At 39.5% G+C, this 288,358-nt stretch overlaps 6 protein-coding genes across 12 annotated transcripts; 2 read left to right on the top strand and 4 right to left on the bottom strand.

Annotated features, from left to right (window-relative positions):
- Positions 1-74,166: 74,166 nt before the first annotated feature.
- Positions 74,167-78,556, bottom strand: c3h4orf33 (chromosome 3 C4orf33 homolog). 3 transcript variants are annotated; one of them, XM_056372526.1, is made up of 6 exons: positions 78,465-78,556; positions 77,187-77,380; positions 75,861-75,921; positions 75,711-75,762; positions 75,424-75,623; positions 74,167-74,931 (listed from the first exon to the last, which is right to left on the bottom strand). In XM_056372526.1, the coding sequence occupies exons 2-6, from the start codon at positions 77,365-77,367 to the stop codon at positions 74,835-74,837; spliced, it is 591 nt and encodes a 196-aa protein (XP_056228501.1). In that variant the 5' UTR covers positions 77,368-77,380; positions 78,465-78,556; the 3' UTR covers positions 74,167-74,834. The 3 variants fall into 3 exon arrangements, with proteins under 3 accessions (XP_056228501.1, XP_056228500.1, XP_056228499.1); XM_056372525.1 differs by lacking the exon at positions 78,465-78,556 and adding an exon at positions 77,784-78,041; XM_056372524.1 differs by lacking the exon at positions 78,465-78,556 and adding an exon at positions 77,458-77,773.
- sclt1 (sodium channel and clathrin linker 1) lies at positions 78,482-91,886 on the top strand. 3 transcript variants are annotated; one of them, XM_056372522.1, is made up of 21 exons: positions 78,482-78,617; positions 78,958-79,025; positions 79,316-79,368; positions 79,508-79,580; positions 79,943-79,998; positions 80,818-80,953; positions 82,346-82,468; positions 82,659-82,724; positions 83,491-83,561; positions 83,680-83,770; positions 84,074-84,165; positions 84,639-84,816; positions 85,020-85,118; positions 87,131-87,202; positions 87,336-87,410; positions 87,538-87,680; positions 87,900-88,092; positions 89,483-89,679; positions 90,566-90,644; positions 91,345-91,440; positions 91,556-91,886. In XM_056372522.1, exons 1-21 carry the CDS (start codon positions 78,584-78,586, stop codon positions 91,604-91,606), a joined length of 2,046 nt encoding a protein of 681 aa, XP_056228497.1. In that variant the 5' UTR covers positions 78,482-78,583; the 3' UTR covers positions 91,607-91,886. The 3 variants fall into 3 exon arrangements, with proteins under 3 accessions (XP_056228497.1, XP_056228498.1, XP_056228496.1); XM_056372523.1 differs by having other exon boundaries at positions 78,504-78,617; positions 78,965-79,025; XM_056372521.1 differs by lacking the exon at positions 78,482-78,617 and adding an exon at positions 78,736-78,835.
- Positions 91,887-92,607: 721 nt separating this feature from the next.
- Positions 92,608-152,796, top strand: dnah6 (dynein, axonemal, heavy chain 6). The gene is made up of 81 exons (XM_056373006.1): positions 92,608-92,705; positions 92,856-92,938; positions 93,101-93,280; positions 93,476-93,817; positions 93,942-94,076; positions 94,197-94,299; positions 94,390-94,456; positions 94,789-94,975; positions 95,108-95,209; positions 95,339-95,446; positions 95,598-95,687; positions 95,779-95,899; positions 96,818-96,969; positions 97,254-97,406; positions 97,625-97,876; positions 98,003-98,131; positions 98,301-98,414; positions 98,554-98,697; positions 98,867-99,022; positions 99,210-99,260; positions 101,014-101,106; positions 101,224-101,343; positions 101,689-101,869; positions 102,011-102,107; positions 102,387-102,615; positions 103,422-103,586; positions 103,926-104,036; positions 104,216-104,341; positions 104,515-104,670; positions 104,861-105,022; positions 106,333-106,470; positions 106,883-107,050; positions 107,146-107,294; positions 108,972-109,079; positions 109,314-109,440; positions 109,977-110,189; positions 110,270-110,491; positions 112,128-112,250; positions 113,302-113,484; positions 113,719-113,862; positions 115,089-115,310; positions 115,893-116,040; positions 116,495-116,652; positions 117,754-117,885; positions 118,140-118,311; positions 118,789-118,935; positions 119,100-119,173; positions 119,287-119,441; positions 120,109-120,340; positions 120,437-120,589; positions 121,860-122,000; positions 122,621-122,863; positions 123,066-123,233; positions 123,483-123,718; positions 124,749-124,893; positions 125,131-125,247; positions 125,487-125,610; positions 125,901-126,097; positions 126,486-126,689; positions 127,362-127,487; positions 127,637-127,801; positions 128,307-128,374; positions 128,585-128,765; positions 129,658-129,837; positions 130,140-130,373; positions 132,307-132,442; positions 132,697-132,869; positions 133,303-133,493; positions 133,902-134,062; positions 134,890-134,978; positions 137,248-137,394; positions 137,552-137,690; positions 148,483-148,602; positions 148,774-148,895; positions 149,361-149,490; positions 149,591-149,718; positions 149,864-150,049; positions 150,731-150,803; positions 150,995-151,146; positions 152,051-152,273; positions 152,511-152,796. The coding sequence occupies exons 1-81, from the start codon at positions 92,636-92,638 to the stop codon at positions 152,612-152,614; spliced, it is 12,150 nt and encodes a 4,049-aa protein (XP_056228981.1). The 5' UTR covers positions 92,608-92,635; the 3' UTR covers positions 152,615-152,796.
- Positions 152,797-156,805: 4,009 nt separating this feature from the next.
- LOC130166943 (neuronal acetylcholine receptor subunit alpha-7-like) lies at positions 156,806-204,896 on the bottom strand. Its single transcript, XM_056372809.1, has 10 exons — positions 204,419-204,896; positions 190,408-190,547; positions 183,199-183,243; positions 179,228-179,337; positions 169,912-169,991; positions 168,982-169,149; positions 164,885-165,079; positions 164,258-164,344; positions 161,439-161,548; positions 156,806-160,623 (listed from the first exon to the last, which is right to left on the bottom strand). The coding sequence occupies exons 1-10, from the start codon at positions 204,486-204,488 to the stop codon at positions 160,021-160,023; spliced, it is 1,608 nt and encodes a 535-aa protein (XP_056228784.1). The 5' UTR covers positions 204,489-204,896; the 3' UTR covers positions 156,806-160,020.
- A 30,692-nt stretch (positions 204,897-235,588) lies between these two features.
- On the bottom strand, positions 235,589-249,473 carry chrnb3a (cholinergic receptor nicotinic beta 3 subunit a). The gene is made up of 8 exons (XM_056372810.1): positions 249,026-249,473; positions 242,598-242,749; positions 240,362-240,406; positions 239,340-239,449; positions 238,664-239,177; positions 237,089-237,279; positions 236,765-236,981; positions 235,589-236,512 (listed from the first exon to the last, which is right to left on the bottom strand). Exons 1-8 carry the CDS (start codon positions 249,084-249,086, stop codon positions 236,381-236,383), a joined length of 1,422 nt encoding a protein of 473 aa, XP_056228785.1. The 5' UTR covers positions 249,087-249,473; the 3' UTR covers positions 235,589-236,380.
- Positions 249,474-264,958: 15,485 nt separating this feature from the next.
- chrna6 (cholinergic receptor, nicotinic, alpha 6) lies at positions 264,959-287,668 on the bottom strand. Of its 3 annotated transcripts, XM_056372848.1 has the most exons (9): positions 287,384-287,668; positions 277,395-277,534; positions 276,348-276,392; positions 273,588-273,697; positions 271,951-272,158; positions 270,859-270,943; positions 270,332-270,750; positions 268,892-269,164; positions 264,959-267,558 (listed from the first exon to the last, which is right to left on the bottom strand). In XM_056372848.1, the coding sequence occupies exons 1-9, from the start codon at positions 287,649-287,651 to the stop codon at positions 267,433-267,435; spliced, it is 1,674 nt and encodes a 557-aa protein (XP_056228823.1). In that variant the 5' UTR covers positions 287,652-287,668; the 3' UTR covers positions 264,959-267,432. The 3 variants fall into 3 exon arrangements, with proteins under 3 accessions (XP_056228823.1, XP_056228821.1, XP_056228822.1); XM_056372846.1 differs by having other exon boundaries at positions 270,332-270,943; XM_056372847.1 differs by having other exon boundaries at positions 268,892-269,161; positions 270,332-270,943.
- Positions 287,669-288,358: the final 690 nt, after the last annotated feature.

Raw genomic sequence — 288,358 nt, 5'->3', positions numbered from 1 at the left:
ACTAGAAAGAAACACATTTATGGCTGTTTGAGAGAGTTACTGTGTGGGTACCTGTGGCTGTGGGAGCAGTTCTACTACAAGAGGATCTCTGTTGGGTTCATCTCAGGGGGACGGTTGGTACAAAGCCGTACTGTCTGTCAGCATTAAATATCTTGTTGAATTCTGAATACGGCACAGATATTGGCATTCTTGTGTATTCTCTTTACTGCCACAGGTGGAGAAATTCTCTATTCATCCCTCCTTCAAAGGAAAACAACAGGACAGTGGCTGAGTCTAAATAAAGAGATTTATTAACTACTAATAACTAATACAGTGCAATGTGTGATGAAAAGTGGAGTGAAAGAGCTGCTCCTCTGATTCAGGTGGTCCTATCTTGGCTTGTAAAATAAAAGATTGCATGTGTAGACAAAGAAAAAGTTACTTTGGAAAGAATGTCTCTAAAGAAAGAACAAAAGACACATGGAGAACAATGACAGGAGGGAAAAGAAGTGCAAAACGGATGTGCGAAGGATTCCCGCGGTTTTATTTCCCAGGGGGCCGGCACACATCTCAGGGGCAGTACCCGTTCCCTTTGTTTCAAATGGAGAAGCGAGTAATTTTCTCCAGAATGTTTGAATTGTTTACTCACAAAAATCTGCCACTTCCACAGTGACCCATTAAAACATTAAATAAAGTTATGTATAATCCCAACGGGGCTCCTAATGACACAAAGGAACAATACAAACGTGGATTTCATGTTAATGCATCATTCAAAACCTTCGACAACAAATATATTTCTTAACACTAATAATAAATAAATGTGGATTACACAGCAGTGATTTGATTATAAGGAAGACACCATGCTGAATGTTTAATGTCGGTGTGTTCAGATGGTTGATATACTGTAGCCTTACAGCTTCACATCTCAAACTTTGGCCCCTCTAAAGGATATAAATCTGGGGATTAAACTAATTAACATAACAACATTTGTTGAGTGATAGTATCTGTGTTTCTGAACAGTGGAATGGCTTTTGCATATTAATTCAGATGTATGTTTGAAAAGAGGAAATCTCATGTTACAGGGCTTCAGGAACGTGTGTGTGTGTGTGTGTGTCTATAAAGATTCCCTTTCTAGTGATGAGTACAGTTGATTTTCACGTTACCTTCCAGCAACAGTCAACTATCAATGAGAGATGATAGTTTGTTTTTATAGAATGAGCTCCTTTTCATTCTGTGGAGATTTTGGTTAACTCCCATTTCATCTTCTTGAGTTGACCATACATCGATGTTTAAAAAGCTGTGGGTTTTCACAGAACAATCCTTTGTCCCAGTTTCCTGTCTGTGGAATAGTTTAATTGCAGATGGCGACCCATGATTGTCCTTACTGCAACCTTGTGACTGATGCCAGGTCAGGGATGTCTGCTACAACATACATAATAGCCGATGATGGCTCATAGCTGAAACGCGTGTGTTGATTGCCCCATTAAATAATGAGACTATTTAACTGTGATATTTCTTTACGCACCTGACACTTGAGCTAATTTTGAGCAGAAAAAGTCGTTTTTTACACAATGCAGATTTGGTTCGTAAGATAATCTGTATTTAGACGTTATGTTATGTGATTCTGTGTCCAGCACAAAAATAATTTTGTGTGGAGTTTGTGTGGTCTTTAAAACCTGTTTCTATATATACGGATATAACTGCGATGCTTGCATCACTATTATATATATTTCCTTACACAAAAAGCAAGGAGAATTCAAATCTCAGTTAAAATTTAAAACTGTACACTTGTTGTTTGCATAGGCTCTTATGTCTGTTTTTGTTTAATGTTAATGCTCTTCTTCGTACGTAATGAAGCGATGAAGAAAATGTCACTCCCATGCAGAGTGTGTTTGGCTGCACAGAGAGGATGGATGAAGATAATTATGACAAAACCAAGGAGAACAGGGAACCATCAACTGCATAATTTGTCACTCAGTTAATCAAGGTTTCATAATAAAGAAGCAAGAGTAAACCTGCCCTAAAACCCCAGCTTGGGACCATGGGACCTATAAGCTGAGTACAAGAGCGGGGTAGACTTCATGTGAAGCTCAGCAGCCGACAGAGAGGGTGCAGTGTTGCCAGTGATTGCTGATTATCTGTGTACTCTGGGGGATTGCAGATATTGCAGGTTTTTATACATATCAGCTCAGTGTGTTCTCTGTTGTTATTTTGTAGGCCTGATGGATGGTTGTTCGCAGCATTCATTTTTTAGCCTTGGCTTTCTCTCTAAAAGCAGCGTTTGCGTGTGAAGGCGCACGTGTAAGATTGTGTGTACATGTAGGTGTGTCTGTATGCTTGTTTGTACGTGCGTTAAAAGCTGAGCGACAGTTCCGGTGATTGATACTACATGTAAAGCTAAAACTGGCCCCGCCTGAACACTGTAATGAATTACACTTGAAGACAACAACGTGTCCTGAGATCACAGCAGCACGCGCCCCAATACCAATAAATCCATATTTCACCTTGTTCACTCATTTACTCGCTTTTTCTTCCTGCCGAGGGATCATCGCCAAGTCATACAAGAACAGGTTTTATCCTGCTTTATAGGAAAAGAGAGCAATATCTGCGAGAGAGGAAAAATGAGAGGGAAAATCTTTCTATAGGGAGAAAAGACGGGAGACTGAAAATGAGAGAGAAAAAGCTGCCGATACATCACTTAGCAGGCCAAACTGGAACCAGTGTTTGTTCAATTTGTCACTTCAACGGTCAGATTATTTACAAAGAATATGTCAACCCCAAAACGGTTATAGCAAAGAACAGCTTCTGTTTTTTTTTTTCTTTGTTTTTTTTTTCTATTGAGGGTCAACTAGCTGCCACATTACATAAACACAAATATGGCACTGATGTTACATTATGGCAACCGCGACACAAACAGCTACGCCACGGATAACGCTGCCATTCTCAACTAAAGCCACTGTATGGTCGAATGTAGACTGGATGCAATTATCTGAGTTCAAACTGAGTTTACTGTATGTCTGCTCAGGCCTTGCAGTTTTATCACCCATTCGTGACAAAACGCAAGTTCGGTTTTACACTGATTGCTTATGGCCTTCTCAGATCTGATTGCGTTAGTATGCAAAAGGAATACTGTTTTACCTGCACTCGCTGTGTGCGCAGCATTCTTTATCTGCCTTTCTCTTTCATCCAGCGGCTCATTTTAACTGACAGCCCGCTGAGTGTCATTTGATGGCAAGCTTTATTCTGTCTAACTTCTTGCTGGGTTGCTCTTTTGTGCACTAAAACTGTCAGAATTAGATTGTGAGCATTGTACCTCCAGCCTACCCTAAAATCATATTCACACAGTGCTTTATCTTCGTTTAGGTCTGCTTGAGTAGGCAAGGACCCTGAGCAGAATACATTAAAGTACTGCGCTGCATGTTTTCACTATACACCAAGAGCAGCTCAAACTCTTTCGACTTACTTTGAACTTGTGGATGTGAACTTTTAGGGGACATGGCTGGAGCATGATTTCAAAAGTTTTTATTGTGATTTGGGTTGAGATCCACGCTGAGCACAACCAAAGTTTTAATGACTTGACAACAACATCTAACTGCCTTATAAGACTGCAGATAGACTGGCAAACGGCTGTTTGCGAACAGGCTTTTATGTGTGCTAACAGACATGAAAGCTTTCATATCTACATGCGCATAGACACACGGAAACACACAGGTAAATGCAAAAGCAAAGCATGAAAGCCAAGACTGCCACAAACACACTCAGACACAGCCAAGTGACATCTTAAATATGCGTACATGCACATGTTAGAGGGAAGGTTCCTTTGCGAGAAAAAAGTGTACATGCATGCAAAAAACACACAAACACACTTAGACACATGCGGTGATCTGTTGTCCTTGTTGTTGTTTTTCTGCCTTGCCTTTCATGTTCAAAGCTTAGTGTGTGATTCCTGCCTCTCCGCTGAGGATAGAGGGAGAGAGCATAATCTGTGTGACGGGGTAGAGGTGAAGAAAGAGAAAAAGAGGTGGCAGAACGAATGAAAGGCAGAGGAGAATGTATAATTGAGCAACCTTGGCGATCTCGCATCCTCATAACACGATTAGGACTAACCTGGCATCTAAATATGGAAGAGGAATATGTTCCTGTAGGTTACTGTTGCCACAGGCCTCCATATTTAACATGATAATATTTCATAATATTTGTTGATTGCTTATTCCCTGTAGGTGGATGCAAGCAGGGTGTTTCTGTAGCCTTCATAAACATGTTCTAGTATGAAGATAAAGCCACATCTAAATGAAAAACGCACTCAGCAGCTAAAGAAGACCTTTATCCAAGACGAAAAGCATGAGAGAAAATGGCTCGCAGGGCATGGCTGTGAACAGTCACCTCGCATTGTAGCCATCAACACAACCATCAGCAGAGAGTCAATAGAGCCTAGGTGTGTTTTTGTAACCATAATAAAGATAGTCAGCATGAAGTAGAGATGATGCCCGTCAGATATTAACAGCAAATAGGCTCCAGATTCATCCCTCTGTCCCCAGAAACACACACATGCATCCGCACACACACACACACACACACACACACACACACACACAGACGCTCGCTGCACCTCTGGCGCAAGGCCAAACTCGCCAGTGATGGGGTAGAGTGACAGAGGCAGCAGTTGGCAGAATATCAGTAAATGACAGCATGTGTATTGGGGAACATTAGTGCGCGTGTGTGTGCATGGCCACATACTACGTTTGTGTATGTGTGTGTTGACAGAGACAGCTGGGCTTTAAACAGGAGCAGGCTGTTGGATAAATCAATGAAGCAGTGGGGTGGCCACCACCTCCCCTGTTACTCAGCAGAAAGGACCCCTATTCATGTGCTCAGGACACATCTCAGTGTGGCTGTTTGTGTGTGAGGGTGTTAGTGGATATCTGCCTGCTGAGTATTTGCCAGCTAGTGTTTATGGATCCTGCTGTGGACCCCGGCGTAGTCCACTTTGTAGCGATCAGAACAGTCTTCTTCGTCAAACTTTCTCTTTGTCTGATCGACAGTGGCGTTATTTTGTCCTTCAACTTCACCCACTCTTCCTATTAATGTCCTCCATCTTTTATTCTGGGTAATGACAGTTATTATTAGACGTGTTTAAGAGACAGAAGCAGAAATCAATTCTGAAACAAAAAGGATCTTTAGGCCTGATTCAAATTTCAAATTTTGTGAATCTCATAGATGGTGGAAAATTGCACCCAGACCTTGTGACGATTCCACTGAAGCCTTATTTTCTTTTCTACAAAGTCTTTGTATGGGTGCAAAGAGTCAAGGAGTCGTCTGATAAGAGGCTGCAGAGTGTGGGAGTTTTAGGAATGAACCTTTTTTATTGCAGTAGACTAAAGCATTCCATTGAGGAGCAGGCAGGAAAAAAATGATGATTTATGATGATTTAATTTTAAGGATGGTGTTTCCACACTCTCATTAGGATCCTTGCTCGGTGTTGTTATTCCCGAAAATCTTGTTAGGGATTGCAAGGAGGTGCACTGCAGTAGTCTAGATATAAAAGGATGAAAGCAATGAGCAGTAGCTTAAAATGAGTCCAACTTTAAGATGTTTGATGTGGCAACTCATGGCATATTTGGATGACACTTCCAGTCCCTAAATTGGAATACAGATAGTCTTTTTCAAAGTTTTATTGAGCAAGGGTCAAACCTTACATCCAGACCTCAAATAGTCGAGGGGAAGTCTGGTCAACAAAACGGGTGGTGGGGTACTGAATGAACTTGGTGTGATGTATCTACGACTGCCTCAGTTCTGTCACTGTTACTTGTTGTTATCCCTCATTCATGCTTGCTTTCTGCAAACGTGAGTCATTAGTTGTCCACTGTGGAGATCGGGGCAATTCGTACAGGTCACATCCATAATGTGAGGACGACCCGTCTCTCTCAAACACACACGACCACAGCAGAGGTGATAAAATGCGGCAGAGGACTGAACCCTGTGGGACACACATTGACATGATGCACGTGGCACCTGTAACCTCAAAGGGAAACAATTACAAATCTGCCAGTTAGATAGCAAGTATCCATGGTCCATGGTACTGTAGTTTTGAGGAGTCTGAGTTACAGAGATGTTTGAACATCATTGTCTGCGGTGTCAAAATGCTATTGAGGAAATTCTTTATTTGCAGAAGATCACATTGACCTTCCATTTACACTGGGAACTATTCTCTTTCATTTATTTTTTTCATCAGAAACTTGATTGATTCACCTTCTGGCTTCTGAGATATACACTTTTGTCCAAGTTACTACACTGTGACAGAAATGCTGTCAAATTTAGGGGAAGTATTTGCTTTGAAAGTGTTTCTGAAAAGCCTTAAAGTAATAAAAGAGATAACATATCGGCCAGGCCAGTGCAATATACTCTAAGTATGCAAAAGCGAGTCACCATTTTCTTCTTTTAAGAAAATTATAAAATATATGAGGCAATAGTACAAGGTCTAAAGTTATCCTAAGAAGTATAAGCTCAATGCTAATGTCAGTGTGCTAAGGTGATATGCCTGATGAAGGTCTCTTGACTGACATCTAGCTAATAAATTCAGAAAAGGGGTAATAGTGTGTAGGAGTTTTCGTACTTGGTCCTTTCAGCCCTCAAAACGAACTCAGAGCGATGACTCAGTATTTTTGTGCATTTGTGAACACTTCAAATGAACTCAAACCCCTCTGAAGTGTTTGATTCAAGTCCACATTCTGGCTTTCTTAACGTGTGCATTGTGAACCCACAGCTCTCCAGGTTTGTTTTTGCCTTTTGCTGTTGTATTTTAGCCCCGCCGTAGACAGATCACGTGCTATTGCACTGGGAAAACAAATACACGGAAGTAGACAGAACCATGGCATTTAGTAACAATAGCAAGTCCTTTGGACGAGGAGTAGTTTGTTCCGAGGAGCTAACGACTGTACTTCTCCAGATGCAGAATGAACATATCAAACGGCAACTGTCTACTACGCACAGATAATGTGAGCGCAAAGAGGAACTGAGTTTCTTCTCTGTTGGTCCATTTACATCTCTTCAACATGAAAGGATATATGGGATGGCTTTGTAGAGTGTTTCTAGCTTCTCACAGTCTTGTAGCATAAACCCATCAACATCACACTACCTCTATGGAAATTCAAGCATCCTGCCATATCCTTAGCCAAGCCAGTGCAACCTGTTACAAAAGAAGGGGTCTTAGTCAGCCACCTGTTGCTATGGTTACAAAGACCAACTATCAGATAGGCAGTATACTGAGAAATAAATTTCCTCTCGAGCAGCATGCATTCTCTTTTTCTTGATGCCAGGGACACATCTCTGCTTGAGATGATGAAAAGCAGATCCAAGGTGTAGGAGGTTCTGAGGAAAAGTGATGCTGTGTGTCACTGAAGGGCAGGTTAGCCCACCTGAACAACTACAATATGGTTCTTACTACATTAAAGAGACACTTATGCTTGAAAGGCACATGTTTTCTCTCAGTAACTTGCTTTGCTTTGTTGTTCTATCATGCCCATTCACTTGAACAAGTTCATTTCTTTTCTCTTTCTGTCCTTCAGTTTGAGGCTGAGTAGATGCTTATGATGCCCCATTTCTGAGGTTAGTGATGTCACCTGCACTCCATCCTCTCCTCATCTCAAATGAACCTCTCTGTCTCTCTCCCTGTGCCTCATTTTGTCGTACAGTTGTGCAACATTTTCCCTCTCCAAACAGTGTGATGTTCGTCCTTATCTTTAAGTGTGTCTCTCCCTCTGTTTTGACACTTGCATGCTGTCAAGGACAGGCAAAAACGAAACAGGCACTGGCAGCTAGTGCTCAGGCACAAAACACTCTTTGATGGCTTGTCATGCAGACTTCAAAACGTTTGGTGGACCTTGTACATCAAAGCCCTCCGAGTTTAAGAAGTGGCAGTCTTGTTGTTAGAGACAGTAGAGGTATTTCATATAGTCCAATGCAGGTGCTCACTAATGTCGTAAAAAATGAGTTGTTTACTTTATCACTTTTACTCTCTGCCAGGGAGCAAAGTTTACTGTGGCACCTTGTGCTATGGGCAGGTCTTTAACATAATACTGACTCAAATACAGGTTCCCTCTCATTCATTTCTGTCATAGCTGTGTCTCCCAGCACTTCCTCCATCTTCCCACCCACCTTTCCTTTGACCTTACCTTATTTATCTATCTATCTATCTATCTATCTATCTATCTATCTATCTATCTATCTATCCATCCATCTATCTGTCTATCTATCTATCTATCTATCTATCTATGTCTTTATGTTCTCCATGAAAAATTACTCAAATCACAGTCACCAACTTGTTGACTGTTGTTTCAGTAGTAGTAGTACCAAGGCTACACAGACTTCAATGTGTATAATGTTGTGTTTCCACTTGAGCTCACTGTTTCGTCATCAGTGTAAGGTTGACAGGCAACAAGGTCGAGAGGCATGTTCATCAATAAATAGGTAGACTGTCTAACTCCACCCTAAGTTTGTTTGTGCACGGATCAAACAAACATACTGCATGTTCCTTTGTGAGCTTTAAAGGTGCTACAACAGGCAGATTTTGACAACTTTGAAGTAAGACAGGTCGGTTTCTGCCAGTTTCAAGTCTTTTACACTAATTACCTCCTTGTTCTAGCTCCATACTTAACAGGCAGGCATTAGAGTGATATCAATCATATTCTGTAATAGCTGAAAACTGACTTTAAAGGAATTAAAGTCAGAGTCACTTCCACCGGGAACACTCCGTATCTTAGCCACTATCTTTATGCCTCATTCATTCACAATTCAGAGCTCATCAGCGTCCCCACCTCATCACGTCCAGATTTCCAGTATTCTCTTCTTCCCGTAATCACCCCCACCACCAGTGTCCAGACCCCGGTGGAGTTCCCTATACTCACCCCCTTTTCAAATAAGATGACATCACGATGGAGTCTTATCGCCAAAGACTCTCACATCTCTCACTTTTCTACACTTGTTTTACACATAGCAATATAAGTTTATTCAGTGACTCAGAATGAAGTCTCAGCTGAATTGCTGCTTTTAAATGTGTATCTTTGTAGTGGGTGACATCTGTGTAAAGAATTACTGCAACACATCTCTATAATTCACACTGCTGAACTATAGTATGTCCGTTACTGTTAGGGGGCACACATGTACCGTGATCTCTTTTTAAAAAGCCTCTAAATGTTGTATGCTTAAAATTTCTAGTGGCTACTGTATGAGTCTAACTTTCTTTAACGCAATCCCTTGCAATACTTCAAAAAGTAGTTTATGTTGAGTGTGTCATGGCACGACTGAGTGATAGGGCATCATTGAAGAGGTGAACCAGTTTCAGTGAAAAGGCCTGGGGCTATTTTTTCATTCCCAGTTTGTCCTTGAAGTGATATAATAATTATTCACACTGGTGGACTGAAGTGAACTGAGTGTGTTTTGTTTCTGTAACGCAAACTATAAAAGTCTAATATTACACCTACTTTCATAGATAAATTAAATTAAAACTGAACAGAACATGTCGTTTCTATACCTAAAAGCATGAACGCAGGCGTGCACTTCAAGAAGTTTGGTGGAGGTGCAAAATTTGATGAAATAGCCACTGAATAATGCACTGTTGCAAGCACACACACATTCACACACACACACGTGCGCGCACACACACACACACACATAGAGTCAAAGGAATTGTTGTCATCAAAATGATACATACACACAAAAACACTGCGCATCTCAGGAGGAATGTTTATTTTCAGAAGCTGTCTCTTTCACTTCCTCTCGCTCTCCTTCAAAGATCCTTGCCTCACCCAAGCTGAGTGAGTTGCTGCCATGCCACCATGGAGAGTTTGGAAGTTAAAAGACGGGGTTTATTGTTTCTAAAGGAATATGAGAATACACAGACATTTCCTGCCACTGCTGTCTTTTTGAAGTGCAATCTCTGTTTATCTTTCTGCAGGGTTTTAGTTTACATTGGAGAATATTCAAACAGAATGCCATTACATTTTTGTATGAAATAAACATCAAATGTGATACGCCGTGCTCTCACCATAATTGCACCGTACAAGACCTCTTATCTTTTTCAAAGATGCTATTAGTAGAAATAAATTGGACATGATACATCACAACAAAAATAAACAGGGTTTGCACAGGTTCACCAATAACACCAATTGTTTCACTGATCTTAATGGTATTGCAATTGTGCGTATGAAAACAGATTCTTGAACAAACTCATAGCATTCCCACTGGGAGACTGACACATGCCGGGCATCATGCTGTAGAGTTTTTATTCCAAAATGAGATATTCTCCATCTGAAAAAAATGGCACAGGCACTTACTGACTGCTGCAGAAATAAAATAATTTAATTGAATTTTTCTAATTATATTTGGCATCATAAGTTCTAAATTGATTGTAAAAAAAAAAAAAGTAACATTACCAACTGGATCTTTGGATTTTTAAAGATACTAATCCCTTAGTTTAATTTAATTAAAAAAGAAAAACAGTGCATATCTGGGAGCTCATTTATCACAGCATGTAACAAGTTTTAAACCAGTGTGCAAGCTGCCACTACTCACAAGGGAGTTGGTATTATCTAAATACACATAAATGTACACAACAGGTAACCATTTTCACTTATAGTATCAGGTGTACTCTAATAACACTGATGCACTTTATTGTTAGTACACAAGAAACCACTGTTATTTACCTGCAGAAGAAAAGAACACAGATGTCCCATCATTCTGGATATTAGTCACTTTAGCATGTATGAAATTCCAGCTGCTCACTATCAAATTGTACACTAGACACTAGACACATGCCAGATGTCTTTAGCAAAATCTCCAACAAAATTAGATGCTTGAAGTGTGTATTCTGGCAAGACTGCACTCATACAAAACATTGTCAAAACTTTTTGTTCATATTTACACAGGTTGTTCACTCAGGCCCACGCTAAGGGCGTCCTTCCTCCCACACTTACAGAAGCAGTTATTACAGTGATCTATAAAAAGGGTAAGGACCCAGATGAGGTGGGCTTGTATCAACCTATTTCTTTGTTAAACCAGAATGGAAAATTGTTTTCCAAAATTCTTGCAGAGGAGTATGAAAGGAGATTCCAGATTTTTCATTATGAAAAACCAGGTGTAACAATGTGATGCATTTTCTGCCCAAAGGATCAGTCTGCCACCTCTTATCAGCTACTCTCATCCAAACTAAGCCCACACCAAGTTATCACCAAAGCATTGATCCAAAAGCCAGACAGACATTTGCACTCACTATTAAACCGCCATGAACAGTAACAGTGTGCTACCTTCAAACAGCCATGTCTTCCTCATCACTTTCTGTGCAAATCTATCCACCACCATGTTAAAATCCAGCGCTCTGACCAGAACGCTAGATGCTAATATTAAAAGGTCTAGGAACATAAATGTAAAACTAGTTGTCATTGAAAATGAAAATGCAAAACAGATTTCCTGAACACTGAGGTTGAGGAAGTGCTAAATGAGGTTCAGCTAAAGCAAACTGTTTGTTTGGCGTTTTCACACTTGACTTGTCCAAGAAAACAAAACAAAAAAAAAATGCACAGCATAAGAGCAGGTGACAACCACTGTCACCCATGATAAAAACTGTGGAATAAAATGAAGGAAAACTGTCTCAGCCTGAAAGTGATGACAAAAAAAAGAAAAGAATTGCAGCACACAAAAGAGACATCAGGGCCACAGAGGGGGGCAGAGTGCCACTTCAGTGTCAACTGAAGATGACAGAATAGCAGCACTCACTGGTGAGACCTACGGACGGCATCCGTCAACCACAGAGAAGGCTGGACCACCCCAAGGCAGTTAACATTTCTTCTTCCAGATAAGGTTGCACCAACTCAGAGATCTGCAGTGCACATCAAGCTGCTGGTGCTCAGTGATGTACAAGAGAAACATGATGAAATTGGCAGAGGCATTTCTGGATTTGAGAGAGATCTGCACTGGGTCACTGTAGATTTAAAAGAACAGTATTTCAGGCAAAAAAAAAAAAATTTCTTGCTATAACCTTGTGAAACCCTTTCAATTCAGTTAAAAAAAAAACGTAAATAAGGATTTCCCCATGACAAACCACAGCAACATTAGGTCAAGAATATCTTCAGGTTCAGTCAAACTGTGAATTATTGAAGTTGTGTGTCTCTAATGTGGGAGTCAGTTCAGTGTGTGACATTGTTACAGTGTAGTTTGAAGGGTAATGATGGCCAGAGAAATTATTTGATGATTTTTTTTCTTTTTTACCAACACTGACATCACATCACTTTTTAAAAGTGAAATGAGGAGAATAAACTGTTGCCTGTCCACACTTCCAGCAGAGAAACATTAGCTTTCCTTTAGAGTCCACCCGGAACATGTAAATTCAGTATTCACTCTCTTGCCTCTGTTTGGGTCTGCACCAACTCTTGAGGAATTTATCTGTCTCCTTCGCTTCTAAATATTCTTCAGTGTTCACCGGCTAGTCACTAACTTTGATTACTTGCTGTTCAGTGCGAGCAGGCTTGCAGCTTTTCGTTAAAAATTAAAAAACAAAAAGAAAAAGAAAAAACTGCCTTAGCTGTAAAAGCCGCGGATGAGAGCATTGAGAGTGAACCAGAACAGTGAAGCTGCAGGCTGGAAAACAAAAACAATGAGCTGAAGGTCACCACAAAAGCAAAATATGCTACTCCAGCAATAAATCATCAAAATATTTTCCATTGATAACGTTGTCTATAAGATACCAGAATGTTGCTAAAAACACAAAAACACTGATCAAACATTGCTTGTTTTGTCCAACCAGGAGTGCAACGGTAGGAGCTAATTTGCATATTGATTAACAATTCATGACTTTATGGTACTTCAGAATTGAGAGTAACACCAACACACATTGAATACACTCATTAGTTTAGGTTTTGGCAAATAAATACAGAACTTGGTACAAGTCTGATCAGACAAGACGGACAGCTGACTGCTGCAGTTAACCTTCCTCAGTAAGAGTTCGTATGTTCACGCTCTTTGTTAGCTGAGAGGTTTTATATTGTTTGCTCTTGCTCAGGCCATATTGCTAATTTTCAGTTACTGTGCTTGAATTTTCAATGCAGTGACTCAGTTGGTGTGTGAACTTAAAGTAAATCCAGACCATAATACATATATCACAGGTTAATTGAGCTAAAACTGTGTAATGTGTTTATGTGTTATTGTGGGCTTTGGTATTACACTGCTTTATCTCTGTGCCTTTGCATAATAGCTGTGTATGAATCTGGTGCAGGAATAGATAGAGATTGATTTAAGCCTGACTGATCTGTAATCGTCTGGTGAGACTGATGTGAACTGGCTACAAGTTCTGTTGACAGTCTAGTAAAGGAGTCTGTGTCTGCAAATGTATGAGGATGGAGCAGTGTGCTACATATGCAGAGAGGCATGTTGCCATTTATCAGTGATATATATGTTGGTTTTCAATCCATATAGCAAACTAAACACACACACACAAAATCCCCGCCGTGATGAAGCAATTAAGTAAAACAATGATAAGCGATGATGAAAAGACTCCTCTAGCCACTAGGTTTTTGTCTTGAGCCTTTGATGTTGCCAAACTCCAGTCTCAGTGTAAAATCAGGCTATGGCACCACAAATAAGCCCCTATCTGACTTCGCTCAAAGTACAAACAGATCCACAGAATCACACACAACTGCAGGCTTAAACATGGGGAGAAACATATAGTACATATGCAGCAACAGAAGATGCTCAGTGAGCACATAAACGCATAACCACGTTCTATCAGCCTCCTGGAATGGTAGTGATCTAGATTATTGTGAGACAAAGAGAGAGAGTCAGAGGGAATGAGAGCTTGTACATCAAAGCCAGCATGGTTGATAGTGATCATAGCTCATGGCTGCATGGAAATGTGTGATGTGACACATCACTCTCAGCAGGGCTTCATTATATTGGTGTGTGTGTGTGTGTGTGTGTGTGTGTGTGTATGTGTGTGTTTGTGTTTTGAATTGGGTGGGTGGGTGTATTTGTTTGTCAGATTTGCCATCCAACAGTTCAGCCATCCATACGTTCAGTTTACCATTTTATATCTTATGAAGGACTTTGTCAATGACGCCTGTGTGTGTGTGTGTGTGTGTGTGTGTGTGTGTGTGTGTGTGCGTGTGTGTGTGTGTGTGAGAGTGTGTGAGTGTGTGATTTCTCTAATGATTCCCCATGGTGAGTCGGCCTAGGGCAGATGTGATGCACCAGATGTTATTCTTTATTTCTTCTTCCTCTTATGCTTCCCCCTGATTCCACCTCACAGATGTACAAACATGCATACTAAACACATACCGTATATACAACTATATAAGCTCACTAAATCACCAAGCACAATAAATGATGGAATTCATAAGCAGCCTGAAGCAAAAGGTGTGCTTGGTGAAGACTGGACCTCGTGGTATTTGGTCGAATGCTTGCCATTGTCTGCAACTGTTTTGAATTTTGGTGCCTAAATGATTGACAGTAGATTGGTGGATGAGATGATTGATATCACTCAAATACATTTCCAGCAAATTAGAAGCTACAGGCAACAGCCTCACAATTAGCCTCTCACCTCTTTGTTAATTAGTCTGACTAGTTAACATGTTGTTTGTTTAAGTGTAAGGAGTAGGATGAAGTGGCTTCCTGCAGTCTCCACTTGTTGCCTGGCAACTTCACAGTAACAAGATCAAATCAAACCAAATCAAGTTTTATTTATAAAGCACATTTAAAAACAGCAAAACGCTGACCAAAGTGCGGTACAACGTCTGGAAAACACAAACAACACAGAGAAACAACATCAACAGACAATACAAATAGCATGACAAAAACAAGCAGGCAGACTGAAATAAGGGAGACAACTTATCTTGGCTCGAACACTAATGAGTAGAAAAATGTTTTAGCTGGGATTTGATGGAGTCAATAGATGGGGCAGATCTGATGCATATGGAGAGGATATCCCGTAGTCTGGGGGCCATGACTGATAAAAGTCATGTAGGGCTTTAAAAACAAACAATAGAACATTAAAATCTATCCTATAGCGAATTGGGAGCCAATGCAGTGAGGCCAGGATAGGGGTAATGTGATCCCTCCCCCTGGAACCAGTCAGAAGTCGAGCCGAAGCTTTTTGGACCAGTTGTCGGCAGGACAAGAACGACTGACTAATTCCAGAGTACAAGGAATTACAGTAGTCAAGCCTTGAGGATATAAGAACATGGATGACTCTTTCTAAGTCTAAGTCTAGAGTCTAGAGACATCCAGGCTCCTATATTCTCTAGGCACATTCTGTGGCAGTTCAAATTATAGTTATTATTCGGTTTTGGGAGATAGAGCTGAGTGTCATCTGCTTAGCAGTGGTAAGAGATGTTAAGTTTCTGAATGATTTTATCTAAGGGCAGCATGTGGAATGCAAAGAGAATGGGGCCAAGGACAGAGCCTTGGGGGACCCCGCACAACAGGTTTGCTTGAGGGGAGGAAAAATGTTCAACAAAATGTTTTAAAAAATGTTGACTGTTCTGTTTGTGAGATAAGAAGTTAACCAGTTTAATGCTGTTCCAACAATGTCGACATCATGGTTTAGACATTTTATTTGGATGGTGTGATCAACAGTGTCGAATGTGGCACTAAGGTCCAGTAGAATAAGGATTGCACAGTTTCCAGAATCAACAGTGAGGAGCAGGTCATTGTTTGACACTGTTCATCACACCACCTTATTAGACCATCTGAACCATGAAGAAGACTCCACCAACTGGCCAGGAAATAATTCAGTACATAGCCCCTTGTAAAAACCACAATTTCTTGTTTCCACACTTTGTTTTTTGTACTTATTATCAAATGAGACACAAGGACTTTATTAGTGAGCTTCAGAGGTGCTGGTACCTTTCAACTAGCTGTTTCCCTAAGCTAAGCTAACCTTCTGCAGCTGTCTGAGGACATGTTCCTCACAGGACACTCCTGCTTTAATCAGATGTCCTCACAGGCCACGTACTGGCTTGCATTTTGCTAGCGCTATGTTATAGCTCTACATGATCCTAACAAATTTTTACGTTGTTATATTATTATTATTAATATTATTATTATTTAATATTTTGTTGTGTTTAGTTATAGTGATTGTGTGTTTGGCTCTGAGCACTGGCAAAATGCAAGTGACCTACACTCAGTAATGTGCTTCAATGTCTTCTCAATGTATGAAATGGCAAATGAGATTCTTTGATATGTCAAGATGGTCTTATTTATCTTATTATATATATACTTATTAAGAATTGATGTCATATCAAGACGAGAATATCACAGTGAAATGTGAGCTGGGTCAGAATCACCTGCCATGACACTCCAAAAGCAACCTGTCACAGCACTTGAACAGAACACGTGCACGTCAACGTCGTGTCAAAAGAATAATTTCTCCTCACATATAATGGCGATCATGCTTCATGAGCATCTTTCAACCGGTTATTTGTCACACATATAAAGAGACTTGTGTCATACTACATATGGTAAATACTGCCAATCATCATCACCATCATATGTCACACAAGTTCTGAAACCAGTGAATACATTCCATTGCTATTTCACAAAAGTCCAGCGACTTTTACCTTGGGAAAAGAGAAAGGTTTAGGCACAATAAGAAGTGGAGAGTAGAGGATCAGAGAGTGGTAACAACAGCTTTTAGAATGAGCCCATGGCTGCGGAGGAGGAGAGGAGGAGGAAAAGAAATGAAAGGAAACCAGTACTTCTCAAGGATAAAGAAGCCAAGAGGAGGACATACAGTAGTTTCCTTTCACAAATATTAAACGCAGTTCCTCCTCTGCTGTCGAATAATATTCAAGGTTTCTGTCAAATCTGAGAGAAAAAAAACATGAAGGAAAAACTAAGATTTGGGTTTATATGTGTATATATGTATGTACAGATAAATGTGCCTTTTTATATCTGATAGAATGGGAGAAAATGGAACAGAACAGAGAATTGGTGAGGAGAGCAACACAGATGATATTGGTCAAAAGGGAGTGATAGCAACGGCAAGTTGACAGAACAGGAGGCAAAGTAAGGGGTTGAAGGACAGCGACAGTCATTGCAGTACACCACCACAGCCTGTCTTTAACAATGTAAGATGGACAAAAGATATTTGTGCACAAGAGCAAGGAAACATGTAATCTGGTGCTACAACATTCATTTGATTCTTCTTATTGGTTGATGCATTCACACACTTTTCTGATACACATGAATGGGAGCACACACACACACACACACACACACACACACACACACACACACACACACACACACACACAGTTCAGAGACAGGGAAAGCCATTTCTATTAGAGGAGTGGTTCGTGGAGAGAGTACAATAGGATCTGCAGAGAGAGACTAGCTGTGTTTGACTTCAGAAGCTCTCTGTATAGAAGAAGAATGTGAAGAGTAAAGGGCAATAGGCCTGTAAAAGCAACAATTGAACATTAAGGTGACAGTTTGGACAGTACTGTGTGTGTGTGTGTGTGTGTGTGTGTGTGTACGTGTATGCCTCATATTAGCTTTATCTAAATTTTAGAGTGTCCTGAACGAGGATTGTTAATTTTGTATCACATTTCTGTAGTAGTTGCAACAAAACTTCTTCATGGCCATTACGGACAGAAGGGATGACTACAGCAATCAGTAACTCTCTCAATGTACATTTGGCATGTCAGTATTTGAATGTGATATATTTGAAAAATCCAAAGCCTATGCTGAAACCTATCTATGATGTTACTCCATCAAAACACTCTGAAATGTGTGTCATATTAGTGAAGAGGAGAAAACTACTACCCAGTGTAGACAACAGGTTACTACTAATCTATATGTTTATGTGCACAGCACATATAGTACAAGATGGTATCATCCTGATCTGGCATTGTGGCTGTACATACTGTGCATATATACCAAGTTGGGGCTAGGGCATATGGGGCTGTGCATATCTACACCAAGCTCTGTGGTTTAAAGCTGCATGTGGCCTGTTGTGTTGTGGCCTAGAGTCCATCTCCCATTTCACCTTTCTGCTTTTGTGAATTTTTAATGAGCCCTGTAATGGTACTTTGACCCACTGTACTGTATCTGCTTCTAGAAGAAAACCTGTAGTAAATACAGCTATACTTAATTGCATGGCAAATACTCGCTTTGGTTGAATGCCAATTAGTAGCATCTGTCAGCTTTTAAGGAGTCTGGCAATCAACATTTTCATGAGTTTCCAGCTAAAGACAGAACTGGGCAGATTTACTTAAAGCTGGCACGTAAAGCTGTAGGAAATTCCAATATGTTCATTAACAGAATAGACTTCTTTTGTGTCCAAGACTTATCAAGATTAACTTTTAGATTTTGTTTTCTTCATGGAAAAACAACCGTCATAATTTATTTTTCATGATAATTTTCTTTCACAAAATAACCACTGCCTCAAACCCACAGAGCACCTGTGGGATGTAACCATGGGAGATGTAGCTACGGCAGTCGGGTGTGGTGCATCTGTCTGGGCTGGCGTGCAGCTGTAGCTGGCGTGGTGCTGCAGTCGCAGCTGCAGGTAATTGGGTCGTCAGTACTAATATCTATTTATCTCTCCTGCAGTGAAGCTGGCGTGGCTCCCTGCTGGTGTTTTCACGCACTGGCAGAACGTCCTCTGGACTGTGTCATGGTCCACCATTCACAGTTAGCTTCAATATGCAGTATATACAGGAGGGCAGCACTCTCCAGGTGTTCCAGAATATATTCTGGACTGCATGCATGTACCTTCTGATGGCCACCTGTCTCTCTTTTGACTGCCTGCTTGCCTTAGCTCTCTACATTTGTTTGCCTGCTCTGCATTACCAACTTACTGTATTACAGTGTTCAAGAGGGTCACTCAGGTAATATTAATTTCTAACGGAAAATAAATTGCATGTTTTTTTCTACTGCAGCATACAGACCTGCTTTATAAATGATGTAGCCTGTCCTTTCTTTGTTTTGTTTTGTTTTGTGGTGTCACCTGTCTGTGTATATAGCAGTCAATATGACATTGTTTTTAAATATGACCAATCAAATAATTTCATTTTAAAATGCATTTACATAAAGCCTTGGTGTCATAATTTTATCATTGGCACAGTTACAGCCAGACAACAGCCTGAAACTTAGCATAAAGAGCAGACTTTACTACAATGCTTTCGTGGATATGCTTTGTGACTCCGCAGCTCGCTAACTTAGCTGCTAATTAATCATCAGGGAAAACTGCAGTGCTAATGTGAGTTTACAAGTTATATAATCTTGCTAACTGGCTAAAATGCTACTCATTACCTAGCATATAAATACACTGTAGCCATCAAAACTGGGCAATTCAGATGGTAAACAGTGTAGTTATTATTTCTCAGTGCCACTCATGGATGTATTATAAGACCTGGACTCCAAATTGAAAATTGCTTGCCCATAAGCCCAAAAACATTTACCTCTTCACATTCACCTCCTCTCAGGCTTACTTGCATATTGTGCACATGCACATAACTGCTTCTCTGACCAGCCCTGCCAATGCATTCTCACTCAGCCCATACACTTTACATTAGGATTACGTTACCCACTTTAAAATCATTTTTCTTTCTTTTTGAAGTTTTAAAAATTACAATGGAAAGATAAATAATCAACCCTCTTTGCAGTTGTAGTTATCCTGTCAATAGCTTTTACAGGTGAATCTTTTGTAGAGCTGGTCTATGGGGAAAATATTTTTTGGGCTGCATGAAGATTTCTCTCTTGGAAACGCAAGTAGCCACTGGAACAAATGGCAGCAAGACTGTAATGTGTCATCGTATCCAGCTGTCTTTCATTGGCTAGTAAGCAAAAGGAACCATTTGCATTTAAAGCATATAAAGACAGACATAGCCTCTGTGACATCACCCATGGGTTTCTGAAGGCCGGTTTTGATGCCCTAGCAGACAGCTAACAGCTTGACGCCAAGTGGCTAGCCAACAATGACAGCACCCACCTGTCACTCCAAGTGGCCACACCCCCAATTATGCATAACTTTTAGCCTTGGCAAAGTTGAAACGCAGAGTGGGTTTTATAATAATTCATCCCCTGTACAGTTGTAATTAAGGTGGAGATTAGCTATAGAGACCAAAATCATTTTTCGTACCAGGCTGTAGACATATTTCTGCAGTAAAGTTGGGCATTTTAAGTCTAATGACTTGCATACAGTAGTTCTATAGTAGTTGTTGTGTTGGATGTCTTTGTGCTGCAGTATTGTACAGCTTCCATTACACACTGATTTCTTTTCAGTGTTACATGTGAATGATTTTCCAGTAGACAGCCTGGTTATGAAAGGTGAATACACAGTGTTCTGTAAAAGACTATATTGAGTTCTTTGTTGTTTTGTTCTGTTATATGTAGATCAGTGTGTCCATGTGTCCCAGAAGAGGACAGTTAAAAAGATGTCTTAAAGCTTTTCTCATTAGTTTCAACAGTTCCTGCTCACTGACAGGTGTGTGTGTGTGTGTGTGTGTGTGTGTGTGTGCGCGCGTGTGTGTGTGTGCGTGCGTGCGCGTGTGTGTGCGTGCGTGCGTGCGTGCGTGCATGTAAGAGGGAGAGAGAGAGGGAGAGCTCCCTCACTGGCAGCTATTGATTAAGTCTGTGGAGCTGAGAAACAAGATATCACACAGCAACCAATCTCAGTTTGGATTATGTCATATCTCTCACTCTGTCTCTCTCTCTCTCTCTCTCTCTCTCACTCTCTCTCCAGCTTTTCCCTCCGCTACACCTCTACTCTGGATTTCCTTCACTCAAGTGGACAGATCCTCAAGGTGGAAAGAAACTTACCACACATCCCCTAATATTGAACTCCCCGGTGAAACTCTACAAATCATTTTTAAAGGCTGCCAGTTACACAGAGGAGCTATAAACTTAGGTGAATTCAAGGACCTTTTAAAAGTCAAAGGTAAATTTAACTTTGGTCAAATGTTGATAGCTCAAATGAACAAATTTCTCTAACATGTCGTAAATAACCAGCATCAAAACTGGCTGCTGAATGCACGCCTGTCTAAAAACTGTACTTGTTTGACGATTTAAGCAGGCAGTTTCATTTGTTGTTTCCATGACAATGCACTTAAGTAAATAAACTTACAATTTAGAAGTTGGTTATTCAGGTTCAAATACAGGCCTACAGTGTCTATGGCTGTCCAACTTTTCAGTTACCAGCCACTATCACCCTCCAATCAGCACAGCATAGTTTGTATTCTTTAACACCGTCATTTGGATTATGTGTGTTGTGCCTATTATTTCATTTGCATATAAGGGAATGGGACTAGCATGCTAGTCTGACTGAACTTTATTTGAACTTGTGTATAACCACATGATAGACAAGGTACTGCCACCCCTCAGCAATTTGCATGTTAACATGCGACTAGAGGAGCACTGCAATTTAGTATAAGCACTTGTCATATACAAGCAACAACCATCCAACACACATTTATAAATGAATGACTAACAGCAATTCATGACAACCTGACAACTCAGGGTGTTGTGTTCCATACAGTACAAATTAAATCTAGCCCTATTTCCTAAATGTTATGTATTTATATGACATATAAATATTTCTAGTTGTGACTATTAAAGACAATGACATAAATCTTGTTTGACCACCAAGACAGTACTACCTGAACTGAATTTGGGGGCTAAGCGGCCAAGCTGTGTAGGCTCCCACTGTGTTTCTACCTTTTCTTATTCATCTTCTTTAAATGTCTTCTGCCATGGGAGTCTATGGCAGCCCCTAGAACCGTATCACCAGGTTTCATATCTGTGCCTCAAGTGCTGTAGCACCAACATGTGGACCTTGGAGATGCATTCATGCATGTAACTTTTTATCTGTATATATGTATGTGTATTTTCAAAAATTAGGTAACATTGGATTCCTTGGATCAAGCCAAGTTCAGTGCATCCTATTACGTCAATTTCCATTTGATTTTTGCCATATTGGATTTTATGTTAAAGTGTTTTTTCGCTACTCTTCAGACAAACTTTGTCCAATCGTCACTAAAATTGGCACATTAGAACAATTAGAACAAACCTCCCAAAATTATCAGACGGACTTTTGATTTTAAATAGCGTTCTTTTGTCACAGTCAATCACAAATTGCAGCATAGCCACCAAACAGGAAGTGAGATCATATGTCAGTATTTTTATGTTACTTGGACAACAGAAATACTTTAGGTTTACTCAGGTTCCATCACTATCTGCTCCTTGTGTGGACGCTCTTCATACTATCTCACCTGACTTCCTAAAGCTTTTCTGGCAGAAAGCCCTCGCCAATTAAGAGCAGTACAGTAATGTTACAAAACTTGTTAACACACATAATATCTACCTTGTGTTTAGAGTGAATGGAGAAATTAAAAAAATCACCTACAGGGAAACATGAATGGGTTAGAGTAGGATAGTGGGGCACTTCAGCCCCTTGTGGCCAAAATGAGTATTACAAAATGCCTTGCCTTTCAGGGCTCCCATATACAGATGAAGGTTAATTTTTATGTGTTTAAAAAAATCTTGTTTTCAAATGACTTCGACGATTGGGTAGGCTTGAAGCTGGTGTGTTCTCACTGGTGTGATGGTTTTAGGGTTTTACAGATTGATATAAAGTTGATGGGATTGATTTATGCTTGCATCAGTGTGTCAGACATAACATGCAGTCTGTAACTCTGTATAGATATACTGGATGCATTGACCTCCAGTAACTCCTGGAAAGAAACCACTTCAGAGAAATTTCTTTTGTGGACAATACACACTTCAATATGACTGTATATTTAATGCTGCACGAACATTAAAAAAAACCAAAAAGTGGCAAGAGTACAAAGGCTCACTGTCATTTAGTATGCTATATGATTTCATAGATTTATAGAGATTTCATTTCATGAACAGTTCACAGTATAAATAATGTATTATATTCTGTTTCCTGCATGGTTTTGTGCAGTAGACAGTGAAGCCATTTTACGTAACTTAAAATTGAGATGTTGCGTGACATTATATGCAGAATATGAAATCACAAGATCCAGATATCTATCAAGATGGATGTGAATCCAGAGCATCTCCCAGTTATGATACGTGTCAGTGTGGTTCAGCCATGAGGCAGAGGAAGTCTAAAGGATCTATTCAGATCTCTGGCTGCATTTGTTGTGAGAGTGTAAAAAGACCATGCTTTATATCAATGTCCAGTAGCGCAGTAGTGTAACCAAGATGAATGGTGTGGGCGGTAGACGTGTAAAGGTGTAAGGGAAGCAGTGAAAATGGAAGCACATGAAAGTTCTTTCAGTTATATACTGGATTCAAACCCACGCTAGCTGCTTGTCAAAACACAGCATCATTTGGCTGTATATGTGACATGATAAGACAAGACCTTATATTTTTCCTTTTTTTTTTTTTAACTTTCAGGGTCACTGTAATTTAAAAAATGGAAAGGCACACATGTATGATGACATGACATGAGAAAGACAAATAAAAATGTAGGAATGAAAAAAGGAAGAAAGAAATTGAGAGTGAAAGGTATCATGGTAAAAGGTCAGGGTGGAGGGTGAGGTGAGGCTTGTTAATATTGATATATATCTTTTCTTCAAAGGCTAAACCTGCTGCCTCATCATTATAACAGGTCTCCCTCACGCCTTCACTCTGACAGGAAAGGGACAGAGATATTTTTATTTAATCAAGATTTCCCCTTTGTTTTCAGCAAAGAAGTTTTTTTCCTTTAATAAGATTTTCTTGAATATTAAAAGAAAAATGAAACTATGTTAATAATGTAAGGGAGCTTCTTTCTGCTCTTATGAGGCAATAATTAAGTCCCTGGAGTGGTGCTGGGTGAATGTGTGTCTTTGGGTGTGTGTATGTGTGTGTGTGCGTACTGTAAGCACATGTTTAATAAAGCAATATCAGTTGTTAACTATTTTTAATGAGTTTTGCACTGAGCTCTTCATCTTAAAATCCTAAGTCAGCCTTCACTGTCTATGATACAGAGATACATTTGCTGATGGGGACTGTGTGTTTGTAGTGTGTGTATGTGTGCATGTGTGTGTGCACGTGCACGTGTGTGTGTGCAGTACTACTTTTATATGCAAGTCAGTTGCAGCATCACCTGCAATTAATGGCAATCAATTATGTGCCTGCACTGAGACTGCAAAGGAAAGTTTTAAGTTAATTGCTGTCTCAGTAACAGAAAGTGTCCACTAGTCATAAATGGAGCATGGCATTTTTAACCGTAAATATGCAATCTGCACTAGCAGTCCCAGCTCCAATGGAATACGCAAATACAGGTACACATTAGATTCAAGCCCAAATTAACTGTGGCCCGCTTATGGATATGCACCACACTTCCAAAATGAGGATAAAACTAGCCATGCATAGGTAATCCTACCTTAATTGGGGTTTGGCAGGAACTTAATATGGCACACATGGTAATGATCTATGGGCTAGATTATGCAGACGGGGTCCACTTACAGAGAGAAGAGGATTTTACAAACAATATGCCTTTGTGATGTGACAAGCCAATTGTTGTGGAAGCCATAAACTGTGAATTTGGCCAACAGATGATATTTTTGACAAAACTGATACATTTTACTTTATCCATTTTGGATTTTTCACAGTAGAGTCCTTGAATTTCAAACATCCTAACCATGATAATAGATTATATATAATTATATAGTGGAGTAATGGTTTCCTGAGCCAAGAACAAAGTCACACCCCCTTTATATGTGTTCTAATCTGAGTTTCTCTCTTCTTTGTTATGGTAGCCGGTCTGATAGCCATGCATGTTAATGCATGTACGTGTGCATGGTCGTGCATGTGAGTCCTTCCTGTTAAACTGTTTATCCTCCCCATTTTTATAAACACACAGAGACCGCGCACAGGGTTAGATGGCACAGTGCAGCAAGCAGAGTTCAGGTGAAAGCCACCATCACACATTCCCTCCACTGAAGAAACAACGTTCCGTCTAAAAAAGGCCTACGACAACGAAAGAGATGAGACTATAACACAGGTGCACTGCTCATGGGGACTACTGGCTCAAATCCCAGTGGGCCGGTGGACCGTCAGAACATCTAAAAAGTTTCTTAAGTTTTTACCAGCTCCATCAGCGTCACGCTCAGTCAGGTCTGGCTTTACCGAGATGGAGAGACCTACAAGCTGCTAAAGGCTCCAGCTTTTCTAGGATCTGGCTTTTCTTTCCCTCAATGTGTAAGTAACTTGATGGTTACATAACGTTACATGTCTGTTTTCATTAGTGACCAATACAGTAGCCAGTAGTTTTCAGTGTTAGAGGATTTCTGTATTTGTGTTTTGGTCTGAATTGGGCAGGGTTCAGCTGGAAGTGGTGATGTCACATACTTTTGTGCAGCGACTAAAATTTATCAACATCTAAATCAAACTCTAATGACAGTGTTGGCAAAATGAATAAGCAAATAACCCTACAACTATCAATTAAATATAATGAAACCACACCAACAGTCCTGATAAGGCTGATTAATTAAATTTTTGAGCATAATTAATAACAACTATGAAAGGCCTTTATTTTCCAAATTTTAATGTTAGCTTTGGTTTGTGAATTTTTAACATTACTGAAAAATGCCTAAAATTTGAAACCAAGTTTCGAGGGGCTCCACAGCTCCTTAGAACATTCAAAAAGACAGGATTTTTGCATGAGTTTAATTTGTATTTTTAAATCTCAACACAACTGTTTTGCCAATGTGTTAAATGTGTGTATAAGGGGTGTGATTTTCACCTTTTAAACAAAATTAATGAAAAACAACAACCGTTAAAGGAAGGTTTCTCCAAAAGTACAATTAAACCTGAGTGAGAAAACAGGAGACAGACAGAAACATTCTTGGGTTCTTTGTGTGTGTATGTGCTGATGCTATGCTGATTTCACCAGTGCAAAGGTAGGAAAAGGATCTTAACAACTTCCCCTGAGGATGGAGCCACTTTGCATTCACTGCTTCTTACAACACATCTGTGTTTTTTAACAGAAAAATGACGACCACAACAACAACTGTACTATGAGAACATTTAGTTTTCAGAGGATGTGAAGTCCAGAAAAGAATAACGATAGTGGAATAATATACAAAAGATAAAATGAGACAAGACAAGGAAAAAATAGAAATTCCAAACGTGCAGTAGCGAATGAGGCTGAGGTTTATTATGGAGGTTTTGTTGGAAAAACTTTGCTTTGCTTGTTGAATAAAAGTTTGGTCCTTCCCCAAGGTGCTTTCACACTCCCCATAGCCAGAACAAAGGAAAGTCTCAAACAAATCTTCAGCATGGTGCAATTAAATCATCACGTTTTGGCTACAACAGCATCATAAGGGTTTTAGAATAATGGACAGATGCTAATACACCTTGATGTGAGATGCTGCAGAAAGGACCAAGGAAAATCAAGATCGGATTTTCTAAATCATCCATAAACTTTAAGAAATAATACACTGGTGGGATGCGGCTGCACAGCCTCCTGGGCATTACATATCAGTCTTCACTAACTTTTTGTGCCATACAGGACCAGTCTTTTTCTGCATGTAAGTAAAAATGGTTTCATTTTAGAAAAATATTGTCCAGGTCCAGGTTTTACAGGCTGTAACTTTAGATTACAGATGTAAAATTAGATTTTCCAAACATATGAATAGAGGCAAAGCCAGGTCAGTAAGACTGGATGTCTTACTGCCCTGGCAGTGTATTAACCTTCAGCTCCATTTTTCCAGAGTTTTTAAAACATTTTGCTGATTTGTGAATATGAAAGTGTTGCAAATAGTTTTTCTGTGAATTCAATTTCGCACATGTGTAATGTTTCTGGAAAATTAGATCCCCCTCCACTATTTCGAAGTCATTGACAATATGTATTTTTAAGATACATTTCTCTGGAGCTAATATTTGCATGAGTTATGAACTCTTTTTTACTCTCTCAAAGCTTACAGCTCTTTCTTTTCTCTCTGAGTCTTATTATCCCAGAGGGAGAGGGGCTGTTTAATGCTAAGTGCCAATTACAAGCACTCCAAGGTTAGCAGGCCAAGCTAACCCACATGCTGTCTGCACTTTCTCCACAGCAGGAGACAAGCCTCTAGCCCTCTGACCAGACACACACTCCCTCTGTCTGTCACTCTGTCTCTTTTTCTCACACCGCTGTCCTCCCCCTTCCTCCCCCTCTCTCTCCCTTGCCCTGCTCACATGCTCAACTTTTCTCATGCTTTCAGCTGTGAGCTATCATATCTTTCTCTCCTTCAGGTTGATCTCTCTCTCTCTCTCTCTTCCTCTCTGTCTCTGACAAAAATGAAGAAGACGGGGGGTGTTCATTTAAACCCACTGGAGCATCGCTGTAATGCAATAGGTCCAGGAAGTGTGGTGAGTTCCTGCACATGTGCACATATGTGTCTGTGTCTTTGTGTCTGCCTGAGCCTTTGTTGGTCTTTATGCATGCTGCCAGTGAGTGTGCATTCAAGAGGATCTGACGTATTGCAGGAATAGCAACGTTCTCTTCCCTATGTGAGTGTGATACAGTGATACAGGCCGTATGCTTCCCCTCAGCGATCAAATCAAATAGGCCCAGTGAAACTCATTCAGAAACGACAGCGATGACTGACAGCTGCCGTGGGCGCTGCATGCACCTATCACAACTCAGCTTTATCTGTCACAGCAAGGCAAAACAGCATGTGTGGGACTTGATCTTGACTTTGCATGCATTATGCATTCAAGCATGTGTACGCTCATGAGCGCTAAAGAGAGGAAGGGGACCAGCTCTACTTAGAAGGCATGACATCTGTGATTTGTAGCAGTGGGATCCAGGTCTCATCCTGCCGAGCAAGGCCTTTGTTTCCTGTTTTTCGCTTAGACAGGATATGACCTTGTTCAAGGGAAATTAGGAGCCTTGCTCTCCTGATAATAAAACAATATTGTCACTATGTAGGTATGAATACACACAGGTGCACACACATCTACACACAGCATAATCAGAAAAAAGGGAACCGAGCCAGTGTGAAAGTGTGAAGTGAATTTGAGACTGATAAATGCTCCATGTTCTACTAAAAGAACACTGAGTAATAATACATCCGGACCTGCATAACCATCAGTGTGTGTGCTGGAGGGTGGAGGTCTTTTCACCCTAACAGTGGAAATTGAAAACAAATTCTATCGCCTAGATGTGATGTGTACTTGTGTATACACCAAATAAACACCAAGAACAAGGAAGTTGGAGTTGGGAGAGGTGTTCCAGGAACACACTGCCTGTGTTGCATGTGCATGGCGACTGCATCGCTGAACTGCTGCAGCTTGCATGCATGTGTGTGCTCACACAGACTACACATCTCCAGTTTTGCTGCTACTGCTAGCTCTGACTTTCTACATAGGGTTTGCAGGCTACTAAGTGTTGGATTTCTTTTGAATATGAATTAATTTGATTTAATTTTGACAGAAAATGTCACTTAAGTGTCACTGTCTCCACATGCAGCTGCTAAAATGGTTTAAAAATATATTTATATTCTTTCATATCCAGAGTCAGCTAAACTTTGAAACTATAGTGAAAGTTGTAAATTTGATGTAATGTTGCTGGTATGATGTCAAGACAACTATCAACAGGTCTTTTCCCTGACTATTGATGCTGGTAACCGCATGTGTAATGCTTAAAAGTAGGTGAGATGCCGAATTGACGTTCCAATACTGACGTTCCGCAGCTGCCACGCACATGCTACGCATGCAGCCAGTGTGTTCCTGGTCTTAGTGCAGGGCTTGTTGTGAAAAGCTTGACTTTGGGTAATTCAAAAAGCTGACTTAGGTTTAACCTTACAGTAGTATTGATTTATTGTTTTGCCCACATACACCTTTTATGTTGATATGGTGAACATCCTGGCAAATGGTTTCTTATAAATCCAGCAGATATGGAGTAACATTAAGAGGTCAAGTCTTTGGCCACCTGGGGAAAGCAAGTCCAACATTCCCTGTCCTTTAAGCTCTGTTTTAGTCTCCACCAACTGCTGACTTGTCAGCTGCTAAATGTTGTGGTAGGTCCACCATCATGTCGTTAATTTAGCGGCTGATCGTTTGTGCTGGACAGTTTGAAACAACTGGCCGTTGCGGCTGGTTGTAGCAGGTTGATGAGAGGTGTAAGACTGAAACAAAGATAAAGTTGTGGGATGTAAAACCAAAACAAAGAGCTGATTGAAGACTAAGAGCATGAATCCATTTTCACTCTCTATTTCTGGATTTTTGATCCACTAAATGTTGTGCTATGGTCAGCACCTAGTTGTTAACTTTATCATTTGGTGCTAGGCAAGTAGGGTTTTTAGAGCTTTTTCCCTAAAAACACCTGCTTACTGTTTCTGAAAACAAGGTGATGAGAGCAGTGAGAGTCAGGTGATAATTCTGAGGGGTTCATCATTAAGAGTAACCTCTTTCACATTACAAATAGTCATTGTACTCACTGTTAACATATTTGCACATACACAGCTTCAAAAAACAGACCCAATATCCAGAGCAACAGATCACAATGAAGAAGATGGGGTTGAGACTTGAAAACCCTTGAAAAGCCCTAATGAATTGTTAAGATCAAGTAAATACGGAATACAAGGGGTTAATTGTATGGCAGTACTTACCATAGTGACAGACAGACTTGGAATAATCTCGAGTTGTGGATCAGGAGCTTTTCTGTGAGCCCTGTTCCTGGAACACAAAGTCCACAAATTTTCCTGAATTTTGGCATAATACATCTGCTAACTCACTAATCCCTCCTGGAGTATCGCCCTCACCTCAGCCACTCGATTTGTCTCACTTATTCTCTCTCTATCTGCTAATACAGAGACATTTGTGCGTTTATGCCCAAACAAACAAACATACACACAAACACTTGTGGTGTTTAGTTGTAAGCCACCTTCTAATGCTGTGTTGTATACCTCTAATGACATCGCTGTGACAATGGAAGGAATAGAGCACCAAGTTTGCCAATGCAAAAACATGTAAATAAAAATAAATAAATAAATAAAAAAAGGGGAGGGGGACAACCTGACGAAAAAAATCACAATTTTTGAAGTTTTCTAATATGCATTATTAGTTATTGTAAGAAAATTAGCAGAAGTTTAAAGACTTTTACGCAAGCTACCAACCAGGCGACTGATCTTTTTCATCTTCAGCCCCTCTTGTCTAAATCTTTGTTCTATTTTCATTTCGGCGTAGCACTGAATCGTCCCCTCAGATCTTTGCAGGGTGAGAGAAATCGTCTCGTTTGACTCCCATTTATTCAAATAGAGAAAACATGCAAGGAGCATTGGGATGCACATAAAATTTGACTCAATGTGCCACTGCTTGCCTTTTAACTCTCCCGCACTGTGTGGCAGAATAACTCAGTCTCAGCCTACTTGGGGGAGGCATTGATCTCACAACTAGGGGCTGAGAGAGAAACACCAAATCTCTCTCTCTCTCTCTCTGTGTGTGTGTGTGTGTGTGTGTGTGTGTGTGTGTGAGTGTGTGTGTGTTTGAGAAAGAGAGAGAGAAATAGTAGGAAAGAGAGCCTGAAAGAGGTGAGGAAGAAAGGTAATTCTCTTTGCAGTAGCAACATGAAAAAACAGAATATAAAAGACGTGAATGGACAGAGGCTGAATAAACCAGTGGGCTACAGACAAGTGAGGAAGGAGTAGATTCAGACACAGAGGCAGTGAAAAAAATTAAAAAATTGAAAACAGTAGATATAGTAAATGCATTCTTTCATTTCAGATCCCGATCCCACTGTGCATTACTGATCACTGACAAAACAGGTTTATTTTAAATCCTGTCAGCTCTGCAAACATTTACATAGTTAGTGGTTTCTGATGCAAACAAACTAGAAGTTTTAAGGGTTAATAATAACACAAATGGGGCGTCGTGTAGCGTAGTGGTTTAAGCAGGCGCCCCATGTGTAGAGGCTACAGTCCTCGCTGCAGTTGGCCCCGGTTCGAATCCCGCATCGGACGGCCTTTTGCTGCATGTCATTCCCCCTCTCTCTGCCTCCCTGTTTCCTGTCAATCTCCACTGTGCTGTCCATTAAAGGCATAAAAGCCCAAAAAAATATACTTTAAAAAAAATAATAACACAAATTATGCACATATTTCTGTGATCACAGGTAAAGCTCTCCAGCATGTCTGCAAAAGGCATGCAAGTATTCAGTCAAAAAGAGTGAAGCTTTTCAACAGGTGCTACAAGAGACTACAGGTTCTTCCTGTGATCCTATCATGTACATGATACAGCCCAGTAGAGACACTGGTGTCTATCAGGTTAGAAATGTATTAACTGACAGGGAGTTTGTATGTTTATTTGATAGAGACACACCCAGTAAGGCGATGTTGTCTGGCATCACTATCAGATGAGCCGCCTGGAGGAGGAGGGATATTTTGTACCAAACAAAATCGCCTTATACTGTGTCTTCTTATCCTTGGTTTGCAGTGTAAGGCAAGCAAGGCAAATATATTTATATAGGACATTTCATACGCAGAGGGAATTCAAAGTGCTTCACATAAAAAAGATAAAAAGCACAGAGCATAGAAAAATAAAAAGATTAATAAGTACAAATGCATAAAAAGAATAAAACAATAAAATACATTTTTTTAAAAAGTCAGGGTGTTTAAGAGTCAGACTGAAATTATTAGCAGCAATTAAAAGCAGAGATGAATGTAAAAATCTTTGGCGTTTGTTTGTATAAGTTGCCAGAGGTGGGGCACATCTAAGCTCTTCCAGAACTTTATTCCAGCTTTGTGTAGCATAGTAAGTGAATCTAGCTGACATTTTGGCACATACACTCATTAATTTGGTCAATGCACAGATGCAGGATCAAAGTTGAAGAGTTGAACCTTGAGGTGCTCCATGCGTCATGCTGGCTTGCTCAGATATGTAGTCGCCATTGGAAAAAAAATAGTTCTTGTTTTACAGATAGAACCATTCCTAAACTATGTGAGAGAGTCCAACTCAGTTTTCCAGTCTGTCTAGGAGTATTGAATGGTCAGCAGTGTCAAAAGCAGCATTGTGATCCAGTAACACAAGGACTGAAATTTTGCCAGAGTCATGACAGTGATGACATGTAAGACCTTAATAAGGAATTTGTTTAAAAGACCATTTAAACTTAAAAGTTGCTATGGATCAATACTTAGTTAGTTACTTAGTTACACTCAATTACAGGGGTATCCAGGCTACTCTTGATAGTAGAGGCTTAATAACTACAGTTTGTATGGCTTTTGGGGAAATACCTTATAGGAGGGAGCTGTTAACTATTTGCAGTAAATCTGTTGCCAAGCAGCCATAAATATTTTTGAGAAGTTTCAAAGCAGCATGTGGATGGCATAAGATTTTGCAAAGTTTCTTCTAGAGTTTTTTAGTCAATGACATTGAACAGGGTCATGTTTATCAAGTTGCTTTTATGTGGGAGTAGTGGTGTTTAATATAAAACTACTGATAGTTTGTCTAATGTTTTTAATTTTATCCCTAAAGAAAGCAAACTCATTCAATTTATCAGTTGAAAAGAGTTCTGGGGCTATTTGTGCTGGGGGTTGGTTAGCCTATCAACTGTGGCAAATGAAGTGTGTGCATTATTAATGTTTTTGTTGATGATGTCCGAGAAGAAAGATTGTCTGGCACTTTTCAGTTCCAGATTATAGGAGTCAAGTCTCCCTCTGCAGATTGTCAATGTCATAGTGAATGTAAGACTTAGTTTTTCATAATTTCCGCTCAGATTTTCAGCACCTTTTTTTCTGGATTCATGGATTTTTTTCTGGATGTAGCATTTCTACATGATGCTTTTTGTTTACCAAAAGTTAATTCCACTCAAACAGATGCAATGACATTAACAACATTCACAATTGCAGAATTGGAATTATCTAACAAAGGCTGAGGTAAAAGCTGGTGACAGTGAAAAAGCCTGCATAAACAGTGTACCAGTATTCTCATTGATATATTGTTTTTTAACATTTTCTGATCTAATATGCGTGTCAGGAGTAATAGACATTTCAAGGAAAATGCAAAGATGATCAGACAGAGCATCATCAATATTGTTGCTCTGTCTGAGCCATAACAAAAGATGACTTGAGGCTGTTTTTGATAAATAAATCTAAGGTATGGCCTCAGTTGTGGGTGGGCCCGGAGACATGTTGAGTCAGTTCAAAGGTGTCAAGTAAGTTGTTAAAATCTTTGGGCATTATCATCTTTGCGGTTGTTAATAGGAATGTTGAAATCTTCGGATATAAATAGACAGTTGTATTCCATGGAGATTGTGGACAGCAGTTCAGCAACTTCATCAAAGAAAAGAAAAAAAGAATATTTCTACTATTCCTTTATGAAGTGGGGTATGCCGTTGGTACTGAGCACTGGTTTCCCCTCCACAGAGAAATCTGGAGAAATCTGCAAAGGCATAAAGAAAAGCATTGATGCAGAGAGATTCTCACCAGGTTCATACACTCAGAATTCATCTCCAGGCCATGAAGACGTTGTATGTCACTGCAGCTGGTCAACAGCCTATAAGAAAGAGGCTTAAAGGGAAACGTTAGGAGGCAACAGCTTGGTATTGGGAGGCAACAGCTTGGTATTCAACAGCAAACTTCACAACACCCGAAAAGTCCTTCCTCACCACCAACAGGAGCAGATTACTCTCTCTGGAGTTACACCACAATGCTACAGAGGAGTAAGCCAGGAAATGCTTTCTTTGGTCTTACCAACCTGCATGGAGTCATCTTTTTTCTCCACCAGTGTGAAAAGGGAACAATCAAGGAAAGGCGGAGAGTGGTCAGGTACAGAGGCCACAGTGTGCTTCTGACAAAATGTTTCTTGGATCATCTAACAGCGTCTGAAACCCTTTTTATCAACAGTGGAGTCATGGAAGAGCAGTGTCCAAAACTTTCCCAATACAGATAATGAGACAATCATGCACACTTCATGCAGCTACTGGCCAGGTGTGCGAAGGAGTGAAAATGCGTAGGGGCTGAACTTCTGTCTCAAGCTCTCTTTTTTTCATTTGTAACAGCTACTTCCCTTACTTTTCATGCGTACGACAAATGAGTCCCAACACCAGGAGAAGAGAGTGTCAGAAAGCATGTGCCATTATCCCCATTTGTATAATTCAATGCATCGTGATGACAAACATGCATTAGACACACAATTCTTAGAGAGACACAGGGGTAACAGCGGTGGTGGGACAACACATTGTACAACCTTGTTCATTTGAGACATACCAAGACCTTAAGGGAGATGTTGGAACACTGATCTTATAGTAAGGCTTCAAACTGGGTGACATGAAATAATTATTGCATTGTACTGATCATCGGTTGACCCTCAATCCTGGTGGCGGTGTGCTCAGTGCTGAAACACAAGAATAGAGAGTAAGCAATCAAAACCAAGCAAGTCAACATACAGTAGTCATCCCTGACTGAGTTGCTCGAGTGGTGCAGCTGAAGAAGATACAATCTTTGTACATGCAATTTTCAATTCATGGATGAGTTACTAAAAACTATATAGTCCGGCTGAATGGAAGTCAGCAAAATGTCATGTAAAGGTTGTCTGAATTCATTGGTGACATCATTGAAACCCAAGAAGTCTACTGAGTCTTGCTAGAGAAAAGCCTGTGTTAAATACAACTTCATTACTGTATATTATGCTGCCTATACCGGGTCTAGATTTGTGGTCTACCGATATGGATTTTTTGTGGATTGGCCAAGTTTTGTTTTGTTTTGTTTTCATCTGCTAAAATACAACAATTTAATAATAAAAAGAAATAAGACTGCTGAACTTAAATGAACATTTATTTAACACTAATGGTCAATGTCTCTGTTTGTTTGGTTAATCTGCACTCTGTCTGCACTGTAGTATACTTATTGTAATTGTACCAACTACATATATGTCCACAGGTAAAACGTTTAACAGCATTCAACATCAGCAGATAACAGCATCTCCTTGTTTCTGAGACGGAACAAAAATCTGTATACTTAAATTAATTAATTAATTAATTAATTAACTAACAATGTTAGTGTACACAGAAACACCCAGCACACAATCCCAATTAACACTTAATTAACACTAAAACACAGAAAAATGTTTGAAAACAAAAAATGTGAATTATCTTTGTTGGCTCACAGTGTGAGTCTTAAATAGTTTCATTTAAATAAATGTCTGTTGAGCAGAGATGGGAGTAAGTCACACATGTGTGAGACACAAGCAGGTCTCAAGTCTCAACTTTCATGTCCCAAGTTACTATGGTGAAAAACAAGCAAGTTGCAAGTCTGGTCATACTAAATTCTGCTGACCGCAATTTCCATTTAACTTAAAGTGAACTTTTATTTCTACTTTTATTTTCAATTAAGAAAACCTGTTTGCAGCCTGCTTACACATTATGAAACCTCCCAATCCTCCTAAATGAACAGCAATAGAGTCGGGCTCTGAAATGATCAGATAGCCCATAGCCCTAAATGGCTCTAAAGTGAAAACAGAAGTAGAAGATGAAAAATGTACTGTACTGTTACTGTTAACTCCCTGCCCTGGCTCTTCAGGAGGGTCACACCATTTGTCCTCGCCATTTTAACACACCTGTCTAAGGTGTTTCTGTGACAGTGTTTTCCTGCTTAAATGTTTCTGCGCAAAAAGTATTGCATCAAAGCCAAATACAACTGAGCAGTGTGTAAAATCAAAGCAAGTTTCTAAAAATAAATACAAAATAAATAAAATGATATAGCCCAAACTGTAAACACTACTGACATCACACCACTAAATGACTCTCATGACATGAATACACCTTTAACCTTGTGGCAAAGATGCTAGCTAGTGTGGATATTTGCAAACCAAACACATCATACATCGTACATCTATAGACAACTATACACAAGCAGCAAGCTGGTAGCAATCTTCCTAGCTGCCTAGAAACATTAGTAGAACAGCCACTTACAATGCATTGCATTTGCAAAAACTTAAGTTTGATAGCACTTTGTCATTCAAATGTGAGCGATGGGGTCACATTATCACCCCACCCTGGATGAACACACATTCAACAGGTGCACTTGATGCAGGGACTGCCATAAGTCTTACTGCCACCTTGAACAAAGAGGGGAGGGTGTGTCTGTTCATGGCCCAAACCTGAAGGCAGCTCTGTTAATCACCAATGTCCAAATAATAGTTCAGCTGAATTTGGGGATGGGAACTTGATTCTCTCCTCTTTTTTTTTTTTACAGTATGCTGAGAACAGCCCAGAATGACTCTGGCACTGTCATTTGGTCCTGCTCATCAGTGGCTGGAGTCGTCTTGCACTCCTCTTAGAGAATCAAGTCTGATAAACAAAGAGTAGTCACAAAATGCAATCAGGTATTGGATATTGCGTACCAACAGTCATAACACATAACTGGGTTATCATAAGCAACAGATTTAAGAGTATTTCTACTTTGATCTGACATTAAATCAGATTAATAGTAAAAAAAATAAAAATAAAACACACCTGTAATTGTCACAGACATCATCACAGACATAGCCCCCTTGATTTTCTGAGTGGCCAAAACTTCATGGTTCAAATGAAGGATCCAGCAGCACAGCTTGTAGGTATTGTGGGTCAAAGAGGGGTAAAGTTGCTCCATCAACAGATCCCTCTGAATCTTCTTTGGAGTGATCCTTGCAGGCTACACATCAAACCACCCACATAGTGGACTTTCTCACTTTGATTTTCCAGGTGGTGATTGAGAGAATTGATACAGGGGAACACAGCACTTATGGTCACAATTTTGTCTCCTTGTGCGAGATCTGTGGCTGAAGGACATCCACTAGTTCCTTAATCTGGTCACTGACTTCAGATGCCTCTGTGTGGAATTCCAGCATGTGATAACAAACGCAGGGATTCCAATCGGTCCAAACTCTGTCACAGATTTCTCCCTGAAAGAGGTTCTTGAGTGGATCAAGGAACTCAACCTGGAAACTTTTGCGAGAGCTGCACTGACTAATTTAGCCTCTTTAAGGCCAACTCCTATAACCAATTGAAAAGTGTGTGCAAAACATTGAAGTCTTGTCTGGGTTTTTGCACTCAAGAAATTTTCTCTCGCTCTTGCACTGTCAGGTTATTCCAAAGGTGAGAATCATCAAGGTCATCTTCTTCATGTCCCTCCCCTGGAAAACACGCAGTGAACACTTTCTACATGTTTGTGGCATTGTCACAGATGATGTGGTCGACCTTTTTCTTGATCTGGTATCCTTCACATGTTTGCTCAAACTCTTCACAAATTCTTATTATATAGGAGCCTTTGAAGTGGTTGCAGGCAAGCAACTGGGATTTCAACTGAAGATTGTCATCTTTGACATTGATCCAGTGTGCTGTGATTCCAAGAAAGCCTCTCTTCCTGCAGTCTGACCGTATGTCTACAGTATTTGACACATTATCTGCAATTGCTAGTTCACTTTCCAGCTTCATTTGCCTATCTGCCACCAGACTTTCCAGCTGAGATAATTGTTCTTCATCTCACTGGAGTGTACTTGTTGTCCACTATTTACAAAAAATGATGAAAGCTTTGATACTCAGTAATGCACAATGGCATGTTTTAATTTATATCAAGGTCTGACAGTACTGAGTATGTAATGGCTTTCTGCTGGGGGTGGTTGCATTTGTAAAGTGGCGCACTCCTTGATTCGATGAACTGGGAGATTGGAGCCTAGTCGCGGTCAAAAGACATTTTGATATGGATGTACTCTTCATATCTGTAGACAGTAAACAGAAGAGATAGAAAAAAAGGGTCAGTCCACATTAAGATCAGACAGGCAGACAATGCGATGCGCCCCAGACTGCCTAGACACACTGAGAAACGTCGATCAGATAAGCAAACGGCTGGTGGCTAGATGGGAAACCACCCTAAAGTCGGTCGTGAGGAATCTCCAGCCCCTACAACACCAAATACTGCCGGGTCAGACCGATCACAAGTGTAGACATCTGAACATACCAAGTTTGAAAGTTATATTCCTGCCAACATTTAGGTTTTAAAATAAGGAATGTTTTTCCATTTTAGTTCAACTTTTATGAAAATTGATTCTGCTGCTCAAATGACCTGCCTGCGCAGAGAGCAGCTGCGCACAGCACTTGAATCGGGTTGTGGGTTGCCAGGTTGTGGTAACAGATGTGTTGAAATTGAGTTTCCCGGGAGAAACAACAAAACGGGAGGGTGCCAGGAGATTACCTTGAAATACGGTTGGCAGGTAAAAGTTTACACATTTTGGGCCATAAGAATAACCATACACCCACAGGCTATATTACAGTGGTAACTCATGAAATAATACATTTTGTCTTTTATTTAACTTACTGTGATAATTGTGTTACTCCTAGTTGTGTATTATTTTCCAATAAATAAACAGTAATCTACCCACACATATGTTGTATCGTGACAGGAGCAAAATAGTATTTAAATCAAAAAGCAAAACATTATTAACTCTAATGGAGTCTAACTGTCCTTCTCTTAAATAAGAAAATATTACCCACTGATAGTCGTGCATGAACGAATCTGGCAAGACTGTACAATTCAAGGGCGTCCATTTTAATGGCTCATCTCACTCCAGTTAGACTGCTACACTGTAGCAGCACTGTACTGTCCTAAACCTTTCACCTTTACTTCCCACAGCTGTCTGGAGGTTGTTAGACTCTATTTGACACATGTTTTTACCTTGACTTTGTGTTTTATGTGGATGGTTCCATCATGATGAATCCTTCCATTGACCCACCTTGTGTTTCATATGTTATATATTCTGAGCATTGTGAAGCTGAACGTGGCAGACTTCCTGTTCACTTCTCTGCTCAGGCAGCTGTGCTCTTTGCTCTAACCTACGCTTTATAGGCGAGACAAAACATCAAAATTTGCACTGATGTTCAGTATGCCTTTAAGGTGTGTCATAACTTCTATGCTCTATGGAAAAGCTCTGGTTTTCTCACCTCCACAGGAACTGATGCTGGTGAAAAGGCACCCTGGAAAAGGGACAGGTTTCACTAAACTCTGCAGTCTGGGTGAACACAGATGGGCTCCCAGTAACTCCCAAAATCTATCTTCCCTTTTTTGGCAGAATGGACTCATGGCCCTGTGTGAAAGGGGTGAATGCTGAATGGTGTGCACTGCAGTTTTCAACCTTTGCTGAAACTTTTTGCCTCTAACAATATTGACAGAGGTACAGAAATTTCTCTATCAGTTCATCCCAAACCTGAAGGCTCTCTGTCAAACTCTCATATTCTTGATGATGTACACAGTACACACTGAACTCACAAGTAACACTAGAAATTATTTGCCCACTTACTTATTTGCCACCATAAGACATTGGTACTGGCAGGTATTGGCACTGGTGTGGGTATATTACAATGAATATCTGTCCTTTCCCTAAAAATCAAGTGAGCCATTAGCTATAATATAATTTAGATTTAACCTTTACAGGTTAATTTACCTGATGGGTTAGGTTTAGGGTTTCCCACAGCAGTTAAAAATAGAGAAATATACAGTATGAATGTATGAGAAGTTTTTTGTCCCTTCCACAGATCCTCCGAGGTCACCCCTAACAGAGCTTGATAAACTCTGAGAACCATCACTGCTCTGCTAAGGGTCAACCATGGTGAGTAAACCCTTTTTCCACAGTTGAATAGTCTATAGAGATAGAGAGGCCATAGATGATAGAGACTTTTGACTTTGACAATCCCATTAGTGGATCATTGTCAGAGTATGACAAAGCAAAGTAAATATACACAGACGGGCCGGAGGACAGGGTTGGAGAGCAGGAGATTGGGTGGGGGCAGACAGAGAAAGAGAGCCGCACAGGGGGAATGGAGGGAAGCAGAGGCTTCCCTTGTCACCATCTGTAGCCTTGTGGAGAGCATAAATCCTGCTATCTGTGTCATGCATACTGTACTGCTGCTGCCACTGCATCAGAGATCATCAGCGCACGCACACACACGGATCATCAGCACACTCACACACACACACACCCACACACACACACACACACACATTTTCACACAGACGGACACGACACACTTAATGTCTTCCACCCCTCTCAGCTCAATCTGTTGACGTCTGTTTCTCTGCTCTTCCCCCTCATGCGGACAGAAACACTCTTGTCACTGTAGTAGACACTAACAAAGACGGAAATACACACCAGCAACTGAGCATTTTGATGCACGCACACAAATACACACACACACACACACACACAAAAACAAAAACGCACATGCTTTCCCAGCCTGTACGGCATTCAGGCAAAATGTCTTTTTCCATTTTTCTTTCTGTTTTTCTTTTTTTTCCAACTTTCCCGTCATTCTGTTTTTCTCTCATTTATCTCATCCATTGTTGAATTCTGTCTCACCTCATTATCATCAGCATCATAATCAGCTCTTTTTCCGTCTTCTCATCATTTTCTTTCTCTTTCATTTCCACCCTTTCTCCCCATATCTTTCCATCCATTTGGTCATCCTCCCTCAGTGTCCGCTACTCTTTTTCATTCAAGCCATAAAGCCCTTGTTAAATGCCTACAGGGTAAACCTGTTTTCTGTTTAACCCACCTTCTGTTGTATTGAAATGGCAAGCATGGTATAACCCCTCCCTTTCACGTTACCTCTCTCTCTCCTATTTTCTTCTCTCTTTTGTGTTCTGTCTGATTTATTGCTCTTTTCCATTCAGATCTTGTCTTACCTCTGCAATTTCTTTTTATTCCTGCCTTCATTTATGCATTTTCTCCTTCACTCTCTTTGTATTCTGATCATTCTTTTTCTTTTTTTTAAAAACTCTTTATTTACTCTTTCTTAGTGCCTCCCACTCCTATCATTTCTTTCTTTCATCTTCAGCCATTAATTTCTCCCTCTCCTAAATTGTCCGTCTCCCCTCATTCCTTCTTTCCTGTCCTACCCTCGTTTACTTCTTTCCCTCTCATCCTTTTCTTCTTGTTTACATTCCCTCAATCTCATACATTCTCTCGTCTCTTCTCTCCTTCTCTGCCTTTGCAACAGCAGATCAGGGAGATTTGCATTCAGCACCACAGACAGCTCCCTCACGCAGGGAAAACAAAGAGTTGCAGTGCCACCTGTTGGCCTGTGTCAACACTACAACACATGCATGATTCTGGGGGAGGAAAAATGATTGTTTTACTCATAACACTGGACTGATAACTTCCACACACTCATACATATGTGAATAAGGCTGGAATATAAGAGCGGGGAGCCGGTCATACGGCTGTGCCCACAAAAGTCAACTCAGAGAGAACAAGCTTTAACTCTGAACACTACATAGAGGCGATTCTCCTGGGAGATCTATGAGAGAGGTTAAGCTGGCAGGCCTCGGGGTAATGGCAACCATATATTACCCCGTAGTTTCATCCCACTACATGTCGGTGCTCATAGATGCAGTGCAACTGTGAGGCAGTTGAACCAGAATGGGGATATCAAGTCTCATTCTGTTCATGGCAGCCAAAGGGAGGAAACAATAGCATCTGCTCTCCTCGGAGACAAGGAATTTCATCACAAGCACAGCCAAGGTAAGATTTGAATGTAAAGTAGAAGAGTGATGGTTTGTCTTTTGTGTGTGTATGTGTGTGTGTGTGTGTGTGTGTGTGTCTTTTGTGTGTGTGTTTTGTGTGTGAGAATGTGTCTATAAAAAGGAATAGTGATGTTTATGTTGGCATTTAAACTAATAGAAAATGTCAAATCGGGAGGTTGATGATACTCATACTTATTGCATTCAAGTGTGGGAGAAATAGAGCTGTGTGTGTGTGTGTGTGCGTGCTCACATATGTTGTGATTGCAACTGAAAAGTTCAGCAAGTGAACACACACATACACACACACAAGTGTGTCTACACAAACACACACGCACACGGGGGCACTGATCCACTGTAGGGATTACCAGTGATCCATGACTGGGCTCACACTGGGCTGTATTGGTGTGTGTCTTTGTCTCAGTGTCCCATCCTACTGGGACACTAGTTTGTGTACACACACAGTATGAGTTACTGTGAAGTTGTTCGTGTGTGTACTTTTGTATCTGTGGAGGGTTTGAGAGAAAGAAGAAATGGAAGTAGACAGGGGAAAAGAAAGAGCGGGAGAAATCAAAGCAGAGCGGTGGCAAAAAAAAAGAAGGGAACGACTCAGATAAGAAAATTTTCTATCTTTCTCTTGTCTCCATCCCTCCCTCACTCGCCCACACACAGTAGTAAGTACCATGATCACAGAGAGGTGATCTCAAAGCTCAGCCAGTCAGAAGACAGTGAGCTGACAAGAAAAAACACAGAGAGACACAGAAAGCTTTGGTTAATCGTTAACAGTTTTGTATGTTTATAAAAATAGGATGTTTTTAATGAGTGTGAAAATGAAAATACAACACATAAATGAGCTCGCCCATGTAGGCTCAAATCACATAGATTTTACAGTACTGTCAAACATTTTCTAAATGTTTTTTTCCACATTACTTTCAGCTATTGGTTATTCATTGATTGCAGTAGGTAACTTTCAGTTCTAAGGTTCTTAAACACATGAGAAGAATCAAATCAATCCATGCTTTTAACTGTATCCCTATGCAATTGATATGTAACTTTGACAAAAAATGCACGTATCTTGAACTGTCTGTATCCACTATCATATGCACAATTTTAGTGTCAAGATAAGTTTCTTACTGTAAATGAAAACCAATAGCAGTCTGGAAGTCAAGTCTACATATTTATTTCAAAATGGCCTAAAACAAACAAAATGGCAGATTTAGGTTTTTAAAAGTATGCCAAATCACTACAAAGTCTTCCTCATGGGATTTGGGAGCAGTTACAGTACATATACTGTATGTTTGCGTGCACACAAACATATACAACCTACACACAAAAGTATGGACACAAAGACAAACACAGATTAATTAAAATTCAAGGGACTCTTCCATTTTATCACCCAGAAATGCACAGTAAGCAGTTTAGAGAGCAGGACAGATACTGGGATGTGCTCTTAGCTACAGTCAAAGTCAAAAGAGAGGACGGCAAGAGTTCTGTTCTGTTGAGAGACACTATGGTGAGATACATCACAAATCTTTTCAAGCATAATATGGCAAGAATAACACAGCTGTACTGTGATTCTTGTTCTAATTTTTCATTGCAAATTATTTATTTAGCATTTATTTTCCTTTTTTCCAGAGAACAATTCTGCTCTAAAATACTGACCTGACTGTGCCATGTCATTCTTCCCTGGCCACCACAGAAATGCAGGTTAAGTTTGAATAGGAGATTCAAATGCAGTATTTTCCGGTAACTGTTAGAGTTTCTTCTAATTACTTTTCATGTTATAATATAAATAATAAAGTTTAGTGCAAAAACTGTAAATGTAAAGTTTAACCATGCAGAAAATGTATGACTTAATCAGATCTATCTTAAATCATAGCAGTATCGCTGACTGCAAAGTGGCATTTGAGAATCAGACATTGATGAAGCATTCAGTGCAGAAGATCACTTTAACAGCACATGTAAATGTTCATGAATGTAACACGCCAAAATGTCTCTATGTGATGGATATTCTTTTCTGGCCCCTGCTGCAACATAAAGATGTTCAGACTCTCCCATATAATCAATGTAAAACTGAGAATCTCCTCAAAGATATTGTGCACTTAAACTAGACCTACAAAAAATATTGCAACATTATCTAACAAATATGAATGAATAACATGATTTTAATGAACATAATTTTGTGACTCATAAATCGTGGCAATCTGAAGAAAATTGTGATATATTACCAGAAAATAATATTTTAAGATGTCTGGAAAAAAAACTTAAACCTTATTGTAGGTGTTACAAACTGTCCTGATCATCCAATCACGTAACTGTAATTAGATATGTAACACTCGTTCAAATTTGTAATTTGGAAAGAAAAGCATGGATCTGACTGGGTGGCAGTAACACATTATCACTGTCATTACTCAGCTGTATTAAATTATAAACGAGGTGGGAGGGAAGTTTGCACTCATGTGTGTTTACAGGTTGTTATTTGATAAAGTAATACAACCTCTTAAAAATGTGAGGTTATGATTCAAACTTTATACCTCTTTGCTCACGAGCAGAACAGAAGTGGGAGAGGCAGCAACCAAAGCAGCAGGAGAGAAGAAAAAGGGTCTGAGGATCCATTCAGCCACCTTAAAATACAACTTACACACACAGCTGTGCACAGTGAGACACACTCTGAGGGCCAACTCGGTGTCGGTCTGTCACAGAGTGTTGAACACAGTGGGGCTCACACACATACACACACTCACATATATGCACAGCTTGACCACCCATCACTGCCCTCTGATTACCACCAGCTTCCAGAGCCACCCTCACTCCTTCTCTCCATCCCTCCTACACACTCCAGTGATTCTCCCTCCTTTCTCTGCTCCCCCACATATATCGACTCCCCCACTCTCTCCATCCATCCATCCATCCATCCATCCCTCCCTCCGTCCTCTTCCGCCAGGCTCCCACCTTTTGTCACTGCTGCTTGCCCTCTCATTTCGTTTCACACCACATTCTTTGCTAACTTTCCTCTCTTTCACATTAACATATAAAATGCCTCAACTGCTTTCTAGGCTGGAGTGCTTGGTGACTCAATCAGTCAGACACATAGTCACTTACCTGCTCATTCACTCACTTGATTAGTCAGCCGCTTGCTCACTCACTCATTTACCTGTTTACTTTCTGAGTCTGACTCATTCATTTACTGCATTGCTCCCTCGCTCTCTCACTCACCTGCTGGTTCACTTGGTTAAATTTTGTTTGCATTTGCCGTGCAACTGACTCTTAGCTAAACCCCTCCCCAAACAGTGATTGTCCAATCGTTGCTTAGCGACTGTAACTATAGGCATGGCTGGCTCATAAATTCATATAAGAGATTGAAGCATGATGTCTTTTTTCAGCTTTCACAAAATCAAGACCCGGTCAAATCCTAGTATATGGCTGGACCACGTATGTTCGATGTGTAAAATTGAGGCCGTAGTTGAAAACTGTTGTGGAAGCACTGTAAACAACTGACATCATCACATCCTATTTTCATTCTTGATGACACAAGGTAGTACGCAGCGTTCAGGTGAAGGCAAACATCCAGAATTTCCTCCACTGAAGAAACCACATTTTTTTGTCAAAAAAAGGCCTCCGACAAAGAAAGAGATCAGACCAGAGCACAGACAGACTGGCCATGGGGACTACTCAAATCCCAGTCAGCTGGTGGATTGTCAGAACATCCATTACGTTTTTAAAGTCTTTACTGGCTCCGTCAGTGTTTTTACCAGCCCTCTCCATGTGTCTGTCATTCGCATGGACCGGTCCCAGTGGATAAGTCCAGGGCTGAATTTATTCCCCAATCCAACTGTGGGCCAGAGCCAATATTGGTCTGGTTTTTCCTAGATGGCAAACCTGACAAGCTGCAAAAGGACTCCAGCTTACACGTCTGTTTTCATTAGTGACCGGCTACAGCAGGCATGATAATGTTAGCTAACTTGCTATAACTGAAACTAAACTTTGTTTGGCAAATGCTCCTATCACTAGTCGGCTTAATGCCAGCAGCAGGGCCAATGCTCGTGGCTGGATGTTTTTTGGTTGGCTCTTGTGTACACAGGGTAACTTTGCCCAGTTGTGCTTCTCATTGTGTGATGAGTGACCACTTTCACAGGCTTTGTAACAACTTGCTGAGAGCAAGAAGGAAGGGGGAACTCATGGCCAAAGGGAGACCGATTTTTTAAGCTTCATTTGCTAGGTAGCTACACTTGATAAAATCTGTCATCTGTTAGACATTCACCAGCTAGAAATTTAAAGTGTGTTTTTGTCTACCCATTTTTTTTTTTAAATTCCTGCGAATGTTGAGTGGTAAATCTGCCACTGTTATTGTAAATTGCATGTGTTGTGCAACAACTGGCAAGTTTGACAAGTGTAGGAACATGAACTGGGGGTGGGCCTTAGCAAACACTCAATTGTCAACATAATCTTACCTTATCAAAGAACCTGTGACACACATACACAATCACAGACAGACATAATTTCCTGCAGTTATATAACAGTGTGGTTACTGTCAGAGTCATGGTTTTGTGAGTACATGAGCATGTGTGTATTCATGTGTGTTTCCATGTGGGTAGCAAGACAAGCACCATGGTGCGCGTGGCTAGTGTGTTCATCGATACATAAACAGAGACATGCTCTTGCTGAGATGTGAAAGGTTTTGCATCCCCCGAGTTCTCCTCAGGGCGTGTGTGTGTGTGTGTGTGTGTGTGTGTGTGTGTGTGTGTGTGTATCCTGGTTTATACACACGTGCAGGCTATTCGTATTTGTGTGTATATGCGTGTTATTTGTGCTATTTCATTTGCACTTTTCTCCTGTGTACACAACCCTTAATTGCCTAGAAGGGTTCTGACCCAAATTAACATTCACTTCTTAAAACTCCCACTAATGCAATGTCACAGTGCATGAACATGCACACCTAATATCAAACTAAGATACCCAAGTACACTCTCCTCACAAAACAAAAATGACTGAAACATGAAATATATGAACACATAGACACATCTTCACCTTTAGAGAATCAATCCCCCTCAGTGTGTACTTAATCACCACGCAGTTACATTTCCACCATCTCCACTCTTCTGCCGCACTGCTCTGCTTCTCTGCTTGTCCATAGCAGTGCAGCATAAATGCAGTGATATTCAGACTGCTGTATGATCAATTTAGGAGATCATGTTTGTCCTCACTGATCTCTTTGGAGTGAGAAAAAGAGAAGCAACAGAGTCACTGAGAGAGGTAGACAGGGACTAGAGAAGAGGTGAGTCGGAAGCTGAGTCACTGACTGACTCACTGAGCAAATGAGAGATCGATAAATGAATCAGTTTTTGGGAAAAGTTATTTACAGAGAAAACTAACTGAGAAAATAAACATTATAAACATTATAGTGAATGTGGGAGATCATAGACATACTGTATATCACTGGGTAAAAGAGGATGTTTAATGCGTCAGCAAGTCAAGTTAAATTTATATGTGAGTTTATGTGAGTCTGATTAAATATATACACAGTTAAAGAGAAAACATGCACTAATATGACCCCCATTCATATATCCGTCCATTTTCAACATCCACTTACCCTGGTCTGGGTTGTGACTCGTACACTCTGGGGCCGATCCCAGCAAGCATTGTGTGAGAGCATAATAAGTGCAAATGTTAACTAAATTTTAAGATCCAATTGTAATTCTGGGTTAAAATGTGTCTTTAACCAATGTGTGGTTATAGTTCTCAATCCAAGTTTATTCCTGTTCAGGTATCACAAACAGGCGTCAGCTTAATCAGACATGAATCTCAGCATTTATTATGCACATATTTATTGGATTTTTAAAACCAAATACATAAACACGCTCAGTAGATAAATAGATGCTCCAGCCCACTTAATTTGCTATTTTGGACTGATCAAACCCACACAAGAGCCAGAAAACTCCAGGTAACACAGACTATGAACAATGTTTCACCCTCTTTTTTCACCTTCCCCTCATGTTTCCAAAGTTGGAAATTGGTGTAAATCCTGCATTTTTTAAAACCAAAAATCCAATTAATTAATTTGCCAGATATGCGCATATGAAAAACTATCCTGGATTTGAACTTTGTGGACTTGAACATTAGGCACATACAAACAAAATACACATAAAAACGAAAGACAAAAGCGTTCACTTTTCATTCTTCTAAAGAACTTTTATGTGTGCAACTGAGGGCAACACTATTAATACTGATTATGAAAGTGTTAAAAATGTGCTGTAACTCCACTTGTATGAGTCACTGTATTTTAGGCGTCACGTTTTTGAGTGTGGGCATTTGGAACAGATATAAACACATTTGCCTTTAGTCCTGTATGGCTGACACTTCTTACAAACTAGTTCATTTGAAGCATACTGAACCTTTAAAGCCCCTAGTCCACCCAACAAAATTTTCACTTTTTTCTTCTCAGGCAGTAAACACACCACGAAGGGGCATTTGCTCGTCCACTGCAAAATATGTGGGTTTGGAAGCTTGATATGTCATATTGTAAAAAAGTTCATGAAGAGGGAAACTAAAGTGTTGAATATTTTCAACATAAAGCGTTCACTCCAACTGATATAGGCTCTTTTCTGTGGGCATTTTGTTAAAGTGGCTAAAAGATATTTTTGCAGATGACTGTCCACATCAGCACATTGCTCAGCTTCTGTGCCGGTGCTCCCGACTGCTTCTCCAAAATTGGAGCACGCTGATCCGAATCTACTGAAGGTAATACAGTGACTATAGATAACTACTTCACACAACCCCATATCAAATAACCTGAATTATCACTTGAATGCATCTGTTTGGTTTATACTAAACAGGAATACACATTTACATTATTTTATAGGATATCCAGCTAAAGTAATGAACTGACTCTTGAGCTGACTGAGAGATAATGCAATGCCTTAGATTTGATATAATATAATCTGTTTTCCTCAGCCTTGTGAAAAGCCATGCTGCGGGATAAATGTGGAATTTTGGATCAGTTACATATCTATGAGAGAACAAGCAAACAGAGCGTTCCTGCTCTCGTAATGAAACACATACTACGTTCTGCATCAACCTAAGAGATAAAGCACCACTATCCAGTAATACTTACTCGGATGATATAAGTGAATCTGATGACTCTGTCAACATGAGGTATGGAATTGCAACTGAGGTTTGGGATGACCTTACATTTCTTTTAGCTCATCGTTAAACATTAAGAACAAGGGGCCTTGTGATTTTTACCTGTGAGATTTCAGTTTAGGGATCATCAATTTTGTTTTATATCTATTGAGCAGTAAACTTTTTTTGCACTCCATAAATTGATGTCTCCAGTGCAGTTAATGAAGATGTTCATTGGATCCAACTCTTGGGGTGAAAAGGCAAAATAAACTATCACACCTCATAGCTTTTGTGCAGTGGAGCAGTGGATGGTATGGATGATACGGTATCTGCTTGTCCAGACTCTGTGCTCTATGAAAAATAAGGGTGAATTTTATCTTTTAAACGGGACAAAGGACTTACTGTTGTTCTGTTGTGCTGCTGGGTTCTCACATACGGCCACTTTCTGCCTGTCGCTTAGTCTTTTGCAAGCATGTTCTGTACGTTCTTCATGCTCTTAGGGTTAAGCGTTAAGCATTTGTGAGAGGGCCTACAACATGCCTTTTTTCTGACTCATTGTCAGTGAATACAATTTCCTGTACATGCTGAACTCTGTAAATGAAGATGTAATTCCAATTTCATATCATCAAGACAATAGTAAATAGTGAATTATCGCAGTTCAGTGGATGTAGCTGTGGCAGCTGAAAATCAGTATGTAGAAACTTTTTCAGCTTGACAACAGGGCAAACCTTGTTGACGAATGTGTGGGTGTGACATTTACACAACTAGGATGATAGCGATGTCAACAAACAACACACTAAAAGAATGTCAGATCCTGCCTCACACTCTGAGAGGTGAGAGAAAGTGGCAGATACAAGGAATATGGGTGGGGGTGTATGAAAAGAATACAAAGAGTGACAGGGTGTGGAGGACAGCGTAAAAGAGACTGGGACAGCAAGACAAGAAACGTGATGACAGCTGGTATTCAGACTGGTGTGTCAAACCTGACATCCCAAAGTCTGTGTGTGTGTGTCGATGTGTATGTTTCTGTGTGAGCACAAGTATGTGTGTGTGTGTAAATGAGTGTACATTCATGTCAGACGTGGACATAAAAATAATAAAGTAGCTGTAGTTTGCATCAATGCATACCACAGCTACTTTATATATTTATTATGAAGTCTAATTGTGATCCCATATCCTGGTTATACACTGTGCGCAGACAGGAGTTGTGTTTTACAGGCCTGAAAAGCTAAACTTTGAGAAAACACGATTTTATGTAACAGATTTTAATGATACTGGGACCACTCAGATTTATCTTTGGACCCCCTGGGAGTCCTGACCCCCACGTTTGGAATCACTGCCTTAAGGTATGTTATAATTTTAACAATACTGTTTTAGAAGAGCAGGTGTTTGCTGCAGGGCTATTGTTTTCAAATGCATGAGACCGTACAGCTGTTCATTGTGGTTTGACCACCTCCCATGTGTGTGTGCATGTGCGTGTGTGTTTGTGTGTGTGTGTGTGTGTGTGTGTGTGTGTGTGTTGTGTCTTCAGCCGCAGCAGCCATTCGTTTTTCGCATTCACCGAGGTATATTGTAAGCTGATTTCCCTGTATGATAATAAAGATGAATATCATCATGAAAGTACTATTATTTCCAGTTTGAGTATGAGCAAAGAAACAAAATGACAGTGTTTCACAGCAAGTATGCAAAAGACAAAAGGAGAGGAATATACAAAACACATACAATCAAAATATTAATGAGATTATAATTAGTCAATTAAAGTATATATTTCTGCCAAAAAAAATTATGATAAAAATTAATTTTCAAGAGATTTTAAAGAACACAGCTATGTTTTACAGGCTTAGGTCTTTAGGTAGGACAATCCACATTCAGTTGACCATTGCAGGAAAAACCTTGTCACATTTAGTCCTTAGTGAGGACTGTGGAAAAGCTGAGACGGCTCTGCACAGGGATCTCAGGCTCTGCACTGGCTCAGAGAGGTTCAAGAGCACAGACCCGTAGCAACTGTTTTTGCCAGATGTAACAGTGCTTGTGAAGTCAGACAATATTAAGTCGGTCAGGTAACAAAAACTGACAAACAGCTATTGTAGAGTTTCTGGTACTCTTTATAATTACATCTCCTCACCAGGCAGAGCTACTTATTATTTCTGAATTTAACCTCTATGTTAGAAATAGAATTACACATGTTTTTCAGTTTGATGTTCAAAATAGTTTCTTCACATCTCAATTCATATCATGTGATTCTTGGTTACAGAACTGTTAGCAGCAGAGTCTTCAGTCTTCCTTTCAAACTGAGCAATCAAGTATAGAGGAAAACCTAATGAGATCATAGAACTTTTACAATTGTTATAGCTCACAGCACTGAAAATAGAAGCAGGAATACTGAATGATGACCAAGAATGGAGAAGAAAAGTAGCTCTAGAACTACACCCTGTGGCACACCATATTTAACCAGTCAGTGTGAGAAAGCGTAATGACGCTAGGCATAATGGGGCCCAAAAAGTATATCCAATAAATACCAATCACAAGCTGTTCTACAAATGCCAATGGATAATAGTGTCAGAAAGGATACCATGGTCAGTAGCTTGAATGCAGCTTTCAGGTCAAGCAGCACTAATGCAGTGCACTCACCAGCATTGGCATTTATCAAGAGGTCATTAGTGAACCAGAGAAGTATGTGCTGCTGATGAAAGCCATACTGTGGCTGTTTGGCCTGGTTATTAAAGCTGTCCATTGTCCACAGCATTGACTGAGATCTCAGCCCAGGCACAGAAAATAAAGTCATTTATCCAGGGATCTCCTTAGAACATTGGCAAGAAGGTCTGAGGTGTCTTGACACAGACTGTGCTCTTTCAAATGTTTTGTTATAAGCAATTATTTTACATAAGGGGAACAAGACAATGACAAGAAAACCTAATAGGTTTGGCAGCAAGTTAGGGAAAAATAGGCTGGTAGAGATATAAGATATAAGCTGTTAAGATGATTCCTTTTAGAAACGTCTACCATACATTATAGTCTCATGAAAACAAGATAATTTGCACAATTTTCCCAATTAGGCTTTATAGGCAACTTTTACACAGTCTTACCAACATCAGTCTCAATCTGGATCTCATAAACAACTGTATGTTTTCCTTACAATATGACACAAAACAAATAGGGTCTCTCTAAAAATTATGTTCTTTTGTGAGTTATGTTGTTTATGTATGTACATTGCTCCATCTGAGATCTTTTAAGATCCTAGTACAAGAATACACTAGAAGGTAAGAATCAGAAAGGAAGAAGTTAAAAATTGCAGTGTAGCTGAGTAGCTTCCATCTGCACAAAGCTGTTGCCAAGTGGGCAATTTTCAGGTTTGAACCCCATTTCTAGTGTTCTGAGAGTGTGAGTGTGTTGTCATTGTGGCTACAGACCAGATTATCTCCCTTAAACTTTTATTCAGTTTTTATTTTTTCTATGATTTTTTTTACGACTCGCTTTTTAGACCTTGGTTGTTTTTAACTATATCTTTTAACTGGATGTAGGATTTTAGTCATTGAGTGTCTGGATTTTAAGTTCTTAGTGAAACAACCTGAAACAGTATTAGCAAAAAACAAGAATGATTTTTTACAAGAAACTCTTTCATTCAGTGTTTTATTGATCTTAATTGTAGTAGAGTAAAGTAAATTTAAATGACCAGAAATGTACAAGATTGATAAGAACAAGACTTAGGCTAGAGAAGAGCTATATTGGGATGGCTGCTTAATAAGATACTGCAGTTAGCTCAAAAACTGATATCACAAGAGGGAATAAGTGGAAAAGAAACACAAGATATTTGACTATAGCCACTTAGCACTGCATTATAGGCACAAGATTAGAGAGGAGCAAGGAGTTGAAATGTCAGGTTTGGGAAGAACGTGCTTAGATTGAGATTCAGCGCCATCCTTTTAATCACTGAGTCATGCAATGCTACGTGGAACACTGCCAAAGTGTGTACGTACGAGTGCGAGTGTGTACTTGTGTGTATATCATGAAATGAGAGAGGTACCTTTAATGGAACCCCACATCCATCTCATCATCGCTCCAAATTTAAATGAGACATTTTCTCTTCTTGCCTTTTAGCGATCAGGCATATTAATAAGTTGGGGAAAAAATGCTGAAAGGTTAGACAAGTTTTTTTAATACCGGTGAGGAATTGTGTGTTATTGTCTAAAGTGCTGGGAGGCTTTAGGAGGTGTGTGTGTGGAGGTGAGGAAGGAGGGCACCAGAGATTACATGGAGTTGTGTGGATCGAGGAGAGAAAGGTTGATCAAACACTAGTTAGAGGTCCATTTCAGTGGTGACAGTTTCAGCAAACTGCTTCTCTTCTCAGTGTTTTTACGTGCTTGAAAACAGTAAAAGACCGCTTGGCATCCAACCTAGTCACTTCCTCCCTTTTTCCTCAGTCTCTTCTCGTGTGTCTCTCCCACACCTACCTCTTCTCTTTTCATTACTGTCCTTCTCTTCCTTCTTTCTTGCTTTGACTCTGTCCCTCTGCTTCCCTCAGTCCTTATCAGAAGGTGACAGAATGGTTTCGCAGCACAGCTCAGAGTCGCTCTGTAAAAGGCCATGAGCGACTCGTTCCTTTTTTTAGAGAGCGCTTGTCATTCCTTAATCTCTTTTAATTCTCTCGTTCCCTCATTTGCAGGTGGAAGCAGTGGCATTGGAAGGTGGCAGCATTCTCTGATGTTGTTGTCACTTTTACAACAGATCTTGTTATCACCTCGCCTCAGTGTAAGGGTGCCTTTGGCAATTTCTCACAGGCGTGAGTCCTATTTTTTTTTTCTTCATTGTGAAGTCTGCTGCTCTTTGGTGATTTTTATAATGATGAGGAAATAGACTCATGTTTGTGCAGATGTATGTTTGTGTATTTATGTTTGTAAGTCCATTTATTGATATGCTTGTGTGTTCCATCCATCAAAGGCTAGCTGATCAATCAAAAAGACATTGTGTCAAGAAGCTCTTCTTCAATCCGGCTGTTTGGGGCCAATACTGATCAGTCACAGAGCCCAGAGTTGTGTTTCTCAATGTAACTTTTTGGTCTCCACCAACTCCTGAGAGAAATACAGTATCTGGCTCCTTACTAGCTTAATGTTCCACTGTGTTCACCAGCTAGTTGCTAACTTTGTGTGTCTGCTGCATGGGTGTAAATTTGGGTATGGACAGAAGGGACAATTCCCTGACCAATGTCCCTACCAATGTTTTTACACATTTCAAACAATCTGGCCATTTTAACTCCTCTCTGTGTTACTGGTAAGATCTACGCAGCAGCTGTGAGTCACCAGGTTTGTGTGTTCTCTGCAAAATGTTATTTATTATGATAAAGAGTGAAAAATTCAACTTCAAACTTCATTCAAACTGTATTTAGAGTTTAAAAGTTTCAAATGTCACAGAATTGAAAATGTCTTCGCTGGGCAAAATTAATATCATTTGATGTTATATTTAAATTTTCTTCCCAGTAAAGCCAATTAAGACACCAGGTCCTTTTTAAAGAATAACTGAAGTGTAGGTGACAGCTGAGCTCAGCTAATAATCACGTTCTGTAATCAATCCAAACATGTATCACCTTTTAAATTAGGCGGAGAAATATTTATTTATTTAATGCCTCCCTTCCCTTCCATGAGTGGATCGAGAACTTACTCAAGCTTTTACTGCATATGGGTTATTAAGATATGAACATTATTTTTTAAAGTAAATAAGCTTGCCCAACTGATGTCAGGCACAATTGTATTCTGAAAATCCTGTCAGCAGAAGCCTGAGCAACTCAGACAGGTTATTTGTTGTTGACCAAGAGCTGAATGAAAAATAATACAACAATACGTTTTTTTGGCATAATTTAAAGATCAGTTTGAGCATCACCATGGCTCTGTCATGAAACTGCTGAGTTGTGTTGCCCCAATCAACAAAGTGAAAGGACACAAGCAAGTATCGGGTTAAAATGGCTCACAGCGGATAGTTGGTTGAAACAGAGTAGCGCTCCATCTGCAGGGTTTTATACATTTATTTTCTTGTAACATCCTAGGAAAATCCATAAAAATATATCTGTTTAAAATCAGAGAAATCTTGATATAAGTCCAGTTTCAGGCTAGTTATATGATATCAACAAACACGTATTCAATTCAAATAAACTTTCTGCAGAGTCAGTCTCTTTATATGCATATGCACACATGTGTATATAGATGAAAATAAAGAGATAATGAACAAGTGCACATATTAGTTTGGCCATATGATAAAAAATGTCCCTATGAAAGATAAAAGTGAGAGGAGCTGTAATCCATTGTTAATATAAAAATATTGATTAGTGCAGCTTTGAGAATCACTACTTTCCTCATGTTTAAACATTACCCATTATTTTCCAGGTGGGTCTCACTACTTCAGAATACTGTATGTTCCTCTACACAGCTACTTTCATTTGATCTTTTTCAATTGCATTCATCAACTGTGTCTTCACCTTCAAAATTTTGGACAGGTCTCCTCCCATGCACGATTCTGATTAATCACATAGCAGCTGAAATGAACAAATACCGGTAATAAAACAGCCATTTTTAGATCTCATTCAGATCCTTTGTACAACTGCCAATTAGGAGATGAAATCATGAGTGGTGCTGTCATTAATCTTTCTGGCATTCACTCCACAGCCGCATACTTGTTCTACCGCCAGCACTACCATGGTCTGGTGGTTTTGCTGTCATAAGACTGAATAGAAATTTGTAGGAAAAAGAGGCTGCATAGTTGCTTACACTTTGAATCAAAACAACTCTGATACTGTACATTTAGAAGACATTTAGAATCACTTAGAATTCAACTAGTAGCAGGCCCCAAGCTGATGCTTTGCATTAACCTTTCCAAAGATTGTACTTCCCTTACTCGATGTCAAATCCCAAAAGGTCCTACTGTGGACAAGAGCACCATCTAGAGTCCACATGGAGCCAAACAGCAATGTTAAGTGTCTCAGACATCTGTGCAGTTAGGTCGGGCAGGTATGTATCTTGGTAACTGCATGGTGCTCGCTTGACTTTTATTTATCTGTCCCGCATATTTTTGGATTTAGTTTTCCAATCAGTCACATTTCCTGTGGTGGCAGGACATGTGACAAAAATAGCACCTAACTGCAGTATCATCAAGTGAAATATACATTCATCTGCTACACCCCTCAGGTCACCATCACTGTTTTGTGTTATTCTTGCCATAAACCATTGATGATGTCCTCAAATTAGAAAACTCTCGTGTCTTTTCCTCTTTTTTCCCTCCATTTTCCAGATAATAATTTAGAACATAATTAGTGAACGCGCTAAGCTGGCTGATGTTATCATGTTAGTTTAAACAAACGCTCTTCCAATTAGCATCTTATTTTTAGCCATCCCTCGTAAGCCCGGTATAGCACGAACTCTGAACATGTCAACACGTTGCACAAGTGTGTGTCTGCACGTGTTTAACAGACAGCACACGTACGTTCACCTCACACATGAGTTGTGTCCGACATTCATAGACGTTATGAGGCTTTTTCTTTTTTTGCCTGCACCAGCTGAAAGGATGTGAAAGCAAAAGCTATAGGAATCGTTATAATTATGCGTCTTCCACGTGGAGAGCAAGGTGGTATTAGGGAACAAATGACAAGCTGCGAAGAAATTGGGAAGTAGAGGGGAAAGGAGGAAGCCAACAGAGAGAGAAAAAGGAATCAGAACACGCTGCTAAGTGAAACTCCCATGTAAGAGACTTCTGTGAAGTCTGTGAAGGATGCGCCTCCGCTTCCACGCTTCTCCATTTATTTAAAAACTGACACATTTGAGAGAGATTTTTAAATCATATATCCCGCATGGCATTAGGCATCATTTTCTCTTTCTACATGATTTGACAGAATATTGAATCTAAACACAGTTCCGTGCTTTCCGTTGAAGAGACTTTAACGACAATCATCACTAATATTGATTTTCACAGTTGGAATTCTTTTTTTTTTCAATCACAGCCCGTCTGCCTATAGGGCCACGGCCCATCCCTTTATTTTGTACAGAAATAAGTGTCTAATCAAGACTTTAGATCTATTTTCTTTCACACACAAACACACACACGGTAGGCAGTTATTTGACAGAGATAGCAGTGGCATGGGGTTTGGGTAGAATTTGGTGGGGCGTTGAGATAAAGCTGTGATGTAATCCTCAGGGGATAATATGACCGAGATTCAGCCAATGACAACAAAAACAGATGAGAGTGCATGAGAGAGAGGAAGTAAAAGCTGAAAGAGAGAGGTTAAATGTAAGTTGAGACTGATGATGTCAACTTGTAAGTCTTGAGTTGGAAAGACAGGAAAAAGAGATGTGACTGCATATGTGGAGAGACTGACCCAAAGCGGGAAGGAAACTGTCTGGGAGCTGAACTGTATGTGCCGAGAATGAAAGAGAAACTGACAAAGAGACTTAGCTCAGTGAGGAGGATTTAATCACGGTCCCAGCAGTTAACCAATAACATCATCATCCTTTTTCTCGCCCTCTGTCTCATTCCCTCCATCCAGCTCTGTGGTTTCTCCCTGGACACAGGCCGTTGATTCCAGGCAGCTTCCTCTCCCTCACAGCTCCCCCTTTTAATGGAAAACTAAAGGTGTTCCGGCTCATTCAATGTTCATCTGAATCTAACGCAATAACTCTCCAAACAGAGCTTGTTATTCCATTATCGCAGGAGTGTCTGCGTGTGTGTGTATGTGTGCGAGATTCCCTAAGAAGTCCCAGCAGAGCTTTGAGTTTGAGAACAGAGCCATCAGGTGTCATGGTGTGAAGTTTTTGTTTTTTTTACGGTCTGAGTCACAAAGGAAAAGTCAGTTATGGCGGGAGAGCTGATTGAAAAGACATGTGTCAGACATCAGCTGTCCTGACCGAGTCAGTCGCTCATACAAAGCCACTTAAACAACCCCCTAAAGGGAAGTGAAATAAACTTGAAAGATTACCTTCCGCTGTAGAGGAATTCTCAAAATCACGTTGGTGGAATTGGTTGAAAAACACTTCACTTATATACATAAAGACAGAATGAACGTTTAAAATAGAGAACTAAGTGACACTTGGGATATTTTGTCTCATATTCACCAGCTTGAGAGTTAATTCCTCTCGCTCCAAATGGAGTTTCTGCAGAAATGCGTATTGTTATCCTCTAACAGGACAGAATGAAGCAGCTCTATTGAGACAACTCTTGATTCCCCCAAATTCTTGTACTAAGTTAATTTTCATTTGCAAAAACGTGAAATAATCTCACCTCATTATCGATTTGTTCATATTTTAAAACTGAATAATGGGATAAATTTGTACCTGCAAAGAGCAACACAAATTGGTAAACAGTCAAACATGAAGCGTAATTGGAAAACAGTTGCAAAACAACACAGAAACATCCTACATTATATGTAGATATGAATTTACATGTACACATAATGGAATATGAAATTGCACACCTCATGTAATATATGTGCTGAATATGCATACATACAATTACACACGTCTATACAATTTAAAAATATAATTATTACACCAAATCAGAAATTAGAGCACCTGCAATTGGTACATTGGACACTGATTCGTTTATATAAGTAAATCCCTTTTATACATGGACAGGCTATCCTTCACACCTAAGGTTTATGTGCAAATTAGTATTTGAGATTGGTGCTTGAGTTTGACGTTGATTCACAGCTCTGTACACAGTATTAGAATGACTACAGGGAGCCATAGGATTAAGCATGCGTCACGATAAAATGGCCATTCTAAAGAACATGAGCTTTTTTGGCTCAAGTTGAGTTCAGTTCAATTCTTTACTGTCCCACATGAGACATTTTGCATTTGTTGTGCATGGCAAAACAAGCAGTAAATGTAAATTAGCCTTTCCAACATTTGGTATTTCATACAGCATTTGATTTGTCTCACAGTATGTGTCTTACGATACCTGATAATTAAGATATAACATCCTTACAATTATGAGATTATTCCCTTATTGAGCATTTTGCTCTGCTCCCTCAAAATTACATTAATGTACATTTAGAGTGGGGTACAAATGTATGTTACAACTTTCCCTAATTATAAAAAATAGTCCCAACAACATGCAGGTCCCTTCTATTTACTAAATTACTTCCATTTTATTTCCAAACATCCTGTTTTGTTGCTCTAATATGTCCCATAATTACTGTATAAGTGCATCATAACTGCAAAATAATCACACTGTAATTTGACTGTGAACTGAAAACATTCAAAACCAGAAACTCGCAACAATCCTAATAGCCAGATTTGAAAACAGCATATTCCTCTAGTTTTTCTCTTTTTTCTGTTCACAAAGACAGCTTTTGTACGCAGAATGATTTTTTATTTTTTATTTGGATGGTTGGTGGATTTAAGGTCAAAGTATGAGCCTGAGGTGAATTTGACTCTGTGAAAGGTTTTTCGTTCACAGTCCATTGTGTAAATGCTGGAATAAAGTCTTGATTTTTCCAATTCAGTATTAATATTCGTCCAGAGTGTTTGGGGTGAAACAATCCTTTTACCAGTCAGCCAAAACACATGGAATTATCTCCTCTTACAACGGGGAGTTTATATAATATTCCCACTGCTTGGTACAGTTGAATTTATAGACTAAGAGAAACTGTGTTCCTCTGTGTTCTGTTCCTCTTTTCTTCTGTCCTCTTCCACAAACAGAGTCTGTTCATCTGGAGGAAGATGAAAGGATGACTTTTGCTCATTGATATAAATAAATGGAGAGAGAGAGAGGGATGAGGCGAGGCCGTGTAGGAGGGGAGATATCCTTGGGGCAGAGAGAGGGATGAGCCGACGACAGGCAGGAGAGGAGGTGGAGGGCGAGGGTGAGAGGGAGGTGGAGAATGAAGAGAGGAGATATGCACGGAGAGGAGAGAGAAGATAGAATGGGATAGAGAGAGGAGCAGGTTGATTGTGATGCTCAATGTTCAGCAACATTATTGTCTCAACAAGGGTAGTGTGAGTGATGAGATTGGGGGAGGGGGTGACGTCTTAGACACCCACTGATGTATGAAGATGTATGATGGCTTAGTGGAAAGGATGGATAGATGAACAGATGGGTGAAAACACAAAGTATGATGAATGATAACTTCTGTGTTCAGGGTTGTGATTCACTTTTTGGTGCACCCAAAAAGTGTGTGTTCTCTTCCGAGTTTTTCCATTAGAAAACACATAAGGTTTGTGTTTAAAACACAATGACAGCATGACTAATTATCTATCTATCTCATGAACATTAAGGGATAATGGCTGCAGCCCCAAAACATGGCTGCTGTGCTTAAGAAAAGGCACAATACTATCTCAAGGCCAGAAAAGGAATATTTATTCAACAGAGGCATTAATCATCTTAGTCAGGTAGCTGATGAAGGTCGTGAGACTGAAACATCATGCCTTAGTTTCTTTGAATTTCTTTTGAATGACCTTAATAAAGTGTTTTGAGAGTCTTACTTTTATTACTACAAAGTCAAAGCACAACATGGTACATTGCAACATCGCATTATGAACTTCTGACTAATGTTTTCTATGGAGGATTTCAAACATCCAAAGAAATGTTGCCTTTTTTTAAGTAAGTTGGCAAAATATTGTGATGCTTATCAGGCTGAATTGCCATTTTGTTTCACTTGATGGGAATTTTTCTTTTCACTAACCAAGCACTAGTGACATACAGTATCTGATCAACCATCAGTTGACACGGAAGCTGTGGTATGGAACAGTCGACCTATCGGTAAGCACTTTTACATTTTCAGGTGTCATTTGATGTGGTGTGCCAGAGTTAGCTTAAAAGCTACATAGCCATCATTAGCGTAAACAGCTGTTTACTTGCCAGTCTTGCAGAAAGCTTCAACCATTGCTGCATAAAGACAAGACGTTCTAATGTGCCCTCTGAGCAGCACTACTTCTTCAAGACAGACTGTGACTCTGTATTGAAAAGTGATGGTCCAACTGGGCCAGTTAGTTTTGGGATAAGCCACTAAAACTTAGTGTAACAGTACGTAAGTAGTGTAAGTAGATAAGAGTCATGAAGTCATAAAATCGATTCAATAATGTCAGTTACACATCTAGGTTTGCTAGCATTAGCCATCATAATATACCGATTGTACAAAACCAAGTAAGGCTGTAACCTACAAGCCAAATATCTGAGTGTAAAGGATTGAGCAGGATAGCATGTTTTTGCTCATGAATTTAACCTTTCTTTTGTAAGAGGAACAATTTGTTATTTCATTTTCTAAAAGTTACATAGTCTAAGTTTAAAATTGGCTTATCCAAAAGTGGATGTAATCTTTCAGGATAAATGTAAAGTCATGCAGATGAACAACACTTGCATCAAGATGAAGAGCAAGAAAGGGCATGCAAGGCCATTGAAACTATACCATAATTAATAGCTGGCAAGTTGCTTGCCCAGCCTAACTGTTGGGAGGGGTCTACACCTATCACGCTAATTTGATAGACAGGCTTTGGATGGAATTTGGCCCACTGAGAGTCGGCTTCTCACCAGTCCAGTCAGTCACCTTCATAGAGTCTGACACTAGACTGCTTTCCTCTAATTCAAACTTCACATCCAATCACTTTTCATTTTCTCATAAATCCTGTTAGATCCCGCCTCCCTCCCTGTACTCCTATTAGGTGATTGTGTTTTAATTTGGAGCAGCGAATGAGCCATTAGCTGTCACTGACATGTTACACGTGTAATGCTGCAAAGGAGCAGAGCAGCTGTGACAGTTTATCCTCACTCACTCACTCACTCACTCACTCACTCACTCACTCACTCACTCATGTGCACACACACACTTGATAACAAAATTAAATGCACTTACTTTTGAAAATGAGATTAGCCAAGCTCCCAAAGTCTGACACAACACAGACAGAAACACTGAGAGAAACAGTAGATTAGATGAGCGAAACAGGCTTCTCCTCTTTCTGTTTTAAAGTTCGACGTGTGCCAACACTCTGATCACATATTCACAAGGTGGCTCAGACTGAGAGGAAAAGGACACGGGGAAGATGCAGACAGAAAATGATTTTTTTTTCCTTCTGAAAGGAGACACAACTTTAGTTAATTGCGGTTGCAGGAGATGTCAAAGCATTATCAGCATCTGCTTGGCATCAGAGTTGACTGGCAGCTAGATAGAAACCTTATCAGCAAGATAAAAAGTGAGAAGGGTGTGCGGAAACAGGAAGAAGTGAGAGAGAACTCAAGTGATGAAAATCAAGAAAAAGGGAGGGAGAGGAAATGGGGTAAAGAGACGAAGCAAGAAAAAAGGACCAAGAAGAGGGAAAAATAAAAGATATTCTAATTTTGTCTTATCTGTAAAAATGGAGAGGCTTTATCTTCTTCAGTCATCACTAGGCAGCTTATGATCACCAGAGCAGTTTGACTGGTTGCCAACCAGCAAGCATCAGCAATGATAAAAAATAAATAAAATAAAATAAAATAGGAATAAAACCTCTCTATTGGCTTCTTTTCTAACCATTTAGTTCCCCCTTTCAAACCTCACCTCTTCTGCACATCCCCAATGGGATCTCAATTTTGACTTAGCATTTACAGTATATATCATTTTCTCTCCTCTCTCTCTCTAAGCTTGCCCTCTATTTCTCTCCTGTGCAATTTCTTTGTCTTAGACGAGTTTTTTGTTGCTTTCATCTATTTCCCATTTTTTTCCTTTCTGTGCTGTTTATGCTTTTTCCTCCTCCCCTTTCAGCTCTCTTACTTTATACGATTCTGTACCACCTCTTTGTATATCCTCTCTCCCTTTGCTGCACTGTTTGTACTACTCCAATCAAATTCTGATCACATCTTTATATAAAAGATGCCAACCCTCCAGGAGGCACTACTTTCATGTAATGAAACTTGCTTATAATCCTGTCAAAGCTGCAAAGCCAAGGCTGAATATTAACACTCCACATTATTGAACTTCTTCTTACATGTTTCTTTCTGACTTAGAAAGTATTTAGTGTTTTTAGTCTACCAACTACAAGCTGCACACTAAATTAACATTTCCACATGAGGTCAACAATGGAATTTGTTAGAGTGAAAAGGACACAGTGTCAACATGATAATGTTCAAAGTTCATTATATTTAATGCATTGCATTGTATACTATCTACTTAGTAGTCCAGATTGTGAATGTGAGCTTGTTGGAAGAGCAGGTTCTGTTATTTCAGTTGTGCTGTCCTAAGTCCACCCAGGAGACTACAAAGCTGTCAATGTGTCCAGCATGCCACTAGCATACAAAGGAAATGTGTTAAGAGGTGGGGGAGCACTTTCCTTGCACACCAAATGAATGCACAATAAACCTTTTGGTATACATTACATTTGAGGCCATCTCTACTATCACTTTGTAGAGGGATGCATTCAATAGGCTGTCACTTCAAGCAATTTTGTGTTGCAGTTTATATTCTGACACAGGAGAGTTAAATAAAATTGCACTGTGCAATACAGCAAACAAGCGATGGTAGCTTCCTACAATTGGTTCTCCTTTTTATCAAAGGTCAAGCCTGTCTACATGGCTGGTCAATGGTGTGAATTTTGGCCAAGTTCACCAAAATTGAACACAAAAATTGTGCAGATTTACTTTCACCCTCCCTAAGCATTTGAGGGGTTGGTCTGCAGATTTTAACTTTTAATCTTTGGACATAGCCAGGCCAACTCTTTACCTTCATTTCCAGTCTTTGCAAGGCAAGCAATGCTTGACCAGTTGAAGTTAAAAGTTGACATCAATTACAACAATACCAATGCTCCTTACATCTCTTACATCTTTTTGGACATTTGCACATGTAGCCTACATTATGGATAATCCTTTGGTGGCTAGAGCTAGCAACAGACAAGTCTGCTTGTCAAGCTGCCCTTGACTGATGACTTTATGATATTGCATGCATTATTATACACATGCACTTTTGCGTGTTGAAACTGTACTTGCACATTAGAATATGACAGTATTTGTCTTACTAATCACCTTGGTCAACATGTGTGATGAGTTAGGGTGTATTGTGGAGCAGCTTTTGATAACTCCTTTTACAGGGAAAACTTTCACACACATTTAATAAATGTATATATTTACAGTTAACCATGTAACATAATACCCAAGCCTTATAATTCTGTTCCACTTTTTAGTCATCATATTAATATCTTTTCCTTTCTGTTAATCAAGGTGTAGAGTTCTCTGTGCAAGATCTGCATCAGGTTTAAGAGGAGTGAGACGGCATATTGAGAGAGGATTCTGCTCTGTCACTGGAGTGAGTCATTGTCGGTTAATGGTTAATATGTTGAAGTGTACCGTAGAAGAGATTCTTTAGATATTTTCCTCTATGCTTCACATTTGCTATGTTTATTGTCAGCTCGAAGGAATAATCCTGGTATTTCTTCAGCCAGGAAGGTGCAGAAAAGTGAGGATGTCCAGTCAGAGTGCAGTAAGAAAGGCAACATAAAATCATGAGAACAGGGAATTGGCTCTTCATCTTTGCTTGACTATTTCTAAAAGTCATACAAATGGGTGACAAATTAAAGGAAAATCCTGAATAAATGAATGGAGCAACATAACGAATGCAGATCCTTCCACACAGGTGCACTGCATGGTACAATTCAGCAGTAAACAGCCCATCATGCTCTGTGGCAGGTATAAAAATGCTGAGCAGACCCGGCTGATTCAGATTTACTATCAAGTCGACAAGAGGAAAAGATATAAGTGACTTTGAAAGAAGGTTTCTTGTTGGTGCATGGATGGCAGGATTCAGTCACAAAGATGCTCAGCTGGCCAGTGGTTCAATAGGAAGAGTAGTGACTTCTGCATTTAGATTTATGAGAAAGACATCAGTAAATAGGGTTGGAAATTGTGGTCAACAGCACATTTGATGACCATAATGCTTGCGCATTAGTGCGACATGTAAGGAAAGACAGAGGAGCAGTTCTTCCTCAGGGGACTGCAAATGTCAATGCAGGCATGATCAGACTGTGTCAGCAAGAACAGTGGGTCAAAAATTACATACAGAGGGATATTATAGTGGGGCTGCAGTGCATAAACCTCTCATTTCAAAGATGAATGTACATTTGAGAGTTCAGTGGTGCAAACACCATCAGCACAGCAGGTCTACAGAGGTGTGGAAAAAAGTGATATGATCAGATGAGTCATCCTTCACCGAAGTCTCCACAAGTGGGGGGACCACCAGACCTCAACCTAACTGAACACCTATGGGAGATTTTGGACCGACTTGTTCCACAGCACTCTCCACCACCACCATCAAAACACCAAATGTGTGTGTGTGTGTGTGTGTGTGTGTGTGTGTGTGTGTGTGTGTGTGTGTGTGTGTGAGAAAGAGGCTGAATTCTGCCATTCTGGCATGAATGTAAGTGAAATAGACAAGACAGATTGAGGGAAAGTGAATACCCCACAGGAGGATGACAAGGAAAACACTGAACATCACACCACATTTTATCACATTTTCCTGCAGCTAATAATCATACATTTCTGAACCTTTCACTTTTGCTCTGCATTGTACACAGTTCTGCTTATTTCAGTTCATTTTAGACTTATTCACTTCCCACTCTGTTAAAATTATGTGTCAAAAGTCTCAGTTTTTAGCCTCACATGATATCTATGTTCTGCCCTGATGCTGCAGCACTGCATAGCTCGCTAGCATATCATATCAAAATCCAGCAACATATAGCCTACAGTATAACAAATCAGTATCTTACCATCCTTGTATGTTGTCTTGGAAAAGAGTTGCTTCAGTTCACAACTACAGTACTGACTGTTTATGGGAATCAGAATAACATATGGTAATTCTAAAAATGAATTGCATTTCCCTGTAATAAGGGGCAATTAGGGCATCTTACTGAAGTCGTCACATAGAAATGCACTCCACTTTGACATGGACTGATCTGCTTAATGATTGTCATAGAATTAATAGAGTCAGTGGAGATAAATGGCTGTGCAGTGATCATCAAGTGACTTTCAAACCATTGAGTTGAGTAGCAGTGGTTACTCATACCTAAGCCACTTAGTCTTACCTATTCCACAGGCTGCAGCTAATTAACACCAGGGTCATTAATTTATAGTAGAATTGGTAGCAGCAATAGTAGTGATAGTAGTAAAAGCAATGCAGATATGGAACATGGATTGGACCAAAATGTCTAGTTCGGTGTCTGCATTAACATGTCAGATTTGCTCTTAAAATGACAGAAAATATCCTGTTAACACATAAATTTTGAAGGTTTTAAGGCATTTGCATCATTAAAGCTTCCATATTATTGGTCGGCATCAACATACTCACCCCTCTTTGATGTAGGAGCTATGTTGGGCCATATGTATGCCTATGTCGTGGTCATGAGGGCCCTTGCTAGTGAGTATATTTGGGCTACAGTATGTACCCATCACGTCTTAAACGCAACTGTGACATACCTATCATGCATCTTATATGCAACTAACTAACTAACAAATGGGATTGTTACCAATATTCAACAGGGATTATTATTCACAAATTATGGAAAGTCTCTATTTTAGTTTTAAATAACAAGAAATACAACAAAAATGTTCAAACAGAGTATTTTCTGTTGCCTTAAGACATACAAATTTGACGTATTAATGTAGATCCCAAACTAGCAAACATGCAGGAAACATTTTGACATGTCACAGTAAGAAAAACTCCGGTATAAATACTAGAATTAATGATGGCTGAATTCCATTTAGCTGCTTCAGTTTCAGTGTTCTGGCAGTGTGAGTGCTGGCTCACTGTCACACTGTCACCGAGCCATTGTTAATGTTATTAGTTACACCTGCGCTCTTCCTGAATGTAGCGGGTTGAAATGTCTGCTGTGAAAAAGGCCTATGAATCGACTTACAAAACTGAGAACGCAGAGGTTGACCCAGAATGAAACATTTCTGTAAACAAGACTAGTTCAAAACCTAGTATATGACTGGACTGCCTATGTTCAATGCGTGGAGTTGTGGATGTATTAAAAAACTGTTGTGGCTTCATCTGTTTGTTTCTCTCTGTGCTCAAATATACAGTATTTTCTGTCTATGTTGTCAGACAATGGAACAAATATGAAAAAAGTTACTGAATCATGGCCAATTAAGTCTACATGTTAATTTACAAGCCATTTCCAAGCTGCCGCTCTGCTGCTAAAATCCATGGTGTCGTCTGACATAATCATCACACACATACTTTAAAGACAAAGACTGTGACTATGTGTACTTGTAAACTCATGACTCAGTGAGAAAGTTAGAAGTGACAGAATATTTTTCATGTTTTGTCTTTCACAGAGAGCACAGCCACCGTCTGGGTAACAAACTTCTGCTCCGCCTCTCTTGCACTCTTTGAACAGAGACACAGAGAGGGCATTACAGGCGACTAACTTCTACGCAGCCATGGTTTGTCCAAAAAGTCAGTAGATATGTTACTTGGTGCTTTTTCAAAAAAAAAAAGAAATCAAGCAACAAATGTGTTAATTTGCCAACGCTGCATGCTGTGAACGCCCCACAAATAGAAACTGTTTGCGCCAATTCATTTTGAAAGAGCATGGCCAAAGAGGAAACTCAGTCAAGTGGCATCCCGGTGGTTGAACTATGATCATTCAACTCTATTACTCAGTCAGTAAGTCACAGATATTTGCAATTATAAGACTGGCCTGCTGCCGTGGTCCAGCCAAAAACTTATTGGTGCGTTATATATTTAGAATGAGCTGTTAGAGAATGTGTGTCTGACCTTGCAGACCTCTGGAGCTCAATTAAATAATTTGGGATATGAGACCAAATCTTCTTTATAAGATTTTCATATTTTCAGTATTTCAGTATTTTCTTTTTCTTCTACATGAAATGTGACCCTGTATGAACACACTGTTTACACAGTTTTGAATATTTCATTGGATACATTTCTGTTTTTCTTTCGCTTTGTGCATTTGAATTTAAATCTAATAACAGTTGGTGGGCTTAGTCACTGTGAATCAAATCTGAAGAAATGACACCCACACAGTCCTGATAAAGCAGGTACATCGAGTTAAGTGTTAAACTCTTAAAATTACTTTCTGAAGACAGTTTTTAAAACTTTGATTGTTGTCGATTTAGTCATGAATATTTAATGTGATGGAGAAATATTTAAGAAATACTTAACATTTTAGTCTGAGCAGCTTTCCAAAACAGAATATATTCTGTCTTCATTTGGGTCTTGTTAATTTATACTATTGTTCACATAGATGTACTGTATATTCATAGTTAAATGAGATCCTCTAGATCCACCAGAAAGCCTCAACAGTCTACATTTTGCATTTGAAGACATTCATTTAAATGATACACTTTATGTCTTTCCTGTATGGTCTGCTCCCTTTTAAACGTTGAGGCGCAGGTGTTGAATTGATGGAATGCATTGAAAGACATTTCAGCCTTTTATCAGTTCCTAATGCAGCACAGGCGGCCATGACACTTAACCCAGATAAATACTATAATTATCAGTTCTGCCTCTCATAGATCACCCGTCTGTCGATCGTCTGTCATATCCATCATGCCCACACAAATACATGCATGCACACATACCAACACACACACACACGCACACACACACACACACACACACACACACACACACACACACACACACACACACACACACACACACACTGTTTTGATGTGTCAGATCTGTATCTATCATAACAAGTCAAAGTAAGATTTAGTGCAGTGCCCTGGCGGGGTAACCACACTGTGGGCGAGTCCATATTAAATTGTCTACTGAAGTGGGCCAGATTGTGTTAGGCCGGTCTATCCATTCATCTACGCTAATGCCCTTTCTGCCTCAATCCATTTCAAGAAGTGAAAGGGACAGAAGAGAAGAGGACAGGGCCCAGGAGAAGAACAGAGAGGGAAAGGAGATTAAATGAAGGGGAAGGTGAGATAGGAAAATATTTTAAAAGTAGAAAGTGAAAGGGGATAAAGTATAATGGAAGAGGAGATAGAGGAGAGGAATTACAAACCTGGACTAAGTGGAGGAAATACATGGGAAGACTCTGACACATAATGATGTAATTATTTTTTGGTTCACTATATACAGTTAACTACATTGTTATTTCAACATTTGTCATGGTTTTAAATGAGCACGCTCTGTAAGAGAAATGCGGACAAAACAAGACCAAATGGAATGAAACAGCATGCCGTGCACGGTACATCGCAGCAGCTACACTAAGAGGGCTCTGTGGTAATGAGCTTGAGGTGGTGAAAACACACATGCATGAGCGGACACGTACACACACGCACACACACACACACACACACACATACCACCAATGTGCTGAGACACTATCAGCATGCCTTCATTTTGCCATTACCACTTTTAAGTGTCTGTTGCTATGGCAACAGTGTGATTTATTTCCCAATTAAGAGTTAGTGAACTTGCTCACTTACAACCAGTAATATCAAGCTGCACATAAATTACCTTCAAGCGTAATGTGGTCTATTTGCTATTAAAAACAAACGGAAAATCACCATCTCGTATCTCCCAAACAAGTAAACTTCTGTATCAAGAGTTTGCTTCTTTGCGAGTTTATTGTACAAGAACAAATATTCTCTAATAACTGTGTGCTGCAGCTAATTGGCAATTAATGTGCTTGCTAAAAAAGGATGAAATTCAGTGGGCTTCACATCCAATAACGACCTTTTTCATCCATCCAGCTTAAAATGAAGATAAACAATACACGGATGGATGAGTGTCGGCAGGCAGGTGGGAATGTAATGGAATCAATTAGGAAAACACTCATGATTTATATTCTGTGTTGATAGCAAAGAAAGCTTAATTTACTTTCTTTCCCCCTCTTACTGATATCATTTATTTCTAATGTTTATGCAATGATAACATATGAATCCCATTCCCTTGTGTGACAAATGCCTGCAGTACCTCTCTCTCTATTTCCCCATGTACGCACAAGAGTGTGTGTATGTGTGCTGTGTATGTGAGCATATAAAGCAGACGTAACTGTTAATTATTAACTCTGACTATAAAATGTTAATGCATATATTAGCAGTGATTCATAAACATGAAAGCTCTTTCTGTATGTATCTGGTTTGGAGTAGATTATACTTTCTGTTTGTATGTGTCTCTCTGCGTGTAATTTCTCTTCATGTTGAGAAATGCTTGCATATCTATGGACTTGTGGATGTGAAAAAAAGAGCCTCACTCATCTGAGTTTGCAAATGGTTGTCTAACATTCTTCTGTAATGAAACCTCTCTGTTCCTCTTTGTTTTTCCTATTCCCCTCATTCTCTTCCTCTCTCTTCTCTTGCTCACTGCAGTGTTATTGAGAAGTAGAACTCGTCTGGCCCTCATTAATGTCCCTGGCATTCGCTTGGCTCTGCATCTCTCTTTTCCTCTCCCCAGCCTCTTACAGCTTCATCACGCATTCTACCCATGCCATCCTCATATGCGCAACACTAGCTGGCTTCAACTGCAATTAGTACCTGTGCCATCAAGCATACACACATACACACATACACACATACACACACACATGCACTGTAGAAGCATTTAGGTCCAGATTTTTTTTTTTTTGCCCAGCACTACTCTTCCCATCCTTCACCTGTACAGACCTCTCAGTAATGATGGACTTGTTGGACAATAATTGGACAGAGTTAATAAGCATTCAGTTGGTCCAGAGAAACACTGGGATGCCATGTTCGTTTCCAATAGGTCTTTATTATCGGCCCATCTATTTTAACCTTAGTGCAAGACAGATGCAGAATGCAGCACCAATGGTGTATTATCATATTTTATGGTAAAATAGATTGATGGGAAGGTTGCCTCCAGCTACAGCACAGGTACAATGAAGTCTCACATGGACACGGATCAAAGTTTGCTTTTGTTTGGGCGATGTGGAGTATTGGAAGCCAGTCACACAAGGATTGAGTACTGCAGTGTGTCGGAAACTTCTATGACTTTTTTGGCGTTAGCCTGCAAAGGCTACACACCGTCCCACTATCTTATTAGCTGCAGTATGAATCTTTCATTTGGGCCTCTATCACAGAACCCCTAAAACTAGGCAAAGTCATTACCGTTTTCACTTTTTCAATCTCTCGCTCTTTTCATGTTCCGAGATCACTCCTTTATCCCTCTCGTTCTATTTTTCATCACAACTTTATCCTCATTCATACCCTCAAACACTCTTTAAACTTGAAGAAATGAGACCCACGTCTTTTGAAAAAAAAAAAAAAAGGAACTAGGTCTGGGGTGATCACCAGAAAGTTTCTGACACGCAGAAACACCCCTTAAGCTGGTGTTGAATGTTTTAGAGCAGGCTGGTCTCTTTTTCTGAGGGGGATAAGACGGCTCTTGTGTCTGCTTGTCTGCTGGGGCTTTGGAGGCAGAGGAGAGGCAGCTACCTGTTCTGCTCTCCCCTCTCATCTCTTCACACTAATTAGAGAGAACTGGGTTTAAATCTTAGTGGGGACACATATCCTCTGCCTGCACACAGGTGGGTGTGCATAGTTATGTATAAATCAAAGTGTTTTATGAAGATCATGTTTTTGTCTAAATGCATCCAGAAACATATTTTTAGGTCAACATTTTATTAGTAAGAGACATGCTGGTGGACTACAGTCTGTCAGCTCTGTGTGTGTGCACGTGTGTGCATGTGACTAGTGTGCATTGAGGTGGCAAGGCACCGCAGGCGATGATAAGGAGGGGGCTTAAGCAGTGGGCTCTCTAGGCCTAATCACTGCACGCTTTTCAAAGGCAAGAATGCCAATTAAAACTGATAGGGCTCAATACCGGCTTTTGGGCTGCCACAGCGAAGAGCAACACATCCAACATGAAAATCAATCGGCCCCCTGTCTCCTGGTCAGGAGAAGCGGTTTGCCAGCCAGTGATCCGAGAGGAGCCTCTGATAAATACATGGGCTCTACAAGGGGCTGGAGCAGGGGCAAGGGGGAGAGACTCTCAGGGTCATTGAGAGAAGACAGAGATTTGTGAGTCCCCAATCATCGTGTGTGTGTCTGTGTATGTCAAGGATCAGAGGGCCTGTGATCTAAACTTCTCTCAAGTAGGTGGAAAAGTAAGTGAGAGGGACTTTGATATACTCTCACTGAGCACTTTATTAGGAACGCCAGAGTAATATTGGGCAGAGCCTCACTTTGCTCTCCAAACAGCCTCAGTTCATGGCATGGATTCTACAATATGTTTTCAAACATTCCTCTGAGATTCTAGTTCATGTTGATATTTTGTGATTGTATCACATAATTTTGGCAGATTTGTCTGCTCCACATTCATGCTGCCAGTGCCCTGTTCTACCACATCCCAAAGGTATTCTATTGGATTCAGATCTGGTGACTGGGGAGGCCACTGAAGTTCGCTGACCTCATTGTCATCTTCGTGAAAACCAGTTTGAGATTACTTTTCCTTCTGACATGGGGCATTATCCTGCTGGAAGTGGCCCAGAAAACATTCCCCACACATCACACCACCACCACACCAGCCTGGACTGTTGACACAAGGTAGGTTGGGTCCATGGATTCATGCCGTTGACACCAAATTCTGACCCGACGATCTGCTGCCTCAGCAGAAATCCATCCATTCATCATATCAGGCTACAGTTTTTCAGTCTTCAACTGTTTTGCACTGCAGCCTCAGATTTCTGTTGACTGACAGGACTGGAACCTGACACGGTCTTCTGCTGTTCTAACTCATCCACCTCAAGGTTCGATGTGTTGTTCATTCTGAGATGCTTTTCTGCTCAGCACAGTTGTAAAGAGTTGTTATCTGACTTACTGGAGCCTTTCTGTCAGCTCCAACCAGTCTGACCATTCTCCTCTGATCTCTCTGATCCCTATCTTCCTTCTGAATACTCAAATACTCAAAACCAGTCTGGTACCAACAATCATGCCAGAGTCAAAGTTGCTGAGATCACATTTTTTACCCATTGTGATGCTCCATGTGAAACGTAACTGAGGCTCCTTACCTGTATCTGCATCATGTATTGCCCTGCTGCCTGACTGGATAATTGCATGAGTGAACAGGTGTTCCTAATAAAATGCTTGGAGAGTGTATAGATGAGGTGGGATGAACTTAAGTGTATCAAGATGAGTAAATTCAGTGTTCTAGGCAGCGTTCAAGCTACCTGGAAGTCAGTTAACTTAGTTTAGCACAAAGACTTCGAACAGGGAAACAGCTAGTCTGACTCTTAACAATGTCCACCTATCAGCAGCTCTAAGATCACTAATTAAGACAGTACATTTTGTTGTTTATTCTGTGCAAAAACCTTATGTATAAAAACAAAGAGTTGTGGTTTTATGGGTGGTTATGTGCTAGGCCATTTCTTTGCCAGGTGTGGTAACTTGCTTGAATCTTGTTGTCACTGTGAGGTTGCCAGGCAACCAGTGGCGACTCCATGACCTCAAGTGTGAATTTGTGAGTTTTAGAGGTGCTGGATTTTGTTACCATTGGACAGACCCATGCTAGCAGTTAGCATACAGACATGAGGGATTTATACTCTAGTAAGTGGTGGAAAGTAACTTTTTACAACTTCCAGTTTCTAATTTGCAAGAGAACAATGTTGAGATACTTGTACTTTGAGTTTTTAAATGTTCTAATCCTTTATACTTCTACTCTACATTCAGATGAAAATTAATACAAATCTGTGTAAAGATCCTAAAATGTAAATAACTTTTTTCTTCTCCTTTCTGGACCGTTTAATCATCTCACAAAACCTCATATTTATCTTTTGACCTTTTGAAAATAGGCCTGAACCCTAGATTGGGAATCAATACACAACAAACAGTAAAATGCTACAATAACAATCTAATAATGTCATATATAATATCAGGAGCTATTTTCCTACTTAAAGTACATTTTGCTGATAATATATTATATATATATATATATATATATATATAATACTTTGAATGTAGGATTTTTAAATTGTCGTACTGGTATTAGGGCGGTGCAGTGGTTAGCAGTGTTGCCTCACAGCAAGAAGGTTTTGGATTTGAACCAACCGGCTGGCCGGAGTCTTTCTGTGTGGAGTTTGCATGTTCTCCTCGTGCCTGTGTGGGTTTCCTCCAGGTCCTCCCACAGTCCAAAGACATGCAGGTAGGTTGATTGCTGAAAAAAAATTATTACCCCCCCCCCACTCCTAGCCCCTCTTAGCAGAATTTCTTTCTCAGTCCAACTGCGTGTTTTGTTCTTTCCTTTCATACACAACAAAACACAGGGTAATATGCTAATTCAACATGCCAGAATTTAACCCCCCTTTCAGTACCATGGATAGTGTTACTCTGCCAGGCATGCCAAAACATTTACTTATCTTTAACAGTAAATTTAACAGGGCAAACGAGAGTGGATCAAAACAATGCATCACACTAAAATACTGGTACGACCAACCATACATATCAAACGGAGGAAATTATAAATAAAGACCTGCCTGTAACACAAGCCCGCCTCAGATAAAGTATTACCTGCAACTGTGGTGAATAAAGGCCCCAGTCACTATTTGAGGAAATATGACAGCTGAAAACTGTTGTGAATTTTCTGTAAATGTCTTATGACGTAGTAGAAACTGTTCTTCTCAAATAATTTGTGTGCAACAGCCTAAAGGAAAAGACACTTCAACACACGCTGACCAATGGTGTAACTTCTTCACTCAGTCACAAACATTCACAGATGCAGCGCTGGCCTGTGGCCAGTCCAGCCAAAAAGAACTATACACTTGACAACATATTTAATTGTAAAAGGAAATCAATAAAGGCAGTGGAATGATTGAAAAATGATTAAATTACAGTTCAACGTTAATTCAAAAGCTCAAGCATGTGTCTCCAAAGAACATATTTTTCACTATAATGGTCTGTATGATTATGTGTGTGTGTCCCTTAACAGGGAAAAGAATCACAAGAGTCTGCTGTGTTTATGTCACTAAAAAGCGAGAAAAAAAAAAAAGAAGTGAAAAGCACAAGCTACACAGGAGCTGAAGGTCAAAGTGAGCAGTCCTTGCCACCATCCACACTCTAACCGCTGTAGGTCACACTCTCCCGAGGCAATATTTGGTGACGTGCAATAGCTTGTGATGTGTGTGTCTGTGTGCTCGCATGAATGTGTGTGAAGGCTAATGCGCTCTGACAAGCCGATAACATATTTCTTGTCATATCGTTTGACATCATTAACTAATAAAGATTGATTGCCCTTTGTTCCCTGGCAATGAGTGTTTGTACTAGGGCCCTGCCACAGAGGTGTTTGCATGTCTGTGCATGCAAGAGAGAGACAGCAAGAGGGAAAAGGGAGTGAATTTGAAAAGCTCAGGGTTTTCCTCTCCACAGATCAGACTGTAGCTGGACCCAGTCTTCTCCCATGATGCTTTGCAGGCGGAAATCTTTGAAGTACTCCAGGCGGTGGCTATGAGACAGAGAAAGAATTTAATATAGGATGCATACAATCCACATATGCATCTATACATAAGATTAGTTTACCCATCACAAGAAGTACTACTCAGCCCGTGAAGACACTTGTGTAATGTCTCCTACTGAATCGATATCGAATTAAATCAAATCGACTTGGAAATCTCATCAAAATCTCAATCTGGAAATCAGTGGCAATACCCAGCCCTACTTACAAGTAAGTCTAATGAAAGATACTATGAAGTTGCACTATGGAAAATATAGGATCCAGTGTTATAATGCATACTAGGGACTAAAAGTCAAGATATCGCAACCTCTGCTGTTTTGATTTTGACCTACATTTCTCTCTTACAAGTCCCCCACTTTTCTGAGTGCAGTAATTGCTGCCGCTTCCCTTCAAAACAAAGCAATGTTTTGCCATGACTAATATCTTATGTATATAAATTCTATGACCTCGAATAACTGTGCGGATAGGCGTCAGCATACTCACAAGTTAGGTTTCTGGCTTTCCACTATCTCTGCCTTGGGAATAGGGTAGAGAGCCTCATATGTACGCTTCTCCCCTGAGCCATGGATGGCGTAGGAGTTCATCTTGTTAACATTGGGAGGGAAGTACGACCACGGGAGGAGAGCCTCACCCATCCACCTGTCCCCTCTGATTGTGGCATTAAACACCATGGGCAGTTGTTGCTAGAGAAAGACATAAGGAGTATAGTAAGAAATACTTATCACCTAATACAAAAAAGCCCCTCAATAAATCCCTTGATGTGTCCCTACCATAAATGCTTGACCGACTCCTGACAGCAATAATATCAGGTGTTGTCCATGTCTAAAATAAAAACAAAGATGTCCCATTGTTGTACTATGACTGTCTATAAAAAGATAGCCACACACATGGACAGTACAACAGCTGAGCGCTATACTTACGGACAAAGCTCCACTTCCAGGTAATTTTCTGTAGTACTGTCAAGGAAGAAGGACTCAACAACTGAGGAGATGAATAAAATAAAATAAAGATAAGACCTTTAATCTTACATTAATTCTTAAAAGGTGTTATTAACCTCATCAACACCCATTCAGGGAAAAAAAATTAAATCATTTCAGTCTTTTATTTTAAGTTACAATTTAAGAATATATCATGGAAAAGTAAGAGATACATAAATTCTCAAATAAGATATGGGGACCAGCTCAGCCGCTAACCTTGTAGTGTGCTCATTATCTACCTAGATTATAATGGGGTTGGATCCCAATCTAATAACTAACATTAATGAGGCCAAATATGTGGGGCTCATTAACCAGGAATCGAACTTACTTAAGGTCAATTAGATGGGATTGTTATAACTCAACCTCATTACAATGTTTAATTGCTGTGTCACCATAATGATGATAATGCAATTACTATTATGCCCTCACAAACAGAGGTAGTCCCTAGTCTCTCAAACCTCATTGGAATATATTCATAATCTTATCTCTGCTTGTAGAGCATCCTAAAATTGCAACATACAGACAACATCACTAAATCATGGCTGAAATTACATGGTTATGATAAGTACAACTATTGGGGGGGGGGTGGGAGCCATAGACGTAACAACAGTTCAACATCATACAGTCAAATACAATAGGCAATAAATGTGACCTTTGTGAAGTTTATAAAGTTCAGATTGGATCAACAGTAAGGATACTGGAGTGTATCACTGGAATAATTATACACCTTTAATGTACAATTATAATCTGTTAAAGGAATAGTTCAACATTTTGGGAAATATACTAATTTTCCTTCCTTGCCAAGAGTTTGCATTGGGTGAGCAGACTGATGCCACACTTATATCTGTTGTTCAATATGAAGCTGGAGCTTTAAGACGGTTAGCTCAGCTTAGTATAAAGACTGAAAACAAAGGGGGGAACTGAAAGTTGTTGCACATTTCCCAAATAAAATAAATTATAAAGTAATTTATTAAATTCACATTTAAGTGATACTATTAATACCTTTTGGTAAAAATGTTATTAAATGAACACTTTCTATGTCAATTAAATTAGTGATTTTTTAAATGCTTTCTTTAAAATGTGCTTTTAGTTATTCAGTTTAATAATGTGATTTTCACTAATGTGAAGATCATACTTTATTCACAGACATTCGTGCATTTGTCAATTAACCTGTTAACACCCTTGTCTATATAAACAGGATTTGCATATCTGGAAAGCTGTTTAGCACTATACCATACAAACAGCATCTCTAACCGTCGTCTTACCTACCTTCATAATCCCAGAGTCCAGGAAAAGGCTGACTTGGGGGCCCTGCAGGAGCTGCTGGGTCATTGAAGAAGGGACCAAAGACCTCCATCTTCAGCCCTCCTTGTCCAGGAGAGAAAACGATCCTGATAGGATCATGATTCACAGGATTGCTATCCCAGGTGTGCTGGATAGCAAACTCCATTACTGTATGAGGACTGAAAGAAATATTAAATTAGAATGAATTGGCTGTGTGACCAAAGTGACACAGTACAGCAACACATTACAAACTTACAGAGATGCACAGCACAGCAGGATGTGGAATAGTGTCACACACTGTAGTCCACGAGCTACCCCCATGTTGTCAAAGGCTCCCAAGACTCACTGAATAAAATACTCTCAACTGTCCCGAGCTGAGCTTGTCATGCCCTAATACACACTGTTCGGTTCTTTAAGCAGTTCGTTATCAAATGTCAAGTACAGTTCTGTTACTCAATAACTTACTAGATAGTAAAATTGACTTCCTGACAGAAGAAGCTTGGAACCATCAAAGTGAATTCACTTGATGTGCTGGTTGTGGTTTCAGAGTACATGTGATGTCTGGACAAATAAGCAAATTACCCAGAAGACGTTGTTTTCCAGCAGAATCGTTCTCATCACCAAAATCCAATTTTGTTAGTAGTTTACCGCCAGGTAGCCAGCAAATTTTATACAAATACGTTTGTTACTTTCTGACTAAACAGACAAAATAGCTGTGGTGCAAACATAATCTCTTTCCACTTTCCAAAATGTCATATATGATAACGTTACTCGCACTGAAACTAAAAGCTTGGTTAACTTCCAAGAAACCGGACTGCTGCTTCCTGTAGCAAAGCGGAACCTTTATTCCACCCTGATGTACAAACGGAACATCTTTAAGGGAACACATCTTCATTGTCATTGGTTGTGTCATTTTGTTTACTTTTAAACAGACGGCGGAACGGAGGATTATAACAAAAAACCCAATCATGTATTTCTATTTCACATTACCGCCTGGCTTCTAATACATTTATATATGTCAGAAGAGTCAGTTCCCTCTGAAAATATTATATTGTGTTGCAAATCAGCCATTTGTTCAACTTATCAAAGGTTTTGTTAGCTAAACTTAGCTGAGATTGATTAGCTGCACCAGCTAACGCTAGCTGCAGCAGGTAACTACGGGAACACGCGATACACATTGATATATGTTTTTAGAAGCTTTGTAACGTCTCAAGTCATGTACTTAAAGTAGACGGGGTTTAAACTCCCGCACTCAAACGTTACCTTGAAAATAGCCACTAAAGTACTAGCGGACAAATTGTAGCTGCATCTATAGTTCCCGGTGATCGTTTCCAACTTGCCGACGTAAATTGTTTTGCTTCTGTTTGGACCACACCCTCAGCATGGATGCAGAAGTTGAGTTTTTGCGTGATCAAGGTAAGGACAGACCAGGGAGGATAACACCAGTAGGTTGATAGGTCTCCCTGACTCCTGACTTTTTTCTTACGTAATGTTCCTGTCACTCAAGTTCTGAATAAGACTAATGTCTAATTTAAATTTTGGCTACACTGGCAAAGACACAATATGGCCAAGATGTTTCTACTTGTCTTTTTGTTCTTTAACTACACCTAAATGGAGAATGCTACAGTTTCAAAGTATGACCTTATTTGTGAAAAGTTGCATTTTCAAAAATGCATATTTTAGTGTGGAAACTGAAAACTTGACAACTCTGAATAATGTAGTGTGTAGGCTTATCTACTTATATTTCTGTTATTAGTCCACAGGTTAAATTCAGCTCTCAGCCAGTATCAATATGGACACCACACTCAATCCACATCATCTCAGGTAAAAAGGAATCATCATAAACCTCTTTAAACTGGCAAAGATTTAGCTTAACTAAAAATGATTTAGGCTCATTATTAGGTATGCTCAGTGAGTGTTTTGTGTTAATGTTTTTTGCCAGGAAATTTGTATGTACATATATGGGAATTTAAATGAATGAAAGCTTTGTTCTCTGTAACCTTTCCATCTGTATTTTGTTTTGGTAATGAAGGAAACAAAGGTATTTGGTATAATGTACTACAACTGGACATCCTATTAGGCTAACTGCTAACTGTGTGTCTTATGTCGATCAGGTTGAGGAGGCAAGGCGGGCTGAGTCTCCTGCACCCTGGATCTCAGACAGAAGGTCAGGCACGAAAAAAGCCTTTTTATGTAGGACAATGAACATATTCTCGTTGAAGTCCAAGTTAGTGGAAAAACAACCTTTTCTTCATATGTATGCACCTGAGAGAAAATACTTGTGACGTATTTCATCTGTGTTACAGTATAATGGCTCCTCTGATAGCAGAGTATGATCGGCATATGGATGAAATGACGGAGCAACTGCAGAGATACCAGGTGAAAAACACTGGGGCAATTAAATTTGTTTCTGACAGTGATATAAAATGATGCTCAAATTCACAAACATGAAATATCTTAACTTTGTCTACTGAAATATTACAAACACACTGTAGATATAAGCTGAAGAAATGGGATTGCTTAAGTCTAAGCTCTTGAAAAATTCTAAATTGAATAGCAGAAAGTCGAAGATTAAAAGACAGCTGTGTAATGAATATCACTTGATCTTTTTATTTTTTAGTCATGTGTAACTTTTTAAATGGGCAAATCTGTGCTTAAATTTGACTGAAGGCACCCTAAAATCCACCAGGCTGTCTAAACTAATCAATAACATACAATGTTCTGTTGTTTAAAATAAACAGATGCAGATGACAGATGTCAAAGTGAAGTTGGAGAGGGTTGTCAAGGAGAACGAAAGGTAGGAAAATTGTACTGTTCTCAACATAGGATGAGTGGTTACACAGTAGATAAGATAGCACTTTTTTACATTACAGCGTTACATTCAAGATAAACAAAAAATACCCATAGAAGTAAGAAAAATAAGATAAAATGAAACAGACGAATAATAATAATAGAATATATTAAAAAATTAAAATGAATAAAATGGAAATGTATTTACAGTGAGAATATAAACAGAGACAATATATGGTGTGTATGTGTGTCTTTATATATGTAGAAATGATTGTTGGATTGTGTACAGCAGTAAAGTGCCTGTGCAGTGTTAAAGTGTTTGATACGTGAAGTGGCAGACGGCATGACCCATGCAGAATTATGAGTACCAAAGTGCAGGTGATAATTCAGATAGTGAGCGGATGAATTGGAGTCCAGAATTGTTAGCCGGCTTTTCTGATCTTGTTCAGTCTGTTGGTGTCTTTGGCTGTGACACTGCCGCCCTTAGCACACAACAGCATGAAAGATAGTGAAGATGTATCACATTAATCAACATTAATCAATGAGAGATGTTATAAGAGAATATCAGATTTCACATAGTTTTTTTTTTATACATTGAGCGACTAATTGTTTAGAGCTTAGATAAGGTTACAGTGAGAATTGTGTTAGTTTTGTAGGTAATTAGTTCTTTGTTGGTAATCAAGGCTCCTAGACCATTTACATTACAGCCAAATGAAATGCTGGATAGACAGTAATCAAGGTTGAGATGTTTAATTTAAAATAAAAAACTATCTGCAAATTAAAATCTTCAGTGTCAACCCTCATAATCAAGACTCGTCTTTTCCAGGCTGCATGCGGAGCTGAGGGAGTCTGTCGAGAAGCAGCTGCATGCTCTGCCGGTGGCTTCAGGAGTGGAGGGCAGCACACTGGAGGAAGAAGGAGTCATCAAAAAACTCCAAGAGCAGGTCCAGCTGTCTGAACAGGTCTGCATTGTGTCCATATTTGATGTCCATATCTTTGAAGATTAAGTTCACTATTACAATTATGTGTTTATAATGTGCATATTATTTGTCATAGTGCATAATAAAATAATGAAGATAATACGGTTGTTTGTTGTCTTACGGCCAATGTACACACCATCTGGTTACGTTGCGTTCTGGCTCGGTCACGGCCGCTGGAGTTGATCCGCTGCCATTCTAGCCTCTGTGTGTGTCCTCTGGGTCCGCGTCTGGAGCTGCTCACATTTGGCCCTTTTTCACACTCCACTGTCTTTAAACTGCAGGTTTATATTTGCCAAAGATGTGAGCTGCTCTAATTTTGAGAAGATGTCTTCACACATAGAGTACAGAGCCTACGTTAGTGCTATTGTCTGTGTAGCTAGTGAAACAAAGAGAGAAGAAAAGCAAACAAGGGAGGGAGGAAGATGGCCAGTTAAGTCTCCGTTCAGTCCCCTCCTGGTCCCTCAGATCACCTAATGTATACTGTGTTTTAATGCAGCTGTGTTCACAATATAGTTGTTATTATTTACATATTTTTCTGTTCCTGTTGTCAGTCGTACAAGTATGAAATTAGATTGTGGCTTATACATAATATTTTTAGAGCTGCAATGATTAGTTGATTAATTGATAGACTGATCAACAGAAAATTGATCTGCATCAACATTCTCTGCCTGAAGCTTTTCAGTGTGAGGATTTGATGCTTTTCTTTATCCTCTATGATAGTAAACTGAATTTGATGCATCTGGATGCTGTGAACGTTTGGCGTTACTGGGAGTTAGATTAGAGGATCAATATGATTTAGATCTCTGTGAATTCAGTAGTGAGCCGGGCGAAACAGCCTCTCTAGCTTTGTCAAAGCTGCTTTTAAACTGTTATATCTGCACATTGTATCTTGTGTGTTTTACATTTGAAGCAACAAAAAACAAGACATAATGGTTTACTGAGTGGTTAGCTAACGAATTGGAGCTTTTAATTGATAACAGTAGCAACAACAGCTGGTCCCAGGGGCTCGACACAGCACTGCCCTTATAATGAAGTTGCCATTTTTGCACACTCTCATGACTCTGAATAAAATCCAGATGATTTTTGGATTTAGTGTCTTGCCAACAAGATACAACCTGAAAACAGCACAATTTTGAAACTGGTTAGAGGGCGTTATTCCTCAAGCTGTTTTCCATACTTCCAGTGTCTGTCTACTGAGTGTACAGAGGTGTTTGGTGTTCTTCTTCTCCTCCTCATCTAACTCCTGGGAAGAAAGCAGCAATTTCTTTAGCATGCATAAATGCTTCTGAGTGTGTGAAAGAGTGTCTGTGTACATTTTGTACTGTGTGTGTGTGTGTGTGTGTGTGTGTGTGTGTGTGTGTGTGTGTGTGTTAGGAGCGGGTGCAGGCCATGGAGCTGTGGCAGACGGCAGCCCAGGAGCTGGACCGCATCCAGCAGGTCTACCAGAAAACCATCTCTGAAGGACAGATCCACGATGCTCAGCGACAGCAGCTCAAGGTTCAGCGTTTCCACATTAACATGTAGAGGCGGCACATTATTAGGACATCAGCATTTCACCACTAGATGGAGCCATTATTATAGAAATGGGTTTAATTAGAGCAGTTTGTCCTCAGTTAATGCTTGATATAAACATGAGGTAATTACGAGCTGTTAAATTTTATTGAATGTCCCCTTTTTTCTGTCACAGGATCAGCTTGTTCAGTTCCAGCAGCACTCACACAAACTACAAGTGGCCAATCAGAAACTAGAATCGGTAAGTGACGGTTAATTAAAAGTGTGTTAAGTTATTCTCCCCTAATTAGCCATGGGATCGAAATGGTGTGCACTTCTCCAAATTAAACCCTGCTCCAATAATTAATCTTATAACTAAGTGAATTGGTTTCTAAATCACTCTGGTAGTCAGCCAGAACTGTCTTGGTTGTATAATGAATGGACTGTCAGCTGGCTTGGTAATCCTCTAACTACCTTAGCTTTTTCTTTTTCCAGCACATGCTGTTGTACACTCGTCTCTCTCTCTCTCTCTCTCTCTCTCTCTCTCTCTCCCTCCCCTACAGTCAACGATAAATACTTTCAGCACTAAACTGTTTAGGCTCTATTTAGAGAGACTGTTAACCTGACTTTGAGATTAAGGCGCGCTGCCTATTTTGCATATATTTATTCACGTAAAAACCCATGAACACAAACACACATATGCCTGGTGCTTACTTTGGACACAATACAGTGTGTTAGGAGCGAGTAACGCTATATTCCTCTGATACATTTTTAATGAGATGGCAAGCCTTTTGCTTTCCCCTCTCTGACTTCTCATACGAGCAGCCTTTTCAGTGACTGTGTGTGGGAACAATTGACTTTGTAGCAGTGAATGACTGACAAAGGTTCCTTAGGGTTTGTTCTAAAAAAGGGTGTACAACGTTTTGAGAGAGAAGTTTCAGGGAGCATTGGTTGTGACATAAAGTCCAAAGTCTGTATTTGCAGTCATGCCACACAAATGGCAGTCTTGTCTTCCTTGCCACACACAGACTAACCAGCAGTTCCTGAAGACGGTAACAGAGCAGAGCACAGAGATGGAGGAGCTACACAGCCAGCTCAGGTAACTAAGCTGACCTAATAAGGAGACTGTAAACCAAATAAGGCGACCATGAATTAAAAATGGCAACAGTTACAGTATATGTTTGAACTATTGTTTTCTCTCTCTCCTCCCACTGTAGACAAGCCAAGGCTGAACTCAGGACAGCAACAGCCAAAGTGGATGAGATGACCAAATTGTTGCAGAATGTCCAGGACCAGATGCACAGACGGGTGAGGGAAGGAAAAAATGTGTCGAAAAAAAAATACAACCTACTGGGGCTTTGGGAAGGTAGTTTAGAGCTCGATCAGGAAACTTAAGACGAAACACAGTGAAACAGCAGTTGATTCTATGTGTCAGTCAATATTTCAATTCTGGGTTTTAGTTATTTTGGCTGTTGGGCATCACTTTGGGCTATCATAGCCAACTTTCGTCATATTTTTTAAACAAGTGATGAATCCATTTAATTGACCTGCAATGAAAATCCTTGTTTTTCGCAACCGTCCTTTGACAGCCATATGTGTGTATGTATTTAGGAGGAGGATGTGGCAGAGGCTAAGGGCCGAGAGGATGCGGCAGACAGACGCCTCCAACAGCTCCAGGCGGCCTTGAGCCAGCTAGAGGCCAGGTGAGCACAATTTAAACTGCTGCTTCACCTTTAAGCACCTTTCCACTCTTCTGACCTTTATTGCAAGTATTTTGATTATTTATTTAATTCATGCAACACTATAGAACTCTTATATGTAATTTGGGACCAATTAAATTAGAAAATTGTGTAAATTATTCATGAAATTTGAAGAAACTCTGCATGTTTTCGAAGTGGGTAACTAGATATGATCATACAACATTGTGTTTATCAAAGTGACTTAAAATACATATCAACAGGCCAACAACATTAACAGTAGTTGAGCTTACGGAGCACTTCTATGCTTGAATCTTTGGGGAAATTGTGGTACGTTACATCAAGATTCAAGAAGTTTATTGTCATTGTCAAACTACAGTGAAATTGCAGTTGGGTCAAACAATAAGACAAGAGTTCTGGGGTTCAGTTTTGTGTCTTTCCCCCTGCTGCTGGTACTCACTCCTTTTCTCCACTGCCAGGCTAAAGGTTACATCTCAGGAGGCAGACTCCTTTCGCAGAGAGCAAACTGTGTGGGAGAGAAAGTTGGGAGAACTCCAGGCACGTTGCACCACCCTAGAAGAAGAGAAGTATGAGGCTCTGGCCAAAGTCAGAGAGAGTGTTCAGGTGGCTGAGGAGGCTGCTCTGCAGAAGGACCAGGTGATCACAGTCACTCTGTCTTTGTTTCTTCCTCTATTAGTCTATCTCTTCCCTCCTTTTTTTCAGTCTTTTTCACTGACCAAGCCTTCCCCTCAGTCTGTTAAGCACTTTTATCCTCTAACAAAAGTCCACATCCCTTCAGCACTAGGGAACTTTGCCCACTGAAATGTGTATCTGCGTCTGTCTTTACACTCTCCCTTCAGGCCTTGTTAAGAGAGAAACAGAGGATAGAAGAGTTAGAGAAGACAAAGGAGGCCATCAAACAGTTGATCCAGGATGCTGCCGTCCGCACCAGAAAAGAGGTGGGGAGTTCTGCATGGCTCTCTGAGCAAGAACTGGTGGGCTGTTTGCTGTTTGCTGTTTCTGCAGAAGTTAACACTGAAACTCCATGACAGAATTGTAGCTGTTTGGAAGCTTTAAAATCTTTCAGGTCATCAGTAACAAAATATTTCACAGGTCACAGCTTATTCTACTAAATGCCCTCCATGTTATTTGTGTGTTTGACTCAAATCTGCTTTTAAGCTCACAAATGTACCATCATTCACCATTATCATTTTTTTTCATTGTTTACCAGAACAAAAAAAGAAGAAGAAAAATGTATCTTTCAGCCCAGTAGATACAGCCGTGTTATTTGATATATATCACATCATTTTTAAAGCACTGGCCTACAGATATGGTGTACCAACTCTGTATACTTACTTAAAGAAATAAATATTCATAAAAATAAAAGATTTTTTTTATTTAAAGGGGCTATTTGCAAGTTTTACTATTGTTACATAGCCAGCAAACAGTCTTGCCAAGAGCTTCAGCCATTGTTGCATTTATACAATACAAGAGGTTATAATACGTCCTGTGAGCAGTACTACTGCTTCAAGGCAGATTGGACACTACAGTGACTCGGTATTGGAAAGTAACAAGAAAGGGTGACCAGACCGGAGCTAGCTGGTTAGCATGCTAATTTCAGGAGAGGAAAAGAAGATACAAATACAGGCAAAACAAGAGGGTTGCTTTCCACAGCTAAAGACAGCTCCTGGTGAGTAAAGAAATGAAGTTTGATACTGAACTGGCAACATTTCTTGTAGACTTCTAAGTGAACAGCTGTTAATGCTAACATTGGCTATGTAGCAATAGCAAAACTTATAAATAGCTCCTTTAAATTAGAGTCACCTGGAAGCACAACCTCCAGCTGTACCAGTTCTTAAGCCCTAGCGTTTTTTAACACATGACCTACTAAGCCAAAAGCAAAGCACTGCTCTTTCCTCCTGCCTAACCTCAGTTAGCGACATGGTGATTAATGCTCTATTAATGGTTCTTCTTCATCAAGCCCTTAAACTGTTTAATCCTGTTAATGAAGCCTAGTATGACTGCAGTGCTGGCTGCCATCTTAGTCTCTGTCTTGCCTTCAACAGAAGATAATTAACTGTTGATGCGTAAGACTTTCTGGAAATGATGGACCTTGCCGTGCCTTTGCTTTTTTACCTTCGAGGTAATTTTGTTATGGAGTTGGAGGTTAAGGTTAAACATTGCAGTCAAAGTGAGGTAGTTTTTTCTCACCTTAATCTCCTCTCTCCTTCATCTTCATTTAAAGCCATTCAGTGCTGAGATAAGCACGTGTAATGAAGAATTAATCCCCAAACTGTCCTCAGACTTACCTGAAGACTAAAGTACCACTCAGACAGTTATGCATGAGGAGTGGAGTTTCCCAAAATAGAGGTGTGAACTTAAATACCCTGTTGAGCTTTAACTGTTAGAAGCATGTTTTAGCAATGTTTTAAAGAGTGGGCCCCATTTTTTTTGTTTGGATGTTGTGCACCCACACAAGAACGCACATGAACACAGGTGTTGTGATGCACAGACAATCGTTTTTCACTATTCCATCAATGGATCATTGGTGGTGGTAATGTGCCAAGAAATGAGGAAATGCTCCCATAGAAGTAAGGAAGAAGATAAATGCAAGCAAGCAAACGTGGATGTAAACAATGAAGGTTTCAGGTTGCATCATAAAACTCCTGACCTGAACCAGGGACATTGAGATTACACAGTCAGCATTTTAAAACAAAGGCCACCAGAACCAAGCTAGCAACACTTCTTACACATATGGAAATTCACTTTGTTAAATAAACCATTTTAGAAATAAAATATTGTAGATGAATCAGTTTAATGAGGTAGTGTGAGTGAATTGGTACAGGGTGGCTAAGGTTTTGTCGAGTAAAAGGTACTGTCTATCTAACTGAAAGAAAAATGAAAAGCAATTACACTCCCCAGATCCCTGCAGTCATTGCCCATATTTGAGCTGTGACTTTATCTTTAACAGGTGGAAAATGTGCGCAAGCAGTGCAACATTCAAATCCACCGTATGGCCGAGGAGCTGTCTGCACTGCAGCTGGTAAGAAGGACAAATACCTCTCAAAATCATACAAAATCCTTTTTTAGTCTGTACCTGTCTACTCATCTTTTCTGTCTCCAACCCTGTTTTTTCCCTGACTCTCCTCGTTCTGTCTTTCTATTGCTCTCTCTAGGAGTGTGCAGATAAAGAGTCTCAGATTGAAAGGTCCTTGCGGGAGAGAAAAGCTGCAGAGGAGGAACTGGAGAAGGTATGTATGAAAGTAGCAGAAGAAGAAGTTAGATCCAGAGTTTAGTGTGTGATGATATGGTTTTATGAATGGGCTAAGGCGGTACTATTGATTCTTTTTAATGCTGCGTGATGTGTTTTTCTCCTAGGTGTATAAGGAAGGTAGGGCAGAGCCAGAGTTCAGGAAGATTGATGCCCTTCATCAGAGGTGTCTGAATGCAGAGAGGATGAAGGAAGACATGAGCCTCACTCTACAAAGCACCCAGAACAAACTAAAAAAGATGGACATGGAGTGAGTGCAATATTTAATACTTAGTATTAAAGGCTGGAAGTTAGGTTATCCACCTTTACTCCATTCCTTCTCACATCCCAGAGCACTCAGAATGGCAGGGAGTGTTGCCCATGTGGCTCTATCTGCTGCCAATAATAACGGTGGTTTGAAAATTAACATTTTGTCCTTGTCTCTGTCTTTTTCTCCTCTTTCCTCCTTGATCTATCTATCCATCTGCAGCTACAGTGAGGAGCTGTCCCGGTGCCAAGAGGAAGTGCAGCGCTTGCAGGGCTCTCTGACTGCAGTCCGGGACGACTGTGTTAGCGTCAGTGAGGAGCGACTCCACCTGCAACAGGAGAACTTGCAGCTCTGCAGGGAGATGGATGAGCTGCGCAAGGCCATGCTGCTGGTCCAAAAGAAGGCCAAACAACAGGTAACTATAGAAACAGAAAGGAGTGACGGAATCAGTGCCCTCTACAAGAACAGTTAGAAAAGACACATTGAAGTAAGAGTGAAGTTGGAGTTTGGTAGTAAACGAAGAAAGTGAAGGAAATGACACTGCAACAAGTGCAAGTATATGAGGCCATTCTTACTAGAATGATGAAAAAGAAGAATATAATAGGAGGAAGGCTGTGGAATAAATGCAAGGGGAGAAGAGGAGAGACAATCTGCTAAAGGGTTATTCCAGCGATTTTGTCATGCTCTTCCATGAATTTCGGGGACTTTTCAGAAACAGATTAAAATGAGGATTAAAAGTTGATAATTATTCGCAAAACAGCAAACATGAGCCAGACACACGGTGCACTGTAATCACCAATCAGCTCTGAAATCTTCTCAAATCAGAGTCTCATCCAAGGGTTTGCCCCCCACTGCTCTTTGCCAATAAGCAGAAACACAAAGCACAGATTAGGCTGATGGCAATGACATTAGTTTTGCAGGTATTTGGTCATCAACAAAAGTATTGGACAAGTTCAAATTTTGACCTGACGATGACTCGATGATAAGTTAATACAAGTCATCCTGAGAGGAACATGTATCACGACCAATTTCTTGGCAATCCAGCCAATAGTTATCCAGACATCTCACAAAAAAGCCCAATGTCCTTCTGTTAAATGAAATTTCACAGGATAAGAGAACACTCTGGGTACCATAAATGTCTTCATGGAAATCCATCCAACTCACTAAAACTCAGCGCGACCATTGGAGGACCATGATTGTCTGTACGAAAACATTTGTTGAGATATTTTCAGTCTGGACCAAAGTGGTCGAACATTTGAAAAAGCCACTCCACTAACACGGCTTGAAGAAAGTCGAAATTGCTGCAGCAGAAGCCAAAATATCCTGACTTTTAGCCCCAAGTGTGGGTTAACTTTCAGAACCCCTGCATCTTACAATTCTCATAATGCATCTCAATATCATCTTTTGTTAGACCCCCTGTCTTTGAAGTGCTGAGATCTTTTCAAGATGTTATTTTCTCAGACTCCCTCTAAAGCCACAAAAGACAGTGGGGTAAGAAAAATGTATTTGTTCAGCCTGCTGCTCTGAAGTGTTGTCAGACAACCATTTTGATCAACAGCAGAAGACCCATTAGTGGAAGAAATGCTTGCATTCAAGGTGGTGTGAAAGTTGGCAGAAGTTAATACATGGTTCACATACAAGTCATGCTTTCATAAAGTGATGTTACTGACTGGTAATGTAGAATTAAATTTTATTAGTTCACACAAAGCTGGATATGCGAGTCTTCTTTATCCAGTTGAATGAATCTCGGACCAGCAGGGCAACCTTATGTCCACAGACCTCCTCACTCCGCTGCCCTCCTCCAGGTGTCACAGGTAGAGCAGGAGTACAGTCTGAAGGAGCAGGGACTTGACGCACGGGTGAGGGAGCTGGAGGAGAGCGGCCGAAGCACCAGTGCTGATCTGACACGCCTCCTTACAGCACAGCAGAAAAGTACTCAGCGCTGGAAAGAAGAAGCCAAGAACCTGGTCCAGGCCTTTGAGACTAAAATCACAGGCCTCAAGTAAGAGTCTTTAAATGTAGATTTAACATTACCAAAGAAAGGAAAAAAAGATACAAAACATGAGCGGAGAATCTTAAAATAGATGGGGAACATAAATGAAAATAATAGGCCGCTCTAACAACAATTTTTTTTTTTTTTGGGGGGGGGGGGCTTTTTATGCCTTTATACGACAGGACAGTAGAGAGACAGGAAATGGGGAGGCTGAGAGGGGGAATGACATGCAGTAAAGGCCGTCTGATTCGGGACTCGAACCGGGGCCGACTGCAGCGAGGACTGTAACCTCTACACATGGGGCGCCTGCTTAAAACACTACGCCACACGACGCCCTAACTAACAACAATTCTTAATGTGGATTTACTGGGTATTTTTCTTGTGTAGATAAATGTGAAGCAATGTGGTGCTGAAAAAGAGCAAACATTTTTCTGGTTAAATAAAACCTGCAAAATGAGCCATACAGTGATAACCAGTCTAATGGAAACTACTGAGTAACTGACAGGCAACAGAAGTTCTTATCCCCAATAAGAGATTATTTTAAATAAGATTAAATATATTCATTAATATTTAATACAGTACTCACACAAACTGTCTTTATTGAATCCTACTGATACCTTACTGTTTTTTTTAATTTCATAAAACATCAACACAAACACTGGATCAAAGATTACGCAACAGCTAAGGTGGAACACCAAAAAAATTCTGATGACAGTTGAAACAAAAATTGCCTTACCTCTTGAACTTGTTTTGCCTTCAGCGACAGCTGTACTGCGCTGAGATGTATTGGAAATATTGAACATACTGACACATTTGAAAATAAAGATTTATACATGTTTTTGTCTCTGTGAGAGGCAGCTTGGCTCTTATCTTCTTTTTTCAATGTTTCTTTCAGGGCAGAGCTGAATCGGCAGAAGCAGCGTTCACACGAGCTGGAGATCACGCTTGAAACAGACCATCATACCATTGCTGAGGTGTGTAAATGATTACACAACACTTTATTTCTTGTACTGGAGAATTTACTAAGAGGATATCGTGACAGATCTTCAAAACCTGGTCTTATAAGGGGAAATGTAAGATGTTAATCCTGCACTGCAGGACATTGTCTTCTTCCTGATGGGAGGAGCTGCCCTTTGCGGTTCAGGCCTATTCAGCTAATGTGAGCCTCTGCAAATATCAGCCCACCGTTGGAGTTAGGTAAAAACTCCAACGGTGGCAGGTAAAAAAAAAAGGCAAGAAGCAGGAGGCCTTTTACTGGAAACCTGCAATATTAGCATTAGGTGCGGCATCAAGTAGCATGAAAGTTGGGAAAAGGTTAACTGTATGCCGTTCATACTATGCAACATTTTGTACTCCATATATATGAGAAATAATACATATTTAGTTGCAAATGGGGTGAGATAAGGGTGACGAGAATGATGAGAGCTTACACAAACATCTGCGATTCTCGGGCTAATTTATAGTTTCAGAGAATGTGTGACCTGAAACAAGTCCAGAAGCAAAGGAGCGATACTAATTAACAATATAAAGATTCATAGACAGTTTCTGCATGTTTTTAATGCCAAGTCCACATCTATAAACAACAGCCAGAAAAGTATGCCTATGATAATGGATAGTGAAAACTACCCATTATCTGACTTCATTTAACTAATTGGTATGTGTGTGTATGTGTAGTATGAAAGGCAGCTTGCAGAGTATCAAGAGAAGACGAGTCGTCTCCAGAGACGACTGACACAAGCTGAACAAAGGGCAACTACCGCTACACAACAGGTATAGGTAACTATGTGTTTTGTGTGTGGAGGTGGTGACATTGTGGGATTTTTACATGGAGAAATAAGTATTTTTCATTGATCACTCAAGTTTTTTATCTGTATCTTTTTAACAGCTGACTATACTGGCATCGCAGAGAAGGAAAACAGCCACGGTTGATCCATAGACTGTATAATGGTCACTCATCACCGTGCTATAGGACAAATAATGTAGCCACATGTTAAGAGCACTTTGTTCATTTTGGTAAGGTGATATCAACATTTTGACCTAAGGCATAAGACAGTTATGCTGTTCTCAGTGCTCTGGTGATTAAATGGCAGATGCAAGTTTCACTTTTTGTTTCAAAGGTTTTCTGGTGCTTTGTATTTGTGAGGATGGAAAGATGTCCTATATGTAATGTGTAAAATGAACCTTTTTCTAATGACAAAATAAACACCTTCAAAATACATGGTAGTCTTTCATGTATGTATAGGAATATGGGTTTATTGGAATCAAATACTTTGTATCTTATGAGACATGTCACTGTAACTGTCTTGGTGCAAAAAAAAAAAAAAACCTCAGTATGAAACCAAAAAACCTGCAACAGGCCTTTGTTTGGTTGCGTTGCATGCAGGGAGATAATTTTGTTGCTAGGAAACGGTAAACCTCTGCCCTAGGCCAGCAACCCTTGCAGCGCATGAAAGATCGTTTCATGAAGCTATAACGTTATAGTTGTATTAAAAACATTTTGGAGCTGAATAGTTGATACGGTAAGCATGTTTGGATACATTTTAAAGACAGTGCTTATTCAATTAGACAATGTTCTCATATTAACCAACTTGTAAAAGTCTGATAAAGTTACCGTTTGAAATAACGTTAACCAACGATAAACTGGGTTAACCAGCGTAACCAGTTTAGTTAAATAGGCCAACTTAGCTAGCTAATATCTACCTCATCCACAATCTCCTTTTACACAAATGTTCGTGTGTATTTTGTGCAGCTAGCGCTATGTGAATAAAAAAAAATGTAAATAATGTAGTGTGGTCACAAAAGGTTCTCAAATTTTGACTCAAGCTACCGATAAAGTTAACTGTGTAGCTAAATAATACAATTTGTCTTTAGTACTGACTTTACTTCTATCAGACGTTTCCACTGTACTAGTACTAGTACTACCCCTCCCCTGTCCTGCTGCCGAGGGCCTGTGAGGATACATGTCATGGCCGCTGCATCTCAGAGGGCCTCTCTGACGGGCCACCCGGGCCAATGCAGGGAACATGAGTCCAGAGGTAGGCCCAGCTAATATATGGCCTTTTAAGTATTATAAAAATATGCTACTTAAGTCTTACGTGTCATATAGCTACTTTATAACCAAGTATTTGTAAGTCAACTATTTAATGAAATGAAAGTAGTAAACTTAAAATTCCACTTACATACAGTCCCAGAGCAGCATCATAAGCTCCCTGAACTACAGAGCCCCACCATCCTGCCAAGGCCTCCAGTCCGTGTGAAAGACCCACAGGTAAAAACATTGCAAATTAAGATCAAACTCAGACAATATGAAATACCATCTACTATACACAGAATTTAGTACTTCTCATACTATGGCCTTTATGTTAGCCTCGGCTCAGGCTTAAGGTAATTAATGTATATTGATATGGATCTTCTCTTCCCCTTGATATAGGCTGTGCTGAAGAGACGAGTAACATGCAAACAACCCAGTCTCAACCACTTAAAAGCCCGTGAGCAGATGTTTTTTCCAGGCTGGTGCATTCAGCCACCTCCACCTCAACATACAGTGCAGCCACACAGGCGCCGTGAAAAATTGCCTGTCCACCTACCTCCGCTGCAATCCACTACAATGGTCAGTGACAGACATAAAAAACGTAGCATTTATTAAAATAGTATTGGGAAAATCAAGCTCATCATGCAAATGGTTGACAAAGCTTTTGTTAAAGCCAAAAAATCATCATTAATTTCCTTTAAATTAGCATTTACAAAAGAAAAATCATCTTAACTTGTGTGTCTCAACTGCTCCTCCACTCTTCATTTGTCCCAGGATGTTGTATCAAGCCCTAGTCCCCCAAAACGGCCCTTTTCCATTAAGGGTCGTGGACTTCTGGATACTCCCTCCAGAGTTCAAATTTATGAGTACAGTAAGGATGACATTTTGTCGATCAACGATGAAGGTGTGCTATCTGTATGTGAAGACGAGTTTGACTTTACAACCCTTGAGCGTTGGGAAGAAGAGTACAACTCCTACTGCAAGGTGATTCGCATCCCCTTCTTTGCCCTCTTCAAAAAGTGGAAACCTTTCTACGTCTGGCATGCCAAAGTTCGGGCCAAGAAGATTCATTTGGCCAGGGAGTCCCTCCGAAACAGTTTGTTCATTGTTAGTAAGGTACGTGAATCAAGGATTAAATTTTGTCTCAATCTGTCTTAATGAGCTTGAATATGGAATACCATACACTAATGGCAATAGTATGGGAATTCTGTTGTTATTAACATGTGCAAATGTCATACAGTCTCTGAGTCCTGCACTGATAGATATCAGGAAAATGTGTTACCAAATCAGTGACACCGGCTTGTTTCGCATGGAGAAAAAACACACTTACACGCTGCAGGAGTTCCAGGACACCCTGTTCAAACAACAACAAGAGGTGTGCTTGTACATTCATATAAAAATTGATCCAGATGTTTGATGGGTACATATATACATTTTGTACGTCTTTGTATATGTCTTCAGAAACTTATTGCCCTCATTTATTTATTATTGTCAGATTTTGAATGACTTGGAGAAGTTTCAAGACCTGGTAAAGGAAGTGACAGTTTGTGCCTGTCACAACTACTGGTTGGAACCTCGATCCGAACCTAAAAAAAGAGGTGTGTACATACAGTGTATATGAACACACTTCAATGTACTTCCATAGACCACAGTGTTAAATGTTTGATAGTACACTCTGTTTAACACAGAGGATGACAAGGCCAAGAAAATGATTGCGCAGATTGACAAGGCTTTTCTCTCTAATCGCCTTATCTGGTGAGTAATTGTCTTGAATTTGCTCCCCTTTCATGCCTTGAGGTCTCTTTCTCTATTTGTGTAGTTGTAGACATACCCCCTCCCATTTTCTATATAGTGAAAGACATTTTTACATGTTATAGTTGGAAAACACAGGTGCAATAATGAAATAAATGATGACTGAATTCTGCTCGGATAATGAGGCAAGATTGGGGTTAAATACAACAGAGCCATAGTTAATGTTAGTAGTATCACCTGTGCTTTCCCTACAAGTCTGACAAGTCTGGATGCCATTAATCAGACACGTCTATCACATGAATCCCGTCCAACACTTCTGTCTCTCACCTATCCAGCTTCTTCCGTCTTGTTGACTATTTGGTTGTCAACACCTTGCACTCCTTATTGGTGAATGCAGTGGCCAAACTACTGGCTGTGCTCCAGGAGCAGGTACACCGAACGCCCAGCCATGCCATCATTCAGAGCTGGAACCAACACTCTGACGCCATCACTGACCCTGGTGATCAAGAGATGGAGAGGAAGGTAGGGCATTGTTTCAGTTTTTCACTGTGAAACCATTGTAATAACTGTATCCGCCAAGCACCAGCATTTCCAGCAGACACAGACCAGTATTCAGTTTGGTTCTTTTGGTTGGTGTGTGTGTTTTTATTATAGTCTGTGGAGTCAGAAGCTCCCCACGTCCAACCTATGTTCATCTCTGAGCTGATACTGGAGACAAATGCTTTGACCTACAAACCCTCTGGGGAAGACTTTCAGGTCTGTTTCCCAAATTGTTATGAACTGTTACACTTTAAGTTATTTATTTTCCATGAAATTCCTATCTACAGTATACTCCTAAACAGAATGTGTATGTGTGCGTTTTTCCTTGTATTTCTTGTTTTGCAGGAGACTATTGCAGAGGTCATTGACCGATTTGAGAAGACAGTGATGTCAGTTAATACTCTTACGGCAGCTCTTGATTTTGATTCACTGACACAGTTTGAAGAGTTTGAGGTAGTAAAAACAAATGTCTCTATTGAGGGTAACTTAGCTGTTAAATGTTAATGTTTTTGATATGTGAATAATATTAAAGTATGATGACATTTTATGCTGGAATTAATCTGTGATAGAGTGTGTGTTTTTATGTGCGTTTGTAAACTTTCAGATGCCGAAAAATAAATTTAAAGATGGCCCCAGTTTGGAATTCATCATGGAGACTGATGGCCACCTTCAAAGCATCATCAAAAACATCAAGGTTGGTTTTTACTTTAGCTTGTTTTCTATCTCTGGATATTGTACTGTCTTTACAGTGCTGTATAAGTATGGGCCTTTGTTTTTCCCCTTAGGAATCACTGCAGTTTGCCTTTGATGCAGCAAAAGTGTACTCACACACCTTTGAGCGTTTTCGACTGTTCTATAAGGAGAACGAGAGTCTGGATCTGGATGTGATGCGGCAACAGGATCATGGTAATGTACAGTACATCAACATAGCCATTATTTTAGTAACACATCTCCCACTCACAACACAAAGAGCAGTTCAGTTGAGAAAAGTGCTGTGTTTTTCTTTGTTTTTGACATGACTGGTTAGCAGATGTACTGGTATTGGAAGTGTATTTATTACGATTAAAAACATTTATAACACTGACAACTTAAACCAGGGCCGTTCCTTTGATATATCATCAGTCCAAACAGGATGTTTTTGTTTTCACGTTTGTAGTTTTCTTTCAATAAGACAATCCGGTTGCAAAAAATATTTGATATAAGTTATTATATTGTAATGCAATTGAGAACATGCTGTTTTTGAAATATTTCCTTGTAGGCGCATTAAACACTTAGAGAAAGCTCCAACATCTGAGATGTGAGATCATGTTGCCTTCAGAAAATCAAACCCCACTTCATAATTTTACCACAGTTAAATTCACTTCACTTAGGGGCCACTAATTACAACTCATAGGTGTGAATTTTTCAAATCAAGTGTAGGTGTAAATGTATATATACACTAATCTATATGAAATCATATGACCCAGCTGGTAACACGGGTTTATTAATAGTAAACTCTCATGTATTTTTTCCATTATGTGATAACTGTTTTATTAGTGCACATGTTGGGAAACATATTCGGAGAGAAAGACGGAAAAGCCATAATGGCAGAAAATGTTGGAGGGGAGGAGGGCAGGGTATGAAAATGAATGCACCTTTAGGTTTACATTTATGTCCTTTTTTTCCTTTATCTTGTGCAGTTGTGGCAAATGAAATACTTTCATGCTAGTCTATCTTGAAAAGCAGAAGAAAATAAAACATACATAAGTTGTAGTTATTGGATAAAGCATGCAAAGGAAAACGTATGGTTGTTTTAGACTGATGACTGTTGACTTCATTTCACAGGTTTGTCATTCTTTGGAAAAGCACTGGAGTTACATCACAATGAGCATAAAGAAGCCTTTGCCATCCAACAGAAGAGAGATCTCGGTTTATTGTTGGTGGACAAAACGAAGCTCAAAGAGAAGCTTGTGTCTTCTCCCCTTTGCTGTCTGGAGGTGAGAACAAGGATATGTGTGCACAGATGTTGCACATACAGAAATATAGCCCTATTCTATAGCTATATGTCTGTAACTCACTCTGAGTTATATTATTAAACTTAGAGTGAGTTACAGTTTTTGACCATGACAAACAACTGATTCAAACAAGAGGGCAATGAGGCCTTTCTGTGTTAATTAAACCTCACTGAAATGGAAATAAAAGCAATGTCCAGTCTAATGAGTGATCTAATGGAAGAAATACTTTGTACGAATCATTGCTTTGCTCTGAATCTCTGCTCCAGGTCATCAATGAGATACTCACCCAGCTGGCTAAGAGGAAACTAGATGCCATGATTGCTGAGGCTTGTGAAGCTCAGTTTAAACTAGAATTCAATCCTTCTACTACAACCGAATTAGCCAACTCACTCATATTCTTGGATGAGATACAGGAGAGGGTAAGACATACATTACATGTTAATAGCGGTTACTTTAGCAATCATGTGTTTTTACCAAAACTAAGAAAACAAAGGTATTTTACAGTATACTGTCATCAGCCCAGCCTCTTTTCTTCTCTTCTGTCCCCTTCCCCATCTCTCTACACTTTACCTTTTTCTATTTGACTCTGTCCTGTATACACGCTACTTTTCCCCTTTCCTTTTCTCCCTCTTAACAGATTACAGTGCTAGAGCAGGAGCAGGAAACAGTGTGTCAGATGTATAATCTGATTAACATGTATTCAATTCCCACGCCACCTGAGGATCTGGTCGTTTTTGCCACCTTGCAACCCACCATTAACTCACTGCGCAGCATCTTTGATGAAGCAGAGAAAAAGAGGGACTCCAGCATGGACATGTTTTGCACTTCCCTAAGCAAGGACATAAAGCAGCTGAACCATGACGTCAAGAAAATCAAGCTTAAGTCACTGGTACAATGGAAACCTTTATTATATATTTACCAACCTAAGAATAAATAGTCTAGGACTTTACAGTGTTATCATTCTACAGATGTTCTTGCCCCATTTTTAGTTGACTGCTTTGTGCTGTTTTTGGAGGATCCACAAATCTTAGATATCAATGCAGATTCCTCCAAAGTGCGTCTGCTGCTGGGGGAGATCCAGATATCTATAGATGAGATACAGGCCCGGGCTTCCACATACACTTCCTACCAGAAGAAATTCAAGGTGCTGTAATGCTTTAGATTCTATCTGTAATTAAAAAATAATACACCCATAAAACACACCAAATCATAAAATTGTTTTGTGTTGGGAAAAAGATTATATTATTGTATTATCGACAAACAAGCCCACTAACCCAACCCAAACCCAACCAGTTTTCCCTCTTTACATAAAGGTGGAGGTGACCAAATTTGACGCGCTGGAGAAGTTAACTGGAGAGTTCAAACTGATGCAGCTGCTGTGGGACTCTCTAGAGGAATGGGACTCTCTCCAAGATGGGTGGCGGCAGGTGAGGTCCACCTAACACGACTTCATTGTACTGTATGTGTCAGCCTGAACAAGCATACAGTATAATATACAGACACATGTAAGCAGCCCTTCCTCTATTCTAAGCTCAACTTTATCCTTCCATGTTCTCTCCTCCCCAGAGTGCACTTGAGCAACTGGACTTGGAGCAATTAGGCTCTCAGATGACCAAATACAGCAAATATGTCAACCAGCTGGAGAAGGGCCTGCCACGTAACAATATCGTGCCCAGTCTTAAGGCCAAAGTAGAAGTCATGAAGCAGAGGGTGAGTCTAAGAATGTGTTTTGTGGTGATTTACATTAATATGTGTAGTTTGTGGCATAAATAACAAAATGAACTTTTAACAAATCTAATTATGATATGATAACACACTAAAATGTGGATATGACTGCTTTGTGTTTCTAACTAAACGGTATTCATGTGTTTTACTTCAGCTTCCTGTGATCACTGATCTGCGTAACCCATGTATGAAGCCAACACACTGGAAGATCCTGGAGTCAACTGTGGGGACCGACCTGAATGCCGAACAGCTTACTGTGGCTGCTTTGGAAGAGTTCAACATATTCTCCTATGGCACAGAGATACAAGAGGTAGCATATAAATGGACATGCAATATGCCATACACTACTTGCATTGACTTTAACTTACTTTTTTTGACCTCAGAATGGGGTCAAGCATAGAAGTACACAAGTGGACACAAATACAAAGGCTGGTTATACATTATATCTTTTAAGTTTGACCTTGATAAACAGGACTAACACAAGCCTTGAATTTCAGGTGTCAGGACAGGCTTCAGGAGAAGCATCAGTAGAGAACATTATTACAAAGGTGCGTGGACTCCCTAAGATATGCATACAGATGTTATATGCCCATCTTAATCTACTGAAGAAACTGCACTAGATGTTAATCCTGTTTGCTTATAATAATGCCATTTTGTGCCCACATATGGCAATTTGATGCCTTAAACGATTCAGCAATTACCTCTGCAAATACAGAGATTTCTGTCTTTTAAAATTCAATATATGGCACCTACTTTTTGTTTCGGAAACAATAGTCACCATCACATTTTACCCACTTAAATAAGCATGAGTGCTGCAAGTAAATCACACAAAATTTTGTTCTCAACCCAAAATAAGGCACAGTCAGTATTGGGTGATTTATGGCTAGTGGATGGTGACATGTGGTGTGTCCATTGGTTGCAACATAGTTGATATTAATTATAGACAATTAAAATCCGTTCCTCCATTCTGCTGTAAAATCATTGCCCTCCATAGCAGCTGCCAGTAATGAAGAGAAAGCTAATTTTTTTTGTGTTTTTTTTTTTTGGTAGTTGCAGATTTGCAAATCATGGCCAAATAAATGGCACAACAAACAGTCTGTCAAAGATAGAAGAATTAATGTTTTGTTTTTAAAAGAACAATTTGTCATTTGGGGAAGTATTCTTTGCTTTCATGCCAAAAGTTATATGAGCAGATTGATACTGCTCTTATTCCTGTCAGGTAAATATGAGACTAGCCAAGAGATGATTAGCTTAGCTTAGCATAAAGGCTAGAAGCAAGGGAAAGCAGCTTACCTGGTTCTGTCCAGAGATAAATAATCTACCTCCCCTTCATCAAATAAAAAAGTTGTAACGTATTAATTAGCATCCTTTTACCTTGGCCTTGTTACCCTCACACAGAGTCAGGTTAGTTTTCCTGCATCTTCCAGTCTTTATGCAAAGCAAAGCTAATTGGCCAGGGACAGATAAGAACTTGGCTGCAATGTTCTTTTTTAACTAACAAACTGTCCATACATAATATAAATTTGACAAAATCAAAAGACTTTGAGCTTGTAAAGTGATGTTCACAAATAATTACAAAGTTTGTAGTTATAAAACTAACCTTTGTAAACCTGTTCAATACATCTTTATGGCAGATGACCGAAGTGGGTTTATTTATATTTGATGATGCTGTAGAAAATAATGATAAACATTTAATGTGCTGTGTATATATGCAAATCCACCTGGGTCACAGAGGAGCCATCATCCATGCCATTGCCCATATTGAATATCTACTACACCTTTCAGATAAGGGAACCACTAGTCCTCTATGTTTTGTGACTGGATTGTCATTGTCCAATCCGATTCAGGTGTAAAAACAAGGTCAAAATTTGTACTTGTCACTTGTAAGAGGTTTATGCGCAGTTTCCTTCTCTGTATCTGTGCACAGATGCTCACAAAAGCCTTTTTTTTTTTTACACCTGAGAGATGAATAAAGTTGTACTCAAGGATTAAGTCTTCCTAATTGGAAGTTAGTATGAAAACAGTGCACATTGGTATCTAGACCTCACGCTTGATGAGTGATGCACCATTGAGACAGCTACAGTATGTGTGCAAGATAGAGTTGTGTTGGGAGTCCAGACTTGTCTCTTGTGCCACACCACTCTAGCCATGAGTTAAGTCCAGTGTCACTGTGTCACCACTATTGGCCTTCATGTCTGTGGGAGAATACACACACGACACACACATGCAGAAAAGCACTTACTGAATGCATCACTGTGAGCCCATGTTGTTTAACCTCTGCCCTCTCAATGAGCCATGCAGGTGGAGGATATGTGGAAGACCGCAGAGTTCACTGTTCTGTCTCATAGTGACTCTAAAGAAGTGTTCATCTTGGGAGGCACAGATGATATCCAGGTAGTAACATGTAGCACACACATTTTCACACAGTCTTTTGTAACACACTTCTAGTCTTTCTGATCTAATCATCTAGTTGTGTTCATTTGTGCGTTTCCATGTTTCTTTGCTGTGTAGGTACTCCTGGATGACAGCATTATTAATGTGGGCACGGCGGCATCTTCTCGCTACGTAGCACCCATCAAGCTCAGGGTGGACAAATTGCTGAGACAGCTGACCCTCTTCAATCAAACACTAGTAAAGGCTTAGAATAGATACTATGCCATATAGATATCATTGCATAGAATGAGCTTTCATTTGGCTGCAAGTGACTGTTCTCTGGATATTAAATGCATGTCTGCCTCAGCTAAATGCAGAGTTTGACTTTGGATTTGGCCTCAAATGTAATGCAGTAGCTCTCCCTACTGGCTGTAGAAATAATTATGTTTTGTTAATATTTATTGAGTCCCATATTTCAGTTAATGTAAAGAAAGACAAACTATCATATTTAAGACATAAATGTATTCATATTATTAATTTCCTCTACCTCTTTAATTCTCCCTCACCTCACACCCTCTGCCCCTTTTATCCCTTCCTTTACAGGATGAATGGCTTATATGCCAAAGGAACTGGCTATACCTAGAGAGTATTTTCTTAGCTCCAGACATCAAGAGGCAGCTGCCTGCGGAGTCCAAGATGTTTCTTAAGGTGGACAAGTCGTGGAAGGAAATCATGGCGAGGGTCAATAAGATGCCCAGTGCCCTTAAAGCAGGCACACAACCTGGTAGGTGTTCTTACAGAATGAAAATGGACAGACAAAAAGATGTGTATATGTGGAGACAGGCAGACACACAAGCACACCTGCACTTAATAAGGTAAACATATTCACACACTGCATTGAAACTTGTCGTTTTATCCTACACAGACCTGCTGGAGACTTTTCAGCACAACAATGTTCTTCTGGATGAGATACAGAAGTGCCTGGAAGCCTATCTTGAGTCCAAGAGAGTAATCTTCCCCAGGTACACACATGCTTTGTTTGTTACATATTAGAAAAGCACATATACATATATATCATACTTTTACTTATTTTTACTTCCTTTCTTGATTAGTAGTTTTCCTTGTGCACAAATTAGATTTGAAATTTAAGGGTATAGTATGTTGCTTTGCGTTTTCCCTACTGAACAGGTTAACAGTTATTTCTCTGATTATTTCTTCTGAGTAAGCACTGAGTGATAGACACTATGGCTGATGTGTAGTGTTGACTGCTCACATATTCATTTTTTATCTGTCCCCTGCAGGTTCTACTTCTTATCCAATGATGAGCTACTAAAGGTCTTGGCCCAGACAAGAAACCCCCAGGCTGTGCAGCCTCACCTTAGGAAGTGTTTTGATGCCATTACCCGGCTAGAGTTTGCTTTGCTGCCTAAACAGCATTCCAGTGCTTCAGGAATGGTGCTGGATGCTGGAGAACAGGAGAACATATACAGCAAAGACATCCTGTATATGGTTTCTCCTGAGGGAGAGAAGGTCAGGTTTGAGTAACCTTAACACTTTTGGTCATCATGCTCTCTGATTGTGTTTTACTCCCCATGTTCTCTTGTTTCAGTCCTTGCTGAGAATGACAGCGAGTGAGTGGGAAGGAAAAAATACACCCTTATGCCACTTTGCTCACTGGACAAACTTTAACAATAGTTAACCTTGTCAACCGTCTTGAGTTGACATCACTTTCCTCCTACTTTACAACCCTAAAAAGAGTGGTAAAGTAGATTCTAAAATTATACAAAAACGCTATAAAAAAGCTATAATTGAGGCTGTAAAAGTGGACATGCCAAATTCTGAGTTGCATTGATTAAAAAAAAAATTAATTAGGTTTTTCTTTTTCTTTTTTCTCAGAAATTACACATTTATCAAGAATGTTTTGGTTTTTCACAAACACAAGAAACTTGTACAGAAGCTAATTCCAGTCTACCAAACTAGCTGTGCTCTGAGTTTAGGTTTCTTAGCATCTAGCTGAAAACCAGTCTCTCCTCATTTATAAATTAGAGCCCCAGCAATCATTGTCATGGATGTTTGTGACATCTTGAATTCTGCAAAAAGGATGATGAAACATTTTTTAGTGAACAGGCAATTTTGCTTGCACTGATTGCTCAGTCACACACTGCGTAAGACATAGGGCTTGTCAGCAATGACTACAATGGGTAATTAGTTATCACCTTTGCAGTCCCTCTTTCACAAAGAGCAAATAAAGGCATCATAATGAACTCTTAATAAATAAGACAAACCAGCTGTAATCATGTCCTTAACTGTTACGGATTTTGTCCTTCTGTGTATAGGTGAGTTTGACTAAAGGTCTGAAGGCACAAGGAAATGTGGAGGATTGGCTTTGCAAGGTGGAGGAGGCTATGTTCTCCTCACTAAGACGCCTCAGCAAGGCTGCCATTGCAGACTACCAGATGAAGTCTAGGGAGGAATGGGTGGTGGCTGGACATCCATCGCAGGTACATAGACACACACACACACACACATTGGTGCGTTTCAAACTTGTTGAGAAACAGGCTTGTGTGCTAATGTGTGTATAGTGTTATACCTACTGGCTTTACATGGGTAAATGTCAAAACATTACATATAGTTCCCAGTAAAGTACACTTTTACTTTTACACTTTTATAAGTTGCATCTATATTTACATTTATAATTATTGTAATTCTATGATTCTTCACTTACCATTGTGTAAAGCTGAGATAGATTTTGCAATTGATTTTTATCAGTGATGCTTTGTGCTCAAGTCTCCTTTTTTAAATAAAGGTATTTAGCATCAGTTTGCGTGTATGTCCACCAGGTGGTGCTGACCATCTCACAGATGATGTGGTGCAGGGACATGGATGCCTGCCTGGAGGGAGACCACGACCACTTTGCTGCCCTGCAGGAATTTGAACTCACCAACTTTGATGTAATCCTCACTAATTACTTTACTTATTGTCCTTATTATCTGGTTTTTGTCTTCATCATCTGGTTAAAAAGTAGATTTGACTAAATAAATCTACACTTTATGCCCAGTTATTTTCAACTTTTACTTGAACTTTCTAACTCAAGAATGTTTCTGTGGTTGTGTGTTTGTATATTTTCCAGAGGCTTAATGCCCTGGCAGCATTGGTCCGAGGACAGCTCCCTACTTTACATCGTAATATCATCACTGCCCTCATCACCATCGATGTCCATGCCAGAGACATTGTCACCGATCTAGTTCGGCAGAAGGTACAATAGTGCAGTTTTAGTGCAGTTGTGCAAATGTACACAAACAGCATCAAGCATCTTGTATCCGTGTCTATTCTTGGCTTGGTCTGACAGGTGCAGGAGTTGACTGGGGATTTTCATGTGAGATTTGTAACAACTCTCCACCTGAAAGTGACCTCAGCTTTCTTTTTCAGGTGGACACAAGGTCTAACTTTGAATGGCAGAGACAGCTACGATATTACTGGGACTTAGACCTGGACAACTGTGTAGCCACAATGGCTCTGTCCACTTACATTTATGGCTATGAATACCTGGGAGCCTGTCCGCGGCTGGTCATCACACCACTCACGGTAACACAAAATATAACATTAAAGCTATGTAAACTGGAAACATTTTTATCATCAGTTACGCAAACGTTCAGGGTTGGCAGATGTTCATAACCACATAACCACTCGGTCATAGTGCAAGTATAGAACAGAAACACGGAGTTCCATGTGTTTATCTGTTATCCTGTTGAATTTTTCTGTTGTGTTCAAATAGGACCGTTGCTACCTGTGTCTGATGGGGGCTCTTCAGTTGGACTTGGGAGGTGCACCAGCTGGGCCAGCAGGAACAGGCAAAACAGAGACCACCAAGGACCTGGCCAAGGCCCTGGCCATACAGTGTGTGGTCTTCAACTGCTCAGATGGGCTTGACTATAAGGTCAGCCATGACACTCTCTATTCATCTATAACCCACATTTATATGCTCCTTTATTACAATTTCTGTTTCTTTTTTTGCTTATTTTCCATTCAGTACTTAATAATGTGTTCCATCACCTTCACCTACATGTCCAGCATTCTATTTTTTCTCAGTAGCTTTCTGCCACTGCATGTGTTTGCTCTGTTGGAATTTACTGTGGAAGGTTGTCTCACTCTAACAGTACCTACTGAGCGATGCCTTTAGATGGCACTCTTGCAAAAGCCTTCCATCCTGTGCCAGTTAAAGCACTGCTTCACTATACAGAGCCTTAGTTGTGAGCTGATAAAACATTACCTCAGTTCAGATTTGATCCTTTCCTCTTTGTTTTTTAGGCAATTTTTCTGTAACTTGGTCGATCATTTGAGGAACATAAGTCAACTGTATGTGTTAGGAAGGCATCTGTCTGATGACAGGTGTTATATTTGGCTGATAATGGCCTAAAATGTGCAATTTGTGTTTATTTTGTTATATTCACATTTTAGTGGAAGGCATAATCTATGAGCTCAATCCTAACAAATTAAAATCAGAAATTCATAACACAGGATTTGATCCTGCTGTCACCCCTGAATTAATTGATAAATGATCAGCTAACAAACACACAAAATTAATGTATTTTATCCATAGGTAAAATCCTGCAATTATATATGAGAATATACCTGTATTTTATAACCCCCAAAACTTTAGCTTGGGCCTTTGACCATGAGACCTACTGTGAATTCTAGTTTAATGTTAAATGTGTTGTGCTGTGTCTTGCATTGCAGTGAGGCTGGAGTTGGTAAATGTCAAAGCACATACTGACAAGACAGCTGTAAAGCTATTCTCTCTATGTCTGCTGTAGTTAGTTATTGCCAGAAGACACCTGAAGTTTAATAGAGCTGGACCAGGCTTTAATTTAACAGGGCTGGTATCACAGTCGTCTCTGGTTTCATGTGTTAATGCTTTGTTCAGCTCCACTGTCTTCTTAGCCACATTTGACTGAAACATTTAATACCACGGTCAATGAGATATTAATACCTTTGAACTATGCTTTTTATGTCACTCGTGGAAGAGGTGCATATATAATGCATTTATAATGAAATTTACTGATACTGCCTTCCTCTTGCAGCTGCTTACATACACGCTGTGTTCACAAGCAAAAATGGCTGTCTTTTGCTCAGAAAGGTTAACACTTAAAGCAAAAGACTCCTCTTACTTTTCCAATATTGGTATTACTATTGTTATTACAGTTACAGTTACTGTTACTTTTAACCAATTGCACTTGTCTCTTCCAGATGATGGGCCGTTTCTTCAGTGGACTTGCTCAGTCGGGAGCTTGGTGTTGTTTTGATGAATTTAACCGAATCGACATAGAAGTGCTCTCTGTGATCGCTCAGCAGCTCATAACCATAAGAAATGCTAAAGCTGCTAAGGTGCACCTGCACAGACACATATTTATACACCTTTAACTTTGTTTACAAGGTATTGTTTACAGACACATTGCATAACCGGAGAACAATTAAGGACATAGCTCTGCTGTCCTAAGCTGCTAAGAAACATTAAGTGACAAGCCTTACAGATCTCAAGAGTCAGTCATCCATTTGACACTTGATTCCACTGTACCAATTTGATGGTCTGGTATGATTTTATGACAAACCACAGAGCTTTGACCTATGTATTATTCTACAAGCCCATTTGAATTGCTAGCCAGTAAGACCATCAACTTGGAAGCACCACAGATTACCTATTTGTCACACATTTAAAGCCACACTTACTCAACTTGCCTTTGAAGATGTTTAAGACATCATCTGAACAACATCTCACTTAACTCTGTATGCTGTGCAGCTGTCAAGGTTTCGATTTGAGGGCCTCGAGATCAAGCTAGTGATGACTTGTGCCGCATTCATCACCATGAATCCAGGCTATGCTGGAAGAACGGAGCTACCTGACAACCTTAAAGCTCTCTTTAGACCCATAGCCATGATGGTGCCAAACTATGCACTCATTGCTGAGGTAACAGGCTCCTTGTGCCTTGTTATACTGGATATGCTTGTTTTTTTTCTCAACATAACAGTTTATCATTCCATTGTTTCTGTCGCTCCCTCCAGGTTATTTTGTACTCAGAGGGATTCGAATCCAGTAAGACCCTAGCGAGGAAGATGACCCAGATGTACAAGCTGTGCTCTGAGCAGCTGTCTCAGCAGGACCACTATGACTTTGGCATGAGAGCAGTCAAGTCTGTCCTGGTCATGGCTGGGTCAGAGCTTCACACTCATACATACACTGACACAAATGTGCATTCAGTTATAAAGGCAAACGAGCATTCACCTTTTCAGGAAAATCCCAACAGAACTATTGTGACTGTGACACACTTACAGATGCACACGCGTAAATATGTTCAGTATATGTAGTGTCAATGTACATAGTGAGCTGTGAATGATTGTTAAATGGAAAATTTGCTGCCCAGCACACAGCTGTGATATGTTAGTCCACTGCAGAAACAGTTATCATCACTGAGTTAGATGATTGTGTTTGGTGTTGAGCTCTCATATATTCAGGAATTATTTTAATCAAATGTAAAAGAAAAAACATAAAAAGTTAAAATACTGCACCAGTGATGACTCAGATAAAAGAAAATAAGCACTAGTTTCACTGTGTGTCATGAAATTGAATGAAATTCCTTCGCTTAGTAAAATACCTCAGATGACTGAGTGTTGAGTCACATGAAGAGCAAGATTACATAAATTTAGAGACACAGTTGTTCCTGGTCTGCTTGAGTGCATAAAGTCATTTGAATGGATGCTCTTGACCATATGTAGTGAAAGTCATACTTTCGCCTGTTAGCTATTAGCTGAAGCTCAGGGAACTGTTGTAATTGGCTTGTGATGCATTTTCTGTCTTTGCCTAGATATTACTCCTCTGAGTCTGCTTGTTCCACACTAAACATTCATTATCTCCCGCCTTAATGTCTCTAATGTTTTTTACCCATTTTTTTACAACTGAGTGGAGCCAGCTTGTTGTGAAGATGTTGTGCAATATTGAATTAACAGCTCACATTGGCTGCTTATTATCTTTATTAGGGCCAAGCAGCAAAGCTGCATAAGCACTAGAACTGTAAGGTAAAAGGTTTTGAAATTTGGCACACTGTTTGGGGACACTTCCCTGATGCGTTTGACCAATGTTTATGTCTGTGCCTCAAATGCTCCAGCACCCCTAACAGGTCGTTGTAGGTCAAGTTGTAGGTATGTTCATGCATATAACTTTTGAACAGTATACCTGATTACCATTGGATCCCTTGGATCAAGCCCAGTGACGTCAATTTCTGTCATATTGGAATTTATGTTGTGTTTTTTTTGCTACTCTTCGGACAGACTTTGTCCAATCTTCACTAAAATACAGGTGATCTTCAGACCAAGTCCCAGAAATGTTATTACATGGATTTTTGATTTTAGATTAGAACGATTATAGCCAGTCGAAAATTAGCGGCAAAGGTGCCAAGTGAGTTATCAAGTCATATCTCAGCCAGTCTTTAATCTACTGACATGAAACTTGCTGTGAGTGCGTACAACCATGTCCTTGACAATGAAATCCAGTTTCCATGTCAATTCTGGCCTGCTGAGCTGCTTGGCCCCCACATGGCTGCTTGTAGCTAAATTTATATCTGTATTTGTTTTCCACTGATTATTTTGTCCATATAGTGATCATTTATTTCATTGAAATACAACAACTACTTTTGAAGAGTAGAACTGAAATTTGAGGATAAGGCAAAAAAACCACACCACTTGGTTTCAACAGTCTTTGGGATATCTTTATGATCAATAAAGCATAGTTTTTCAAATTGTATAATAATTATTTGTAAACTTTCAGTCACTCGGTTTACATGAAAGTCATATAATTTGTATCGTAACAAATTACGTAACGTGTGTGTTCTTAGGTCTCTAAAGAGAGATAATCCCCACCTGAGTGAAGATGTGGTTCTTATCAGAGCACTGAGGGATTCCAACCTGCCAAAGTTCCTCACTGATGATGCTGTGCTGTTTGGGTAAGCCTATTAGACTTTTTGATAAGGAAATACATCTTACTTCATGATCTCCAAATGCAAAGATGCTGGAAAATAACAGGGCATTAGACATGATTGCCATCAAAAATAAGATAAGGTCTAAAGAATAAAAAATCTGTTTTATTTTGTTTGCATTGTTTCATGTGAAAACCATTATTATTTTTTTTTTTTTTTTTATGTATTATGCCACCCTACCCACCTCCACACCCACTACAGTGGTATACTGTCTGACCTGTTCCCTGGTGTGTGTATCCCTGACCATGACTATGGCGTATTGCACTCCACCATCCTGGAGTCTCTGGTTAAGCGGAACCTGCAGCCACTGGCTAGCATGACCAAGAAGGTACAGTGCAAGAGGGAAAGTGAATTTATTGAGAATTTTCTAATAGTTATTTTGCTTTTGTGAAACACGTTGCATGTATTATACAGAGTCTGTAAATGAAGATGGAACTGCAGTTTTTGGCACTTTCATGTTGGCCTCATTTTTCAACTGTAGTCATTGCCTCTTGATATTATAATTTAAGGAATCAGGCTAGTATTATTCTTAATGCGGGATAAATTAATTGTTCTTTTCATTGGATTTGTTGAGAAAAATAAGAAGATATCTAATATTGCCAGCTGTATTGTTTATAGGGATGGTTGACCCACATTACAAAAATACATATTTTTTCACTTATTTGGTCTTGGTTTTACTTGTTCAAGTTTTGAGATATCTATTTGATTTCTGCCACCATTGCAAAACAAAAGATTTGAATGGAATTTTGTTTCTATTTGTGTTATTTGGATGTAGTCAGATCCCTTGGATTTGTTTGTAAAACAGGGCCATCTTTGATATATCTCATATTTTTTTTGCTTTATTCTATTTGTTCTTATAACCAGGTGATCCAACTCTATGAGACCATGTTAGTGCGTCATGGTGTAATGTTGGTAGGGCCTACTGGTGGAGGTAAGACCACTGTCTACACCATCTTGGCAGACACACTGGAGTGCCTCCATCGCACAGAGCACAAGGCTGACAACCCCTTCTGTCAGCCTGTCAAAACCTATGTCCTCAACCCAAAATCTGTCACAATGGGAGAGCTCTATGGAGAGGTAGTATTGATTCAAAATTAAATGATACAACGACTTCTTCTCTTCTTTTTACATACATCAATTTTTTACGTCAACCTCAGGTTAACACCTTGACACTGGAGTGGCGTGATGGACTGATGGCTCTGAGTGTCCGTGATGCAGTCAGTGACACCAGTGATGACCACAAGTGGGTGATCTGCGACGGGCCAGTTGACGCCTTGTGGATTGAGAACATGAACACTGTATTGGACGACAACAAGATGCTCTGTTTGGCCAACAGCGAGAGAATCAAACTGACTCCAACCATACATATGGTGTTTGAGGTTAGAGCTGAACATAGTGAAAATGGATTTTAATGATTTCTATGGTCAATAAGTTAGATTTAAAGGTCCCATATTGTATAAAGTGACATTTCCATGTCTTCTTTGATTATAAAGCAGGTCAAGGTTCTATATTAATATTTTATCAGCCAATATTGGCCTATCACAAATATATCGGTATTGCCGTATATATTCTTTGATATGTGATCATATGAATCATTTTAATAATAAGCAATAATCAGGTTTTTTCCTGCATAGAGAAACGGGAGGCGGCTCCTGACAATATTCTAGTAGGCCTACTTGTTTTCTCGGTACTCAGTGGATTTGACATTTGTAACTGCAATTTTCGGCTGTATCGTAAACCGTGCATCAGGCAGAGCCATCCGAAATTGCCAAAGAAGAACAATATGAACACACTGGATTTTCTGCTTGCAGAAGGAGAGGCGACCTGGTTTTGCTGCTATTCAAATATTCCCTAAATTAACGGTATGGGATGTACCGTTAATTTAGGGAAATTTTTCAAGAAGCTGGGTGTGCTTGGGTATAAAAGAGATAATGGCATGTATGTTTTTTTGCAGAAATGTCTCAAATCTGATCTTTTTAAAAACTGTTCACGAGGAGGAGAATCGCTATGACAGGTGAAAGAGTGCAGACATCATTAGTTCTTCTAATATGGGAGAAAAAGTTAATTCCTGTTACTGACGAGATACGGTTAATCTGTCAGGACTGAAAGTTGGCATAGTTCTCAGCCACAAGTGGAAGGTGCAGGTGGAGGAGGGGATCAGATCGCGATAGTGGAGTCAAGACGAGACTACCAAGTCTTTAGGAGTGTATTAACTATTAATTAAGTGTATTAAAGCCGATGTTTACATTATTTTAACATCACTTTTTATTCATCTTCCCAGATGTCCTCAAAAGCATAGAGTGAGTGGCTTTGACCCGCAGTGGCTGGAGAGATAATGATAATGATAATATAAATATTGCGGCTTTTTAAAAAAAATTCCAATATATATATTTCAATATATATATTTTGCCCGATATATCGATAATTTTTTTACTTCCTAATCGGCATTGGCCCCAAAAATCCAATATCGTTCGGGCTCTAATTAATACTCTGACAGTATCAAAGTGCTCAGTCAACAGAGAAATGCACACAGACCATATTCAGAAACTGTGCCTTAAAACGAGCCATCAGGACTTCCATAACTTTGTGATGTCACAACAAAGCAGTCTCCACACTCAGACAGCAATGCCCCAGTTTCAGCCCAACTATCCACTATCCACCCTTGCAGGATTTAGTTTCTGTTAGTTTTTACCTGAAATCTTCCATATTTTATTTGATCATTCAAAAAACAATCACAAGAGAGACTCAGGGCCTCTCCAGAGCTCCAGAGAGAGACCTGAAAGTGGAGATGTAAAACTACATTGAGGTGGTTTTGGTACTTAAAACCACAAATATATCTTCTTCAGCAATTCAATTCATTCACATTCACAGTGTTGAATATGGGTACACAGGTAAATACTTGATTCTACAGTATTTTGTGCTCCTAGATTGCCTCATCTAATGCCCTTCATTACCTTGTACCTGTAGATCCTGGTATGTCCATAAAGGTAACATGTGTAACTATGTGCTTTGCAGGTCCAGGACTTGGCTGTGGCATCCCCAGCCACAGTCAGCCGCTGTGGGATGGTATATATTGATCCTGATGACCTTAAGTGGATGCCCTATGTCCAGACATGGATCAGCTGTCTAGGAGCCAAGGTGACAGATACTGTATCTCTGTCTTTTCTAAAAGTTTTTAACATAATGTATACAGAGTTGCAAAAATGTTAGCTAAAAGCTGCTCATTGTAATAGAGGATTTATGCAGTGTTTGTTTATAGTATAATTAGATTTGTATGTGATGTGGTCTCACAGGTCAGTGTCACATTATGCATACAATATATATAACCGGTTTTATCAGATTTTCTCTCAGGTCATAGTTCTGCACCCTTGATTTGAACATCAATTACATGGAAACGCTTTATATCACTCACTACTAATGTTTCATCTGCCCCCATCATTGCTCTGGTATTCCCTTTGTGTGACATTGTGGCTGACTATTCCTGACTGTGTGGGCACTGGTATATGAATGGTAATTTTCCTTTTCAGACATTCGAAGTAGTAGAACTTCAGGATCAGCATAAACTTTGATGACAGCACATCGCATCAAAGTTTATAGCTTGCAACATCAGCCCCGAGCCTTTTAGGGTGACTCAGTACCACAGTGAGAGTGGTTCATCTCTCCTATCAACTTTTAACTTGCTCTTTCTTGTTGTGTATCTCTCTGTCTCGATGTCTAATTGACTGAGACTTTTCTTTCTGTTGACAGTGTATGTATCTGATAATATCTAAATAGTTTGTTGCTTTAGTTATCTCCCTTGTTTTTGCCTTTGCCTTTGTTTTCTTAGTTTAAGTGTTGCATTTCACTTTGTTGGGGATGACTTTGATTACACTTTCAACAAATCTTTGGAGTTGTTAGAGTTAGTTTTAGTTTGTAATTACTTTTGTATTGATATCCACTTAGCTATTTTAACTGAGGGAGTCTGTCTCACCCTGCCTCTCCAGGACAGGGAGAGCATACCCCATATTTATTGTAATTCTTAGCTTCTCTCCAGTAAGGTTCTTGAAGCCAACAGCTTGGGTACCTGTTGAGGTTATTTCAGTTACATAGATAAGGGTTTTCACAAGGATCACTGTGTAACCTTACTCTTGTTTGCTTACAGTCATCTTTCATCAACTCTTTCTTCCTTCACTCCCTGTTGTCCTTCTAGCTCCCGGACCCAGTGCGAACATACCTGCTGGAGCTGTTTGAGCACTATGTGGAAAAGGGTCTCCAGTTTGTGTTGAAGCATTGTACCCAGGTTATTCGCCAGGTGGACATCAGTAAGGTCACCACTCTGTGTTTCTTGTTGGAGGCACTGCTGCTCTGCAAAGGAGGGCCAGACCTCAAAATGGTATAATAAACAAAAACATTTAATGTCACTTTAGTCATTAGTTATTTTACTTGATGGCTCACAGACAGTTCATGGCAGTTTTGCACAATATCCACTTACACAAAAACCCTATAGATAATTGGACTCCCACAAATACATTCCATGTTTGACGAAAACATACTGTATGCTACATGTAAACTTCGTTTTTTTTAATTTTTACTTTCTTCTCCTCTTTTGTGTTTGTGTTTGTGTCAGGATTCCAAGCACCTCAATGGCATATTATGTCAGACCTTCATATTTTGCTACCTATGGGCAGTAGGTGGCAACCTGACCAGTTCTTACTGGGATGCTTTTGACACCTTTGTTAGAGAGCAGTTTGAAGACAACAATATTGCTAAGGTATTTATGTGTGCACACATCCACAGAATGATACATACAGATATAGATGAACCGCATGACAGGTTTTTGCTCTATATAGGAACATTTGCAGACACCACATATTCTAATAACACAGGTTTGCTGTTATAACTATTCTCTGCCACTCAAAGCATATCTTGTCCCTCACTTCTATAACTGAGAGTCAAATCCATTTTCCAGCACGTTTTCTGGTATTAGCATGGAATATGTGGAAAGGCCTGAAGGTTAGCTCATATTATATATTACACGAAAGTACTTTGGAGACTGGATGTATCTAGCTGTGGAACAGCTAATCTGAAAGGGTATTCTGCTCTTACATGATATTAGTCACTCTTATGAAATAAAGACATTAGGAAAGAGCATCCATTGTGTACTTTTTAGTAATACCCTCAGTGGGTTACAAGGAACATATTGGAAAAGTAAATTAGATAAAAGGATGAGCTTTGCACCAAGGTTATAGAAGTACATTGCATATCATTATACTGTTTTGCCGACTTTAGAGAATTATGAATCATGGGTTATAGAATAGAGGAAATCACTTTTATATATAAATAATGAGGTGCAGAGAATTAGACAAAATAGGGTGGAGGCTGATATTATGAGTCCTTCAGCCCAACAGGAAATGGAAAGTTAATTGTTTGAGAGGTTTGTCTTGGCTGGGCAGTAGTGGCAGATGATTGAAGGAATGTCTTACTGACAGAAACAAAAGACAGTAGGGTAGGAACATGGCTCACTAAATTGAAGGTGGAGTGAGCAAGCAAGTGAAAGGTTCATGAAGGCATCTGTAACACCTCACATGCTTCCACATCTGTTTATCCATCTATGAATACGGAACCAATGTTGTTGTTTGTGGTTTTTGGTGGTGTGTGTATCATGAAAGTTTAATAATTATGACATCAGAAAACAGTTTGTGTACATTTTATGTGTTTACCATAAGAGGAAGCCAGTGAAGCTTTAGGGAATACAAACTGCACACACATACACACACAGCAGGATTCAGGGAAATATGGCATTCATATACAGTGTCACACGTCACAGGGAAACTTCCAAAGCACCACATAGCATGAACTACAAACAAAAGCAATCGACAAAAGAAAATGAGTTTCTTTAATGCCAGATTTTGCCAGATTTTTTCTTAACTTACATACAGTCTTATGTGAAGTGTTTGTGTGTTTGTTAATTCACATGCATTCTTATGTGTTGTGTAGCTCCCGAAGTCTGGCACCCTGTGGAGCGTGTACATGAACTTTAACCACAAGCGTTTGGAGGCATGGGAGACGGTAATACCTTCATTTAAATACAGCAACGAGCAGCCATTTTTTGAGATGCTGGTTCCCACCACTGACACTGTCCGCTACGGATACCTGATGGAGAAACTGCTATCGGTGCAACGTTCTGTACTTTTCACTGGCGACACTGGAGTAGGGAAGGTGAGGATTCCTGAACAGTTGTAAAACAGTGGTGTACTATAATGTCAGTGTGACTTAAAATCCTGCCCACCACAACCATCATTTTCTGTTGAAATTTTGAAGGCATAAATGATAGCTCCTCTGTGATCCATGGACATGCAGAAACTCCATGCTTATGTCCCTACACAAGGTTATTTACGCATATCTTCTCCCAAGCATGGTACAGCCAGTCTTTCTGTGAAACTTGCTTTCAGCAAAGTGGCTGGTGCCTCCATGTGTTTTGGAAGAAGGTAGTCTACACTCTCTCTTGGTCATCAAGAAATTTTAAATTTAAATTTTCTATATTTTAAAAATTGAAATAAATACTAACAATACATACTAAAATAATGAACATAATATAATAAAAAAGTAGGCTGGAAAGGTAATTGTAAAATAAATATTTAACACCACAGTGATGACTGATTGTTAAGATTTGGTAAATTATCTTATTTTAAAAATGTTAAAATTTTTTGCTGTTGCAATTTCTCATAGTTTCAGACTATCAAACAAGAAGCAATTGGTGTTGGTGTTATCAAATCATTTCAATATCTCTATCCCTTGCAGTCTGTGGTGGCTCGGGGCCTTCTTAACAATATCCAGGAAAAGGCAGGATACCTTCCTGTCTACATCAGCTTCTCTGCTCAGACCTCCTCTGCCTGCACACAAGAGATCATTGAGTCCAAACTGGAGAAAAAGAGGAAAAATATCCTGGGTAGGAGAACAAATTTTTTAAGGACAATGTATTAAAACATTAAAACCCAGAAAATTAAAGAAGCGTGCCTGGTCACATATCTGCTGCATTACTGCTTACTATTTACATCATCTGCATACCAATGTATGCTCAGCGATGGCTGAGTCGAACCCTTTTTTAAAGCCAAAAACTGCCATTGCAGCCATGCTTGTTTATTATTCAGATTACATGCTGTAGCTTGTAACACTTTTCTCCAGCAAGCTCTCACATCATTTTGGAGCTACATAAACACACTAATGAAGAGGGGCTGCAACAGTTTTTGCTCTAGCCATTCATTCATCATACGGTTGTCCTTCACTTTCCCGCTTCTTCAGTCGATCTACATATCAACATTCTGGCTATCCATTCAACTGGCAGTCTTATGTCTGTTAAGCCTTTTCTCTCTGTCTCATCATTTTTTTCCTTTTCCCTGTAGGTGCTCCTGGTAACAAGAAGTTAGTCGTCTTTGTTGATGACTTGAATATGCCCAAGCTGGACAGTTATGGCTCTCAGCCCCCTATAGAACTCCTGCGACAGTTCCAAGATTTTTCTGGCTTCTATGACAGAAATAAATTCTTCTGGAAGGAGATCCAGGTACAAATATGCACAAATGATATGAGTTAATTTGCCACTGCGCATTTAGCTGGTTTTGGCTGCTTTAAGTCCCACAAATGGCTATTTTTGTAGTTTCCTATAGATGTGTTTGTCCCTTTTATGAATCGGCAAACATACTAGTAGAAACAGCCTTCAATAGTCATTTAGAGCGGATGTCTTAGAGTTAGCTGTCAATTTAAAAAAAAAACAAAGAACTTCAGAGGTGCTGCACAGAGTTACTGAAACCAGCTGTTGTTGGCCAAACTACCTTCAGTCTGACATATTCGTGTAAGCTTCGGGGTCTTGTTTTCTATTTTTGCACATGTTAAACACAGAACATAAATCCTGCAAGCATGATAGTTGTGGAGTTATTGGAAAGCACCTTAGATAGAATAGTCAAGTTTCTTCTTTTTTCCAATCCTTGTACTTAGCTATTTACCATCCAGAATCTGTAGTTGACTCAGAGATAAAAATCAATATCGATCTTCTCATTTAACTCTGGAGGACTGCAAACAGCTGTATTTTGTAAACTGGTGGAGTCCCTTTTTAATGTTTAGGATTTGTTTAAGATTGGTTTTCTGTTAAGTTAAAAAAGTGTACATATAGCTCTTTAGTTTTTGTTTTCACACAGTCAGCATCAACTTAATTTGCCTTCTAGTGGGAGTAATGAAGACTGTCCATCTATATCAGAAATCCATTCATCTTGTGTGCCTGTGTGTGTTTGCGTCTGTATGTGAGTTAATGTTGTGGACCCATATTTGTATTCTGCATTTATAGAAAGATTTTATTTATAGAAAGATTTTTGTATTTCTCTATGATGTGCCATCCCACTCCTGCCTGCTCCAACTGTGAATCTGATTACTTTCACTGCCAACATGTGTCTTAATTTTGTAGCGCTAATAGGTTATTTGAATCTAACAAAATACAAATATAGTTACCGACTACAGATGGTTTTCGAGATGATGGAATGACAAGAGACATTTGATCAAGTTTCTTATGGGAAATGTGTTGCTTATATTTTCACCCCATTTTTTTCATTTTCATTTTTTAATTTCTGCAATCCTTCCTGCCTTTCTACTCTCCCTCCCTCTTTTCCTGCAGGAGATGACCATTGCAGCAGCGTGTGCTCCTCCAGGAGGAGGACGCAACCCTGTGACCCCCCGATTCATCCGCCACTTCAGCATGCTGTGTCTGCCCACACCCTCAGAGCACAGCCTTAAACAGATTTTCAATGTCAGGATAAACACACCTAAACACTCACATACAACACACATACACACAATCAGTATAAAAAGCATTATTGCTCTCATTGAGTTGTCACATGTGCTTCTACAGCTTTAAAGCTGTATAATATCTTACTCTTGCTCTGGCTCTCTTGCTGTTTCTCTTTTCTCCATTTCTCCTACTCCTTAAAGTTTTCTTTAGTCACACTTAATTTCTTCTGTCATGCTTGATGCAAAGTCTTTTCCTCCCCAACCTTCCTCCAGGCCATCCTGAATGGTTTCCTCAGTGAGTTTTCCCAAGAGGTGAAGGACTGTGCTGGACAGATTGTGGATGCAGCTGTGGAGATTTACAACCGTTTGAGTGTGGATCTGCTGCCCACTCCAGCTAAGTCCCACTATGTATTCAATCTCAGAGACCTCTCCAAGTGTGTCCAAGGTGAGACATGGGCACACATATTGTTTGTAGCACAGACACACACAACTCATTGGACACCCAGGACTCTGCAAAGAACAGTCTTTCTTGTTACAGTTGCTACCAACTAATGGCCCTGAGCTGCTTCACTGCCTGTGCTGTACACAGTTATAGATATTTTGCATTCAGAGTTTTAAATATGTTGTGGATGAGGAGGCAAACATAAATATAAGAGACAAAGGAAAAGATGCATAAAATTGAAACACAGGAAGCACAGGCATACAGTCTGTACAACGTCTCTTTTCCTAAACAGCACAAACTTTGGATTTGCTGAAAGAGACTGACAGATGCCGAGAATGTCTCCACAGCATGAGATACAGCTCTGATTTATCTCTTTAAACCACATTACCAACACTTATAAGCTCTGTCTCAGCCTCATGCTCCCAAATCGTCTGCACCATCACCTCCCCCTGCCTCCTCTTTCCCTCTCTTTATTTTTAGGTATATTGCAGTGTGAGCCAAGTCAAGTGAGAGATAAGAACCAGATCTTCCGTCTCTTCTGCCATGAGTGTCAGCGGGTGTTCCATGATCGACTCATTAACAACCAAGACAAGAAGTATTTCAACACCATCGTCTGTGAGATGGCCAGTAAGAACTCTCACAAAGTCTGCTCTCATGGTTTAAATACACAAACTGTTTGAATCTTGCACATTCTGGACTACTAAATGTCACTATTCCCACTTTCCACTTTTTTTTGCATCTTTACCAGTCAGAGAACAATCATCTTTTGACCCTCTCTTTCTTTCTGCCAGGCAAATATTTTAGTATTAATTTGGAGCCGTCATATTTTGTGACTCAGCCCATCATATTTGGAGACTTCATCAAGGTCAGATCTTCTTATAGAAAGAGCTTCATAAGTTCATAAAACATTTGACTCTATGTTTACACTAAATTACCTCACAACTTTTATATGTTCCTTCTGCCTTCCATCTCATAAAGGTGGGTGCAGAGAAAGAAGATCGTCTGTATGAGGATCTGACAGACATGAATAAGATCCAGACTGTCCTCCAGGACTACCTCGATGATTACAACATGACCTTTTCCAAGAAGACCAAGCTAGTGTTTTTCCAGGATGCCGTTGAGCATGTCTCCAGGTGTGTACATGCGGTGATTTCTTAGCTGGTGGTTAATGGATTTTAGTTGTAGGTGGTACAAAATGCGAGACAAAACTTACACCAAAGAAGTTATACTAGTGATCGGATGATATGTGGAAAAACCTTGCCCAAGAACTAATAATGTTTCTCTCTATTGCATAAAATGGCACATACACCAATCAGCCACAACATTGAAATCTTTGACAAGTGAAGTAAATAATGTCGATTATCTTGTTGCAGTGGCACCTGTCAAGGGGTGGGATATATTAGACAACAAGTGAGCAGTCAGTTCTTGATGTTGATGTGTTGTAAACAGGAAAGATGGGAAAGCATAAGGAGTGACTTTAACAAAGGACAAATTGTGATGTGTAGTCGACTAAGCCAGAATATCTCCAAAACGGTTGGTCTTGTGGGGTGTTCCCAGTATGCAGTGGTTAGTGCCTACCAAAAGTGGTCCAAGGAAGGACAACCAGTAAACCGACGCCAGGGTCATGGTGGCTCAAGGCTCATTGATTTGCATTGGGAGCAAAGCCTGACCGATGTGCTCTAATCCCACAGAAGAGCTATGATATGATAGAAAACTGTCAGAACACACAGTGCATATGAGTTTGCATTTCGTGCTTTTTTGTTACAAGTGTTGACAATGATTTGGCCTCTCATCTTCTAGGATTGCCCGTATGATTCGCCAGGAAAGAGGCAATTCCTTGCTTGTCGGAGTGGGAGGTACCGGCAAACAGTCGCTCACTCGGTTAGCAGCCCATATATGTGGGTACCGCTGCTTTGAGATAGAGCTGAGTCGAGGCTACAACTATGACAGCTTCCATGAAGACTTGAGGAGGCTCTACAAGATGGCTGGTGTGGAGGGCAGAGATATGGTGTTCCTATTTACAGACACTCAGGTATGAAGAAAGGCTGATGTTAAAAGAACAGACATTTTTTTCTTTTTGTACATCCAAGTATGATTATTGCTATCCACTTTCTCTTGCCTGTTGTAGATTGTGGTGGAGGAGTTCTTGGAGGATATCAACAACATGCTGAACTCTGGTGAGGTGCCCAACCTTTTTGAGAAAGATGAGCTGGAACAAGTACTGGCTGCTACCCGCCCTAAAGCCAAAGAGGCTGGAATCAGTGAGGAGAACAGGGATGAGGTACGCACAGACGCACCAACATATTATTCGAGTAATAAAAATATAGTTCAGTATATATTTACAACGTATAAATAAACAGATAAATTCAGAGTGCCTGATGATCACATGATAAGAGTAAATTATTGAGTTGGAAAGTTGCCAAAATGTACGTGTCTGTCAGTGATACTTCTTGTATAGCTAGCTTCTTAGCTTCTTGTTAGCTATTATTGATATAATTTGTTCTATATTAACCACAAATCTTATGCACACAAACAATACCAACACAGCAACAGATTTTTTTATATAAACTGACACAGTTGCAGGTAAAAATAATTTAATCTTAAAGATGATGTTCTTTGTTATACATTCAATTATCTTCTTAATTAAAACTGAGTTTGCAATTTCCTTAAGATGTGAGGAAATGAGACTTTTGAAATAGCACAAATGACGACTGTCCAGACTCTGAACCTATGTAGATGAAATTTTTAATCTAACTAATGCAGAAGTCTAGAGAGTGTCTTTTTCTAATTGAATCCAAAGGATGCCCAAAAGGACAGTGGTTTGCTCAAGGGTAAGACTTATTATCCACTTAAAAGGACGGTATGACATTGGTTAAATATGCTTATTTGCTTTCTTGCCAAGAGTTAGCTGAGATGATTGATCACACTCTCATTCTGTACGGGACAAGTGCAGCTACAACCAGCAGACAGTGAGCTCAGCTTTAGACAAAGAATGAAAACCAGAGGGAACAGCCTGTTAGGGAATACTGATCCCTGAGGGGACCCACAACTGAAAGGGGCTGAGGCCAATTTACTGACACCAGTGGCAATGCAGAGAGTCCATTCCAAGAGATTTGAATTAACCAGTCTAAAACAATGCTCAGACCTACCCCTGTAACATTTAAGATGTTGAATTAAGAAAAGGGCTCATCAATATCAAAAACTGCAGTAAGAGGTTAAAATTGACTGACCACTATCAGTTGATCAAAGATAATTAAGAACTTACATAACATCTCAGACATAACACACATACACAGTGTTTTCCACAATGGGCCACAGTAGTCATAGACTCTGGGCAAGAACTGTCAGTTAAAGTCAGTGTCCTCATGCAAGCTGTAAGAAAACATCAGCCTTTAATGTTCCCTGCCTGCTGATACCAAACCCTCAAAGTTACCAAATCTTCTCTGCATTTGTGTGTGTGTGTGTGTGTGTGTGTGTGTGTGTGTGTGTGTGTGTGTGTGTGTGTGTGTGTGTGTGTGTGTGTGTGTGTGTGTGTGTGTTCATGCCCTCAGGTGTTCCAGTATTTCATTTCTCGTGTACGGGAGAAGCTGCACATAGTGCTGTGTATGAGTCCCGTAGGCGATGCCTTCAGGTCCCGCTGTCGAATGTTTCCTTCACTCGTCAACTGCTGCACCATTGACTGGTTTGTGCAGGTATGCTGAGACATTTCTGACCACATCTATCTATGTATTCTGCTCTGTTTGGGTTGGGTGTTTGAAATTGAAAATTATCACTATTTTATTATTATGGATAGAAAGAAATACAATACAAACATAGTCATACCATGTGGTACACATCCACTACCACACACACGTTATGGGCATCACCTACGTGCATGGTAGGATAAATGACCCTACTAGTCTCAAACCAGTCCATATCACCCTTCTTCTATCAGTCTTTGAAACATTCCCACAATGCTGCTGGTCCTGGCAGTAATACCCAAAATGTAATTTCTTTCCACTTTGACATAAATTTCTGCCCCCGTCTTTTTTCTTATTGCCTTTTTTCTGGTTTTCTATCTTCTCTCTTATCCACCAGTCTCTTTACCTGTGTTCTTGTTTGGATTGTACAGTAGTTTATTGTATTTAATTCATATCATTATTTATGTCTTTTGTTAACATATTGAGTTTTTGTTTTAACTCTGTTGCAGAAGCTTGTAATTTAGATCATTATTGAATTTCTTTATTATTATATTTTGTTAATTTTGTATGCCTTTCTACTGCTGCTCTGTATCTCACCATTCCTCTCTTCCCTTGTACCTTCTGGTGCCCAGTGGCCTCGTGAGGCACTGCTCTCTGTCTCTCAGGCCTTCTTCCAGAATGTGGACTTTGGCAGTGAGGAGCTGAAGCAGAGTTTCTCAGCCATGTGCGTGGAGATACATGTTAGTGTCACTGACATGGCTGAGCGCTTCTACTCAGAGCTGAGACGCCGATACTACACCACACCTACCTCCTACCTGGAGCTCATCAACCTTTACCTCGGCATGCTCAACGAGAAGAGACAGGAGTTAGTGGTTGTACGTTGAACCATCAGAATCCATGAACATATATCAGTACAAGCGATAAGTTGTCAGTTTTGGTTGAAATTTCTTGTCAGTAATTTTCTCTCAGCTTCTTTGTGACCATGCCTGTTACTTGAATGCATTGAATGTCTTGTTTTGTAGATTATGTCTGGAGGGATAATACAGTGCATATGTTTGTTGGGGTTTTTGTGAATAGGCCAGGGATCGGGTGAAGAACGGTCTGACCAAACTGCTGGAGACCAATGAGCTGGTGGACAAAATGAAAGTGGACCTGTCTGCTCTGGAGCCAGTCTTGAAACAAAAGTCCATTGATGTTGATGCCCTCATGGAGAGATTGGCTGTTGACCAGAAGAGTGCTGATGAGGTGTGTGTGTGTGTGTGTGTGTGTGTGTGTGTGTGTGTGTGTGTGTGTGTGTGTGTGTGTGTGTGTGTGTGTGTTTGTGCGTGCGTGCATGTGTGTGTGAGAGAAAGAGAAACATAAGATAGTATTACTACAAAACTGAAAAGAAATCTTAAAAATATGATGCTATAAGATGCCAAAAAGGCATAATACCCTTTTGTAATTTCTGTAGTGTTTGTGTGTGCATAATGCAAAAATATATCCTTGCCACAGGTGCGTAAAGTAGTGCAAGAGGATGAGGCTTTAGCCAAGGTCAAAGCTGAAGACACCCAGGCCATAGCTGATGATGCCCAGAGGGACCTGGATGAGGCCTTGCCTGCCCTGGAGGGTGCCAATCAGGCTCTTAGTTCTCTTGACAAGGCTGACATCTCTGAGATCAAGGTGTTCACCAAACCCCCAGACCTAGTCATGACTGTTATGGAGGCAGTCTGCATCCTGCTCAACTGCAAGTCAGTATGCCTCTCTTTTTTTCTAACAAAAAAGACTTTTCTTCCTCAAAGATTAAGATTTAATAGTTATATCTCTGCCTCTCACTAGTTGTGTCACATCCTAATATTGTATTTCAGAAGGAAAGATATCAAATTAAGGATGACAGATGCCATTTACAAGGGCCTTTTTCATTATAATGTCAGAGGAGCATGAAGGACAGACCAGACATTAAGGGCTTGGTGAAATATAATATATAATATCCATATGATGAGTGTTTCATTTATTCAGCACAATTGATTTAATTCAATACAAATCGCGAATGGTCATCTAATTCTAATTCTGTTAGGTAAAAAAAAAAAATACTAGTGTATAGCCAAGGTAATAGGACAAGTGAAAACAAAAAAAAGCAAGATTATCGAACAATCTCAAAAAAGATGCTCGTCAAACATCCTGATCCATCATCATAATCACAATCATCTCTGTAGTCATCATTATCATCTTAGATGAAGGTGGTTGATAATGATTTTGCTGATATTTTCAGCATAGTTATTATCAACATCATTTTAGTCATTTCAAAAATGGTCATCATCATTATAATCATAGACTTCTCTGTGTGTATCTGCCAAATGTATGAGATTTGGGCCTATTTTTCAATCTCATATATTCTTTTTGTCAGCATTCAGGGGGATTACCTTCCCATCTCATGACTCAGCACTCTGTCAACCCTTAGATAATCATCAGTCATTAATATGCTGCAATGCTGCACCAAAATAAGTCCAGCCCAGTATCCTATTTACTTTCACCTTTTACTACTTGTTGTTCTGCCCGCAGCATATCATTATATCATTGCTAGCAGTTGACAATTCTAGGCTGGGTTTGCTAACTCATGCACCACATATTATAAATGTGTAACAACTTGCCACAAATCAAACTGGAAATCAGAGCACATATTATTTTTTTAGATATTTATTTTGTCCCCATATAAATTAAGGTATTATCTTAGTTTCCTTTTTTGCACAACTCCTCGCTTACATGCCCTTATCCTTACAGACCAGACTGGCCTGGCGCCAAGCAATTACTGGGAGATTCCAATTTCCTCAGGCGTCTGACGGACTACGACAAGGACAATATCAAGCCTCAGATCCTGTTGAAACTGCAAAAATACATCAACAACCCTGATTTCATACCTGAGAAGGTCTGTTTGGATTTCATGTCAAAAACTCTGATATTTTGGAGAAGGGCTCAGAGTAAACAGAGTTGGAATAGCAACAGGAAAATAACTGCTTAAGTTTTGATAGTGGCATTATGGTCATACTCATGCCACTGAAATGAGCTATGTAGATTTGTAACCTGGTTGTAAATTATGGAATGTGATACAGTGTGTTTCAGTATCTGTTGCTTGTTGTAATGCCCATTGTTTTGCTGCTGTTAGGTGGAGAAGGTATCCAGAGCCTGCAGATCGATGTGTATGTGGGTCAGAGCCATGGATCTTTACACCAGAGTTCTCAAAGAAGTCGGCCCCAAGAGAGAAAAGCTGGCCAAGGCGCAGGTCAGTACAAATAAAAGCTTTACCCCATACAGTACTTACACAAATGTCAGTTTTATGGATATCACTTTTTATACTATATACTAAAATCTCACTGCTGCCCATTTTTTTCGTCCCACCCAAGATTGCTCCAAATACATTAGAATTAATGATAAGAATGAGCAGTGGCTCAAATATTGTCTAAATGTTTTATTGATGATGTTGACCTCGGTCTGTTTCTCTTTCTATCCCAACCCATGCAGAAAGAGCTGGATATGACCATGGCAACCCTGAGGGACAAGCAACAACAGCTTCAGGAGGTGGAGAACGAGATCAACATCCTACAGGAGCAGTTTGACAACAGTGTGAATGAGAAGGAGGCTTTGGGTGAGGGGTGCACCCTTTATATGTTACCACTTTAAACTCTACCTGTGTCTTAAACTGCCCATCAAATGTATATTTTATGTGAAATTACTCTTGTTGTGTGGAAATCTGTAGAGATGAAGAAAATTCCACCACAAATTCCACTCTTGTATGTCAACTATCTCAAAGTTGTTCAAAGAGGTTTCATTACTCATTGAAACTAAAGAAGAAAATCAAAGTCTGCCAGCATTTTCCTATTTTCCAGCTAATATTCTTTTTGTCTCTTTCTTTGTGACCCTTTTCCTTCCTCAAAGTTAACACCATGGCGCTAACACAAGTTCGGTTGACCAGGGCAGGGAAGCTAACTTCTGCTCTAGGTGATGAGCAAGTACGCTGGCAGGAAAGTGTTGCCCTGTTTGACCAAGAGATCATCAACGTTGTGGGAAATGTCTTCATTGCAGCTGCCTGTGTAGCTTACTATGGGGCATTCACTTCCCACTACAGACAGCTGGTAGGTATGGTGTGCTGTGGTGGGGTGGAGAGCTTTAAGGGCTACTGTGGTTTACAGTATGGATAACTGGTTCATCCAGGAAGTGCATTCTTTAGAGTGTCAAACATCACAAACAGTGCACTACGTAAGAAACAAACTGAGCCCAATTGCCTCATTATTGTATTTGTACCTTTTGTGAGATGTAATTCTCATTACAGTAATAGCACTGAACTGAATCTGTATGTACAACATTAAAAGACAGAAGTAAAGTAATAAAGAAAATTGATTAAAAAGGGAAAATTGTGAAATTTGCCACAAAACAAGAGGTTTAAAAATCACCTAAAATCTCTCAAGCAAAACAAAAATAATCGGAAATAAAAGAGCATGTATGTGTGTTCCCTTTCCCCAGCTAATCGACCAGTGGATAACGCAGTGCCAGGAGCTGAACATCCCCATCAGTTCCAGCTTCAGCCTGATCAATATTCTGGGTGAACCATTCGTCATCCGCCAGTGGAACACAGAAGGGTTGCCCCGTGACACCGTCTCCACAGAGAACGGGATCCTGGTGACCGGCGGCCGCCGCTGGCCTCTTATGATTGACCCTCAGGATCAGGTGAACTACAAACTAGGATCAAGGCAGCTCTTGTTCAGTGTCTTTCAAGAGTGATTTGTTGATAATTAGTTTATTATTCAAAGACATTGACATTTTTTATTCATCTATCTTACCCAAAGTTTCACACACTGTGTCATGTAAGGGAAATGTAAATGTGCTGTATACACACTGTGTTATGAAACATAAAGTAAATAATATTGAATTCCACTGATTCCTTGTCTCAGAACTTATTGGGATTTAATTTGATTTAAAACACTGGTTACATGGCTGCAGTACCAGCGTAAAGAACAGAAACCTCTCAAAATAGAACTTCCTGTCAGAAGCAGTCAGACACAAAGTCATAGACAGGCCTCTGCCCCAGGACACACACACACACACAATGTCAAGCTTCCCCACATAGAAAGGACACAAACCAGCTCACCCATATTTACAAACATGTACAGGATGGAAATATTGTCACAGTTTCCTTTTTTAGGCCCCTATATAACTCTCTGCTCTTTGTCCTTATCACTGACAAGTCTAATCGTCTGTCTTTTTTGACATTTTTGAGTGTTTTTCTCCTCCATCCCTCTAACTCTGTCTGCTGTTAGTTTTCATTTTTGTAATATACAAAATATGGAAAGAGGCCATCTTTTCATCCTATTAGATAAAGGTTATTTCTTTCACCCTAAGGCCAACCGATGGATTCGCTCCAAGGAAGCTATGCATGGCCTAAAGGTGATCAAGCTGACGGACCCAAGCTTTCTTCGTACCTTAGAGAATGCCATTCGCATGGGCATGCCTGTACTGTTAGAGGAGGTAGGAACACACCACCCATGTCATGGTTAAAGATGATTGATCATAAAAAGGGTGTAAAATGTATTTTAATATAATTTAACTTTAGTTTATAATAGCTTTATGGACAGTTGGTATGTGTATTCTTGTATACCTGTACTGTTTGTGGATAGTTAAAGGAGACCCTAGATCCAGCGCTGGAGCCCATACTGTTGAAGCAGACATTTGTGTCTGGTGGACGCACATTGATTCGACTTGGAGATTCAGATATTGACTATGACAAAAACTTCAGGTTGTATATGACCACTAAGATGGCCAATCCTCACTACCTGCCAGAGGTAAGGACAGCACACACACTCATACTCATAAGCAATTGTGCATCAGGTATATAAGCTCACTATGGAGGCTTGAGAAAAGGTACACGTTTTGTGGAATAACACACAATACACATTTATACCTTTGTGCCACGGTAGCACAGTTATTCTCCACCAGCACAGCAGCAGCACCCTGTGAATACAAGTTTTTACTTTGGTGTTGATTCAAACCAGCAGTGCATGAAGACAGAACCAGACAGCATGAAGTATTTGACACTTGTGTTTAAAGCCTTTATGTTGGATATAAATTGTCAAATACACAAAGGATTCAAAGCGACATGACAGTTAAAATCCAACATGGTAGTTAAAATGGTTTTGAGAATGACCAAGTGTTCAATGCAAATGTTGAATTATAGCTGTGTGAATGAATAGTGATGGCTGTCACTCACAATTGAAATGCATTCTGTTTATCTGACAGTTTCACTTGGCGTTGTTTAATGTATGTGTGGGTTTTTCTGTTGTCTTTCAGGTCTGCATCAAAGTTACAATCATCAATTTCACTGTGACCAAGTCAGGCTTGGAGGACCAACTACTTAGGTACACAGACACACATGTGAAACAGATATTGCAACCTATCCAAACCATGTGATTCACATTTACAAACCACGATATAACTCTTTATATACCACAGTAAGACTATGCACTTTGCACTTGTACCTTGAACAAGATTTGAAAGATTTGATTTTTTTCTTGGCCCCACATTCTTTTCTCTCTTGCAATCTTCCTGTAACCCCTCTTGCTCCTCAGTGATGTGGTGCGTCTGGAGAGTCCACATCTTGAGGAACAGAGGAATGAGCTGATTGTGCGGATCAACGCTGACCGTAATCAGCTGAAAGATATTGAAGACCGCATCCTTAAGCTTCTCTTCACCTCTGAGGGAAATATTCTTGATAATGAAGAGCTTGTTCAGACTCTCCAGGAGTCAAAGGTAAATCTGGGACAAGGCAAATGAAATGTGGATGCCTGTCTTTTTCTGTACTATTAAGATAATGAATTTGACATAATCTTTATTTATCTACAAAGATAATTTCCACTTTTGTTTGCAGTTTTTCTTTTTTTCCGCTTGCTGTTCTCTTTTCTTTTCTCTGGCATTTTCCTTTGTGTCACCCATTTATGTAGATTTGTGTATGGACAGCAGAGACATTTCCCCACCAATGTCAAGGTGTTGCTGAATTGTCCCTATCAGTGTATTTACCCATCTCAATCGATCTTATCATTTTAACTCTGCTTTGTGTTACTTGTAAGATCAATGCAGCCGGTCTGTATGTTTTCTGCAAAATGTTGGTTATTTTCGAAAAACAGTGAAAGACGGGGATATTGGGGATACGCAATGATCTGGCAACCTTCATGAGCTGAATGAAAAATAATACAAATCCAAAGGTTTTTGGATATAATTAAAGATGAAATGAGCATCACTGTGGTTCTGTCATGAAACTCTTGTGTTGCCCAAAAACAACAAAATGAAAGGACACGGCTACAAATTTTCTTGAACATGGCTCACAGCAGAGAGTAGGTCCAAACAGAGCAGGACACTACCTACAGGGTTTTAAACATTTATATCCTTGGAACATTTTCTTGAAAATTTGTCATGTCAATATTTCTATTCATTTAAAAAAAATGTTAAATATCTGTTTAAAATCATAGAACAAATCATGATACAAGTACAGTTTCAGGTAAGTTATATCAGCAAACACATGTTCAAGTAAACTCTGCAGAGTCAGACTGTTAATTTGGGTTTGTGTTCACACATGCTATTTTTTTCATCTGACAAAAATTTTCCATACCAAAAACCAAAACCTACACCTTTGCTGTTACCTCAGGTGACATCTGAGGCCATAAAGCACCGTCTGGAGGAGGCAGAGGCTACTGAGCTGATGATCAACTCTGCAAGGGAGTGCTACCGGCCCGTGGCCACCCGAGGTTCTGTCCTATACTTTGTTGTCGCCAGTCTCTCTGAGATTGATCCAATGTACCAGTTCTCCCTCAAATACTTCAAACAGGTGAGACACAGCAACCAGGCTCTTTTTTACAATTCACAGACAAATCTCCAACTCAGTTTTTATGCCTTTGCGCCAGCTGTGGCTGGAGGCGTCTTCAGCTTGTCCATCTGTACAGACATACATACATCCCATTGTGAGATTGTGACCATATTTCCTGTAACGGTTGGCAACCACAATTAATTCTAGTTTAGACTTTTCTCAGGAACACATAATGAAAGGACTCCAAGCAGCCATTTAATAGAATTATTTTCTTCTGAATATCACTCTGTCCTATTCTTGTTCATTTCTTTCTCCATTGCCAGGTATTTAACTCCACCATTGAGACGTCAGAGAAAAGCAGTGTGTTAGAAGAGCGTCTCCAGATCTTGCTGGACCAGATCTTGCTCAACTCCTACATCAATGTGTCCCGTGGCCTTTTCGAGCAGCACAAGCTCATCTACAGCTTCATGTTGTGTGTAGAGATCATGAGGCAGCGTGGTGAAATTTCCGACGGGGAATGGCTGTACTTTCTAAGAGGAGCTGCTTCCTTGGAAAAGGTGAGGTGTAAAATCAAGTCAGTAAATTCAGGCTGAAAAATTGCTGGTGTCAAATGAAATTACATTTTTACCCATGAAAATTATATGGCAATGCATCAGTAGTGTTCATGGATAAATGATTATGATCATCAATCACACTGGTTGTACTTTTTTTTCTTTACTCAGATGAGGATTCATCACACATAAATATATTGATAAGTAATGAAAACATCAACAAGAGTTTCTGGAGAGAAATACTGTTGAACTCGACACCCTAACAGTTATTAGTTTCTGTTACAAGCACCTAGCAACAGGTCCTTTAACTTGAGCATCTGCCATTTTCTAACAGCCTGACTTAAACCTGCTTGGGTAACGCGTAAATTCTAAGTTATATCTTAACTCTATAGTAGTAACATGTGAAACCAGTTTTTACTAAGTTATAGCCTAACACCCACATTGTGCTATGGTTTGAACTTATACATATTTGATGCAACAGGCCTAAGAGTTATTGAGCTGAATAGCTGAATTACATCCATTCAGCTATTCTCTATTCAGAGAGCTTTAAATATACCAGAGTGGCCAACTGTTAGTAAGAAGATTTGACTACTGACGCCAGAACGAATGATAAGGCATGAGGCTTAATTGCCTGCAGGAGTAGGGAGATAACGGCCTGTTTTTAACTGTGTCATGAATTCTAAATGAAAAAAGCAATGGTATTTTTTTTTCATCTTTTTTGGCTGCCAGGTATTCCGATAATTAGAAAAAAATTGAGAAATTTGTTACAGTTTGTTGGCAGGATAGTCGTAACTACATATAAACAAGGTGCCGTTTTATTTTCCCCTTCGAAAATCCCCCTAAGTTGGCCTGTAGGCAATATTTTCATTCTCTCCCCTCTCATGTAGGGATTGAGTTGATAGAAAAAAAGTCTATTGTCACAAAGTGACAGTCGGGCTGTCTCTTTCTGTTGGCTAGCTTATTGCTGAGGAACTACTGACACTGATGGAAACACAGACAGTTGGAGACAAAAGAACATGAGGAAATCTTTCTGTGGAGAGGTTGACAAAATAAATATTTCTGTGAATGAGAGATAAGAAATTGAGAGTATCTCTGTTTCTCAGCTGTCCATATAACCTGCCTGTGACATGCAAATAGGCCTTGAGCAAACCATGCAAAAGTCTCAGTACCTCCAGTCAGACATAGGACTCTCCTGGACACCTTCAGAGGGGTTGAATCAGGTCATATGAACTCCTAAGAGTCCTGTTGACCTCAGAATATTGCAACTTTGCAATATTGCAATTTCAATGGTGTCTCTCGCTCTCTTTCTTTTCTCTCTCTTTCTATACTGTATTTCTCTATAATTCTTATCTTCTCTGTCAAACCCTGGTTGGGCAGAAGGATGTGCAGCTGAGGCACTATTGGTTTGAGCAAAAAATAGGGGGAAAAGTTGAGTAGAGTAATTAATAAAAGGACCTTTGAGATTTAGCTCTGGTTTTATTGATGAATTTATACAGATCACAATACAGATCAGCCAATGCTACTCAGGGGTATATTTCTGTTTTCACCCACCATTTGGTTTTCTTTTATATGGCATTAGTTAGGCTGGAGGTGCTGCCTGTCAGCCGTTGTGATCATCATGCTAATGCTGTCCTTCCTTTCTTCTCCTTCATCTCTGTCCTGTCTTTTGCATTGCAGCTTCAACACATGCATCATTTACGCTTTTCTTGCTAATTTTGAGTGCTTTTCAAAATTGTCTTTGCATATCCATGCGACTATATCTCATCTATACTGTTTACCTTCCATGGATGTTTTGAATCATATTATCTTTACACTTTTATTGTCATAATTTTATTCTTCTTTAGTGGCTCTCTACTCAAGGTCTGTCCTCCATCTTTTCCCCATCTCCTCCCTTTATTGTTGTTGTAATGGTCCCCTATTGTACTTCCCTATCTTGTAGGACTATGCAGAACGGCCAGATGTGCCATGGCTAAGTGATTTTTACTGGCAGACATGTTGTGAGCTGGAGGACACACTGCCCTGCTTCAAGGACATCTCCAAGGAAATCACCAAAACCCATATCCACATCAAGCTGGGTAACCCAACCCCATTGTTATCCTGTCTGATCCAGCAACAATCAGTATATTTAGTGAATAATGTTTCTGCTAAATATAAGAACTAGAACGTTTGACCTAGATATAAAACATCATTTTTCACTGTCAGGAGTCACTATTCTTTTACATTCTTCTACCATTCTTTTACCACATAGTCTACAAATCTGTATGTACACTCTAGAAAAGTCTTAGAAATACAGATTTGTGTAGCATTAAATGAGTTGCCACTCCTTTAGGACGTTTTCAAGCATCTATTAATCCAGAGACCTGGGAAGACTATGTGTCAGAGTTGCCTCCTCTTGGGGAGTCCAAAGAGGTTAAGAACGAGAGCAGCATCAGAGGTTACTGGAGTGAGAGGTTGGGGGCATTCCAGAAGCTAGTCCTTATCAAGAGCTTCATGGAGGAGAAGGTGAGCCTGTAGTCTCTAGAGAGATTCAGTGTTTATGAAGGTTTTGGAGATTGTTTTTTTTAGTTTCCAGATTTACAGGATCACAGGAGGAATTTCAAATGAGAAGAAATGTTGTCAGTGTCACATGATTTTTTTTATTTTTAAGCCCAAAAAAAATTTTGCTAATTGCATTAATTTACAATTATACTGACCTGCAGCCTTCCCTGCAGCCCTCACCAAGACCATACAAAAACATTTTTCTCACCTTTGCACTCCCATAGAAAACCAGGCGTGTCAGCAACTGGATCTTAGAAAATTAATCCTTCCAGTCTCTGCAGTGATGCTTTGTCCACTTTTGATAAAACGCATTACCTTTTTTTTTTTTACTTGATAGTCTTACATTGATGCTGTCACACTCTCTTTGTTGTTCTGTACTTCCTTCCTCTCCTTCCAGGTGGTGTTTGCAGCAACAGAGTTTGTGATTGTCAGCCTGGGAAAGCAGTTTGTGGAAAACCCTCCACTGGACCTGGCTAAGCTTTACAACGACATGTCCCCCACCACCCCACTGATTTTCATTCTCAGCACAGGATCCGACCCCATGGGTGCCTTCCAGCGTTTTGCCAAAGAGAGAGGATGTATCGACAGGTAAAAAAAAAAATACACACATAGGATAGCTGAATTGGAGCTAAGAGTGAATTGTAAAGTATGTTGTCTTTGCAGTAGTAGTATTCCAACACAATAAACCTTAATTAGAATCCCTCTAGCTTTGCCTTCCAAAAAATTAAAAGATAAAAAAATACTGGGGCGTTGAGTGGCGCAGTTGGTTGAGCATCCGCCCCATATGCAGAGGCTGAGGTCCTCGCTGCAGTTGGCCCCGGTTCGAATCCCGCATCGGACAGCCCTTTACTGCATGTCATTCCCCCTCTCTCTGCCTCCCCATTTCCTGTCTCTCTACTGTACTATCAATAAAGGCATAAAAAGCCCCAAAAAATTATTTAAAAAATAAATAAATAAATACTGATACTTATCATCGTTCCACATGATGTCTCTCAGAGTTGAGTCCATCTCGTTGGGTCAAGGCCAGGGGCCTATAGCTGAGAAGATGATCCTTGCAGCACTGAAGAGTGGGAACTGGATCTTTCTGCAGAACTGCCATCTAGCTGTCTCCTGGATGTTAGCCATGGAGGAGCTCATCAAGACCTTCACTGAGCCAGGTATGGTGACGTTAGCACAGAAACACCAGGGCTGACTATGGGACGAGGCCTGTTCTTTTTTCATCACATTTTTCTATGTTGTACCTGAAAATAAGATTGAATGATCAATCTATTTTTGTTTTGGAATTTTAATGCACACTAACTGGCACATGATGATGATACACTAAAAATATGTAATTTAGCAGAATATAAGTGACAGAGTTCCAATCTCATATTTTTAAGTATAACATGACGCAAGAGGCAAAATTACACTGGAGCCTCAAATTGAAAGGCTACAGGTACTAGATCAGGCTATAGCTCTAAGGGCACATGTTAATGAAGCTAAAACATAATCTTCTTAATGTTAATGACTTTTAATAGTATTAAACAGGCTCCTTTTAATTATACAACAGGTAGACATTTTTGAAAATATAAACATTTTTGATACTTTATTTGATTTTGTGATAGATTTACCAAATTAAATTCAAAATGGCTAATATTGGACTTTAGTGTGGAGTGAATGATTACTGTCCCAAATCATGCCACTGTGGTTGATTCTACAGTGCAGTTGATTCTGCAGTCTTTATAGTGGTCATAAACTGGGACTACACAAGAAAAGCCTTGGGCTGCAGTTTACTTCCATGCTTGCCTACAGCCTCTTTATTACATGTATGTATGTATGGCATGTGTAAATCCACAGGTGTGAAAGACAAGCAATGTTGGAGACTTGTGTTTTTTGTTAAAGTCATTCTGGAATTTGCTGATTCAGGGCCGAGTAACATCTCCAACCATGAAGTTCTTTTCTTTGCGTATGGCTGTGAATAATGTTCCTCTCTCTTCCTGTGCAGATACATCAATCCACGAGAATTTCCGTCTGTTTCTCAGTTCCATGCCCACCAAAGTATTTCCTGTTACAGTGCTTCAGAACTCTGTCAAGGTAATCAAACACACATACACACACACTCTCTCTCTCTCTCTCTCTCTCTCTCTCTCTCTCTCTCCCCCCCCTCTCTCTCTTCCACTGAAATCTCACTTCAGTTCATTTCATTTGAAGATTGTCTGTCAACCATTACTCTGCAGGATTAATGTTCACAGTATGAAGAAATTTGTTACAATCACTTCTAGTGTGAAATTGTTTATCGCTGAACAACTTTGCATTCTCACCAGTGAGCAGTCCAGTCTACCGTTGCACGTAGCTCTTCATCACTATTCTTCATAAAGACTATAGACATACATGCTTTGAAAGCATATATTCTTAATATCCATAATGAGTATAACTTCTTACACTTGTGTGGAAAACCTAAAGTTGATACTGGACATATTGTATCTGTACAAGAGACATTAATATTTTATTATGATACTGTTGTGTGTTCTAGAAATAGTGGGTTAAAGAAAGCTCATTAATAACTAAAAGAACCCTGATGGTAGTATATTGAGACATTACATAATAGCATTGTAGTTGTGTCTGTTTGGATAAATGAGACCGATAGTGGACTACAAGTAAAAAGGCAAAATGGATGTAATGCATTCCTTTCCTTGGTACTTTATGTGACATTTTGCACGTTTTGTAATTAGTTGAACAAAAGGCAGAGGTGGTACTTTCTCCTAAAAAGTATCACGTCAGTACAAAAAGTATTTCAGTGGCCACTAATGCCAGACTGTGCGGTAATAAAATTAGCATCAAAGGAAAAGATTTTTTTATTTTTTTACTTTTTTATTTTATTGAAGGTTTGCATTCTTTTAATTTCATGGGTTATGTAAAAGAAACTGACTTGACCCAAATTGTCATCCATTCACTGATCTGTAAATTCATAGGTTAGACACTTTTCTTGTAACTTGCATATTCAGCTGTTACTGAGTGTCTCCACGACTGCTATTTGTTGCTAAAAAGTCAAAGAGTTCACTTAAATTGTTAATACTGGATGTCAGTCAGAAATGAGGAAGTTGAAATATGGAATCTGTGTATACTGTGCATTATCTGGGACAAACCACAGTGTAAGAAAAACTTAAAATAATAGCAACAATCGAGCTATTTTAGCTGTAACACCAGCTCTTAAATCTGGGAAAAGTTCATTTCCTCCCACATCATTAAGAACAATCCACAAACAATGCTTTTTAATGAAAAATTTAATGACATTTATTACTTCATATCCAGGAATATTCTCAAGTTGGTATATCAGTTCTGTGATATTTCAGTACCCTATACTCTTTTTCCACTGGAAATGAGCGCTATGATGACTGTGTAAGATTTCAATCATCTGTGGGGGAAACTAGCAGGATAAATCAAACCATAAAGACCCTTTGTTGTCCTTGTGCTGTCCAACACTTTGTTTTATAATACATGATTTACTGACTACAAAAAGTAAAGCTGGCTTCATGGTCATGTCTTGACTGTGGTGAAATCATTGTTATAGATGTGACACCTGATGTCATCCATAGTGACGAGGTTGACCTCACTCGTACTCTTAACGTGTCTCCCATACTTTTTAGTAAAACCCGTCCTGAACAGCTTCCTAAATAATAGATTTTAATGGAGGTAGTGTATTATCTAAAAATGTATTGCGGATACAGTCTTATGTATGTTAGGGCTCTAGTCAAAGCAGTAGAACTGGAGTCTCATCTGTCTCAAGGTTTCTTCCACACTGTAACACATGCACACTGTTGAACAAATATTTGCAACAATAATACATGATTGCTTTTCCGTTGGTGGATGCTACTGTGAAATGATCGGAACCAGGGGTGATTTGATTACTTAATCCCTTTTCTTCTCTCTCATTAGTAAAGTTAGATATTCTCAATAATTGGTAAGAGAAATTTTCAGGTTACTTCCCAGTATGCATTGTCTATATGAGCTATGTAATCATTTATATTATCAATTAAATATGCATTAACTGTTGAACAGTTCTTTCACTAATTACCATCTCGAATATTATTAATATACAATATGATTTGACTTGTATTTACAGATCTGCAGGGATCAGGCTTTGTCAATTGATTTTCCAGCTTTCAGTGTTAGAAACAAATCTAATGAGTGGGAGTTATATACAGGTTTCCATGATGGAGAACTGCGTGAGAGCTACAAATCTCAAAGCTAGGCCTGCACGACATGGAGTTATAGCCTGACCCTAGGATTTTTGGCAATCTGAGCAGGACTCACTGTGGTCTGCATCATCAAGCCCTGTGTGTTTCTGTTTTGACATTTCCAGGTGACCAATGAGCCTCCCAAAGGCCTGCGAGCCAACATGCGACGGGCCTTCACAGAGATCTCCAGCAATTCATTTGAAGACCACGTTCTGGGACGCCAGTGGAGGAAGATTGTCTTTGGAATCTGCTTTTTCCATGCAATCATCCAGGTTACATACACCTTCTCTCAGAACCTCATACTCACTTGATCATTACTACTTTATGTGCCTGTATATATTTTACTTTGTTGTACTTTGCATGCTGTTGTATGTGTTTGCATGGTGACTGCTTGTCATTCTTTGTATGTCTCATCTGTATGTGTCTTAGGAGAGGAAGAAGTTTGGCCCTCTGGGCTGGAACATCCGCTATGAGTTTAACGACAGTGACAGGGAGTGTGCTCTGCTCAACCTCAACCTCTACTGCAAAGACGGCATCATCCCTTGGGACGCTCTCATCTACATCACTGGTAGGGAAACCTACTCACATGGATAAGTGTGCATGCAATTTTATCTAACTGCATACAGGCTTACATGTACAGCCTCTATGCATTAGTCTATACGCTTTACATTTTTATGCCTCCGCACCAGCGACAGCTGTGGTCAAAGGCATTATGTTTTCAGGTTGTCCGTCTGTCCGTTCATCTCACGTTTGTGTATGTTTAAATTTCATTACAATAATTGTAATTGTAATTTCATTACAACAAGCGCAAACATTCATTTGGACTCAAGGATGGAGTGATTAAAAATGATGTTCAAAGTAAAAGGTCACGATCACTGTGACCTCACAAAACACATTTTTGGCCATAACTGAAGGATCCATTTGCTAATTACGACACAATTTAATACACGTCTAATAGGACAAAATGAAGAAGTGATGACATTTTTTATCCAACTGGTCAAAGGTCAACTCTGTTCACTGTGACATCATAATGTTCTGCAAAGACAAAGTGTGGCATACAGAGCCATCAGTGGGTTAATATACCTACATTATTATTATTATTATTATTTACATGTTTGACATGGTTTCCGTTTGGTACAGCTCATGTTCAGAGTGTGGTTAAAATTGTCTGTGTTTTATGGTAAGAAAAGGTTTGTTTATTGTTTGAAAAATGTATATGAATGTAGCAGTATGTGTCTAACTCCGACCAGCAGGATGAGCACGTTCGCTACACTGTGTGTGTTCAGGGACAAGGGAAGTCTCGCGTGAACACGTTCCGAGAACGAGAGCACACACTTGAGTGTGAAATCACTGTGTGTGTGTGTGGCGAACGGTGATGATAAAGTATATGTTTGCTCTTTACAGAACAAAATAAAAGACTTCAAATTAAATGTGTAGTGGAGGGCAGCTTCACTCTGCACCACGCTACATATTTTGGTAGCAGAGGATGGTTGATTCAGCCCACGGCCCAGTCGCATAGAAGCATAAACGGACAGAGAAAAGGAGGACCATGGAGGAAGCAAGGGACGACGTAAGCAGGATACTGCTGACAACGAAGAGGACACAAGGACTGCCACCACAGCACCAAACAGACTGCCCGAGGGGACGCTGAGGCGGGAGTTCCGGATAATTGGACAGATTGGGGAAGCTGGTCAAAGGGATAAATTGTCCTACACAAGCCTCATCAACCAGATCGAGTCTGGACAGCGGAAAGGACATGGAGAAGCGGAGATCATTGAAGCAGTCACACGTGCTGTGAGCCCAGGTCTTCATCTGCGGGAGATGTTGGAAATAAAGCGAGAGCTGACGCTGCACACCCTCAAGACCATACTCAAGGGTCACTACAAAGTGGACTCCTCCTCCGACTTACTGCATCGCCTGATGAACATGACACAAGATCCAAAAGAGTCAGCCCAGAATTTCTTATTCAGAGCAATAGAACTGAAAGAGAAGTTAATGAGAAAGTCCAGTGATGATGATGGAGGTGAGGAAGGTGAGCAGTTTAGTCCAGAGCTAATTCAGAGAAAATTCCTCCGTTCCATAGAAACTGGTCTTTACAGTGATGCGGTTAAGTTCCAGCTCAAGCCTTATCTCAGTAACCGTACTGTCACAGATGAGGTGTTAATTGAGAGAATCAGTGAGGCTGCAAACTTAGAACAGGAGAGACAACAAAAACTGAGAAAGGCAGTCATAAACAAGCCCCCAAAAGTCAGTGAAGTGCAGGCGGAGGTGTATTCACCTGACGCCTCAGCGGCGGCAGTTGATACTGTTACTCACCGTGAAGCAGGGGGGAAGAGTAAGAAAAGTCAGGGACCCAAAACAGAGACAGACCCAATTGAAGCACTCAAGGCTGAGGTTCTAGAACTTAAAAAGTTGATGTTACAGACAGTGGAGGCCACACAAGCTAGACCGACAGAGAAAATGTTCACACCCAGCGGTAGTCGGCCCAGGGGTTGTAGGGCGTGTCAGGAAGCTCAGATAGGTGACTCCTGCAGACATTGCTTTAAGTGTGGGCAAGAGGGGCATCTCTCCAGAGGATGTCGGTGGACCAGAGAGCAGCAGGGAAACGAGACTGGGCTGCCGAGCCGGGACCCTCGGTAGCCCGTGAATCATCCAGTCTCAACATGCAGCAACCTTTTCCCCCTCCCGCAGCGCCTCAAATGTCATCAGTCAACTACCTCCCACCACGACGCAAGGAAAGACTCATCAAGTTGATTGCAAAGAGACACACTGTCCATTGCACGCTGGACACGGTTCCAGTAGTAGCATTATGGGACTCAGGCGCTCAGGCGACCATCATTAATGAAGAATGGAGAAAGCTGCACTTACAACACAGCACGGTGCGACCTCTCAGTGAACTGTTGGGCTCAGACATTTTATTGGGAGTGGCAGCCAACCAGACTGAGATCCCCTTCATGAGCTGGGTGGAGGTAGAGTTTAGACTAGGGAAAGAATCCGCCATTACAAAGCCACTTCTAGTACCTATTTTAGTGTCAAGTGACCCAAACGTAGCAGCAGAGCCCATAATTGGCTACAATGTGATAGAAGAAATAACAGGAGAGGGTAGTCAGACAGCAAAGACAGAGACCATCCATACTGTGTGTCAAGCCTTTCAGATAACAGTCAAGACAACACAAGCAGTGCTTCAGCTTATCCATGCCCCTGTTAGTGAGGAAGATGTAGGAATTGTACACACAGGTAACAGAACACTTACTCTAGGCGCTGAACAAGTCACCACAGTGTATGTTAATGCCAACACTGGGGCTCAGTATCATGGCCAAGACCTACTTCTAGTCCCAAGTGAAGAGCCGACATTGCCAGAGGGCGTAGTGATAGAGGAAGGTCTAGTCAGTGTCCCCAGAAAAAGGTCAGGTTATATACCCGTCCCCATCGCCAACACAAACAAACACAGTGTAACCCTGACCCTGCGCACTGTTTTTGGTCACCTGCAAACGGTCAAAACTGCTTACGCGGCCAGTGTTGAACAGATAACCAGAGGACAGGGATTAAAGCCACCAAATAACACAGCATCAGTCCCAGACGGTGACAACTCAAAAAAACATAAACCCGCCTGGTGGGACCCTCCGGTCGACCTTAGTCACCTGAACGAGGAGCAAAGGAGGATCACAAAATAGTTGCTGAGAGAGGAGTGTCACGCGTTTGCATACGACGATGACGACATCGGCTCAATCCCCTCACTGAAACTCCACATCACACTGCACGACACCACCCCAGTAAGAAAAACGTACATGGCAGTCCCAAAGCCACTACACCAGGAAGTGAAAGAGTATATCCAGGACTTGTTGAATCGGGGCTGGATTACTCCTTCACACTCTCCGTACACCTCACCGGTCGTGTGTGTGCGAAAGAAGGATGGAACTTTAAGATTGTGTTGTGACTACAGGGAGCTGAACAAAAAGTCAGTCCCTGATCGCCACCCTATACCCAGAATCCAAGACATGCTTGACTCTCTCACTGGCAGCTCCTGGTTCTCCGTACTGGACCAGGGGAAGGCTTATCACCAGGGGTTCCTGGACAGGGAAAGCCAGCCCCTGACCGCTTTCATAACCCCCTGGGGCCTGTACCAGTGGGTCTGAATCCCGTTTGGGTTGAGTGCAGCGCCCGCGGAATTCCAGAGGAACATGGAAGACTGTTTGCGTGGCTTGAGAGATGTCATGTGTCAACCATATCTGGACGACAATCTGGTCCATAGCCCAAGCTTGGAGGACCACATTGAGAACCTGAGGACTGTATTACAGAGATATCAGGAGCACGGGGTTAAACTCAGCCCCCGCAAGTGCGAAGTGTTGAAGAGGAAGGTGAGATTTCTGGGACGGTTGGTGTCTGGAGAAGGCTACACTATGGACCCATCTGAGGTGGCCCCAGTCCAAGCCTTGAAGGAGAAAGCGCCTACAACAGTGAGGGAGCTGAGAAGAGTAATGGGATTCCTCTCATACTACCGAACCTACATCCCAAACTTCTCCAGAATAGCCCAGCCTCTCTACCAGCTGCTCTCAACAACACCTGATCAACTGAACAGAGAGAAGGTCAGGGCCACCACCAGGAAGAAAGGTAACCTCCCCCCTAACACTCCTATACAGTGGACAGAGGACCACCAAAAGACATTGAACTCTCTCATAGACAAGCTGATAGAGCCTCCCGTTCTGGGGTACCCAGAGATGACCCAACCATTCGTCCTCCACACAGACGCATCCCAGGAGGGATTGGGAGCAGTACTTTATCAGAGACAGAATGGCAATATGGTAGTTATAGGCTACGGGTCCAGGACTCTAACGCCACCTGAAAAGAACTATCACATGCACTCAGGGAAATTAGAATTTTTAGCACTAAAATGGGCAATATGTGAATGTTTTCGAGATTATCTGTATCATGCCCCACAGTTTGTAGTATATACAGATAACAATCCCTTAACCTATATCCTCTCAACAGCTAAGCTAAATGCTACAGGTCATAGGTGGGTGGGTGAGCTGTCCGAGTTTGATTTTTCCATTAAGTATAGGCCGGGAAAAAGTAACGCAGATGCGGATGGCCTATCCCGCATGCCTTTAGACATAAATGCGTTTATGACACAGTGTACAGAGGAGGTGGGTCAGGAAGTGTTCAGTGCAGCAGTGCAGGGAGTCTGCGTGCAGGGAGACACCCCCCCGGTCTGGGTAGCAACAGTCCCCATAGAAACCCTAGATTTAGTGAGAGATGCGAGAGCACACCCTCGAACCAAGTCCCTGACACCAGAACAGATACGAGACAGTCAGGAAAGAGATCCTGTCATAGGCCAAGTTCTGCATTATAAGAGGGAAAATCAGCACCCGTCCAGGAGAGCTCTCAAAGCAGAACCGGCGGGCGTCAGAGTATTAATGAGACAGTGGGCAAAGTTGTATGTCAATGAGGAGGGAATTCTCTTTAGGAAAGCAGGAGAGAAACAACAGCTTATCCTCCCAAAAGAGCATCGTCAAACAGTATTCCACGAGCTTCACAGAGAAATGGGACATCTTGGGGTCGAGAGGACTTGGAACCTGATACAAGATCGATTCTATTGGGCCCGTATGTACTCGGACATAGAACACTTTGTCACCCAAGAGTGTGAGTGTCTCAAGGAAAAGCGACCTCACAAAGCAACCCGTGCACCCATGACAACCATTGTCACAACACGCCCAGGTGAGCTTGTATGCATTGACTTTTTACACTTAGAGACATGCAAACAGGGGTTCGAATACATTCTTATTGTGATCGATCATTTCACTGGTTTCGCCCAAGCCTACGCCACGAAAAACAAGGCTGCCAAAACTGTTGTTGACAAACTGTTCAATGATTTTGCACTCCGCGTCGGATTTCCAGAGAGAATTCACCATGACATGGGGAGAGAATTTGATAACCAGCTGATGGACCAACTACAGAAGAGCTGTGACGTGCGGGGGTCCCACACAACATGTTACCACCCCCAAGGCAACGGGAAGTGTGAACGGTTCAATAGAACAATCTTATCAATGCTCCGCACCCTCACAAGTGAACAAAAGGCTGACTGGAAGAGCTCATTGACAAAACTGGTGCACGCATACAACTGCACCCGCAGTGGGGTCACAGGGTTCTCTCCCTACTATTTGCTCTATGGAAGGTCACCCCGCTTGCCAGTTGACCTGCTGTTCAACCTACAGTCCAGAGAGGCAAAAGAGACTTACACTGAATATGTACAGAACTGGCAAAATCGAATGCGACAAGCCTATGAGATCGCATCCAAAACAGCGGCCCGAGAAGCTCTACGAGGCAAGAAAGGCTATGACAGAAGAGCACATGGAGCCGACCTGCAACCTGGGGGACGGGTGCTCGTGCGTAACCTGTCAGAGAGGGGCGGCCCTGGTAAACTGCGGTCCTACTGGGAAACCAAAGTGCATGTGGTGGTGAAGAGAAGGAGCAGTGACAGCCCGGTGTATGAAGTAGCACCAGAGGGAGGAGGTAAGAGTCGTGTGTTGCACAGGAACCTCCTACTCCCATGTGACAGTCTGCCCTTAGAGAAACCGGAACCTGCCCCTGCAAAACAAGAGAGGAAAAGACGGACACGGACAAGAACAAGACAACACCAAATCAGCGAACCAGAAGAAGACTCAGACAGTGAAAGCAGTGAGGAAGTTGAGCTGGTGTGTCATTTCCCATACGACCAAGAACAAAGTCAGAAAGCTGTAGTCTTGAATCCAGAGGCAGAGCCGTTTGCACCAGCTCTGACGATGCAAGACGGAGCACCAGATCTGGAAGATGCAACAGTTGCTCAAGAGGAAGCAGAGACTGACAACAGAGGCGTCACAGCTGATGGAGATGGTGAAAACGACGCTGAGCCCGGGGAAAGTCTACAAGAGCCATCAGAGGAAGATGATCCTGATCCTGATCCTCCTCCAATGACCAACTACCCGCAGCGACACAGGCACCGTCCCCAGATGCTGACCTACAACACCTTGGGTGAGCCGACGTGGGTGGGAGCGGGTGCTGAGAGTCTACGCGTCGTGAGTATGTCCCCAGCCTGCAGCCCACCGGTCATGTGGCGACCGTGGGCATCACTAGACATTGGAGTAACGGATTGAACTCACATTACACGAACATTACTCTAACTCAGAGAAAATGGACTCTGAAAAGTAGAATGGTGAAATTCTATGGACTGTGAAGAAGAGACAATTCCAGGAGAAACATATTGAACTGATACTGTACAAACAAAGAGACTGGTAACAGACTAAGAGAACTGAGGCCAATATGAGTTCTGTTACATTTGAGAATTGACCTGATTGGGGTCCAGAGTACAGTAACTGATGTTTAGTGGTATAGGCCGAAATGGGTCAGATACTTTGATAAATGGGTACTAATTGAATTGAATGTCAAGTGCCACTTTAAAATAAGTAATACCATGTTTTCAGTGAAAAAAAAAAAAAAAAAAAATATTTCAATGTGTGAAAAGGTACACTTTGGGTATCTGAAATGTCTGGAGACATTTATTATTGGGGGGGAGAGTGTGGCATACAGAGCCATCAGTGGGTTAATATACCTACATTATTATTATTATTATTATTTACATGTTTGACATGGTTTCCGTTTGGTACAGCTCATGTTCAGAGTGTGGTTAAAATTGTCTGTGTTTTATGGTAAGAAAAGGTTTGTTTATTGTTTGAAAAATGTATATGAATGTAGCAGTATGTGTCTAACTCCGACCAGCAGGATGAGCGCGTTCGCTACACTGTGTGTGTTCAGGGACAAGGGAAGTCTCGCGTGAACACGTTCCGAGAACGAGAGCACACACTTGAGTCCGAAATCACTGTGTGTGTGTGTGTGGCGAACGGTGATAATAAAGTATATGTTTGCTCTTTACAGGTAAGAAGGGAGAGTTAGAATTGTATAATTGAGGGGTGAATATGTTGTGTCGTAGTTTATGGTCCCGGTTGCGTTATATGTGGTATTGTTTATAAACGTTAATTGGTCAGCGAAAGTAACGTACCGAAAACGGCTGTTGGGACTGGTTGCTTAGTTACCTCAAGCGAGTGGGAGGATGGAGAGTACATAAATAACTTAAAATAGATACATGGTTGATTTGATTAATTTGACAATGTTTGGTATACATGATTGGCTGACTGTGTATTCGAAAAACAAGTTGATATTGAATGTACATGATGAAAATGGTCCGGATTAGCAATACAACGGACGTGATTTATTGTTTGGATGTTAGTGTAGATGTTCATAATTTTTCTGTGTTCAAATATCGAAGCACACACTTGAGTCCGAAATCACTGTGTGTGTGGCGAACGGTGATAATAAAGTATATGTTTGCTCTTTACAGAACAAAATAAAAGACTTCAAATTAAATGTGTAGTGGAGGGCAGCTTCACTCTGCACCACGCTACAAAAGCATTGCAAACCATTACATGGAACTTGAGATTGTCTGGCTTTAAACATGCAGGAGGTGTGAATGGAAACATTATTATTTTATCACCATGTCTGCTGCCATGTTTATTGTGTTGCCCTTGTGTGGTACAGACAGAGCAATGTTGTTTCGTCAACAACACACACATTTCCAGCTTTAAATGAAATGGGGAAAGTACAATATTGGCTGATATCACAAAGCAGGACAGTTCTACAACATGATTTCACTTCTGCAGTTGTGGTCCAGTGTTCATTGAGCTCTCACTCAACATTTCACTGCTCTCTTCCTCTTGACTGGGAGTTTATAGAAATAAAATGAAAAGAACAGATGTTTCCAAAACACACAGCAGATAAAGAAATCAAACCACTGTGGTACTGTCATGTAATATGAAAGAGTTTGACAAATCGCAGCATTTATCATGGTACATGGAGGTGTCCACCCCATATACTTAACGAGGGTAGTCGAAATAACACCTGTCAGTAACAATAAAGTTAGATTAACCCTCCTCTAGAACGGTTCCAACCAAAGTGAACATTATAGTCTTCATGAAGGAATTATTTATTATTTATTGCAGGGCTTGTATTAGACTGCACAAGTTTTAGCTACTGAGTTTATATCTGTGGCACATTTCTGTAAAAAAAATAAATGAAAAGGTTTTCATATCTTGCTCATCAATTCTGATGATCTACTTTGACAGTTTTCACAAATCTGGCAGAAATCCTGACAGTATTAAAAGGAAAATTCAAATTTACATTTTATTTTCTTTTAAAATTGAAACACATCCACAGAGTTTTGTGTCTTCATTGTTAGCAATTTGAACATCATATTTAACACTCAATTTTATCATCATAGCAGGGTTAATGCTTTAGAATTTAAACTTATTTGTTAATGAGGTTTTATTTATTGAAGTATTATTTTAATTTTTACCAATAATTGCAATAATGGTGAATTTTCAAACATGAGACTGAAAACCTTTTTCAAATGTAATTTTATTTCTGTCTTATTTCTTGGGCATCCTTATGGACACAAATGAAGTTTCAGTTGAATGTAATTATCTCAGTTTAATATTGTTTGTCCTGGACTTCCATAACCGATATCTTCAAAGTTATTACGAAGAAGAGGAGGGATTTCTTTCATTAACAAAACCCATCATATCTCTAAAGTTCATTTATTTCCCTAATCTGGTTTTCAATTACACCTCCAAATGATTATGTGCTGCGTTTTGTCTCAGTGGAGCCCGCCGCATCTAATTGATGTCTCTCATTGTTGTTATCACACTACTGTGTTATTAGTTTAATCCTTAATTCTAACAGTCCTTATGAGCCAGAGCTACACGCACTCTATGAGGGAAAGAATTTGGACTCAAACCAAGCATGATATTGCCTTTCCTCTTTTAGAAGGAGCAGTTCTTCTCTTCTGGTGCTTTACCATGCCTGCCGCTTATTAAGAGCTTCAGCAGAGATGTGTCTCATTATTCCCTCCCCTCCTTACAGTCTTACATAACTGTATGGGCTTAACAGAAAGTATCATTTAACTGTTTAATAGTTAAATGTTAAATATAATTTTAAAATGATCTTCCTCTGTGGTAATATGTACTATACCTTCCAGTCACGCCTATCTTTTCACAATTCCTGTCCTCTCGTCTGTCTTCATGTCATTGCCTTATAGGTACACTCATGATTAAATCTCTTTGCTGTACATTATTACATGAGTGTGTCAAAGAGCTGGAGACATCACTGCTGAAATTTCAACCAGCCTTTGGTCCTTTGAGAGGCATACGCTATTATTTGTGGCTTTTTACATGACGTGAATGAAGAGGGACAAACTGTTAAGCTACCTTTTAGCCAGTCTGGTTTGTCAGTTTAATATTTTCTATCTGGACTGTCCAGTGCCCCTGTACGGCTCTCTGTCATTTTTATGAATTGCATTTAATATGCAATTCATAGAAAAGCGCACTGTAGGTTGAAAAGGTAATAATATATATTATTTTATAAATAAAGATAAAAAATGTCAAATGTTAAGTGAAAAAACTCAACATATGGCTAATATAAACGCATCCATCTATATGCATAGACACTGGCTTATATATATATATATATATATATATATCATATTATGAATAAATATGCACATCAATAATTTGCCCCAAGAGAGAGAGAAAAAAGTAGGCATCAAAAATAGCTGTTTCACCCTTGGTCTTGGTTATGAGGTGAAAGTCGCAATATGAACTTGCCCAGCTGAGAAGAAGAGAGAAGGACAGGAGAATCAAAAGAAACACATTTGGCAGTCTCGCACTGTATACAGTGTATCTGTCAGTAGTTCTGTAAATGTTGGTAAAACTGTAGCCTGAAATGTTTTTTCATCTTTGCTTTATCCTGACATTGTTTACTTGATAGTCATCCACCCATATTTAAATTTCATAAACTTTTTATGTCTGTTTTATCATGTTTGTTCTTGTTTGTGGTTCCCTGATGGTGGATCAAGCTACCGAATGCTATCAAAGCTCAGGCGTCCCTCTCTATCTTCAAGAATCTCTTGACAACTGTATACTTTCATTGCACTTCTTTACCTGATCTCCTTGCACTTTGTCTTATTGAACAGATTTAGTACTTAATACTCACTTCAAAGTCTCCTTTGCGGTGCGTCTACTGACGCTTTAGTTTTGTCCCTCACTTGTAAGTTGCTTTGGATAAAAGTATCTACCTATTAGTATCTATTTACTCTATGAGTAAATGTAAATGATTCTGAATGTAGTTTTTAATAATTTGAATGTGGCACTGCAGGCTTGAACTCAAACTGGGACAAAAGCATAGATGGTCATTAAAACGACAGCATCCTTGAAGTTACACAGCAGTGCTGCTGTAGCTGATGCAATGTTATGTGGTCTTTGTGTCTGTCTCGCCAGGTGAGATCACATATGGAGGCAGAGTGACCGATGCCTGGGATCAGCGTTGCCTCAGGACAATCCTCAAAGGCTTCTTTTCCCCTAAAACTCTGGAACATGGCTACATATACTCCTCCTCAGGTGCTTTGCATTCTAAACCCCCCACTTTTCTCACTGTAGATATATACATGAACAAAACACATACACAATCATACAGCAAGTGTGTATGTGTATCCAAAAGTCCATTTGTTACAGTGCATGCTCATATACTATATTTATATATATTTTCTTTGGATTCCTGTGTGTGTTAAGGTATCTACTATGCCCCTGAGACAGATGAACTTGAGCAATATAAGAAGTATATTGAGAGTCTTCCAATCATAGATGATCCTGAGGTCTTTGGCATGCATGAGAATGCCAACCTGGCCTTCCAGGTGAGGAACAGTACTGATACTATAATATTAGTACTCAATAATAATAGTAATATCTTACGGAAAAAACGTACAAAATTAAAAAAAAAAATTCTGTTGGTCTGCTGGTTATGCTAGAATTGTATGAACTGTCGTAAACCAACTGACTTCTTTGCTTCCCATTTGTTTGTGTGCTTTGCAGAAATGATGTACTGATTATCTCATTTTATCCAGTAAATGTCATTATTTATGATATGATGTGGAACTGTGTGTACAGTTTCTATCTCTACTCCATGAGAGTGCAATGGTAAAATGTCAATAAACAAGGATTCTACAGCAGAGTGTGTGTGTGTGTGTGTGTGTGTGTGTGTGTGTGTATGTGTGTGTGTGTGTGTGTGTGTGTGTGTGTGTGTGTGTGTCTGCGTGTGTGTGTGTCTGCGTGTGTGTGTGTGTGTGTGTCTGCGTGCCTGTGTGCGCGCGCCCCCACAGCGCCAAGAAACCATGACTCTAATCAACACCATAATGGACGTTAATCCTCGCTCTTCAGCCCAACATGGAGCTAAAAGTAATGATGAGATAGTCTGCGAGCTGGCTGAATCTATACTTGCCAAACTGCCAGGTACAAACACACACAGAGATACACACACACATACATTATGGTCATTGTTGTCAAACTTAATATCTAACACTGTAATATCTCCCTGTCTCTCTGTGTGCAGAGCGTCTGGACATGGATGAAGCAGTGGAAGCTCTGTTTGTACGAGATGAAAATGGCCGCCTTAACTCCCTCACAACTGTGTTGGGGCAGGAAGTAGACCGATTTAACAAACTGCTGAAAGTGCTCAGGGTGAAATACATATCACACATGAACACCCATGTTTGAATTGAATAAAAAGTTATATTGTAAATATCAGAAATAAATAGCATTTTTTAGAGATTTTTTTTGTTCTGTTCACTACCTGTCTGTGAGTGTGATTCTGTTTGTTTTCCAGATGTCTCTTATCACTCTGGAGAAAGCCATTGCAGGTCTTGTGGTGATGTCAGAAGAGATGGACCGTATCTACACAAGCTTCTTGAACAATCAGGTCCCCACCCACTGGGCAAACTCCGCCTACCCTTCTCTCAAAACCCTGGCCTCCTGGGTCAGGGACCTGGCCCTCAGGACCTCCTTCATCCAGGTTTTCACTCAAACACACACATTTGAATGATTGTGTGTCTGTGTGAATTATCCACTTGCTAACACTGAGCTGTACAGATAGGTTGTTTAAAATGAAGGAAAAAATGAATAAAGAGAACTGAAAAGCATAACAATTAGTCAGAGATGAGTGAAAACATGGGAGAAAATGTATGTGTGTATTATCTCATTTAGTTGAAAAGCACTGATAATACAATTATTTTGTGTTCTTCCCTGAGGCACAGACCTCTCTCTATCTTTCTCTCTCTCTCTCTCTATCTCACATTTCCCCATACACCCTCTCCCAGCGTTTGGTTCATCTCCCCTGACTTAAGCTGTTCTTCCGTAAGACTGGTTTGAACATGTGTGTTGCAAAATCACTGAAATTCACTCTCGCACACACAAAAGGGACAAACTGGGGAGAGTTGCATTAGTTCATAAAGTGATGATGGGTAGCCGCTGAGTCAGACTGCACATGTTCACTACCTCAGGAGAGAGAAATCGTCTCACTCTGCCAGTACAAGTCGAGTCACTGAGTCACTTTCAGGTCCCATAAGTAACAGGACAGATGTAATGCGCCGTGGCTTGTTTAACACTGAACACAACCATTAAATAAGCTTAGTTATTTAAAGATACAAAAATGAATTTACATCTCTCTTTTCTCTCTCGACTCCTCTCTTACTAGACTTGGATCACATGTGGTCAGCCCAAATCTTTCTGGATCTCAGGATTTTTCTTCCCTCAGGGTTTTCTGACTGGTAAAAAAATATCTTCCATGTTTTAATGAACCATAGCAGTAAGACCAATTTTAAAACTGCTATAATATCTCCCAGAATCTCTGATCATTTTGACCAATTCAAGTATGCATGAAAATAATGGGATTAACCACTGTTTAACTTTTTTAGATCTTGTAAAAGAACATAATGAAATGTGTGTTTCTGGCCTGTAGGGGTGCTGCAGAATCATGCAAGGCACTACAATTTACCCATTGATGAGCTCAACTTCCGCTTCAACATGGTGCCAGTTTACAGGGACCAGCTAGCAGTCTCTGAGGCTCTGCGAACTCTGCCCAGCAACACTGAACTGGATATGGATGTTGAGGTACTGGAGAGGGCAGGTTGTTTGCTTTAAGAATCGGATCTCTTACCTTCAGATGATTGTTATGGCTAATAACAGAGGTAATACAAAAAATATAAGTCAACATTAAGCAGACACTAAAATTGTGCAGTGTATTTTTATCCAGGCTTCTTTGCAAACCTACAGCTCAGCTGACTTTATCCCAGCTCACCTCAAATTCTCACTGCAGAATTTATAAATCCGTTGTTCATTTCCTTTAATCAACTATCTCACCCAAACGTTTTTTGCCTGAGCTTCGACCTTTCATTTCTGCAATAAATACAGCAAAATGTTGATTGTTTGTACAGTCACACAGAAGTATTTGGAGGATTTGAATGGGTTGTCTAGTGATACAACAGAACCGCCTACAGTCATTAAGTCTGTTCCCTAATGTCTTTAAACAGTCATTCAATATGTGTTCTTTTCTAATTTTGAGCATGTATGTGTGTTGAAGTCATTTATTATGGGTGGGTTTTTTTCTCTCATTTAAAATAGTCTTCAGATGTGTTCTCAGCTTAAATAGAGTTCATGAACTACAAGTTTTACTTGTTGAAATAGTTTGACATTTTGGGAACTAGGCTCATTCGCTTTCTTGCTGAGAGTTTAATGAGAATATCATAAGTGACTGCTAATAAAAATAAATCCCTAAAGCTTAGGGAAAATGGCTGTATAAAGATTCTGCAAAGGCAAATAAAATGTATTTTTGTTGGTAACCCAGGAGCAATGACAGGGTGAGAACAGTCATGAGTGTGAAAGCATATTAAGCAACACTGTTATATAAGTTATTATGAAAACGCAAGAGACGATGAGGAATTCAAACAAGAGGACTGCTTGCTGTGAATATGTTTCTTTGACTCACCACTGCTTCATCCATTTTTGGGTACAACAGTTACCAGAGCTGCAGGACGGCGTGCTTGTGCACGGCATGTTCATGGATTCCAGTCGCTGGGACGATGACAACATGGTGATTGAGGATGCACTACCTCGAGTGATGAACGCCATGCTGCCGGTGGTGCACTTTGAGCCACAGCAGAACTACGTGCCTGAGCCTGACCTCTACCACGCTCCTCTGTACAAGACCTCAGCCAGAGCCGGTACTCTGTCCACCACTGGTATGTGCTGGATCCAAACAGGAACCCTTATTACATAATGGTTTACTTCACTCTCGACAATTTTACTTTTTAAGACATTTTAGCCGAAACCTGTTATACTGACCCAGCAGACAGGGGTTCATGTTTGAGGGGCATGGAAATATACCTCGATAGATGCCCTTGTTTTAAGAGTTATTATTATGAGAATTGTATTTTTGTTAGGATTCTTCATCACCCTTCCTTTTTGTCTTCTTGCAGGTCACTCGACTAATTTTGTTGTGACAGTAATGCTTCCCTCCCAGCGACCCAGCGACTATTGGATATCAAAAGGCTCTGCTCTCTTGTGCCAGTTGGATGATTAAGTTTTTATTCAAGGACAAAAAGGAATTTTAAATGTGACTGAAGCCTTTACCTCTATGCACAAACTTGAAGTAATGATGTAACTTTTCTGGAATTATTTATAAAGATTTTCACAGACATGACTTATGCTGAAAGTGCACTTACTTCATATACAGTGTAATAAACATCTTTGAGTTTGTGGCTACTGATCTGTCTGCTTCCTGCGAACACTTGTGTATCAGTTATACACAGCAACAAAGTCTTATCCTGCTGACACTTGATGAGAGCAGTGCAGTACATCCAGATTTCTGAAGATGAGACATTCTGTCTCCACAGCATAAACACAGTGTACTAGACTCTCCATACTGGAGAGCTCTGTTCACACTATGCAGTAAGTCATTGGATGAATGTGCTTAGTGAAATTTACAGTACACATGTAGCCTTGGGGAGAGAAAAGACAGAGGGATGGATGGCAGAATACACCCAGTAGATGGATTAGTGGAGATACTGTAGGTAGACAGACACATGGCTGTTAATGGTTCACAAAGAAAAAAAGAGATAAGCTATCTTAGAGCGCTGAGCTGAGACAGGAGAAGGAGTGATGATCATCAAATGATGAAATGTTTCCGCCACAGCCCCCACACACATCAGCAGCCTATTTGTGTCCCTTAGGGCATGCAGTGCAAACATGTAAAATATGGGTCTTCAAACACATTAAATACACCCACTGCAGTAGTGGGGCACGGTGCAGACACATTCAATCTTTGTCACACATACTACCTTCTCCACACCTTATTGCTGCGGTAACGGCAAATAGGAATGGGCATATCAAAACATTAGATTTAACATCAACCTGGGGAAAAGCAGCACAGAAAAAAACACTGCTGTTGCTCACAACGCTGTAGAGAAAAAGATAATTTATTCATCGAGAAAAGCATTGGAATAAATGAGATTTTACATCAACAAGAATATCGTTGACCACCTGTTAAGATGGAGTGGCACTATTAAGGAAATAATGTGCCATACTGTTTCTGGGCTGGTGGTGGTAGGCAGATTTTGGTACCTTTGGTTTCCAGTCTTTATGCTAAGCTAAGCTATGCTTTTATGAGGTTCTAACTCCTATTTTCCATTTCATTTTTACAGTCTTTTTCTGTTTTTCATTTACTCTTGCTGTTTGTTTTTTTTATCTCCAGTATCTGTCATCTCCCTGCTACCTGTCCCTCTGTCCGTCACTGTCTCATTTGTACAGACCTTTGCACTAACTTCTCTGTCCATTTTTGTGCAGGTTTGGAAGCTGTAGCACAGGCAGATGCAGTACGTGACATGCCACTGCTTCGCTAAAGCTGTAAATGGTGATGAGTTGTCTGGCTTTGCAGGGGCTTTTAAGTACTCTTCATCAGGACATGTCAGTGCAGAGGTGAACCCTTTCTATGTATTAATCTGGCCTTCACACAGATCATCATTGGTAATGAAAACAGACATAGTTTTAGTAAGTTTATGCACTAAAATGTTTTCCCTGCATTGGAAAAGCACAGTTATCCAGCTCAATTTTCCATTTCACTTGTAATTTTGTGCAATTTGCTCCAACTAGTGCATATACAATGACTGCACAAATAACCTCACACATGCATGATTTTCTGCAACTCTTGCATCATCAGCAGCATTCACTGACCTCCTAACCTCCTTTATTAACCTCCTTTCCCAATCAATCCTTTTATGAGCTAAGATTATGCACTATGAATAACTGTGAATGTACTGTACTGTTATTAAGATAGGAGACCTAATGAAAGGAGGGGGGGTGAAGGAGTAAATGAGATTATATGCTCCAGTCACTCTGAAACCAGATTAACAGTGTTTTATCATCACACACACACACACTTCCATCCCAGTGGATTAAGTCAGAGGGAAGGGGACAAGGTTGATGTCTGCAACAGATGCGTCCAATGGAAAATTGAGATTTTTTACTTTTATAAGGGGGAAAGAAAAGGAAGAGCGGAGATTTAAAAAATGATTTCAGACATAAATCACACATAGCTGATGACACCAGCTGTAGGACAGTGAGGACAGAATCTCTGACAACTAATCAACATGTTTGTAATGATGAAAAGCACAGACTGACAGTGGGTCAGCCACGGGCTCTCACTGGAGAGATGTGTCATTTTGGTTTAATGATTTTAATCATTTGAGCTGAACAGAAAATGTGTGATGTGTTAGTGTTTGCATTTATCATATGAGACTGTGTAGGTCACATGGGTTGTTAAAAGTCCCACCACAGCAGCGACTTTCAGGTTTTTGACCATATAGTCAAATATTATCATGATTCCTTGAGTCAAATTTAAAGGAGTAGTTCGACATTTTCAGAAATCCGTTAGATGAGATGATTCAAACTAGCTGTTTCCCCCTGATTCCAGGATTCAGACACAGCTGCTGGTTGTACCTTCATATTTAGCGTACAAACATGAGAGTGGCATTGATATTGGTGAGAAGGGGGAATAAACATAATTCTCAAAATGTCAAACAACTTTTTTTTTAAATAACGACTTCTGGCCAAGTGTATGCATGGATGGATAATAATAATGATTCTGACTCATATTCATGTTTTGTATGCAGAACACGGAGCTAAATGACAAGCCATACTGGTCAGATTGAACAGTGTTCAAGGCTGTGACTGTACAGAAGACCTCTACCTCAGTAATAGGTAGCTACGTAATAGGTGGGTCAGGTTTAATGGCCACGTGGTCAGTACTGTGTGAACTAGTACAGAGTCCCCACCTGAAAACCAGAAGGGTGTCTGCACGCAGGCAAGTATTCTACACGGCCATATATATCTCACAGGAGGGGCAGGTGTGTGGTCTTTACATTACACTAACTGCACAAAGTCCGCTGAGATCTCTTCCAGCTGACCTGGCACCAACAGTGCCACCAAACAGAGCAAACATTATTCACCAGGATTGCATAACCCCCCTCCCGCTTTACAACCCAGGTGGTCTGCTCCATCTTAGGACCAGAAAAAGGGACGCAACAGTGGGACAGTCTGCAGGGAAGGGTGGAGCAGGGACACTGGCCATGTCAGCTCCCAGCACTGTCTGCAAATGGAAGGTTTGTGCATTTGTGTGTATGTGTTTGCATGGGGTGACAGGGAGTGGTGCAATTCTAACCACCAACAGCTGTCTGTCTGTGTGTAGTGAAGCCTGAGATTAGATTTGACCAATTTGAACATGTCATCACTCTGGTGAGCACCATGGTGTGTGTGTGTGTGTGTGTGTGTGTGTGTGTGTGTGTGTGTGTGTGTGTGTGTGTGTGTGTGTGTGTGTGTGTGTGTGTGTGTGTGTGTGTGTGTGTGTGTGTGTGTGTGTGTGTGTGTGTGTGTAAGCCACCAAACGTCCTGACTAATATCAGTAAGGAGATTGGATCTCCCCTGACTTGGTCTATCTCAGTCATTCATTCCTGCTGGGAAATGAGAAAGGTTGCTATGCTGCTGCTGGCTGAACACTGTGTGTTGCATGTTCTCATATCTGAGCTCAGATTAACCTCTCAGCTCTGGGTGCAGAGATGCTTGTAGTACAACTTTGCGAAGTCAACTTCAGTGTACCTGGCTACATGCGCATACACCATATACCAATACTGTTCCCAAGAAAGGGAACCGTGGAATGCTGAATTATTTAAATAGAATCAACTGAGTCAGTGTTGAAATAGAGAAAATGTGTCAGTTCTTGTTTGTCAATCAAAAAAAAGGAACAAAAAAAAAAAAACATTCAGTCCACGGAGCTGCCTGGTTTCATAAATCAACACATGCTGTTGTTGAAACTTTTTCAAACTTATTGTATCACTTTGTAGACCAGTCCACACAAATACACACACACACACACACACACAAAACTATTTTTGCCATTGTTCACATCTAACTTGGCACGAGAGTGAATAAGTGTGTTTCCCAAAATGTTGTCTATTTCCTTAAAAGCTGACATATTACACATATGTGAACAAAATACCATGAGAATCACACGCTCTGATTAACCAGGCACATCAGATGACAAGCTGTCATTACACTGCCGTCCAATTAGATTCACAGCAGTAACACTACTATAACTCAGACACCTCAAGAGAGGAATGAGGCCGGTCTGACAACTTTTGTCAGTGAAAGCATCGTCAGTCGTATTTTTTAGTGAATTATAGCATGAATTGCAGCATGTCAGCCACTCAAAGGCAATCAATTAGCACATGTCTTGTTTATTTTTCGCAAAATAGTCATGTACAGTGAGCATGTATGTACATCCTTTAAAGGAGAATGAATCATACTGAGCAGAGAGGCACAGACCACAAAGAAAAAGACACTCAAGTTGACCAAAATACAACACTGTTGATTGAACTAAAAAAAAGCCTGTGATGGGATGGGAAAAGCAGACAGTGACACCCTCACTTTTCAATATTTGTCAAAACAATCTCACATTTTTGCTTTTTGAGCTACTTGTTTGGCTTCAGCTTCAAAGTAGCAGAATGTCTTCTTCATGTTTTCATTACAGTCTCATTTCAGAATCAGCATCATTCTTCTTTTTGGCACACTATCTGTGCCATTAATGCTTCTCATGTGGAAACCTAAAAAATGCTGAATACACATCAACAAGAGTAAGTAACAATAGAAAAGGGTGAGGTCATCTCAGAGAATATCTACATAACTGGCTGTCATGAGTTGTCGGGCCAAGTCACATGTACAGTATATAGACACTTATCCCTGGTCTCATATACTATATGTCTTTACATCTTCAGTGTCCATATTCTCCTAGATGAGTCACCGATCAAGGTTTTGCATTATTCCTTGATCTATTATGCAACATACTTACAGCAGCATCCTTCACTTCTGTTCACATGAACTTTGACAAGCAAAACAATAAACCCAGCATGGTTTCTGTGGAAAAAAACAAACAGTTTTGTTCTCTCAGATCATGAAATCTTAGTACTCTGTTTTCACCTGCAGTAACCCCTGAAACTCACAATCTACAAACACGATGTGCAAACTGACCAGTATTGAAGGAAAAGAAATAGGCTTATTTGCTTCCTTGCTAAGAGTAAGACGAGAAGATTGTTACCACTCTTGTGGTAACAATTAGATTAGATTAGATAGGATTAGATAGGAAACTACAACCAGCAGCTACTTAGCCTAGCTTAGCATAAAGATTGGAAACAGAGGTAAACAACTAGCCTGACACTGTCCAAAGGTAACAAAATCCATCTCCCTGCACCTCTAAAGCTCACTAATTATTTCTTGGCTGGGTGAAGTGATTTCCTGGAGTCTCGGCTGGTTGCCTTTATGCTAAGCTATACTAACCACAGCTGCTAACTGTAGCTTCGTATATGTGGTGGTGTCGATCTTGTCATCTAACCCTCGTCAAGAAACCCAAAATGTCAACTTGTTCCTTCAAGTACAACAATGGCTCTGCTAGCATTGCATTACATTTTTGTGAAAAACTGTTTATATTTGAGATGCTTAAACCAAATGTAAATATCACATCTAGGTTAGACTTATAAAGATTATTGAATCTTGAAAAATAAAAGAACATTGTCCACACAATGAGTTTTGCAATGTACTGCAGCTAGCATTGGCTTGACCTCCTCCTGTTTGTCCATTATGAGAGGATATGACATTTAAACGCTTTACTGTGTTGGATTCATCAGGTGGCAGCTATTAGTCTGTACTCAGCCTATTGATTAGCTGTAACAGCATGAATTCAATTTCAGTGACTATTCCTGTAGCAGTCACACATTGAACTGTATGATGCTGCTTTTATTCCTCGCCTTTCCTCTCAAAACGTCACTTAAAATGGCCAAGTGTCTAGTCAGACAGGTCTGTGAGTTCAGTTGTGTGTGTAAAAGTGGGAATTCACACATGTCTTGTCCCACTGAGGATCACAGAGGACACTCGGGTGGTGAGAAGAGACAAGGTTTAACACAAATCTGTTACATAAGGTCACCCAGTAATCCTCATGTTGTTACTAGAGATTAGAGAAGAAAATGTTTGCCTTTTTGCTGAGTATTAGAGAGTAAAAACACAAAGCACTCTGCACTACAAGAGATTAGTTTCAAATGCATCCCTACTGGGGTGATATCCTTTCAGAACACATTTAAAAATCCCTCACACAAAACAAATATTGTCTGTTAATCGTTGCTCCGATCATCAAGGAGTTTAATACAGCAACACATTGTCAGATAAACATTGAATTACTCTCAAAAGATAAATGCATTGTGAACTAATGTGAGTGAATTACAAATAGCCACAGAGTATCATATGCTAACCACACTATATACTGTTTAGCATAAGGGACGGAGGCTGTTAGGAGATCCCTTTCTGAGGTCACTTCGTGGTCTATTAAATTGACTTAGAAAGAGCAAAACTGTAAATGTCTTATATGTTGCTGTTAAGTGTGACTTTATAGATACAGGACCTGGACCTGAGCTGTGCTGTGCATGAAGGAAATGAGAAGACTGGTGGCAAAAAAATGAAGGGCAAGGAAATAAGGGTGACTGGAAAGAGGTGAGAAAGAAACAATCTTGTCTGTGCATACGTGAAAAAAGTAAATGCGAATATTTTCATAATTTTTGTTTGCTTCTGAAAGTTTTGGGCTGTTGGATAAAACAAGCAATCTGAATCTGGTCACCTTCTGTGTTGAAAATGAAAATAATCATAAGTTGCAGTTCTAGTTTGAAGAGAAGATGTACAGTGCTGTGGGTCAACATGTCACTAGCTCCCGGTAAAGTCACTCAATAGAAAAGACATAATCTCATCTCACCACATTTATAAAGTAAGATGTAAAGTAAGATGTAGGATTTATTTACAGAATACAAAACACTAGCATTACTAGAATACAGGACTGAAAAAATGATTTCTAAAACCGTTTATTGACTGAACTGTGTGTAACAGCTGAAGATACTGAGATGTTTCTAGAAGATGAGAAGCACTATGGTGGGGAACGGAGCAGAAAAGGAAGGGCTGGAAAGGTAGGAAGTGTATTTGATGAGACATGAAGTGCATGTGATGGGAGGTAAATGATGTGGTGCAGCAGGGATACAGATGAAAAGTGCATTAGTGTGAGTTTGTACATAATTAACTACTGCATGTAGCCTCAACCTCCTACATGGCATATTTTATGTAAGGTGTTCGCGAGGACAGCCACCTTGAAATGGTTAAAAACACATCACCCCGGTTATACCCAAATACACCCAGATATTACTGACAAATACTGTATGTGAAGAAAGAAGGAAAAGTTTGGTTTCAAAGTACTGTAACTTGTAACACTTAAAACATCTGGATCTTGTGGTACTTCACACAGCAGAAGCAGGGAAGCTTGTGTGGCACAGTTCTAATTGTGTCAGGATTTTTCTTAATGTTAGCCTTGCCTCTCTTCTCTCCTCTCAGAGAGGGAAGATATCAGAATTATGTGAAGTCTTTGGACACAGCCTCAATGAAATTGGGAGCCGACATGAGAATGGTGAAGGTGCAGATGATGGAGAAGAGCGAGAAGGCCACCAGGCATAACCTATCCACCACCGCCGCCGCAAACTTCCACTCGCTGCAGATCGCCTCTCCCTCATCCTGCTCTCGGAAGCGCCTCGCAATGTACTGCACTTCCTCCAGGATCTGGGAAATTTCCGGGACCTGCTCCAGCAGTAATGTCCGCGTCTGCTCTGAATGGATGTCGTGTGGGGATGAGCTGTTAGGGTGGCCAACTCCTCCTCCACCACCGCCGCCGCACACCACCACACCTGAATCTGTGCTCGGTGGGAAAGCAGGGCTGTCTGTGCCCATTGAGTGGTAGCCAAAGTACAGGTTCATGCTCCCATTGGTCGTGGTTGACTGGGTGGATGCCTGGCCAGGTATGGTGCTCATCTGAATGCTGCTGGTGCTGGTGTGGTGAGGAGGAGGATGGGAGTACTTGTAGTTTGGGGGGCTCCTAGAGCTCACAGCTGTTTTGGTTTCCTCTCCAGGCTTCTTCATGCGGAGAAACCAAGCACACCAGTTGAGGAGGATGACTCGAACCTGGATAAAGAAACAAGAGTAGGTAGAGAGTTGGGGGAAAGAGAAAGGGAGGAAAGGTTGTGTTAGAGTACAGGCGAAGACATGAATGAAAAAGAAAAACAGAGTGAAAGGTAGAAATTTCACTTGATGCTGCACAGTGCATTATTTCTTGATAACTGTATGGTGTATAATAGTATATTATTGTTGCCCATAAAGTTGCAATTATTTTGTTTTCAGGTTAATTGTGGTTTCATTTTCATTGTGATATGTTTGGAAGAGATTGACTACTAAAGTTTTGAGAAGATATACACTTTATCTGTCAAGAATAAATCACATTTTCACAATCATTTCATGGAAAGAGGTAAAAAATATTTTATTCCAACTTTATGAGCAACAGTGTATATATACAGTATATAATCTAAGTATTAATCAAAAGCTTTATCAACCTTAAAATAAAATAAATCCTTAGAAATAAAACATACAAAAAATGTATGTAACTACACAGCTTAACATAACCTCACAATTCTGAGTTTGAATGCAGATTACGAACAGATAAAATAAAGTGTTGTTAACACATGCTTGCTCATAAAAGCTCTTTTAGTCAAACCATTGTGTTAACACATTTGTCAACCTTTGAATAAATGTCACCTTATACCTCCAACAAAAGGGAGCCATCGTCTAGTAAAAGCCTCAATTCGTAGTTGACTGTGCCAATATGTGGAAATAGTTTGGTTAATTGAAATTGATACACTGTGTAGGACAAATCAGAATTGACTATTCTCTTTTTTAAGTTTGTAGTGAGAATTAATTATAAAATAAAATCATTGTTAACCTACCCATTTAGGCATCTTCCCTCCATGGGGATCATGGTGATGGAACTGTAGTACCAGGACTGTTACCACCACAGACAAGCCCACAATCATCATGGTACTAGCAAAGTACTGAGCTGAAGAGGAGAAGAACACATAAGTAAAGCACAACAATTTCCATTTGGGATAGACAACAATTAACACAGTGTAACAAAGAGAAATCATAGCCTGTTATCTGAAATGCAACAGTGAATTGTAAATTAAAAGCTCGTGTATCTACATTATTAACATATAAGAAGGAAACATGAGAGGTGAGCGTGATATTTTGGCAGCACTGTGGCCAGCTGTGGGTTGGTTTTTCAGTGGGGAGTTTATCCCTGTCAACAAACCTAAGGTCATAACACCACAGGGGCTGGTTGGAGGATGACTAACATTTTGTTTCCTAATTTACAAACCAGCCAAAACACATACACACACACACACACACAGGCTTGAAGGCACTGCAAGCCACAGAGAAATGAAAATGTATAACACGTGCATGTGGGCAAGCACGCTATCCTACTGGCACACACACACACACACACACACACAGACCCTAATACACACAAACATGTGATATGTCCCCCTCATTTTTCATTTTGATCCAGCTGTGATGTCAGCGACCTCACAGAAAGGTGGACCAATCAAATTATTCTGTATACATTTCCATGTCGAAGCATAATAGCAGCTGTGTGTAAACCTGTCAGAGCAAATGCATTTTATTTTGTCTTCAATCTATTAGTTCTGCTCCATCTGCACTGGGTTAATACGTCTACTCCAGTAAAGGCAAGTTTGTTAATGGTTTCGTTTTCTGTCACTGAGCTGCCAAATGATGCTGAGCAGCATCTCTGTCTGCAGCCTCCCCGCTCATCTCATGGCTGACTGCCCCGTCTCTTCTGGTCTGTATCAGTATGGTCTTATACAATGCAACTCTCTTTGTGTCATATGCTTAGCGTGATCTTCACATCCTGCATCAGCGCCAACTGTTTTTATGTTTTTTATATCTTGAGTTTCAACGTGGACCACTTCCTCAGACTTCGTCTCATTTCAATGTACCAATTTGCTCTAATATATGGTCTTAATTGATTACATCAACATTTTGTGAATAACCATTTTTCACTTTTGTTGCAGGAAGTTAGATGAGAACATCAGTGATAGCATTTACAGATCCATTAGTATCCTTTGAGCATTATCCTGTTTTGATTAGCTATTAAGCGTTATCATACGAGAGGGAGTGATGTTGTACTGAATATGAGCACGGCTGTGATATGGTCATAGGTATGAGGCCGCAGGCGATCACAGCCATGCTGATATTCTGTACAACATTGTGACCTCGAGTGTGATATTGCTTTTATACAACAGGATAACAATTGGACTGCTGCTAAAAAAATTTGTTTTTCCTAATGTAGATCATTTTCTTCCAAGAGGAACATAGTGGCCACATTTCGTCTGGTACCGGGTACATCAACAAATAGGTTTTACAAACAAAATTAGCAGTCTGATTGTTTGCATGAACGGGGTGGCCTGGGATGGAGTTAAACTCCCAGCTTGAATTATTCTGCTCCTGTCTGCATTGACCTGTTTTGATTTCATATCAGCCTGTGAAATGGTTCAGAAACCTGGAAAAGGTGTCTAGGTTTCTCAAATCCAGGATAAGATCTTACCCAGGTTTATGAAACCAGGATAAGCTGTTTACATGTGCAAAATATAAGCAGGATACTCCAAAAACCTCATAATAGCTAGTGTATACGTAAACTCAATACCAAACAGCACAAACAGAAAATGAGGAAAATTTGAATGGAACAACATTGAAAATCTGCTTCATAAATGTCCTTGTCCAGCCCAGCCAGTTTAGAGCATGCAAATCTGAGACTTCTGCTGTCCGAGCCAGCTGACTTCCTGTTGGCTCCCCACACACGTGAATGGGTTGAAAATAATGAAATCATATGACTCCTGTAGACTTTCCAACTTTGCAGTGTGCATTAGTCTACATGATCTACATGGAAGTTGTAATCAACTGTGTAGCCACTACACCAAAGTCCCTTCACAGATTGTTAGGCTAGCTTAGAACAAAGACTGTAAACAGAGGAAAACAGCTAGCCTGGCTTCATTCATAGGTAATAAAAAATTAAAACTTCCTAATACACATTCTCTTGTTTTTTTTAATTTGTACAAAAACAGTGTAAAAAATAAAATTTGTGTTCATTAGTAAGTTTTAGGGGTTAAGAGGGGGTTCTGTTTTATTTAGAAGTAGGCATATACATGCCAGTGTTTTTTCTCCTATTCATTAGAGTTTGGTGTTTTCCTTTGTTATAAGGTAAAAACAGCAATAAAATGTCAATAGTTTTTTTTGTAATTCTATAATATCATAAATGCAATAACCTATAGTTCCTTTAAGTATAGTGTAACTATATATAAAACTTTAACGCTATGTTATCTTAATTTTAAGGGTTGAATAGGTTTTGTGGCTTCAGATGATTTTTATTTGTAGTAGAGGGGCCAAAAATGCAAAAATGGCTCTTTTAATAGTAAAGGTTTCAGACCCCTGGGCTAAGTGTTTCCCTCTTCTAACCTAACAGGGGGACATACTGTATTTTCAACCAATCCCGGGTAAGAAAGTATGTATTTATGTCAAACTAATTCTTTCTTTCTAAGTTTTTAAGCAAATGTCTATCACAAATATCTGTTTGGGAGATATACTTTGATTATTTTGTGACCCACTATAATTGTTTTTTTTTCTTTTTCATCACTTTCAAAGTCAAAAGATCATTAAACTGAGCAGTAATTAGCGCAGGAGAGTGTCTTACCAATCAGAGGAACAGAGTCTGAAGTGGCAGGCATGATTTCTGCTACCAGTAACATGAATACCGTCAGAGACAGCAGCACTGTGATGCCTGGGGGAAAATAGACAGTAGACAGAGATGAGCAGAAACGCAAAGGGAAAAATCTTTCATCATAGTCTCGTTTTCTATTTAATGGTGACTTGAGAGCACTCAAAATAAATGCAGCTGGTCGTTTCAAAATAGGTGAAAACAGCTGTGATTTATTTTAGAATACTCACTCTTTTTCTTCCCCTGAGGGAAAACCCAGTTATATATTTACTCTGACCCTGTCTCACTAAATGGTATTTCAAAACAACCTGGCATTTTCGGTTCCAGGTGATAATCTTTGCTCTGTTTTATAATGAAGCTTTTATTCATCTGCAAATGAATGGAATCCAACATAAATGCTAATTCACAGCTATAATGTCAGGATTAGCATAGAGCAATGACAAATAACTGGGTTAACAATCGCGTCAGGACCTGATTCGCTGAGATCACCAAGGCTGGAGAGAGAGATACATTTTTGTCTGCATGTATGATTATAATCATGAATCATGTGTGTGTGTGTGTGTGATTGCAGAGCTGTACTGATGTGTGTGTTCCGCTCCGTACCCAGTGATATCTTCTCTCCGGAGTCAGCAGGGAGCAGGAAGACCAGCAGAGCCAGACCAGAGATGAGCACGCAGGGGATGAGCAGGTTGAGGCCGTAGTAAAGTGTCCTGCGGCGCATGGTGACTGTGAACGTCACATCGGGGTAGGGTTCTTTACAGCAGTCGTAGTACAGCTCATTACGCTTAGCTGGCACACCTGGGGGGCAAATGAAGAGGGGGAAAGATGTCAATTAGAGGTCAAAGACACAGAGTTTTGAAATAAAAGTCCAGTTTCCAGTTCTGCTGGACTGAATAGTTTTCAAAGATGTGTGTAAAATAAGAAGATTGCGGCTACTGATGTAAATGTTGTCATTTTTTTCAGTGTCGATGAGCGAGGTCGGCATAGAGGATCACTTAAAAATTATTACCAATAAAATCTGTAGTGGCACAGTTTTTATATGGTTGAAATAGGAGCTTTGTGATCAGAAAGTCACTGGTTTGAATCATTGAAATGAAAATAAAAGTCAGAAAATTAAATGATAAATCCTGCCCTATCCCACAGTCAGTGTGCCTTTAAACCAGGTACTAACACTGTTTACTACAAATAAACGTGTTTCACCATCTACAGGACATTAGGTTATAAATTCAATACCAGTTTCAATAAAATCACACAAATATGTTGTTAAATCTACATTTACTGCATCAGAAGGTAAAACTCCAGACTTAAACTGAGCACAAATACTCTGTAGTAGATGTTGTGATTTTGGGGAAGATTAGGGTTTTACCAAAAAATTATTTTTCTTGGTAAGCATGTGGGAAGCAGCTTCTCACTAAAAAACAGCAAATGCACTCTTGCCTAAATTAATACCGTACATAATACAATGATGTAATGGTGCAATCTTTTTTTATATAAAACAGTAATCTACTCCACACTGTTTCACCTTGTGTATGAAAATAGATTTTAAAATCTAAAATCATATAAAGCACAGCCACGTCTATTGTCAGACAGCGGTCGAAAGTCAAGTCCCAGGTCCTTAACTTTGTGCTTTACAGAAATACTGTGTTTTTTCCACAGCAAATTTAATGTTGTTGCAAAATGTTAGATTCCTGTTCATCAACAGACTTTGTTTTCTGAATCTGTGGTTGATTAGCTGCAGATTATTGCTTTTCGTCTGTAATGGATCTCAGCAGGCGCACCAGAGTAGGAAAATGGCAATTAATAAAAAGTTAGCAAGAAGAAAGATTATATAACTGTAAATCTGCACACTGACAAGTCACACCTGCAAACAAATACATATGAACATACAGTATGTTTACTGGACATGTGAACATACATAGTAAACTTTAGTTTTACAGTACAGGCTTAACGTACATTCAGATCTGAACTTTGCAACCTTCAGATTTTGAGTCAATGTCTAATCACTTCACTATGCCTCCAAAACTGTTACAAACCACTCACAAGTACGCCATTGCTCATTATCTGTCTTATTGGCATATTCACATTTACATCACTTTGGTCTGCTCAAATTCAAGTGTGTGTGTGTGTGTGTGTGTGTGTGTGTGTGTGTGTGTGTGTGTGTGTGTGTGTCTCTGTATGAAAGAGTGATGGAAAGTTACTTGTGCGTTAGTCAACAAATAATGGTGAGTAAAAATCAAGTGCCATGGATTTGATTAAGGTTCAAGCATCATTGCACAGCTGTCTGTATCAGCTGTGTTTAGTGATTCTGAATTCTGAATGAAGCCTTGATATTTAATCAGGAACATATTCAAAATACGCAACTCATTTGGGGTGAGATGTCACCAAAACAAACTTGATTTAAGCCCAGAGAGGGTGTGTGTGTGTGTGTTTGTGTGCAGTGAATTTCAATTCACATTAATTGCATGGATTCCATTTCATTTCATTTAAACTGTGTCACCTGAAGGCTGAAGAGAAATAGCTTTTGTTAGCCATCTACTAATTTGATGGATTGCCGACCTGCAGATGCATCCACCACATTCTGTGTGTGTGTGTGTGTGTGTGTGTGTGTGTGTGTGTGTGTGTGTGTGTGTGTGTGTGTGTGTGTGTGTGTGTGTGTGTGTGTGTGTTCACTGGCATGGGCATGGGTATGTTCTGAGGTACCAGGACAGTGTGTGTTCTTGGCCAGCCTGCCGCCTGGCTGTGCCTGAATTAAGTGAACCATCCCTGGGCCAGCTGTCACCACACACACCCATGGCTTCCCCCTTCATTCCCCCAGCCAGCTGGGTCCGCTGACTTTGTGTGTACGCGTGTTTGTGTGTGAATATGAACTCTTCTGTTGCCCTCTGATTAACACACAAAATTAGGTTAGAGATGATGAGAGTTCTTCATTTGCACACACACACACACACACACACACACACACACACACACACACACACACACACACACACACACACACACATACACATACACACAGAGACAGAGAGAGAGAGAGAGAGAGAGAGGGAACAAAGAGAAAGAATCAGTATATTTATATTTTTCTTGAACTTGTCAGTCTTTCTCTGTCTTTGTTTCTTGGGAAAAGAGAGAGAGAGAAACTGACAGGTAGGGCGGACAGAGTTTGAGAAGCTAGGACCAAGAAAGAAACAAGGTAACACAAGGAATAATAAAATGAGCTGCTGGGAATGGTGGGAAATCCCAAGTTGCTGCTATGACATGCCTAGCAACAAAATAAATCCTCTAAACAATGAGAATCACTCAGCCCTTAGTCCCATAATTCCCTGACTGCCCACTGTTTACTGACTCAAGACAGATCACTGACAGATACATGGTACGGAAATAAGCAAAGATATCACATCAGGAATCAATTGCAATGTAAATTACTTAAAGAAACGTAAAACTTTCTTTAAGAAGGCACCCAACTTTCATGTAGGTTTTGGCCTTTTTGACCGAAACAACAAATTTAACTTACAAATGTAGGTTTCTGAGCTGCAGTAAAACAAACCTGTTGGTCATGTATTTGAAATTGGACTCATCTTATATTAATTAGAAACAAGGTTTGAGTTTTCCTCATGAAATGCATTTATATAATAAATTAAAGGGTATAAGAGTCCAAGATTTCATCAACTGGAAGAAACGGTGTGGATACAGCTGCACTAAACAGCAGTAATATTCTCCAGGCTATCAGCAGCACTCTTTAACCAGGACTGATAGATAGGAAAATGTCAGTGAGAATGGCATCTTACCAGGAAGCTGACATTACTGAAACACCTGCTGTCAGAGCTGGGTGACACTGAATGGATGTCTTTACTCCCTGGAATATGACATGAAGGACCTGATATTGAAGTCTCTCTGTCAGACTCTTTATCAGTCTTTCAGATTCAATTTGATGCTCAGGCATATCCTGCAAATACTCATATGTAATTTTAATCCCTCTCAGCATGAGCCCTCACACCTCATTATGCCTCTGCGCCGGCGACAGCCAGGGCTGGAGGCATTATGTTTTCGGGTTGTCCATCTGTCCATCTGTCCCGTTCTCGTAAACGCGATATCTCAGTAACTCCCAAAGGGACTTTCTTCAAATTTGGCACAAACATTCACTTGGACTCAAGTATGAACTGATTTAGGTTTCAGTTGTCAAAGGTTACTGTGACCTCATAAAACACGTTTTTGGCCATAACTCAGAAATTCATACATTAATTATGACACAATTTAATACAAACGTAATCAAAAAAGTGATGACATTTTATATCCAATTGGTCAAAGGTCAACTTCACTGTGACATCATAATGTTCTGCCAAAAGACTTATTCAATGCTGTAACTCAGGAAGGGAAGATTGTGACCATATTTCCTGCAACTTGGCTGATTGGTGGAGGTGATAATTCTAGGCTTATATGTTATGTCAGCATAGAGATTCTTTTCAATTTGTTTTTGTACCCAGTTTGCTGTAATAAACAGCTCATTTAAAACTCTTTTCACTCACCAGGTAATTGTTAATTTGTTCTAAATTAACCACTTTTTGGTAAAACACACAAATTTTGGAAAAGCAATGAAAATCAGTAATTTTGAGGGTGATCTCTCTGATTTCCTTTTTTGTTTTGTTTTACTGGTGTTACGCACCTGAATGCATCTTAATTTGCCTGTCTCTTATTCCTCTTACCTACGAGGTCCCACTCCCCATTGGGTATGTAGGTAGAGATGTCTACATCCATCATCTGGAGGTCCAGCAGCCAGCCGTTGTGAGTCCAGGAGCCAAACTTCAGGTCACACTTCTGCACATCAAATGGGAACCACCGTACGTCGATGTAGCAGGTACTCTTCAAGATGCCTGGAGAGATGTGTTTGAGAAAGTTACTTTTGAAAAAGTGCTTTATTTATTTTGATTCATAATTTGATTCATTGAAAATTAACTTCGGCATTTCACTTCCACTTGAGAAAAACTATTTTTGATGTATCACAGAAGAATTCATCAAATTATCATCAAAACTACTAAGAATTTAACTGTAATAAAACATACAATCTAACAACTGATGAACTGAACTAAAAATAAGACCATTAATGTACACGCTTTCTTAGTAGTAGTAGTAGTCAGATTACTCATCACAGTACGTCCCTCCTCACTAATGGTGTGTAACAAACAAAACACAGTCACCATGGTTTTGGTTTGCAATAAGTAAAAATCTACTCTATATGTAGGTTGTGTGTGGCTGCTGTTTCAGTAGTGTTCAGTGCCTGTGTCTCAACATGTGGCAGGTCCTATGATAAAAGCTGCAATAAAATGTACGTAGTTGAAGCAGGAGTTACATGTAACTTAGACGTCTAAAATCCTTTCAATTTTCAAAATTTAACCCAGTATTTTTGCCTGAAGATCACCATGCTTACTGGGAAAGTTGCACTCAGTGAGTTAAGTGAGAGTGAGGGGGTTGTTGTGATAATGTGATAATTATGATGACAGTGCTAATCGTGTTTGTGAAGACGACTGCGATCGTCACGTCTGATAATACAGCCACGTTAACAACAGTGAAAAAAGGATATATGGGATATGTAACACAGTGAAAAGACAAGACACAGAAGATCTTGAATGCATCACCTGGTGGGATGTACTGGCAGGCTCCTGAGGCATTAACCAGCACATTTGTATGGAACGTTGCATCAAACCTCTCATCAGCGCTGCGGGCAGAGAAGAGTGCTTGGATATAACATTAAAACAAAAATGGAGCATTTAGAGCAGGTTCAAGGAAATAAGAAAGGCTGAGAGAAAAAAACTGAGAGAGAAGTTAAAAGCCAGAGGTCGTAGAGTTGAAAGTAGAAAGGTAAAAACAGATGCAAATAGGAACCCAGACGATAAACAGCAGGTGAAAATGAAGGTGACATAGAGATACGAGGGGGATTAGTGTTGATCTACCCAGACAGGGTTTAATTTTGCTGATCATCGTAAACAAACATGGTTGTCTGCCATCAAGATGTCCTTCAAACAAAGGGGCATTATGTACCTAAACCAAAGTACGGACATCATAATCAGAAAATTACACATTTTTCACAAGGACAAAAATAACCCCCCAGAAAATTACTACATCTGTGTTTTTCTGTCAGAGAGTAAAACCATAGGGCTGTACATATCTGGGAACAGATGTTCTTATAGTTGTAATATACAAATATTGGGGACAGTCAGGGCTGTAGTACAGTAAAAACAAACATAGAAACATTTCGTCCCGGTTAATTCAATACCTTGAACAACAGTTTTCTGAGGGACAGATTTCAAAAGACATTCAGTTAACAAGTATTCATTATCAGAAAAGCACTGAAGTGCAGTTCCCGGCACTGAGGCCACACAGACCTCTGCATTGGTTGTTTAAATCTGAATCTGCATTAAAATACATATAGTGACGAACAGTTACAGTGACCATGATTTTTGGAGGAAACCTAAAGGAATTTTAGGGCTTTCAACAAAAATAATTCAGGCTCATGGCCACCAAGTAATGAGCAGTAATTTTTTTATCATGTTGCTGTAGCTTTATCTCACACCTGACATACACGTCTTTCATCTAAAGTAGTTATAGCAGTTTATGTCCACACCTTCAAGAAATAAGGTCAATTCTGTGCGTAAACTAAGTCCCATAAAGTGAAATTGAAATATGTTAAGTACCCTTTAACCAAGCAGCATGGCTCTGAATGACTGTGATCCCTTGTTTTTTTTTTCCTCTTGCTATCATGACGTTAACGTTTTCTAATATTGAATAAAATATCTGGACAACTGTTGGACAGATTGCTGCACATACTGATGCCCCCCACAGAGTGAGATGCAATCATTATCCGGTCCCCTAAACCTTTCATCACAGAATTTGACTTTGTCCAGTACTTTGATTTATGATGAACTACCAGAAAAGCTAATGACATTGCCTTCAGCCACATCTGTACTTTATTTTATTGCTAATTAGCAAATGTCAGCATGCTAATGTGATGGTGAACATGGCAAATATTAAAAGTTCTAATCATCAGTATGTTAGCGTTGGCAGTGTGAGCATGTCAGAAAGATGACATCAGCATTTAGCCCAAAGTACCAGTGTGCCTAAGCAAAGACGGATCTGTTCTGGTATTGTGCTGAATAATGGAACAGACAGGAGCTGATGAATGTACAAAAAAAAAAAAATGTACAAGACTGAAAATAAAACTTTTTTGACAGATGTAATGAGACAGTAAAAGACTTCCTGTGATGGCAGGATAATATTCATTCAGAACTAGTATGGTATTTATTAATATCTTTCAGTATGCAGTGACCCCACAGGTACACTGTATAATGAATGCACCTCAATTTGAGCAATGAATGAGTGCCAGACAATAGTCTGACCCACACCATCATCTATTACTGCTACTACCATTTACACTATGAGACTGGAAGCAGAGGGAGAAAGTGAGGGGCATGCTGAAACTCTTCCTGAAGTCTTTTTGTTAGACAAGTAGAACATAAATTTTAGCAAAGTGCACTGGGACTGAGCCCAGAAGGCATATAACAGGACAACGCTTTACCCAATGCAGACTTATAGCTGCTACATCAATAATCTAAATCTAATAACTCTTTTCACTGAGCGTAGGGTGGAAAAACAAAGGGGCTGTGAGAATACTTTGGAACAGCTGCAATTGCTCTTATCCATTGCTGGGAATAAATGAACTAAATTAGCATTTAGTCTTGTAATGTTATTGTGAATATATCTACCTAACATATACATTAACTGGGTGGCATTAGCATTTAAAATGTGAAAGGATTAATTTCCTGTTCTAAAAACCATCTATCAAAACACAAATGCAGGAAACGGTGAATGTGAGAGAGGTTCTTTTAAATTAAAGTTCAGCCAATGCCTGGATTGGCAAACCTCATAGCATGGGAAGATTTATACCATGGCTACACAATAAATAACAAACTCACATAAGCATAATAGGAAATTCCTTGATGAATAACCTTAACCACATCTTAATCCAATCACTAAGTAGAACATGTTTCCAAAAGGTTATATGCCATGTGGAAAAGATAAGGGCATGATGAAGGTATTGAATCCTAACTGAGTCCTTTTGCCTGCACTGGGATTCACCAAGAACTTAACCTTTTTTAGATGTCACCATTAAATTAAAAACAAATTTGAAAGAAAATGATATGCTATCTTCTTACATAACAAATAATGCTGTCAAAAGGAGGATATCACCATAGTGAAGAGAAAGAACAAGAGATAATCGGCAGTAGAAGTGACTAGCCTACTAAAACCACTGAGTAATCAGTCATCAATATGGACATATTTCTTTAAGTGTGCTCCTAAAGAAATCCACAAACGCCTGAATAATAAAGTTTTATGCAAATAAAAGAAAGCCTTTCTCCTCCACCCTGGCAGAATACATATATCTAGAACATACTGCTTTAATACCCTCTGGCTCAATGAAATGGCATCACCTGCATTTACATTTAATTCCTGTAAAAACATTGCTAAAATATCGTCATCATCATCATCATCATCGTCATCATCATCATCATCATCATCGTCATCATCATCGTCATCATCATAATCATCATCATCATCAACAGATGCTTTCAAAGCCAGGAAATACAGCACCATACAGTCTAGATTCTCAAGGAAAAGCATCTCTACATGTAAAGCAAACAGCTGGACAGAGAGATGATTTACATTATTTACATAAGAAACACAATGAAAGCAGGAAAGTCAGCCCCCTTGTGCGCCACCCTCCCAAGTGTCTGTAAATGGTGAAATATTCAAAATGATGCCTGGTACAGGACAAATGGTTCCTTTATTATTCATCTGAAAAGAGTTTTGGTTGCTGGGCTGAACAAGGCACATACAGAACATACAGCTGTCTACCTTTTAGATCCTCCACCAACTCTGAGAGACTACCCTGCTGTGGACTGAGAAAACAGACTATCCTGCATCTGTTATAGTGGAAACTTGTAAAACTCTGCACATTCTCTGCGAATGAAATAACATCCATCCATCCATTAGCTATAACGCCTATCCTTTGAGGGTGGCAGGAAGGGCTGGAGCCAATCCCAGCTGACATTGTGCGAGGGCAGGGTACACTGTGGACAGGGCACTAGTCTATGACATGGCTGACAAATAGAGACAACCATTCATGCTCACATTCATAGGCAATTTGGAGTCGCCAATCAACCCAACCTACATGTCTGTCAACTAAGGGAGGAAGGCATGATGAGAACATGCAAAATTCGCACAGGCCCCAGCCGGCAGGTTCAAACCCAGAACCTTCTTGCTGTGAAGCGACAGTGCTAACCACTGCACCACTGTGCAGCCCTGAAATAGCATCAAGGACAAAAATTGACTTTTGTCCTATGGTGTTGTTTTACAAACTACATTATGATCAAAAAATATGTCTGTAGCTCCCGGGGTAGTGTAATGGACCTACCCAGAGACTCCGAGAAAGTTCTTTGAACTGCTGTTTGCTGTGTAGTCACACGTAGTCACACAGAGTCACTCCTCTTGTTCTGCAGAGAAATCTCCAACATAGCAGCGCTCAGCCTGAGGCTTCTGACCTTTGGCATCTTCCCACTTCCTGGACCCCCTGAAGCTTCTTCCACACCAGAGAGCTGACTTTCCATGCTCCCAGAACCAGTTTTCACAGTCAGAGGTCAGGACACCAGGGCTTTCGCCATTCCCTTGATTGACAGGGCCCTGAACCGTACACCCAACCTTACAGGAGGTGGGCTTACATGGCACGGCTGCAAGCTCCCCTCCAAGGGTTGGCTCAAGTAGGGGACCTGAGGCAAGGTTGCTTGATCCAAAGGTTGCTCTTCAGACAAGGCTATGCATGAAACAAACAAGTTTATATGAAGTGTCAACCATGTTTAGAAGTGTTTATAGCTGCTAATGGCCACACTCCAGGGTGAGACAAAATAGCTGCTGAAGGGCAAGACGCAATGAATCTTACAAACAGGAAGAAGGGGCGTTCACAGTATAGCACCTCGCCAACTGTTGCCTGAAGTTGACGTGCTTGTCAGATTGTCAGTTTCAGAAAGTTTGAAAAATTGCCTTACGCTGCCCCCTGTATTCCAGCATGTGAAGTGCAGTTTGACAGTCTGACGTGTTTTATTTGTCTGGTCTGATCTGGTCCCGTTTGTGTTGCTTCAGGTGCTGACGAGACATGAAATAGTCCAGTTTGACTTACAGATCTATGAGTGTGAAGGCTTATCATACACCAAAGCTCTTTTGTCTTGACGATTGTGAGGCAAAGGGTAGATAGACAAACGTGATCGACCAGGCATTGCATTGGAACTCCTGTTGCATCTCCAGACTGGCCTCATCCACATTTATGCGTTTTTTCATGCAGACCTTTGGAAAGCCACACACACAGCTTTGTGAGATTGGCTTTGGGAATTGGTCAAATATTTTCATTTCATTATGAAACTGCTTTGGGACTAAACAGACTGTGGCAGAGGAGGTCAGTCGAGTAGGCGGTCCTTCACTGTGGCCCAGGGCGCATTTGCGTTCACATTACTAAAAGAATATGGCCACATGTGGCCCTGACCACCCCCAAATGTGGTTTGAATGATTGGATCTCATATGCGTCTTCAGTGCATCTTGGCTGGATTCACACATGTACTTAGAGTTGTCCATTTGTGATCAGATCACCCGAGATGGATGTAAATGCCAGGTCTGAACAGGGCCTAAATGATGTCCGGTTTTCCCCCTCTTTATGATGGTATTGTCATCATTCGAAACACCTAAACAACACTTTTGATTTCCATTCCGACAACACAAAGTTCATTGCTTTTTGTATATGTAAAAGCTGAGAATGACATAAATCTGCTTTATTCTTCATTATTTAAGAGGCTGTTTACAGGTTACATTTTTCTTTTTATACATTTTTTGTGTTTCTCATACTTTGTCCCTGCTGAAATCTTGATACTGCAATGACCTAATTTTCCCAATGGTAATAAGTGAAAGTAATTCTTATCTCAAGTTTTTAGTCGGCTTTCTTTCTTGGTTCCTTGCTTCATAAAAATAGAAATGTATGATTGTACTCATGATTTATACTGCATGCATAAGGAATGTCAGTTTCAATCTGGGTCTGTGTCAGGACTATATTGTCGTTATCGTTAGTGATCGCTGATCCCCACCGTAAGCTGCTTAATGTTCTGTATCATCCCTGTTAGACAGCCAAAATTCTCACTTTTCTCTCTCTTTGTCTCTCTCTCTCTCTCTCTCTCTCTCTGTCTCACTTTCTCTCACACACGCAACTCGAGCTAAGCTGGAAATCTGTCATCCCCGCCACCCACCCCATTTATGAATCCTCAATCACCTTGAAGGTAGAGCTGCAAAGCCAGCGCCATCAATCAGCTTCAACTCTGCCTAGTATCGTGTTGTCTTTGCCTCATTACAGTGTGATCTTTTGGGTAAGAAAAAGACAGTATGTGTGATTCTGAGTAACGCAAAGGATTCATACATTAAAAACTACATACATATGCTCTGCTGGGGCTCGACAGTTTAAAAAAGGCCTACAATCTCACAACCTCTTTTCCAGTTAGTAACACTGTGAAAAAGCTGCACATAAACAGCAGCACCACACTCCACTTATTCCACTTATTCTTTCAAATGGAATTTCCTTGCACAGTAATTTGATTTATGTTTAGTAAGTCAGAACTGTCTTCCATCACTTTGCTGTGTGAAACTGGAAGAAAAGCTTGCTATTGCAATAACGTGACTAGACTGTAGCGCATCTGTTTTTTACATTTTTTTCCCCCTATTACTGAATTTTATCTAATGTACCTAAACTTGTACACTGTATATCTATCTTAGTCTTGCAGGTCCAAAAATAAATTCTGAAATCTTCCAGAGATATAAGAACTTAAAAATAGAAACTAGATTTCTGTGCAAGGTAAGCATATATAGACCTGTTTAAGACCTGTATCTTTTTTGTGCCTGGTAAAGTCATGTTGGGTTTTGCTGTTGTTTTTTCAGTACGTCAAAGCTGTTTTGTAGAGGGTAAATGTTTTCGATTTGTTTACCGTGTAGGCAGCTGTCTATAAATCTAATAAATATCTGAAAGCAGCTTGTGTCTGAGGACAAAATTGGGCTGAAACACAAAGGACTCTGGAAAATAATCAAGTCGCTCACTGGCAGACTTGGGAGGTCCTTGAATTGCTTTTAAAACGGAGAAGGTCCAAACCACGTTGTGAAAATCAATCTCACAAAACACCCAGCAACCTGAATTCTTTGTATCTTTGTAATCTGGCCAAGCAGCAGGAGAACAGGCAACGGAGCTTCATCTCCATCCAAATACTAGAAAGCCAAAATGGCTTAGTGGGTGGAATAGGACAGAGGTTCTGTTAGACCGACCTCTGAATCAAAGAAACCAACAAACTGCTCAAGAGACAGATTGTCTCTTTCTTACTATCAAAGTCCCACTCTCTGACAAAGGTATGAACAGATGCTAGCTCAGCCAGATGAATGTTTCCTCTGAGAGCTCAATATGAGTGACTCTGCTTCAAAGACATGGCGACGATGTTTAAAACAGATTAAAATATTGCATATAAATAAAGGTACAATACAGAAATTAAATAAAGTTGATATACAGTAATTCTTCTCAGACTGGACATCTATTAGACATTTTCAATGGCTTTTCTGTTGGCATTTCCAACCAGTTGACGCAGTGCTTTCAGTAGGCCAATTTCTACAGCACTGCCCATTACAGGCAACAGATGCAAAGCCCCTGGGAGTTATGGTTTATGTCCTCCCAGAGGGAATCGGCTCAATCATCTCATTAAATGGGGCAGTATCCATGTGTGAAATTTCATCTGGGGACAATGTCTATACACTGTGTTATTGGGTAAACAGAGCCCAGGCAATCTAGAGTATCTGCCCATGTATAACAGAAAACAAATTGGTGTAGAAGAGGTAAGAAAGGAGAAGGAGAGGAGAGCAGAGGAGAACAGAAAAAAGTGACAGATTAACCACTGTGCTGATCGCGCCTGTGGCCAGTAGGTACGGTTACAATTAGCAGCAAAACTGAGCTTTTATTATTCGTCTTTCTTCATCCACTGCTTCGAGTCAATATACTTTATTAAATAACCACTCTAATTCATGAGAGTAAAACTACAGTGTGGGTGATTTTAAATGCAAACGGGTGAATTAACAAATGGCTCTGTCAGTACAGAGTAGAAATCCTGTACGCCTGTGGAGCAAGGATTTCATTTGACCAGTAAAATGACCAGTTAATGCCTAATTCTGATGTGACATTATAAAATATTGAATATAATTTCCTGTGAATCATTTGTACGCTTTTTACATGACTATTTTAGTTGTGGAATATTCAAGTGGATATTTAGAACTGAGATCATTAATCAATTAATGATTAGCTGATAAACAGGAGAATAACTGCAATTATTTTAATGATTGATTAATTGTTTATGTCATTTTGTGAGTTTAGAATTTTCTGTGATGTCTTGTCAAAAATGAGTTCTGTACATGGATTAACATTTTGTGTAGGTTTAGTTTTAGGCATTAATGGCGCTGAAATTTGAAAAAAGGAAACATTCTATCTCCAGAATCAATATCTAATTTGCTGCAAAGTACGTATGTATGTTTACAGGCAGCTGCTACTTTGGACAATAAAACAGAACTTTCCTGTCTGTCAGAATGTGAACCACTCAGATTGCAGATTGAACCAAGGTCACCATTAGGGATGGGTATCGTTAAGAATTTAACAGTACTACTACTTGTATTGGTACCACTTATCGATCCGGTACTTTAACGGTACTGTTATCTTTTTTTTTTTTCATTTTGTAAGAAAAAAACAAACCAAATGAAGAATAGTATTAACATTGCTTATTTTGTATGTTAGTTTGTTAAGCATTGCTTAACAAACTAACAAGAAAAGAACATTCCCATAACAATTAGATAGTTATCGGTTACTTTTCATCATTAACTCGTGTTTGTATAATTTAATTTACTGTGTGTGGCTCCAGGCTGCAGCATACAGAACACACGACACAACGACGCATGAACTACAAGCTAGTCGGTCGAAAACTGTGAACTGTACGTTTTTCCATCTGTGTGTAACAGACTTTCACCAGATGATTCCAGAGATCGCTTGTGTTTCTGCTCTTAAATTCAAAAGACTGAACCACACTTGAAAACATTTAGCTCTCTCTGCCATTGACACTAAGAGCAGAGTCTGTGTCCCTGTGCTGCACTGTGCTCTGGCGTATGACACGAAGCTGCCCCCGCCCCTCACAGAGAGAGAGAGACAGAGAGACAGAGAGAGAGAGGTCTCGCCTCTGGGTTGGCAACAGTGAAAATGCGTCATTCATAGACGAATGTCTTAATCACAAACAGAGTTGGTGAGATAGAATGCGCTTTATGCCCTATGTTTTAAAAAACAGGAAATCTATTTTCTTAATTTCTCAAGTACTGAGTGTAGAACCGATAACGTCAGCTTATCGATACTCTGGTCTTCAGCCCTGGGGCCTGTTTAATTTTGGTTTTTGTACTCATCCCTAGTAACAATTCAATCAAGCAAAAATGCCAAACATTTGCTGTTTCCAGCTTCTCTTTTTTTTCTTTTTCTTTATCATATATGACAGTTAACTGATAATCTTTAAGTGCAAGACTTGTCTTTTGACAAATTGGGCAATTTTAAGACACCGTTTTAAGAAATGATATTGGCCCTTTTATAGCTATTTTTGTAAACAAAATGATTAATCAAGAAAATAACAGAACTATTTATTTATTGATGATGAGTTTAATTTTGAGTGTTTTTTTTTTTTTTTGGTTTTATTTGTTTCATTAGTCACTCTGTCTAAAGTCTCTTATCATCACATTGTGTTGGACACTGAGTAAAAAGGATTCGGCTGTTTAAAAGTCTTGGGGCACAAGGCAGCTTTAACATACCTGTTGTAGAGGAGGATATCTGGAACCCATATCAGATTAGAAGGGAAGCGAAGGTTCTGCACCCCGGGGTAGCTCTCTGGGTTCCATGAAAGGTAAATATCTGTCCAGTACTGACAGAAACAATGGACAGAGAAAGTCATCAAAAAAGGAATTCATTTAAAAAGCAGCCAATGAGGTGAGGACATAAAAACAAGCACAAAAGACAGGATTATAAAAGTTCAGTGAGAGTCTGACAGACAAGGAGCCAAATGCCAAATTTAAGGCTCTTTTTACTATAGTCTGCTTTTGGCCACGCAAGCCAATTTGTTGCTGTTGTTGTTGTTAATCTCGTGTTTGGCAAGACAGCACATTAGCAACCTTCACAGCTCTGACAGCAAGACGTGTTTCACAGCTTAAATAGTGTCGGTACTATGACACGCACACTGCATACATAATTTGAGCATCATAACATTGTTCCTTAAAATACATTCTGGCACCTAATGGTAAAGTAAAACCAAAATGCATCAGAGCTCACTTTATAAAATCATCAGGAGAGTTCTTAGCTTGATCATAATTTTATGATCAACCTTAAACGATGAGAAATCTTTAACTGGCCCTTCACACAGGCTGATTTTCCAACAGCTGCTGGCTCTTACACTTTGTCTCCAGCTCTGATAATGAAGCCTGGCAGTGACACCTTGCCAAGCCGACAGTTGTTGGCACTGACCCCTGCACTCCCATTTGAGCCTGGGCTCATATTCAGCAAAGGGCTAACTGAGCCCAGCATCAAAGTGTTTAAAAGGACAAAGAGGGAGTGTGTGTTGTGTGCCGCCTCTGTGCCTCTTTTCATGACTTACAATGAGTAGCAAGATGATGTGTTATCTGTGGAACGGTGTGTGTGTGTGTGTGTGTGTGTGTGTGTGTGTGTGTGTGTGTGTGTGTGTGTGTGTGTGTGTGTGGCATGTAAGATTTGTGTGTGTTACTGTTGTGTCTTTCTATATGTGTGCGTGTGTATAGGAGCCACATATATCGATGGAGGCACTCAGATGCTGTAGCCAGAGGGCACATTCCCTATGGAGCAAACACAGTCCCCTTACTAATGTGGCCACAGCACTACGGTCACATCCGTTTGTGTCTACGTACGTATGTGTGTGTTCTTGCACATGCACAAGTGGACGTAACTTATGTGTGTAATGTGTATGTTGTGTTTCTGTGGGCGATAGTTTGTGCATGTGTGCATGTTGCTGCAAATCTATGTATGTGCGCCTCTGTCTAATGATTTTACAGTCGACACAAAAATTATATTCTCTTCAAAGAAAACCATCTAAAGTGTTATCTGTGAGCCTCGGCGGTTTGGTGCTAGAGAGCCTCCTTTTCATGTTTGTTGGCTGGGAAAGCACAACTAACAGCCAACAGAACAAATCACAGCTCAGTAACTTTGTAGTCTGACAGGAACAGATGAGGAGGACACTAGGCTACGTAAGGTAACAACTGTCTAAGAATGGGTTTGGAGTAACATAACAGCAATTTAAGCAAGTGTCACTAATTTGAGACAACAAGGTTCTTATTGAAAGAGTGTGAAATTTATTGTCTGAATGTAAGACTAAGGCTGACACATGTTAGGGTGTAGGATATACACACATTCAAGAACATAACAGGTAAAATTATTGTATTTAGCAATTGGTTTTAATTGTTTTTTGTTATTTATAATGACCGTCTATGCATCTTTGATGTGCATGTACCCCCCCTCCAAACAAACTTGTAGCCTTGTTAGCCAGATCAGTCAAAATACTGCTAATTAGAGGGATAATTGGATGATAAATTGCTCTTAAATCATTACTTACAAGTTTACTTATATGTTTTTCTTTTCCATGAAACTACACGTAAATTCCAAAAAATGATTTGGAACACTTGTATGTAAGTCATCACTGTATAAGCCATGTTGATTTATGGATCAGAGATATCTGCCTTCACCCAAAAATAGTGGAAGTGAATGAAATTTCATTCGGGGTGCTCACAGCAAAGCTGGAATGTGTTTTACTTTCCAGAAATTAGTGTCCCACTTACACTAGATAACCCCACTGTAAACAATATCTTCAGTAGAAAGTTGTTCCAGTGAAAACTCTTGACAGCATCAAGTTATCAAAAGGCGCAGTTTCTGGAGAGTCACATTGCGTGGGTTTTTATTTTCTGTACTACAAACAATTCCATTCACCAACATTATATTGAGATGTAGGCAGGAATATCTGAGGCAGAATTCTTAAAATCTGGGTGGAATAATTTTTTGGGGTGATTTCAGTGATAATAATAACACATAATAAGCCATAAAAGCTGGGTGTTGAGGAGGACACTAATACTCAGTTCTTAGAAAACGTAAGCTCATTTCAATTCTCACAGTTAGAAACCACATGAAATCCTATCCATTGGGATGTGGGACATTCATTGCCTGATAAACCTGTAATCCTAAAATCCCCCTCCATGTTGGGGAGGCGAACCTGGCCCTTCTCCGTCTGTGACTGTGAGCTAGTTAATGTACTTCTCAGGTCTCCTTCAAAATCTGCTGCATCTGCAAAGCCCCCTTAAGCCATTACACCACAGTGGGTGCCAGTATTAAAGAGGTGGCTTCCTGAATAATTGATTCATTCATAACTTGTAAGCCAGTCAGCAGCCAACTCAACCTGACTGAGCGTAGGCTGTGACATCCTTAACGGGCTATTCTGACTGAGGCTGCTGTGATAATGAGGATGCTGTAGCTACCCGAATGGCCTGATAACATTTTCCTCAGCATTTTAATGCATATTTCTTGTACCATAAACTTAGATTCAACTGTCTTTAATGTGATAGATGTGCTGTATCTGAGCTAAGTAGCTTAGTTCCACATGCTTAGATGGCACTACATGGATGCTGTTAGGAATCTGACAACTGACTATTCGCTAAACCTAAACCTTTATTCCCCGAACAGCGATTTTTTTCAATCCTAGGTTAGCAACTGACAAACATTGGATTTCTCTGCTGTAGTGGTGTCAAATGGGCTGTTGTAAGAACCACACTCAGTAGCTAAGAAGGTTGGGCCTTTCCAAAACCTAAAATGGATTAAACATTGTGTTTATCTGCTCGAAACACTGTTAGCTGCGGTTGTTAGCATGTTTGGCTAACTGGCTTAATACTTACAATAGTAAACAAGCGACACCTTAAGGCCAAAGATTTAGCATATCATTAGCTAATTGCATTAGTGACAGTGTTTTCAAGTCACGGAGCTAAAATTAGCTTCATTAGCTTGCTGTTTAAGGAATTAAATAGAATTTCAATTGTAAATCTGCCACTGTTGTCACTGTAAACTGCATATGTGCTGTGCCAGGAAAGCAAAGCTTGACAGGCAGAGACACAAACTCAACACGTCATTTGTTGTAAAGTAAATGTAAAATTTAACAGGTTAAAGGTAAGAGAAAGTAAGTGCGAGAAATGTCTTGAAAGATATATCTTTGAAAACCTAATTTGTTGTCTGGTGGGATATTTTTATCGCCATCCCTGTGTGATATAGTTTATAATGTCTGTAAATCTTATATCATGCTATTATTAAATATTATAAAATAATAAATAATCCACTATAATCCTTTTTGACACAAGCTGATGCCACTGCCTTTGTCACAGCGAAAGAAAACAAGCGCTTGCATTGAAACTGTTCTGACACTGGCTAACCTAAGGGTCAGAATTATATTTTACATTTTGTCACATGAGGCCCAGGAGATTCACTGCGATGTATTAACTTGTTTTTTCTGTCACAAAACAAAAGGCTATTTTTTGCATCTTTAAATCATATCATACCTGGCTCTATGCCTTCAAAAGCAGTCAGGTGTGAACTCTTTTTAAAAAATGAATGAATGGCAGAGCCCACAGGACAAAAACATTGCACACAAACACCTTCCAAAAATATACTAAATGACAATTATCACACAGTGATCACACAAAAAGGGCTTGGAGAGGAGACGTACCAGCTGCAGCCAGGCATTTGTGATCAACACTTGGTTCTTTTCATCCTGGAGGGAAACAGCAGGAGAGAGAGAATGATCAGCAGGCAGTAGACATGGCTTTACAACATATTCTGCAGGGAGAGAGAAAATAAAAAAAATAAATAGTAAACATGAGGTGAGATTATGGGACAGATCAGCAATCATGGCGAACTGCAAGGCAGATGACTCAGCTGGCGTGATCTCTGAATGACAATGATGCACTCCAGCTTTTTGCTCTGTTATGAGATTCTTGTAATTTAATGCAACAGAATTCATGTTTGCCATTTAAAAAAAAAAAAAAAAACTTAAACAATACAACAATGTTAAAAAGACAAAAAAGGTCAAACAGCAATTTGTGCAGGAAGCAGACAGTGATGCTGAGCAGAAAGGATGCGGCTCTTCAACAAACAGATGAGTTTACAGTAAATTATATTAGCGTCATGAAAACAGAAATATACAGTGGCTGCAGCTGCATTTCAGGATATTTCACAAGGGTCAGCTCGTGGTCAAACGGACAGAGAGAAAAAGAGATGAGAGGACAGAGGCTGAGATAGTTCAAGAAAAAAATTGAAAGATGATAGAAGCAGAGGCACAAGGAAGAAAACAACAACAAAAAAAAAATCTGCAGTAGGAATGGACTTCTTTGGATTGTGCTTTGCAGAATCCCACATGACAGCGACAAGTATTGCTCCTTGTTGCACACTGGTACGCTGCATGTCTGACACGTTACACTCGCTCTTACCCCTGAAAATATGTGCAAACTGCCTTCATGGACTAGTCCTATTTCATTTTCATGGAATCACTGGAGTGACTTATCACGTTATCTTCTACCCATGACTGATGCTGGAATAACACCGCCAGCTCAACCCTCTGAAAACTTTTCTTTTAATGTTACTGTGGTAAAATCCAATCATGAAATCAATTTGCTCATTTTATTTCTTTCTCTGTCTCATCCCACCAGACCTAATCTACTGTATAGTTTTCTATCTTATCACAAAGTTTTATACTCTTCTCACTTGCTTCACGCTGCTTGTTTCGCTCCCAGGACTGGACGAATCAGACTTGTTCCTTTGTTGTGAGACACTCGCAGAGGAGTGCGCTTTGATTTGACCTTAGCTGTGCACAAGGTAGTTGAATTAGTTGTCTTCACATGGGAACAAAAGGGACAAATAAGTGTCTCAGGAAAGGCTTTGCTGTAATGAACATGTTCTAAAGCATGCAAAATCACCAGTGTGGTTCATTTAAAAGTCTTTGAAGAGAAAATCTGTAGCATTAAATTAGATTATAGAGCATAAGCCTTATCACTGCACCACTGCCACTGTACAAAACACAGTTTTTAGACTTGATTGTGATATTTCTTTTACCCAGACACCTCAGTTTTTTAACCACATCAAGGAGGATTGATTTGCTCTGGAAATGAAAGTAAGATGAGTTTAGACTAGAGACCATCATCAGCACTCATCCCCTCTGCCACTTTATTAGGTACACCTAGCTCAGTTCAGGTTTTTGTAAACTTTTGAGAGATGTTGAGTAAACTTTGGAGTAATTTTGGAGGCTGCAGCTTTACTGCTGTTGACCTTTACTGCATTATACTGAGAGATGTTTAATATTTTTTTCCTCATTGATGTAAATGGGGTGGACAAATGTATGCATATGCTTGCAAACATAGTTCAGTGCATAATTGCAGCTTCAAACAGTTGCCAACTACTAGTCGGATACATCTGCATAAATATGTATCATTTAATTTTTGTAAAAGCATTGATTTGATTATACTGGTACTTGGTATTTAATTCTTTATTATTTAAATTGTGAAAGTTTATTCAACGAAACCTGCATATTTCAAAGACTAAAAGCAGATAAATCAGGGTCATCTAAGCCTCAAAGAAAAGGAGTGGGCGTTCATAAATTGAGTTTTGATCTGATTACCCTGAAAAGGATTTATATGAAGTTAAACATGCCCTTATATACATACAATAGTTATGTTTACATACAGTGTTTTTCTCCAAAATGTAGTGTTTACATTGTTGAGGTGTAGTGGAGAAAAGTATCCAAGTACATTTGCTCAAGTTTTGTATTAAGTAAATCTTTGTAGGTACTTGTGCATGAGTATTTCTGTTTTATGCTACTTTATACATCTACTATATACATATTCACTACAGAGACAAATATTGTCCTTTTAACTCCGTTATATTTATTTTACAGCCATAGTCACTAGTTATTATTCAGATGAAGATTTTAGTAAACACTAAACAAACTTATAAAATGCAATGCTTTGCTTATAGAGCTTAGACCAGTGGTTTTCAATCTTTTTCACTTGTGACCGCTTATACAAAAACAGTGTGTTGTTGGGGTCTCTTATCACATCATAGATGTGTAGAGTTGTTAACGGTTCCACCACAGAAGCAGACGGTTTCATTTAACTACATGTTTGAGGCACCAAGAAGTCTGCCTTTGTAGTCACATTTTGTTGGCACGTTGTTGCCACCAGCTGTCAATCAATTGAATTGCGTGAATCCGACTGAAGGATATGAATCTCACCACCCACTCTTACATGATACAAACAAAACAGGAAACCCACTTGTAAAAACATTGCTCCATAGTGCCACTAGTGGTCAAAAACCCCACAGGGGTATCATAACCTTTAACTGACTAAGCTTGTATAATTGCAGGTATGAGCTTAAGACCTTGTTGCTCTAACAGCAGCTCGGATAAGATGAATTAGAAGCTGGCTTTGAAACCTGAGAAATCCAGGCTGTTATCATTACCATCATCATCATCATCATCATCATCATCATCATCATCATCATCATCATCATCATCACTTAATCAGCTCAGCTATTAATTGGTCATCCTCCTATGAAGAATTAGGTTTTCATGGCGTGTAAAATTTTCCATCTCTTGTCCTCTTTTTGTCTGGCATCTCTCAGCCCTCTGCCGAGGACACAGACAGTGATGCAATGGAAATTTTAAAAATTGATAAATTATACACTCAGGTTTGGTGTCACCACAAATTGAATAACCAATAAAATCAATATGAATCGTCTTCTATTCATGTTCTTTTAAAGATATTTAGTTGTCTGTAAGTCACTCCTTTTGTACGTAAAATTTCATTAACTTTCTGTATCATTGTTGGTGTATGAGAAACTTCTGAAGGTGCTTAAACTCTGTCTTCAGTGACAAGCGAGTAAACTCACTGCTCTTACTTCTCCTTGTAGTAAAAATCGATTCTCACACAATCGCCGCTCCTATCTGTCTCTCATCCCTGCCTCCTCACCTCCTCCATGACTCCCTCCATGCTCCAATCTTATCTCCACCTGTCCTTTCTGATATGTCCCTCTTTTAAACCTTCTCTCTCCGCTGCTGAAAAAGAACAGGCTCCCATTGTGCGCTTCACAAAGCAACATTTTTGAGTCCTATTGGTGTGCGATCTAGCGCGCAATCATGGAGATTTGGCTTAGCTTTGAGGTTGCTGGGTTTTTTCGCTCTATTTTGTGCCTGACCTCTCTTTTGTGGTGTTTTGTTGGATTTCGCTCAGCTGCAATGGGCAGTATCAGCCCTGTCACACACACTATAAACACTCTAATCTCCTCATAAATCTGCTCTGATTGGTTTTAGACAGATTGGCAAGGGATTGATGGACACTTGCATTCAGTGCAAGCTCCTCAACTGTTTTTTATTGCAAGTCTCTGACACCATTTGGCCAAGGACAAGAACATGTTTTCATATGTATGTACAGTATATTGTTCCAGGAATTGCATTTCATCTATGGGATTCGTTCTGTTTTATCCCCAGTCAGGAACAAAAGCCTCCTACATCTTTTTCTTTCAATCTAGATCAGTGTTTCAAGCAGAGTGAATCAACAAACAGTGAAGAAAAGAAATCCTGAAATCATGAATCTCAGAATTCTCTATTGTGCTTCCTATGCATGGTTTCACCTTTGATTTTCATCAGTGTCCTGAAAAGGGGATCTTTAACAGAGCTTTGTGATGTGTGTGTGTGCGGAAGAACAGGATGCCCTCTTGTTCTAACAGTTCAACACATGTGGCTGCATTTCTGCTGCACCAGAAAAGACGCAACGCAACGACTCCAAATGAATGCTATTGCTAACTGTGTAAACAAGCAACTTTTTGTTTAGTTTACCAGATCAGCTTAAAAAAATACTGATATGTCAATGTTGTGATGACAACTTTGTCTCTACTGCTCCCAAGTGGTTAAAAAAAAGAAGTTATTAAAAGTTACAGTATATTTAAATATAACTGTGAGGTGTAGAGGTGCTGATGCAGTAGCTGGATTTTGTTACTTTCAGACAGAGCCAGGCTATCTGTTTACCACTGTTTCCTGTCTCTGTGCTAAGCAAAGCTAACCAGCTACTAGTTATAGCCTTATTTTTGACATACAGATGTGAGAGTGGTATCTATCTTCTTATCTAACTCCACAAGAAATTAAATAAGGGTATTTCACAAAATGTCAAATTATTGTTTAAAGTAAAAGTAGCAATAAAAAAAAAAAACTTCCAATGTCACACAACTAAAAGTACATTGCATTGCTGTGAGTGTTGTGATACTATTATATTTATATTCTTGAATTCTTATTATTGACTCATTAATATGTAAGTAGCATTTTAATGTTGTCGGAGGTTGAGGTGGAACTAGTATTAACTATTTTATACGCTCTTGGGTGGTTAAATACATAACAAAGCATTAATGTTTTATAAGCTCAACCCACCATATGTTTTATATATAAAATTCTAAACTGTAATTAGTAACTAAAGTAACTAGTACATAAAGCTGATTCACTGAAGTAAAAAGCGCAATAGTTCCCTCTAAATTGTATGGAGTGAAATATAAAGTTGCATAAAATGGAGACATACTCAAGTAAAGTACAAGTACCTTGAATGTGCACTTAAGAACTGCACTCAAGTAAAGTTACTTAGTTACATTCCACCACTGGACCATATCAGTTTCTTTGTCAGGTACATAAGGTTCATTGTGGTTCTTCATACTGGTTGGTGACCAGTCCTGTGCTCGTCTGTCAGTCTGTGCATCTGTCATTATTCATGGCCCATCCTGCTCCAGTTCCCCTGGTCAGAGAGTTAACAGATGGAGGAATCAAAGGCCACATTACTCTCACATACAAGCACAACCAGCTTTACATTATTTACCACTGCCCAGTAAGCATTAATTCATATGGTCTTGCCAGCTTATCCATTATGTACTGAGTCAGCGAACAGTGTAGTTATCAACCTAACATAAGTAGCAAACACACACACATATATATAAAACATATTCAATAACATATATTCAACAAATGTATGTTTGTCTTTGATCTCTGAAGATTCATGGCTAATGTATGAGGCTGCTTTCTAAACAAACCCCATCAATTCATCCGACAACTATACTGATTTCATTTGAGAACAGCACCTTTTGTTACTTGTAACATTAAATTTAAACCATCTTTCAAAACAAAAAGGACTTAATAATCTGATATCCTGTCTCAAGACCACCATATGTTCTCTTTGGAGACTGCCTGGCCTCTTGACTGTGATTTGCGAGCTCAAGAATACATTAAAATGTTGTCTCATATGTGCTGTAGGAGTCTTCACCATATTAATAATAGAATGGGAATCCTATGTTACAGGCCAGCGTGCAGCTCTTAACCACCATGTAGTTATCAGGAGGAGACGTACACGTCTTGTGACAGGGCTGGCTCAGGGATGTGACGGGGTGTCGGCTTGGGTTTTTTGGATGAGCGCTCTGGCTATGTGGTGGGGCTAACAGGCAAGAGGTTATGTGTGGGTTTGTGTGAGGGTAGGTGCATGAGATGGGGAACAGGAGGAATACACGACAAAGTGCAGGGGCAAACACAGAAGGAACAAAACATAAAATTAGATGTGACAGAAAATCTACCCAAACCACAGAAGTGTCGATTTAAGAGCCGTGGGTTTGACATGAAAAAGAGTGACGAACGACTGAGAAAGGGAGGACTGTGGTCGCATTGAGCTAAATGGGGTTTCTGTGTGTACGTCTGGGTATGGTTTTGAGTGTGTTTTGGGGTGTAAAATGTAGGACACACAGATAAGAGCTGATGTTTTGAATTAAGCTTTTCTCTTAAGAAAACCATGTTATACATGAAAGAAGAAGAAACACAGGTATTATGTTTGGTTTTAGAGAGTTTACTTTAAGTGTTTAAAGTGTGTGTGTGTGTGTGTGTGTGTGTGTGTGTGTGTGTGTGTGTGTGTGTTCAGCTTAGAGTCTGACTGAATTGAACCAACAGTCTCAACATACGCATATGAGTCGTTGCATTAATTTGCATCACCCAAGTTAACTTGCTTCTAATTGGAGGTGCCTGGGTGGCTCACCTGGTAGAGGGCGTACTCTCTCTCACCCTGACTTTCCTGTCTCTCTCTCACTGTACTATATAAAGGCAGAACACCAAAAATAAGACTTTAAAAACATTACATTTTACTTCATATGGAATCACACTCCCTCTAAAATTCGTCCACGTTCTGACTGAACACAGAGTAACGTCACAGTGAAGCAACCAGCAACCTCAGCTTAGTCATTTGTCATTCTGATAATTCATTATGGTAAACTAACCTGCCTGGCTGCAGCTTCATATTTAACAGACATAGCAAAAGTGTATAATTCATTTCATTTAACTCTCACTACAAAAAAGCAAATGTGTTTTTCCCAAAATGTTGAAATATTGCTTTCAAGAAAAAAAACAGGCAAAAAGTAAGAGGGCATACCTCAACACTGAGACTGAGTTATGTTGTGGAATGAAAGAAAAGACTGAGAGCCATAGTGCCACAAAATACCATAGGATCAAGGGGAGAGACAAAGAATTCGCTCTTTTAAAGACAAATATTCTCACTTGGTCGGGTGCTCCCACTGGTGAAATAAAGTTTTAAGTTCAGAGGAAAATGATACGGTATGTGCATTGGCATGAGCCACAGTCACTGCAGATAAATCAGATAGAACGCCTTTCACAAAAACAAAACAACAGAAACCTCGGTGTGAAAAAGGTTTCACAGAGATGGTTCAACTTAACTTCTTTAGCTCGAACTGTGTTGATTTCCAAAACAAATTCCACACACATCCTCGCCTCTCGACTGTGTCCTCGAGCATTCTTTGTACTCCACACTTAAAGGGAGACGAAAAAACACACAATCACACACACGCACACCCTCACCACATCAATGATTTGCAGCAGTGTGAGGCCTAGGTCCACCACGATGGGGGCTGAGTCGTTCTGGACGGGTCTCTCCAGCCGATTGTAGTTGACCATGAGGTCGTGGTAGAGCTTCCTCTGGTACATACCGCCATGACAACCTGGAGGGAGGAGAGTTAGGACATTGAAAATGGGAGAGGAGTTCCGGAGAGGAGATGAAAGGAAGGATTCCGGGGTGTTAGAGATTGTAAGAGGGAGAAAGAAGAAATATAGTTACAGGTGTTAAAAGGGACGGGGTACGAGTAACAGGTGAGAAGGAAGAAATGAAGGATTTGAGGTAGTAGTCATGGAGAGCACAATGATGGGAGGAACTGACGAATTTAAATTCTGCTGTTTGCATCTTTCAAGACTCAAGACTCAGTCAACCCAGTAGTTTAATAAAACAAAGTGTAAGTGTTCTCCCACACATATTAACGCCTCTAATCTAATCAACACTATTATTGTAATTATTTAAAACATTGTTCTTGCGGTGCCAAATCCCTCAAGAAACCCTGATTAAGTCACGATATGCTGGACGTAATGAACACATTATTAACTCAGTGAATTTTAATTGTGTTGACTGTGCTTTCTTTTTGTTTCTCCTGTGTTCATTAGGCCTCATCAAGTGGTTCATGCTGAACAATGAGGCATCCATCTTTAACAGGAATGAATATTACAGCGATGCAGCGATGCAAAAGAGAAGCCAGTCAGTCGTGAAGGTAGCATGTCTTCTTTTTGACACCACGCTGTTTCCATTATGTGTCCCTCGCTGCTCTTGTAGTAAAATTTGACTAAAAAAAGGCTTTGACTGTGAGGAAAGAGCATCTCATAGAGGGCAGGACAAAGACTGTGAGGTAATAAATCCGATTTCATAGAATCTAGTCCACATCATCAAGCTGAATGCTGAAACATATTGGTACTGAGTTTTTATTATTTCATATCCCAAACAAAATTAGTTCACAAACTTAAATCATTTCATTTATGACGGTGCCTACTAGCATCATCACAACAGAGGCTATAAAAACAAGACTAGGTCAAAACCTAGTACATGGCTGGACCGCGTATGGTCAATCTGAGAGTGGAGTTGAAAACTGTTGTGGAACAGCTGTAAACAACTGACATCATCATGTCGCATATAGGTTCTGCCAAGTGTCAGCTGGTTTCACCTCTATCCATTTGCATCTTCTACTCTCTGAACTCACATATACAGTATTGTAACCATATTGTAACTGTTTCAAATTAAAAGCCCTCTAGAGTTTCAGTGAACACAAACCTTTCATTTCTTAACAGGGCGTTTATTGTTTATTAAGTGTAACATCTAACTTCCGGTTGCTGCCGTTAAGGTTGTTTACAAGTTATTCAGATCTGCTAGTTTCTATAGCAGTTACTGATTACTTATGTCCCTACCTCCCTGTCTTCTGCTCTTTCTGCTCGGTGTGTCTTATGTTTAGTTTTTCCTCTGCCTCTTGTAGTAATAATGATACATGTAATGAAAGTAGTTTATTTGCCGCAATGAAGGCTGGGCTCAGTGAACTGGAAGCGCTACGACGAGTCAACACATCGCCCAACTGTCTCATTTTTCTTCAACAAAAACATATGCCATTAGAATCATTTGATAGATGCTATAACCACATAGAAATAAAAAATATAAATAAAAATTCTACATACTTCAAGCCACCAACACATGGCAACTTAGGAAGGAGCTTCTTCTATCACATCAAGATCATCACAACATTCACAAAAGACTCCCTCATCCCTCAGTGTCTCATCTCAGCCAGAACAGAAAAGGTCTCAGTGTGCATTTCCCCAGCGACCCTTGTCCAAATTAGATGTTGTCTCAACATATTCCAGCAATTATCAAGTGACAGCCAAGATGTGTGCACCCACAATGACTGAGTGGATGACTAATTAGCTAATGAGGCAAAATAAACAGACAGCTCGCAGTGTGTTTGTGTGTGAGGGTATTGCTGAGTGTCAGATGGGGCACCCCTAAATCTTGGCATGACGGGGGAATCTGCATAATGGGTGAGAGCGGCAGCCAGCTAAAGTGTTGAGAGTCGATGGAGTGAAACGAGTCGCACCAAAACAAGCTGAGCAGTATAGAGACCTTTCAAAGAGCCACAGTAAAAATTATCACGTCGCTTGATGGATGGTAACATAGCACATATTGCTGTTGATCTAAAACAGTAAAATCGATCAAGTCAAGATCAAGATCTTATTTCCTGTATTACTTAGTGTTTCCACTGTTTCCAACAAATACTGGCTTCTTCATGTCCTTTAAAGTTATAATATGTAACTTTTCCACATTAAAATGTCCCAAAATGACTGAGATGTGTACTGAAATTATCCCAAATGTTTCCAGCAATTCTCAAACCTAGACAAATATGTGATTTTAATCATAATAACGGTACGTCATATCCCCTATGCGTCTGCGTTGTGGTTGCTTGCCAGAAGCTCCAAACATATCCAGTTTTAAGCCACATTTTTAGGATATATTTTATACACCTTTTTTCAACAACATTGGCGTTGTTTTAACCAGATGGTTTTAGTCATCGGACATCTGGATCTTAAGTTATGAGTGGAAAAAAAATCGGGCAAATGTTTGACAGCTCTGAGACATCCTGTGTCCGCTGAAGAGTGTCTGTAAAACAGTGGTTTTTGCTGCTTTATTCAGTGTTTCTACCAGTTTTATTCCCCTGTTCTGTTTGTTATGGAGAGGAGGAGACCTCTGTGGATAATTCGGCTCCTGGTAATAACCTCCTGAACAATTAAATCAAAAGTTATCATAGAAAAAAAAAAGATGAGCAGTCTCAGCTCCCAGCCCCTCTGAGACGTCCTGTGTCCTCTGAGGAGTGTCAGTGAATCACTGATTTTTAAAGTGAAACTGCTTCATTTGGGGCGCCCCAGTGGCTCACCTGGTAGAGCGCGCACCACATAGGCTTAGTCCTAATCGCAGCAGCCATGGGTTCGAATCCGCGGCCCTTTGCTGCATGTCATCCCCTCTCTCTCTCCCCAACCTTCCTGTCTCTATCACAATAAAGGCAAAAATGGCCAAAAAATAACTTTAAGAAACTGCTTTATTTGGTGTTTCTACCAATTTTTATACTTTGGTCCGTTTGCTATGGACAAAAGAATAACTCTGTGGATAATTCGGCTTCCATTAAACACCTCCTTAACAACTGACAGTGAGGGAATCCAAATCTAATGTCACCGTTAGAAGTTACATACTGTGCGTTTCAGTAACATCACTCCAAACCAAACACTTTGTGCCTCCTGCCTGTGAGACAGAAGATGGCACCGTAGAGTGCTTCCTACTCAAGGAAGTGACACGAACGTCTTATACAACTTCCTTGGACAGATTGAGCTGTTTCTGTAACAGGTAGCGTGCAGTGCCTGCATACAGTCTGCTGCTAGTTAGTTGTGATGACTTATTCCAGTGCATCCTCAGGCAGTGTGTCTGCGTATCGGTGTTGTTAGGCTTAGCTTCAGTTTGCATCGGGGGAAGCTTCCTGAGAGCTGTATGTTTACACTTACAATGTCCCATATGTGATGCTTTATGTCAGTAGTTCATTAGTTATGTAATGTCTTCTGTTTTCTCTGTATGCCTCTCTTTAGTATGTGCTGTACGTTTATATTTCCACAGGCTTACCGAGGTTGTAATAGTGCATTACTATGCTTGTGCACTATCTACATACAACCTTTGATTCAGATTAAGATATTAGTCTGTGTCTTTAGACAGTGTTGCCCTGTTCACACCTTGCATTGAAATGCGTCTCCACACGCGTCTGGATTGACCATTTGTGATTGGATCTCACTCCCCCGCTCTATATGCAAATAAACAGGTTTGTGTTGTTGTTTTTAGTCAGTCCAACTATGACAGATAGATCCATTCTCAATGTGTTTGTGAGAGAGGGTGAGAGAGGGAGAGAGCAGGGCAAGACGGGGCTGAGCGAATCAATGCACTGTGCACAGCTCCACAATGAAATAAGGTTATAGCCATTTGAAATAGTAAAATATTTTCGGTTCGATATTAAACAATGGCGGGACTAATCAGACTGTGGCAGAGGACGTCAGTAGAGAATGTGGTCCTTCAGCGTGGCCCAGGACACATTTGCATTAACACTGCTAAAAGAATGTGGCGACATGAGGCTCAGACCACCTTCAGATGTGGTCTGGGTCTGAGTGATTGGATCTCAAATGGGTCTTGGGTGCGTTCACACCTGAACTTAGAGCTGTCCACTTAGAGCTGACGGATGTTAATGCCAGGTCTGCACGTGGCCTGTGTGTCAGTTCACCGTGACATCACTGCTGGGTGTGAATACTAGTGCAACAGGGCACACTCCTGACCACACCCTACACCACCCATCAGTGTTGTGGTCTGTAGCATCTTGTTTTAACTTTTTCAGGGCAGGATATTTTTTATGTTTTTCACAAGTCGCACTAAATTTGAGGTATTTTGGAAATAATATAGACGTGTGTTGTGCAGATGATTAAACGATTATTTCTGCTTCTTTTTGTTTTGCAATGTCAAACCATGTAATGTAGTGTGGGATTAAAAAATAATCACCATTTCAAAATGAAAGTGCTTTAATCTGAAACTCAAACTCATCCTGCAGTAGAGGCAAATTGTCATGATCTGTCACAACTGGCTGAACCATATTCATCTAAGGTGTCAGAAGAGGTACAAACACTTTGAGCTATTTATCTTGATGTTAATTTATGCGGGTTTGTTCATTAATGTATTGACTATTAATGTCTATATATCCGTTGTCTAATAGTAAATCTCTAGAGAACTGAAAAGAATTAATAAATGAACCATCATCATTCAAACAAATCTCTGAATTCTTCTGCTGGTATCTTCTTTTTAGTGACAAAATGTTTTATTTTCTATGAGGTTAATTTATAAACATGTTACAAACATTTAGAGACAATTAAATAAGCATTAATCACTGGTACAGTACAGTTAAACTGTGCACTAGAGGTTTATAGAGCATATGAATGAGCAGATGACTGGAGGGACAGACAGATGGACAGATTATTAAATGATTTTTTAAAAATAAATTGAAAACAAACTCCTCCAATAGACTGTAATTTTGAAAGACTGCCTGAAAAGTGCTGCTACAAGATTGTGGTGTGGGATAAGAGGAGATAGTCAAGAAAACTCATCTCGGCTCATCTCTTGTTCAACATCGCTTTACTGCCCCAGTGTACTTGGCTGACAGTGTGACCTCTCACGTTAAAGGAGGTCGCAAAGGTTTTAAGGAAGACCGGATTACTGTCTCATCATGTTGTGTGGGCCTGAGGGCGACTACTGCAGTGTGGTGAATGTAAACAGGAGAAAAGTCACTCTGTCTGCACTCTACCTCTCTTCCTTTCACACTTTGTCTCCCTTGAGTCTTTCGATGCGTGCGGCAGCAGCTATGGGTCAATCAGTAAATGAAATTCTTCCATCCATTGTAATCACAATTAATGGATTTTCACATAACAACAACACAATCATTTTCACATAATTTTTAAGATCTTATGTACAATATTTAGTTATTTTAAATTATCTAAGAGGTTGGTTTGAATCCCATGGCTTAGAAATGGGAGTGGGGAAAATGAATGAGCAGCACTCTTCCCTACCTCATTGTCTTAACAGGCTGAGGTACTCGCAGATCAAAATTCTTCTTCAGTGAGGCCTGCAGAGTTACAATACGAGACTCATTGCTTCTGCACATGTACACTCACAGAGCACTGTCAGGCAACCATGTGACAGCAGTGCAGTGTTTAAAAACACATACAGGTCAGTTAATGTTCGCATCAAACATCATCATGTCAAGGAGTTTGACTTTGGCATGATTGTTGGTGCCAGGCGGGGCTGATTTGAGTATTTCTGAAACTGCTGATCTCCAGGGATTTTCACACTCAACAGTCTCAAGAGGTTTTACTCAACATGGTGCCAGAAATGAAAAAAACATCCAGAGGCGTTGAGATGGGTCAGAGAAGAATGGACAGACTGGTTGGAGCTGACAGAAAGGCTACAGTAACTCAGATAACCACTCTTTACAACTGTGCTGAGCAGAAAAGCATCTCAGAACAACACATTGAACCTTGAGGTGAATGAGCTACAACAGCAGGAGACCATGTCAGGTTCCACTCCTGTCGGCCACGAACAGAAATCTGAGGCTGCAGTGGACACGTGCTCACCAAAACTGGACAGTTGAAGACTGGAAAACCGTAGCCTGGTCTGATGAATGGATTTCTGCTGAGGCAGCAGATGGTCGGGTCAGAATTTGGCATCAACAGCATGAATCCATGGACCCACCCATTCTGCCTTGGGTCAACAGCCCAGACTGGTGTTGTTGGTGTGATGTGTGGGGAATGTTTGACTACAGATCAATCATGGTTGGAATGCCACAGCCTATGTGAGTATTGCTGTCGACCATGTGCATCTCTTTATGGCCACAGTGGCCCGTCTTCTAATGGCTACTTTCAGCATGATGGCCTCCCCAGTCACCAGATCTGGAGCCAATAGAAGGACACCTTTGGGATGTGGTAAAACAGGAGATTGGCAGCATGAATGTGGAGCTGACAAATCTGCACAAATTATGTGATACAATCACAAAATATCAACATGAGATAGAATCTCAGAGGAATGTTTCCAACATCTTGTGGAATCCATGCCATGAAGAACTGAGAGAGCAAATGGAGGCGTTACCATATTAGTATGGCGTTCCTAATAAAGTGCTCGGTACAGTACATAAATCTTTTATATTGCCTAAGTAATGTAATGTCAGCCATGTATATAACTGTTTTTTCTTTAGTTTCTGGTTTTGTTTAATTCATTCATTTTAAATGGGGTTTTTATGTGTTTTTCTGCCTCTTGAGACTGTTTCTTGTGCTGCTGTAAGATGTGATGTTCCCCTCTGGGGAATATTTGAGCATGTTCTACAGAAGGAGCCTTAGAAGGCTGTGGCTGTCAGGGTGCTAAAAATCAACTTAATGCTCACTGCACAACTAAACAAAATGACCATTTTCTATTGACAAAGAAGCGAAAAACTAAATAAAACAGTCAGTGCTGCTTTTTATTTTATAGGTCCAAATGGTGTTAACAGCATACCAAACATTTCTCTCAGCCTTGTTGTAAGCGTTTGAATCTTAAATGCACCACAAACCAGGCGAGCAAAAAACTGTTCGACAGTCACTGAATTTTGATTTCAAATACAGCACAGTCTTGTTTCAGGGGAGGCAGTGATTGGAAAGTTGCATCGCTCTGATGCATCAACACTGAAAAAAAAAAATCTTCTTGTTTTTTCCAACCACAGACTGCAGTGCCATCAAAGCAGCTGTGCATCACAGTGGAACGCTTTGTGCCAAGCATGTTACTTTTGAATTTCAAATGGGAGTCAGAGATGGATAATACATCGACTTGCATTCTGCACTGCACAAGAGTGCGGGGGACACAAGGAAGTAAAAGGTATTTTTCTGTAACTAAAAAAAGTATATGTAACTGATTTGCTATTTCCTGCATTTATATACAGTATATTTACATCAATCTTGGTAATAACATATTATGATAAATGTAGTTACTGTGCTTTTTATAATAATAATGGTCATATAACAAAGCAAATGCAAATTCTATTTACTGTAAAACACTGTTTTAATAATGCACTAATCCTTACTCATTTAGTTTCCTTAATAGATACTTTATACTTTCAGATAGATAATGTTGTATGCTGTTGTTTGTATCTTTACTGTATTGCTCCAACAACCTTCAAGGTAGGGCTGCCTAATGTAGCCTGAGAAGCAACGCTGAGGGCAAAAAAAAAAGTCTACCTCTCCACCCTCCAGCTGCAAATGTGTGCATTTACAAGAGGATGTGAAATATAGTGGAAAAGATGGCCACTACTTGCACATACATTCACTTTCATATACTTTGACTTCACCAAACAAATCTTAGAGACTCATTCATAGTCTGCGGTTGGTCTTATCCTCCGTAGCTTTCCACACGAACAGCCACATCCTTAGCCTCAGAGCTTCCAGGTGACATAGAGAATGCTGCCCCAGATTTCCACGGCCAAACCACACTTCCACTTCTGTCTTCTCTTGCATCTCCCAGATTGTGAGTGACTTTTTTTTTTTTTCTTCAATTTTTAGCGATAAACCCAGCGCTCTCCGTTTTGCTAGGCTTACATAATTCACAACTTCAATAGAAACACTGAACATACCAATACAGACAGAGCCCTAACATAACCTGAAGGCATCTATCAACTTCAAATGGCTACCATAAATCTTTCTCATTGCATTAGTGTCCTCTCATATTTCCATTTCAGAGCCCACTTGGGGTCTCATTTCGTCCTCAATCATTAAAGCTCAGTTATATAGAAATAAAATGTGTTTCTTTGTATGGTTGGGATGCTGCAGCAGTAGACATACAAGCAATTCAGTTTACGACTTACTCACCCCTGAAAGCACTCACTGCCTTCAAAATCATTTTTACAGACTTGGTGTCCACAGTGTGCTCATTTTTTACTGTCACAGACAATGACACCCACAGGAGTAACCAATCACTGTGTCAAAACCTCTCACAGGTTCGACATGAATTCCCAAGTTACTTCCATAAAATTGGAAACTTGTGAGGGACCAGGCTAAAGGACCAGTGTGTGGGATTTATGGGATTCTATTGGCAGAAGTGGAATATAATTGTAATAAAGCTGCAAGCAGCGATTTGGGGGCCAAGCAGGCCAGAATTGCCATGGAAACATGATGTCATTACATCAAGGGATTGGTTCTAAGCACCAACAGCAAGTTTCGTTTCAGCTGATTAAAGATTGATAGGACTTGATTTCTTGATTGGCAGCTTTCCCACCAATTTCATTTGGCTGTCATGGTTGAACGCTCTCGCAAATCAAAAATCTGTGTGATAACTGTTGTGATTGTTGGTCTGAAGATCATCTGTGCCCAACTTTGGATTGGACAGAGGGGCAAAATGGTAGCCACATTGATTAGGATGACATGACAAGTTGCTAGGTCTTGATCAGAAACAAGTGTGTGTGTGTTTTTAAGGTAAACATGTTTATGGTTATTTGCCAAAATGTATTTTTACTTCTTTCAGTATTGATAATCTGGCATATGGTTCAAAAGTTACCTGCATGAACACACCTCCAATTTCTCTGCTAGAGTGCCTGAGACACAAACATGAAACCTGGTGAAAAGCTTCACAGTAGTGTCCCCAATCAGTGTGCCAAATTTCAAAAGATGGTCTAGGGGGCTGCTATAGACCCCCATGGCAGAGGAAGAAATTTAAAGAGGATGATGATGATGATGATGAATAAGAAATGGTGTCTTGGCAGCTTCACTTCTTGGCCCCCAATTATGTTATTATTATTGCACTGTATAATCACCTGAAACTAAAAATTGTGTTTTCGTTAGCTTTGAATGAACCCTTCATGTCTGCGAAGGGTGTGGGTGTTCTTCCTCAGCGCCAACCATGTTGCATCGCTATGTTTTTTTACAGTACCCCAGATCAGACAAACTAAACACGGGCTCTAGAGAGGGCCTTTAGCATTTTTTACATTACCTGTAGGCTACTGTAGGTTCTTGCTTGGAAAGAGGGGGATGAGGGGAGGGGTATTCAGTTGGTTGCCAGCTGCAACCTCACCACTAGATGCCACTAAATCCTACACACTGGTCTTTCAAAAAAGGATGGTCAAAATTGATTAAGTAGAGGGTGGGATATCCCTTTTTTTTTTTTGTCCCTGGAATGGGTCAGGCTTCAAAAGCACTGCACCCTTCATTCCCCATAATGCAACAAGATAGCCTCTTTTTTATTAGATGAGCAGCCAGATGACTAGTTTGTATAGCAAGCTTTCTGTTGTACATTTGTAGTCCCCAAGCCCACCATGATGACATCACAATGACATCATCAGGTTTATTTTCAGTCCTCACAAAGCTCCTTTAGAGGCACAGAGGACATACTATAGTTATATAGATTTATACAGACTATAAGCAGTAAACTGGCCAGTGGGAAATTAGTGGAGTGCTTATTTAATGAGGGAAAAGTAAAATTTTATTAAGTGAAATAAAAACATTTAAAGTTGAAACAGGTCCACAAAAACACCAGCGGGGTCTTTGCAATGTGGTATTTATATCTGAATATACATACATACATGCTGTATGTGTCTTTTTCATACACAAAGATGCATATAGTTCTACCATATTTGCATCAGTGATGTGTCCCAAATAAAGTGCATATGTAACTTCCATATGGGCTAAATGTAATTGGTGTCTTTTGTATTTAAATATTGTCTTAATATGAAGTGAACAATGTGACGTGTGTTTCGTTTGGAACCTGTAACCTACAGCACTAAGACAGCACTCAGAGATGCATGAAGAAACCAGACAAACACAAACAAGCAACCAACATTGAGAGTAAACCAGGATTATTTTCTTTGGCTAACCACAGCATGCTCACATACCAAGCACGGTGTAAAATCATAAAATGAAACAAAGCTCAACTTCTCAGTAGGCCATTGTTAAGAATTAGGTTGAGTACAGTAGGGAGCAGCTGTGGAAAACCATATAAAATTCACACCCCTAAGCAAAATCTGGGCTTTCCCCATCTTAGTGTACGACATATTGAAGCTTTCAAGTGCCAGAAAGCAAAGCCAGACAGCTTACTGCTTGTAGCATTATTAACTTCAGACTAAGAGGGATGTTTGAGGACAGTAGGGCAAAGACTGACTAGAGTAGAGTCAATCTTTAATGACCCCTAAGAGGTAGTTTGGTTCAAGGATAGTAGTCAAAATGAATAGCACAAGGAAGGACAATAAATAAAAGACATAAAATACACATTGGACCATTGTTACCACAATGCAACGAAAATGTGGAGGCAACCCAATGTCAATATTTACAACAGCTGAAAAGGAGAATTACAGCTTGTTTCAAAGGCCAAGGATAAAGAACCTCATATTCTGATTAGTGCTCCCTTTCGTGAGTTAAACTACATCCTGTTAAAAAAAACACGGAGACATTGTCCTTTGCATTTTGTGGTTTAAATACTTACATATTGCTGTCATAGCTTTATACCTTGTGGTTTTTTTTCCCTTGATGGCTGTGTCTTTCATTTTTCAATATTTTTGGTGAAAGTACTACATTCTTCACATTATCATGTGTTGTTATTCTGTTCACCTTGAATGTTTCTCCTTTCAAGACACACACCTGCAGAAAAGTAGCCTACCTATTATCACTTTTCTTAACAACAAGCTGGAAACTAAGTAATTCAACTCAGGAACAGTTAACAACCTAAAAGCCCTATGCCACCACAGAGACAGCTTAAATATTGATTGGCCTCTCAGGGACTCTTTAACACCGAGACAACTTGGCCAAGTTTATAATCAAATCGCATTAAAGCAGCTGGTTCACAACTATGTGCAAAAGATCAATACATATCCAGAATCTGAGACAGAGCAGAATCTGATCAGGTCGGCTCGTCTTCCTCAAGAATATCAAACAAGGTCACTTCGTTAGCTTTTGGGAATAAATTTAATTTCCTCTGACCCAAGAGTACACACAAACATGACACATAAATGTGGAAAACAAACTGTCGATGAATCATCAAAATTCTACAATATTTGCTTCACATTTACAAGTGGGATGTACTGTCTAATATTACTCTACTTTGGTCTCGGCTGGAAGGAAATATCTGGCTCCTTAGCTGAGAACTGCTCCACTGTGTTCACCAGCTAGCTGCTAACTTTATCTGACTGTCTGGTGCAGAGGAGTTGGCCTGCAGTGGGTTTATCACATCTGAAAACACAAACAATGTTGATGAGAGCGGTGAGACTGAAGCACGACAGGAAAGTTTTGGGCCCAAAAGCCAAAAGAATGAGCTGATGCTAAGACGCTCAGCAGAGCGAAGGGGAACTGCAAAGTGGAGCAACAGTAATTTGTTAGCTTGTCACTTTGAGGAGCCAGTTACACATAATCATTTTTTTCTATTGTGTATTTAAAATTTTTATTAGTGCTGATTTAAACAAATGTTGAGTCCATTAATGTTATACAATACTAATTAAGCTTGATGAATGACAATACAAAAGGCCAAACTGTGTATTAAATGAGTCTTTAATTAGCCAAACTGTCGTCAGGATGACTGAGGCTGTTTAAAAGGAAACTGTAATTAATCAGCCACGATAGAAAAGGACGTTTGTCTGAGTCACCCTGGATGCATGATTCATGATATCCCTGGTTTGTTTTCATTTGTAATCATTTACATTCATTGATTCATGGAGTAACTGTTTTTGAGGTGATGTTTTTTTTTCATTAATGCTCATTTCTAATTAACTGCAGTAGCAAAAAATAGTTTTGCCCACGTGGAAACACAGGTTAGCAAGGCTAGCGGGAAACAGATCAACTGTTTATAGATTTTTTTTTGAGAGAGAGAGAGAGATTGGAACTTTAAACTTTATCTTTCTTTTACATTTATAGTGTACAACAAGTGTATTATAGTAAGAAAATATATTCTTACACTATCTCATTAGCAAACCACTGTCCAATCCAGGCTACGTGACACACTGCACCCAGAGGAACTAATTGCAGGGACTGTGTCTGGAGGCGAGGGTGGACACAGCAACAGCTAAATATGTGAACAAAGGAATAAAAAGAGCTTTTAATTTCAGGACAGCTTAAATCCTCCTTGCGATGTTATCCTGCAAAGTGTTACCAAAGCTTTGTGGTAGCATTCTTTAAGAAGAGAAATCCTCTTCTTTGCAGAGGAATGAAAGAGGTAGACATCTGTTTGGCGCACCACACTCCAGACATTGTCCTTGAAGACTTAAATTATAGTATTATAGTATATTGGCAATTATAGGGATCATATGAAGAATATCTAACTACTTTGGTGTGTGTGAAAGTGTTCCTGAATTTGTTGCAGTGGAGTATCTCTCTATATTTAAAAAAAAGAAAAGAAAAGAAACATGATCACAGAACACCTGTATGCCTGCCTGTGTAACAGCAGTTGAGGTGCTGCTACAGTTTTCTTTGGAGCCTGTTGGGAGAGGCTGTGCTAACACATACTCAGACTGCAGCCTCCTTACTTTTAACATCACCTGTTTGCATGTTGGACCTCTTTTTTTTCTCCTCCCATCCAAGCAAAGGTATCAAAATCAAACTCCATCAGTGGATCATGATTGCAGAAGTAAAATATGTTTACATTAAAAACACATTCCTCTAGAGATATAGAATATAAACCTGGGATTCAAACATATTACAGAGATTTATCCTCCTCTGAAGAGGTCCTCTAGCTCTTTTCCACTGTTGTCACGCATTTAACAATCCTTTAGCTGCAGATTACACTGAGGGGATGAGCGGCCCCAATGGGCTTCGTGCATCAACGCCGGGACGCCCTCCTTATTTTCTGGGCCAGATGTTGTGGTTCTTTCAAAGAAGGCTCACTGTTGTGTGCGCACGAACACACACACACACACACACACACACACACACACACACACACACACACACACACACACACACACACACACACACACACCACAGACTCACACACACACACACACACACACGCACACACACGCACACACGCACACAGGCTGCAAGCTTTAAAATTGAGTAATTCAGCCGTTCATTAAGCTGTGGTGCAAGAGATTTAGCCTTTAAATACACATCATTATAACACAAATAAAAATATGTATTTGTGCCTTCTATGAAGCATTATAATAAGAAACATTTCCGGCTAAAGAATCTGCAGTCAACTCCTGTACATGCCTTTTACAGTTGTGGAAATAGATGTTCCTGTCACGCCAGATGTGTAATGACCAGCCGAACTAAGCCGAAGTCTGTCTAAACTGCGGCTCTCATCTTCCTGACAAAGGTTTATGGAAATGATGCTCAAATGACAAGAATATAAAAGATAAGGCGCCACGCTGCCTCTTTTTCTTTTGGCATCTTTACACAGACGTGCACAGAAAACAGACTGAAGGCTCCATCAGTGACCCACCTTGACAGCAGAATGTCGCCCACAGGTAAACTCCAATCAATACAGATCCAGTACACTTCCGAGGCTCCATGGCAGCAGCGGAGCAGAACTCCCTCTGTAGCCCGCCGGAGATGTCAAACTTCGAGGGAGCGCAGCTTTGTCAGACTGCTGGTGCTGATCTCTCCCTCTCTCTCTAACTCTCTCTCCCTCTCTCTCTCCCTCTAACTCTCTCTCTCTCTCTGCCTCTCTTGTGGGATGCTGGAGGAGACGCACACACACACACCCGATTTCTCTCTCCTTGTTTTTGGTTCGACTGTCACCTCAAAAGTCAGTTTGGATTCAGCTCTGCTCCTCTCTCAGACTATTTTTATGTCAGACATTTCCAGCGTGCCCTCCGCGTGTCTCCTGTCGTGTCCCTGTGCGGTGACGATGGCAGCCACCTGTCCGATGACTGCTGGTGCTGCTGCTGCTGCGCAGTGCCGTCAACTTCGTCAAGGTTTTGTCCCCTCCAGTCACCCTCATCTGCTTTATGGGTGATGACTAAAGGAAAGATGACCACGCATAATCTCAGCACGCACGCAAGAACTTCGATCAGGGGTTGACGGGCCCTGCCCCCCTCGACTTAGGAAAACTTTGATTTTTTTTACTCATGTACATGATCCATTAAATAAATTGTTCGCAGTGTGCGCTTACTCTTTTGGAGTAATGAGCATGACCTCATCTCCAACCTACAATAAAAATACAGTGATCATCATCCACAGCTTCATCCTGGTCCTCTCTTCCTCCTACAGGTGGGAAGGATGAGACTAATGCAACACAGAAATAACAAAGAATAAGGAAGTAACCTCACCTCTTCATTTTTTTTTATTCTGTTCTTCTTTGTACTTCCAAACTCTTGTCAGTCTTGTCACCCGTCAAGTGTTCTCCTCCTGCACCTCCCCTTCTTCTCTTCACACTCCTCAACCTTGTCCTCTCATTGCAAGGACAACCAGACACTGCCCATAGATTCACAAAGCACCATCATGTCTCACTTTCTTCTTCTTCCTCCAGGGGCAGGTTTAGAAACTCAGTCATTTTGTAAAATGACCAAAAATGTGTTTAGAAAGAAGTTTAGAGCACTAGGTCTTGACAATGATAGACTGCACATTATTAATAGTTTAAATATTCTAATATGAAACTTTATTAATCAATATCTGATAGTTGTATCTCCAAATAGCGTCATGGACACGTTCATCGGTGCTCATTCTGTTTCTCTTTGTGGTTGCTTTGCATCTATCCGAGGTTGCTTTGTTTTACTTTGTGGCCATTTCTTACCCCTCACCTTAAAAAGGAATCTCCCTTTTTGCAGCCAGTGTGAAGGAGAGGAACAATTACAATGACTTATAAATGCTATGGAAGTACATACAGTACATACAGGCATATGAGCGCTGTTTTGAAAAAATGTGCACCTATCATTTAAAGACACAATATATAACTTTCTGCCACTTGGGGTCTCTCAATCAAAACAATATCAAAAGACAGTGTTTGGTGGTGTCGTGAAGTGGTGTGGGATCATGGGAATTGTTGTCTTCACCACCAATGCCGTCACTGCAGTCAGCTTCTCCCGTTTAGGATTCTTTCAGTGTCAGACAGGAGGTTTTTTACCAGGAGCCGACATATCCACAGAAACGGATCAAAATGGATCCAGTGATTAAATCAAGTCAAATCACTGAATAAAGCAGTTCCATGTTAAAAGCCAGTGTTCCTCTGCTGCTGCTAACATTTACTCAGCTTGTTTGTCTGATAACTTACGATCCAGATGTCTGATGACTAAAATCCTTCTTCTGGTTAAAATATATATAATTAAAAATTACCAAGATCAGATAATCGCATCCTAACAATGTCTTTTAAAACTGGATGAGTTAATTGTGCAGTTAAGAATTATTTTATTGTTCCAAACATCTGCTGGTTGACTTAACATTTCATATGAAGGACACCATCCATAGATGTTGCTGTACTGAATTATGAGCATTTTCTCTGCAGCAGCGGTAGATGAACACAAGTTCATGTTAACACGATCCACTGAATGCACCTTTAATCAGCATGGCAGTCATCCAGGGTGGTGAATTTTGGTGCGCGTGGCCAGTTGTTAAAACATATTGCATCACATAATTACCTCTAATGAGACATTCCCCTGCACATCAGTGTGGTGCTGTCAGCGGGAGGACAAACATCTTCAGGGCACGCAGGCAGCACGTCTCACACCGACCTGACACGAGATGGAGTGTTATTGTGTATTGTGTGTGTGAGAGTCAGTGTGCAACCTCATTAGCGCGTACAGAGACGTTTCAAGTTGTTTGTCGGTGTGATGCACTGATGATCTGTTTCCTGATCTGGTAGCTTACTCATATCTGCCACTTATATCTGAATCATCCTCTTAATGTTCTCTCTCTTCTTTTGTCTTCCTCTTAGTCATCCTTTCACTCACTCTCACTTCCTCTAGTTTTCTCTTTTACCCTTTACCCATCCACCATAACCCCCTGTTGATCCTCCTCTCTGTCAGCTCTCCTCCTCCTCCTCCTTCCATTTCTCTTCTCCCTCTCTGTTTCCTTTCTTTCATCCATCCGTTCAGTACTTGTGCAGCTCTGCTTGTGAGCATCAGATGCACTGATGTCCTCAGACCATTACAAGAGCGCCCGCAGCACTTCTCTGGCACTCACTATCTATCACTCTCCCTCTCCCATTCCCTTCAGCCTTAGTGTGTAACCCCCCCCCCCCTCCCCTCTTCTTCTCTTTCCATCCCCCTCTGGCTTCAGTCTGGACACAGTGTCGTACATGTACACAGTCTGCCATCAGCTCACATTAAATAAACATCCTTTTGGCTGAGCCTGCAGGGATTGGATTTGGTGCTGTGTGTGTATTTGTGAGCTTTGGTTTGCATGTGTGTGTGTTTTTATGTGTTTTTATGTGTGTGCACCTGTCTTATACAGTGCAGTGCTATATGTGTATGTCTCTTGGAGTCCAACAAAGAGACCCCCCCCCTTTATCGTAAACAACATTAACATATAGCATACCGCATAGCAGCCTCCAGCCCATGCCATAAATATCATAAACATATAAACAACATCTCATGCAAAATCATCAAGCATAAGGCGGACATGTGATTTATGATGAGGCTTTTGCCTTTGCATATGTCTCAGTGTATTTATTTAATATTTAATCATGTAACATCAAAATGTAATGTACATGTACAAGTACAGTAAGACTAACGACTAGAGTGCAGCTACCGTCAAAGAAGAATTTAAGAAATCAGGATTACAGGATTACATACAAGTAAGAAGACGATTAAAGGGCCCTATTAATAATCTAAAAGAAAATTAAAATCACCTGCATTCATGATTTTCTAACCGTATCCACCCGGTACATTGCTACTTGGGAGCAGCAGAACAAGCTGTGAGCACAACATTGTCATATTATCACCTATGAAGACAAAGACAAGATGTCACAATAGGAGACGGTCCTGTAACCGGTCCGGTCCAAATCCAACCATTAACACAGTATCCCCAAAGATTTAATCCTTCTTCAGTAACCTCCCTTTTTGCCTCTTTGGCTTCTCTGGCCGTTTCTTCACTTTGTTTTCTCCTCTCTAAGTGAGTAAAAAAATTAAGCATTAACCAACACTTTTCACTCAGACTGTCACTGTCTTTATGACAGAATATATGAAAGCTAAAGGTCATGTTCAAATCGGGCTGAGTTGTCTTTGAAAGGCAGCATGACACCTTCACTGAGGTGAGCAACAGAACATGTTTTGCAGCACCTACAACAACCTTTTCAAAGTGCTACAGTGCTACCGGCAGTTTGAGTCATGTATTAGAGAGTGACAAGTCTCACACACATACGCACAAGCACACACAGTTTGTATAGGTGATGTTATAATGGATAACACAGATGAGACACAGTCATGTTATTGCTTTGGTCCCTGACGTGATCAGTTCTCTCCCAGAGACGCTTGCATCCACAGAGCCAGGCCCCTACTTTGTATTTTCCCCATGATGATCCCCTGGAGTTGTTTCATTAAGAATGTATGTGAGACTGACCTCGTGGACCACATGTTTCAGCCGTTCAATTCAGATGAGCTTCAATTCACAGTGGTGATAACAGATGTGCAGCAGAAAATTGAGTCTTTATATATGCCCAGAAATCCCCTGGAGTGGTCCTATAATCATCTTTTCAATTTCTTCTTGTTCATTGAAACTGGAGCTGTATGTCGGTGTCACAGAAAATATATTGTATGTACATCCCAAGTGAATGCTAAACCAAGAGGAGACTGTACACTCTGGAGCTGTTATTGTGTATTTAAAACCTGGGCGTCTGTCAAGCAGTGACATGAAATTGAAATACTGGACACATATAGGCAGGTCGGGCTGGATTCTGTCTGTGTGGTATTGAGCAGTGATTGGTCACTCAAATGGATGAATTTGCCTTGTGGCATAAGGTGAATAATACAGTTGGATGGATCCATTATTGTTATGCAAACAGAACATTTTCTAGAGATTCAGTTAAAATTTGCATTACAAGTGGTTTTTGTAAGGCTAGGGTGAGGTTTCAGGTGTGGCTCTACTGAGTTTATCAATTAATCAATCACTTTATTTGTCCCCAGTGGGGCAATTAGATATGCAGCAGTGGGATATATGCATAAAAACATAAAAAGATAAAAAAAACACAGGGCATGTAAATACAACACCAGGAACAAAAGGACAATAAGTAAATACATACAATAAGTCAATAAAAACAAAACAGAAATGTATGTTAGTGGACATAAGGTTAAAACAACATCTACCTTATTCTCCTAGAATTTAGGAGGGAGAGACGAGTGTTTGGATCTGTTTGTTTTGGCTGGAGGGAGTCTGAAACTGAAACTGTTGATCAACACAATCTGACAGGATGGATTGATTAACTGAGCTATTTGAAAGTTACGCTACTGCTACATAACCAACGTTAGTATCGACAGCTGTTTCTGTACCAGTCTAGAGTTCAGACCTTCACTTGCAAAGAGCTTTCTCCAGTGTTGGAAAGCAATGCTGGTGTTAACCCTCATTTTGCTTCTATTTCTATGACTTTTTTTCCTCTACTGAAGTTAGCATGCTAACCAGCTAGCCCCGGCCCAGCTGACCCGTCTTGTCACTTTCCAATAGTGAGTCACTGTAGCGTCCAGTCTGCCCCGAAGAAGTGGCGCTGCTCAGAGGACGTATCATAACCTCTAGTGTTGTAAATGCAATGATGGCTGAAGCTCTTATCAAGAAACCACCTCCACTCGCTCCCGGCAAGAAACCACATTTGGTGGCTGAGAAAATGTAGAAATATTCCCTTAATATAGACAATGGTTTGCTCTTTAGATACTTATTCCTTTTCATAAAATGCATTAGTATTAAATTATGAATTTCCCAACAACACTACAGTAAGTGCATGAAATATGTTTGAGTTCCCTTCAAAATATTTTGGGTTTTTCACATCCACACCCATCCGAAGACCTGAGAGCTTGTTTATTTATGTGGAATCCAGAGGGATTCAAACCCTCCTCTGTCACAGCCTGTCAGTGTCCACACAACCATACACACACGTGCTGCCCTTCTCGTGCTCTCTCACGCTGTCTCACACTCGCACAGACATAACTATGCACTCACAAACACACACACACACACACACACACACACACACACACACACACACACACACACACACACACACACACACACACATACACACCTGTCTGCCTGAGTCAGATCTGTAGCTGTGAATAATAGAAGAGTGGGCTGAGGTCAGACTGTTCAAGTGCAGGGGAAACAGGGTAGAGGCTTTCACTTAAGCATGCCAGCCATTTTTAATAAGTCAGAGAACAAACTCATGTCTCACAAAAACTAGGCCAAAGCACAAAACGCCATGATATCACCAGGGACTGACGCTTGTAACAATATTTGGTGGGTGACAAAAGCCTGGAGGCTGGACAAGAAAGTTACAGCAGTAAATAACCGGAAAATAGGTGCAGGGGAACTGAATGAACCGCTGTCTCCTTTTGTAATTGCAACTGATGATCTGCCCTTTAGAAAAACAGACGACTCAGAGAAACTTGAGTGGAGATAGTACAATGCAATAGCTCACCTCTACACGTATTTGCAAAAAACCAACAAAACTTCAACAAATATTGGACAATGAAAGCTCCACAGATCACAGATAGTATCCATATCTGTTCACAGTGTACAGGTTGGGATTTTAATTTGGCCTCTCCCTGTATGGCTCCGCTGCTCTGCTAGATCCCAATGACTAACCTTCAAACACAGCTATTCATCCAGGTTGATGCTGTGGATGAGAATGAATCATTAGTTAGAGCACGGTCACAAAAAGGTCATTTTGCATAAATATGTACATGTACCACAGCATCCTATTAAGTAACATGTCTTTATCTAGTCAACGTCTTACTCGTGTGCTCATATATCATATATCATACTCTAAAGGTTTTTCATTGCGTCATTACTTCTCTGAAGACACTTTTCAAGCAGATACTGGTGTTAAGATGTTTGCTGCCATTTAGTGGTGGTACTATGCCATTACAGCCAAAGAGAAATAAAACCCCAACATAGCGTGGCGGCTCACATGGTCTACTAGTTCATGGCATCTACAGGGTTGATGATTTTGGACTAAAGGGGAAGATAAAGTAAAAATCCTTCACTTTGGTCCTAATCACAAACTCATTAATTACAACAATTCATCAAACTTCTTTTGACTGAAAAATGCTCTCAAATGTGAAGGAGCTTCTGAGTTGGTAAAGAGGAGATGACTCTGTTATCAAATAAGGGCAATAATAATACACTAGAAAATTCCAGGGAAATTTTGAGTGCCACGGGGGCTACTGCCGGGATGAGTACATGATTTAGTTCCAGTGTTCAAAAGTCACCCTGATCATATTCTGCTTTTGAGAAATGTCTTGATATAAAAGACTCTGATATAAAACAATGTCACATCCCTCCATCATGTATTATGTGGGAAATATCTCATATTCTGTCTTGTTTTTTTTAATAAAACAAGAGGCAACATGTCTTCAAACTGGCATTTAAAGGGTTAAAGTCCTGAAAACTAATAATCATTTGGTAGGTTTGAGCAGAACTGAAGTGGTTTAAGAGATTTATGCAAAAAAAGCAGAAAAAAATATTGATATGAAAAGAAGTAACGGTTTTCTCATAATTTGCAGTTGTTTGAAGCCATGTAGAAGCCAAATTCTGGACAGATTTTCACATTGCCACGGCAACGGCAGCTCCTGACCTGTGTGCGTGCCTGCGTGCACCGAGCAACCAGATAACCAACTCTCCAAGCTCTGCCAGCTTTTTAAATTACATTTAGTTAGGTCTTAAATATGTAAGTCCATTTACTGCTTCCTTCGTTGCTTTTTTTTTGTTTTGTTAAAAGAGTGAATGAAGTTGTGACGGTCTCCGCTGAGACAGAGGAGAGGAGAAGCTACTAGCCCTCTCTCGCTGTCACTTCTAGTCGCGTTGCTCTCCTCCCCAGTAATGTTAAATTTAGCACAGAAAAAACATAATAGTGGTAATTTAAATAGCGGTTCATGGGATTTATTAACCCTCAGGGGTCCCTCTGTCCTTTTTTGAACATTTTCTTTACTTTTCTTTTTTGATTTGCTGATCATTTTGGCTGTGTTACAGCTGAAGGGATGGATGGAAAAACGTCATAGTATAGTATAAAATTTAAAAAAACGTCATAGTATAATAAGGCATAAAAATGGCACAAAACGTCACAGTATAGTAAGGCATAAAAATGCCAAAAAAAGTCATATTCTAGTAGAGCATAAAAATGGCAAAAAACGTCATAGTATAGTATGGCATAAAATTTCAAAAAACGTCATAGTATAATAAGGCATAAAAATGGGAAAAAACATCATAGTATAGTATGGCATAAAACGTCACAGTATAGTTAGGCATAAAAATGCCAAAAAACTTCATTGTGTACTATTGCGTGAAAATGTCAAAAAACGTCATAGTATAGTATGCCATAAAATTTCAAAAAACGTCATAGTATAGTAAGGCATAAAAATGCCAAAAAGCATCATAGGACAGTAAAGCCCCAAAACAGGGATTGAACGCATGACCTTGTCAGTGTTAGGCAGTAGTCCTGACCATTGTACCACAATACTTCTACATCACAAGCTCATAGTATAGCAAGGTATTAAGGATATTTTAGTATACTAATCCATGAGATATCACAAAAGATTGTCCATTAGGCATAAAATGTCATGGAAAAATCAAAGTATAGTAATGCAAAAAAATGTCAAAAAAACATAATCATATAGCGTGACTTGAATATGTCAAAAAATTTCATTGTATAGTATGGCATAAAATGTCACAAAAACATAATAGTATATAAAGGCATGAAAGGTCATAAAAACGTCACAGTATGGTAAGGCATTAAACGCCAAAAAACATCACAGTATCATAAGGTATAAAAATGGCAAAAAACATCATAGTATAGTAAGGCAAAAAATATATCAAAAAGGACCATAGGACAGTAAAGCCCCAAACCAGGGTTTGAACCCATGACCTTGCCAGTGTGAGGGAGCAGTCCTGACCATTGTACAACAATACTTCTGCATCACAAGCTCATGGTATAGCATGATATTAAGGATATTTTAGCATACTAATCCATGATATATCACAAAAGATTGTCCATTAGGCATAAAATGTCATGAAACATAATTGTATAGTAAGACATATAAATATCAAAAAACATCATAGTATAGGATGGCGCAAAAATGTCACAGTATATAAAAGCCTGAAACCAGGGTTTGAACCCTTGCCCTTCTCAGTGTGAGGGAATAGTCCTAACCATTCTACCACCATGCTACTGCATTATGAGTGCTTTGTATAGAAAGGTATATAAAATATCAGTATACTACTCCGTGACATATCATAAAAAATCATAGTATTGTGAGGCATAAAATATTATAGTATAGTAAGGCATAAAAATGGAAAAACAATTCATCGTATACTGTGGTGTGAAAATATCAAAAAGCATCATAAGAGAGTAAAGCCCCAAACTAGGGTTTGAACCCATGATCTTCTCATTGTGAAGCAACAATCCTAACCATTGTACCACGATGCTGCTGCATCACAATTTAATGGTATAGCAAAATATTAAGAATATCTTAGCATACTAATCCATGATATATCGTAAAAGGTTATTGTCCATTAGGCATAGAATGTCATGAAAACATCATTGTATAGTAAGGCAGAAAAATGTCAAAAAACATCATAGTTTAGGATGGCGCAAAAATGTCACAGCATATAAAGCCTAAAAACAGGGTTTGAACCCGTGCCCTTCTCAGTGTGAGGCTATAGTCCTAACCATCGTACCACCATGCTGCTGGATCACTAACTCATTGTATAGCAAGGTATATAAAATATCAGTATACTACTCCGTGAAATATCATAAAACGTCATAGTATTGTAAGGCATAAAACGTCAAAGTATAGTAAGGCATATAAAAATGCCAAAAAATTTAATCGCGTACTGTAGCGTGAAACTATCAAAAAACATCACAGGAATATAAAGTCTGAAAACAGGGTTTGAACCCTTGACCTTCTCAGTGTGAGGGAATAGTCCTAACCATTGCACCACGATGCTGCTGCATTGCAAAGTCATTGTATAGCAAGATATATGAAAAATCAGTATACTACTCCTTGAAATATCATAGAACATCATAGTATAATAAGGCATAAAAATGGCAAAAAACGTCATAGTATTGTATGGCATAAAATTTCAAAAAACGTCATAGTATAATAAGGCATAAAAATGTCAAAAAACGTCATAGTATAGTCAGGCACAAAACGTCACAGTATAGTAAGGCAAAAAAATGCCAAAAAAAGTCATATTATAATAGAGCATGAAAATGTCAAAAAACGTCATAGTATTGTATGGCATAAAATTTAAAAAAAAACATCATAGTATAATAAGGCATAAAAATGTCAAAAAACGTCATAGTATTGTATGGCATGAAATTAAAAAAAACGTCATAGTATAATAAGGCATAAAAATGACAAAAAAACGTCATAGTATAGTCAGGCACAAAACGTCACAGTATAGTAAGGCATAAAAATGCCAAAAAAAAGTTATATTCTAGTAGAGCATAAAAATGTCAAAAAACGTCATAGTATAGTCAGGCACAAAACGTCAGAGTATAGTAAGGCATAAAAATGCCAAAAAAATACATATTATAGTAGTGCATAAAAATGGCAAAAAACGTCATAGTATAGTATGGCATAAAATTTCAAAAAACGTCATAGTATAATAAGGCATAAAAATGGCAAAAAACGTCATAGTATACTAAGGCATAAAAATGACAAAAAAACATCATAGTATAGTCAGGCACAAAACGTCACAGTATAGTAAGGCATAAAAATGCCAAAAAAAAGTCATATTTTAGTAGAGCATAAAAATGGCAAAAAACGTCATAGCATAGTCAGGCACAATACGTCACAGTATAGTAAGGCATAAAAATGCCAAAAAAATACATATTATAGTAGAGCATAAAAATGTCAAAAAACGCCATAGTATAGTCAGACACAAAACGTCACAGTATAGTAAGGCAAAAAAATGTCAAAAAAAGTCATATTATAGTAGAGCATAAAAATGTCAAAAAACGTCATAATATTGTAAGGCATAGAATTTCAAAAAAACATCATAGTATAATAAGGCATAAAAATGTCAAAAAACGTCATAGTATAGTCAGGCACAAAACGTCACAGTATAGTAAGGCAAAAAAATGACAAAAAAAGTCATATTATAGTAGAGCATGAAAATGTAAAAAAACGTCATAGTATTGTATGGCATAAAATTTAAAAAAAAACATCATAATATAATAAGGCATAAAAATGTCAAAAAACGTCATAGTATTGTATGGCATGAAATTAAAAAAAACGTCATAGTATAATAAGGCATAAAAATGACAAAAAAACGTCACAGTATAGTCAGGCACAAAACGTCACAGTATAGTAAGGCATAAAAATGCCAAAAAAAGTCATATTCTAGTAGAGCATAAAAATGGCAAAAAACGTCATAGTATAGTCAGGCACAAAACGTCACAGTATAGTAAGGCATAAAAATGCCAAAAAAGTCATATTCTAGTAGAGCATAAAAATGGCAAAAAACGTCATAGTATAGTCAGGCACAAAACGTCACAATATAGTAAGGCATAAAAATGCCAAAAAAATACATATTTTAGTAGAGCATAAAAATGTCAAAAAACGTCATAGTATAGTCAGGGACAAAACGTCACAGTATAGTAAGGCAAACAAATGCCAAAAAAAAGTCATATTCTAGTAGAGCATAAAAATGGCAAAAAACGTCATAGTATAGTCAGGCACAAAACGTCACAGTATAGTAAGGCATAAAAATGCCAAAAAATACATATTATAGTAGAGCATAAAAATGGCAAAAAACGTCATATTATAGTCAGGCACAAAACGTCACAGTATAGTAAGGCAAAAAAATGCCAAAAAAAGTCATATTATAGTAGAGCATAAAAATGTCAAAAAACGTCATAATATTGTAAGGCATAGAATTTCAAAAAAACATCATAGTATAATAAGGCATAAAAATGGCAAAAAACGTCATAGTGTAGTCAGGCACAAAACGTCATAGTATAGTATGGCATAAAATTTCAAAAAACGTCATAGTATAGTCAGGCACAAAACGTCACAGTATAGTAAGGCAAAAAAATGCCAAAAAAGGTCATATTATAGTAGAGCATAAAAATGTCAAAAAACGTCATAATATTGTAAGGCATAGAATTTCAAAAAAACATCATAGTATAATAAGGCATAAAAATGTCAAAAAACGTCATAGTATAGTCAGGCACAAAACGTCACAGTATAGTAAGGCAAAAAAATGACAAAAAAAGGCATATTATAGTAGAGCATGAAAATGTAAAAAAACGTCATAGTATTGTATGGCATAAAATTTAAAAAAAAACATCATAATATAATAAGGCATAAAAATGTCAAAAAACGTCATAGTATTGTATGGCATGAAATTAAAAAAAACGTCATAGTATAATAAGGCATAAAAATGACAAAAAAACGTCACAGTATAGTCAGGCACAAAACGTCACAGTATAGTAAGGCATAAAAATGCCAAAAAAAAGTCATATTCTAGTAGAGCATAAAAATGGTAAAAAACGTCATAGTATAGTCAGGCACAAAACGTCACAGTATAGTAAGGCATAAAAATGCCAAAAAATTCATATTCTAGTAGAGCATAAAAATGGCAAAAAACGTCATAGTATAGTCAGGCACAAAACGTCACAATATAGTAAGGCATAAAAATGCCAAAAAAATACATATTCTAGTAGAGCATAAAAATGGCAAAAAACGTCATAGTATAGTCAGGCACAAAACGTCACAGTATAGTAAGGCAAAAAAATGCCAAAAAAAGTCATATTATAGTAGAGCATAAAAATGTCAAAAAACGTCATAGTATTGTATGGCATAAAATTTCAAAAAAACATCATAGTATAATACTGCATAAAAATGGCAAAACACGTCATAGTATAGTCAGGCACAAAACGTCACAGTATAGTAAGGCATAAAAATGCCAAAAAATACATATTATAGTAGAGCATAAAAATGGCAAAAAACGTCATATTATAGTCAGGCACAAAACGTCACAGTATAGTAAGGCAAAAAAATGTCAAAAAAAGTCATATTATAGTAGAGCATAAAAATGTCAAAAAACGTCATAATATTGTAAGGCATAGAATTTCAAAAAAACATCATAGTATAATAAGGCATAAAAATGGCAAAAAACGTCATAGTTTAGTCAGGCACAAAACGTCATAGTATAGTAAGGCATAAAAATGTCAAAAAACATCATAGTTTAGGATGGCGCAAAAATGTCACAGCATATAAAAGCCTAAAAACAGGGTTTGAACCCGTGCCCTTCTCAGTGTGAGGCTATAGTCCTAACCATCGTACCACCATGCTGCTGGTTCACTAACTCATTGTATAGCAAGGTATATAAAATATCAGTATACTACTCCGTGAAATATCATAAAACGTCATAGTATTGTAAGGCATAAAACGTCAAAGTATAGTAAGGCATATAAAAATGCCAAAAAACTTAATCGCGTACTGTAGCGTGAAACTATCAAAAAACATCACAGAAATATAAAGTCTGAAAACAGGGTTTGAACCCTTGACCTTCTCAGTGTGAGGGAATAGTCCTAACCATTGCACCACGATGCTGCTGCATTGCAAAGTCATTGTATAGCAAGATATATGAAATATCAGTATACTACTCCTTGAAATATCATAGAACATCATAGTATAATAAGGCATAAAAATGGCAAAAAACGTCATAGTGTAGTCAGGCACAAAACGTCATAGTATAGTATGGCATAAAATTTCAAAAAACGTCACAGTATAATAAGGCATAAAAATGTCAAAAAACGTCATAGTATAGTCAGGCACAAAACGTCACAGTATAGTAAGGCATAAAAATGCCCAAAAAAAGTCATATTCTAGTAGAGCATAAAAATGTCAAAAAACGTCATAGTATAGTCAGGCACAAAACGTCAGAGTATAGTAATGCATAAAAATGCCAAAAAAATACATATTATAGTAGAGCATAAAAATGTCAAAAAACGTCATAATAATGTAAGGCATAAAATTTCAAAAAAACATCATAGTATAATAAGGCATAAAAATGGCAAAAAACGTCATAGTATAGTATGGCATAAAATTTCAAAAATGTCATAGTATAATAAGGCATAAAAGTGGCAAAAAACGTCATAGTATAGTCAGGCACAAAACGTCACAGTATAGTAAAGCAAACAAATGCCAAAAAAAGTCATATTTTAGTAGAGAATAAAAATGTCAAAAAACGTCATAGTATTGTATGGCATAAAATTTCAAAAAACGTCATAGTATATTAAGTCATAAAAATGGGAAAAAACATCATAGTATAGTATGGCATAAAACGTCACAGTATAGTTAGGCATAAAAATGCCAAAAAACTTCATTGTGTACTATTGCGTGAAAATGTCAAAAAACGTCATAGTATAGTATGCCATAAAATTTCAAAAAACGTCATAGTATAGTAAGGCATAAAAATGCCAAAAAGCATCATAGGACAGTAAAGCCCCAAAACAGGGATTGAACGCATGACCTTGTCAGTGTTAGGCAGTAGTCCTGACCATTGTACCACAATACTTCTACATCACAAGCTCATAGTATAGCAAGGTATTAAGGATATTTTAGTATACTAATCCATGAGATATCACAAAAGATTGTCCATTAGGCATAAAAATGTCATGGAAAAATCAAAGTATAGTAATGCAAAAAAATGTCAAAAAAACATAATCATATAGCGTGACTTGAATATGTCAAAAAATTTCATTGTATAGTATGGCATAAAAATGTCACAAAAACATAATAGTATATAAAGGCATGAAAGGTCATAAAACGTCACAGTATGGTAAGGCATTAAACGCCAAAAAACATCACAGTATCATAAGGTATAAAAATGGCAAAAAACATCATAGTATAGTAAGGCAAAAAATATATCAAAAAGGACCATAGGACAGTAAAGCCCCAAACCAGGGTTTGAACCCATGACCTTGCCAGTGTGAGGGAGCAGTCCTGACCATTGTACAACAATACATTTGCATCACAAGCTCATGGTATAGCATGATATTAAGGATATTTTAGCATACTAATCCATGATATATCACAAAAGATTGTCCATTAGGCATAAAATGTCATGAAAACATAATTGTATAGTAAGACATATAAATATCAAAAAACATCATAGTATAGGATGGCGCAAAAATGTCACAGTATATAAAAGCCTGAAACCAGGGTTTGAACCCTTGCCCTTCTCAGTGTGAGGGAATAGTCCTAACCATTCTACCACCATGCTACTGCATTATGAGTGCTTTGTATAGAAAGGTATATAAAATATCAGTATACTACTCCGTGACATATCATAAAAAATCATAGTATTGTGAGGCATAAAATATTATAGTATAGTAAGGCATAAAAATGGAAAAACAATTCATCGTATACTGTGGTGTGAAAATATCAAAAAGCATCATAAGAGAGTAAAGCCCCAAACTAGGGTTTGAACCCATGATCTTCTCATTGTGAAGCAACAATCCTAACCATTGTACCACGATGCTGCTGCATCACAATTTAATGGTATAGCAAGATATTAAGAATATCTTAGCATACTAATCCATGATATATCGTAAAAGGTTATTGTCCATTAGGCATAGAATGTCATGAAAACATCATTGTATAGTAAGGCAGAAAAATGTCAAAAAACATCATAGTTTAGGATGGCGCAAAAATGTCACAGCATATAAAGCCTAAAAACAGGGTTTGAACCCGTGCCCTTCTCAGTGTGAGGCTATAGTCCTAACCATCGTACCACCATGCTTCTGGTTCACTAACTCATTGTATAGCAAGGTATATAAAATATCAGTATACTACTCCGTGAAATATCATAAAACGTCATAGTATTGTAAGGCATAAAACGTCAAAGTATAGTAAGGCATATAAAAATGCCAAAAAATTTAATCGCGTACTGTAGCGTGAAACTATCAAAAATCATCACAGGAATATAAAGTCTGAAAACAGGGTTTGAACCCTTGACCTTCTCAGTGTGAGGGAATAGTCCTAACCATTGCACCACGATGCTGCTGCATTGCAAAGTCATTGTATAGCAAGATATATGAAATATCAGTATACTACTCCTTGAAATATCATAGAACATCATAGTATAATAAGGCATAAAAATGTCAAAAAACGTCATAGTATTGTATGGCATAAAATTTCAAAAAACGTCATATTATAATAAGGCATAAAAATGTCAAAAAACGTCATAGTATAGTCAGGCACAAAACGTCACAGTATAGTAAGGCAAAAAAATGCCAAAAAAAGTCATATTATAGTAGAGCATGAAAATGTCAAAAAACGTCATAGTATTGTATGGCATAAAATTTAAAAAAAAACATCATAGTATAATAAGGCATAAAAATGTCAAAAAACGTCATAGTATTGTATGGCATGATATTAAAAAAAACGTCATAGTATAATAAGGCATAAAAATGACAAAAAAACGTCATAGTATAGTCAGGCACAAAACGTCACAGTATAGTAAGGCATAAAAATGCCAAAAAAAAGTTATATTCTAGTAGAGCATAAAAATGTCAAAAAACGTCATAGTATAGTCAGGCACAAAACGTCAGAGTATAGTAAGGCATAAAAATGCCAAAAAAATACATATTATAGTAGTGCATAAAAATGGCAAAAAACGTCATAGTATAGTATGGCATAAAATTTCAAAAAACGTCATAGTATAATAAGGCATAAAAATGTCAAAAAACGTCATAGTATAGTCAGGCACAAAACGTCACAGTATAGTAAGGCAAAAAAATGCCAAAAAAAGTCATATTATAGTAGAGCATAAAAATGGCAAAAAATGTCATAGTATTGTATGGCATAACATTTCAAAAAAACATCATAGTATAATACGGCATAAAAATGGCAAAAAACGTCATAGTATACTAAGGCATAAAAAAGACAAAAAAACATCATAGTATAGTCAGGCACAAAACGTCACAGTATAGTAAGGCATAAAAATGCCAAAAAAAAGTCATATTTTAGTAGAGCATAAAAATGGCAAAAAACGTCATAGCATAGTCAGGCACAATACGTCACAGTATAGTAAGGCATAAAAATGCCAAAAAAATACATATTATAGTAGAGCATAAAAATGCCAAAAAACGCCATAGTATAGTCAGACACAAAACGTCACAGTATAGTAAGGCAAAAAAATGTCAAAAAAAGTCATATTATAGTAGAGCATAAAAATGTCAAAAAACGTCATAATATTGTAAGGCATAGAATTTCAAAAAAACATCATAGTATAATAAGGCATAAAAATGGCAAAAAACGTCATAGTGTAGTCAGGCACAAAACGTCATAGTATAGTATGGCATAAAATTTCAAAAAACTTCATAGTATAATAAGGCATAAAAATGTCAAAAAACGTCATAGTATAGTCAGGCACAAAACGTCACAGTATAGTAAGGCAAAAAAATGACAAAAAAAGTCATATTATAGTAGAGCATGAAAATGTAAAAAAACGTCATAGTATTGTATGGCATAAAATTTAAAAAAAAACATCATAATATAATAAGGCATAAAAATGTCAAAAAACGTCATAGTATTGTATGGCATTAAATTAAAAAAAAAGTCATAGTATAATAAGGCATAAAAATGACAAAAAAACGTCACAGTATAGTCAGGCACAAAACGTCACAGTATAGTAAGGCATAAAAATGCCAAAAAAAAGTCATATTCTAGTAGAGCAGAAAAATGGCAAAAAACGTCATAGTATAGTCAGGCACAAAACGTCACAGTATAGTAAGGCATAAAAATGCCAAAAAAGTCATATTCTAGTAGAGCATAAAAATGGCAAAAAACGTCATAGTATAGTCAGGCACAAAACGTCACAATATAGTAAGGCATAAAAATGCCAAAAAAATACATATTTTAGTAGAGCATAAAAATGGCAAAAAATGTCAAAAAACGTCATAGTATAGTCAGGGACAAAACGTCACAGTATAGTAAGGCAAACAAATGCCAAAAAAAAGTCATATTCTAGTAGAGCATAAAAATGGCAAAAAACGTCATAGTATAGTCAGGCACAAAACGTCACAGTATAGTAAGGCAAAAAAATGCCAAAAAAAGTCATATTATAGTAGAGCATAAAAATGTCAAAAAACGTCATAGTATTGTATGGCATAAAATTTCAAAAAAACATCATAGTATAATACGGCATAAAAATGGCAAAACACGTCATAGTATAGTCAGGCACAAAACGTCACAGTGTAGTAAGGCATAAAAATGCCAAAAAATACATATTATAGTAGAGCATAAAAATGGCAAAAAACGTCATATTATAGTCAGGCACAAAACGTCACAGTATAGTAAGGCAAAAAAATGCCAAAAAAAGTCATATTATAGTAGAGCATAAAAATGTCAAAAAAACGTCATAATATTGTAAGGCATAGAATTTCAAAAAAACATCATAGTATAATAAGGCATAAAAATGGCAAAAAAAAGTCATAGTGTAGTCAGGCACAAAACGTCATAGTATAGTATGGCATAAAATTTCAAAAAACTTCATAGTATAGTCAGGCACAAAACGTCACAGTATAGTAAGGCAAAAAAATGCCAAAAAAAGTCATATTATAGTAGAGCATAAAAATGTCAAAAAACGTCATAATATTGTAAGGCATAGAATTTCAAAAAAACATCATAGTATAATAAGGCATAAAAATGTCAAAAAACGTCATAGTATAGTCAGGCACAAAACGTCACAGTATAGTAAGGCAAAAAAATGACAAAAAAAGGCATATTATAGTAGAGCATGAAAATGTAAAAAAACGTCATAGTATTGTATGGCATAAAATTTAAAAAAAAACATCATAATATAATAAGGCATAAAAATGTCAAAAAACGTCATAGTATTGTATGGCATGAAATTAAAAAAAACGTCATAGTATAATAAGGCATAAAAATGACAAAAAAACGTCACAGTATAGTCAGGCACAAAACGTCACAGTATAGTAAGGCATAAAAATGCCAAAAAGAAGTCATATTCTAGTAGAGCATAAAAATGGCAAAAAACGTCATAGTATAGTCAGGCACAAAACGTCACAGTATAGTAAGGCATAAAAATGCCAAAAAAGTCATATTCTAGTAGAGCATAAAAATGGCAAAAAACGTCATAGTATAGTCAGGCACAAAACGTCACAATATAGTAAGGCATAAAAATGCCAAAAAAATACATATTCTAGTAGAGCATAAAAATGGCAAAAAACGTCATAGTATAGTCAGGCACAAAACGTCACAGTATAGTAAGGCAAAAAAATGCCAAAAAAAGGCATATTATAGTAGAGCATAAAAATGTCAAAAAACGTCATAGTATTGTATGGCATAAAATTTCAAAAAAACATCATAGTATAATACTGCATAAAAATGGCAAAACACGTCATAGTATAGTCAGGCACAAAACGTCACAGTATAGTAAGGCATAAAAATGCCAAAAAATACATATTATAGTAGAGCATAAAAATGGCAAAAAACGTCATATTATAGTCAGGCACAAAACGTCACAGTATAGTAAGGCATAAAAATGACAAAAAAAAGTCATATTCTAGTAGAGCATAAAAATGGCAAAAAACTTCATAGTGTAGTATGGCATAAAATTTCAAAAAACTTCATAGTATAATAAGGCATAAAAATGGCAAAAAACGTCATAGTGTAGTCAGGCACAAAACGTTATAGTATAGTATGGCATAAAATTTCAAAAAAACGTCATATTATAATAAGGCATAAAAATGTCAAAAAACGTCATAGTATAGTCAGGCACAAAACGTCACAGTATAGTAAGGCAAAAAAATGACAAAAAAACGTCATAGTATAGTCAGGCACAAAACGTCACAGTATAGTAAGGCATAAAAATGCCAAAAAAATACATATTATAGTAGAGCATAAAAATGGCAAAAAACGTCATAGTATAGGATGGCATAAAATTTCAAAAAATATCATAGTATACTAAGGCATAAAAATGACAAAAAAAACGTCATAGTATAGTCAGGCACAAAACGTCACAGTATAGTAAGGCATAAAAATGGCAAAAAAAGTCATATCCTAGTAGAGCATAAAAATGGCAAAAAACGTCATAGTATTGTATGGCATAAAATTTCAAAAAAACATCATAGTATAATATGGCATAAAAATGGCAAAAAACGTCATAGTATAGTATGGCATAAAATTTAAAAAAATGTCATAGTATATTAAGTCATAAAAATGGGAAAAAACATCATAGTATAGTATGGCATAAAACGTCACAGTATAGTAAGGCATAAAAATGCCAAAAAACTTAATTGTGTACTATTGCGTGAAAATGTCAAAAAACGTCATAGTATAGTATGCCATAAAATTTCACAAAACGTCATAGTATAGTATGCCATAAAATTTCAAAAAACGTCATAGTATAGTAAGGCATAAAAATGCCAAAAAGCATCATAGGACAGTAAAGCCCCAAAACAGGGATTGAACCCATGACCTTGTCAGTGTTAGGCAGTAGTCCTGACCATTGTACCACAATACTTCTACATCACGAGCTCATAGTATAGCATGATATTAAGGATATTTTAGCATACTAATCCATGATATATCACAAAAGATTGTCCATTAGGCATAAAATGTCATGAAAACATAATTGTATAGTAAGACATATAAATATCAAAAAACATCATAGTATAGGATGGCGCAAAAATGTCACAGTATATAAAAGCCTGAAACCAGGGTTTGAACCCTTGCCCTTCTCAGTGTGAGGGAATAGTCCTAAACATTCTACCACCATGCTGCTGCATTATGAACGCCTTGTATAGAAAGGTATATAAAATATCAGTATACTACTCCGTGACATATCATAAAAAATCATAGTATTGTGAGGCATAAAATATTATAGTATAGTAAGGCATAAAAATGGAAAAACAATTCATCGTATACTGTGGTGTGAAAATATCAAAAAGCATCATAAGAGAGTAAACCCCCAAACTAGGGTTTGAACCCATGATCTTCTCATTGTGAAGCAACAATCCTAACCATTGTACCACGATGCTGCTGCATCACAATTTAATGGTATAGCAAGATATTAAGAATATCTTAGCATACTAATCCATGATATATCGTAAAAGGTTATTATCCATTAGGCATAGAATGTCATGAGAACATCATTGTATAGTAAGGCATAAAAATGTCAAAAAACATCATAGTTTAGGATGGCGCAAAAATGTCACAGCATATAAAAGCCTAAAAACAGGATTTGAACCCGTGCCCTTCTCAGTGTGAGGCTATAGTCCTAACCATCGTACCACCATGCTGCTGGATCACTAACTCATTGTATAGCAAGGTATATAAAATATCAGTATACTACTCCGTGAAATATCATAAAACGTCATAGTATTGTAAGGTATAAAACGTCAAGGTATAGTAAGGCATATTAAAATGCCAAAAACTTAATCGCGTACTGTAGCGTGAAACTATCAAAAAACATCACAGGAATATAAAGTCTGAAACCAGGGTTTGAACCCTTGACCTTCTCAGTGTGAGGGAATAGTCCTAACCATCGCACCACAATGCTGCTGCATTGCAAAGTCATTGTATAGCAAGATATATGAAATATCAGTATACTACTCCTTGAAATATCATAGAACATCATAGTATAGCAAGGCATAAAAATGCCCCAAAAAACGTCATTGTATAGTATGACGTGAAAATTCCCAAAAAACTCATAGTATAGTCAGGCACAAAACGTCATAGTATAGTAAGGCATAAAAATGCCAAAAAACTTCATCGTATAATATCGCGTGAAAATTTCAGAAACCTCATAGTATAGGATGACATAATATTTCATAAAATCCTCATCATATAGTCTGGCATGAAAATTCAAAAAATGTCATAGTATACTAAGGCATAAAAAAGCCAAAAAAAAGTCATATTCTAGTAGAGCATAAAAATGGCAAAAAACGTCATAGTATAGTCAGGCACAAAACGTCACAGTATAGTAAGACATACAAATTGCCAAAAAAATACATATTAAAGTAGAGCATAAAAATGGCAAAAAACGTCATAGTATAGTATGGCATAAAATTTCAAAAAATGTCATAGTATAATAAGGAATAAAAATGGCAAAAAACGTCATAGTATAGTCAGGCAAAAAACGTCACAGTATAGTAAGGCAAAAAAATGCCAAAAAAAGTCATATTATAGTAGAGCATAAAAATGTCAAAAAACGTCATAGTATTGTATGGAATAAAATTTCAAAAAAACATCATAGTATAATACGGCATAAAAATGGCAAAAAACGTCATAGTATAGTATGGTATAAAATTTCAAAAAATGTCATACTATATTAAGTCATAAAAATGGGAAAAAACATCATAGTATAGTATGGCATAAAACGTCACAGTATAGTAAGGCATAAAAATGACAAAAAAACGTCATAGTATAGTCAGGCATAAAAATGACAAAAAAACGTCATAGTATAGTCAGGCACAAAACGTCATAGTATAGTATGGCATAAAATTTCAAAAAATGTCATAGTATAATAAGGCATAAAAATGGCAAAAAACGTCATAGTATAGTCAGGCACAAAACGTCACAGTATAGTAAGGCAAAAAAATGCCAAAAAAAGTCATATTATAGTAGAGCATAAAAATGTCAAAAAACGTCATAATATTGTAAGGCATAAAATTTCAAAAAAACATCATAGTATAATAAGGCATAAAAATGGCAAAAAACATCATAGTGTAGTCAGGCACAAAACGTCATAGTATTGTATGGCATAAAATTTCAAAAAAACATCATATTGCATAAAATTTAAAAAAATGTCATAGTATATTAAGTCATAAAAATGGGAAAAAACATCATAGTATAGTATGGCATAAAACGTCACAGTATAGTAAGGCATAAAAATGCCAAAAAACTTAATTGTGTACTATTGCGTGAAAATGTCAAAAAACGTCATAGTATAGTATGCCATAAAATTTCAAAAAACGTCATAGTATAGTATGCCATAAAATTTCAAAAAACGTCATAGTATAATAAGGCATAAAAATGTCAAAAAACGTCATAGTATTGTATGGCATGAAATTAAAAAAAACCTCATAGTATAATAAGGCATAAAAATGACAAAAAAACGTCATAGTATAGTCAGGCACAAAACGTCACAGTATAGTAAGGCATAAAAATGCCAAAAAAATACATATTATTGTAGTGCATAAAAATGGCAAAAAACGTCATAGTATAGTATGGCATAAAATTTCAAAAAACATCATAGTATAATAAGGCAAAAAAAATGCCAAAAAAAGTCATATTATAGTAGAGCATAAAAATGTCAAAAAACGTCATAATATTGTAAGGCATAAAATTTCAAAAAAACATTATAGTATAATAAGGCATAAAAATGGCAAAAAACATCATAGTGTAGTCAGGCACAAAACGTCATAGTATTGTATGGCATAAAATTTCAAAAAAACATCATAGTATAATAAGGCATAAAAATGGCAAAAAACGTCATAGTATAGTAAGGCATAAAATTTCAAAAAACATCATAGTATAGTATGGCATAAAATTTAAAAAAATGTCATAGTATATTAAGTCATTAAAATGGGAAAAAACATCATAGTATAGTATGGCATAAAACGTCACAGTATAGTAAGGCATAAAAATGCCAAAAAACTTAATTGTGTACTATTGCGTGAAAATGTCAAAAAACGTCATAGTATAGTATGCCATAAAATTTCAAAAAACGTCATAGTATAGTATGCCATAAAATTTCAAAAAACGTCATAGTATAATAAGGCATAAAAATGTCAAAAAACGTCATAGTATTGTATGGCATGAAATTAAAAAAAACCTCATAGTATAATAAGGCATAAAAATGACAAAAAAACGTCATAGTATAGTCAGGCACAAAACGTCACAGTATAGTAAGGCATAAAAATGCCAAAAAAAAGTCATATTCTAGTAGAGCATAAAAATGTCAAAAAACGTCATAGTATAGTCAGGCACAAAACGTCAGAGTATAGTAAGGCATAAAAATGCCAAAAAAATACATATTATTGTAGTGCATAAAAATGGCAAAAAACGTCATAGTATAGTATGGCATAAAATTTCAAAAAACGTCATAGTATAATAAGGCATAAAAATGTCAAAAAACGTCATAGTATAGTCAGGCACAAAACGTCACAGTATAGTAAGGCAAAAAAATGCCAAAAAAAGTCATATTATAGTAGAGCATAAAAATGGCAAAAAACGTTATAGTATTGTATGGCATAACATTTCAAAAAAACATCATAGTATAATACGGCATAAAAATGGCAAAAAACGTCATAGTATACTAAGGCATAAAAATGACAAAAAAACGTCATAGTATAGTCAGGCACAAAACGTCACAGTATAGTAAGGCATAAAAATGCCAAAAAAAGTCATATTATAGTAGAGCATAAAAATGTCAAAAAACGTCATAGTATTGTATGGCATAAAATTTCAAAAAAACATCATAGTATAATACGGCATAAAAATGGCAAAAAACGTCATAGTATAGTATGGCATAAAATTTCAAAAAATATCATAGTATACTAAGGCATAAAAATGACAAAAAAACGTCATAGTATAGTCAGGCACAAAACGTCACAGTATAATAAGGCATAAAAATGGCAAAAAATGTCATAGTATATTAAGTCATAAAAATGGGAAAAAACATCATAGTATAGTATGGAATAAAACGTCACAGTATAGTAAGGCATAAAAATGCCAAAAAACTTCATTGTGTACTATTGCGTGAAAATGTCAAAAAACGTCATAGTATAGTATGCCATAAAATTTCAAAAAACGTCATAGTATAGTAAGGCATAAAAATGCCAAAAAGCATCATAGGATAGTAAAGCCCCAAAACAGGGACTGAACACATGACCTTGTCAGTGTTAGGCAGTAGTCCTGACCATTGTACCACAATACTTCTACATCACAAGCTCATAGTATAGCAAGGTATTAAGGATATTTTAGTATACTAATCCATGAGATATCACAAAAGATTGTCCATTAGGCATAAAATGTCATGAAAAAATCAAAGTATAGTAATGCAAAAAAATGTCAAAAAACGTAATCATATAGCGTGACTTGAATATGTAAAAAAATGTCATTGTATAGTATGGCATAAAAATGTCACAAAAACATAATAGTATATAAAGGCATGAAAGGTCATAAAACGTCACAGTATGGTAAGGCATTAAACGCCAAAAAACATCACAGTATCATAAGGTATAAAAATGGCAAAAAACATCATAGTATAGTAAGGCAAAAAATATATCAAAAAGGACCATAGGACAGTAAAGCCTCAAACAAGGGAATGAACCCATGACCTTGCCAGTGTGAGGCAGCAGTCCTGACCATTGTATAACAATACTTCTGCATCACAAGCTCATGGTATAGCATGATATTAAGGATATTTTAGCATACTAATCCATGATATATCACAAAAGATTGTCCATTAGGCATAAAAATGTCATGAAAAAATCAAAGTATAGTAATGCAAAAAAATGTCAAAAAACGTAATCATATAGCGTGACTTGAATATGTAAAAAAATGTCATTGTATAGTATGGCATAAAAATGTCACAAAAACATAATAGTATATAAAGGCATGAAAGGTCATAAAACGTCACAGTATGGTAAGGCATTAAACGCCAAAAAACATCACAGTATCATAAGGTATAAAAATGGCAAAAAACATAATAGTATAGTAAGGCAAAAAATATATCAAAAAGGACCATAGGACAGTAAAGCCTCAAACAAGGGAATGAACCCATGACCTTGCCAGTGTGAGGCAGCAGTCCTGACCATTGTATAACAATACTTCTGCATCACAAGCTCATGGTATAGCATGATATTAAGGATATTTTAGCATACTAATCCATGATATATCACAAAAGATTGTCCATTAGGCATAAAATGTCATGAAAACATAATTGTATAGTAAGACATATAAATATCAAAAATCATCATAGTATAGGATGGCGCAAAAATGTCACAGTATATAAAAGCCTGAAACCAGGGTTTGAACCCTTGCCCTTCTCAGTGTGAGGGAATAGTCCTAACCATTCTACCACCATGATGCTGCATTATGAACGCCTTGTATAGAAAGGTATATAAAATATCAGTATACTACTCCGTGATATATCATAAAAAATCATAGTATTGTGAGGCATAAAATATTATAGTATAGTAAGGCATAAAAATGGAAAAACAATTCATCGTATACTGTGGTGTGAAAATATCAAAAAGCATCATAAGAGAGTAAAGCCCCAAACTAGGGTTTGAACCCATGACGTTCTCATTGTGAAGCAACAATCCTAACCATTGTACCACGATGCTGCTGCATCACAATTTAATGGTATAGCAAGATATTAAGAATATCTTAGCATACTAATCCATGATATATCGTAAAAGGTTATTGTCCATTAGGCATAGAATGTCATGAAAACATCATTGTATAGTAAGGCATAAAAATGTCAAAAAACATCATAGTTTAGGATGGCGCAAAAATGTCACAGCATATAAAAGCCTAAAAACAGGGTTTGAACCCTTGCCTTTCTCAGTGTGAGGCTATAGTCCTAACCATCGTACCACCATGCTGCTGGATCACTAACTCATTGTATAGCAAGCTATATAAAATATCAGTATACTACTCCGTGAAATATCATAAAACGTCATAGTATTGTAAGGTATAAAACGTCAAAGTATAGTAAGGCATATAAAAATGCCAAAAAACTTAATCGCGTACTGTAGCGTGAAACTATCAAAAAACATCACAGGAATATAAAGTCTGAAACCAGGGTTTGAACCCTTGACCTTCTCAGTGTGAGGGAATAGTCCTAACCATCGCACCACGATGCTGCTGCATTGCAAAGTCATTGTATAGCAAGATATATGAAATATCAGTATACTACTCCTTGAAATATCATAGAACATCATAGTATAGTAAGGCATAAAAATGCCCAAAAAACGTCATTGTATAGTATTGCGTGAAAATTCCCAAAAAACTCATAGTATAGTCAGGCACAAAACGTCATAGTATAGTAAGGCATAAAAATGCCAAAAAACTTCATCGTATAATATCGCGTGAAAATTTCAGAAACCTCATAGTATAGGATGGCATAATATTTCATAAAAACCTCATCATATAGTCTGGCATGAAAATGTAAAGAAACGTCATATCATACTAAGATATAAAAATGTCAAATAACATCATAGTATTGTCAGGTATAAAACGCCATAGCATAGCAAGGCAAAAAAATATCAGAAGAATTATGGTATATTAAGAAATAAAATGTCATAGTATATTAAGGCATTAAAATGCCAAAAAACTTCATTGTATAATATGGCGTTAAAATGTAAAAAAAAATCATAGTATAGTATGGCATAAAATTTCAAAAAAGGTCATAGTATAATAAGGCATAGAAATGTCAAAAAATGTCATAGTATACTATGGCATGAAATTTCAAAAAACGTCATCATACTGTATTGTGTGAAAATGTAAAAAAAAACTCATAGTATAGTATGGCATAAAATTTCAAAAAACATCATACTATAATAAGGCATAAAAATGCTAAAAAACGTCATAGTATACTAAGGTATAAAAATGTCAAAAAAAAGTTTTAGTATAGTAAGGCATAAAACGTCATGATATAGTGAATCATAAAAATGCCCAAAAAATTCATCGGATAGTATGATGTCAAAATGTAAAAAAAACGTCATAGTATAGTATTGCATAAAAATTTCAAAAAACTTAATAGTATAGTAAGGCATAAAATTGTCAAAAAATGTCATAGTCCACTATGGCATGAAATTTAAAAAAAAACATCATCATACTGTATGGTGTGAAAATGTCAAAAAACATCACAGTATAGTATGGCATAAAATTTCAAAAAACGTCATACTATAATAAGGCATAAAAATGCTAAAAATATTCATAGTATACTAAGGTACAAAAATGTCAAAAAACATTATAGTATAGTAAGGGTTAAAACGTCATGGTATAGTCAGGCACAAAAATGCCAAAAATCTCCATCTTATAGTATGGAGTGAAAATTTCAAAAAACGTCATAATATTGTAAGGCACAAAACATCATAGTATACTAAGGCATAAAAATACCAAAAAACATCAACATATAGTATGGCGAGAAGAGTGGCATTTAATTTAAAAAAAAGTCACAGTATAGTAAGGCATAAAAATGTCAAAAAATGTCATACTACAGTATGGCATAAAATCTCATAAAAACATCATAGTATATAAAGGCATAGAAGTTCATAAAAACGTATGGTAAGGCATAAAACATCATATTATAGTAAGTATGAAAATGCCAAAAAAACATCATAGTATAGTATGGCATAGAAATGTCACGGGATAGTAAAGCCCAAAACCAGGGTTTGAACCGTTGACCTTCTCAGCGTGAGGCAATAGTATTAAGCGTTGTACGAGCATGCTGCCGTATCACAAACTCATGGTATAGCAAAGCATAAAATATATCATAGTATATTTATCAGTGAAATATTATGAACCATCCTTTTATGATAATGTGTCATGAAAACATCATAGTATAGTAAGGCATAAAAATGCAAAAAAATTGCACAATAAAGTATGGCATAAAAATATCAAAAAACGAAATAGGATAGTAAAGCCCCAAAACAGGGTTTGAACCGAAGACCTTCCCAGTTTTGGGGAGCAGTCCTAACCATTGTATCACCATGCTGCCCCATCACAAGCTCCTACTATAGCAAAGCATGAAAACATCATAGTATATAGTAAGGCACAAAACGTCATGGTATAGCAAGGTATAAAAATTTCAAAAATTGTCATACCAAGTAAGGCATAAAAACGTCAAAAACTTAATAATGGAATCATGGAAAAAAATATCAAAAAACGTCATAGTAAAGTAAGGCATAAAACGTCAAAAAACATCATATCATAGTATGGCATCAAAATGACATAGTATAATAAAGCATAAAAACATTATATTACAGTAAGGTATAAAAAGTCATAGTATAGTAGGACATAAAAATGTCATAGTATAGTAAGACATAAAAACAGTCATAAAATTCATGTTGACATTTTCATGGCTTTTCTCTACAGAAATTCAACTCATAGTTTGACATATCCACCATTTTATGTTTACTTTTGACAACTGACTTGACTGCTAGCCCATAGAAGACAGAAGCCAAGGCCATCTTGCTAGTTTACGTTAGCTAACTTGGTTAAATAACATCAGTTGACATTTTTCTGGTGAAGTTAGGTACCACTGTGATATTCCCACATGATGTGAGCCTTAAGATAGCCCCCGCCCTTTCAGTAAATCAAATGCTAGCATGCCTAAATAAGTTGTCATTGAGTAGTAGCCTCTTGGAGGACACATTTGGAAAGATCAAATATGACTTCACTCCAAATTGCGACATGTGCATCCATATGCAACATGTGCATCCATATGCGACATGTGCATCCATATGCAAACCTACACCCTTGGTGCTGAGTATGTGCCAAACTACTTAGAACGCAGAGCGCCATTCATGTACAGGTGAGCACATTGCCAAAAACACCAGTTCTAAAATTCAGGCTTCAACACAATATTTTCTCTATTGTGAAGAAACATAATCTGGCAATGTGGCGAGAAGATCCATGTGTTATTTTAATTTTCTTAATTTTTTTAATTTAATTGAATCAGGTAGAAATTACTGTAATGTCACTCATGTGATTGTCCAACTACCCATCCATCCACCGGCACCATGCGTTTGGCCTTTGGAACTACAGGGAAATCCTTCCTGTTCAAACATTGACATGGCAACAAAATAGTGTTCTGGGTATTTCTGTGTATGTGTCTGACAGTAGTCTGTTCTTTTCTTCTCCTGCTTCCTGTTTCTTGATTGGTTCCTTGCTTGCTATGTGCTTCAACCTGTTGGCAAATAAGTTCATTTTTGTTGAGCCATTTGTGCCTCCATCCTTCAAATTTTACTAATTTTAAGAGGTACAATACCACTTATTTTTACAGAAAATAATTAGCCCCTGCTTGAATTCTCAATAAGTTTGACTCCTCATGTGCTGTCATAATTGGTAAATTAAGCAATGGGAAAAAAAAGAAAAGATCACTCAAAGAAGATTTTTTTGCTGTATTGACTAAATTAAATTAACAAACACAACACATGCTGAAAGCTGTAAAATCTACATACTTCTCTTTGTTGTCCAGTTTATTTGACCAGTTATGTATGGTCAAAACGCAGTATTGCCAAATTTCTCCCTTTTTTTCTTTAATTCTAGCTGATTTGTAATTGATGACTTCTTCTGGATGCCTCCAATTCTCATGGGATATTAGCAAATTTGTAACTAGATTTGGTAACTGCTGAGATCCTGGCATCTTTATTACTCCAAATTGAGTTTTATTTCTAGTATATATTGTTATCATGTTTGGCCACAAACAACAGAGCAGCTGTCACTATTCTATTTCTTGCTTAATTAATTTAAATAACTTTGGAACTGTAACAAGTTCTTTCTTTTAGAGAATGTTGCTTGGTTGTTGCTTTTTAAGCTTTTGCCAGTTTCTTTTTTTTTTAAACGATGGAAAGAGGTGCCTGGAATCAAAATAACAATAAATCAAAGATATGTTGCAGTTTTTGAGTCAAATCAAGATTTCATACAAACAAAAAATAAACATTAAAAATAAATCATCATCATTCATTTGTCAGAAATTATAATCAGCAGAGTACTCCTTTTTCTAGATTGTCTGTCTGTAAAACAACTGCCCTTATCTTGCACATCTGAGGAGGCAGATTAGACCTGTGATCTGGAAAACAGTTTGCATGAGGCAGCCTATTGATTAGCTTTGCATTAGTGTACCATGTCGATTATTGTTTGGTCACCATGGCTACATAAGTGCATATAGTCGTGGTGCTCCAACCCTGCATTATTAGTGCCACGGGTACTAATTAGTTGAAGCAGTATAAATAAGAATAAAGTAGTTTAGTCTGTTATTTGCATTTGTACATTTGATAGGATATGTGCATTTATCTTTCTGCATTTATCACGGCTGCAAACAATTAAATCAGATTTTTTTTTGCAATTACTATCTAAGCATCTTCTTGGAGCTCAATTTTCCTTATTATCTGATTTCTCTGACGCACTTCGTCTACCAACAGCCAACAGCAGAATGTCTTGCAGCAGAACTTTTTTTCCGTTTCACCCAGTTTCCTTTTAATCCATCCCTATTTATTTATTTATAAATTACATGTTATTAGATTGCTGCTCATTTGTCACATTAATAATTCCTGGAGTTTTAAAGATTTCACTCAAATAGAATAAACTTTAAAATAAAATGTTGCAGAATATCATATCACTGAATACACTGTAAGGATTTTTTAAATATTTTTTTATGGTTGTACAATACAGCATCTGTGTATCTCTGTCTGTAATGTATTGATCCAGAATTTATTTATTTTTTGGTATTTAGCAATTAGTTTGTGGCATTTATTCAGAATATGTAACGTACAAGCACAATAAAAGCTTTGAATATGATTTTTAGCTCAGTGCCCTTCTATGAACTGGGATCATAAGATTATGTAATAAAGCAGGTGTGTTGAGGTCCCTGTCATTTGATTTACAAACGTACTTTGTGGTGCAAAGAGTATTATCAAGGAAAATTTACAGTTTACATTCCAACAAGTTATTGCAGTTTAAAGATGTATCAGTAAAACCACGAGCAACCACCCTGAGGGCCCCCTGAGAGTGTTGGGGCCCTGGGCTAGTTGCCTACTTTGCCTGGATGTAAGCAGAATGAAAACCACACTGAAAAATTAGTTTGGTACATCAGATTTCTTTTTTTTTTTTTGTGATCATCATTACAGCACATACAGTAGAGTACAACTGGCTGGACAACAAGGTGCATGTGACACACAAAAACTCATTATTCATGAAGTGATATTGTGCATGTTTTTGTATGTATAATTACAATGTCACAGTTATACAAACATGTATATTCAAATCATACACGCTACCATAACCTGCTTATTGCTCTCACTCATTTGCACTCCTGTGCATGCTCCGTACAATGAATGACAAGTTGCATCTAAAACATTCCAGTTCCCAGTAGTCATTACAAGCTGCAAACCATACTGTAGGGAGGTAAAAGTTTGTAGCTCGAGCTTGTTTCTACAACAGAAATACACAGTATGAATGTTTTATCGGGCTTTATCAATAAATCATAGTTAAAGACAAATTGGAAAACAGGAGTGTGTGAGTAAGTGTGAGTGTGTTCATCAAGGTGTGCTGAGGTACATCTGCAGAGCAGGGGTGAAGATTAGGACAGTTCCTAGTATTGACACTGTGAGGAAGGCCCACAGGAAAATCCTGTCCAACACCTGAGCCACGAACTTCCAGTCTTGTACTACCTGAGAGGGAGAAAGAGACAGACAGACAGAGAGAGAGAGAAAGGAATAGACAGAGCAAGAGACACAGTGTAAACATCCTTCATTCAGGACACAACTACTCTGCGATCTTACTGAGCTCGTACTGAGTCGAGCAAATGAGACACAAAGTAGCAGTGAACTTGTAGTAAGCTCACAGCTGTAACAGTATAAAAGTTTCAAAGAGGACATAATACAACATGCACGCAAACACATCCAGCTCACGCCATCCGTCACCTCTCGAATGAAGTGCTCCTTTTTGATGTGACGGCTGATGTAGCGAACTGAATTCGTGGCCTTCTCCAGCATGGCCAGCCAGGCTTGGTTCTCATCCTCCTTCCCTCCAAGGGGGCCTCTCTGCTGGACGCCACTGTGGCCAGGAACCCCCCTCCTCCCTGCGCCTTTGCGGGTCTTCAGCTCCGGGCTGCGCATCTCCATATCTGGATAGTGGTATCTGCAAATAACAGAATCAGTTACCGTTAAAATGATGTCACACGTGTGCTTTCTAATGTGTACAGGCAGATATATTAATCACAGTTGATCATGCATTATCTCTGTTACCTGTCAGTGTGGCCCCTCATACACAGCAGTCTGGGCAGTCTCTGAAGGAAGAGGCTCTTTACCCAGGGAGCCATGGGGTGGTAGGTTGCAGAGGAGCGGTGGTGGACATTAATGACAAAGACGGTAACGATGATGGAAAAGGTGACGAATATCATGATGAAGAGCAGATACTCTCCGATCAGTGGGATTACCTGAGACAGAAAAAAGGACAGGAGTTTATTCTCCATAGTAAGTTTGTGTTCGTTTGTTTCAATCATTTAAATAACACTCTGCTTTCTTTCCTTCGCTAGTCACAGCACTTTAACAGCCTTCATAAAAGTAACTAATGATCTTTTTCTAACAACTGCTGCAGGTGACTGTTCAGGAGCAGTGTAGTTTTTGTGCTGTGCAGTAATGCTTCCTCCAACTGAGAATAATCTCTAAAATCAGGTCTTTCCTTTCTCGTGCTGACCTTGAGAAAGTCGTACATCTTTTTATATCGTCATGTATTGATTATTGCATTTCTCGGTATTCAGGGGTCAGCCATAAATCAATATCACGCCTTCAAGACAAGATTACATAACTCCTGTTCCAACCTCTTTTCTTTTCACTGGTTTCCAGTCACTTCTAGAGTTGATTTTAAGATTTTACTGATCACTTCTGAAGCACTTCCTGTCTTGGGTACAAGTTTGTTTGTTTTTTCTTTGATTTGATGGTTCCCTTTTTAGAAGAGGTGTGACTTTGTTTTATTTTTTTTTAATTTTATTAGGGCATTGTAACATTATTTTCAAAGGTGCTACTTAAATAAAGTTTATAATAATAACATTATTTTTATTTTTATAATCATTATTATGAGGTACTTGTACTTGTACTCCAGTTGTCTCACTTCAGCAGCTCTATGACTGTACACGCTCACATAGTTTTAACAGACAACATGAGTGAAAACACCTGTGTAGGTGTATAAAGGGTGTGCAGGGCTTTTAACAGCTTTGGTTGTTAGGTACTTTGATTTAAGATATAAAACATATGATCAATTACACATGAAGTTACAGTGCACTGTTATAGATCAGAGGCTCTGCATACCTGCACAGGTGTTTTCACTTATGTGGCTGCTTAGAGCTGCTCTGTTTACACTCTGATACAGGCCTTTATGCATAATGCAACTTTCTTGTTTGGATATTTGAAATACATGTTGCTGTTGACAGTTTTGTACTTTTACTCAAGAAATATTTTGAATATAGGACCTTTACTTGTAACACTATTTTAACATTCAAGTATTGCTACTTCCAGGATATATAATCATATATAATAAGCTATAATAGCATATAGAGAGAGAATTTGGGCAACATTCTGCACTCTGCTTTTCCAGAGTCCTCTATGGACCGAGGTACATCTGAAGTCAGTAGCCTGTTAATTAAGTTGAGATTTAGTGTAAGCTGCAGGTAATTGATAGGGCTGGGACAGTGATCTGTGTTAATTAGGGCATACTGCAATTAAGATTACAATGTGGATAACTGAACACAAAAAATAATCCAGCCCAGCAAAAAATTTGGACTGAACATAGCTCTCAACAGAAAAAGCCTTTGGGCTACACACCTTTGAGGATGAAGGGATGATTTCTTCTATGACCAGGAGGAACACAGTGAGTGACACCAGCACAGATGTGGAAAGCGACAGTTTCTCTCCTTCGTCTGATGGCAAATAGAACACCAGCACAGTCAGAAAGGACAGACCGAGGCATGGGATGATGAGGAAGAGAGTGTAGAACAAGGGCAACCTCTTGAGGATGAAGGAGTACGTGACAAACGGGTACCAGTACACCCCATCCCTCCTGCTCCCCTTTACTCCTGTGGCGTTTAGGATCTCCCATTCGCCATTATCGAAGAAGTCTTTACGGTCCACGTAGTGGTCCACCAGGACCAGGTCCACCATGTTTCCATCATAAGTCCAGGAGCCGAACTTCATGGAGCAGTTCTGTCGGTCGAAAGGGAAGAAGGTGACGTCCATGGTGCAGGAGGACTTGTAGCTAGCAGGTGGAGTCCATGTTATGGTGCCATCCCAGCGCACAATGGCTTTGGTCATCAGGGAACCCTCAAAGCGACCGTCCGCACTGTGAAGGGAGGGAGGAGAGAAGGTGGTAAGGAAAGAGTCATCGAAAAAACAGGCCAGGTTAGATGTGAATGAACACAGAGGAGGAGGAAATGGCGGAGACAGCAGTAAGGGAAGGAAAATTGATTAGGCTTACAAATGGGCAGAGTGCTGCATAACTCACTTTTCATACAGGACGATGTCAGGCAGCCATATGGTCTCTGAGGGCACTCTAATGGAGGTAATGCCTCCATAGTCATCTGGGTTCCACTTCAGCTTCACATCAACCCACTCCTAAAAAAAATAAATACATAGCAATGCATTTTAGTATGATTATATAAGAGAGTTGCAGGTGCAGCTTTTCCACTTCAGCACCATGGACAGCACCGGACTGCACACAGCAAATGGAAAGTACTGTGTGTTTTTCGTGGCATACTTTTCCTCATTTTGCTTATTGCCACGTCCACAATCATGTTTGTGCATCTGTGAACATCTTATTGAGTAAATTAATTTATCTTTAGCAAGACAAGGTTTATTTGTAAGACACTTCCCAATGACAAGGCCATTCAAAGTGCTACACATGAAAGGTATGAAGATGAGAGAAACACCAGGTGATATAAAACAGCACATCAAAAAAGGAAAAACGTAAAATTAAAAAGAAGATAAAAGTAAACTAGAATGGAATAAAACAGATAAAACAGGAAAATAAAATTTACAGTGCAGCTGCAGAGTAAGATATTAAATATGAATAAGAAGCCTCAAATCTAATGTAATAAAAGGCAAATGGGTGGCAAATAGGAAGGTTTATACCTCAGTGTGAAAGAACTGAAAGTTGGAGCATATCTCAAGTTTTATGGGCGTTTGTTCCAGCTATGTGGTGCATAAAGACTGAATGCTGCTCTTCTTGTTTAGTCTGAAAACCTGTTCTAGATGGCCTCAGAGGTCTGGATGGTTCCTAAAGTTGAGAAATGTGTTTTGGCCCTAAAACATTCAGTGTTTCATGAACCAATAGTGTTATTTTAAAATCAATTATTTGACCTTTATTCTTGATATATTTTTAAGATTTTGTAATTGATTAAAAAGATCTTTCCAATGGATTCATCAGCTATATTTCTGTAGTATACAAAAGTATATTTTCTGTAGTATATACTGAATTTTTCACAGTTGTGAGGGTAAGACATCACTATGGGTAGTGTTCATCCTTACCTGCCAGAGCCAGACATTTGTCGTCATCAGCTGGTTCTTTTCATCCTGCAGGAAAAAGGGAAGACATTTGTGTTCATTGTTTAGAAATCTTTGCGGTGTTCGCTGTGAACGACAAAAGAGGCTAATGAGGAGGTGAAGAGCAAACTGGAGCTGGAGACAAAAATTTGAGTGAGATGAAAGAAAGCACTTAAACCTAGTTAGAAAGGAAGTTTTTTTTCAAAGTGGGTTAATTGCTTCGCTTGCTTGCCACAATGAAAGTGGACTGGAACAGCTTGGGGGTTAAGTGCCTTTAGAATATATCTGCACCAATTAATGAGAGCGAGAGATGCAGAAGTTTCTCCTCAATGACCACATCACTGCCAAAACTGATATATGCACAGCTGCTTCTTTAGGCCAGAATTAAGTATTGACACGCACTGTACAAAAACAACTGAGAGAGACACAAAAAGAGGGTGGTGGAAACAGAATAAGAGGAGGAGGAGAAATTCAGAGGTTTTCAATGTAAGTTGAAAGCGGGTGCAGGAAGATCCTTGCAGAAATGAAAAAAGTAAATTTGGTGTAAAAGGAAAATCTATGGGATAGATTTTGTGGTTTGTTTGCTTTCGACAAGCGCTGAGGCAAAGCTGATTGCACACCCGTCCTCTGTGAATACGAATTGATCTGAGATGGTTTTTTTCTTCTTCTTTTTTTTGGAAATATAACAGTAGTTTAGTGAGAATACCACAAGATGGCACTCTCCCAAATGTAATTTCTGCATGCCAGGAGTACAATCATCAAATGCTGATGTAGTCAAAATGGGGCCCTCTGTGGAGTTGGGGGGAGCAGATTTTGTGTGTGTGTGTGTGTGTGTGTGTGTGTGTGTGTGTGTGTGTGTGTGTGTGTGTGTGTGAGTGTGTGTGTGTGTGTGCCCTTAAATAATGAATGTGATCTTCTTCCTCGCAGCCTGATGGCCACATTACATCCTCTGACTGCTACTATGAAAGACCACTTTGGACCTCTCTTTTAACCTTCCCTCCTCTCCTCTTTACCATCTCGTCCTGTCTTTGGCACTTTAAATCCCTGGGCTCCTCACCCTCCTACTGATTTATACTCACACTTCTTTAATGCAGCCTCTGTGCTACAGCTCCTCTGCTGACCTCCCCTAATAACCACCCTCTCTCACCTTCTTTGTATTTTCCTCCTGCTCTGGGTACCGTCTCAGTGATGTTAAGTTTCATTTTCTCCCCTCCTTCCTTCCTCCCTCCTTCCTTTCCTCCTCTCATTCCAAAAATAATAACCACCAATCCTCATTAGACCATAACAAGATTTTATTAACCATGTTACAAAAGGTAGTGAGTTTGCTTAACAGGTGCACACAGCGTTAAGATGGTGTGCCATGTTTGGCCCCCTGGAAGCATTGAAGCCTCCACGTCTGGCTCCAGTTTGTTCAAGGGCGCCAAATATGTAATTGCCATAGAGACAGTTCAAATGCCCTCATCTATCTAATATGAATATAATACATAATATATGGCAAGGACAGGGGGGGAGCTATTGTTGAGAATACTGAAGTCATGTCTTCAGTACTTTTATTTTATTTTGTTTTTGTAACCTGGAGTGAGTTTTTTTTTCTCTCATTTAAAACTTACACATGGTTTAAATGTACAACATGTTTGAGTACGATTAGGCCTAAAAATGAGTGATTAAAGGCTTCAGCATGTCCACCTAGCAGTGTGGAGAAGGTTTTGAAACATCCTAGTATAACTGAATAATTTAACCTAATTAAAATGTAAGAGCTTCTTTTTGGTTTCTGGTTCAAAGGGTGGTAGAGGGTGTGTTTTGAGGGAATTGGTGTGTATCAGTATTTTCTACAATCCCAGCTATGGCCCAACACAAGGACTGAAAACAAAACATTTAGCTTTTGATTGACTTTTCAAAGGCAGATTTTACTGATTGACCTTCTTCTGTCCTTCTGCTGTCAATATGACTAAAAATGTAAAGTGTGCACACAAGCTGCATACAAATAAGACACAAACGTTCAAATCAAGATCTGTTCGCTAATTAAAAAAACGCATGGTATTGATTTTGCTGTCAAGAAATGGACAAAATCAAACTGAACAATAAGGATGGCGCATAGATGAGATTAATATTCTCTACGCGACCCGTTCTACCCATATAAAGTAAAGCTGAAATAACCTGACATTTCTATACCCTACGTCCTTCCTGTGTGTTTGTGTATCTGTGTGTGGTGTGTCCTTACCACATCAACCAGCTGTGAGATCTTCAGGCCGAAGCGTACAGTGATGGTGTCATTGGCGTGCTGGACAGGCCGCACCCACTTCTGATAACCCCTGAAAAGGTTCCTCAACAAGGAATCCTCCATCTCAGCCAGCGACACAAAGTCCTCCTGAGCTGCAGGGACGAGGACACGAGACAGAAGTGAGTGGTTTTGTGCATAAAACGACATTGTAGCTATGGATACGATAAGTGCTACAATAAAGTAGATTAGTCAATTAATGCTACATTAATCTGCTTTTGGCAACTATATTGACAACTGATTAATAATTTAAGTGTTTTATAAATGCAACAAGGGTAAAGGTCTACATATGCTAGCAAGATGGCATCAAAAAATGTGAAGTCTATATAATTTACAATAATGTAAGACCAAGAAAAGCAGCAACTGATCAATTAATCAAGTAATTGTTGCAGCTGTATGCAGATATAATATTGACCATGTTCACATCTCAGTGTAATGTTACCAAGCTAACATTTGGTTTTAATCACTAAGCACAAGGTACACCTTAGGCTGATGGGGATGTCATTAGTTTTGCAGGTGTTTAAACCAAAGTATTGAACAGATTGAAGTTTTGACCTGATTATGCAGTAAATGAAAAACTATGGGTTCGGTCCACTCTGACTGAGGCGTAAATGTCTGTATCAAACTGAATGACTATCCATCATAAAGTTGTCGATGACATACCATTTAAAACCACTAATGTCAACCACATGGTGGCAGTAGAGGGAAGGTCAGGGGGTCACCAATGTTATAAGAAATGGGAATCATGACTGTCTGTCACAATATCCTGTTCCAATCCATCTAAATATTGAGCGGCAGGTGGCGCTAGAGGGGGAAAAAAACCCATCAAAGTCATTAGGATTCATCCTCTGGGTACCATGAATGGCTATAAAAAATGTTACGATATTTCACACTGGACCAAAGTGGTGGTCTGACCGACCAACATTGTCAACCCAAGCACCATGCTGCTAAAAACATTCACTGCTTTTGTGTTAGTATTTTCTGATTCTCTTTGTTTCACATCATTGTAAATTGAAATTGTTTGTTTTGGCCTGTGCTGGACAAAATAAGAAACTTGAGAAAGCTACGTTGGACTGTGGGCGACTGTAGGCATTTTCCTCTATTTTCAGACATTAGTAAAGTATCTCATTGATAATGCAAAAATGTTAGCTATATGGCTAGTTAACTCTGTAATACATGTAATATTCATGTGCACAGATGTACAGACAGATGTGCACATGAGTGTCATCTTCTTCCCACTCTTACATGATTTTGAACATACAGAGACACAGTCGTGCATGAACAAAGTGAATCACCTCTCCAGAGTCTCAAAAGGAAGTGGATGGAAAATTGAAGTCAGGGCCTAAGAGTCTAACACACACACACACACACACACACACACACACACACACACACACACACACACACAAACACACTCACACACACACAGAGTCAACCCTGACCTGACAGCTGGTCATGGCCGAGCGAATGCATCTAAGCTCCCAAGGCTGACAAAATGATCATGTTGACATGATCACCTCAGACAGAACAATGGCCAGGGGAGATGAGCTGAGCTCAGAGCGCTTTGTGCAGTCAGGCACAAGACATAATAGTCGGTTAAAGAGTGGTGCTCGCTCTGAGCAGGAGACAGTACAATGAAGGAACAGTGCTTTCACTTCGCCAGCCGCCATTCAAGTGCAGACAGCTGGGAGATATCAGGTCTCTTAGGTAGACAATTACAGAAAACACACTATGATGTTTTCCAGGGCAAATAAAATGTATGATGTGTAATTCAGTTTAGCTAGATTTCACTTCTCTGTTGAAACCTCTGTGTAGGTAAAACCCAGAGAGGATAGAGGAGCACCATGCGTTCAGTCAAAACACAGTGGTGCAGTCTAGTAGTCAGACTGTTAAAGGATTATTTAGTGACTTAGGGTTCACGTGCTTGGTTCTAACGGCTCATCAAGGGTTATAGTATATGCCACAAGACACCGAACCTCTGCTCTGTTACTCACTGTGTGTAACCAAGATGAAGATGACAGTGGCATTCGCTGGATGCTCAGAGCATTATGTGGTATTTGTACTTGAGCTACTCCCACAGTAACTCAGTGGCTCTATCAGCTCAGAGCTCAGAGCATTTGTCCACATAAGAGGGCGATATTTGGCACTGCCAGTGGTGATGTAGCAACAGAGTCTGATAGACAGAAACGAGAGTTCGAATCAACAGCCCCTCTCAAACAGGGGGAATGGAGCTGAAGAGTGGAAAGAGCTGATAAGGGAAGGAGTGAGACACAGTGACCCAGAGCAATTCCCTCCGGTGTCGGAGAGAGACAGAACGAGGGGGCAGGGAAGAGGTTGGGTCTGAAGGAGAAGTTAACTCGGGCAAAGGGAATAAGAACAGACAGCAAAACAGATAGAGGAGAGAAGACAAATTTCCATCTCAACTTGTTTCTGAACACGAGTCTATACTAAGCAAGACATTCCCTCACAGCCTATATGCTACATACATTAATTGATAATGTGTATGCTGCTGCTGCTGCTGCAGAGAGAGGAACGTTATTTTTCTGACTAAAAGCATGAAGCGTCCTGAACAAACACCTCAGGGGTGGAGAGGGAAATGGTACAATAATAATTTCATTTTCTTGCTATATGTTTGTCTGTATTTCATGATTAAGTTATTGTCACTTTTTCCAGAGGCTATTTCAGGGACGGGACTGCAGTTATTAGTATTCTCTCGGAAAGCTTATTATTATGGTCAGCAGTCAGGAAGGAAAGGACAAAAGGTAAAAGCTCCATGTTTTCTAACATTACTATGAAGTTGACATGACACCTGTTTGGTGTTGAGTCGGTTTTCATGAGTTAGGGTTAGGCTATTTTTTTTAACATGTTTTATTTTCAAGATAAGCATGGCTTATTTTATATTTTTGGATGAAAAGACCAAAATCAACATGTTAGTCCGTCTCTCAGTACTTTCTAACTTCCCTATCTGTCTGCGGCACATACACTACGTCCACACTGATACTTTTCCATTTCCAACATTTTAGAGTTTTAGCGCCGTATCAGAAATGAGCTCCACCCAAACTATCACACCTGAAATCGCATCCATACATGACCATTCATGTACACTGGGCACGCGTGAGCCGCTGTCAGAAGACTGTCTACCTGCAGTTGATTAGTTGAACAAAAATATGAATAATACTAAAATACTAACGAAGAACAGCAAAGACAGTCATGGCATTAAAATGCGAATGCACAACACCTGCTAGCAAAGACAGCAAGGTCATTAACACTTGTAATTCATTATTCATTTTGCTTTCACCGCTGGTAGTCGAGGCTGATAAGACCCAATCAGGGAATGACTGTGGGTGTCTATGTCATTGTTTCCAAGAGTCTCCGTTTCTGTCCGACCAGACTAAAACTCAAGCCTGGAGTTTCCAGACTGAAACAGGTCCCGCAGCGTTTCCCAAAGTCTGTTTTAGTAAAACGCTGGAGTAGTATGGACGCCAGGCGTAAACGTAGCAAAAGAGATGTGTTTTTAAATTAAAACTTGCGGATGCAGCCTTTGCACCATGTCCTACTTTGTTCCGAATGGTCACAAAAATTGTTTCAATTTCTCCAAAGGCTCAGTAATTTTCTAAAATAGCTTGGCATCGTGGTTTTTAGCAAACCTTATTCATGTGGGCTTGTCTTCCCAGTGCGTGTGTTCTGAGGAAACATGTCACCCACTGTCTTTTTTTGTTTAATGAACAATGGCACAGAGTGATACGCTATATCACACCTTGGATGCACAGGTTATTACTAGTTAGTACGACCAAAACATTGTTGGTGTTGGTCTTTTCACGGAACTTGTCGATAATAAGAGAAACATCACAAAATGTATAATTAAAAGATTACTGATTTAGCATCGCTCTCCTATAACACTGTCGGACTCACAACGGACAAACCCTCAAAAAAAGGATTCAGATTGTTGCAGCCAAACCAGAGATATCACATGTTTTATTCCATACATCTTTCCTTGGCAAAACCTGGCATCTACATTACCATGACTGATAGTTTGAGTTGGAGATCCAGGTGTGTTGCGCTAGTAGCTCATGCAGCATTGAGCTAGGGTTAGGGTTGTCAACACATTTTCCTACTTGGCCAACAAACTGAAATTTCTAATGAAACTGTGCCGTAGGTGTGATGTTATGCATGCTGTCATGACAGACCGGGTTAGGGAATGATTAAATGTCCTCACAGGCACTGAATATTCAGACAAATGTGTGTGGTATGTGTGTGTGTGTGTGTGTGTGTGTGTGTGTGTGTGTGTTGTGTGTGTGTGTGTGTGTGTGTATGTGTGACACAAGCAAACCCTTATTTTTGCGCTTCCTCAGTCTCCTCCTTGTGAGTGTTTTGGAATCTGGACTTAAAGTACACATCTTGTTCAGACAGATTACCTCCCATTGCATCAGATCCCCTGTACAGCACTCAGTTTGTTACGGGGCATTAGAGTACGTCAGCTGAATCCTATCTACCATCTCTACAGGAAGCAGCTCTGCCTCAAGATCCTCATCAACAAAAACACAGGAGCCAAACTAGTCAAACACGGTGGGGATGGATTCTTCTACAAGAACCTGCTGCCTCATTTAGACAGAGGCTGAGTGACTGTGTGTGTGTATGTGTGTGTTTGTGTGTTTAGTTGATTGAGCAGGGGCGAAGGGGAGAGTATTGATTAGACCATACGGATTGATTGCTTGGGGGGGTGGGGTTGAATCCCTGTGAGGAGATTATGATGCATTGGCATGTCTTTGTGTCTTTGTATATCCAGGTGTGCAGGTACTGTCTATACGGACGACATAAGAAGACAATGTACAGCACGTGCACACACTATACATGTGTGCATGTGCATGTAAGAGAGAGTTTGCTGATGATTGACAGAGACGCAGGGGTGACCCAGAATCCAAACAAACACCCTGCCTCCTCCTCAATCTGAAACACCCCATGGGCGCCACAGTGGTATGATCACTTTGACACCGCCACCATCTGTTCACTGTGGAACCACAGTGGGATGTACCACTGAGAGGGGTAATAGGATGACAGGGGAACCAAAGGGGAACCTTTTATTATCATCTTTTCTTTACACGCTATCGTGAAAATGAAATTTAACTTTGTTTTTGTTCCTTTTCTGAAAGTAGGTCTCACTGAACGAGATGCTCTCACACCACTGGTACACCAGAGGAAGAGAGGGGAGAGGAGAGGCAAGCTTTACTGATGTGCCCACAATGCAACAGGACAGGTGCCTCTAGGGGAGCCAAGGCTTCTCACAATGGCTAACCCCATCAGTCATAATACCCTTGAGCAATGTACTGTTACAGTGTGAGAGCTCACCACATGACCAGAGGTGACCACATGTGTGCAGTATTACTGTACCCAGCCTACACACGCACAGCACATCAGAGCAGTCTTCACTGGAACTACTTTCTGCTGAAACAAATAGTCCTTGTGGAAACTGTTGCCAGTGAGGTCCGTGGATTAACCTGAGTAAAAAGGAACATTACTTCTGGAAAGACACTCTCTAAATCAACCTCTGATGTACTGAGTTGGAGACAAAGATCTCAGACGTGAACTTGGACAGATCTGTAGTGAGTGAGAAAACATTCTCAGTCCAATCTGATTCCAGGAGGTGTCATTAATCAAAACAGGATTAGTGTCAGTTTAATATGCGCTTCCTCACGAATTTAAGTGTGGACTGACACTGGGACAGCTAATTGGTCACTGAAGGTGGATTAATCATTTTCATCAACTTATCATCTCACCAGCCCCTCTCCCTCTGTCCCTGGCTCTTTCTCACAGGCGCACGCTTATACAGTAGCTATACAGCATGTGCTGCCAAGAGCCTCTCCATCTCAAGATTAGAGTAGTGTAAATGCTTTACAGTAAGCTGATATCAACACACACACACACACACACACACACACTGAGAGATGGAGGGAGAGAGAGAGAGAGAGAGAGAGAGAGAGAGAGAGAGAGAGAGCCTCTCTGTAGCTCAACACCACACTGACACAATAACTCATTCTTCACTTTCAACAACATAAACCTACGAGACCAACTCAAATAACAGCGTTATTGTGTGAGGGAATTCTTCTCTCTTTTATTAAATGTCATATTGTCCCTCATTCCTCTCCTGGAGCGTGTTATTCAGCCCGTCCTCAGTTCCCAGGAGGGCGCTGCGCTCCCGTCCTTTAATAAATCATGAATTTACTCCTCTCACCTGACCCCCGTCATCTGCTCCCGCTGACTCGCACACCATTAAAAGTGCAATCACACCTGAATTAAACGATATGATCGCTTCTTATTATAAATAAACTCTTTCTCCGTCATGAAGCAGTGTGCGGGACGGATGTGTTCCTTACCTTGCATAGTAGCCCTCCCGAGAACCAGGGAGAAGCACAACACCGCGATCGCAAACTTCATGCTCCCTCTTATCGTCAACAAAACCGACTGGATGTATCCACAGCGAGGATCAAATCATGTTCCTGCCCTCACTGCCCCGCAGGATGCATCTCTTCGTGTGGGACCTCCGGTGGATCACCGCTGTGATCTCCAGTTTAAATAATGAAGGACAGCCGCGTGTTGGTGGCTGCGTAAAACACGGAGCCCCCTCACACTGTGGAGCAGCAGCAGCTTGACTGATTCTTCCCTTCCTCCGGTTCTGTCGCCTCTTCTCTTTTCCCCCGCAGCCTCTTTGCGTATGTGTGAGTGTGTGTGAGAGTGTGTGAAAGTGTGTGTGTGTGTGTGTGTGTGTGTGTGTGTGTGTGTGTCCCGGTCCAGAGACGGATGCTGCCGGAGCGGAGTCGAACTGAGGGCGGGACGGAGGAGGGCTGGCCCGTCAGAGGATGGAGGGACGACACAGACCGGGGAGGACAGATCTGGTCCTCATCCAGAGGTAAATAAATAAATGAATAGATAAATAAATAAATGCTTCATTGTATTCGTTCAAAACGCAAACTACAACAGAGATTTTAGATGCATTTATATGCTATAATAATAATTCAATTTTAAAAGTCACCTTTTCATTTGTGACTAATTATTATGTAGCCTATTTCAGATGAAACTTTTTACTTTTTATTTTATTTTTTGCCATAATGACATGATTATATAAATTCAACAACCAGTGACTCTGCATTTAATCTACGTTTACATAATGAAATAGTGTTATTTTGTTCTGTTGGGATGGTGTATTGTAAAGTAAATATTACACAGAACTATAATGCAGCTGGATGCTGCTGAAATGCAGCTAATGCAGAAATAATTATATTAATAATGATAGGCTAATTAGAAAACAAATAAATAAATAATGAAGAAAGGACCTGCCATTCAGTGAGATTAGACAGTTTTTTCATTACAGATGAATTTCAATACTAAGATAAACGTCAGTATTTCACTCAGGTACCGTCCTCTCCTCTTCAAAGTTTCAGGTCCATGTCATTTGTGATGCAGCATGTTTGATGGGTGTGGTCAGACGTGGAGAGAAATATGCACTTCATCATAGAGACCAAGTGTAAAGAATCTAACCCTGTCACAATATTGGACCACTCTGCAAAATCCCATATTATGTTCAGTAGCAATGTTTCTCACATCCAGTGTGGACGCTTGTAAAACTCTCAAGTTTTTTGCTCTTTACTCACATGGCAACTAAGATCGTGGTTATGGCAAATAATCTATGGTTACGGTTAGACACATTATATATAGTGAAACATTATAAAAACAAAAACACGAGGCAAACTATTTTGTGACATGAGAAAATCCCACACAGGCCACGCTATCTCCTGCATTTGTCTTTGGATGTTGGCATTTCATTCAATATTCATCTAACTCCACCTAGGAAAGAAAACCCCTCACACATAAAAACCTTTACACTGTGTGTCAAGCCCTTTCTTCATTTCTCATTGTGAAGTCACATCTTTGACATAAGCCAGAGCAGAAAAGTGCTCAATACTCCGCTGCTTAACACCTTAAAATGACGGATGACTGACATCAGCCATGAGTCCATCAAGAGTCCGGCTCAAGTTACTGCATAAAGGTTCACATGAAGAGCAGCAGATACAGCACGATGCGCTCCTGCGCTGACTGCTCTGCTTGATGAGCAACACTCACTGGTGTCGTGAAGCACTTAAGTTGATGATGAATGTCTTCAGATCATCTTACAGGGCGCACTTACCTGTAGGTTTCCTCTCAGAGGCCCGTCGCAGTGTTTCGCAGGCAGTGAGTCTGCACATTATCATAAATCAACAGAGTGCAATCTGATGCTTCATTAGTTTAGCTACACACGCACTCTCACTTATGCATGCCACGCTGTGCCGTGCCGTGCCACTTTTTTTTTTTTTTTTTTTGTCACAAGAGATATTCGGGCGAAGCACAAAGAACGTTTCAAGCAACAGTGAATCCATGCTAATGACATGAGGACACTGTGAAAAGAGGATCCCGGATGACTGGAAGAATACACTCTGCCACATCCCGGAAACAAATCTGATTAGAGCCCATAATATACAGTATGTGGGCATCATGGACCCTGATTACAGCCTTTCAGTGCATGTGAACCCACAGGACTGGAGGTGGTTGTGCTATTATTTTATGTGTGTTGTTATCCCAAAGCTATCACCTTTCGCTGATAAAAGGTAAAGTGGTGAGGATGAGCACTCGCTGTAGCTCACTTCATCTAATTACCTGCTGTACATGCCGAGCAGATGAGCTGATCCAGCTATCGATCTCGCACAGAGTTTCCATACACTGTGTGGAAATTGAGAAATATGCATCTCCTCTGGTGTCCATTCAGGCCGGTGGGCAGTTAATGGTGGCGTGACGGAGAGAAAATAGGACCTACATGAAGATAATCAGGCTTTTACAAAGGGTTTAGCAGTTTCATTTTCCTCTCATGTCATATGAAATGCATTGTGTCACCGTGTAAAGGGAGAACAGATAGAGTGTGAAGAATGGGAGCGATTTATGGAGGTGCGAACGGCCGACAGCCAGACCATCTGACAGGGAGCAGAGAGCTCAGATTCATTTGCTTTGTGTCATTTATTCAGGCCATCAAATAAGCAGTTGGTTGACTAATAAACAACTCATGGCGAGCGGGTGAAGGAGATGGACTCCTTCTCCTAATTAAGTTTGCGCTAACAGCAGCTGGAAGAGGAACTGCTAGGTGAATCATTCTGCACCCACGCACAAACAGATGACACACATGGAATTTGATGCTTCATTCGCGATCAGCATGAACACACACACACACACACGCTTCTTTTTTCCTGCACGCATGCAGATCACATGCTTGAAAGTCTGCCACTTGGCTTTGTGTTTCTCATTAAACGCTGTCATACTCGGGCACCTGATCGCTGCTGTGCTGGTGCCAAGACTTACCCGGGGGGGGGGGGGATCCAGCCAATCTTTCACACACACACACACACACACACACACACACACACACACACCACACACACACACACACACACACACACACACACACATACACACACAGATCAAGTAGGCACATCCTCCCTGCTTATCTAACACCCAAACAAACTTCTGCCACTTCTGTGTCAGTGCACACAAACTGGCTGAAGTGCTTCAGTCGTCTTGTTCTCCAGCGATGGAGGGAAGTGTAGAGTCTGGATGGGCTTTCAATTGCAAACTACTTCAGTAATTAGTCTCATTCCACTTCCAATCCATGTTAATTCAGAAAATGAGTTCACATTGAGGTCATCAGCGCTGAGGGGAGGTTGATGAGAGCAATCTGTGCTTTAATTATGAAAAGCTCCATCTTTTTGGGCAAAACTCTAAAAATTCCTGATTATTATGGAGCATGAGCGATGAGTTCTTTCTTTCTGTCTTTCTCCTGCTTCATAATAGCTTTTCATCTGTCTGCTTCCTGTTTCTTTTCTTCTATTTTGAATGAAGGGGGAAAGTGTACGTTTCACATCTGTGTGATTTTTCCAGAATGCTGTATTCGTCCCTGGCTGCTAAAGGTGCGGATGGATGGTAACACAGTGCAGCGTTTTATGTTGTTGGATTACCCAGTCACTGTGGAATTACTGCTGCCCTTTAAGCCAACCATAAGAGACGAGAGCTTAATGCAAAACCATAAAGGCACACACACCTGGCTGCCTACACACACACACACACACTAACAAATGTCTCCATGCTCTTTTATCAAACTGCGTTTTTTCCCACTACCATTTAACAGTCATGCTCCAGTGTGTGTTCAGTGACCTTTTCAATCCAAACAGTGAGAGAAAGGTAAACCAAGATCACAATAGGAGAATTTGCCTGTGGCTGTGTATGCGCACATACATGTGAGTGTGTGTGTGTGTGTTCCTATACATCTAACAATGCATCAAACAACATCTAACAAACAAAATCCTCTTCATGGAGTTGTTTTAAGGTCAGGAATGAGGTTTATAGTGAAAGTTATTATTTATATGTAAAGCACAAAGAAACACAGTCATCTGGTAACATGAGAGTGTAGTGCATTATCGCCTCAATGCTCTGAGACTGAACTTATACCTTGAAGTATAAAATATAAGCAGTTAAATATCACACAATATGGTTTAGAGAAAGATGACATGACTATGAATCCCTGCTGCAGACGCTAATATCTGAGACTTCCTCTGCTGTCACTTGTCAGAAAGATGTTATGTCACATTATTATCCTTCCCTCCTACTGTCCCTCCTTTCTGTGCCAATACGCTCGTATTCTTATTTCATGAAGCTTTTATTTCTTTGTGAGGTTCCTCATTTTTCTTCAACTCTCACTTTCAACTTTCACTTTCCTTTGTTTTCACAACATCATCACTTCCATATGTTTACTGACATGTCTGTTTATTTCAGGAAAAAATGTCATGGAGAAAAACATATTTTCATCCATTTGCACAAGCGCATTTGCTACACACACACACGCACACACGCACACAGAAAGATACAAGGAAAGCTTGAGTAGAAGGTGACAGTGAAAGGCTGGTGCAAAAACCTCATCCACCAGCAGTGATCCAGTACGGCTGAGTGACCTGCATTTCCAGGAAGGAGCAGCTACCAGGAGAATGAAGCCAAATCTTCCTCCTTCAGTTGGTTTAGTCTCAGCCAGAGAAAGAGTGAAAAGGTTGGCCATGACAACAAGGGATAGAGCACAGCCCACAGTAATTAGGATTTCAAAGGGAATTGTTTAGATCCAAGACAAAGCCAGTCTTAATTGGTCTGTGTATATGTTGCGTATTTTTTAATGCTGGTTAATTGTGAGTTCTCTGGTCTCTGACACAGGAAGTATAACCCACAACAAGAACATTTGGAGGACTGTTTGTCTCTCGTTCAGATTGTTTTGGGGGCCGCGTGAGCCAGAGCAGGTATGTGAACAAGCACAAAAACAAGCTCTCACACCACTGGTGCTCTACATGCACCGTACATTCTGCACTGAGAGATCCCCAAGAGGAAGTGCTCACAAAGTTCCACGGTCCTAATGGAAGGTTCAGGGCGAAGAGCTCTTTGTGCGAGCTGACATGTTTGCACATGCACATGTATACACACTAACAGAGAGAGCACGGCTCAGATGCTTCAGAGGAGCTGGGGAAAGAAAAACAGACACTTCAGTGCAAAATGAAAACCACATGAAAATCAGAGTACAGATAAAAAGGCAGAGAAAAAAAAGAGAGACACAGAGGGTTGGGGAGATCGGAAATCGCGATCCGCTGCTGATTATGACAAAGCGATAAGTCTGATTTTCTGCCCCAGTTGCTGTGGCAGCCAGGAGCAGCTGCAGTGGCAGGGTAACATTCGCTCTGCCATCCCGCTCCCCCATTCCCTGAGCCGGTCGATTATCAATGATACGGAAAAGCAAGGAAGATCCTGCCGGGCGCGCTGCCCAGCACATGCTGGGGCCACAGGAGGAGGAGGAGGAGGAGGAGGAGGAGGAGAGGAGGAGGAGGAGGGTGAAGCACACAAACACAAATGGTGAGAGAGAGAGAGAGAGAAAGAGGATATGTTGTTGACTTCATTAGTGCACCAGTTCATGCTTAAAGACATGAGGGACAGATAGAAAAGGAAGACAATCACACACGCACGCATGCACACACACACACACACACACACACAAACCTGTTCTTTTTCCTTAGGAGGCATAATCATATTGACTTACATGAAGTCCCTGGAGACTTGCTCCAACATTAACCATGTGTGATGCTGCATCACTTCATATGAAAGATTCCCATGGTAATGTCTTGCAGGTGCTGATGACATTAGATACCTCAGGATGCTGGCATGACTACACAGTGGGTCATGTAAGGATTAAAATGCTACGCATTGACAATATAACGCTATTGAAACAGGATGTAATGATTACACTGAGCGCTTGTTGGTTTGGTTTTTCAGGCACTTTATTAATTAGATTAACTCAGAACAATTAGAGTTTTCGAGTTAAGACTTGGACGTTGTTGCTATTTACACATCAGAAACTTGTAATTCCTAACTGTGATATGCCATGAATGTGGTTTAACCTTAGCACCACTTGGGACTGTCTCGCCCACTGCACGGGAGTCACAGACGCTTCCCATATAAAGCGAGTGCCTCATTGAAAGTGGGGAAACCAGCAGCCAAAAGTTGGAATTATGACTCAGTGAAAGCCATGTAGACATCTTAGCAAACCTACACAGAGGATGGTTATGGGTAACTCTAGGTCACACGGGCTCGCAGAGGAGCTGATGGACACACCTCCTAAATCTTAACAATGCATCACTGGACCTACGTGTCAATCAGCCTTATCATATCCTTGACCTAACCCTCACCCCAACAGGAAAAAACAAGCTTTACTCTAAAATGCAATGGTTTTTCCTTTGTGTCTCCATGCTATGACCCTGTAAAGTGATTAATACAAGTACAGACTGTTGTGAAGTTGGTCTGAAGGGCTGATATGCCACATAAATGAAGTTATTTCTAGTGAAGATCATCACTTCATTTTATCTGTCAGTCATGCAACATCAGCTCTGTTGTGTGCAGTAACACATCTAGACCTGAACTGACATTTTGTTCGTCAGACATTTTGTTAGTTGTCTGAAGACAGAGAAAGGACCTTTCACTGAAAAAACAAATGCAGCACAAGAACACATACAAGTGAATACACAATATGTATTTCTGCACACGTGCATACACACACACACACACACACACACACACACACACACACACACACACACACACACTCACACTCTGAATGAAGGGATGGGAGTTGGCATTAAGTAAAACGAAGTCTGTCATTTCCACTCTTCCTCTCTGCCTCCTTTCTACTGAGGCTGTCACAAAAATATTCTGAGAGAGAGACAGAGATCTGAGTCAGTGCGACTCACTGTCTGCACTCGTGGACGCTGCGTACCTTGATACTTGCACGCATGCACCGTCTGCACTCACACACACACAAACACACACATACATACATACACAGATGTACACACTTCATGCTCCTCTACCACTAAAGTTGTCACAAAAAATGTTCTGGACCAAGAGTTAAAGGTATGACTCAATCAGACTACTTCTGCCTTCCTTATTTTACTCCCTCTTTTCACACACACTGCACATCTTGATGAATGTATGCTCATCCCATGCGCTCACACGCGCAAACACACGTCCAGACACACATACACAAAAATCTTCAAGTTAGTCTTAGTTGTCACAAAGATACAGAGACTCTCGGATCTGATGAGGATGAGTCTGTAGTGTTTCTGTCACCACAGCCTCCTGCAATCTCTCTTTCTCTGTCTCTCTCTCTCTCTCTCTCTCTTTATCACACACACACACACACACACACACACACACACACAACACACACACACACACACACACACACACACACAAACCCTGTAATCTACTGTATAATACCACTGTGGAACAGACCAGTATTTGAAGCCTCTGCAGTATCCTGAGGGTATAACTGTGGCAGCTATCAAAGAATAATGATTCACCCAGTCTGCCTTAATATGGAATATTTTTCTCTAATATGCTTACACACACACACACACACACACACACACACACACACACACACACACACACACACACTGTACTTGGTATTGCTGTATGCACACTGAAAACAGAAATTGTGCTTTGATTTGTAAAGGTTCTTAAAAGTCTTGCATACCTGTTAGCTACAAACAGGTTCATATTGTGCCAGTTTATCAACTACTCCACTGTCTCCCACACTGGGAATTCAAATTAAATATGCAATATTAACAATCTTTGTTCCATTAAGATAGCAGACCAGTTATGAGGAACACTTTTGGGGAATCAGACCTTGATCTGTTTCAGAGCGCCTGGTAAATCTCAGCGGAGGAGATGACTGAAGTAAAACAAAAAAAAATAAAACAGGCACAAGTGAACAACTGAACACTGCTTCTCATTTCATGGCTTTCGACCTTGGGAGCAAGACACGTTCAGAAGTATAAAAAAAAAGGAAGCAGATGATACTCAGAGATGATCAGTGCGTTATTATGAAAACGTTTCTCTTGTCGCCCAGTCCTGTCCTCTGAGGAGCTTTTAGAGAGGGGTCATTAATGAGATTTCTAATGAGTGGGTCATTAAAGATCCATTATGATGTCACAGTACTCTCAGAGCAGTCTGTGCCACCACACACACAGTAGGCAGCACGAATATGTCATTCCAGTTGTCCGGTGTCAGATTGTTCTGTGGATCGCATGACTTCCCTCAGATGACCTTTTGGTATTAGTGATATCAAGCCGCAAGAGAGAGCACTTAAATAAATGAGTGGCATGGACGTGTGAGTATACTGATGTTAAACTGTTTTGATTTTCCCTACACACAGTCCGTCAGTTTATGTCTAATCAAGGATTCAGAGTAGTTGATTGAGCACAGCGATACTGTATAGTAATTTTACATTAACTTCCGTGTTTGTATGAAATGTGGCCCCTTCATTTGACCAATATTTTTTCATCATTGCAACACAATCTTGCAGGAGAACCTGCTGGTTTTCACAGATTAAACCAACAGTTCATCATTTTGAGAAACGCGCCTACTGGCCACAACTACTGTCATGGCTGTGTTTATTGCTAAGTTCTTTCTTGGTATATGCCAGATATTTAGGACTGTAGCTGTAGAAGAGGAGTATTAAATTTAATTATAAAAATGAAATATTTTTGATGTCTCATCTTGAACTTTGAGTATATAAAAATATATCGAATCAAATGTTTAATTAGGGCAACTAAACCCACCCATCATGTAAAACAGCACTTGAACCTTAGATTGTGGGTTGTGGTAGCTGGCAGAGCAACATGGGAGATGTGCTCTGGATCTTTGTTTACCTTAAGGAACATGGCAGAGGCTTGATTTATTCATTTCTCACTTGTCCTCCTCCTCAGTCCCCGAGTCCTCTACAGCACTGTAACTCACAACAGCTCCACATCTCTACGGCTCCATTCGGCACTGAATTTGTTAAGTCATGCCTGGTTTTCAGGGGTCTCAAAACTTTGATGAATTATTAAGAGATGTCTTTTCCTTGTCAGTTCCAGGCAGCTTGTCTGGCTTGACGGCAGTAATGCTGAATTCTGCAGTACAACACACATGGGGATCTTCACGGACAAATGCACATCTGAAAGAAACATCCTGCTACTATGTACAGTACATGTATGTGCTGTACTCGAAGAATCAAACTCTCCCACCTAACCCAAGAAGAGCCTTCTGTGTAAGGTATTAGACTGTGATGCAAAGAGAAAGCAACCAATCTCTTAACCCAACTTACCCCACCATGCCCTCAGTCTTGTTGGCTAGATGGTGAAAACAAGATGTAGAGAGATGTCGTGATGGTGCGTGGGTCTTTGATCCCAAGATGAGCACTTACATGCCAGAAGGTTTCACTTCAGCAGTCCTGAATATTTGATGACCCAAGAAAACATACTAAAACCATCCATCCATCCAACCATCCATCCATCCATCCATCCATCCATCCATCCATCCATCCATCTATCCATCCATCCATCCATCCATCCATCCATCCATCCATCCATCCATTTTCTGCCACTTAACCAGGGTTTGGTGACGGTGGCAACAGGTCAAGAAAAGTAGTCCCAGAAAAGTTTTCCAGCTCCTCCTGGGGGATCCCAGCTCATTTCCAGGCCAGATGAGATATATAATCTCTCCAGTGTGTTCTGGGTTTACCCCATGGCCTACAAGCTGGACACTGGATGGTTTGCCAGAACTTTTTAAGGCCAAAGTCATTCTCCTTGGCCACCACCACAGCCCCTTTGTTCTGCTGTACCTGTCTGTTGCTTCAGGAGACATCAGGGCCAACCGGGCCCAAAGGCTTTGATCATGGCCCACTCGCATTCCACATCCCCAACCTCCCTCTAGATGCATGTGAACTTCTTCTGGAGGTGGCAGTTGTGTTCGCAAACAATTGCCTATTTACACATCCAGCAGTCATGAGGCAACATTAGAATTAATTTAGAGTTGTGTTGTGGTCACCCCAATACTCAAGGAAATATCTACTGTAGCGCCACTATGTTCACCAGGTAGTTGTTCAACCCGTTCACTGTGTGGTGCTGAGCAGGATGTGTTGTGGGTTTTGCTGAAACACTAAAAAACACTGAAATGCTCTGTAGAACTGAAGTTAGGTGATAATTTAATTCAACACTATGAGCATCCCCGTTCACATTACATGTAGTCATTTGAGCCATTGTTCATAAATATCGATTGGTGCAGCTTTAAACAAAGTGTTTGATTTATATTTTAAAAGTTGAGGGTATTTGTGTTTTTGTTATGGAAATAGTCTTATTATGTCATTTTGAAACGATTTATCATTGAATATAGACCTAGTGTATTTTAGCAGTGAAATCACAATACCAACCCCGGTATGCAGTGTTGCTGTACATCTCCCTCCCACTGCTCTGTCTGAAGTGTGCCTGGGAGATTTGCTCAGCTTAACATCGAACATTAAATCTTGTGATTTCCTGCCTCCGCTAGCCATCAAAGAAACACCTCTCTCCTGCGGTGGGCCACATCTCTGTCTTTCTTCTTTTCCTCTCTACCTCTACCTCCTCCAGTATCCCACAAGCAAATGGATTTTTCAAAAAGGGAAAAGTCCGCAACGCCCTCATAAGTATGGTGAAAAAAAACCCACAAAAACAAGTTAGGTAAGGATTTCCACACATACGAACACCTTTTCAAAATTTTCAGTATCAATAATAAAGTCAGTGCACATGTGTAATACACGTGTCCTCCAACAGGGCTAATAAAAGAGAAATGGTGAGGCATGTTGTGTATTTTTATCTTGCCTGCCTACGGATCCTATATGTGTTGTGTATGTGTGTATGTGTGAGTGTGACTTTTTACGTATATGTGACTGTAATGGACCCAAATACAACTGATAAACTGTATTTGTTTCTGAACAGATAGGAAGCTTTCTGTATTTCTGGGCATATCCTAACTCTTAATACCATTTTACAAAATGAATCCAACCATTCAAAATTAATTTGAAAATGAAACTGAGCTTTTGTACTCTCTTCCTCAGCCACTATATCGGCTTGAGCAATCTCTCTGAGAGCAACAAAGCTTCAGATAACACAATTTTGAAGCCAACTATCAGAATACATGTTTTATTAAAATGTTAAAATTAGGACATTTAACACAATTTTCAACATTGCCTTCAACCCCCTCACTCATTTTATCGAAGATCGTCTCTTATTCACCCTCTGAAAAATCTTCCTTAAATAGAATTCTTCAGATACATCATAAATCCTTGGCAGCCTTGGCAGCATAAAAAAACTAATTATGTGTATAAATATTACACCAGCCACACTGAACCAAGCACAACGTTGCTTTGCGTCATCCATTTTCACAACTTGGCTTTTCATAAAGTCATATGACATGATTTAATATGCCAGTACGGCGCAGAAAGGCAATTTTCTAGAGGGGCTCAGATGTAAATTTGTATTACATATGATAATATTTCCTATTAGGATTGAGCTCCGTTCCTTTTTGCAAATCCCAGGGAAAAATAGAACATGAATCACCCCATACAATGTAATTCCAATTCAGCTTGACATCCCAATTTCATTTGACCTCCGTTACTAAGAGCCTCCTATTGCAGGATAGCAATTCATAGTCCCGTTTTACGCTGCTCCATTAATGTTTTTCATTTCTCCATGTTTCTTCTGCCTTTAAGCATAGAGCTAAAATTGTTATGAATTAAATCTAAATCAAATTGCACACTTGTATACAAATTGGGAAATCAAGCGACAGAGTACATAAAACCCCTGGCAGCTACAAAGCAGGGATTATTGATACTTTCTGGCTAGATGACTCAATATCTACGTCACAGAGTCCAAAAAGCCCCCTCATTTTGCTCAATACATGGTTCCTTAGAGGAAAATCAATGAAATGAGCGCAGGAAGATCAAATGTGTCTGTCAGAAGAAAGTCAATTGAGTCTCACTAGGTCAGATGGATTATTGTATCAATCATGTTGTGGGGGCAAAGGTTTAGCGGAAAAAAGGTTGGTTCTTACGAGGTAAACAATTACATTCTAAGACAAAGAGCTGGTTGTTGGTCATGTTTGGAGACCAGGATTACAGTCAGGGTGAGGGTGGGGGTAAGGCTTGCCCTATTTGGGGCTGTTCCATCAGCCAGGGTATGACACAGTCTCACGCTTCCCGCTGAAAAGCTAATTACCAGTTAGCCACACCCAACACTAAGCCCCCAATACAATTTGAAAATGAAACATAAATCTCGCGTGGCTTGTCCAAGCTTCATCACTGGCCCCCTGTGGCCAAACACTGAGCGCATCTTCTCATCAACCAACCCAGTCTCCAGAGGAAAACTGTCAGTATGGGATTTCCTTCATATTTTTTTCATACCCAGAAAAAGCACAGCTGAGCATAGATGTTATATTCTAACCATAAAAAGATAAGAACATTTCAGTCGGGGGGGTGTAGGGACATTTTAGATGTTGTTTTAGATACAAACTCTACATCAGTTTTACACACTAGAGCACAAATGTCGCATACTATGACCCCGTGGCATTGATCTTTTTATTTCCTCTTTTTATCCAGTTTTGGTTACATTTTGTTGATGTGACATTGTTGAACAGAAGAATGGAGAGCGGGTAAATGCCGTGATGTCACAAGTGTTGCCATGACAATGTGATGCCAAGAGCACTTTTTTGGTCTGGACGTGAACTCTGGGTTTACAGGTGCCCCATGGAGTTTTTCTTGTAAACAAACAAGAACAAAGTTAAGACACTGTGAGTATCCTTGAGCTTAACCAAATGTGATGGTGTGAAGAAATGAAAAGTCACCGTGATGCTGCTGAAGCAAGTGAGTTGAACTTGTATGTGATTCTTGTGTATCATTCAAAGTACAAATAATGTATTCATGGTCATGGTTGGGGTTGGGTAAGTCAACACAATGCCCTCCTATATGACAAAAACACAAATGTGTGTGTGTGTCGCTTCTGTATGTGCATGAAAACACCGTGGAGTGCACTGTACACAGTACACACACTGATCTCTTTTCTCTGTTTCTTTGTCAGGGTTTGATTTCTATAGGGAAAACAGTAAATTAGTCATTCATATCACAGTAATTATAATTATAACATTATCCACCAGCTGTCTGAACCCTGTCTGCTGTCTGTGCAAAAATGTCACTGACTTTGCAACTTCCTCAACTTATTCTGTCATTACCCACTGAGATCGCTCTGCAGTTAAAGATGAGCACGCTGTGAGCTGGATAGGGCTGGCCACATTTTCTTAGGCCAGTTTTAAATTTCACTTGCACATATGTAATCATCATAGTATTTTTTTTTCAAACAAACAGCTACATGACCTGAGGAGAATATACAACTGTATTGAAAGTAAACAGTGAATAAACCAGCTATATATATATATATATATATTTCTAGAAGAGGATGCATGTAGACATACTCACCGGTGTGTATAATAATCACATTCTCTGTGTTTTCCTTTACTTCCCTTTGTTCTCTCTGTATCACACTCACATTTTTAGAAATTTGTTAATGTGCAGTTTGCATGAATACACATCACAGGGGGCCTTTCGGGCTATTATTTGGGTTATTATGTTTTTGCCTTTATTACCTCGAATGACGCCATTAATCTCCTGTGTGACTCTCTGTGTCATGAGACACATTTTTTTAGCAAACAAAACATTTGTTAATTATGCTTTTTTAAGCTATGAATGCTGCTCTTGTTTGGTGGAAACTATTGTGAAAAACAGTACATTTTATTAAAGAGCACATCTGTTGTTTTTATGTGCAGCTTTTTTGGTTGGTTGACTAATTGAACAGGCGCTCAGCGTTACATTGTGTGAAATTTGTATTGCTTTGTAAAGACTTTTTGTCAGGTCTTACTCCATCATTCATATTCCTGCTGCGCACCGGAACAAATGAACTCACACACTTACTAATAATTTCTGTGTGACCACACAGGATCCTGAGGCTTTAAACAGCCTTGAACCACACAGTTATGTTGTTGAGACAACATTACTGTAACTATTTGAAGCCAAATTCAGCCAATAATTGGAGATATGTCGAATATTTCTTGGTCAACCAAATATAAAAACAGGAAAAGCCCTTTATCTTGGGTGCATCATTCATTCTATGTCCACTGGGCAACAATTAGTTGTGTAATCTTGCATTTTGTCCAGCTCAGCATGTCCAGTTCTCTTCTACAGCAGCCCTCATGTCCCTGTTAGCTCTGTCCTCACTCTCTGTTGCTGCATCACCAGCCTCTGGGCTACAGTCATGTATTTCATGCTCTGATGACACCATAACTTACCATGGAAGAGATTATCCAGTGAGTCAAACTGCTCTCTGATCTCCATGTGTGTTTCTTTGTGTGCGTGCATGTCTTGTCTCCCATGAATTATGTTCACATACAACTATTCTGTGTTAGAGATTTATCTTCAACATTCAGAACCAATGCCGCAGTTCAATGAGACGTTCATAAAGTGTGTGAAGGTCGGGGTGGTGGATGGGCGTATACCGTACTGTGTGCATTTGATTTCTAGTAGTTAACATTTAGATTTTTACACTTTAACGTCAATGTTTATATTAGTATGATATAAATTTACAGTTGCAAATAATCTGACTGGCCTGAAGTATGTGGAAACCCAAACATAACACCTACTGTATATGTGATTATTTAACATCTCATTCCAAAGCTATGGGCATTAATCTGCTGCTACACAACCCTCAACTCATTTGGGATGGCTTCTCACAAGATTATGGAACCTGGCTGCAGGGATTTGCTCCCATTCAGCCGGGGCATTAGTGAGATCAGGCATTAATATTGGGCGATAACGCCTGCCTGACAATGGCAGGGTCAGAATAAGGAGTTACAAATAGCAGCTATTTATTGATATTATTTCATATCAGAATATTTAAAGTTATTAATTTGCTTTTCATGCATTACACTGAATAAATAATGTAACTATTAATAATGGGTAGGTATATCATTGTCAAGAACAGAGGCTTTATATTTGGGTCTTAGCCCATTTTACAAATGTGTTCCTCTTCTTTGAATCTGGGACAATTCAGGTTCTTTAACTGAGAAAACCATTTCTTTATGGATTTAGCTTTAGGGGATTGTCATGTTAAAACTAGAAAGCACCTTCCTCAAACTGTTGACACAAAGTAGGAAGGACACTATTGTCTAAAATATCATTGCAATGTTCTAACAACTCCTTAATGGAAACTAAAGGACCTATAGTAAACCACGGGCTTTAGACCTTATACCAAAAGTACACAGAAAATATGTTGATGTCTTCTACACCGCAAAAATGTTTGCATGCTGTATGATTTTTAAAAGAAAAGCACAAAAAGCAAAGAGAGCCTGTGGACACTATAACATGAGGCAGTGGGGCAATTGTAAAAAAAAAAAGGTCTTCTATTAGAAAATATGCATATCTAAGATATACTGACTCGTTACAAGTTATCTTTTATGCATGAACACTACAGCTGGATGATCAGCCCTCTGATAGATAAATGTGATTATGTGGTGTCATGCATAATGATGCATTTTATCTCAACACTAAAATTATGTCTGAATAGCACTAAAATGTCAGGATTTTAATTAGATGTTGCTACGGGAGGCTTAATTATACCTGAGGTGTTTTTGTGAGTAATGGCAACAAAAAAATCAAAGCAATCCTCCTTTGTCAGTGTGTGTGTGTGTGTGTGTGTGTGTGTGTGTGCACATAAAATGTGTAAGTGTAATGTCCTTCACAACCAAGTTATTATTATTTTAATCAGAAAATTTTAAAACCTCTACCAGCAAATGCTATCCACTGTATTTGAAGAAATATTGCATTTATTTTCAGTTCAGCAAAGATCATTTGTACAAACATATTTGCTCCCGTCACAAGTTTTGCATTTCGGATGCATTAAAACATAACAGATATAACCAGAGAGGGAAGGGATAATTGAAATTAAATAAATTAAGCAGTATCCATGTAGTGCTGTAATCTGAGGACAACGTATTTGTGGTCAAAGCAATCAAAATGTATGTCATGCATGTTTCTTGCAGTGCATGTTTGCTCTTAATAGTAAACTTAATCAAAAGTGACAAGAAAAAAAGATTAGATTAATAGCCATGGAATTGGATGATAGAATCCTCTCATGAATTAATAAATGTAATGCTATTTCAGGAGCAACTAATCAAGTACCATTTAATCCTATATTTACCAGGCCAACCAATTACCTTGTGGAACATTAATCAGAGAGAACATTTATAAACACATGGTTTTCTAATTACAAAAAGAAGAACAGCCTGCTCTTATTTGTTAAAAGCGTTGCCAAGTGCGCCAGAAATCTGAACTCTAATTGGAAATGACACAAAGAAGCAATGAGCGCGATTGGCTCTGACAGTGAGCAGCTTGATGAATCAGACTGGGGAGTGGGTATGACAGTCATCAGTCAACTCAATGGGGGGAGACTAAACTAGCTGCTGTAGGGTATAGTTCAGTGTGGTAGAGAGTTCATATCATGTCTACTGGGTGTTTTCCACACCCAGTAGACATGTTCAATAACTTCTGTTGGATGCTCGTGTTCCAGTCCTGAAGGACTACTGGATGTGCCAAGTTTTGATCCCAGCCTTGTTCTAATATACTGTATCTCTTTCAAATCAAGCAGGAATGGACACCGCCCTGCGAGGCTGAAATGCAATATTTGGTCCAAATCATGTTAAGACCTGAATGTGACTTTTTGACATCTTTTTTTATCATATAAAAATGACTTAGAAATAATATTTGTAGAGACAGCATGTAAAATTTGCACTAGCTACAAAATTGACCTAAAAACAAAAAAACGCAGGAACTACGTAACTAAGTAAGAAAATCTCGTTCAAAATCCCACCGACGTTTGTAACTGCACTAAAAATCCAGTTTTTCAAACATGACCTTTCTTAACAATAGATGTGGATATTAGTACGCCGACTCGCATCATGTATTTAGAAGAGTGTGGAAGTTTAAAAAAAAAAACAATCTAATGTTGTTTATTCAATATTTATATTTTTAACCAACGCTATTTCCCATAAGCCAATAGTTTGTGTGCTAAACGTTACAGCTCGACAAAAGAGCCCGTGAGTGAACTGACAGGTTTTCAGTTTGCTCAGATACGTCTGTAATAACAGCAGGACAGAGAGGAGTGAACTGCCACCGCTGTAGTTTCCTTTCAACGGAGCTGTGCTTTTTTTTTGTGTTTACAAAGTAATTGTTACTTAACTTGACTGCATGCTGATTTGTCTTATAATATAGAAACAAAGCCGCAGAAACGTGCTCTCTATTGCAGGACAGGCTGCAGTGACTGCACTCTGTTTCATTTAATCTCTGGACTGTACAACATGCTGTCGTACTTACTGCACTCTCTTCCAACTACACAGCTAAGAGCTTCATCAAGTGAAGCTAGCTGCTGATGTAGCAATGACCAGCTTGAGATAAAACCAAAACTAAATTTACAGATTTATTTTTGTAATTGTTACTTGTAATTACCTATTGTGATGAACTGACATTTTGATAAGTTGTTCTGTGTATTTAAATGAGCCAGCAGTGAAATCTAGTCAGGGGTGGAATGAAAAATCCCAGCTAACCTCCTGCTAACGCTAACGCTGTTATCTTAGCAGAGTAGTAACCACCAGCTCACCTTTTGACTGAAATGATATTGTATGGAATTAGGTGGTTAAGCTACATTTAAATCAAATATATAAATGTATGAAATAGCTACTTTATTAATTTGATTGATTTCAATATAAATGGACAGACTCATCAAATGTGACATTAATACATACATTTGATACCTGCAAACTAACCATAGAGAATATAATAATATCGAAACAAAGTAAATTGTCTAAAACTAATTGACGAGCAGTAAAAGAACAGATTTTCTATATTGTATTATCTCCTCGCTTTCTGTGAAGATAAGGCAGAGTGCAGTGCCTGCATTTTTAGTTTCTATGGCAATGTTTCTATTTCAGTAAAATAAGTCGCCTTAAAAGAAATAAAATGAAGGCTTATAACCTTTGTGTCCCTCACACACAGCTTAATGACCAGCCTTCAAACCATTTAAAAAAAAAAACTTAACTCAACTTCCCTGCTTCTGTAGTTATTGCTTTCTGCGAAAGGCAAGAAGCAAATCGAGCACACCAAATAGTCCTTTAGGACTCAAAACTTTGTTTTCTGATTTGTCAACTGAGAACTGAGAGTTAGTCACTTGTTTGGTCGGGATTGGTCGACACAGGGTGGCAGCAAACCCTGATTGGTCAGCGGTTATGAGACGAAGCCAAAAAGTGGCTGGAGGAAGAGGCCCACGGTTCCCAGGACGCACACGGTCACAAACACCCAAAGGAAGATTCTATCAATCACCATGGCAACGTACTTCCAGTCATCCTCCACCTGTGAGCGAGGGAGGGGAAAAAACAAAACAGTGTGAGAAGACAGAGGAAAGTGTCAGTTGTGCCAAACGAAAGAGGAAAATTGAAGAGAGGTTCTTTTGAAAAGCAGGTGAGGAAAGGTGAGACAGTGAAACAGCGAGAGAAAAACGATTCAGAATCTCAGAAGGCGGGAGGTTGTGGGAGTCCATGGGGTGAGATGAGGATTATGCAGCAAAGATAGACAGAGGGAAAGACAGAAAAAAAGAGGAAGAGAGAAAAGAGCTGAACATTTCTTGTACGGCAAAAGAAAATTGATACATAATTTACACAGGAGGAAATTATTATGATAATCACATTCAAGCCACAGCGTCAAAAGAAGTGACAGGCGTTTTGACAAAGCTGATTGAGCCATGAGTTTTGCATATCAAAGGCTGCTTCCCTCCTTTGGGAGATTTCACCCACTGTATTTATAACTGATGGAGAGACAAGGGAGAGCTCTCCACTCAAATCTAAAATGATTTGGTTCTAACTTACACTATTGTTAACTTATGGAGCAGGTTAGGATTTGCTGCCAGGAATCACAGCAGGGCTCTCCCAGGCCAACACGGCTTCCAGTGTTTTTGCATGAATACATTATGCGTCGAACACACTTTCTGTGTGTGTGCTTTCTGTTAGTGACTGGAGATTTATGCAAAGTTTAGAAACACTGGAATATCATATTTCCTATGAGGTTTGATTCCAAAGTTTTCTCCGACACTATTTCCTAAAATAGTTCGAAATAGTCAAATTAGACTTAAAGTAAAACGACTGCCTCTGTCTGGTCTTGCATTGTTGTGTGTTTTATCTTTCAAGGATAATTTTGGTTTTTATCACAAGTTAGGATTTATTTTCATAATGTATTTATAATAATAATGAATAATCATTTTATCAGTTAGATCAAAATTGACCAAGGAAAACACAACATAATGGTAATAATTTTACTGTGTGTTCTCTCTTCCAAATCCATTTGGCTAACCAGGGGGTTGGTTTCAAATCTGACTAATAGGCCATTTTCACAGAGGACATATTGACATGTCACAGCTGGTCTAGATTAAGTCTTCCAACCTCAATGGCCATATGTCATTTGTCCCATCCCTCTGATATGACCTGAATTTGTGTCCCCTCCAGAAACCACCTGGACTAAAACCTGTGTATAGCTGGACTGTGCTGCAGGCTATTTGCATTCTGCCTAGTGTGAGCAGGTTTCAGGCTTTTATCTGTTTTCCTCTGTGTCTGTGCATGTGTGTGTGTTTTTTTTTTGAGGACATGTGAATATAGCAGCTGCTCCAGTTACAGTGAAAATAAGAAAGACTCACCTCTTTGGCCTTGTTGCGGCTCCTCATGTTCTCGGCGATGTACTTGACGCTCTCGATGGCCTGTTTAATCTCAGGTGAAACCACAGAAAAGGCCACCACTGTATTGATGCTCTGTGGACTCAGCTGGCATGTCATCTTCCCCGTATCTGGTGTTTCTGGGGTCTCCTTTCCATGCTGGCAGGGGCAAGGGCATTTTTTCCCAGTGCAGCCCTCCACGGAGGAGAGCTTGCTGTCCCCAAACTCCAGACAGTTGAGGGAGCCTCCTCCGACCTGCTGGGGGACCACAGCCAGAGTTCAGATGACGTTTCACATTCTGCTTCACCTCAAAGCAGACATTGTCTGATATGTATTTTTTTTATTTTCCAGCCAGGGGTGGGATGTCTTGGGTACATTTGTAGAATCTTAGCAAGACTTGTTTCAAGACAGCGCTTCCTCAGTGCTTACCATAAACTTGTTACTAGAGGAGAAAAGTTTTTTAGTGGATTCACCTGGCTGTACCTGCAGGAAGCAAGCAGCTAGATCCCAAGGCTTTACAGTATTAAATAGTCTGTTTTACGGTCAGACAAGTAAGCTATGAAATGGTGTGGAACACTCGTTTTGTTGGTCAGGTAATCCAAGGGTTTGAGCATTACTGTGAGAAATGGCTCAGTTGCTTATCCTTGGCACTCCTCTATGTTAGAACTGCCTGAGATCTAGAAAAATCAATGACTCCCACAGCTAAACACAATTAACTGATTAGATTTTACATTGAGCGATACCCATGTATCACTGAGGCTAAACTCGACTAATCAAAGAAATACATATTGATTTTCTTAAACAGGAAATTAAGCCAAAACTATAGTGTTCTATAAATCCTGGCTGCCTCTTTCCTGATATTGATTGAGGCATGGTTTGTTTTTTTAATGATAATATTTAGCTGTATCAATGGATATTTCTTTTTTTTTTCTTCAAATTAGTAACAAACAATTTTGAGAGAAAAACTTAATTTTCGACAAAGGAGTTGAGCTCAGCCTTAGAATTGCTTGGTGCCATCATGAGCCGTTGTTTGTTTTCAAGCTTAGGTGTTGTGCTTCGCCAGTGTGCGTGAAGTTCAGTCACTTTCAACTTTGACCTTTGACCTTTTCCACTGTAACCTTTTAACAAAGGTTAAAAGGTTACAGCCTTTTGTTCAGATTTTGTCACATGTTGATGAACCCAAACAACACTTTGCCACACAGTCACGTACATGACCGTGTGCACAGAGCCTTAGGGACACTGCAGGACTCTGAGGGTTTGTCTCCTCACAGAATTTCTTTTAGAATTTTTACTTGCTCCAGATTTCTAGTTGAGCTTCAGGTGGTGTAGCCTTGTATGCTAGGGCTCTGTGGTTTATTCAGAGTTGACACTTAGGTCTGAGTCTTGCTCAAGGGGACAAGAGTATAGGGGGTAGGGTCCACCTACCTGCATCAAGCTATTCTTCCTTTTCTTCCCTCCTTTCCCTCCTCCGCCTCCTCCTCCCCCTCCAGCTCCTCCTGCCTCCCCACTGCTGTCCAACCCCCCAGCCTTGCTGTCTTCATCAATCGGTCTACGCATCAGCATAATCCTCGGCAGCACTTTGAGAAACACGGAGCGCACCCAGCCCGGCATAGTGTGGGTCATTGGCGTGCGGTAGTGTACATTCAGCACAAACACGGTGATGACGATGCTGAGTGTGACGAAGATCATTGTGAAGAGCAGGTACTCTCCAATGAGCGGGATGACCAGCGACGTGGAGGGAATGGTCTCGGTGATAACGAGCAGGAACACAGTGAGGGAGAGCAGGACGGAGATACAGAGCGTGACCTTCTCTCCACAGTCAGACGGGAGATAGAAAACCAGCACTGTGAGGAAAGAGATGAGGAGGCAGGGGATGATGAGGTTGATGGTGTAGAAAAGTGGCAGGCGCCGGATGTAAAAGGAGTATGTGATGTCTGGGTAGATCTCCTCACAGCAGTTGTACTTGATATCATGCTTGTAGCCCGGAGCGTCGATGATTTCCCACTCGCCGCTCTCCCAGAAGTCCTTCAGGTTCACCTAGGGGATGGGAAAAGATCTTAAAATCAAATCACATATCATGATGTTATAACACTTGAACAACACTGAGGGTCAACTTACCATTCATTTAAAGTGACTATGGGCCTATCAGTCAATATGATACATATAAGGCTCATGATTTTGGTTTTTACAGTTTTTTTTCTCTGATAAAATTTTAACTTTTAAGAAGGTACAAATCAACTTAAAACCAATTTTCACCTGGATTTAATGTCCACATGCACCAACGCTTGTCGCTGCGGGGAGACACTGATCACTGTAGTTTACAGTGAATAAGGCCATCTTGTTACAGCTCTTTACAGCTCAGAAAATCTCAGAGTAGCGAAGAGGAAAATAGGTTAAAAAAAAAAAGCAAATGCCTCCACTGATTATCCGCCAGAGTCCCTCGCGGTAAATGAAAAAACAAAATGGTTAAACTACAGAATGTTGCGCTCCAAATGTTACTTTCAAAATTGAATCATTTGGATGCTTTTCTGCTGGATTTACATTCAAAAGACACACTGGTAAAAGATGCTAAGGGATACTTTAGTGATTTAATATTCAGTTCATTAAACTGAGGCACTTTCAAGAGACAGATTTTAAAAAAGAATAATTAGCCGAGACCAGCAGAGACTGAGATACAATGACTTTTAGTACTTAGTATGAGTCAAGCTTCAAAAACGCTGGATCCTACACCTCCCATAATGCAACTCATTAGCATTTGTCATTGAACTCACCCTGCCTCCTAAATCCCACTTTGTTCAAACTCCATGCCCCCATTTTATGACACAGTTTTTTGGGAAATTTGACAAGGTAACGTTGATGACATCACCATGACATCATTAGGTTTTTTTTCTCAGACTTTGACAAAATCCCCTGTAACAAAAACCAAAGATAATGAGCCCCGAATACACACAGGCAGGACAGACAGAGAAACGATGAAGTACAGTAGATGAATAGTTGATGGTTCCACCACATTTGGACACAGCCACTCTAACACTTATACTGACCTTGGACCCAATAAGTACCAGGTCAATCTTGGCTTTGTCATAAGTCCAGGAGCCAAACTTCATGGAGCAGTTTTGATAGTCAAAGGGGAAGTAGGTGATGTCCATGGGGCAGGAGGATTTGAAAATAGCTGGAGGAACCCAGGTGATGGTCCCATCAAACTTCAGCAGAGCCTTGGTTTTGTCCTCCACAAGGAAATCACCCACAGCACTGTATATGATGTGCGTGTGTGTGCATGTGTGTGTGTGTGTGTGTGTGTGTGTAATCAAGCAGACATATTCCCATGGCAGAGAAGATATGAAAAGATATGACACAAAAGCATATGTGGGTGTTGAATAGGACACAAAGGTTAGAGGGAGGCAGAGACATCACACAATGAGAGGGGAGGCGAGGAGAAAATGAAAGCGAGGAACACAAGAGAGGGGAGAAGATAAAGAGGTGAGGTTACGGAGGTACAAAAGGGGGCATTAGAATTTAAAAACAGAGCACAATGAAACTGCATTACACATTACTGTGAAATACAAAACTGCCTCAGATTAACATCATGCATCACTATTGTAAGTAGAAAGAGAAATGAGACCACAATTAAATGAATTAAAACCGAGACAATGAGCAATAGACAATCACGTTAGCAAATTTAAATGTTATTAGTCTGTCACACAGTCGCATCCAGAGGTATAAAAGACAAAAGGACTTTATCTGGACATTAAATCAATATTTACGGTGCTGATAATATAACAAGTTCTTCTACAGGAACGACAGGAGGTTGTTTGTCATTGCCTTCCAAACGTATATGATCATTAAAAAAATGATTCACGTCAGCATTTGCTGATTCTGCATCACTATGGGTGAGGTGCAGTTAAGTGAAGGCAATTATAAAGTACATGGTTAAAGCAGTATTGCATTTTGTCCATTACGAAAATCTTATTGTTCAATCTTCTAGTTTGGTTTCCACCAAAGCCTGAGGAAATTGTCTGGCTTTTTAGCTGCTAAGTGCTCCACTGTGTTCACAGGCTCGTTGCAAACTTTGCCCATCAGCTGTTTGGTGCTTGGCAGATAGTGTTCAGATTTTTTTTTTTTCTGAAAGCAAGTACCTGCTTTCAAGGTTGATAAGAACTGTGAGAGCATTGAAAACTGTGAAGTTGCAGCCTGTAAAACCAAAAGAGTGAGCTGAAAGAAGCTAAATCACTCCACACAGCTGAGGGGAACTGCAGAGTTGGGTGATAATTCTCTTTGGGAGAATCACTGTGAGCGATGCCTTTTACATCGCATGTAGTGTCATTTCACCCGTTGCTAATATTAAGATATTGACTGCAGCTTTAAGGTTAGAGAGAGATCTTGGTCTGGGTTAAAAGAAACCTGTGTTGACAGTCGGAAGGATACAAAATACAAAACACGTTCTCCCACCCTAACAGCTTCTTAAGGGGATTTGAGGCACTAAAGCATTATTTTATTTTGGCTTTTGTTGCCGACAGTTATTATTCATTATTTGTATTGCCACAATTTGTCATGAAAACATAAACATAGCTCCGTGTAGGTGTTTGAACAAACTGCCAATGCTGTTTTTCTTTCTAGTGACTAATAATGACCGTGGTAATGATGATGCTGTTTGAGCTTAAGATAATGTTGACAGCCTCACTTGTTGTAGAGCACAATGTCAGGTCTCCAAATCTTATTTGATGGAACTCTAATGAACTCAATCCCATCAAACTCAGCCGGCGTCCATCGCAGCTTGTAGTCGTTCCAGATCTTAAAGAGAAGAGGGGAAAAGCATTTTGAACATACTGGGGAGTCAACCATCTGTTTTGTGTTTTGCATTGTACACTGCGCGCTGTATAAGTCACTAGAGAGATCCCCCTTCATGGGAATGTTTTGAATATATATATTTATACTGCGGGCACAGCTTCCTTTGATGTTTTATAGTGGAGCCAAATAAAGGTTTTGTAGGAAGAAATCCAAGATTTATAGACAGAAACACCAGTTTCACAGAGCATTGGAGTACTTTCATTGCCTGTGCACTAAAAATTGAGAAAACTTGTATTTTTTTTAATGCAATTCCCTCTGGGAATAGAGGCACAATGTAGCAGTTTTGTAAGCAAACAATAACACTTTCACAATAGTCACATCTGTATAAGGAGCAGCTAAGCGAGAAGGGGAGTTTATGAGTAAATAGCTCAATGAAAGCGATGAGGGATGAGTGCGTTCATTTGCTATTCTGTCAAAATACCTGCGGGTAACATTTCATGAGCGGTGGATCCATTAGTCTTGGCTATTTGCATGTCATTCAAGATGAATTCATTCATTAGCTGGGCGGATTAATACCCAGTTACGACCTGGGAGCTGTTTAATTAACCACTTCATGCTGCACTGGTTTTCCATTTATCCATCCTGGCAGTTTACATTATTATTGGCTGGAGATGTTATTCCTGATAGGTCAAAGTGTCCATCTTATTATCATAAATATATACACACACATATATATATATATATATATATATATGTGTGTGTGTGTGTATTTGTATATGTATATGTATATACATTTTCTATAAACATAACATTCCAGCAATGACCAAAACATCAGAGTGTTTCAACAGAGTGCCTAACAGCCAGCTGAACAGTCACCATGAAATGAATGAACATCTTAAACATTTCTTAGTACAGATTCAGAGACTTTACAAAGAATGTTGGGAAAGTAGGGTAAATACTTTTATGTGACTTTATTCAATTTATTAATTTTTCATTTAGTGAGTATCAAAATTGTTTTAGTAACTAGAGAGTGGCTGGAATAACCACAATGCAAATTTTGTCACATTAAATTCGACTAATTTCACTTCTTTTCATGCATGCATTGTTCCGTTATCATAGTTCCCTTAGGCATATATTAAATTACGGTACACTATCTTCAACCCTATATTTTGCCTTTCCCATTTATAAATAGTGGAACAAATTGCACCAGTACTCTGAAATAATTTTGTGATACAGAGGAGAGAGTCTGACTGCTTTTGTTGTTTTTGTTTTGTCAATCATAATTGTTGACTCTACCTGAGAGGTTGACTGACATGCAGATGTCATCCTAAAATAAAAACACTACGAAATTAGTAAATTGATAAATTAATAAATATATATATTTTACCAACTACTTAGGATGCATACTTTTTCTAGTCATTAATTAATTGCTGTCTCATCAATAGCATTGCAACCCCTCTTTGATACAGCCTTTCTGAAAGCATGAGGTTTTGCCCCCCTACTCACCCCATTCATTTTCATACAGTCCATTTTGCAACAGAGAGAGGACAACATGAAATACAAAGAGTGTGTGCAGCTGTATCGTATTTTGCTAGTTAAAATGAAGTTCTCTTATCCCTTAAATAAAAGTCGACAAAGGAGCTGGGTTTTAAGGAGCACAAAGTGAACACATTTAGAAACACTGTGCACTGTTACAGAAGGAATCCCCTGCAGTGTCTCTGCAGAACAGATGCAATAAATTCATCTCAAATGGCTTCCACTGTAAACCCACTGGCTGCAATTCAAAGTCTTTATGAGTGACTGTGGTGTTGACACATCTTCTCATTAGTGATGCCTTGTTATAAATAAACAGCTAAGCCATTACAAACAACAAATGAGATCAGCCTGTACAGGCCATTTAATGCATTTTAATTGGAGAGCTCAGAGATCACAGAATGATCTTATCCACCACTGAATCACATCAGCATCCAACTGCGGCTCTACCATGTGGTGCAATTAGTCTCTGATTTAAATCATTGCGGTCCATAATGTTTATAGTTAGTTGTTTTTTTTTTCGATAAGAGAAATATAGATTGAGAATGGGTTCAAAGGAGAAGAAAAAGAGACGCCACAGTTTTGAAGACAAAGAGAAAACAGGTTATTTTGGAGGATAGCTGTCTGTGTGAGGTCAGGAGTTCAGGGTCTATAGGGCTATAGATCTGCTGAGAGGCAGAACGTGACTAACCATAATTCTAACATTAATCACCAGCTGCTTGCATCCAAGTGTCTATCTGAGATTACCTTGTTTCCTTCTTCACTTGTTTCCCCCTCTCCTTTATGCTCACTGTGTTTAACATTTCAGGGATGTCGACATTCACACACACACACACGCGCACACACACACACATGCACGCACACACACACACACACACACACACACACACACAAACACACGCGCGCACACACACACACACACACACACAGACGCCAAAGCACACAGAGTCTGCTTAGTATGTATAGATATGTGCTAACACACATGACCTCTCCTCAGGATTCACTCACTCCGCAGACCCCAGGATGGGGTCGGGTCAGTGACATAGTTAATATATGTTGTGCTTGTATGTTTGTATGTGTGTGTGTGTGTGTGTGTGTGTGTGTGTGTGTGCATACTTACATGCCTGAGCCATAAGTTTGTTTCCATGATCTGATTCACCTCATCCTGCAGAGACACAGAAAAGGAGGGGAGCTCTGTGTTTATGTGTGTATAAGAGAGTGTGTTGTCGGGTCAGTTGATTTGTGTTATGTTAAAAGAAGACGGAGGAATAAAAATACACATTTCTTTTTAAAGAAATGGAATTCATCCCGTAATCTTTGTCCTCTAAAGGTGAAGCTGATTGAAAAGGTTGACGATGAGTAAGTTAATAATAGATGGAGAGGTCACACATGTCACTTTCTTCTATTTCTCTGTGACCCGTATTCAGTTTTGATTCGCCATCATGTGATTCTCAGGATTCCACATACACGCAGCAAATGTGTGCAGAGACGCACACATAGTGACACATTCACTGAGTGCACCCAAGCCCCTGCACGCACATCCACACACTCACCTTTAGATTAATCTCACCTTGCCGAGCAAGCAGATATAGCTACACATCAGTCCAGTCTGAAAAGGGCTCCTGCAGGCAATTTTCTCTTAATCTGAGGATTTCCGTTCTTAGCTGAAAACCTCTTTTCACTGGGGGATGTGCAGCAACCTCCCTCCACCCCCCCACCCCCCCACCATCAAACCCCCCATCTGCGTTAAACTTGACATCGCCAAAGCAAAACAGCAGTGCATAACAAAACCGTGAGACATTTTCGGAATCTGTGAAACTGAAAAGACTAAATAAAGACTGTATTCACTTTCCGCTTTCACTCATCTCGTTCCGCAGCTTATCTTTTTAGCTTCTCTGTTTCAGAAGGTAGGAAATATGATCAAGATTCTCATGGGAAGATGTCTCACAGTTCACACAGACTTTCACATACTGTGGAGAGGATGTTACTGATGAAAGATTTTGGACACATTCACCTTTGTTCATATGCACTTCATGACATACAGAACTGAATGTGCAAAGGTGCTTTAAACACCTTTTACATTATGTTGAATTGAGTCTTCAATTCACTTCCTGTGTGTGTGTGTGTGTGTGTGTGTGTGTGTGTGTGTGTGGGTGGTGTAGCTTACAACTTTAACCAGCTGTGAGATGGAAACCTCAAACTCCACAGTGACGGGGTCAGAGACATTTTCCACTGGTCTGATGAACTGGTTATATCTTCTGAACAGTTTCCTGAACAGCCGGTCCTCTGCCTTGGATGAGAAGCAATCTGAGGGGGCAGAGACAAAGAAGGGAGGGGCAGACAGAGCGATCAGTGACTGGACGAGTGAGTCTGAATGAGGGATTTGGGAGGAAGAGACTGAAAGCAGCTGTGTTAGAAAAGAAATGAAAGATAATATGCAACAAAAATGCAGAAAATTCAGCACAAATCGATGTGTATAAGTCATCCACAGTCCTCCAAGCCAATTCTAATCAACTCAAGTCATGCTACAAATGAGAAAATGAAAGAAAAATCAACTTCAACCTCCTCTGAATTTGATGCAGCGTCACATCAGTAAGCCCTTTGAGTTTGCAGAATGAACGATTTATGATATTTGATGAATCGTCTATAAAGAAGTCTTTTCAGATCATAGCTTCTCTGCTTAGATCATCAGAGTCTACTTTGAACAAGTCTTTGACATGAGATAACTTTTAGGGTGATTCTCTGTGTGATTGAGGAACCCAGAGCAGCCGTGTCCATTCTGAATGATATGGGTATATCATAAATAGTTATTATTTTATTCTTTTAGATTCATTTTTCTGTTTCTGCTCTCACAGGGAATATGGCATAGGGAGAAAAAAGCTCATCACTTCATCACTAGACACAGATGCTTCACACTGACCTTTCACCCTGAGCTGAGTGACATAACATCTTTCAATCTCACCCCGCCATTATTTCAATTTTGTTCAGTTACCCATGAGACCGTTGTCATTAGCTCCTGTTTCCAAACCCATCACCTGCCCTCTACACTCGGGCTCACTGACGTCTTGATAGACTTTCTCCCAGTCACTCACCATTCACCACCACTGTTCCCTAAGCTTCTGCAACTGTATGTGTTAAACCACTATTTCAACCACTATATTACCTGCCCAATATGAACCTTTCTAACAAATTTCAAACATTACTGAAACGCTTTCTGTAGCAACTGACAAACCTTTTTCTTCTCTTCTCAACTGCTCCCAGCTTTTTGGCACAACATGCTATCACACTGCCAGCAGAGCCACGTTAGTATCATCATGCATCATTGCCATGGTTCCATTTATCTATGTTACATGTGCTGCACAACAACAATATTTCTCTCTCTTTTTTTTTTTTTTTTTTAATATAGGTCTGCTATGCCTCAAGGTTACGGCTGAATGCATGGTGGGGGTTGTGAGCTCTGAGGAGAGCTTCAGTCCAACATAGCCTGCATCAGTACAATCCAAATAGTGTTTGTTGTAACTAGAAACCACTGGGATTGACCTGAAATGTTGAATTAATTGGCCGTTGCTGCAGTTCATCAAGCATGAGCAAACAAAGCTTATCACTTTAAAAGCCCAAGCGTCATACTGTCTGCTTGTTTAGGTAGCATTATGGGCAGGTGGTAGACATCCTGGAATAGAATCTCATCTAAGCTAAAATAAAATGTAATATCTAAATGGAGATAAATCACAGTGACAACCTTGTCCTCGTCTCTTCTCCTGACTAATGGTAAATAAAGATGGGTAGGTGTTGCAGCTGTGTTGGTTCATCCTGTATGAGAACACGGTGTGTTATAATTTATCTAAATTTAGACATGTGTTTGGCTAGACTGTGCTGTATACTTAACCAAAATATGAAGGACCTTATTTACTGATTATCCAGAAAGGAAGCTAGAAAGCCTAAAGCACGATATCAGCATATCTACCTCATCAACACACAGCAAGCCATTTGAACCTACTGCGGTGAGTTGCAGGCTGCAGCCGGAGGACAGGATATGAAGTACTGAGAGGTTTTGTAGCACATATTCAGTGTAATGTAATGTAACAATGTTATTGGTTTATGTTATCATTCGAAACACTTTGCCATAGTTGCTTAATTCATCAAAAATTGATCCAGAATCCAAAAGTAAATTAATTTAAAATCATAATCCTTATAATTTTAATGAAACCAAACTCTATTTTTATAGTATTTATGGTAAATATTTTTCACTAAAGCCATTTAAAGTACATTGTTTACATTCTCTATGTCTCCATGGTCTTCATTGTTAGCGGTGGAGTTAGCCATTCGCACACTGGATTCAAATTGCCTTGGAGGGCTTCAAAGCAAATGATGTTGCTGTTTGTCATTTTGTCTCACTGATATTAACTTATACAGTTACTGTTATTTCAGGTAACATCATATCTGAGCTGCAAACGAAACATTTCCTACTTTCTCAAATTTAAAGCATTCAGCTGATTAAACATGGTGGCATTTATTGGGAAGCAGCCACAGGAGTTCCAATGTGTAAGTGACCTCGGTTAACACTGACTGACCATATCAAAAAGACAATTTGAAAGTTCCCGCTTGAAGCTTACTGAGTCACTACGGTGACCACTCCTGCAATTTGTGAAGATAATCACTCATTCCTCTTGCTTCGAGACCCCACAGTTCTGTGAGAGCTGTCACACAGAAACCCTGGTTGTTCCCCTCTATAAATATCTAGATCAATACCACATTCCCCTCTGCTGGGCAGCTCTCAAGATGTTGGATGGAGAAAAGGGTGCAGGGAAGGATGGACGGGAGGAGAGGCAATGCGAAAATGGACATAGGAAGAAACGGTAAGACAAAGAAATCTACTGTGCAGAAGACCTTTGTAGCACATGTGTCACCTCAAAGATGCCAGCAGAGGTGCTTTCATTGTTTTTCCCCTAAACTCTTTTTAAATACTATCCTCATTTGAATAAAACCAGACAAATTGAGTTTGGGATAGATGAGAGGAGAATCTCTTAATTAAAATGGACTTCTTTGGAAAAGGCCATGAAATCCCAATGATGAAACATTGCTGACCCTATTACATCAAGATCCCTCCCTCAAAGGCAAGAGATAACCCTCCTCATGCAGGCAACAATGACACCAGAAACCCAGCTGGTGCTGAACTCCTGGTGACAGCCCTCTGGAGACGACCAGAATAATAATTGAAAAAAAAAACCACACACACCAAGACAAGGAGAGGTGAGGAGAGGAGAGAAGAGGAGAGGAGAGGAGAGGAGAGGAGAGAGACTGAAAGCAAAGCCTTCTTAAGATGTCACTCAGAAGATTATGTGAATCCAGACTTCATAGTCCTCTGTCTGGTTGCTGCCTAGCATGTGCTAATGCTATGCTAAATAGAGTTTAAAGGAAGCATGGTACTGAACACTTTGCGTCTGATCCATGTTTGACAAAAAAGGAAACATTTCAATACACAATTTTGACAGCAGTGTTTTTTTGGCCAAGCACAAAAAATAGAATAGAATATAAAAGAAAGGGAGGAATGAAGGGGAGGAAGAAAGGTAGTTTTAATTAAAAGATAAAAGAAAATAAGTGGAGAAATTAGATGGACTGAAACTGCCACGGTGGTTCATTTACATGTTGGTATAATTACAAAGGCAGAGCTGTTCCCTCATACATGTCCACTGACTAAACCAGCCCTTTGATCAAAACAGGATCCTGCATTCACACACTCTCTCGAACACACACACACACACACACACACACACACACACACACACACACACACAGAATTACACATGCACATACACGCATTTGACATGGTCAGATGCATTTCACATTGAGAATCATAAAAGAACCAATTATGAGCCACAGGTTCTATCCACCTTCATCTGGATTTATAATGTTCTCTCTCTCTCTCTCTCTCTCTCTCTCTCTCTCTCTCTCTCTCTCTCTCCATGTTTCAAATTATTACTCTACCAATCCCCCGCACCATCTTTTCATTGGGTGCTTTGCTAGGATTTACATATTACATGACACAAAGGTAAAGGGGGTAAAAATTATTTCCACAGAGTGAGACTATACAATGAGAAATAAGTCTCTGTTCGTGTGTCATGATGCATGAATAAAAACAAGATTATCTAAAATCTGTGTTGACTTTTAAATGAATGTCTGTCACAAATTCGTCTCGCTATCCATTAGCAACTGCGACCAACCAAGTATGTGAACCATGTGAATTGACAGTTCGCTGAACCCTTCCTCCACACAGCAATTGTCTGATCATATTACAACAACTGTAGCTAACCATGGCGAGTCTTTCAAGCTTTGGATTTTATCCACATGCTGAGGCGATGTGTATGGTGCTGGAGTGGGAGCAACGCAAGAGCAAAAGTGTAAGGAATGGATTGCGCAGTGTGCTTATCTACTCTAGTACAAGCTGCAATCATTAGCATGTCCAACTATCTTACAGCAGAGAGTAGAAATGGACCACTACTTCACTATATCATGTAGCTACATTAACTTGTGGGATTACAAGTTATGCTTTAAAAAAAACAGCCCTGCAGCTAGTTCATGATCTGCTTCTCCACTGTGTGGAAGCATGTCCTGGACCAACTCCCAAATTATCATTTATTAGCTAGCAAGCAAGAACCGAGCAAATCTGCCTAGAGACAGTTTCAACCAACACAACTGAGGGTCACCGGGTTTATGAATCTTTTTGTCATAGTTTTGGCTAACCTTCCTATGAGTTATAATAACATTGTACTCACCAGGCTAATTTCTGAGAACTTGTCAGCATCACTAAAAGAAGTCAGAATCAAGAATCACAAGTTGGTAGATAAGTCACCTTTTTCAAAGCAGTCATGATGGGAAAGCACAGATAATGATGGCTCTGGTCTATTCTTAAATGGAAGACAACCATCCTTAATTCTATTATTTACACCTGAGCATTACCTACTGTCAAAATGTCTTCTGTGAAAAAGGCCTATTGACACAATGTTTTCTAATTTAGCATACCGTGTTGTTATTGTGAATGGCATGTAAAATCTTCCCAATTTACATCATTATGAAACACAGTTGGTTCAGTAAACATAAACATCAACATAAACATTTGTTACAGAAATTCATGGCACCCAGAGGATGGATTGTAACGAATTTGGTGATCCCAAGTTTTTCTCTGGCACCACCATGAGGCTGACATTAAATGTCTCAACAAGTATTGGATGGGTGTTTAGCAACTTTGGTGCACACATTCTTGTCACCCACAGGATGAATTTAAAAAGCCTTGACATTATTTCTAACGCATCATCAGGTCAATTTTCTTTTAATTTGCTCAGTACTTTGGTTTATGACCTAATACCAGCAAAACTAATGACATTTCCATCATGTACTGTGTTTGCAAACGTTAAGACTCTGAACTAATATGGGGAATGTGGTAAATATCAAAAGAACTAAATATCAGTGTTTTAGCATTGTCACTGTGACCGTATTAGCATGCTGATATTAGCGTTTAGCTCAAAGCACTTCTCAGAATGGCTTTAGGCTCTCAGTCTCATCTTGTTCATTATCTGCTGAGATTATCTTTTTGAAAGGACTTTGTAGAACAAAATTACAAAAAATAAGACAGCTACAGCTTATGATGGACTAAAGAATTATTCTACTAAACGTGCAAAAGTTACATAAAAAGCAAGTGACTTCAAATATAATATACATACTGTGAGATATTTAATGCACTCAAGACATGAGGGTTGGAGGTTAACTTGCATACTGTTAAAAAATAGTCCGGAGATGTCTGTCATTCAGGAGGATGATGGAGAGCAAGTATGAAGGGTAATGAGGTGGGGGGTGATGGTGGGGAGGACAGATAATGAGTGATGCAGAAGAGGAGACCATTTTATGGGCTGTTTGAGAGGATACTGTAAGAGCCATTTAGCCTTCATTCTCCCTTGAGCATGCAAATGCTTTTAGAGGAGAGTGTGTGAGAGAGACAGAGAGGAAGAGGGAAGAAGACGGGGTGAAAGAAAAAGAGTGTCTTTACTTTTCCATCTTTATTATGTCCAGTGCTTATATAGTAAACACTGCATAAAGGAGCAATTGCTTTGCTGTGAGCTGCTCAGCTGGTGCTGTTTGTTTTCCTTTGGTACCAGTAAAGCTCGGCTGAAAAGAGCTGAATTCATCTGACAGAGATTAAATGGGAGAGAGGAAATAAGGAGGGGGAAAGAGACAGCAGAAAGGATGGAGATAAAACTGAGTAAGATGAAGTAGAAAGATGATGACAGCAACAGAACCTGAGAGATTTGTGAGTGAGAAAGTGTGGCAGAGGCACAGGGAGGAGAGAGACAGGTGCAAAGAGCCAGAGAAGATGGGATAGTGGAGCACGGATGGGACCATGCTTGTGCGTGTGTGTGTGTGTGTGTGTGTGTGTGTGTGTGTGTGTATGTGTGTGTGTGTGTGTGTGTGTGTGTGTGTGTCCAGTAAATGGAATAGGATGAGATGTGTCTGATGCTTGTGACAACTTCATTCTGTCGAAATCTGCAAACAGCTTTCTGTCATTTGCCTTACCCTTTTTTCTTTCTTTTTTCCAGCAGATACAGCCACTAATACAGGTCCAGTATAGCTCTATTAAAAGCCATGTGACATTCACACAAGACTGCACACGCATCTGTGGGCTCACACGTTTTCATTCAATTTCAAATGAACTTTTTTCACCTTCAAAATGAGCAGATCAAATAGAAATTACACATCCTTTCCCTCTAGGCGTACTCCCTAAAAAGTGGGTTACATGAATTTGAATATGTTCCATGTGAGAGAATCATTCAGCCTTATATAGTCCAATATCTCAACAATGGTTTTCTCATTTAAAAAATTTACATTTTGTTCTGTTTAAGTGTAAAAGAGACCCTGAAGTAGGCATATACTTCTCTCAGGGCTTTAGGAAACGTCACTTTGGACCATCCAGAGTTAGAAATGAAGGCTTCACTGATGTTTCCTCTTTGAGGCAGAACAATATAATGTTGAAATAAATGGGTTATTAGGAAAAGTGTTAAAAAGTGAAACCTGCTGTGTTGGCGTGTTTGTGCAAAAACCGGTTAAACTATTACTTTGTTGATGACTTTGAAGGATGACTGACTGAAGGAAATGCTCCCACACTTTATGGATTCTGTTAAAACTGTGAAGTGTGGTGAACATGTTGCATGTTCATGAGAACAGGCGGATGACTACAGACTTTATTAGGCGAGTACTGCAGTGTGAGTTGTCTTCAACACATTTATCTGTGACTCAGTTTACATTTAGCCACGCCCCCTCTGCTCTGTGTTCTGCTCTATAAATGTTACTGTGATATAAGCCTTGTTACCACACAGCTACACACATACACACACACACACATATGCACACACACCTCATCACCACAGTTCACTGACCGGATCATCAGTCATGCATTGAAATACATTAAGAGAGCAGCCTCTGTTTGAACACAGGGGACAGCAACGTGAATACACTGTACCCACAGGCTGAAATAACACATTAGCAGTAGCACGTTTTGAAACCACCAGAAGCAAAATATATACTGTAACAACCTGTACATGTGGTTTACTGTTTGTATGTGTGTTCATGTCATTTTAGTGCTTCTTAATGTTTCCTATTGGCCCACTGTGCACATCCACACTGAAAGCTTAACAAAAGTGAACCCTGAGCTGTAGAGGCTGGGAGGCTGGCCGCACCGGAACAGGAAGTACATGCTTCAATGTAGTCTGTTTTTGAAGCTCCCGTGAAAGTTAAAGGAAGACAATCATTCACTAGTGTGTGTCAGATTGTGTAATTAGTGCGACGTTATAGGAGTCATATGGACACCGTGAACTGAGTCTGACATCTCGCATCCTTTCAGCTGTTAGTTTGAGGATTCTTAAATACTTGTTCTTGAAGGAAGCATTGCCTTTTAACCAAGACTGACTCTGAGTTACATAAAAATAACCAGAGGTATTACACATGATGTTTCAGTTGCCATAAGCAGACATTGTGGGGGAAAGAAGTGAAATACATTTTACAGATTGGTAAATAAGAACATTACAATCACTATAAATGATTTCTTGTTACGCTATGTTGATAAATGCAATCTGGCAAGTATTCCCTTTGTTACGAAACTTATTTATTCATGCAAATTTGTTGCATATGAAGAAAATGTTTTGGAGACTTGGATTCTTATTTTGGGAATGTGTAGATGTGCACTCAGATTTTTAAGTGCATTTGCGATTATGTAAAACATCTGTAATTGCACTCTGACATTTGTGTGTCTACCTACAATTCCAGATGGTCTCAGATTAATGAGTGAGTAAAATGAATGTCGGATACTGTGTCTCTGTGTGTGTCTGTGTGTTTGCATGATTTGTAGTAAATTTGCACCAAGATTTGCAAATTTCACTGTGATTCATAGAGAGGTACTCTGATATTTGAAAATGTAAACTACCACTCCAAACTTCGTCGCACAAAAACTCGCATCAGAGTACAATTTGCGAGATATCAGGCACAGCTTAGCAAGATCACCAGCTGGCAAATTTACCACCCAACCCCCACCCCCACACACCCTACCCCCTGCAAGGTTCCACAAGCATTCACAAATGATTTAAGAACAAACTTGGCTCCATATCTGACTCTGAAAATAGAAAGAAAGAGAGCGAGAGAGAGAGAGAGAGAGAGAGAGAGAGAGAGCGAGAGAGAGAGAGAGAGAGAGAGAATATACACAGACACCTCCCAGCCAAGAGGGTCATGCATGGAGTAAGAATGTGTGTAGAGGCTGATAAACCATAAAAGAGCCTATCTGCCACCTTGCATGAATCAGATAGCTGCTGTTTGTGCCCTCGGAGCAAATGTTTACGTTAATGCTTTGAAATGCCGCGGTATAATTACCGTCTCTGCATCTACTCCACAGAGTGGCTCCGGGTCACATCCAGGCTCTGTGCCTCAGCTGCGGTCAGTGATTAAGTTGCTGGGTGCATTTCAGTAATAACTAATCCTTCTTTCCCTTCTTTCTGTCTTTCTTTCATCCTTCCTTCCTTCCTTCCTTCCTTCCTTCCTTCCTTCCTTCCTTCCTCCCTCTCTCCAGCCCCCCTTCTCCTTTCCTTCCTTCCTTTCTTCCTTCCTTCTCCATCCAATCAATATAGGCTAATTGTGAAGTACTACACACAGAGCTGCTATCTTTCTTGCCTTTATCAGTAGGCCACATGCCTAATGTTGACTCCTACCCATATCTAACTTAACCCAAAAGAACCCTAAAGATGATCCATCAAAATAACCATAGAATGACCCCAATTCACAAAAATGTCCTCTCTAAATCTCTGAAAATATACTTTTATCTTTTCACAAAGAAATGCAAGAACAAACACACTAATGACAACTTAATACAACTTCTTATTCGTGCCATAATTGGGGTAAAACGAAATACGGTTATCAGACTTATCCAAAGACGCACATTGCTGGAGAAAGGTTTAGTTTTTATCAATACCCTGCAGACGGCCAATCCCCGCTGACTAAAAACCTCCTATCTGCCCTCTGTCTGAATAAAACAATGTTGGCACAGGCCTGTATAACCTACAAACTCAGGGGAAACACATCCTGTAAACAAATTCTAATCTGTTTTGGTTTCCTGAAATCACCACTCATGCCTCAAAACAAAATTTGCATTCATCAAAATTCTGCATTTCATTTTATTGGCCTAGTTAACACGAGACCGAGTCGTGGGTGAAGTATATCTCACGTTCATATCGAGGGAGGAAATATTTAAATAACTTGTTAAATAGCTCGTTTGTGTCTCTTTTAATGGTTTCGTCATTTCCAAAATAATAAAACTGAAAAAAGTTATGAGACTTCATATCGACGACCTTTCTACAATGAAGCGCTTCTTTGGCTTTTACGCACTGGGCATAAACTCCATTACCTTGTTGCTGACTTCTCACAGCTGAAAGAATAAAACAAACTTACTGAAAAGCGTCAGACTGAACCATCACAGAGCCCCTGTCACCTGTCAAGACACTGACGCGCAAAACTCACACCGTATCCTCACCGTCTCTTTTAAACTAGAAGATCTAAAATCACTCATACATCTCTAGGAGCAAAGGATAGGCCATATAAACCGTGTCTGGGATAAATCCCCCTTACCTTGCGTTATCAAAACCACGAGAAGAAGCAGCAAAGTCCGTCTCGCCACCGGCTGCATGTCTCCCCCGTGTCGTTTGGGGATCCTCTTCACTTTTCTTCTGGAGGAACTCTGTTTACTCGATGAGAGAAATAAATGGCATGAAAAAGCACGACTCTCCCCTGGTGCCGCCTGTCTCGCTCTGCCGGTGCGCTCCTTCCTGATCTGATCCGAACTTGACTTCGCTCGTCCCTCCCCTATGAGCGCACAGCTCCCCTCTGGCGCAGTCATACTGACACACGGGGAGGGAAAACACCCCAACACTTGCTCTTAAGGATGATAATTTCATTCTGTGGCTGACAGGAATAGAACACATATGAACTAATGATAATATGAGTACAAAATCAGGAGGAATGTTTGACACTGGTGTCTAGAAACTACAGACAGGTGTTGCACTGGTGTAGTTTTTTATATTTGTAGAAACGAAAGATCGTGTAAAATATAGATGAAATATGAGTCGTTTATAATGATTTATGACTGGATTATATTATATCAATAGTCTGCAGTTGCACCACTGGCAGATTTCCAGCTGATATAGACGCATGAGGAAGTGATGGTAAACACTAGGCTGGTTTCAGCACCAAGGACAGCGCCAGTGAGTTTCACTGAGCGCTGCCCGTGGTGCTGAAGTAACTTTATGTCAAGGTATATTTCGCATATTATTAGCATTTAACACCACGTTTTCTCCCATGGGATAGTAATTTTTATAAATATATCTTTCTTAATCATATATTATTGTATCCTGATGAGTTAAAATACAATCTTTGCCTTGTTTCAGAGTGTTTGCAGTTCTAATTCTAAGATCAGAGACAGACCGTGCAGCGTGTTTTCCAGCCACTAAACTGCAGCACTGCGCTGAGGAAAGTTTGTCTGCTCCCAAACATCGCCTCTGCCTCATTATGAGATCCCCAGGTGCCTGTTTACCAGCCTCCGGATCG

Source organism: Seriola aureovittata, chromosome 3 (genome assembly GCF_021018895.1).
Source record: "Seriola aureovittata isolate HTS-2021-v1 ecotype China chromosome 3, ASM2101889v1, whole genome shotgun sequence".
In the NCBI taxonomy this organism is placed as follows: domain Eukaryota; kingdom Metazoa; phylum Chordata; class Actinopteri; order Carangiformes; family Carangidae; genus Seriola; species Seriola aureovittata.
This window is presented reverse-complemented; position numbering and strand designations above follow the sequence as displayed.

What these genes read in the sequence shown, in the direction of transcription:
- chrnb3a (XM_056372810.1), bottom strand. Translation starts at nt 249,086, where the DNA reads ATGAAGTTTGCGATCGCGGTGTTGTGCTTCTCCCTGGTTCTCGGGAGG. An exon ending in TCTCACAGCTGGTTGATGTG is followed by an intron (nt 240,407 to 242,597) that starts GTAAGGACACAC and finishes TTTTTCCTGCAG; the next exon opens with GATGAAAAGAACCAGCTGAT. An exon ending in AGGAGCACTTCATTCGAGAG is followed by an intron (nt 236,513 to 236,764) that starts GTGACGGATGGC and finishes TCTCCCTCTCAG; the next exon opens with GTAGTACAAGACTGGAAGTT.
- sclt1 (XM_056372522.1), top strand. Translation starts at nt 78,584, where the DNA reads ATGGATGCAGAAGTTGAGTTTTTGCGTGATCAAG. An exon ending in AGCTGTCTGCACTGCAGCTG is followed by an intron (nt 87,203 to 87,335) that starts GTAAGAAGGACA and finishes TGCTCTCTCTAG; the next exon opens with GAGTGTGCAGATAAAGAGTC. An exon ending in CAGAGGAGGAACTGGAGAAG is followed by an intron (nt 87,411 to 87,537) that starts GTATGTATGAAA and finishes TTTTTCTCCTAG; the next exon opens with GTGTATAAGGAAGGTAGGGC.
- dnah6 (XM_056373006.1), top strand. Translation starts at nt 92,636, where the DNA reads ATGGCCGCTGCATCTCAGAGGGCCTCTCTGACGGGCCACCCGGGCCAA. An exon ending in TAAAGCAGGCACACAACCTG is followed by an intron (nt 101,870 to 102,010) that starts GTAGGTGTTCTT and finishes TATCCTACACAG; the next exon opens with ACCTGCTGGAGACTTTTCAG. An exon ending in GAAATGCTAAAGCTGCTAAG is followed by an intron (nt 106,471 to 106,882) that starts GTGCACCTGCAC and finishes TATGCTGTGCAG; the next exon opens with CTGTCAAGGTTTCGATTTGA.
- LOC130166943 (XM_056372809.1), bottom strand. Translation starts at nt 204,488, where the DNA reads ATGGAGCCTCGGAAGTGTACTGGATCTGTATTGATTGGAGTTTACCTG. An exon ending in TGCTGCAAATCATTGATGTG is followed by an intron (nt 183,244 to 190,407) that starts GTGAGGGTGTGC and finishes GTTTCCCTCCAG; the next exon opens with GATGAAAAGAACCAAGTGTT. An exon ending in GAGGGAAGATGCCTAAATGG is followed by an intron (nt 160,624 to 161,438) that starts GTAGGTTAACAA and finishes TTCTTTATCCAG; the next exon opens with GTTCGAGTCATCCTCCTCAA.
- c3h4orf33 (XM_056372524.1), bottom strand. Translation starts at nt 77,522, where the DNA reads ATGGGGGTAGCTCGTGGACTACAGTGTGTGACACTATTCCACATCCTG. An exon ending in CTGCTGTGCTGTGCATCTCT is followed by an intron (nt 77,381 to 77,457) that starts GTAAGTTTGTAA and finishes TATTTCTTTCAG; the next exon opens with TCCTCATACAGTAATGGAGT. An exon ending in TGGACTCTGGGATTATGAAG is followed by an intron (nt 75,922 to 77,186) that starts GTAGGTAAGACG and finishes TCATCTCCTCAG; the next exon opens with TTGTTGAGTCCTTCTTCCTT.
- chrna6 (XM_056372846.1), bottom strand. Translation starts at nt 287,651, where the DNA reads ATGACTGCGCCAGAGGGGAGCTGTGCGCTCATAGGGGAGGGACGAGCG. An exon ending in CGTGGTTTTGATAACGCAAG is followed by an intron (nt 277,535 to 287,383) that starts GTAAGGGGGATT and finishes CTGCCCCCTCAG; the next exon opens with ATTGCTTCTCATCCAAGGCA. An exon ending in GCCGCAACAAGGCCAAAGAG is followed by an intron (nt 267,559 to 268,891) that starts GTGAGTCTTTCT and finishes CCTCGCTCACAG; the next exon opens with GTGGAGGATGACTGGAAGTA.